Source organism: Ambystoma mexicanum, chromosome 13 (genome assembly GCF_040938575.1).
Source record: "Ambystoma mexicanum isolate Mex_15411 chromosome 13, UKY_AmexF1_1, whole genome shotgun sequence".
Classification (NCBI taxonomy): domain Eukaryota; kingdom Metazoa; phylum Chordata; class Amphibia; order Caudata; family Ambystomatidae; genus Ambystoma; species Ambystoma mexicanum.
Window position 1 is genome coordinate 619,493,184 of NC_090938.1, and position 288,358 is coordinate 619,781,541.

General features: G+C 46.3%; 1 protein-coding gene across 1 annotated transcript; it reads left to right on the forward strand.

The window, feature by feature from the left end:
* The first annotated feature begins 19,805 nt into the window (after positions 1–19,805).
* Positions 19,806–220,751, forward strand: JUP (junction plakoglobin). Its single transcript, XM_069634507.1, has 15 exons — positions 19,806–20,296; positions 114,846–115,060; positions 135,539–135,789; positions 136,096–136,334; positions 141,098–141,299; positions 144,323–144,467; positions 145,910–146,013; positions 146,181–146,519; positions 146,938–147,093; positions 147,882–148,001; positions 160,426–160,576; positions 174,048–174,169; positions 186,780–186,819; positions 209,757–209,903; positions 220,079–220,751. Exons 2-14 carry the CDS (start codon positions 114,850–114,852, stop codon positions 209,885–209,887), a joined length of 2,211 nt encoding a protein of 736 aa, XP_069490608.1. The 5' UTR covers positions 19,806–20,296; positions 114,846–114,849; the 3' UTR covers positions 209,888–209,903; positions 220,079–220,751.
* The last annotated feature ends 67,607 nt before the right edge of the window (positions 220,752–288,358 follow it).

A 288,358-nucleotide genomic window follows, 5' to 3' on the forward strand; every position in this document is an offset into this window, starting at 1 on the left:
CCACCTGTACAAAATATCATCCTTTCTCATGGTCTGCACAACCCATGCTGGGGCAACTGCCAGCAGGCAATCTACTTTGTGCAGAGGCTGCACTTTTTAGTGGTTCAAGTTTTAAAAAGTTAGAGTCTTTCTTTCAGTTTGTGGGAATCCATTTCATTGCGAAAACTCAGTTCTACAAATACCAAACCGATTATCTATTTCCAGCCATTAGCGAAGCTTGGAGAATGGAAAAAATGTCTATTGATAGTACATTCGCGGGCAAACGGTTCAGGCTAGCCGGTGATGGACAGTGCGACAGCCCAGGATTTTCAGCCAAGTACTGCACCTACCACTTTCAGGACATGGAAAGTAAGAAAATTGTGAGTTCGGTGGTCGTGCAGGTGTCACAAAGTACATCCTCAGTGGCCATGGAGAAAGTTGGCTTTGTAGCATCATTGCAAGAACTACAATCGCGGGGAATGGTGATCGACCTGATAGCCACGGACAGACACGTTTCAATTGCCAAGACAATGAGAGAAGAGTACAAAAATATAAATCACCAATTTGACGTTTGGCATCTTGCAAAAACAATCAATAAAAAAATGTCGGCTGCGGGTAAAAAAAAAGATATGCAAGGTATTTCACAGTGGTCCAAGTCAATCAGCAACCATCTTTGGTGGCGCTCAAAAACATGTGGAGGGTCGTTGGAAATTCTACTGGAAAAATGGCGGTCAGTAAAGTTACACTGTAGCAACGTTCACCGCTGGACCACAAACCAACATTTCCACAATTGTGAACATGGCCATTTGTCCACAGAGGAGGCACGGAAGAAGAAGTGGTTGATTCCTTCATCACCCACTCACAAAGCCATTGAAAAGATTGTATTTGATAAAACTATAACAAGAGATTTGAGGGGACCCACGGAATTCTGCCACACAGGAGATTTGGAGGTGTTCCACAATATGTGCCTAAAGTACAGGCCAAAACGATTGCATTTTGGCATGGAGGGCATGATAAATCGGACTCTTCTAGCTGTCTTGGCACATAACCATAATGTTGGCCGTCAACAAAGTAGGACGACCGGAACTTTAGGGACGCTTCGCTACAATAAGGCCTTCACAAAAAGAAGTAAACAATGGGTTATCAAACCAGTGTTTGAGGATATGCAATATGACTTTATTGAGAGACTTATTGTTGATGTCCTAGATAGGCACATACATGGAGTTGTGAACGAACCTGTGCAGGGGACAACTGCATTGCCACCCAACATTGCCTCTGTTCCATGTCCACCTAAAGCAGAGCTCATTGAGAAATACACATCGCGGTTTAAATGATTGTAATTTGATTGTCTGTTCTCTCGAGTCTCCTCATGTTGCAGGCCCATTGAATATGTGTATCTGTGTAATGTGTAAATAAAAGTGATTGCTCAGTGTACATGCAATGTGTCTCTCCACCGTTGCCCCTCCCTTCACCGTGCAGTAGTGCGAACCACCCGGGTGTCACCTGTGACTTTGCTCTCGAGTCTCCTCATGTCGCAGGCCCATTGAATATGTGTAGCTATGTATTGTGTAAATAAAAGTGATTGCTCAGTGTACATGCAATGTGTCTCTCCAACCTTGTTCATTTGCGCATTGAATTAAACCAAACAGTAATATAAATCATTTTTCAAAATATATAGAATGTCTCCGTATTTATGGTTCTCTGGGGCTGCAAATACACGCACACAAAATGCAAAGATGGAGTGTAAATTTCAAGTCCTGTGAGATGGCCTTACACTGAATGTAGCTAACTAGGAATGTGTGCTCGTTCAAAGGGAAGGTCAGCTGCTTTGATTTTTTGCTCGGGTGCCGGAATGGCCCACGACTCAGTATAAGGTTCTATTGTTATTTGACCTTGACAGGCCGGGACCATCCCGAAAGACTTCTTTTTGGGGGTGTGGTGCAATAACGTAAACGATAATGAATATAATTTCAGAAACGAAAGCCATTTAATGTTCGTTCATTAGAAAAAATAACGTCGGCATAGAAGGAGTGGTATTTCGGGGCTGCCCTACGCACAGACACAATGGAAAATGCAAATATAATGTAAGTAACTCTTTAGATGAGTTTATACCGCAATTTAATTACTATACAGTAGCTTTAAAGACGGGTTAAGTTGTACTTGTTCGTTCTATGTGGCATATTGTTTTGTACCGCGCACTATCTTGAGGAGAACCATCTCCTTTTACGGAAGCACCTCAAAACCTTCCTCTTTGCTTCTGCTTTCTCTCTCCCTCTCCCCTGCTACAACTGGTCCACTGTCTGCGACCTCGGTCCTGGGCCCTTCCACTCTCCACCTGCACTGCCTCCCTGTCAACCCCTGCACTGGGGGACTGTCTCAGTATCCTACAGCCCCCCCTTGACGTATAATACCCAGTTGCACTGTCCTAGCTATGAAATAATTTCCCGACCTAATATATAAAATGAATAATTTTAATAAAGATCTGATGGTGAGACTAATTTCATTTTTTATGTTTTTAAAACAGGTACATCCTTCATTATTGTATGTGTCACGAGTACCAGACACCGGCGCAGAATATTCTCTAAACATTTGATGTCCAATAAATGTACTTTACCAAATTTACAATCTTGCGGTTTGATTTAAAAGTACAGTTTCATATTCCCAATTGTGGCGCGCTGTGTTGTGAGCTGATCTGTGTTGGTTTCCGGGTTCTGTGTGTAGTCGCGTAGAAAACGCCTGGGCGCGTTTGCCTACGCAGCACAGTCACGTCACGGATAGAGGCGGGGAATATGAATGTTTTGATAAAGTCTGTTTCAGGGGCGGGGGATTTGATTTAGTGCCGCAAAAGCAGGTGAGCCAGGGCGATGGGGGGAAATGATAGGATTATCAGAAAATGGCGGCTGATTTCGAGTGCGTTAATGGACGAAAAGTCGGGTAAGGTCCATAGGAAAGTTTTCTACGATCTACCGATTTATGCTTAAAAACACATGGCCGAACCGTAGGGACAATAAAAAAAAAGTCCCAGAACTATCCTTTAACTCCACGGTGGTCACCTACCTCACTGGCTTCCACTTCACCCATTTGGTGTGGTAATCTACCATCACAAATAAGAATCTGGGGCCCCCGCCTAACCCACCAATGGGCCTCATCACATCGACTGCTACGTTCCTCCACAGCTGGTCCGGAACCCCCACAGGCATTAGGGGTGTCTCTCTCACAACCTTGATTTTATCACTGGACGAACATTCCACACACTCCCTCATTCTCTTCTCTACACAATTGAAGGTGTGTTTTACAGAGGACGGGGTGAAGTTCTATTCAAAGTTATGAACAAGTTTCTCAGAGGGTATTCCATTTGTGATGTTTGCACCGTGCTCTACCATCCCATCTCATTAAGGGTGGCAGTCAACTGGCTGTGCTTTCGGGTTTGCCCTAGCAGACTGTGTTAAAGACACATGATGCGGGGGTATTGCACCACGCCACATTCAGTACCTAAGGTGTCTCCTTTTGTTTGAGAGGGTGAGAATGCGACTGGTTTGGCGGTAGGATTATGTGTGTGAGAAGCTTGGACAGCTCTTCAGTTATGGGCGTGTTCCAATTCACCTTATTGGGATGAATTTTTTGGAATCCTTTGTTTTGTTTCTTGACTAATTTTTGGATTATTTGGGTTGCTCATTTCTGGTAGGGAGGGGGATGTGTTATGATATAAATAGGTTCTGGAACATTGGGGCTGGGGGAGTTCAGGGTCAGTTCGGGGATTGCTGAGAGGGCGAGCTATTTCACTTTGCAGGCTCAATAAATGCGACTCACCTCAGAATAGGGTCATGGTTATTTTTTCACATTGCCTCCTGCCTGCCCCTTAGAGTGTGTGCTGGGATGACTCAGAGGGCCGTGTCCCACCACCCACTACGTGATGTGGGGCACAGGGTCAGTATAAAGAGGATCCTCTTATCGTTCCCAAAACGTTGGTGGCCTTGGGTAGGGGACCTGTGCATTGAATCTACTTCTGCTACTGGCCTGTTTAAACATTTAGAGGAAGAGCAGACTGTTACAGCCTGTTGTTATGTTGAATTGATCTGATGTCAAGTATTCTAGAACCCCTGGTTCTAGAACATAACGAGATAACGGTTGAGAAACTGGATGTGGGTGAGCAGGGCACACATGTGTGCCCCAGGGGTCTCCTATGTACCAATAAACACATGTGTTCTATTTATAACAAATTGGTGAAGAGGCGCTGTCCAGAGCCCAGAGGAGACCCCAGAGAAGGAGAGCGGCTCTACGGCTCTAGACCGCCTACACCTTCCACGCCGGTGAGTGGAGGGAGAGTATCAGTCGTCCCAGGAGGATAGTCCCCTGCTCTCCCATCACAATAGCAACAACAAAAGGAGGGCCAGAGAGCACCGCAACTGCCTCCGAATATAAATATAAACAAGGGCGCACGATCAGCGCCACTGAAATCAGCACAAGCACAGCTGATCGGAAGCCATAAAAGAAAGGACTCACCGACGTGCGACATTCCCCATAGTTGACACAAGTACCATGGCAACGCATCTCCGCGGAGCGTTGTGCCTACCAGAGAAGGCAGAGCGAGTGAAGAAAATAAACAGGAAGGTACGTTCTCTATAGCAACGCACCGCCCCGTGCCTGAGAACAGTAATGCAGCCACAGCACAAGAGTGCTATCCACACCGAGGAGTAGTAGAAACGAAAAAGGAAAGAAACAGGGTTTTTTTGCATCAGAGCAAGATTTTGTTTCTCTCCATGAAGGACAGTGATTTAACAAGAACCATTCAGAGGACCCAAGTGCTGAGGGCACACTTAGAGAGAGAGATTGTGAACATTCACAGCACACATTGAACAACCAATAATCAAACCACAACTAGAACATGCAAAACACTCTTGCCACGTGTGCATTCCTGGCCTCCCCAGGGGAACCTCCCATACCTTGGGAATAATGGGTGGATTCTTTTCAAGTTTACCTGCGTGCTTTGGTGGAGGAAAGTTTAACGATGACTTGAAAGAATCATCTCTACTGTATTGCACTGGTGCTGAGGCCTTGAGGATTTTTTTGCACACTTCTTGACATAGCTTACCCGACGGGATGGGGGATCCAGCTCCAGCTCCTCAGGATCCGCTAGAAAATATGAATCGGCACTGGAAAAACTATAGAAGCACTTCGGGTACAAAATGAATGTTGTTTTTTTTAAGGACAATCTGTGGATAGTTTAGGGTTCTAGATAAATACACTAGAGATCAACTAGTACTACACACCTCAGACCAACGATCCAGCAGAGACTGAGGCAAGCTAAAGATACGATATTAGATCAAGCAACTGATCTGGCTAGAACACTCAAATTAGGAACAAAGTGCATGAAGGTTGCACAACAAGAGGAAAGGGCTTCCATTAAAACAATAGAAGAATATGAGGATGACAACGATGACGCGACCGTTGCCTTAGTGAAGAAAAACACAGCAGCTACAACATGGTGTTGAGTAAATGCTAACGACAGATCTGAGAAGAGCGAGCTTCCCCAGTCGAAGTGTTATAAGTGTGGGTACAATAGGCACCGGAATATTGAAAGGAAGTGTCCAGCTGTCAACGCCGAGTGTTACAAATGTGGTATGATAGGGCACTTTCAGGAGAGTGTGCAAAAATCCCAGACCTAAGGGACGTTGCACCAAAAGAGCACTGGAAGAAATAGGGGGACCCAGCAGCCTTCTCGCTATCATTGATCCTCGAGAGGATCCAATATGAATCCTATCGCTTAATGCACCTAAAAAAGAGGACCTTGGGAAAAGGTTGACATGAATAAGGTTCTACGCAAAGTGATGATAGACACTGGATCAACTTACACAATTGTGGATGCCCTTACATTTCAAAATGAGTTGGGTTGTTCCATGCAAGAATTGAAATACTCCAATGTGAGAGCAACTGGTTATGGCCAAAGCCCCATCCACATATTAGGATTTAAGTGGGTACTCCTCAAATTTGGAGAAAGAGAAATGTATTGCAAGATATTTGTAGCTCAGAAAGGATCATCCGTGTTAGGTTGGGATGAGCAGGCTGCGTTGCGAATGAGGGTCCATCCAGAAGAAGAGAAACCGATATTGAGTGTCACAATGCAAGAACTTTCATCCAAGGACAGTCTGGTTGAACAGTTCTCACAAGTGTTCAATGACACCATTGGGAAGCTCCAAGGATTTAAACACCGCATAGTGCTAAGAAGAGGAACAAAACCAATAGTACACAAGGTGAGGAACATTCCTGTTGGCACCAAACGTACACTTCAGAAAGACTTGAAGAGGCTCTGCAGAGAAGACATCATGAACCAACTGAGTGCTCAGATTGGTTATCTCCTATTGTAATTGTGTGGAAGGGAGACGGTTCAATACGGATGTGCGCAGACCTGAGAGACCTCAATAATAACATCTGGATTGACCGACACCCTCTACCAAACATCAATTAACTCTTAATAACAATGAAGCCTGCCAAGTATTTCACAATGTTGGATTTGTCATCCGCTTATCACCAGGTAGTGCCAGATGAAGAGTCAAAACATTTAACGTCTTTTGTGACCCCTTTGGGTGCGTTTAGGTACAAACGCATGGGGATTTGGTTTGACATCAGCGACTGCAGTTTTTCAAAGGCTCATGCAGCAATGGTTCAGAGGTCTGGAAGGGGTCTACTTCTTTCAAGATAACATCTTGATAGCGACACGCACTGAATAGCAGCATAATCCAAAGCTTTTAGGTTTCCTGCAGGTAACTAGAGAAAAAGGACTCACGCTGAAGATAGAGAAGTGTAAAATTAAGGTGCAAGAAGTGATGTACCTAGGACACATACTAAATAGTGGAGGAATAAAGCCTGAGAAGGAACTTGTGGAAATGATGATGAGCATGCATGTCCCCATCAACAAGGATCAACTCAGGTCTTTCCTTGGGTTGGCTAAATATTACTCAAAGTTTGTTGTATACTTCACAGAGGAAATGCATCACATGAGAACACTCATGAAGAAGTGTGTCAAATTTGAGTGGTCCGAACAGGGCCAAAAAGAGTGGGGGATGATAAAGTGCTGTCAGCATAGCACCAACTGTGACAAAGTTTAGTGCTGCGGCTACCAGCATGATCACAGTAGAGGCCAGTGATGTGGGTCTGGGAGGAGTACTTGAACAAATTCAAGATGGTAGAGAAGTTACCATTGCCTTCGCCTCCTGAGTGCTAAAGGAGGCAGAGTTAAACCAGTCCACCATTGAAAAGCAAGCTCTAGGTGTGAAATGGGCACTAGGACATTTCAGTACACTTATTTGGGGTCTGCCAGTGATAATAAAGACAGATAACAAACCTCTTATCCACATAATGAATTCTAAGAACCCACACCTAGTCTCACTGATGATCTGCAGATGGATGTTCGAGATCATGTAATAGAATTCGTTGTATATACACCAGGAAAAGGGAACACCATTGCTGATTGCTTTTCTCGGTTACTGTGGGCTGAAAGAGTGAATCAGTGTGAAAGCGAAGAGACAGAAGAGAGCATCATTGCACAGATTCAGGCAGGATTTGGAAAAGAGGAATGGTTGAAAGAAGGAGCAGAAGATCCCGAACAACAAATGTTGAGACGTGCCGTACGTGAAGGATGGGAGAGTGTAGGAAATGCCCTTCCCGAGTATGACCAGATCCGTGCTGAGATCACAGGGCATGCAGAGTGTGTGTTAAGAGGAGACCGCATAATTCAACCAAAGTCCATGAGGAACAAAATCCTCAATTTGGCACATGAAGGGCACCTAGGGGCGAATCTCACAAAGAGAAGAGTGAGAGAGAATTATTGGTGGCCTGGAATGTGGAGTGAGGCTGAGGATCTAGTGAAGTCATATCAGGCTTGTGCTGCCAGTGATAAATCAAAGAAAACAAACATAGCACCCCTGCACCCTGTTCAAGTTGCAGAGTCAGTATGGAAAAGGCTAGCCATAGACAAAGACGGTCCTTTTGAGGGATTGGAGCAATGCAAGGTGTTTATAGTGGTCCTTATAGATTATGCATCAAAGTGGGTGGAGTGGTGTGGTATGGATGAAAATGTGACAAGCGGACAAATTGTGACATTTCTAGAAACTGTATTTGACAGAGAAAGTGATCCAGAAGAACTAGTCATTGACAATGGAGCACAGTTCATTTTTGAGAACATGCAAAAAAATGTGAAAGATCAGTGAATCGAACATAGACGCACTGCATTATACCATCCCATGGCGAATGGTCTTGTTGAGCGCATGAATGGTTTCATGAAAGGAATTATACAGTTAGCTGTGGTGAATTCATTACCATGGAAGGAGACACTGAGAGAGTCATTAAATGCATACAGGATGACTGCCCATACGGCAACCGAAATTGAACCATTTGTCATGAAGAGGGCCAGGGTGCCTTGTGGGAGGTTTAGTCCCTTCTGGTTAATGGGGAAGAGCGTCAAGAGGGTAATATCAATGAGATCCTTAGAAGAGTAAAAGAAAAACAGAAGAGGTACAAAGAACACTATGATCGAGTGAGCGCTACCTGTGAGGTCGTATTCAAGGAAGGAGATCTGGTGAGAGTTTGGGAGCATCGTAGAGTGGCGAAAGAGTTTTCCAAATTTAGAAACGCTCAAAGGATTGTAAGTGTTGGAAGGAAAACAGTAGTGCTGGAAGATGGCATAATTGGTCCTTTGATGACATTGTTCGCACCGATGAGGGCGTGACAGATGCCATTTTTCACCCCAATGTGGAAATGGCAGGAGATGGGGATACAGAGCAGTTTGCACGTCCTCCAGAGGAGAATTTTACCGAACACCAGAATGACTTCATATATTATTGAACTGTATCCTTTTCACCAGAAATGACGTAATATGTTATTGAACAGTATCCTTATCTTAGAATATGTTTGAAGATTTCTTTTCCTCTTATAGTACCATGTTAAACTTCCCAAACCCTTACCCTCTGGGGTGCATTTAAAGGCCCGAAACAGAAGTCCCTTTCACCTGAACTACAGTATTTAAACACTGCAACCAAAAACGGCCTGGCTTTTGCTTTCCCTGTCATATGAATGGCAGGAATTTAAACCCTGCAACAAAAACGGCCTGGCTTTTGCTTTTATTCCACATGAGTGGCAAGAATTTAAACACTGCAACCAAAAACGGCCTGGCTTTTGCTTTCTCTATCACATGCATGGCAAGAATTTAAACTCTGCAACAAAAACAGCCGGGCTTTTTCTTTTGTTCATGTAAAATTAAAGAACCACGGGGAAAGGGGCCTACCTGTCATTATCAATGGACAAGCTGCAGTTTAAATCCCAAAAGAAGGAGGAATCAAAGAATCCTGTGACATGGAAAACAGGATTTTTAAACATTAAAAGCAAAAACGGCCTGCACAGGTGTTTGCAAATAAAAACGGATTTAAAAATACACAGTGGAAAAAGATATTGCTGTTCACAGAAAATGTCAGGAAATCAAAACCTCATGTGGGGGGGTGGCCAAAGCCAATGTATAGGATTGTTCACCCACAGAACTCCAGTGACAGTTGGAGAGACACTTACTTCAGGAAAAACCTGTCCTGGCTAGGGGCAGAAACTGCACAATGAAAAGCCCCACCGCAGATGGATGTCGCACCTCCCAGCTAACAGCCCTGCAATAAAATGTGATTCTGCTGGAGGTGTCAAAATTCCTTATTCTGCAGACCGGCTGGCAGGAAAGCAGGGATTTCAAAGAAGGCAATCCTTGGCTAAAGCATGACAAAAAGGTGTGAGCCCTTGTTGCACCCACTTCAAAATAGCCCACACTGACTTCAAAGGGACTCATAAAAAAAACTCTGGCTGCAGGCGAGCCCAGGGAGACAGATGGCTGTGGGGATGATGCAGCCCTCCCATATGGCGAACAGACACTCCCAAGTAATATTAAAAGACTATTTTTGTTTTAGGCATTTTGCGCAGCCATCAGACTGAGGATTGATTTCAATTTTATACCATTTTTCATGTAATTTCCAGGCGGTTTTTATCATATAAATTGTATTTACCTGTGACTCTGGGAACTGTAATGGCCAGTTAGACTAGGTTTCTGGCTGATCTGAACATGTGACAAGTATGAGAATGGGTGAAAAGATGGAAATTGAAATTAGGAACATGCTTGATAACTTACACATTCATAACTGTCTTACATTTTATCAAAACGACAAAAATGTGACATATGGCCATGCTACATCGTACGGATTTGGCGTTCTGCTTATCTAATTCCCCATGATCAGCTAAAACCAAATATATGTTTCATGTGGCAGTGGCTAGTACAATTATAAAGTTATGATACATAACTAGTTTTTGCCAAAATGTTGTAAGGAGAACAAAAGGATGATGACAAATGGAAAAAGACAGATGGTGCTCTCCTCCCCTGAACCAATCATGACTGGGGGCGGAGAAAGGGATGGTAACTGTCCAATCCTAGTGGCAGGGATAATTACAGGATGCTCCCCCTAGATTGTAAAATTAGTTATGTCATTTCTGCTATTAAGGGTGACTGTAGTAGGACTCAAGACACACAAAAACCGGGGAGACAGAAAAGGAGGACGGCGAGAAGGCTGCTGAACCTTACCATCTTTGACAGTGGAGTGACCAGACACTCTGCCCTCTCTTTCCAGAGTGTCCTGAGATGCAGCTGGCTTTCCTGAATCTTAAACAAAGGCTTGCTGTGTATAAAAAGCCTTCATTTTTGCAGCAGTGCATCCAATATTTCCCCATTGAAAACCCCAATTGCCTGAGTAGTTCGGTCATCTCCCATAGAATAATCTTTTGTTTGCCTGTATATATTAGCATATCCCCATTAAGAAACCCCTGCATTTGTCTGTGTAAATCCTTAGTATTTTTGTAAGTAAATCAATTGATTCCCCATTGAATTTCACGGATCGGGATTGTTGAAATTCAAAACCAACAATCTTGTTTCTGGTGTTTTTATTTAATTGTTATAGTCATTAAAGTGTTGCCTCAAAAGAATTATTCCCATTGTGAGCCGAAAACCAAATTTGTCCGGGTATTGTGTGCATTACCAAACAAATCCCTACTTGCATCTGTCAGTTTAAACCCCAACTCGTTTCATTTGTGTGAGCAATCCCTTTGCCTAGAAGTCTACCTGTTATGTGTCTCTGTCATAGTCACTGAAAACCGATTTTCCTATTGCAAGCTAAACCCCTTCCCTGATCTGTCTGTCATTGTAAGCCTCACTGTAAACGTATTTCCCTTTGCACTTGCTTTCTCCCAAAGCCCAATTATCTTACTTCATTTCTATTTTGCCCTGGTGGGCTGATTAGTATACTCTAAACCTTTGCCTACCTCCTAAGTGTAAGAAATACACATTTTCTTCTATTCTGTCCCCTAGCAGTTGTGAGAAATAGTCAAAACCCAATTCCTTCAATTTGCTCCAAAAATGGGTTTTCACTTTCTTTGCTTGCTTCCCATCTGTGGTGGTGGGCTTCACCCCAAATCTGATTTTTCCCCTATATTGCTACTCCTTGCCACTGCCTTCCATTCAAAGGAATCAACTTTAATTGGGGTTTGGAGGTGAGTGTTGCAGTGGGGAGTGCTAAACTGTAGCTGCTATCACTTTGTGGTAAATTGTTTTTTTCTGTTCTGTCATTAAAAAAAACAGAATTAACTGTAATAGTATATCTTAACCTGGTTGTTTTGTAGAGATCGTTGCATTTTGTGTTGCCACAACATTTGTGGCTGTGTCATTGGTTGATTTTCCTTTTTCATTAAATAATAAATTAATAAATATCTTATTGATACACAGAGTCCTGGTTCCTGGTCTAATGGGGAAAAGGGTGCTGGTGGAGGTTGGGTGTGAGACTGGTTGGAGGCCTCCTTAAAAGAATTTGGTTTCAATGATAAAAAGAGTTATCTTGTGCGCCACCTTCATTGCAAGGGGAGAGATCCTTAACTTGATGGTGATGCATAGTATATCGTGACACCCCGCCCTCTAACCTCCCTCTTTTTCCACTGTTTTTTTTCTACTGTTATGGGGGGGGGGGGAAGATGTTATGTCAAGTATTGAATTGATCTGATGTCAGAACCCCGGTTCTAGAACATAAGGAGATAGCGGTTGAGAAACTGGACGTGGGTGAGCAGGGGACGTATGTGAGCCCCTGTGGTCTCCTGTGTACCAATAAACACACGTTTTCCAGTTCATGACGTGTGCCATCTATTTATAACATCTGTGCCTATGCAGACCTGTGGAAAATCATTTATTGGCAGAAGAGAGTCATGGTCAGATTCTCAACAAATAGCGCAAATGAAAGGAGCGCAGAGAATTAATTTGTTTAATTTGCGCTACTTTCAGAAATGTACAGGTCACCTTATTCTCCAAAGTGACCTGAATATTTATGGAGGGGCTGAACAGTGGCGTAAAGATGCGCTGTCCATTCCCCTTGCATACATTAGTGCGCTCCTGACACTAATGTATGACAGGCTCCCAGCAACCACATGGTTGCTGGAAGCACATTTCTGGCCCTTAAAAGGGCCATCTATGTGAAATGCTTGAAAAGCAAAAAAAACATTTCTATCGCTGTTTGGGGGATGGAAGTGCAAATGTGATAGCCTCGGTTTAAACCACAGCTGTGACAGTTAAAGAAATAATCATGACAGGGTCAGAAATTACCCTTTGGTAATTTGTTTCTCCACCTGAGTCTGCGCCTGTTCCCAATTTGAGAATTTGGGGATGTGATTTTAAATGCACAGAAATGCCTCTGATTTGTGCAAATGCGCAAAGGGGTGAAAAGGGTAATTTGAATGAGCCCATGAAAGATGACTCTTTCAGATGCCCTTTGAGAATTGGGCTGCTTCTTTTTCTGGCACAAGTGATGAAATGCACTACACCATCTTATCACTTGCGCCAAAAAAAGTTTTGAGAATCTCCCCTTTGCGAACCCCACACATGCACTTCCCCATGCATGCACAGAATTAAAATCCTAAAATGACAGACTGCCCTATTAAACATATCTGCGTCCCTCGAAGTCTTATGACGTAACCGATTTCAACATCACTACTACCAGTAACCAATATCAAGTCAGAAATGTTTATCAGACAAACGTGCAAGTTGTAGGCAAAAGCCCAACTTATGGGCAGAGGACCAAACCTGTTAACATCCCGGGCAGGGATACAGAGAGTGTGGGTGTTTGGAGTAGAGGAGTGGTGAGGTGGAGGGGTGGAAATAACTTAAGGAGCAGGAGGTGCTGAAGGTGTAGGTAGGGCTGAAGGAGCAGGGGGAGGTGGAGGTGCAGAGAGTTAGAGGTGCAAAACGCCAGAGCAAACCAATGTTGCAAGAAGAGTGGAGAGTACAGAAGAGGTTGGAGGAGGTGAAAATAAAAGATGAGGCAATGGCATGAAAGAGGTTAGAGAAGGTGAACATCAAGGAAGAGAGGAGATTAAAGAAAAGGTTGGATGGGTACACATCAAGAAAGAGGGGAGAGAACAGAAGAGGTTGGAGAGTATGAACATCAATGAAAATTGGGAGAGTGCAAAACGGGTCAGAGGAGGTGAAGCTCAGGGAAGATGGAAGAGAGGAGAAGAGGTTTGAAGGAGGGGAGGAAGTGGTGGGAGAGAGAAGAAGAATTTGAACAAAGGAAAGAGGAGAACTGGCAATGAGAACAAACCCCTTAGTTGGAGGAGTAAAGAAGGAGCTGGACAACAGACAGAAGGATTGTGAGATGTCCCTTAGAAGCACATGTACGGCGATAGCCAGAAAGTAAGACACCAACAGTTTACCACTTGTCCATAAGAGGTGTTGAAGGATTGAACGTGGCACGACTTGTGAGGTGGTTAGTCAGCAGTGAGCTTGAGGAATAGAAATGAAATTTAGGCACAAGAAAGCATTGACCTGGCAAGGAGGACAGGCAGCCAGGCTTACGGGATAGGTCCAGCACCCTAAAGGAGGGAGGTCAGTCAGACCCAGCACCTCAACACTCTCCTGATCTACTACCTCACCTTCGGGAGAATCAGTGGAAGCTTCTCAGGAGGTGCCTCGAACTCCTAGCAGAGTACCTCAGACACATCTGCAATGTTAGAGAAATAAAGACCCGCCAAGGAAGGCCAATCATTCATCAGGCTTTAGTTTGTTGGACCAAAACAGAGCCAAAGACTGTGTGTGACACTGGGGCGTGACCTGTAGGGACATTATTTGTATCACAGACATTTTTTTGTGGGGATGGGAAAGAACAAAGGACGTCATTTGGAGGTTGCCATGGGTCATAGCTGTGACCCTGGGGTCTTCCTTGCTGCCCCTGTGGTTTCCCTTGCTATCCCTAAATACAATGTTTTTAGATTGAAGCTCCTGGGCTGTTGCCAGTGCCATGTGACTCTTTGTTTCTGGAGTGGCTGGCTTTCTTGTTCATGCCTCTTTAAAAAAAGATGGGGTTCCACAAGTGTTGCACTTTGAGCAGTGACCCTAAATTAGGAAGTATAGGAATAACAAATAATTTGTCTTTCTGGAATTCTATGCAATAATTGCTAGACTCAATAAAGGTTTATTTCGGACAAACTTCAGGGGGTGAGTCACTGATTTAGTCTGTTCTTAAACACCTCAAATTCACAATGCAGAAAAAAACTTCCAAAAATCATTTAGAGTAAAAAAAGCATCCATTTCAGATTTGTATATTGCTATCCGCAAGTTGCAGTTATAGCATGTTTTTTCTGCCGTTGTCTCTGTTACGAAACAATGAGGCATGGTATTTACTAGTTCATTTTCTCATACTTTCAATATAGTATGTGACAAATTCATCATTCTGTGGCCGGAATAAATCAGCCTCCAAAAACCTCTATGAGTCCTAGATGGACTAGGTCAGGAAAGAAAGGAGATCCAAAGGTATTGGTATTTCCTTCAGACAAAACACATATCTAGCGTTTACATCTATTTTTCTGTGCGGTTCTGTCTGATACCGCTGTTTTATTTTTTCAATTTTTTTTTCTTTTCAAACATTAATTATTCTTTTTCATAATTATTTCAAACATTATTTTTTCTTTTTCCACAAATATACACAATATCACAACAAACTTTAGTGAACAATTGTGTGTTACAAAACATCAAGACATAAAATCAAAATCAGAAACCACACAAGCATTTATTTTACACTTCAGTGCAGTCAAAAGTAAAACAAGCTACAATGTAATCAATTGTTGTAGCATATGTGTAGTACCGCACAGTTAGAGCTGAATTCATGTGTACATTTTCAGTATGGCCCAACTGTGGTCATATTGCAGTCTAAAGAGGTGGCCAAGGTATGGTCATACTGCAAGTTAAATAGTGACCAATGCTGAGTCAAATTTCAGAAATGACCAATTCTAAGTCTCTGTTATGATCATCACAAGACGTTCCATTTTGGTGTCCTCTATCACTTGACAAAATCCTTGTGCCTAAAAGCTTGTGTACAGTGTAGAAATATTTGACCATAGCACATAAAGTGGCCCTTGATTTCATTGTGCCACAATTAATACTCTGTTGTAATGTGTGTGTCTTTCCTATCTCCCTGGTATGCTGTTCCGGGTGTTTGTTTGCATGTGTGAGGTAACAAGTGCCCAGAGTACGGGATGCTGTGTGAGTGGACTGCTTTCCCTGGGCTACTCTAATTTTTTTAATACACAGTTATGAACCCTCCCAATGATATGTAGTTTGCCAACCTCTGAAGCCTGAAAAGTAGATCCACACAGGCTTGACATGTGGCCAACTTTGCACCAGACCTGCAGATCAACTGACCTGCTGTACAATCTCAGTTACCAGTTTAATGGTATCCACTACAGAGTGTAATTTGCTTCCTGACTTTGAGAACATTCAGACATGTACATGCTTGTTTTACTAAAGCCGGTAAGGTAGCTCAGTGGGTTGAGTGCTTGCTGCTGCGATGTGTGTGTGATCTGCAGGCTTGAATCCCAGAAAGGTCAACTCAGCCTTTCATCCTTCGGAGGTTGATAAATGAGTACCAACACAGGTTGGGTGATATTTTATGTATATGTGTTCTATATAACTACTATAAGGACTTGTGCCGGGGGTTGGGTTCCTGTTGCCGGGGGATCGGGGTTGTTGTGGTGCACCTGGGGGGTAGTGCATACAGTCTTCCAATCTTGCCTAACAAGGATGTTGTGGTTTACCCTGTCAAAGGCAGAGAAGAGGTCAAGAAGAATGAGGACAGATGGAGTGTTAGTATCGAGATTTGAGAGCAGGTCTTCACGGGTGTTCAGAAGAGCAGTTTCCGTGCCTTGTTCTTGGACCAGATTTATTATCAGAGAATAGATACCTTACAGAGTACAGTTGTTTGCTGTCCGCCATGAACTCATGAGAGGGAAGCCAGGTGTTTAGACATTTTTGGGAAGTTCCATATGGAAGAGCCGTCACCTTCTCCATGGTCATCACACCCCACAACCTCACCCACCACATGGCTATCAACGGTCCTTGCTCATTCATTCATCCACGCCTGAGCCAGATTCATCCTGGCTGCATTTAGCATGCGAGTGATGAGGGAGGCGTCCCCTCCGGTGGTGGCATAGACTCCCTCCTCGGCAGATGGTTTCTTGAGTAGAGGGTGCACAAGGGAGTGCTTAAGAGAAGTTGGGAAAAGTTCAGTGGCAAAAGAGATTTCAGAGATCACCCAAGGCTGGATTGAGAGAGTGAATGTTGTCCTAAATGGTTTTGGAGGGGCAGGGGTCCACTGTTTGGATGAAGCCTTCATAGACCGGACTTGTCTGGTGACCTAAACAGGTATGGCGAGGGAAGAGAGAAGTGGTGGAGGGGCCAAGGGAGGATCCTTAGGTGTTGGTGAATGAGGTGGTGTGGAGGAGAGAGAGGAAAGAATGTCTTGTTTTTTTGTGGTGAAGCGTGCAACCAGGGCCGAGCAATGGTACTGGGTGGGTGTGACAGAAGAGAAGGCTGCTGCAGGATTGGCCTGTTCCTTACAGACTTTGAAAAGTTTGGCTGTGTTGTTTGCTGCTGCTGAGATGCAGGCTTGAATAAAGACTCTTTTCTTGGTTTGATGCAGTTGATATTGCCTTTGAAGGAGGCGGCAGACCCGTTTGTCAGAGGGTCCACCCTGCCTTTAAGGGCAGGCAGATAGGAGGCGTACCAAGAGTTGCACTTTTTGGAAGGCTACAGTCAGACCCTCATGACAGGGGCAAGAGTATCAAGGGTGTTTGAGATAGAGATTGAAGTTAGCGAGGGCTGTGTCAGTGTGGGAAACAGCCGCAGGAGTAGTAGGTGGAGGCAAAGGCAGCTGCAGTCACTCTTTTCATGGGTCTGGTGACTTTGAGACCGAGTGGCCGTGCCGGGTGTGCCGATGCAAGAGGAGAGGAGAGCTTCAAGTGTGATGGGAGAAGAGGGGTCCATCCAAGAGAGATAGGTAGTGGGAGGGATAGAGAGAGGGATGTCGGTAGAGATGAAAGCATCCAAAGTGTGGCTTGCTGTGTGCATGGAGCCAGATTGTAAGATAAAGAGGGAGAGAGAATCGCATAGGTTGCGGAAGGGTCCCGAGGAGTCAGGAGAGTCGAGATGGATGTTGAGATCACCCAGCAGCAGGAATTGAGAGGAGAAGGAAAGTAGAGAGGAGGCCAGGTCAGCCCATTCAGAGAGGAAGAGAGTGGACTGTCCTGCTGGCCGATAGAAGGTGGCCATAAGAAGAATAGATTTGGGAGAGAGTGAGAGCCTGCAGACTAGACACACGTGTGTACTTTGTTGCTTTATGTATCGCTGAGCGCTTTTACGCACAAGCATGACATTGAGCACAAGGCTCCAATTTTCGTAGGGCTGGACTTATTACGTTAGGGATGTCGGTTTCTGGAGCTGGTCATTATATTCAAGTTTGTTTGCTTTACCTCCTCACTGGTTTTGGTGGGAATCCTCAATTTACTGCATTGACCGTAAAGTGACTGTATATATTTTACATAGTAATTCAAAACAATGTGCATCACGCACAGAGCGGTACACAACGAAGGCGCTGAGTTCCTGAGAGACAAACTGCGTCTACATAAACCAACAAGAACACTCAGATCAAGCATTGACATCTGCCTGGAACCGAAACCCTACAACAAAAGAAAACTTGGAGGATCCTCCTTCTCTCACCAAGCCCCGAAAACCTGGAACAACCTTCCAAAGCACATACGTAGCACAAGAAACCACCTACTATTCAGGAAACTACTGAAAACATGGCTCTTCATGTCGTAACTAGAAAGACCAGCCACAGGGGCACGCACAGAACTAAAACATCCAGGAACGTAGAGAGAGACCCACATCCACACCAACCAATCGATGGGGAAAAACCCTCAGGAAAATATCCCACAACATACTAAACGCCTAACCGGGAGACAGCTGCAATACGACCAAAGACCATATGCATAGCAAGACAAAGACAGAAACACTAGGACAAATCATGGAGAGGACCATGACCTTAAACTATAGCCATTCCCAACAGACCTAAGGAGAACAGACAGAGCAGGAAAGGAAGCACTACACCACGAGCCCCAATCCAGTGGGTGAGAAACAGAATGTTTCATTATTACACACTGTCCACCAACTACACAGCGGGAAGCACAATGACCCATCACACAAAAACTACAACTAAACGACATCCCCAAGGATGTTCACCCCACAGAAACCAAGAACCAACAGAAAGACAGTCATGACAGGAGAAAACGAACGACTGAATACACTGGCTCACCAAGACGGAAGCACTAGAACGCCACATCAACACCACTCCGACCCTGAACCATTCAAAGCCTCAACTGACCAGTGACACACTAGATAACAAGAGAATAGAGATATTATCAACCCAGTCCCACACCCGAAGAAAGGTTCAGATGCACCTATCAATCCAAACAATACTCACTATGATACAGCGGGGTCAGCGCAGCACCAACAAAGCGAGTCAGCCCATGAGGAACCAACATCAACCCACAGGGATACAACTCTAACGGAATCAGAAGTACCTGAATCAGGACACAGACCCCACTAACCCTACCCTCAATCTTCTGCATACTTAAACCACACAAAGCCACACAACCATCTCTCTCCCAGCAATCCGCACGCACTTTACCACACCGCATCAACAACACATAAACATCACCTACAGCACTTGCGGTCTCGCCGGATCCGATACTAGCACCAAAGCCCAGCACTCGGTGTACACTGAGCTGAAGCTGCCAACAGCACATCACTTCTCCCACTCTCCTGCTCCCCTCCTTCCGACTAACTCTACCCATCCTTCCTGTTTACAGATCCGCCAGAGCGCCTGGGGACCAATTCCGTTGGTGATGGTGCGCTATATAAGTACCTTTAACATAACATAAAGCGCTTAAGCGTAAGTGCTATGTAATCACATCATTATCATTTGGCCTTGGATGTCTGCTTGCATTCACAGTAATTTGGTAATATAGGCCTATACACACTGATAGTAACGATACATATGGTGATCCATTCTTGTATGAAATGTACATCACATTACAGTGATATCGTAACCATTTTTCGTAGTGTACCTAGGAACAATGCTATTATTATCATTATTATTATTATTATTATTATTATTATTATTATATTATTATGCGTTCAGTAGGACCCTGTAGAAATCGAACTCTTTATGAATCTTGATAAATGCTTTGCTTCATTCTTCCCAGAGTTCACCAGATTTATATGTTCTCTTGAAAAGTTTTTGAAAGTTTTGTTCGTGGAGAAATGTGGTTGTTTTTGTACTGTGCCTTTAAGGTCATGCTGTCTCGCCAGCAGGTGACTCACAATTACGAAGAATGACGTAACCCAGGTGTGTCAGAAGCACCACCTCCCCACCTGTAACACAGAGAGAATAGCAACCGCGCCCGTGTCAAGACCCACCCGTGTTAAGCATTGGGCAACTGTGTGTTGATTGAGGCTACATTTGTCCAATCGCACGAATGCAAAGGCAACGCGACCGAACCGCACCCGCCCATAGAATTATTGACTCAAGATTCAGCCAATCAATAAGCTCGGCGCTGCCTGACTAAGGCGTCTCCTGGACATTTGATGGAACTGCGGGGCGTCCAACGGCAGGAAGAATGTCCCATTGTTTGGCAAAGGGAGGGGCGGGTCCGTGTGCGAAGCGCCGCAGCTATTGGCTCAGGTGGGAAGAAGTGCCCCTCCCATTGGCCGCGGCGGGGCTCGGCTCTGGCTGTCAAGCCCTCTTGCCTTTTGTTCACAGAGTTTTTAGTCGGAGAGAGTGTAGAGTGAGGAGCCGCGGTCGGTGTTACCAGGAGGCGAACCTTCCAGAACCAGCACCGGGAGCCTCTTATTTCCAGCGCCCCTGTCGAGGTAGGGGGCCCGTGCGTTTGCTGCGCCCGGCACCTTCCGCGGTGGCGCCGCACCTGGCGCACTGCACCTTGCGTGAATACCCCGCGCTGTCAAGTGGCCTCTCCTGTGATGACCCTCCCTTTCAAGTTGCTGCTTCTCCAGGAATGTCCGCACATAGGAGTTGGGGGGGGGGGGGGGGGTTGTGCAAGGACGGTAGGCACCGCGATCGCCCCCCGCGCCCCTTCCAGGACCTTCCTATACTGGTTAGATATTCAGCACTCCTCTAACTCGCGGGATCTACCCCCCCCCCATTCCTGCACCCGCATTCGCAGCTTGCTTGGGTGAGCGCTGCCGTGCCCTTCATAGCTTATCAGCGATTGCTCTCTCGCTCCCCTTACCATCCTGCTCTATTCCGGGGGGGAGGGGGGTCCTTTCCTCCGCGATGCCCCTGCCCTTGACAGGCCGACACTGTTCCCGGGCGGGGTTGGGCTGCTTCCGTGCCCCCGCTCGCCCTGCTCCTAGTAGTAGCGCCTCTCGAGACCTCTGCTTTTCAAGGCTCCCCTGCCTCGCCCGGTGCTAGGGGCACTCCCCAGCGGCCGCCCTCGTGCATTCCCACCGGTGCCTCCTAGCGTGCACCCTGGCTGCGGGTGCGATAGCCTCCACCCCTTACTTGGGTGCTTAGTATGTCAGACTGCTCTTTGCAGGCGCGGGGGTGCTGGTGCTCTGTGGGAGCCAGGGGGGTTGGCAGATGCAGGAAGGGCGAAGTGTGTGTCCTGTGCTGGCTCTCTGCACCCGGGAACGGAAGCCGGCCCGGGATTCGACTCCCGAACGTCTGTTTCATGGGCATGCAAGTGTTGCGACCACCCTCTTGCACGTTCTGTTATTATCCCCTTAGTGCTAATGACGTTAACGTGAGATGCTGCTCATAAATAACCTTTTGATGTGCAGCGGTGCTTTTTAATTGTATTCTCTGCGAAAGCGGCATGTATTTACAGTAGCACTCGGTGCATCAGCATAGACCTGGTTCTGCAATCCCAAACCACGATGATTGTACATTTTGAATCTTTCTCTAGTTAAGGTCTCGTTGTTACTGTCCATTTTCAACCGTTTTGACTATGATAAAACAATGTGCTGTCTTGGTATTTGTGTCTCACTTTGCGAGCCGGCTTGCAGCTTTGTGCAGTGTGGGTTACAGTGTTGCCTGTTCGTTATACCTCTTGTGCCGTGTAATCTCGTCCCTGGACTTTGTGATCGTTTCCCCATCAGAGAAGGGAGGGGTGACTGTCAGAGGGCGCGGAAGCTTGGTGTAGGGCTGGACCCCGAGGCCGCAGTCCTTTCTAATGAGGTCATGCCTGGGTTGTCTGCTGATGGTGTTTGCTCTCCTGGGGGAGGGGAGGGCGCATGCCGGTGTTTAGTGCAGTGGTATCGGGAGCCTCTCAGGGGGGGGGGGGGGGGGGGTTGTGCTAGCGCGATTGGATGCCGCTGTCAAGTTTGGATTCCACCTACAACTCACATTGTGCGGGGTTCGCACGTTAGCTACCGATACTGGTACCTGCGCTGTTTAGTTTCAGGGGGCGGCGTTCTGCAAACTAAGCCACAGCACATTCACAACCTTGTGGCATTCTGTACAATCATGTTTTGGTGTTTCTGACTTACATTAATAATAAACTCTACATGCCAAACCGATATTTTTGGTCAGTGTCACAAAGAGGACCTTAGATGAACTACGTCGTGATACCCTCGGGGTTGGGCGTATAACCAAATGTAACAAAATACAAATCTTAAGAGGGAGGGGGGGGGGGGGCAGTCTAGTCCCTACTTTTGGAAGATGGGAGTAAAAGTTTTTTTGCGGGGAGCAGACCTGCTGTACACTTTAAATGTAACCTATTGGTTTGCGTTGGAACGAAACTAGCCCGCTGTGTGCAAAGCCATGACCTGTTATGATTATACATCTTATAGGCCCTTATAAGATGAAGTAATTGTTGGCATATGCTTCTTATCGACTCAAAGATCTATAATTCCGTATGTGTGCTTTATTCTTTTTACAATTTTCCTTTTATAGTTTGAACAGACCGGTAACTGGAGGGGCTAGCTACTACATTTTAGCATCTTTTTCCAGATTGATGTCCAAAGCCGCCTGTCGCCCAAGATGAAATCCCCATTGTGGCTCCCATTTTTTTTAATGCAAATTACGCCAAGTGTACCCTCTCCATTATGAAGTCTAAATCACCTGCAGCTGAAACTGTAGTGTGCTGGCAGTATAGTTTTTGATCTGGCCCTATGCCTCTAATGCTTATGTAGGAGTTGTGGGACTTTCTCTCCATAGATGTCCTGTCAGGTGATGCTTTTTTTCGGTGCTCCCACCTTGCTTATACCACTGTCTTCCTGCAACACATGTTTTAAACAGGTTGTACTCTACTGCTTTCGTATTGCTGATCGATCTGGTACTTAATACCATATGGTTCGTGGGGTTGACGCACGCACTTAATGGTTAAATGCTCCTTTTCCTATCGTGCCAGTCATTGTGGTACTTGTGTTAAATTTTGCTCGGTTTCGATGTTTATTTTTACTTCACTGCTGCTATTTTCTTTGGTTTATTTATAGTAATCTTCCCTACCAATCACCGTCACTAGCTGCTCAGCAAACCGAGTTGACAGTGACTTTTTGTTGATGTTGCCAGACATGTTTGTCGAGACTTGAAATCTCAGGTGGTAATCCTCCTTTTTGATGCCTTCGCGTGGGTTGTGCGCTGTTATGCGTCCTATGACCCTTGGCATCCACACGGACCTGCACCACTGCCATGGGAGCGTGGGATGGAGGGGGTAGCGTTGCCGATGACTGCGCCTTCAATTTCAGGCACCTGGGCGTAGGTGGCTTGGGAGGGCGGAGCCGTGTACACCACGAACCTGTTTGTTCGGTTGGGGCACGAGTGTATAATCGACTGATTCCACCCGTGTCATTGTTGCGGGCCCCACTTCTCTCATACTTTGCTGCAGCTGGCTGGACTGTATTCAAAACACAGTGGAATGCAGTTGTTGTGATGACAATGTTTATCTCCAGTTAATGAAACGTGATACCTTCTCTGCTGTTTTTCTTCTCCTTCACCACCAGCCTATCCCTTTTTCATAACCGAATACGGAAAGGCCCTACAAGGGTGCAAGGAGTAACTGGCGCTTCCCAGCTCCACCCGCCTGCTGTGAGCTGATTAGGGTGTGTATGTGTCCTTGTCTAGCATGTACGTTGCTCCTTACTCATTTCAACACGTGCATACTTGTAAAATATATATTTGTGTAGGCTCCACTGACTACATGCTCTTCAACATAAATTTATAGACTGAAACCCCCTCCTTCCCTCTTACCAACATGGCTACTGTGCTTGAATCGAATTGCAAACATCCACTGGCTATCTGGCTTATCTGTAAATGCCTCACTTCTACCACTCACTATCCACCTAGAAAACTGATGCAAGTGTCGCTTGGTTCTAAAAGCGCAACCTGTTTAAGCAAAGCTCCTTGTCTTTTGCCTGCCCTCCTATAACAATCTTCCCCTCCCAACTTTCAGATTCAGGTGAGTACCTGGAGACTATGCATAGCTGGGTTAGCCCTTACCTCCTTCCCCCTACCCTGCACACCTCATATGATTTACTCAGACAATGTGATTTTGGAAAATCACTTTATTCAGTCATTTCCTTTCTCCAGGGTTCCTCTTCCGGAGATCCTCGTCGCCATTGTAGTAAAGCAATGTCCATACTGAGTTAGGTTGCTTATCAGTAAGTTTACTTCGATTTCTTCAGTTACATGTTACAAGACATAAAGGCAGGGAGGGAGGGACCAACTGGCCCATAAACAGAACTCAGTACAGCCTTCTCTCACTCATACATCAACATAGACACTTGGTACTGTGTGCTTACTGCTGATCCTAGCCGTGCACAGGCCCCAAGTGGACTTGGTCCTAAGCACATTCTCCAGGTGGATTTTGCCATTCCCGGGCTTCAACAAACCAGTAAACAGTCACTTCGGTTTATTATCCTTCCAAGTGACCTCAGTCACTTCAGGCTTAACTCCTTCCTGGAACCAACCTGTCTCTGGTACCCTTTCTACCAGGACTCATAACTCCATACCCCTTGCTGTTGACTCCAACTGTAAGGGTGAAGTGCCTGTCGTACCTTCCCAGGATTCGGCTGCTAGAGGGTAATGCTTGCTGCTAGCATCGGGAGTGTGATTCTCATCAGCTATGATTGCCCAGTAATTGTTAGCCACTGTTTATATTGGCTTGGAAGACTTTAGGGGTGTCTTGCCCTGCCTTGATTTTTGTCCTGGTTGACTATAATCAGGAGAGCAACAAAAAACTACATTTTGGGTAGGCTGGGGGGAGCTACCTATTCAAAAGTTGGGAGAGGTGCGAACTACGGAGGCTGGGGGAGGGGCACATCTATTTGTGTGGGGCATCTAACTGTATACATTCAAATGAGACTATTCTAATGTAGCTTCAGTGTAAGAGCAGTTAACTCTAAGCAGTTAACTCTCTCTAAGTCTGAAAGCACCCACTTAAGGACTGCAGAGAGAATGAACGGTCTTATGCTATACCCTTCTGATTACTCCCCTGGTATGCAAGTACTAACCCCACATCACAAATTCAATTGCCGTAAAATGTATGGCTATGAATCATTTGGTGAATCTGTTTTGTTACTCTTGTGCACGTCTTGTTTGCTTACTGGTCATACCAGGGCATGTGTACCTCGTACTCCAAGTCTTCTCAAGATCCAATTCTAATCAATGGTCACATTTTTAAAAGGGTTAGGTGTAGGCTTATATTTATAACTTGGTATATGCTTCGAGCTGTGCTGCTAGAAATAACCAATTTTAAAAGTTATTTAAAGAAAACGTTGCACGATTCTGCAATTTACCAAATCCTTTCTTGGCACGTATGATATTTAAGCCAATGGCACTGAAAATCATGCTTGTACACTTTGTATTTACTAGATATATTCTCACTTAAGTCTTTGTAAAACTGCTGCTTATTTTGAGTTGTTGGCATATAGGAACTCACTGGGCCTCATTACAAGTGTGCCAGTCCAGAAACTGTGCCAGTAAGCCTACCGGCATCGTTTCCAGACCGGCACACTACAGGTTTGCCTGTATGAGCCGCTGTGCACTACAGGGCTGATCTGGCTGGGAACATCGGCCATGGTAGGCAAGGTGTCACGGACGGTGCCGGTGCTTACGTGGTCCCCATTCCCATAGGACTCTATTGGAATGGGGACTTACAAATTACAGGCACCTGGCTTCCCGGACCGCTGGGGTGTAATCCTCCGGTGTTACCAGGAAGTCAGGCGCCAGTAATTTTTCAGGTCCATCGGCAACCCGCCGGTATTACTGGCAGTTACCGCTGAACCCATAATAAGGCCCACTGTAATGTGACCATCAGTACTTAAATCCCATATACTTGGTATAAAAACGTGTGCAACACATGCATAGTGAATGGTTTGCTTCATTGGTGGCAGGCTGCGTCAAAGCAATCATGGGTGTCCTTACGGGTCCCAAACTGGCAATGTTTGGCAAGACTTGTATACTTACAGTGGCAATACTGGTGTTTATAGTTTATTTACTATACATTACAACCAATAGCTGGAGATCTTTGCTTTTGTTCATGCATACTCCATATTTATTGCTATGCGGCTGTGGGGAATTGGACCATCCACAGAGTGGGTGTGCGCACTTCTGGGAATTTTTGACATTTTAAATGAAATTGAATGATAGATCAATTCCAGAAAATGTGTGGGGTTTTCCGTGCACAATTTCCTATGCTCATCGCATGACAAACACATAGACCCGTGTACTCTAGGCTTTGCATACTTATCAGTTAATTCAAGTGACCAGGCCTCCTGTGGGCCTACAAGAGTAACATGAGACCGAAACTCCAACAACCTTTCATATGCACTGTAAACCTGAAGCCACCGTCCGCCTCAGTATCAAGGACGGTGACCTGTCATGTCTGGGGAAATCCCTGCATGATGACCCCATTCTGAAGGTGTACGAGTATGTGGATTGAAGGATACTAAATCGGTTCTCGCTGCAGCTTCAAGCTAGAACTACTGCTTTAATCTGGAACCACAGAGGTCTCAATTAACCAGAGACCCTTGGATCCACAACAGACAGGAAGATGGGTGGGACTTAGTATTGCATGTTTTCACCCCTTACCTTTTCTGTTGCAAAGCACTCTGGTTATGACATTGTTGGTGGGGACACATGATTGCTTCATTAAGGTAGGATTAGCCTACACCAATAACTGTGTCCCATTTGACTGAGCCCCTCTAATTTTTTTTTTTTAATGGAGATGTGAAGACTTTGCAAGGAGTAACAAGAAGTTAGCATTGGACCCTTGCTGAAGGTACAGTCTGCCTTACAGCTTCCGCCAGTGTAGGAAGGCCAGGATTTCTAAATTGGCAAGATCAAACGTCTCCCAGGGAACAGAGGGAGATGCTGAATCCAGAGGGCCCTACAGCAGCTCCAGTACCCGTACCCAGCCAGCACACAACGTGCCCTGCAGGGCTCTGCAGCAAGCTTCTTAGGTGAGAAGTGCCAGTCTCTAAACCGGAGAAGGCGGTTGCCTGAAACTCTCCTCGGCTTTGGGCCATATGCCTTAAAGGAAGATACAAGGCCAGTGAAGAAGCTAGGAGTGCATTGACAAGAATCCACCGACGTCTGCCTTAAAGGACGTTTTCGAGCCATCCAGCTGCAACCGACTGCACCGCTGATAATTGTTGTACAGTTGCTTAGTCTTTGGCGCCTTGACCAGTGCTTCAGACCCGCCAACCAGCACTGAGAACAATCCCTGAGCTGCCATGTAGGCCAGTCTGCAGCCAGCCTTTCTCACTGAACTGGCCGCCACCTGATACTTGCAGCTGTCCCCTCTTCTGTTGCAGAAACTGCAGGTGCCCTGAAACCGACTACACTGAGCACAAAGAACTTCTACAAGCACAAGGTACATTGCGGTTCTGTCTGCCTGGTCCTTCCCCCTAAGGCCCCTAGTGACATTTTACAACCCATTGCTCCCTTTGTCCCAAAAACAGATAGCCTTGAAACTTGTGATTGATTACTTTACCAACTACCCTCCTGTCGGCATCCCTCTTCCTTATTGAAACTGTCCGTCCTCTGCATTCCTTTAGGGTGAGTTGTACTCTGTAGTGTGCTAGAACTGCCTGTTGAATAATAATAAAGTAAATATTTGTGCATATACCGTCTTGACTGGGCAGTCCCTTTAATCATTGCGAAAATAATTGTATTTTCGCTGTGTTGCAACTAACCAACGGTCCACGGACCCTGCGTTCCGTCCACGTTACAAAAATTGGACAGGGGGGGGGGAATTATATTTTGCTTATTTCCATCTGTTCGGGTCCCTTCTGGTGTACTAGAGGCTTGGGGCTGTTTGATTAAAAAAAAAAAAAAAAAAAAAAAAAATATTCATCCCTGGACCACTGGTGCCCCGGAGGTTTATACGTCATTGCAGCATTAACTGTTTCTAGTTGAGTTCTGTAATATGTGCCGCAGGATCTCTGAAGAAAGACGTTGGGAATGCATCAGTGACTGTAGCAATAAATGACATTCAAAATATGAATTATACTAGTGGCATTGTTGGTTTTTTGTTTGTGTTTTTATAATTTTTTTATTTTTTTTGCTGCATCGGTTTATACTGTTAACTGCCAATTTAGTTTTTGGTCCACTTCTCAATCTGAAATTGTTCTCCAAAAAATAGCACCTGTACAAGTACGAAACGGTACCATGGGTCGGTTAAGCAATTGCTGGGGTTTGCGTTGAAATGTCCCTCTCCTGCAGGGATATATCTTGAAGCTGGCACAAGCAGTCAAGGCATAGTTAAATCATCTTAAAAAGGTAGAAGTGACAGGAGTGTAATCTCTACCATTAACAGGCAAATGCACTGTGGCTCGGCCACCAACATCCGGCATTACTGTCTTGTGGTCTGTTGCATCAGACTGCACTCTATCCCTACTATCGATCTCTGTAATTCGTTTTTGTTCTGGTATATTCCAGCATATCGTTTTAATATTGGCTAAAAATAGGAGCCATACTGGTTGAATGGCAGATTAACCTCTAGCTCTCTATTGGTATTGTGTAAATAATATGTACCTGCTTCTTTAAGACTCACATTTAGGGTACTTCTTTAATTGAGGGGAAGACTGACTTTTGTGTTTGGCTAGTACCTTGCAACCTGATAAGAGGGAATCTGACATTTCCCATTAATACCAATGAGAACTCTGTGATCTACAGTGCTTACGTAATTGTGGACATGCTTACACGCAATCCCTATATCCCAATGGAAGTATACTCAACTGTGCCCCTTGACCTCTGTTTCAGGTCCTTTTTGCATCACGTGTCATTTGATTAGGGTCAATTGCTGGGTGATAGTTTGGCTGATGGGTAGTAGTAGAGTTGGTCTTTTGTAGCAACGTTTAAACCCAATACTTTGCTTTTCAAACCTGGTTAGTGATGAACCCCCACCCACATGCAGGGTTCGGATGGGATCGTGGAGCTGAAGTGGCACCTGATTGTGGGGGGGCTAATTTTCCTCTAACCAGGTTACTCTATTTATATGGCTAACATTGAGAGATGCATATGCCGGGATAGCCACGCAGGAGTGCCGGAAAGATGGTTGGATTTGCTTTTGTTTCCCAGATAATGTCATCCATTGTATTGCCAAGTGTCTGTCGTTTGCTCCATTGCTGACTTTCTGTGGATTGTTCCGCATCTTGCCCTTCCTTTTTGCATTTCTTTCCTTTCGGGTCTTCTGTCATGTTGCTACCTCTCCTTGCTGATACACAGCAACAAAAACGTATTGACGGTGATGGATGTATTTCCACAACCTTCCTCTGTGGCCACCTTTTCTCTGATGCCTCTTGCTCATTCTTCTCTCATTTTCTCTCTGCTGTTACTGCAGTATGTTGAGCTAATGCAAAGTTGGCCACAAATCTAACTTTAGTTTGAGATGCAAACTGGAACCCATCATGCTTGGAAAGTGCTCTAGAGGTTTCTCAAGAAACACTTTTTTATACAGTGAATGTCAAATCGGTATGTTTTCAGGAACCAGTCACCAGGAGCCGAAGTAGATCCTGGTAGCTGGTTGTGTTGAGCTAACCAGACTATCCTAGACTGTAGCTATATGGCTCACAGCCATTTCAAACCCTGCACATGTATGAGATCTGTAACTGTAAATTAACCTAGCCACTGTCCCGTTTGACATGTGCGTTCTCTTTCACGCTTTGGTGTCTTTGTTTTAATAGTCTTAACACAAATGCACAAATGGAGTCTTAGCCATTGGAACACAAAAGCAGGAAAGCCTCTTTTACTGTAAAGTATTACGCTTTGTCAATGTTGATTAGACAACAGTGTATGCATCACCTAAAGGTTTGCTTACTTACCGGCTATATGGTTAGATATGCACTTAATGGAACGCTGTGTGCTTGGGGACGTTATTGAAGTCCCAGAATGCTTCTTTAAAGAGACTACGTGGAATTCTTTTTTTAAAACACTTTTGAAAAATATTTTTCTGGGTGGTGTGGGGGGTGGGTGATGTTGCTGAAAAAAGGGGATTCCACATTTATTTTATGAATGGCTTTTGGAAGGGGGTGGATTTTGTGGCCTCTTGACTCCCACAGACATCTGGTATAACTTTGCAAGACTTTTACCTGATCTCAATGTTGACTAATATCATGGTATGATTGAATAAAATAGTGTGCTTTTTCGAAGGCATGAATTTGTGAAGTGAATGCAGCGATCAATTAATTGAAACAAGGTGTGATGGTGAAAATTATTGCAGCTGCTTGTTGCCAATGACCAAGGTAGGCAGAGGTTGGGTAAGCAGCAAAGGGATTTACATGGGTTTTGTACAACCTTGCTGGGATGATAGGATGATGTATGTGATTGCAGAATTTACTGACCTTTCTTGAGGGGTGTGGATGGGAGCGGGGTCACCTGTAGATGTGGTTGATATAACTTTGCATTTTGGGTGGCGAGAGGATTAGTTGTGGATGGGATGGTGAACAATTGAGGGGATGCCCTTGAATAGGCGAAGTGAAATGGAAGGTGGGGAGGTTTGATTAAGGGTTAGTTGTTGGTATTTATGGAAATAGTCCATCTGTAGTCTCTTCCAGATTCTAAACGTGATGGGTGGGACTGTGGGTCCTGCTTTTGTGGTTTGTGGCCCCCTGTAGACTGGGAAATAGTGGGGATGTGTTGGAGCGGGATTTGGTGGTCTTTGACTAGTTATGAGGTGCCACTTAATATGGATGGGTCTGGGTTGCCTGACAAGCCAGAGTTTGAGGCCCTTGTCAAGACCTGCAGATAAGTGTTTGTCATTTAGCTGGTTTGCATGGGCTGGGGGCTGGAGAACTTGGTGGACTGCATTTGGAATGGGTGGGGAAGATTGGTGGTCAGGATCGATGTCCTGATTGGGGGGGGGGGGGATGGTCGCATGACACTGTTTACATTTTCTGGTTGAGTTGATTGCCCTGCTGTCCTCTTAACAGGACAAATAGACCAGGCTGGATTGTTCAGATTAACTCCCATAAGACCGTGGCATTGTGCCAAGAGGAACCTAAGCTCCCACACCACCATTACCATATAGCGCTCAGCAGGCCTGGAATTTCCAGGCAGTCCACGCCTATGCTTTATTTTGTGTGAGTTTTTTCTCTCCCAGGGGTGCCCCAGACCAAAAGCCACTCATAAGTTTCTGTAGTTCCTCATAGGTTTCCTGTCTGATTAACCATGCTATTCGGTGTCTCCTTTGGAGCAATTGGAAGAATGTGTTCCTCTGCTACTTTTTGGCTTCACTTATTACCTAGGCAGTGTAGGAAGGCATTGTTCTATGCTTATGGTTACAGATGGCCTCTGCTTATGTGCCTTCTAGACTTATTTGCATTTGTAACCACCTTTATTCTCTCATATTTTATTCCAATGGCTTATTTACCAGTTTCTGACATTTTGGGTCAGATTGGCTAATTTGCATTCATTTCTAGAGCCTTGAACCAGCCATAAGATGACAGCACTCCCTAAAACACTCAAATAAAACTGAGCAGCAACTTGTTTATCGAAAGGTGGGCAGAATGGCCACGTACATCTGGTAAGAAGACTACACCCACGGTTCCATCTGTGATATGGACACTTGCCCTATGACAAGTTGACTTCAGCCCAGGTGGAGAGCTATACCATGAACCACTAATCCTCACCATGCAGTTCCAGTGCTTTGCTCCGAGCAACCAGTTGTCCTTAAACATTGTGCACAGACGAGCATAGGTGATCACTACTGCAGTAGTGGTTTGGGCCAGAATAAAAACTCAAATCATAGGCAGAAACCATGAAAAACTCATATTTTTCTGAGAAAGTGTAGGAGCCCCTCTAATGAGAATGATCATGGGTCAAATGCCCTGTTCTGTGGAATTTCTTACGGACACCATGTAATTTATAGGTGTGGGAATTCACTGGGCAGGTGGTGCTGTGTGGAGGGTGGAGGGTGGAGAGGGGGATGTTTGTCCTGGAACTCATTGTAGATCTGGATCTACTGCTCAAGTTGTCCCTCCTGTCTCCAGTGCTACATGGGAACTAATTTGGCCATACGATTTACACATGTCTTTGCGTGTATTCATGCCAAGTGATTTATATGCCTGGCAGGCTAATTGCCACTTGACATGTTAATTCTGCTGACTATGCTGTTACTCTAAAGCACAATTGGAGGCACCTATACAAGAACATGAATACTGAACTTGATGTTCATGGTGGCGTATGCTACACTATTTAGAGTAGCAATCCTGAACTGAGAGGAGCTTTTGTTTGGGTATTTGTTTAGCTTAAAAAGTTAGTTTGGTGTTGCCGTTAAAGTAATCCCTCTTAATTTCAAGACCTTATGGGGAGTGTGGTAGCCACGTTTCAATCGCATTGAAGTAGTGCACCATCTGAGATGTTCATTTTAGTCAAAGTTTAGTTCAAAATCTCTTGACATGTGCCTGTGTCGAAAGGGCAGCAATTGAGGCACAGCCTATTAGAAAAACCGGTGATTCAGTACATTCAGCTTTGTGAAGTGAACCCTGCTTATTTGCACCTTCAGAAGAAACTGCTCAATAGAGGAACGCATAGAAAGCAGATGGGCCGAAGTGAAAGGACTTGACCAAATGAACACTGATAGAAATCTCAGAAATACAACTACTGTGTAACCCATTTGGCTGCTGTATCTTGGTTCTTTTCTCTTGCTACTTAAAAGCTCTCACAATAAAATCTGTAGAACAGATGTGTTGCTTAATGATGCGTGACAGTATGACACATTGGTTGGCTGCTCTATTTTTGCTCCAATTGAGAAATTAATCCTGATGATTGGAGAGTGCCCCACTGCTTCCACAAATGACCTAACATTTACACTCCCCCTTGCTAATGGTGGGGGACTCTAGGCGAGTAAGTAATGGTGTACTGTTTGCATGCGAAAAATTGAGGGCCTAGTGACTTTTCATGACTGGCTGGTAGTTTGCAACTGTGTAGGATTGAGGAGGCAGTTGACTTTTACACATGCCTAGTTCCTTGTAACTTGTAACGTTATGTTGATAGTAGTTCTGTGCTCTCCTGCCATTTGCATGGCCTACAGGTGTCCTAGCATATCTGAAAGATGGCTACCTTGATGCACGCACACTGGCAGCACCCCGACCTCTGCATTCAGTTTTGTATCGAGCAAGGAGGCCTTTGTGTCCTCTGTGCCTTGGGTGCTAGGATGTCTTGGCTGTGTTTGGTATATGTTGTAGTGCTCATGTGAGAGAAGGGCTGTTCGTGTGGATGGGTTGGTTGGTATGCATGATGTGCCTTGGAATTTTAGCATGGTGGTGTGGCAAGTAAGATGTTGGTGAGGAGCATGGACCATCTGGAAGATGCATAGGGGATCACAACATGGCATAACTAGGCATGAATGCCATAAATGAGCAGCATCAGTCATAGCAATGCATGGAAAGGCTTACCAAGGCAACACAACCTGTTTCTGTCCTCCTGCAATTGGCTTCTGCAGACAGCTTCTGCCTGTCGAGGGCATTGTGTAGAGTCCACTCACTATGATACAAGTGTTGGGGGAGGCATAAACACACTTGTTTCTGAGGGGCTGTTGTAGCTTTCAATAATCTGCACCCACCATATGAATGTCCCTAACCGGGTTGTTTGGAGTCAGAAATGTTTGCTTATTAACAGCTATGTGCTTTGGGTGGGTTTGAATAAACTACTATAGCTTCAGGGTGGATATCAGTTGTCACAATGTTGCTGTTAAAAGAAAATGGCTTTGGGTTAAAGGCAGAGAAATGGGTCAGGGAGCTTTTGTCACTACAGTCCGAAAAAGTGGGGCAGGGTTTTTCACATTGGGTCTCAACTCATTGAACCGGGTTTCATGGTTGTCTAAGAGCTGGGCTGGTGTTGGATCGAGGAGCTGTAGTGCTGGGTCCATAGTGCATTGACTACTTGCATGTTGAAGGTGCTAGGGGACAGCAGGTGATCGGGTCAGTACTGCTGGATGACTTGGTGGCCAACTTGCATTCACTGGAAAGCTGGCTCAACTTGAATTTGGGCATTGTTGACTTGGCGACCAAGGTGCTTTGAGTGCCAGCTTTTTATCAAGTTCGGAAGAGGGGCGGGGGGGTGGGAGGGACAAGAAGATTTAGCAGATCTCATACAGAGGATTACAGAGATTCGTCAAGTGAGGTGGTTGGGCATCTAGGTCGAAGAGGTCTCTGGCAGTTCCCTTGCAGCAGCTTGGCTGGCGTTGGTGCACAAACTGCAGATGCAGGGAGTGCCAGGAGTGGGCACGTCATCACTACTTTAGTTTTGAAGTTGCTGTGAGTCCAAAAGGGACTCCAGTTACATGGTAAGTCCTTCGGTTGCACTCCAGAGCTATGGGGGGCGTAGGGGGGAGGCTTCTCTTGCACCTACGGGGAACCGCCACCTTCAGCAAGCAAGGCCCTGATTCCAATGCAGCCAGCAGTTGAGACATCTATTTCATTGAAATCATTTTGCAAAAAAGGTTCTCTTGGGTCTTGGACTCTTTCTGTTGCGCATTTGAGACTCTCTTTTCTTTTGGTTCACCGTCTTTGTAAGGGCAGAAGCTGGTGAAAGGTGAAAAAGTGCAGCATGTCCTGCTGGCTAAAGACGCTACCTGGAGATCTTTTTGGTCCCAGAACCCTCCCATCTTTGCAGGAACTTGCTTTAATGAAACCTCTGTACTTGGTCCCAAGTGCCCCTTAAACTTACATTTGATATAATATGAAACTGTATAGGTAGTGCCCCAGGAGCTTGTCCTATCCCAGGTTCAAGTTGCTGGGCTGGTGTCCAGTAATTGGGCCAAAACCAGTCTTAATCTAGAAAGCTGTACTTGGTGGTTGATTTCTAGAAGCATAGCTCAAACCATCACCCCAACTGTTCTTTAGTTTTGGTGCAAGTAGACAAAGACTAACTTTAGTGGGAAAGTTATTCCCTGAGCTACTAGCATTTGGTAAGCATTTTAGTGCTTCATATTGCTGGGTGCTACTTGCCCTACAGAGCCTGGTTAGCTTGATACCAACAGCTAGCAGGTGCCACTTTGGCTCACAAGGCCAACTGGTGCCATATAAACCTAGCTGTGATGTTGAATTCTCTTTTATTTGGAAAGCGTTTGAGAAATCTTTAAAACAATTAAAGCATCATTGATTGTGTATATAATGGACAAAGTCAAAATTTGCATCTCATATAAATTAGATTTGTGGCACCTTATGTATATTCCCTGGTTCCATAGATTGCTCCTTCCCACTAGGTGAATGCCAGATACCCACGAGCTAGTTTTAGCTCCAGCTACTGAAATCGTACTTCGGCTGCCCCTATACCTGGTCATTTGTAGTCTGTTACTATGTGCATTTCAGTTCATCTCCTTAAAAGCCATAATCACGAGTTCACGATCTGATTTCTGTTTATGCAGCAAGTGGTTTAGCATTGTCCCTAACATTCTAGCCAAATCATCCAAGAAAATGGTTTCCCCATGGAAAGCCGTGTAGAATGTGCATATTGTTACAAATGACTTGCAGGAAGATGTCTCCAATGTCGCACCACAATTTCACCGGACCTGCGGTTATCGTTGGTACAACATGACCAAGGGCTTCTCTGACCTGAGGGCAGCCTGACCTTCGCAAGTTCAAAGACCTTCCATCCTTCCGAGGTCGATGGGGTACTTCACTCTCCCAGTCTGTTTTGTCACGCGGCGCCTGCTGCCTCCTTTGGGCCACTTTATATCGGTTTCTTGTATACCTTGTGAAATGGAGGGCAGCTACGGAACAGCTAAGGCGGAGTCGGGACATCTGTTGTAGGACAGCGAGGGAATGGCCCAAGCGGCGGCCTCATTGATGGTGGTCGAAGCCAGCTCAGCGTGGCAAGGGGGCTGCAGAAGCGGAGACAGCCATGAGAGCATGTGACCGTATTACTGTCTATCACTCATTCACCAAATAAGGGCCATAATTACACGTGCTTAATTGGCTTCTTCTACGTAATTGGGGGTATTAATTTGGCCGATCGCAATGCAGTCCTGTGCCGGGTAGGTGGTGAGGAATTTGCACACAACATGTCTTGCGTTGGTTCCCTGTTAATGAGGTTGTGTGTGGGGGGGTCGTTCTTTTTCTTTTCCCAGCCCCCCTCTACCCCACGCACACACTTGCCACAGCTAATCTTTAGAATTAATGATCCGCCATGAGGAAACATTTCAGGAAAATAAAGATGGAGCTAATTAGAAAGCAGCTCTTTGAAAGGTCGCTCTGAATTTGCCACCCCTGATGAGTTTTTATTGCATCTGCAAGGCCTGGAGCCACTTTTATAATGCATTGGTCGTTTTTATTCCCTATCTATTTAGCATAAGGCCAAAGGGAAACTAAATATACATTAGAAGGTTTATTGTGTGCAGATGTTTGATTCCCTTTGGTGCAATAACAGATTTATGGGTCAGTGCTTGTGCAACGCAAACTAATGACCTTCCTGTATTTCTCCTCACTACAATTGCCCCTTTTCCATGTGTCCCCTGCCCTTCCTCCCTCCTTGCTTGTCTTGGAAGTTTGTTGCTCACATCTTCTCAATCAGGCGTAGGGGCCTCTTTGAGTTCGTTGGGGGTGACCAGGTGATTCACGGGTCTCTCCTCACCTCTCCACACTGGCTGTTCATTTATTCACTCGGTTCGCGTTTCTCAATGTAGTTTGTGGAAGAACGAGGCATTCGGGGTTCTCGTCTCTGGTGGCGGTCACCATCGGTCCTTTCACTTGGTCACTAGGAGTGGTTCAGGGTTATACCTTGGGTTGGTCTGTCTTGTCTGTCTCACTAGGATGGTCTCCCCGATTGGCAATTGTTTTCTTGCTCTTCTCCTTTGATCTGCCCATTGCTTGGCCTTCCTCTTCTTGTCTGAGTCTTTCTCGATTTCTGCATCCTGTTCTGGTGTGTAGTCTATCTGGGGAAGTCTGGTCCTGGGTTTGTACTTTTATCATTAGTTCCAGTGGCGTCCTTCCTGTTGCCTCATGTGGAGTATTTCTGTAGCTCCTAAGCATTTGGCATATTGCTTGGGGTACTGGCATTTGATCCACATCGGCTTTCTGTGAGGTTCGTTTGATGGTTGACATGCACCTTTCCATCATGCCATTGGCCTATGGCCACAGCGTCTATTTTATTTTTTCCCTCTGGTGGTGGAATCCTAGATGGGATGCATGTTTTTGAAAGTCTTGTCCTTGGAACGGTGGGCGGCTATTTGTCTTTACAGAGTTTGGGATTCCCCCACTCGCTGAACAGTTCTTCGACCACTCATGCCACATGGTGGCATGCTGCTGATTGTATGTGCTTGATAAGTGCGAATTGGGAGTCCACTATTACCAATAGATGTAATCCTTCCTCAAGCAGGCCATAAAAATCCATGGCTATTCTCTGCCATGGTCTGTCTGGTAGTGGTACTGTTTGTGGTGGGCTGTTCACTGCTGTCTTCTGGCAGGGCAGGCAGTGTCAGGGTGTCCAACGTTTGCATCCATGTATGGGAACCACACTTGGTAACCTAGTATCTTTGTGTTTTCAACCCCTCGGTGGCCATCATAGGCTATGTCACAAGTGCTTTCCGGAGGCCTTTAGGGACTAGTAGACTGTGGCCTCGCAGCAATAGCCCTTGTTCAATTTTGGCTAGCTCGCTTGGTACCTTCGCCATCCATGCCAGCTCTTCTGTCCACCCCCTCACTCCTGAAATATTCTGTGCTGAGGTGTTTCCACTTGTTTGTATTGGTGGGGCTTGCTGCTGCTTGTATGGTATGATCCATATACCTCTGTGTTGACGGTGTGAGGGAGGGCGTTGAGGGACAGTTATGAGTCTGCCTCCTGTGGAGTGTTTGTTGACCCTTCTGGATGTCTAGAGGAGTAGTCTGCTGGATTGGTGTGTTCCCCTCCACCCCCCAGCTTGTGGACGATCTGACTGATATCATAGTCCTGGAGCCTGATGCCCCATCTTTCGATGCATGGGGCATTTTGGTCCTGGGCTTGCCAAACAGGGAGAGCAGTGCCTGGTGGTCGGTAATGAGAGTGAATCGCCTGCCTATGATGAAGTGATGGAATTTCTCACATGCCCATACTGCCGCTAGGGTCTTGTTTGAGAGTACACCCACTTGGTGGGCGACAGGGCTCTGCTGGTATATGTAATATTTTTTGTTGCTTGTGACCCTCACTGGGGCTCGTCTGGTCAAGGATGGCTCCTAGGCCGACCAACTGGCGGTAACTGGGAGTTGGGTTTCCCACCATGGGTTGAAGTAGGCAAGCTGTCTATTATTGGCGAGCTCCTCTTTTATGGTATGGCATGCTTCTTGGCAGCGTGTGTTTCAAACGGGGAGTCCTTGAGGTTGCAGAGCGGGTCTGTGAGGGTGGCGTAGTTCGGCAGATAGCAGGCGCAGTACCCTGCCATCCCAAGGAATGAACAGATTCATCAAATCCTGTGGGGAATGCTAGGCCAACGATGGCGCTAACTGTCTGCGTCAGCCGTGATGCCCTGGTCAGAAAAAATGTGGCCGAAGAAGCACAGGATCCGTTTGTTGATGGCGTCCTTTGGGTCATTGAGGGTGAGTCTGAATTTGTGTAGGGTGGGTTGTTGTACACTGCTTTCAGTGCATCATCGTGCTGGGCGTGTGTGGTGCCAAAGATGAGGATGTCACTGTAGTCGAGGGCATTGAGCACTGGGGATATTGGTCTGCGGATTGTCTTTTGAAATAATTCCTCGGCGGAGGATATCCTGAAGTTGAGATACTTGTAGCGGAACAGTCCTTTATGTTGCAAAGGTGGTGATTGCTCTAGAGGCAGGGGTCAATCACTAGCTTGTGAAATCCTTGATTCAGGTTTAATTTGGAGAAGTGGGTGGCATGGTTGAGCCTTACAAGTATGTCTTCGATATTGGTTCCTGGGTGCCTTTCCCATTGAATTAGTGTTCGGTCTTTGCTTATCCATGCAAAGGTGCAGGCGGTCATTGTCCTTTGGGACAACAACTGGCGGTGGGGGGACGAACCCCCACATGGTGGGGGTTGTCTACCCTTGATGTCGTCAAGGAGTAGTTGCAGCTCGTACGTTACTTGGTTCTGTAGATGGAATCCGACCCTGCAAGAGTGAGGTACTGGGTTGACCCTCTGGTCAATTTGAAGAGTAAAATCGCTGTCCTTAGCACGCCCACTCCTTCAAATAGCCTTGGCAATAGGGATTTGAGTCCTTCAATAGTTCATGGCATGTTATTGAGTGTAGACTTTGTGCTCCTGTTGGGAGGCCCTGGACAACCTCGGGGTGATCGTATTGCATGTCGATCAGGGCCCTGACAGTTGGGTAGGTAAGGTAGGCTTTGCCCTGTTGTAGGGCTATGGATGACATTAATGGTGGTGGGTACTCTGCACCCTCTATGGAGTTGGTCACATTGGAATTGCCCTTTTGACTGCAGTGGTTGGGCTGGAATATTAGGGCCCGGGATGGGCATTACGGGTAGGCATCCGCTATGGCATGGTGAAGATTCTCGTTATGACATTAACTGTTGCTCCAGTGTCTATGATGAATTGGTTATTCAGGCTCCCAATTTAGACGGTGACCTTTGGCGCCGTGCTGTCATCCGAGGTGTCGACCTACTTTGCTGTATCTGTCGTAAGTGTTGTATTGGTCGTCCGCGCGTTCTGGTATTTCGCTTGATGTTGGGTTCTCATAAGGGTCTCGGGTATAGTATGGCGTGGGTCCTGTGTTCACATTGTGATCTTGACCGAGTCCTTGGTCGATGGGTTAGCTTACCCCCTGGACTAGGTGAGTAGTCGTATGCATCAGAGTAGTGCACTGGCAGATCCAGATGTAGATGTTCCATCGCCTGTATGATTCCCGTTTGGTTTGGAGGTGTTGGCATGTACCTGTTTTGAGCTTTTCTCGCAGAATCCCAGTCGGTGATGTGGGATCTGGCCCTCTTGTCTGTTAGAATCTTCTGGCTGGACCTGACAGCAGCGACTATCTCTATGCAAGCAAGCGTTGGGGACATCTCCCTGCACAGTGCCTGAATGTTTTTTCTGGCTGCACCTCAAACACATTTGCCCAATGGCTGGGCATTGGCCCCTGTGGTGGAATTTGAATCTGCACCTATAGCATTGCTTCTCTCCTTTGGGTCATCGGTGTGGGCTCTGTGGGTCTTGTCTTTTTTAAAAAAAACTTTATTTTTGCATTTTAGTGAGACATGTATACAAACAAGCCCAAACATTGGGCTGCAAACCTGCCGCCTTGCCCCCCTTCCCCTCCCACCCCCTGACAGTTCCAATATGCATCGAGCCCTATTGCATTTTGGTTTACTAGGGTGCAGTTTGCAGCGACTGATCAGGTGGCTCAGTTGGCATGTCGCTGGAGAGGAGATATGATCTGTACGGGCCCCAGATATCTGGAGGTCTCGCATGGAGGGGCAGTGTCTTTATGAATTCCGTTTCTTGGCAATAGAGAATGTCTTTCCTCCAGTTCGCTAGTGTGGGGGTGCACCACGTCCCCACGCCATGGCCGATCTTCTACGTCCCAGTACCAATAGCGTGCTTGCAAGTTTTCTAACGTGCGAGGATAAAGATCTCGTTGGCCCTAAGAGTGCCACCAGTGGGATGTGCTCCACCCTCTCACTGACTATTGCTTAAGTTTCACCAAGCACATCTGACCAGAATTTGGCCACTGTCGGGCAGCTCCATGCCAGGTGCAGAAAGTCAGTGTCAGGTGTCCCACATCTGTCGCAAGATGCGTTCGACTCCGGGTGATATTTGTTTCTCTTTTTGGGGGTATGATATGTTTGGTGCAGAAAGTTAAAATGGATTTGTTTGAAGCGGGAGTGAGTGCCACTTTTTGGGTCTGTTGTAGGATCTAGTCCCAATCTTCATCTTGGATGGGCGTTTGTAGTGTGGTTTCCAACCTTGCTTTCGTTTTGGGGTTTGATGGTAAAGTGTCCATGAGCAGGGCTTTATTTGCCCTCCCCTTGTGCCTGAATTACTCCGTGCAGCAGCTGCCAAGTGGGTGGTTGTTGTGGGAACGATGGAACGATGGAACGATGGAACGATGGAACGATGGAACGATGGAACGATGGTCTGTAGGGTATACCGGATTCTGAAGTACATAAAAATATCAAGGGAGGTGGTGCTACCTTTCTCCTTCGCTTGCTGTGGTGTTATGAAGGTTTCTTGTGTGAAAAGGTCATCTAGTGTACTTATTTTGCATTTGTCTGCCCAGTTCAGGAACACTTTTTCAGTAGTGAGTGGGACCCCAGGGATGAATTTAACGGGGAGTAGAGGAAAGTATCTGAACTGTATCTTATACTTTTGGGCCATTTTCCACCATATTGTGTAAGTGGATTGCACTATATTCAGTGTCGTGTGCGGTACGGCCTGTTTGCTGATTATCACGGCCCTCAGCAATTTGTGTGGCCAGTGCCCGTTCGACCTGTATGTGGTCTTACGAACTGGGGCTTATACCAGTGACTAAGGAACTGAGCTTGTGCTGCCCAGTAGTACCGTCCTAAATCGAGTAGAGCTAGGCCTCCCTTGGTGACAGGGAGTACGAGGGACGTGTATGCCACCCTTGCGTATTTGCACGACCAAATGAGGTCTAGAACAAGACTTCTCAGATTTCCCAGGAAGTGCTGTGTCAGCAGGATGGGAATGTTGGAAAATGGATACAGGAGTTGGGTGAATTACCATTTTTACCAGTGAGGCTCTTCCTCCCCCCTCCCCCCCCCCAGAGGGTGAGTGGGAGAGTTTTCCACCTGTTCACCTTTCCCTTAGTGTCTTCAGTGTGCTTTCGTAGTTGTCTTTAAATATGTCGTGGTGGTTCAGGGACATCAGGATTCCTAGGTATTGGACGTGAGCTTTTTCCCAATGGAAGCTGAAATCATCTTTAAATATTTTGGTCTTTGTGTTTAAGGGAAATACGATTTTTGATTTAGATTATACTAGCCCAAACATTATTACTTCATGCATAATCGGGTTAAGGTTTTCGCTGGGGTTTTGCATGTACAGGACTATGTCGTCAGCATAGAGGGATGTTATCAGACGGTGAGGTCCTATTTTTGAGCCCTCTCTGAATTTGGCGTTCTCTGAGGCCCGCTGCTAGGGGTTCCATCACGAGGGCGAATATCATGGCGAATAGTGGGCATCCCTGCCTGGTGCCGCGTTGGAGATTAATATATGCCGAGCGAGTCGACCCGAGAGTGATTGCTGATAGGGGCTGATTGAGACCAGCTTAATAAACTGTTTCCCAAGTCTGAGCTGCTGCAGCACGGCAAACAAGAGCCACTCGACGGAGTCGAATGCCTTTTTGGCATCCAGCAGCACCGCCACAGCCTTCTGTTTGGGGTAGAGTGCTGCCAGAACCCCTTCTACGTATCCCAAATGTAGTGTTTCGGCCATGTACAAATCCCACCTGGTCAGCAAGTACCAGTGCGGGCATTAGCGGGAGTAGTCTGTTTGCGAGAATCTTTGCCAGGATTTTATTATCGAGGTTAATTGGTGATATTGGGCGATGGGATTTACATGCTTCAGGTGGTTTGTCTTTTTTGTGTAGAAGGATTACATTGGCTTCCCTTAGCGTTTGTGGAAGAATGCCAGATTCAATCGCTTTTTTCGAAGACATTTAGGAGAAGGGGGGGGGGGCTTATGAGAGGGGCAAAGTGTTTATAGAACTCGCCAGTTAACCCATCAGGCCCCGGGGCTTTGGATGGCGGTAGACTTTTTATGCCTTCTTGGATCTCCTCTAGAGTAATGGGATCGTTCAGTACAGTTCTGTGTCGTTGAGGTAGCTCCGGATTGTCTAGGTATCTGCAGGGCGCCCGGCACTGTATAGGTTTTGGTAGAATGCCCTGAGCACTTCGAATGTCTTTTTTTGTGCAGCATATTTCCCTGCGGTGCTCGGATACTGTCCACCCTTGTTGGTCTCCTATCTGCAGCTATGAGACGTGCAAGAAGGGCCCCAGGTTTCTGGCCTTCGCCATATTGTCCAATTCTATGATTGTGGCCCAGAAATTTTAACTCCCTTTCTGCTAGGTTTCTGAAGTTGAGAAGTTCTTTCAACATTGCCTGGATGTGGTCTGAGTTGTTAGCGGCTTGCTGTTTTTCCAGGTCCTTCAGGTGGGTTTCACTGGTCCCTAGATCTCGTCTGATAAGATTCCGTTTTCTTTGGCGAGACAGACGCCCCTTACATAGCATTTGAGTGATTCCCACAGCACCCCGGCGGAGTTGACTGAGCCATGGATTGATTTCAAGGAAGGTGCTGATTTCCTTGCATAGTTCAGTGGCAAATATTTGATCCGCAAGAGATCTGGGTTTAAAGCGCCATTGGGGTGGGGGCCGTGGTCTGGTAGTCGGTAAGCAGCAGTCGAGTATTACCGTGGCGTGATCCAAGAAGGTTTTGGGAGTATTTGGCAGCTGCCCCATTGCCAGTTGCTGTGTGTGGAGACTAGCAGATAATCGATGCGGGAGTTCGTATTATGTATGCTTGAGTGGTATGTGTAGTCTCTGATTTCCCAATTCTGGATCCTCCATATATCAGATAGGTCGAATGCTTTGCCGATCTCTTGCACTTGTAGACTGGCCTTGGACGGGTGCGCGGTTGTTGGCTGTGATTTGTCTTTCTGTGGGTCGAGATGTGTATTCACATCGCCTCCCCAGATTATGGTTGCTTTGCGCACTTGCGCTAGGCGGGACAGCACCCAGTCAAACTTGTTTGCACCGTCTGTGTTGGGGGTATAGGAGTTGACAAACCACCTCCTCTCTCCACAATGCCCTGAACCAGAAGTGCCCTTCCATCGTTCTCTTTCCGTTTTGATCAAGCAAAACCCTAGCAAAGTATGAAGGAGGATTGCGACTCCCCTGGCGTAGGATGAAAAGAAGTAGCTGTGGCATCCCCAACTGCGGGCCAACAGGAGTTCATTTTGAGGTAGAAGGTGGGTCTCTTGAATCATTGCCACCTCTATCTTGTGTCGTCTGAGTAATTGCAGGATCTTTCGCGTCTTGGCCGGGATATTGCCCCCTCTAATGTTCCAGGTTGCTACTTTGAATTGGTACGATGGTATTTATGTGGAACTCGTTCGAGGGAGAAGCGGTGGGCCACCCCTCGGTGGTGTCCTGGCACTTTGGCTGGCCTGGTTGCATGGGAGCTGCATCAGGTGGGAGGGCGTGCGAAGGGTGGCAGCGGGGTCTGGGGTGAGGCCTGTGGCTGGGCGGTGGCGCCTGGGACGCAGTTTGAACAACAGTGACACCGATTTTCCTTACACGGAGAACCCAACCCCCAACTCGTCCATTTGGAACGCCCCCTCCCCAGCCCCCATCTAGAATACAAGACGTGCTGTGCACGGGGCGCAGGTGGCCTTCCAAGGCTTAGGCCCCAGCCTCAGATTGTGTCACGCTCACCTGATTCCCACGGAGGCGCAGGTCTGGCTTCGAATACTGATGCTTCTTCAATGGTGAAGCGCAGGACTCTGGAAGATGGACAGGAAGGGCCCCTCTACTCTGGCTTTTCTGGCTCGTAGGAATATTCCCCTGTGCGTGAAAAGGGAGTATTACCTACTGACGGAATAATGCTCAAGCCTCCCACTCCCTTCCAACCCTCCTCGATACCCTTCCATGATTCCCCGTGAAGTCTCACCTTAGGGTCTGGAAGGGTGAGTTCTCCATCCTGCTTCTGATGCAGGGGTGCGTTGAAACCCAGTTACTTCACTGGATTGAGGTTTGATGGGAGTTCAAAATAAGCTTGACTATTCAGGTGAGGTGCTGTAAGAGTTCTGTTGCAAGTTCAAGCTTAATAATGTTCATTGTCTTATTGCAGCAAGCGCTAATGCTTATGTCTTTTTCCCCTTAGGGGCCGGGGTTCGGAATGCCGGAGATATGGCGCCGACCCGAAGTGAAACGTGCAGTTCCAGTAAATGACAGGTAGTTCTGGATGAGCGTTCAGGTAATGTCTTTGCATTCGCTCATTCAATGCCCGTCTTTTTTCCCCATACGGGCCGGGGTCCGGAATGCCAGGAAGCGGCAGGACCCGAAATGAAATGGGAATGACCCAACAGGTAAGTCTTAGATGGAAACTGAGCTTTTCCTATTTCCCTTCCTTCTCTCATCTTGTTTTCTTGTCTTTTCTCTCTAGGCTCTGGGAAGTGGGTGTGGATCCGGATGATCGCTGCTGAAGATGGAGGCGCCCAGGAAAGGTGAGTGAAATGCAGCGCTGCAGCGATCGAAGCGAAATGCTTTTAAAATGATGTCTTCCCTTTCAGGATCGTCGGTGTGATGTCTCTGTGATGCAGCTTTAGCAGTTAAGGTCTTCTTTCTCTCCAATTCTCTCTTCTCCCTTTGCAGGCGACCTAAGATACTGACAGGCGTGGCTGAAGTCCAGATGCAGGAGCAGAACAACGCAAAGCGTGAGTTGCTGATCGGGCGTGGTTTAAATAGCTTTGGAAGAAGTTCCAGGTATGTATCCTTCCCCGACCACACCCAGGTGGAAAGTAGTCCCACAGGTAAAGTAGTTCATTCAGGCCTCAAGAGGGCCTGGATGTAGCAGCATGGTCTGCCTCAGGTAAGTGCACATTAAAACACTTGAACACATGTCTAGCTTTATGAGCCTGGCGCCTAAGGCGCCAGGACAGGGGTCCAACATGAGCCTGGCGCCTAAGGCACCAGGACTGTGTCCAAAGGGCCCCAGCTTGGGCCCGCTGGCACTTCCCTGGGGGGAATGATGCCTGCCTCTGGGGTTGCTGGGTTGGACCTGGCTCCTTGGAGGTAGGCATCATGACAGTTTGACCTGATTGCTTGTTTCCTTCTTGCTTTGGCCCAGTGGCGCAGGTGTTCATCAAGGCGGGACTCTCCCCGCTTTTTCTCGGCTTGTAGCTCCGACATTTGGTTTGTAGATTTACATCCCTGCCTGTCGAGAAACAGTGTGGCTTCGTCGGGAGTTGAAGTGGTATTTCCCTCAAGTTGAATGCGAAGCCTCGCAGGGAAGAGAATCGAATATGTGATTTGGTTGGCGCGCAGCCTGTGGTTCACATGGGTGAACGACCTCCTTTGGGCTTGGACTGATGGCGAAAAGTCCGGGTAAAACTGAATGTCGTCCCCATCGAAGTGGAGTTTGCCCTTTTCTCTTGCCATTCTTATGATCGCGTCTCTGTCCTTGTAGCTCAAGAGCTTGGTGATAATCGGGCAGGTAGGAGTCCCCGGAGCTGGTCTTGTTGCAGGGATTGTGTGGGCTCTTTCCACCACGAATAATTGGGACAGAACAGTGGGGCCAAATAGCTAGGTGCAAAGTTTCTCGATGTGCTCCTCCGTTTTGTTTGGTAGTTGTTGTTCTCTGACTCCGACTATCCTTAAATTATTTCGTCTGGAGCGACCTTCCAAGTCCTCATTTTTGGCCAGTACGGTTTTCATTTGGCCCTCGAGCGTGGAGACTTGGGTGGTAAGTGCTGATGCACCGTCGTCTAGATCCAATACCCTCTGCTAGACGGAGTCTAGCCTGTCACTGTGTTTATCAAGGCGGTGTTGCAGCAGGTCCACCTTGGACGAGAGCGAGTCTATCTTGCTGTCCAGACCACCTATCCCAGCTTTTAGTTCCATTAGGATTTCCCTAATGTCTGGTTGTTGCAGTTGGTCTTTCTCTGGTGAGTTATTTGGGGATTCGGGGCGGTGGTCCGGTCTGGGTTTTTTGGGTGCTGGGCCTGCGTCAAAATTGAGTCTTCTCTGTGACTTGTCGGCCTTGGATCTGTGGGTGCCGTTCGGTTGGCTGTCCCGTGCTGTGGATGGCAGTGTCGGAGCATCCGGTTTTTGGGTTTTACGTGAGGTCACTGGCGGCGTGCATGTATGATGGGTCACAGTGCAGTCGTGCCGGAGCTTAGTGGCTATCCAGCTTCTGCTCAAGTTCTGATTTTGCCACTGCGTACCGTACAAAGAGGGGCTGGGATCCGGCCACATGGAGAGACGTTATGGGCCGTTACTTGGCTGAAATGGCGGGGGTGCCGCGGAGCGACCCTTTCTTGCCAGCGCTGCGTAGGCTTGCCGTCCTGTTTTGCGTGTCTGTGTGCCTTCGCGCGCTTCCCGCCTCTCACCTGCTGGTGTCCGCTCCAACACTGTCTTTCTGCTGGATGTGAGCCTTGTAGCTGATCCGCAGGGCCGGTGAAGCGGCGCCACCGTCCCGAGCGACTCTTGCTGTGCTGCTCTCCGGTGTCACCTCCCTGCTGCAGCTGGTCTCACGGGTAGGTCCGCCGCCCCTCATATCGGTCTGCAGAGGATTGCTGCCTGGCGGGCCAGTATTCCAGGTGCCCATGCGGTTCGCGGTTGTGCGGCCTGTACCACACTGGGTATCTCGTCGATGGTGAGTTTTTTTTTTTTTTTTCTCCTCTGGATTTTCAGCAGGGATGAGGTGCTGCACTAGAATTGTGTATTTCTTGCACATTTAGTTATTTCGCCACATGATTCATGCGGGAGGTAGCCGAGAGCTTACAGGGGAGCAGCCATCTTGGTCGGCCCTCTAGTGCCCTCCTGTGGGTCTTGTCTGCTTGGTGGTCCTGGTTTCTGGGTGCATCCTGAGTGGGGTGGGGGCAAGAGCCAGTGTGCTCATGTGCCCCCTGTCAAGACATGTCTGCTGGGTGCCCCCAGCCTTGGTCTGCATGACCGCAGGCCAGGACTTAATGCGCAGAAATATTTCAACCAATTGAGAGTCCCAACACTTTGATTGATTTGCTTACATGTTCTCGCTGCCAGTCCACGCTATTCAGGCTTTCAAATTCGTGCGCTGTGCACAGAAGCTGCCCAAAATGACTTCTCCCGACGGCGTGCCTTCTGCCGTAACCTAATGCAATGTACACATTCCTAATCTACAGGAATGACCCATGGCAGCAGTCTTCGTTGCATCACTGATGTTCCAAGAGTAGGGTTTGGGTTGCAACGCTGGCAGTACAGGATAAATATGCCCTTTTGAGGTGCACGAACGCCCATGCAGCATCTGGGTTGCACGGTTGGCTATAGCAAGGACTTAATCTTTTTTGTTGTATGCGTGACCGACTTTGGTAGTTGGGAGAGGCTCTGACCTCATGGTGATCGTTAAGAGCCGGCTCTTTAGCAGACACTTGATTGCGCCACAGTTTCTCTGCTCGGCCCTGTTGCCTACCCTAAGCTATACCATATTCCCGCCCTCCATACTGACAGCTGCACAGACGAATCGGTAGCCATGTCTACCAAGTCTCGAGTGTTTTTAATTGGCTAAATGCACACGTATGAGCTACGGTGCGTTTTAGATCCCCTGGCCCCCCACTACCAATATGCGGCTTTCTCGAAATGCGGCTTGTGCTTTGATTTTGGGAGTTCTCTCGTCTTTCATAAAGGATGAAAAGACCACGCAGCTGTTCTTTTTTCTGCAAGTGTCAACATCTGTTTACTGGGATTACTATTTCAGGAATGCACTCGAGGCCTGTGCTGGTGGAATGCTGCAGGCACCACTGTTGTGCCCTTGACTGGATGATGGCTGTTTGAAAGCCGTGACCGCCTAGGCATGAGGGATTATGATTGCAGTGCAACTGGTTACCCTCAAGCTTAACAGCTTTAGTGGGGCTATCCCCGGCAAGCACACTTGTGAGTGGAGTAAAGAGGCTTGTTTATCAGTTTAAAGCTGTTGCCAGCATTGCTTTGTTCTCTAAGAACAACATTGGGAAGGAGCGAAGCTTCTCTACTTTTTTTGCTTTACTGTCCCTATACTTTTTTATTTTAAAGGGAAACCGTTCCGGAATGGTTTAGTTAGGGAGGAGTTGAAACTTACTTTAGTGCACTGCTCTGAGCATGTGTTTAGTGTTTGTATTGTGTGTGAGAAGGGGCGTGGTGATGGGGTTTGTGGGAGAGCAGGGTGGGGTTTGCAGGCCAGCTGCGAACATAGCTCCACTACATTTTGTACACTTCGACCACTGGGGAACAAGGTAATTTACTATTGGTGTCTGCTCTCCTCTTGGAATTCCAGAGCCTTAACACGTCGGGTAGGGGAATATGTGGAAATTCTAACGTTTTTCATCAGATAGGATTACCCTTTAACCGTCATGATTGTGTGGTCCTCCCACGGCCTTCAATGCCTGCTCTTAAACTCCTCATTGCCAACCTATCGTTTGGCAAACAAATCTGCCCTTCTCTGTGGCCAGGAGGTTCTGAATAGCCATTTTCTGTTCACTTGGCTAATAAGTGCACCATATCTGCTGCCTGCAATATTACGGGCAACCATCACGTACAGCAATCTGTACTGAAGACTATGCCATTTCCTGAACTGGGCCCTATCTCCAATGCTCTTGTGTAGCTGACCACCTACATCTACCATAGCAACACTCTTGCATTTACTGCCAATGCCTTTCTTAATGCTAGTACTGAACTGGGTCCCATGGCTCCAAATCGTTCCACGCTTCTCAAAAGGAAGTTACCTAAAATCAATAGTTTTCAGACCAAAAGCCTCTGGTGCACCTAGAGATTGCAGCTTTCTACAGATGACCTGATCACTCTACTTCAGACACCTGGTTCCAATCCGAGCCTCCAGGTACATATGCAGGCACAGCTACCTACCCGCACGCACACATTTAGAATACAGCGACAACCTATGGCAAATGTAGGTATAGCTAGACACACTTCTACCCAGGCTTAAACACTACTCGCTTCTATGCCATCAGAATGCAGAGACAACCTACTACCAATTCGGTCTAGCTGGACACTTTATTCATGCTATCGAACATAATTTGAATTGTTTAGAGGCTGTGGGAATGATGGGGTGTCATTGGTTTAAGTTGAACAGTGATGAGACGGGTCATGGTGGTAGGCCCTCTTTCTGCTTCTTCGTATTGAATCCTGGCTTGCTGACCCTCTTCTCTTGGTCTGTTTCCTACCCCAGTTTTTTTATTTTTTTGTTTTTATTGGTTTTTAACAAAACTGGCACCAGTGTGCCACCAACACAGTACAACACACACATCATAGGTTCATCCACAGATTATAGTACAATATAACAAGTAAACCTGGTTGGGTTTCATTTGCTAATTGGCCATTTAGGGCACCAACAGGTTGCAGGCAGTTAACATTTACTTCATTGCGTTTCGCTACGGCCGCTTTCCTTGGGTGTCCTTGTTGCTTCCTGCACCAAGGCATCAGCCAGATGTCGGGGGTTGATGGCCATCTGATACCATAGACTATTTTATCTGGTAGCTTGTGTATGGGTCCCATATGTTGGTGGGAGCAGCATGGCTGGCCATCATTTTGCCATACTCTGGCTCCATGTCATTGCAATATGAGATTTGCATGCCACTGCTTCATCGTTGGGGATTGTGTACCGCCCCATGTCACTACCACCCTCCCTTTGGCAAGAAGCAACTCAACCAGCCGCCTCATGCCGCTCTGGATAGGTTTGGTGTAACACAGTAGTGCTGTTAAAGGATTCGGGTTCAGGTTTTCACCGGTTATCACCTATATCGTTCAGTACCTGTCCCCAGAACGCAGCAATCAGTGGGCAGGTCCACGGCAAGTGCAGGACGTACACGGAACCGAATCGATGTGTCCGAGCCGGGTAGAACTGCTGCAGGAATTTGAAATGAATCCATTTGTATCTAGCATTTAAAGCAACTTTCCTCATGCCTTTGCAACAGTATTTCCGAGCCTCCCACCTATTCCTAGTCTTTCCCATTTCCTACCGGGGGGGGGGGGGGGGGGGGTGGCAAGCTGCATAGAATACAGTATTGAAACCACTTTCTCCCTGCTTTCACGTCTTCTGTCCAGTATTGGGGCCCACCTCTAGGGCATTCATTTACCCTCTGGCCCTTATTTCCTCCATATAAAAAGTCCACCTGGGAACAGATAACAGAAGTGTGCCAGTCTCAGCTGCTTTGTATATGTGACATCCTAGCATTTCTTGCTATGAGGAACCCCAGTGATATCGTCAACTCGGGGGGGGGGGGGGGGAAGATGACCCCACCTTCCATCTGGGCGCAGGCTTTACAAGTATTTTCCACCATGCTGAACTGGGGTTATCGCCCCAGCCCTTTAAGACGAGGTAGCAATACCTTGAGATGGATGGTGGGGGGGTGGATGCAGAAGATACTCAAACATCAAACTAACTCGGGAAGTTGGCAAATCACATCTGTTTCATTTGCAATTGTCTGAAGCAGTTACAACGAACATCGACAGTTCTCTCCATCTTCTCCTCAGCAAGTTTCATAAAGCAGGTTATATAGTAAAAACTTGTCATTAACAACATTAGAAGAAAAATAAAGAAAAAATAACTGTTTGAATTCGCGCCTTTATTAATAGAAAAAAACGATTGGATTAAATCACTTTGGTAATCTATGCTTTTGTAAAATTAGATTGGCCAATCACTGTATTTTATGCTGTTCCTACTTTTTGTGTATTCCTCATTTGCAAAACAGTCACTGAATTTCTTGTGTTCAGTTGGTTTGTAATTGTAGTTCTGAAGTCTTTGGGCTTGTGTTTGCAAAACAGTCACTGAATTGGTATTTTCAGTTGGTTTGTAGATATTGTTGGTGAATTTTGGTTTAATTGTTTGCTTCCACGGTTTGTTGTGCATCCTTTTGCTTCCAAAGTGATTGCTGTTTGTATTTTTAATTGTTGATTGGGTTAGAGGCACCTCAACGGGTGTTTCCCCCATCTATGTTTATGGTGGTTCTTCAGGAGGTTCCTTTGTGGCAGTTTATGTAGTATCTTCTAAAGCATCGGTCTGTTATAGGCCGTTTTTCACATTGAAGACATTCAAATATCTATTCTGGGCTCTTTTGCTCATTGAGTGGTTGTAGTCCTTTGGTGCAGGAGATTCCTGTATTTTAGGTTTTTTTTGTACTTTATTTAGTTGGGTATAAAGTGGTGATGTACTCATTTGTTCAAAATATGTTTTTGTCTGAGTTCTGGAATAAACCAACCACTTGTTTTGAATTTGTATACTTTGTATACTTGATGATACAAATACATATACTAATGGTGGAATGAATACATTACTTGGTATCATTCTACAAATAGTTACAGCATCCAGCATTCAATTGTTGAAAGCACTCAGTGTCACCATTTATCTGTTTGTACGTTTTCAAAAAAATAGCAAAATGCAACATTATATGGTCTAAATTCAGCCTTGCAGCGGTAACAGTTATATTCAGCCTTGTCTAAATTTATAATTACATGTGGCCGAATCTGTTATAAGCCATTTTTCTCTGTACGAGCGTTAGTTTTGCTTACGGTGATATTACCTAAATGAAAGCATATGTATTGCTCTGTCCATACGTTAAATGCTGTTGGCATTTATAACATTTCGCATTGAAGTAATGAGCTCAAAGAGTCTGCCTGCTTGATAGCATTTTACTATTTTATTGATGTTGCTTATATAAAAATCTAATATTACCTCCACAAGTCTATTTCATCTCATGTCTCGATCCTCTTGCTGTACGCCAATCTTAGTTTGTTCAATTTGCGATGTTCGGTCATGTGGTGATGTACTACGTTACAATTGCTGTGCCGTTCATTGCGACGTTACTAAGTGCCATTTTTGATTGGGAACAGTTTCTTTCTTTATTTCTTATGCAGAAACAACCAGTTTTATTGTCTTGTGCTGCTGAGTCAGAATAATTGGAAAGGAAAATCTTCTCAGTGTTCTCAAAAGCACAATTTTTAGTTTGTGTTTATTTGTTTTTATTTCTAAAAATGTTAAATGACTGGTGGTCATTTGTGTAGCATTCGCTTCTCTTCCAGACAATATTTACGATTGATTATGGCATATCTCCTTTATAGAGCTGGCCCAATGGTTTTCAGTTGCCTGTAGGTGTATTGTAATGATACTTATTCTGCTTAGTATTATACAGAACATACTTTTATTTACAAAAAATGGTACATCTCCTGGTCTTTATTTAATCCGGTAAAACATGTATCCACAGAACAGATACAAAATGCTTTTCCTTAATAGCTTTTCCATGGTTCCTCCTCTTGGAGGGAGCTTCATTTTTTCAATGGCAAACAATTTCTGACCTCTTCCTGATTTCTCTGAAAATGGTTGGCTAATGGTATTTGTGAGTCTTGGTTTCTAATGGATCTGATATGCTTTCCAATTGTTTTTAGGTTCCTTATTGTGCTACCAATAGTGTTTGGAGCTAATACATTTGATTCCATATACTGTATCTTTACTATTACAATTGATGAACTTTTTTTTTTGGTTTGTCCATTGGGCAATGTTGTTGTAGTTTTTGCATTATCCGAATGTATATACACTGCAGGTCCCACATTTGTAGTTTCCCTTTAGCGGTCGATTTAGCCACATTCTTGGCGGTTGAATATTGACTGGTTCTTGCAAGACAAAATGAGATGGATGGACACAGATTTTTGGCTCTGCGAAATGTTAGACTTGGTTGGACATCCAAAAAAGGCTCCAGATCATTGTCTGTTTTTTTTTTTTTTATATGTTCCAATTCTTTGAGAATGTTGGTGAGCATTTTGTTACTGTTATACTTTGTAATGAATCTAGTTTTGTCTGGTACAGTTGTATCTTTAGGTTTGTTCATTAGTAATTCTGTTCTTGTTCTTTGTTTAGTTTTCGGGTAGCTATTGTGTAATAGTTTTTGACTCTAGCCACGTTTTGCAAACACAAGACCAAAGACTTCCGAACTACATTTACAAACCAACTGAACATACAAAAGAAATTCAGTGACTGTTTTGCAAATAAGGAGTACACAAAAAGGAAGAACAGCATAAAATACAGTAATTGGACAATCAAATTTTACAAAAGCATAGATTACCAAAGTGATTTCATCCAATTTTTTTCCTATTAATAAAGGTGCGAATTCAGATTTTTTTTTTTCTTCAGACCCACGTCAGCCTGACGGTGATCAGAGCCACTCATGAATATCGGGATTTGCTATTTTTTCCAAACGTCCTTCAACATAAATGTAAGGGTGCCAGTTACCGCTGCAAGGCTGAATATAACTGTTACCGCTGCAAGGCTGAATATAACTGTTACCGCTGCAAGGCTGAATATAACTGTTCATTACAAAAACCTACTTGGGGGGGGGGGGGGGGGGGGGGGAGGGAAAAGTCATAGGATTAGAGGGAACATCTAGGTATATGTTACATACTTGTTGGGAAAGTGATTGGGTCTCTATCAGGTGGGACAACTAAGCCCCCCCCTCCTCCCCCCCCCCCCTCTAGTGCAGGTCGCTACGAAATACACAACTTCCCATTGGTTACACAAACTATAGGGCTCTTAACTACATGGCCTTGTAGACCTGGTTGGCACCCTTGTATCAGCCAGTACTTTTCCACCTACGCCAGCAGCAAGCAGGCTGGCATCCAGGTGCTGGTCTTGACCATAGCTCCCCACCAATTAGACTCCTATCCTTCATCACGCTGCTGTCTGCCAGTCAATTAGCCCTTTGAAGATTGGCCTTGAGTTTGTTCTTCGTGCCTGGGATTAAAAGGGCGTATAGCATATTCTGTCCGCTGGAGTTGGTGTAGCAGGTCTGGATCTATTTTCACTCATCCACGTGACTGAAGACCATGTTTTATTAGAGTCCCACTGCATTGAGAATACTCTTATTTAATGAACCTATGGCGTCTTCATTGTTCTTGTCTTCTGAACAGGAGTTTGTTCTTTACACACACGTGTAACCACTGTCTGATCCTTCAGGCCTAGAGTGGCCTTGGCTTCTTGGTGCTGGTCCAGCCTTGCCTTTCTTGGCGCTGGTCCAGCCTTGCCTTTCTTGGCTTCACCTCTGTAATTCAGTTGCTTTTCAACTGTGACACGCTGAAAAAAGCCTTTCTCTGGGCCCAGCTCTGCTAAAATGCATAGTGGAATCGGTCATAGTTCATTCACTCCTTTCCATATATATTTGGCGCATGCCACATTCTATTCAATACATAGCTAGCTTTAAGAATACTTGGTCTGCTTGCATCTCGTGCATCTGTACATGTGTAAAAGGACTTGCTATCTTTTCTGTAGCATAAACCTCTTCATCTGAATCCCAAAATGTTATCTTTGACACTTTGTAGAATGTTATGTTCTCTTGCCTTTTCATCTCTTCTGGGTGCATCAGTCCTGATTCGTGTGGAGTCACCAATCTTCACTTTTTCTCACGTTTCCCTCTTCTGGGAACCAGTAGAGCAGGAATCCAGTCTGGGCCAAGTCCTAATAGGCGTCACAATCGTGTAGTGTCAGCCCCCTCATGTAGTGGTGCCACTGTTTGTCCCATGTAACCCTGGCCCGCTTCCTGGACCAGAGACACCCCAATGTTCTCGCCTAGGGGCTTTAAAGTAGTCCCTGGGAAGTGTCAATGGGACATTCCGGAATGCAATACCATTTTAAATCTGGGAGACTCTACCGAGATTCAGGGGTAGGTTCATCCACTGCCCCAACATGGATTTAGCTTGATCTAATACTTTTTGGTAGTTGTGTGCATAGAGAATACTTGGATCCCAGGCTATTTTTAACCCTTACGTAGTGAGTGTAGTCGGTCCCATTTGAACCCAACCACTCATCTGCAAATTGGACTACGCTATCCGTCAGTAGGGAAAAGGACTTATTATTTTTTGCCCAGAGACTTTCCCAAATTTTAATTTTGCATAATTGGATTGATGTTATGCTCCGGGTGCAACACAAAAACCACCATATCGTCAGCATAGATATGTCATGCCCAGTCTTCAATTCAACACAGCCCCACTGACCCACCAAGTGTAGCAACTAACAATAATACCAACTGAGTTTGTGACACCCCAGGGGGGAAAAGGGAAGTGGATAAAATAACAAATTCAGATACAGGATCTATCGCCAACCTCCTTCGGGTATCTGCAATGCTAAGAGATTCATTTAAGGTTAATTAAGCTCTTAAACTTCCCTCCCTGAAATAACAATTTACCTTAAAACCAGAAATAAAATTACCTGAAACCTCCTCTGCATCGGCTTCAAGTATATTGTACTTGAATTGTCTTTAAAACTCATGACGCCTCTGATTCCCAGTTTTATCTTGAAATGAACTTGTGCTATGCTAGACTTCAGAATTTACCTTATTCTTAGAATTCTAAACATGCACCCTTGAAATTACCAGCAGGGAAAATGTTCTGGTCAGCAGTTGAAATAAGTAGATTGAATAGTCGCGATTTGGAACATCATGGATACAGCATGCACACAGGGCTACACTGTTCAATGAGATCAAAGGCAACTACATTAGAATTGCAAACTGGCACAGGAATTGTGAATCCTCCACAGTACACACCTTGGAAACAGCACTGGAAAATAGTGTCCACGTTGTCGGAGGCAAATTACGTTTGCTTTCCAGATTTGTCCCAAAACTTGAGTAAAATGCACTCAGATATGCAGTGGAGTAAATGAGCACCAGGGAAAAGTGTCTCACTTCAGAGTGTAATTCTGAAATAAATAACGTGTTTAGAATTGAATGTAAATGTTAAGGATATTTGGATATTTGTACTGTGCGTTATAGCCACCGGAGTGGTCCCCTGGCCCCCTAAGAGAAAACTCACTGCAGTTCTCACTGTGGCTGCGCTTATAGCACGGTTTTAGGTAAGAAATAAGTGTGTGCTAACGTTAGGCTGCTACTTAAACAGGTTGCAGTTCCATTTTGTCACAGCTCAAACCGCGCCTTAAAAATTAGTTTTATAATATTTACAAAAACCTTGTTGGCGGTCATACAACCAACACTGTCACCACACATTGCAGGAACTTAAAGTCGAAACATTAACCCCTCAAGGACCAAAAGTTCACACGAGTTTTGCCACAACAGGAAGTCTTATTAATATGAAAGAGCTAATAAGTTAGTCAATTTAGCTTGCAAGGAAAGTAGGTTTAAATAGATCTATCTTCAAAGTTTTCGCCTCTTCACAGGGTGTAACTTGTCTTAGCTTCTAATTTCTAAGTTCAAGTATTCATCTTGAGAATGTAGACCCCAAACTCAAGAGCAAACAAACATGAGCAGCACACATTCTTAAATGAAAGGCAGTTTAGAATGCTGTTTTCCCTTCACCCAATCACGACTCTTGTTCCTATCCATCTTGGCTGGGGTTCCCACCAGTATTCTGAAGACTAAAGTTAAGGCCCAAACACTCCAAGGAAACTTAACTGGAAATGGCAATTAATAAGACTCACTGAAAGGACAATCCAGAACCAGACGGATGATGGTGTCTATTTTCCCAGGGACCTGACAGATAACCACCCTGTGTTTATGCAAATGACAGATGAATCCCACAAACCGGAGATCAGGTACTGCATTCCTCCTCTTCACACCCCCCCCCCTCAAATTGACAAGAATAGAGTGGTGGGGCTGGGGGGGGGACCTTCCACCTTTTCCATCCAGGCTCCCACATTATGGAGCGAGAGTCCCCTCTGCATCTGCTGCTTGGATGATCACCATGCCTTCCAGAAGACCCTTGTTACTGTTTATTCCCCAAAAGGTCTGACTTTACACCTCAGATGCGTTTTCTGGTTTTCAGTCTTCAGTAAATGGAATACCGTCAAACATGTGTACCCTCCACGCATCCCTAAATGCCAAAATGATAGAGCTCCTTAAAACATCAAGAAATAAATGAACTACAACAGACTTTGCGTGAGGTTGAATTTTCACAAAGTTTAATTGAAATGGCAAGAGTTCTGCATGTCCAATGCCAATGGTATCTTGATCTTGTGCACTTTCCAATGTGCGCATTGTTACTTTTATTTATTTTTGTAGAAAAGCTTTTTTATCCCCATTCTGAAATACAAAATATCCCTTCTCTCAGGGGACACTTTCCACTTGCTGTAGTAAGTGCACTTTTCAAATTGGACATTTTTCTGTTGAACTTTGGGAAGACCCGTCTTCTGTCCAGCACAAAAACCCAATTACAGGTAATCACATGGGACCCCTGCCTTAATGCAGGACTCATGGGAATCTGATTTTGCACCCCTGCCCCCATATCTACACGTTGGTAGAATAAGCAGCGATTTGGCATAGTATGAATTTCGGTTTTATGCACCCCCCTTCTTTAGGGAGTTTTGGGGGTTGGCAAAAAGAATGGTAATGCCAGATTTTACTTTATAAGCTAGTGTTTAAAAAACAAAAACATTAATTTGCATTTGGAGCATCAACAAAATTACTGTGTAATGAGACTATATGGGGAATTAATGTTTTTAATAAAATTGCTAAGGGTCTACTGCCAGCCCCACCTACTAATTAAAGGAAAGTTATGAACTCCAGCAAATCCAGGGCTCGCAAAATCTCCTAAACCACTAGCATTGGTGAGTAGTTTTTAAGAAGGGCAAGCACCATTTGCATGATAATCTGCTGGCTAGTTTGGGGATGTTAGAAATTATTATTCATTTACTGTAAACACACTTTGCAGAAATGGGCAAATGCAAGTTTCACTGTGCATGCCTAGCGGCTTTGTACCAAATATGTGCTTATGGCGACATGCACCATTTTACAAAAAGCACTGGCAAATATTTTATCACCAGTCAACTTGGGGTGGGTGTATTTCTCTTGGGGCTAGTATGTAAACTAAGGAACTCACCCCGCAGGTCTAGTGGGATTTTTAAATAATTTGTAAGTGGTGAGAATCCCCCACAAGACTAGTTTAGTTGGACAAGTTGGATGCATAATCCTCTATGGGGTTGCAAACGGGAAAGGACAACATTAAAAAATCCAACATCGATCATGGATATTCTCAGTTCTCCTGTCTCCTTTAGTCAAAGATGTCCCTTTTTTGTGTTTAGCAGTTCCACCCAGATTTGTCGTATCTTCTCATTCATTTCCCTGGCAGTTATCCTTGAGTTCCCTTGTGTGTCTCCTTATGAATATTTTACAACACCCCCAAAAAATGTCTACATTATAAAATGCCAGCTTATTGGTTATCAGTTTTGGTGGTCTCTTCTGTGATTGGCCTCTTCACTTTACAAAGACCAAACTTGGAGGGAATCGGTCCACCCACTCATTTATTTTTAAACATTTCAATGTTTGCACTTATTGACGGTTACGATGATGCATGTTTTGTAGGAGTAAAGCAACAGGCAGGCATGTTCATAAGCTTTTTAATGATCCTTGAACCATTACTGAGTGACTTAACGAACAAAGTATGAATCTTATGCTAAACGCAAACATATAGGCATATTCTGACTTTGATGGTACATTAAGTTTAATTTCCCCACTCAACATGCTCTCTGGACTTCTGCTTCCTGTGTTTAATCTGCCGGCCCTAAAGCCTATCTACACTCTTGCACAGTCAAAGGCCGGGCTTGATGGATGCTGAAGCGATCCCATCTCTGGCCAGATGGGTCACTAGCATCATGTGACAAGTTTTGATTGCAGGCCCCGCCTCACCCACACTCGCAGTTGGCCCAGAGAAGGACCACACAATTTCTTTTGGGATTTTACAAAGTTCACCCCATTAAGAGCTGTACTGGTTTTATGGTATTCTGCCATTTCCATCTGTATCAATATTTATTTTTTGGCCGTTATTTGTCCACATTTATTTTTGTTATATAAAGAGAATTTGCAACTAGTATTTTCTGCATATATTGTAATAAAGAAAATACATTTATTAACGCACATATGTGGTCATATGAAAAAACTAGCATTTCTTTCCTATAACAAATGGTTGCTCATGTGACTGCTGCTGCCTTAAGACTGCTTCCAGCAATTTGAGGAACTTATATTTACACTCTCCAATCTGCAATGCAATTGGCCCATGATGTAACAGTGACATCATAGAGCACTAGAGAGACAGGTTTTTCCATTAATAAAAATAAATACAGAAATCGGATTGATTTAGGTCTGTATTATCAGTAAAGAACTGAAAACTGGAAGCCTTTATTTACCCAGATGTCATGACTCCACCATAATAAAGACTCGGTGCAGCACAAGTTGGCTCTGCAGAAACCTCAGATATGTTTATATAACGGGAAGGCAGGGCTTGCCCTTTACTTCTGGTGGGGCAGGACACAGCAGAAACTGGGTTTAATTGTGGATTTCTTCACAATTTGGGCCTTTTATAGCTCTACATTACAATACATATATCACATGAATTTGGCGATTAATATTCGTTTGCCTATATCTGTCCTTAAGCTGCAAATGCACTCCTTTCCATGAGTTACCCTTTTCTTTGCTCTGTCAGGAAGATTATACTTTAAACATGCCATCACCACAATAGAAAGTAGGCCTCTAGTTTCGAGCGTTAACTGCATGCAAACTTTGTACTCTGATTTTCAATGCACACAGCATTTTGTGGGAGTTGCGAGTGGTGAAATGCTGACTTTGTGGTATTGCGTCCTTTTGCTGGCACCCGTTTTTCCGACTGGTGTTTTGCTGAAAATTCCCATTTTATATATATTTTTTTTAGGGGGGGTGGGTAAATCACATTAAAGTGGGCAGGTGGGGGGACCCCACAATCATTTAAAAAAAAAAATGTAAAGTTGTTCAGCAAAACACCTGTCACAAAAAAGGGGGGTTGTCGAATGACATGGAACCGACTTTGTCAGCCTACAATGTGCCTTTCCAATTCCTTTCTGCAGCCGGTTTTCTTTTCACATGCTAAAATTTGCATAAGTACCTACATTTATTCACTAGGCACATTGGCAGTGTTAACATGATGCTGGCTTTTCAGTCTGCGTTCCCACGACCAGGTATTGCTGTACATTTGGGGCCTAACATAGCCTTTCAGGTATGTGATCTTGGGGCTGCTGTTAAAAACCCCAACACGGTGTAGTCTGCTTAGCTGCTAATTGTGCAAGTGTATGTTAGGCGTTCCTAAAAGGGATGGTGTACTTAGAACCGTTTTGAGTGCCACTTTCGGGCAAAGATGCATTGCACAAGTCCGTGCAGTTTCGACATGATGGGAGTATGCCATTTCCAAGGAGGGAAGTAAATGGCATAGGGAAGAATGGCGCAGCTGCATGGCAAAAAGCCTGGCATAGCATATAAAACAAATGTATAGCAGCACTGTAAATGCCTCCTGTATCAACGGTTGACTGACCCTCTGAACTCGCTGCTTCTAAAGGTCAGGACTGCTCCTATGGGTGTTTATTAGCAAAGCGTGAATGAGCTGTAGTGTAGTACAAGCCCCAGAAATCAAAGGCATGAGCGCCCTGCATGGTCTTCCTTCTACATTGGGGCAAGCAGCCCTCTACGACTACAGGAAGAAATGTATAGTAATGATGCACCTCCACAATTACATAGAGTGGCTGGCATAACCTGGGATCTTGTTTGTGTATATGGTGTAAACATAATGCCTTAAGTCTGCTTCCTAGTGCCTGGGATAGTGCATGTTGCAGAACGTAGGGAAGAAAATCAATGTTAACAAAAAAAGCACTGTTCACAAAGCTGCATTAAGCTGGGAATTGGTGTACCACAGGCACTGAGGTTCCTGCTGGACCGATCGTAAACAGCTGCTTTGGATCAGCTGCCTGGATGTGGTTGAAGACCCTTTCAAGCTAAATATTGGGCTAATAGGATTTTTACACTATGCCAAGCCACCACTGTATTTTCAGAGCTCCTGGGTTTATGTATGATCTACCATGTTACCTGTAACTAGCCTGTGGTGTTAGGGTTCTTACAAAGAACCCTACAACTTTCTTTCCCCCTCAATGTTGAGAACTAGATTTACTGATGTACAGGTTATGGTCGGGAATTATTGATTACTCATGGTTGAATTCTAAACTGTTTGGCCTCCTGAAGGTAATGGTTTTGTTATCTAGTGGCATAAATCCTTTATCTGGAAACATCTCACATTAGTTATTTAATTTCTCAAGTATAAATTCTGCCGCTATTTATTTCTCCACACTGATTACTGTCTAGCAATGTTAGAAAGGCCTCCAAACCCCTTTCTTAATAGTGTAATGTCCCTCTGGACCATAAGCAGTGTCCAGTGGCAATGAATATTTATGCTTTCGTTTCGGCATCTGAAGGGGTGCACCTTGCTAGGATGGAACAAGGTATCTGAGTGGAGCTGTGGTATGGAACAAGTTTGTGGCAGCCTGAATTTAATATGGGGAAGTAAGAGTGGGCTTTTAGATCCGGATTGGTGGTGGTAGGCAAATGAAAGCCGATGGACAACTGCTAATTGGATGAGTCAAAATGTGCTTTTGCTTGGAAGTGCAATTCCAACTGTAGTACCACCCCCACTCCTGTTTCTTTTGCCACTCCCTGATCCGATCCAGTTTCTGTTAATTCTCCTTCACATAAAATGCTTTAAAATGGCAAGAAGTCCTATACAAGAAATCTTACTAGGGTCTCTGCCTCTTGATTTACATGTCTCACTTAGTGTCTTCCAATTGCAAGATTTAAGGTTGGCAGCTGAGAGTTCGATGAATATTGGCCCCTGGCAATTTCTCTAGGTCACCCTCCATACCATTGTTTTTTCTACGATGGTTTGAAGGATGGCCTAGAGATTTGTCATTTCGAACCTGTCAATCATCCCTCCATTCTGTAGTTGACTTTGAAGTATGGGTTAGTCCCTTGAGGAACCTTCACTTACCAGCTGGAGTTAAAGGATCTGTGTATAGCTGGGACTTTATACATTTAATTTTTCAAGCAGGTGAAGGGGGTCCCTCATTGTGGCTAGAAGACCACCACTTGCTTTCTTGCAGATCTACATCATAACTCACTGATCCAATATCTGGTATTGGCTATGGAAACCTGGCAAGCACCTATTTAGGATGTCTAGCATGGGCTGCTGTGAGGCAGGGTGATTGCCATTGGGTGGGAAGTGGGCAGTAGGTAATGTTGGTGAGCAAATCCTTCTTAGTAATGTGTACTATCTGCTGGAGAAGATGTTCCCAAATTCAAGGCAGGCTCAAGGAATGGCTCCTGAAGCATGCCAACAACTTGAAGACTGCAGTCCGTTTGAATTTAATTAGTAGATTTTGGTTGGTTGTAAGGCTGGTGGGGGGATTCATTTTTCTGGTTCCTTTTCTGAAGACCCTTCCCTCTCCGCCACCCCCTTTTTCACCCCTCTCCCTCTGCCCTTTCTCCCCTTGCGTTCCTAGTGAACATTGGATGCCCCACCACCTTCAACTCTGTTGGGTGAATGTATTCAGATAGCCCGCCTTGGGCACGGTACACGCCCCTGTGAAATCTTGCCTGCATGCCAAAATTGAATCCATGGCTTATGGCGGCTGATGCCGTGGCCCCAGTCCGTTATTCCTTAGCGACGAGCTGTAGATTCCGCCTCAGTTGGTATGTGTTGGATCATCCACACAGGCCTGCGGTTGCCTGGCAGGCTAAGGTTTCCTGCTGGGAAGAGCTGCTGCTTCCCTGAACACTTGCATCTAAGGCTTTCATGCTGATATTGATGGGTCCCGTACTCTTCCGTTTTCGTGCCAATTCAGCAGGGCCTGCAATAAAAACGTGCACAAAACCTCGGCTGGAAGCGCTTCGGGTTTAAAGACGATGGGCATTGCCTACCAAGCTGCTAGAGATGAGTTAGTGCAGACTAGGACACCACGATCAGCTACAAGGCCAACTGATTGAAACCCTTCACGTTGCTGACTGCAGTCAGCAATCGTACAGTCGGACACCACTGTTGGAACAAAACAATAATGGTGCTATGCTGTGGTGCAAGACTAAACCCACAGCTTTTCTGCATTCAGGAAGTTGCCATTTCACCAGCTGTTCCTTTTCCATAACCGGGTAAAATGAAATCCCAGGCATCTAGTACACGCAGGTAGGGTAGAATAAATGACAGGATCAAGTCAGATTAGATATGCGAGGATCGGACAGGATTGGGGAAACCCCAATGAAGTAGAACATCTTGGCATTTTCACACAGCATGGGTAGGGTAGAATGAGAGCAGTTTCTTGCATGAGGGGTTAAGCATTGGCTACGTCAATAAAAACCTCCCTCTCAAACAAGGAAAGCTATAGAATGGATGGGTACCTGCTTGTGAGGGGATCTGCACTTCAAGTTTAGAATGGACAATGTTAATACAGGTTTCCTCCACAAATAAGTATCTGGATAGTGTCGGTGCCATTGTAATTTGTACCCACAAATGGGTACATGTGGGACCAGTGGCGGTTCCATGCAAACGGGTACTAGTACAGCATGCTGTGGCTGTAAACGGCTCTCATAAATGAGTACTTGGAGGACCAGTGCAAGTCATAACCCCCCCAACCCCCACCCATATACAAGTACAGCATGTACTGCGCCAGGTACTGGTACAACATGGACCGCATAATTTTGAACAGCTATAGCATGAACACTGGGAACAGGTGGCAACGCATGCCCTCTCCCATGCTTGTGTAGAGCTCTGTAGAGGCTGGGCTGCCAGTGGACTCTGATATTGATCACTGTCACAGAATGCATATTTAGGGTCGAGGTATGACATGAAGCAAGAACATTTTTTTTAGGACATTCTAGCGCCTGCTATGCACACTCCCGTTTGCTGATGTGTTATATGTAGTATACATTGTGTACTCAAAGCTGTGGTGCTAAGAGTGGCATAGGTTATAACCATCACAGTATTCTCAGGAATACATGGCTCCAACATGTTGGCTGCAACACTGCATGGCCGTTGTACACGATGCTTCTGATTAAGAAGCATCTGTCCTGGTGCTTTGTAATAGGCTGATAAAATGGGGAAAGTTGCCAATGAAAGCTGCAATTTTGCGTTTCTGTAATGTCCACTCAGTTGAGTTCAGGGGGAAGATGGCCTGCAAGGAGTCTTCCGTAGTGTAATGGCGTTTATTGGCAGTTTGGCATCATGACCCATAGGTGGTGGTAGCACCAGGGTTTATAAAGTGGTGAGGATGTGCTGTATAAATCCAACTTCGGTATGCAGGGGCCACACCAATTCATACTGCGATGCGTCAGACGTCGGAGGCCTAATTGTGTGGGTACCTTCTCTGCTTCACGTGGGTGATTGTGTCTGTTACAGTCCACTTTTGTCAATTAGATGGTGAAGGAATCTTGCAAATCATTGCGTCCGCAACCACACCTTAGTTGGCGTTATACAGATGCTTTTGGTACTCCGTTCTATGCAGTTTTTGGAGTGGTTACCCAGACTGGCTAAAGTTCAGGAGATGCCAGAGGAGGAGACTGGGCTAGGTCCCATATCGGGTTTATCCCACTTTATCTTTGTCCCACTTATCTTGATGGTCCGATGTCTTGGGATTGTTTTTTTTTTTAATTTCTTTATTGGTTTTGAACAACAAGACAACAAAAACAAAACGTACAATCTGACATGACACAGCATCACTGGCGCGTTAGTATGTTTCTCGGAGCCTGCCGTACTTCCGCAGCTTCAGGGTTCTCAGGCGACCGTACCCTTCATGTCCATCACCTTTGTTGGGTCTACCGCAGAGTTCTTTACAGAGGTGTCTCGCCACGGCGCCCGTGCCGGGTAACCTCACACTTACTCGTTAGTCTGCCGTCCCCATGGGGTCCTCACTGTCTTTCTTCTCTCATGTCGAATAGGTCCTGCATCAAGGAGTTCCATGCGGCCAACTTGTGTACTGTTTCCCCTTCCCCTCTTTTCACCGCTCTTATCCACACCGCAGTCTGTCTGCGCCCACTTTTGGAGATCTGACCACCATGCATCTATGTTCGGGCCCTCCTTTGACTTCCATGACATTGCTCTTCTCTTAGCCAATATGCATATTAAGTCCTTCATTTTTGCTTGGTGCGATTCCTGTCTGCTTCCTCTTGGGAAGAGGCCTAGTAGGTATCTCTCTGGATGCTCTGCTTGTAGGTGGAGTCCGCCTTGTGCTATCTTGGTTCTGATTCTGTACCAGAAAGTCTGTATCACTGGACATGTCCAGAACATGTGGAGCACGTCGGCGTCCTCAGCCAGGCAGCGTGGGCACCTGTTTTGATTTTCCGTCCGCATCTTGTGCATCCTCTTGGGCGTGAGGTATGCTCGGTGTGTGATATATAGCTGTGCCTGCCTGAACCGTGCATTCCTTGAGACCTTTTTTGGGTATCTTAGCGCCCTGGCCCATTCTTGATCGCTAAATGGCCTCTGGAGTTCCTCCTCCCAACGTCGCCTCGTGTTTGATCCTTGCGGGTCTACTGCTTTTAGCAATTGTTCATATAACCTGGAGGTTGTGTGGGTACCCTCTGAAATGTCATACCATATGTCTAGCTCTGTCATCTCCTCCTCCGGGTCTATCCAATCCGGCCATCTTTTTTTGATATTTCGTATTATGCAATTGTAAAGGATGAATTGGCCTTCGTGTATCTCGTGGTAATCTACTATTTCTTGAAAGTCTGCCCACCTCTCTCCTCTCCTCAGGTCTCCAATTTGTGCTACACCTTTGGCCTCCCAGCGCACTCGGTACATCGCTAGCATGTTCGTGTTCCCCCCCCCCCCCCCCCCCCTTAGGAGGCCCGCCAAAGGGATCTGTCGAGCACGGGTCCTTCATACCCTGGAGTTGCCATGCCCTTTTCCATAGCCCCACTGCGATCTTAAGCATGTTCGGCAGGGTCTTGAGCTGGGGTGTGTTAAGCCACAAGATCTCCCTCAGATAGTATCGTTTCAGTGCTGGCTGAAAGTCAATTGTGTATTGTTTCATCCTCTCCCAGCCACTTGACTGCGAACTGCAGCTGTCCTGCTAGGTAATATTTCTCGAAATCCGGTAGCCTGATACCGCCGTCCTTGTAGTCTTTCTGGAGAGTCTCCAATGCAATTCTGTTCCTCCCTGCTCCCCATAGGAAATTCCGTGTTATCATATTTAATCTGTTGAAGGCTCTGGGAATGGCGTATGGGATGTTTGTGAAGTAAGATAGCAGGCGCGGCAGCACCACCATTTTCAGGAGGGCCGCCCTCCCCATCATCGCCAGCGGGAGTGTTACTCCAAAAGAGCATTGATTTTTCGAGTGCCGCCAGTGTGTTTTTCCTATGGGTGTCAGCAGTGTCGTGGTGTATTTCTATTCCGAGGTATCTGAAGTTCGGTGCCCAGGTCCGGGAGGCTGCCCGGGAGGACCCGCCTTAGCCCCGCCAGAGGGAGTACCAGGGATTTATCCTTGTTAATTGCTATGCCCGATATCTGGTGTATGCTCCCATCGCCTCTAGGAGGCATGGTAGATTGGCGGTTGGATTTTCTACCAATAACAGCATGTCATCCGCGTATAGCGAGATTTGGTGGAGCACCCAGTCTGTTTATCCCGGTGTCCCCATATTCCGCTCTAAGGCCAGACTGTATAATAATGGTGACAGTGGGCATCCCTGCTTGGTGCCCCTATGTATTCTCCACTCCCTTAAGATGAATTGCCCCGTCTTCACCCTTGCTCGAGGATCGTTGTATAGCAGTTTGATCCACCGGAGGAATCCCTCACCAATGCCTAAGTGGGCGAGTACGCTCGCCAGCCATTCCCAACGCACCGAATCAAACGCTTTGACAGCGTCCAGGGACACTATTGCGCTCTCGCCTTGTCTTTGATTTGTCTCTTCTAGTACATGGTGCAATCTGCGAAGATTCCATGACGTGTTCCTCCCCGGGATGTAACCCGTTTGGTCCCAGTGGATCAAGGTGGGCACAGCTTGTTTCAGGCGGTTGGCTAACACCGCCGTCGGAATTTTAGCATCCTGATTGATAAGGGAGATTGGCCTATAGGAGGCACATTGCTTGGGCGGCTTCCCCGGTTTTAGGATCGGGACTATTGTCGATTCGGACATGCTGGGTGGCAGCCGATTACTCTCGTATGCGCCTCGCATCAAGTAGCTTCTGGGAGATGGTACTCTTGAATGTTTTATAAAACTCCCCCGGGATTCCATCCAGACCCGGGGTTTTCCCTGTGGGGAGCTCCATAATCACGCCCTCTATTTCCTCTACCGTGATAGGTGCGTCCAACGGCTGAGCCTGTTCTTCTGCCAATTTTGGTAATCTAATTTCTGCCAGTGCGTCTACTATGTCCTCTGGGTTCGGGGCGTATAGTCGCTCGTAGAATTGAGCAAATAGGTCGTTAATATGTTCCTGGTTTCTGATCTCTTTCCCTGTATGATCTTCTAACACTGTTATGGGGTCCCTTTTTGTTTTCCTGCCTAGTAAGCCACGCTAAAAGTCTACTGGGTTTATCCCCTTCCGCATGTAGGCGTTGTAGATACCTCCCGTAATTCAGCCTTCCCAAAGTACCATACAGTCTGACCTCAATTCCACTAGCTCTCGGGCTCACTCCCCTCCGTTCCCGCTCGTCGCTCTTCCGTTTCTATCACCTTCTCAAGTTCGCTGAGCTCTTTCATAGCTGCCCCCGTTAATCCCCCTGTCCTGCTTATTGCCGCCCCCTTATCACCACTTTGAACGCGTCCCATAGTGTAGAACTACTTTCCACGCTACCCTCATTCTGCTCAAAGTAATCCTCTATGGACTCTTGGAGGTATTCCTCTAGCTCTCCCTCTCTTGGGGCCTCTGCCTGGAGCCGCCAGGTTGTTATCGGGGCTTTCCTGTGGGTGTGTGCCCATGTTGCTAATACTGGGGCATGATCGGAGAGTGTGCGTGCTTTGATAGTGATTTCTGTGAAATCATGTAATGATTCCCTGCCCGTAAATATGTAGTCTAACCACGTAAATGTCCCATGCGGTGCACTGTAGTGTGTACCCCCTCCCTTCTCCATGTACCTGTCTCCAGATGTTGACCAGTTGTAATCCCTCTAAGGTCCTGTGCAGTTCTTTTGCCGGGGGCGCTGGCTTCCTGTGCCTGTCGTCCCACCTGTCCAACGGATTTAAGGTGCAGTTGAAGTCGCCGGCCCAGATGAACATTGCTTCCCTGTACTGGGCCAGCCTGGGCGCCAACTTTTTAAAGAAGTCTGCTGCGTCACAATTCGGGGCATAGGTGTTGAGGCACACTTCCTTATGTTCCAGCATTCCGTGCACCAGCCTTCCCTCTGAGTCTGACTCCTGCCGGAGCATTTGAAACGGATCCCCCGGGGCAATCCATATCAGTACTTCCCGTGCATAGTTCGAATACGTGACGCTGTATGTTTGTCCTCCCCATTTCTTGTTCACCTTGGCCTGCTTTTGTGAGGTTAGGTGTGTTTCCTGGAGCATCGCTATTTTGACCTTCATTCGATTTAGCCATGCTTAGATCCTAACTCTCCTGACATACGCATTAAGGCCTCGCACGTTCCAGGTGACTATTGACGTGCTATCTAGCCCCATTGTTCTTTTTGCGGTTTGGCTTCCTTGTCCCACAGCCGTGTCCATGTCCTGCCCTTTACACTCCCTGTGTGGGCGTCTCCTACGGTTCCTGTTGCGGGGCCCCCGCGTCTGGTGCGGCCATGTTTATCATCTTTTGCCACTTGCTGTATGTATTTCTGGTCCCCTTCTACTCGTATCTCCCCTTCATCCTTTGCGGTTGTTTTCCTGTTGCCTGCGCCATATGCTGTCCATTCACCACACTCAACGTCTTTAACCCAAACAAAAACTAATGAACAAACGCCCAGCCACCCTTCCCCTGCTCGGGCTCCACCGCTTCCCTCATCGTACTCCCTTGGAAGGGGCCGACTTGCAGTGGCGTGATGCCTTAAAACTGGCATTTAAACTTGGTGATCGCTCTCACTGTGCGGGGCGTCGCCTTTCTCAGCCAACGTTGACTGAAGTGAGGTTGATCGCTCCTTTATACTTGTCTTCCGGCTTAGTTGCTTATCAATTGTTTGGTAACATTGCGCGTGACTGCGTTTTCTCTCGTTTCGCCTTATCAGGGTCTGTTTGCATTATTATTGGCGTTTCTCTGCCTCAGCTGAGGGATGCCCTGCGCGTCCATCCACCTGTGGGCCTCCTCCGCCGAATCGAAGAAGCATGTTTTATCCTGGTGTATCACCTTAAGTTTGGCCGGGAACAGCAGCATGTACCTCACCCCTGCACACCTAATTCGTTCTTTCGTTGGGCCGAACTGTGCTCTCTGCTTTTGGACCAGGGCCATATAGTCTGGGTACATTGTGATCTTAGAGGAGTGTCTGACGATCTTCCCTGCCCCCCCCCCTCTCTTGAGAACGCCAGTATTTTGTCTGTCTTTGAAGTTCATAATCCTGGCAATTATCGGCCTCGGAGGGGCACCCGGTTGGGGTCTTTTTGTCAGTGCTCTGTGTGCCCTCTCCACCACGAAGCCCTGATACAACTCCCTGGCCCCTACCTCCTGGAGAAGCATCTTTTCTATGTACTCCGTGGGGTCGTTACCTTCTTCGCCTTCCGGGAGTCCAATTACACGGATGTTGTTCCTCCTAGCTCCGCATCCTCCGCTCTCCGTTCCAGGGCCTTGGCTCTCTGCAATACTTCCGTTAATTGCGTCCGTGTTGTGGCGACCCCTGCCGTGTTCTGCTGCACCTGTTGCTCCGTCGCCCCCACCCTCTCCGTCAGGTTCCTCGTATCCTGACGAAGGAGGCCCACATCTACCATCACCGCATCCAGTTTGTTTTCTAGCGATACCTTCAGGGCCCCTATTGCTGCGTCCATTTTGTTTTCAAGAGATGCCTTCATGGCAGCTATTGCTCCTATGATTGTACCTTCGTTTGCGTCTTCTGTCGGTTGAGGTGCAGCCATTTCCATGTCTGTTGGCGTTGTCTGTTTTTGCCCTGGTGTCTTGGTGTAGGTGTCCATGGTACTCTGCTTGGCCTTCCCTTCGATTTTCTTATTTGGCATTGTGCCCCTGTGTGTCTATCCGCTTTCGATCCCGCGGACGGCTGGGCCAAAGGTGGGAGGCGGTGTTTCCAAAGCGGAATGCTAGTACCGAGTCCTGATATTTGCCTCTAGATTTTCCCGACCTGGCTCCTCCTCCTACCTTCTTTGGGTCCTGCACTACCTGGCTCCTCCTCCTACCTTCTTTGGGTCCTGCACTGTAGCCCTTTACCTTATTGCGTGGGCGCCATGTTGGACCGCCGGGGGCCCGTAATTTGCCTTGTCTTGGGGGTGATGTAATGGCGGCAGTCAGTCCTGCCTGGTGCGTGTTGGTGTCCAGGGTGGCGGGCCGCCTCCCCCTCGCTCCGTGGCCTTTTGGCCGGCGCCGGGAGGCCTTTCCCCTATGCCGCTCAGTCAGCGACCTGGAGCCGGAGGTCCTGCCGCTTCGTCCGGCGTGCGCTGCCCGGTGTCTTCTCCACGGGCCCTGGCTCGTTCACTGTCGGGCGTCCGCTGCGCGGCGACCTCTCTTTCGCTGTCCGTGCCTGTCAGTCTCTCCTCGGGGTCTGCCTCCGCCAGGGCCGCTCCTTCCCCCGCTGAGGCGCCCACGTCCTTTTCCTGCTGAGCCTGTTTTCCTGCTGAGCCTGTTTTCCTGCTGAGCCTGTTTTCTGTTTTCCTCCCCACGAGGGGGGGGGGGGGGTCAGTTGCTGCAGGATCGCTGGCTGGTCTGCTCCTTGGCCCAGTCGTATCACCGGGGATCTTCCCTCTACTTCGAGGTTGCGGCTCCGTCCGCCATCTTGGATTTTCACCGGGCTTTCTTACAGTCGGCCGTTTTACTATTTAAACGCTCCGCTGCTGTAGGATTACTTCTTCCTCCTTACCCTGCACTCAGGCCACTGCAGCGTGCGCCAGGATGTCTCTGTCGGATATGTGCACGGATCGTAGCGGGAGCTCCGTCTCAAGACAACCTCACTCCATGGGCTCAGGCCATGCCCCCATGTCTTGGGATTGTTAACCCTATTTGACAAGTGATGGTTTTGTATTGTTGCAGAATTGCAACAAATTGTCTGCAATAGACTACCGTGAACCAGTCTGGAATTCAGACGATTTCTGAAAGGGCTGATGCTGTGTTGCTTTACGAAAAGGAATGTGGAGGTTGACCATTATTAAAATCCTTCATGTTTTAAACGAATCTTGCTTCCCTCTATGTAAATCTAACGTCTTCTGTTAGCTTTGATACTCCCATCTCTTCCTTCTGTCTCTGCATAGTATTACCCTGCCAAGTGATCTGCCTCCTTGGTATTAACCACTTCTCCTTTGTCCCACTTTCTTTCCCATGATGTTTCCGAATTCCAGTGGTTTTCTTTGACAGTGTGTCTGGTCTTCTTTTTCTAACTGATACAGTGGTTATGCTAAACCTTAACAACCAGGCAAATCTATACAGCCCTCAGGTTTTATTCTGGAACATATCTGATTGGTTATGTCACTGGTACAAGTTTCCCTTTACAAGAAGGAGCTAGAATTGTAATTCATTTGCGGCTTGGATTGCTGCACAAGCATCCTCTTATGAATTGTAAAATTGTAATTATTTGTAAAGTGCTTGTACATGAGTTGCTTCAAGGTGGGAACGGAACGGAACAAGGGGATATTGTCGTCATTCTTGGGCCTTGAAGATTACGAATGATCCAAAAGCAATAACCAGCATTCTAGGTCAGAGCACCTCTGCTAGAGTAAGTGTGAGACAAAGAATGGGGGAGAAGTGGGATGGGGGGGCGGTGCAGGAGAGAAGCATACAAGACAAAAGGTTGTTCGTCAATGTGCCTCTGCATGCAGGCACAGCAAAGCTGAGGAGGGGAGAAAGCGGAAAACTAGATTAGGCCTATAGTTAACATGCTAGGCCTAGTACAATCAGGGTCGTGCAAATGAGCAAAGGTTGAGTGCAGAGTGGGTGTCCATGCTCATGGAATCGTATATCGTGCAGTGTAGTTTTGCATACTGGTTTCCTTCGTGCTACTTAAAATGGCGTGCATTGCAAAAGGATTGCGGCCGGTTGTGCCTTGGGTAGCTGACAAAATGGATCTGACATCTTCTCTGCTTGTCGATGTAAATGAGCAACATGTAAAATACACTGCGTGGGTGCGTGTCAAAGGGAATGACCGTCCTTTGAGGGAGCGTGTCCTTGGATGGTTTTGCCTGAGGAGATGCCTGATAAGATCACATGGATTCGACCGAGTTTTAGTTGTCTGCTTTTTACCCGACATGGCCTATTCTATCCTCGATTCATGTGGGCTTTCTTTAAATCCCCCTTAACTTTGGCGTTTTGTAATCCCCTCCCCCCACACACCAACCCCCCACCCACAGGCTCAATCTCTATCCAATCTGCATGTGTCAATACATTTACTATATTTCATCTCCCGGTTGTAGACTAGGAAAACATGGTTAGGAAAACCTTGTTAGCGTGATACCAAGAGCTACCACTAGACTGCACAAATGACCATTAGGCAACTACGAGAAGACATTTAAAGTATAATGCATATGGTTGTTTTGTATGAGAGGTAACTTGTGTCGATCTATATAGCAGCGTTTGGTTCCCAAGAGATGGCATCTAATTACCGGTTAATGCTGGATACCAAGGAGTTTCATTTAGCTACGGCTAAGTAATTATTTTGATTCCCTGAGTACTCTGTGATGGAGATTGGAAATTATTGAATTTGAGGTGAAATGAAGCACAGATTAAGAAGTAAGGTGTCTCCTTCTAAGCTACCATAATGTTCAATGGCACTGTTTCAGCTACTTCATGGGACATACGACCTCTTGGCCTTGATGTACTGACTGTTTGTGCAAACTCGCATGCGCCACTTAACCACTGCCTCGTCTCATTCAAACACCCCCTCTCAAAGAACACCATGCAAAATTATATTCCTATTCAAATATGTCCAAATTCTAAGTGTTGGCTCCTCCCTAAATCATGCTGACTCTCCTATTGCCCCTGAAATTCGCAGCTCTCCTGGGTCATCCCCTATAACACCCTTTGCTACCTCCTGCTCATCACAAACCACCCGATTCTCTGGACAGCCAGAAATTAAGACATTCAGTCAGTGACTGGCATCATGATCACATACCGGAACCCACCGTCCCATGAGGGAGTGCTGCAGCCTATATAGTTCTCTCACTACATCAACCCTAAATTCCTTGCATATCTCTAAATGATACTGTAATTTCAATTCTCCCCCTAACTACTTATTTCTTTGTCAATGGGAACAGTTGTTCACAAATGCTAGGAGTATGGATGAGTTGTCAGTGCTCCTTTTTTTGTCCTACAAATGCTAAGCTAAAATACCTTATCTCTCCTGAATTATTTTGTCAATGTATAGTGAGAATGACTCCTCGGTCACTCTGACGCGCCCATTTCTAAGCACATGAATGTGCTTAGAAATCGGCTCTCAAGCGTTCAGTAGCCTAGTGGAATTTAGCAAGGTAATTGTTCTAGCTTGTCTCAGCAGGCCAAGGGATGGTTGTGGGAACCTACTGCTCAGTGACCTATTCTTGCAGGATATCTTGAGGGTCGAAACTCGACTCTGCCGAACTTTGGGTCTACCCACAGTTCCAAGGATGCATGTCTTGCCCCTGTGTATGGGGCTAGCAGTATTACATGCTATGATGCATGTTCATCAAAGATATGTTCTTTTGTTGCATTACGCCTTTGGTTAATGCTGGATGTACACCTGCATTGCTAGCCCTGATTAGAGTCTGGGCAAGCATGAATGCTTGCACTTTGGAGAAGGCATCATTGCTACATTAGTGCAAGACTTCTGCTTACGTGAACCTTCATGTATGTGGGTTATGATGTGCTGAGGTGATATACTAGAAAGTCCTGATTATATTTTTTTATAGGCGTGTTACTGTGATGCATGCAGGTTGCAAAAATATGAACTCGCCATTGGCTAGCGATTTTACGCTTGGCAAGTAATGCATTGTCTGTCTGCTGTTTGTGTCGAACTGAGTTGGTGAGTGACTTCTTATGACTGGCTAGTAGCTTTCAGGTTTTACCCTGGATGTGTTAAGTGGGGCAGGCAGGCTGTAGTTTTCTAGAATCTAGCACTTGAGCAATGCAGATTTTCAGCATTGCCTCTTCCCTTCATCCGATCCTCTAGTGCATGCTGACAATATGAAGTACGGGATTCTTGGAATCATTACTGATTATGACCTGTTTGAGGACTGGTACTGTTCTACTGGGATATCTAGTCTATTCATGTTGGAATGCAGGTTTATGTGCCATACATCGCTGAGAACCTTCTGTTGCAGACCACTTCTAAATCCGATGACAAATCTTTAAAGAGTGCTATGTTGCCCTTGTATTTTAAGGTTTCATTGTGGGCTGTGAAAGAGTGACCTTGATATTTGCTCATGGATGGAAAGGAGCCCGCATTAAACTGCTTGCACAATGGCAGAATTGGTTCCGAAAACAGTAGTACTGGGGGTGCATAAACCTGTGTGTTCTATTAAGGAGCATGGCACTTGATCTGCCAGTCTCCATTTCTATGGTCCAACCTTAAAAACTACACATTGTTTGCTTCTGATAGGATTCCAAGTGACGACCGTTTCTGGTATTTCAGCAATCCATCGAATTGGCTTCTAGCGTCGCTGTCGATCTCGTTCTGGCTATAGACTACTTTTGTAACAAACTTCAAATTGCCAACATACTCCCTTCGAGAGTTATAGAAGAGGGTGGGTTACTTGATCCATCGAGTTGATGTATCTGGTTGATTGTAAATTGCCACTATATGGTGTGTTGATTCTGCTCGGGTAGCTGCTCCTACAAAACCTTGACCTGAAATTGTGTGGTCTGCTTGGGAACACATTTCCCCTTGTGGTGACTTTAGACTTATGGGGTGCTTCTACTTTCCTCGCTAAAGCAAATCTTTGTAGTGTATTAAACTGTCACCAAGTGTGTGCATGCATTAAATGTCATCTTTAAGACTGCTCCTCCCCTGCTGAGCTGTTATTGAGCCCTTTCAATGTTTGCTTTTTTGGTTCAGTCTTCGTGTTGGGCACGTTTACTGTAGCAATGTTAATTCAATAAACCAGGGGAGGGACGGAGTGCCTAGGTGAGGTGTAGAAGTTCACAGTTCTTGTGGTGCTATTGATATAGCTGCTGCCACACTTTTTAGGTTCTGTTGTTGCTTTAAGACCTTTAATTGTATGGTGGCAACCCACTTATCCAAAATCCTTGGTTAATATCCAAAATCTTTGGTTAATATCCAAAATCTTTGGTTAAACAATGCTACCGCCAAGAAACCACCAAACCATGGCGACTTTTCCCGGCTCATTGACTTTAATCCTATCCCAATCTGGCAGCATGACTGTGCATGTTCGGTCTGGAACTGAATTCCTGCCTCCCCTAGCCCCCGCTAGTCTGTCCATCACGCCCAGTCCTGTACTTAGCCTTGCTCCAAGAATTTGCCTACATGTAACCTATACACTTGAATATTATTATTGCACATGCTTTCATCCCTAGAGGTGGTGCTGCTCTGCAGATTTCTGCAAAAGTGTGCACCAGTTAAAAACTACTGCTTAAATAGGTTTGTGGAGTTTTTGCCTCTGAACTGCAGAGACTGTTCTTGGTGCAGATCAAGTGGTAGCAAGTTCCTGCTCGGTAGGAAAATATTCTCCCACCCAACCTTTACTCAAAGTGGGGGCAGTTAAACCTTTTTGCGACCAGGTGCAGTCTTTGCTTATTGATCTTCTGTCCCTGGATAACTATTATAGACTAGACCCACAAACCTTCTTAAACGGGCAACCATTCTTAAACTGGCAACCAACGAAGAGTGCAGCCTGGGTGAAATGTTTGCACTTCGCAACCTTGTAGGCATTTTCTGAACTCTGTTTGGTCAATTATCAGAATCCAGCCTTGACAATTCAAAGGCATTAACTGCCATTGCTTGCACTGGAAAGGATGTTTAGTGTTGATGTGTAAACCTCATTTTACTAGTGATGAGATTTGGCATTTTAGTATATTAGTGTTTTCTGTAATGTTCCTAGTCCCCAACCCCTGTGACCAGTTCAGGACCTTCCCCCAGCATACCTGACCAGAATGAGTTTCACAGATTGTACCACGCTCTTTCAAACGTCATAATTTAGTTGATTTTCATGGAATTGGTCTTCCTTGCCTTTTATTTTAGCTAAGCAGTTTTTGAGTATGTAGAAAAGGTATGATATCATGACTGCTTTACTCAAATTGGTTGATCTTTGTTGAACCTTTGTCATGCATTATGTGCCAATGGGTTGAAGTACAGATTAAAAAGGTGTGGGCACAAGGTGGAGGCCTGAGGGGTACTCTGCAAGTCGGGGTTAGTTACTTAGCAAGTTGACTTGGGCACTTATTGCTAGGCCTTTGTTGCTGGTAGCCAGTTTTGTTCTAGATATTGGATACCTAGTAGCTCAGGCGGTGAAGGAGGATGTCCTGGTGTGCCATGGGGGTCCATGTCAAAGGGAGGAGGGGGCGTGCAAATGAAGTAATGGTAAAGCACCTGCACCAGCGGAGTCAGCTTCCATATGGCGAAGTCACCAATTCCGTGCTGTCGCCTGATCAAAGTCCAGCAAACGGTTAGTTGATTTTAAAAAAAAAAGCACTTGGGCTGTTTCACTTGGCATGGAAGCTGGGCAATTTACAAAAATGTTCAAGGTGACTATTTAATTTAAAACATTCTTTCACTGCTGCCTTCCAGGTTTCATGGATAAGACCAGTTAGATGTGAATATCTAGGTGTGATAATCCATTCTTTGGCAATTTGTGAGGTTCTGGTGCTGAGTTTTTTTTTCTCCAGTTTTGATGGTGATTGGGAAGGGGGGTGTGTGTGTGTGTGTGTGTGTGTGTGTGTGTGTGTGTGTGTGTGTGTGTGTGTGTGTGTGTGTGTGTGTGTGTGTGTGTGTGCTCTCTAGTCTCAATAATGTTGACTGGGTGTATCACCATAGTACAAAATTGAGATTCGATGAGCAGAAGCTAAAACTAGCTCCTGGGTGGCATCTACCAATAGACTGGAGCGATTGAGGGAGGGAGCCAGTACAGAGTGCACTGCAAATCTAGCTTCCACATGAGGTGATTGTGTTCTATTTAGATGTATTCTAGTTAATTTACATTCTAAAACGCTGGAAGATGTCAAATAATTATGTTTGTAATCTACCAGTTGGCCTGGGGGGCCCCAAAGGTAGCTCCTGGTAACTTAGTTTTTAAGCTAGCCAGGCTCTTCTAGGGTAGAAGCAAGAGCTAAATGGCTCCCAGCAATTGTGTACCCTGCATCGCTTTTTACTCTGCATTTCTTATGAGTCTTCACTGTCTGTGAGCCTTCCATTTATTGTGGATTTTAGGAGAGCTACCTTGGCAGGTGCTGTTTCACTGACCCGAGAGATGGTGGTTTAACTTTTATAGGATGTTTTAAGATTGCTGGTGTTAAACCATTGGCTTCAGTTAATCTGCTCTGATGCAGGGGAGCGGAAGACAGTGTTTCTTTATATGAAAGCTTTTCCTCGGTGTCCATGCAGTGTTATTTCAATGGATTGCACCCTTCTGCAAATTGCTTATCTCCATAGCGTCCCATGCTAGCTGTTGATGGAAAACTTCACTAGCTGGCTTGATGTAGCTCGATAACATCACCTCAAACTGCTTCCTATGACTCCCATCAGTGTCCTTTTCCATTCGCTCAGCATGCTGTCTTATTCTCCCCCCCCCCCCCCCCCCCAGTCCCCTGCGAACTCCCTCTCCTGTTGTATCATGCCTGGCCCAAAGTCATTGGGGTTAAGTTCAAGCACGGTCTAGATTAAAATTCCAAAATGTCCATCACCAACCTGCACAACATGGTTGTGGGGTGGATCATGACTGGGGCAATGTACTGCCTGTCGAACCTCAGGTTCCTGGCATTCTAGGAAGTGCCGTCACCGGTCGTCTGCCCAGTCCTCAGAGGATGGTGCAGCGAGGAAAGTGGCTTGTCCAACTGAGTCCTTGACTCCAGAGGAATGGGCTGCTTTTTGGGAGCAGATGTTGGTGGTTTTATCTTTTTTTTTTTTCAATCGCACAGCAGTTCACTCCACGCCTTCTGACGAAGCCAGCCAGGAACGGTCTAATTCCTTGGCTCGCATGCCTTTGGGCTCGGGTCCTCGACGCGACTCTCCAGGAACCATTGAGGTCCCGTTCAGACAAGGCTCAGGATAGTCTAAGACGTGCTTCCAGGTCTCGGTCCTCTTCAGCGAGACCGCCGATACCTGGCAAGGGCTCCAGGTTGGTGTGAACTCCATTGGCACCGTGTCTGTCAGATACCGATGCTGAAGCCTTCGACGCTGTTATGTTGCCAAGTAGACTGCTGACACTTGGGTACTTTATCATAAAGACCTTTTATTGAAAGGTACAGTTGCATACATAAGATGACCCCCAGCAGGAGGCTTACAACTGTCCTTTCAGTCAACCTTCTCGTCTCCCTCAGCACCCTAGAACTCTCACCATGCAATACAGTTCTAATGGAACTACGGGTGACAGAAGGCAATATGATGCATATACTAAACACTTTAAAGGCTGACAGGCATGACATGTAAATATCAAGCGCAGGCTTTAAGTGTGTAATGCAATGATGAATGCCTATCCTAACGGACGCCTTCGGGTATGTTTTGCCGAAATTTACCCATGGAGATCCCTGATGCTGTGGATCCTTCTAGCAAGGCTACTTTTAAGCCTGTGGTGGACTCCAGACCCTCTGCTGTCCCGACGCAAGGTTTTTGCCTCCCTCTGGATGAAATATATGAGGAGAGGTCCGACTTCGATCTGGAGCCTGATTTAGCGCCTGTCTTTTCAGGAGACAGCCAGTTGGCAGAGTTGAGGCAAACTTTACTGATTTGGACAATTCTCCGGAAGTGAAATTTGGCAGGCCTGGGGCTCATGCTGAGTTGTCTTACAGGAGGCTCATGGCTAGGGTCACGGAGTATCTGGGCTGGTCTAGTCGTCCTGAACATTTTGTGCAAGATAACGGACATTAAGGTCTGTCCTCTGACTCAGTGTTACCTTTTCATCTGACATTACAGAAAAGGGTGGCGGCTGCTTGCCAGTCTCCAGAATCTCTTCTGTTGGTTAACAAGTCGTTAACCAAAAAAATACCACCCTTCCGGTAGGCATCCAGCTACCTTTCATCTCATCCCACTCCCGAGTTTGGTGGTTCAGGTGGCTACGGCCGGCGGTGTCCCCTACCATCCCTCCAGATAGGGACGACAAACGCTTCGACGGTTGGGCATGCAAGGTGTTTTCTGCGGGGAGTATGGTGTTTAAGTTGGGCACCTCCACTCTTGCCTTAGCATGATTGTCACACTCTGTAGACTAGTTTTGGTGGCTGAGCACATTCTTGAGGGGGGTTGAGGGGGGTTGGGGGGAGAAGGGGATGGGTTCCTTGCGCTCGTGCAAGGATGCCATGTGCAAGTCCCTTCAGTCGGGTTTGGGCACAGCCGACAGTGTTAGCTGGTCCATGGCGGCAAGCACTGTTATACGCAGATTTGCATGGTTGTGGAAGTTGGGTTTTGCTCCGGATGTGCAAACCCATCTTTTGAACATGCTCTTTGATGGTGCATTTGTTTGGCTGCAAGGCTGACAATAGCCTTGAGAGGTTGCAGACCTCAAAAGCTGTGGTGAAATCTTTGAGCACAGCTGTGCGTCAACCTCCGCCTTGTCGTCCTAGAGGACAGCAGTGGAGGGGAGGTTCTTTTCCTTACGCTTTCTTTGGTAGAACGAGAGGAGCCACCAGTCAAAGGACTCAGCAAAAAAGTACCTGTGGTGGTCGGGGAAACAGAGGTGCTAAAGCCGCTCTGGCAGCTGCCTTGTTGCCTTCAGGCGCTGCCGCTCAGTCATGAGGCCATGTCCCCTGGTTCGCCGGCTGGGGGATTTACGTTGGTTGAACAAACTTCTCAGGAAGGACAAGTGCAAGATGGTTACTCTTTCTCAAGTCCACCAGGCCCTTCAACTTCAGGATTGGTTGGTGTCTCTGGACCTACAAGATGCTTACTTTCATGTGCCTATTCATCCCAAACAAAGTACCTGAGGTTTGTGGCTGGCGACTCGCACTTTCAGTTTCGGGTTCTGTCTTTTGGATGGACCTCTGCCCGAACTAATGGTGGTGGTAACAGCGGATCTCAGGTGGGGGGAGGGGAGAGAATTCACCTCCACCCCTACCTGGACGACTGGCTGATCCGTGGGTGCTCTCCAGAGCAAGCATTGGCTCACCTCAGTCACACCTGCTGCTTACTCCACAAGCTGGGCTTCTCCCTCAATTTCAAGAAGTCGCATCTGATGCCTTCCCAACAGCTCCAGTACATCTGGGCTGTGTTGTACACGTCCTTTGGTACTTGCCTCCCAAGGTAAGGGCTCATCACATTGTGCAGATGGTGAACAAGTTTCAACATGCCCAGTCTCCTGGATTTCAAATTCTTAAGGTTGCTCGGCCTCTTGGAATCCTGCATTTTTCTGGTGCCAGAAGCCAGGATGAGACACCTGCAATGGGTCCTAAAGATGAAGTGGTCGCAGTTCTCGGGCAAGATGTCGGATCCCATTCAGATTCCACTCTTGGTCTCCCAGGATCTTCTGTGGTGGGCCAACGAGGGGAACCTGATGAAGGGGGAGCCGTTTTGGGAACCATGGCCGGAGGTGACTGTAGTGATGGACGCTTCCCTCACAGGATGGGGAGCTCATGCCAAGGACTTGACGTCCAGCAGAGTCCAAACTCCACATCAATCTGTTAAGAGCTGAGGGCCATCGGACTGGCCCTGAAGGATTTTCTGCCATCTGTGCGGGGGGAGCATCCTGATCATGACGTAACAGTGGCCATGCATTACCTCAACAGAAAGGGGTGTAGGGTCACTCCTGTTGTGCAGATGGGCAATGCAGCTCTGGTTATGGTCGATTCAGCAGGAAATTTCACTCTCTGCTGGTCATCTGGCCGGAGACAATGCAGGTAAAGCACAATCTCTCTGAGAGATGGCTCAGGAAGTCCTTTTTGGAGATCTTTGCCCTTTGGGGAACCCCACAAGTGGATCTCTTCACCACCTTTGCCAACCGGAAGTGCGAGGGATTCTGCTCAAGGGAATTTCCTCTGAGAGGAGCCTTGGTAGACTAATTCGTGGTGGATTGGTCATTCCGACTGCTGTACACGTTTCCTCCAGTCCCCGTCATTCCTCAAGTGTTAAGAAGTTTGGATCCCACATGATCCTCATTGCTCTGGATTGGACCAGGAGAGCATGGTACCTGGACCTTCTAGAAATGTCCATTGTCTTGGGAGAATAGCTCAGCGGCAACATGCTCGCCTTGGAAGCAAGATGACCCAGCCACACAGGTTCGATCCCTGGGACTGTGCTTAGAAACCTCAGGTTATTTATAAAGCGCTTAATACCCAATCACAACATATCTGCCCTCCACACCGGCCTCACTACCGAGAGGTTCTGCTCTCGTTAGTGTGTGTGGATGGAGAGCCCGACACACGCAGAGGTCTGGGCCCTCAACCTTCACACTTGGTATCTGAAAGGTTCAGGTATAAGGATTGTGCCCTCCCGGATGACGTGATGGAGGTGTTGCTTGCGGCCAGCAACAAATTCACTACCGTTGGCGTAAGTTGTGCGACTGGTGCAGAGGACGAAATGTTGATCCTTTTCAGTGTTACATTCCCATGGTTGTCTTTCTTGCTTTCTTTGGCCCACAGGTGCCTTCAAGTGGGTACCATTAAAGGTTACCTGGCGGCGCTGTCTATCTTCAAGCGCTCGTCTGAAGAATGTTCTTAAGATTCCTTTTGGTTTCACAATTTCTTAAAGGCCTCAATGTGTTCCCGCCATCCCCTTTCCAGGTGCTGGTTTGGGATCTGAATTTAGTTTTGAAATTCCTTATGGGTGCTCCGTTTCAACCTTTGCACTCTTGTCCTTGAAGTTATTATCTTTCAAGACTTTGTTCTTGGATGCGGTTACTCACTCGCAGAGTGAGTGAATTGAAGGCCCTTTCATCTAAGCTGCCCTTTACTGTGTTCCACAAGGATAGGAATGTACTGAGGGTACGTCCATACTTTCTACCTGTAGTGTCTGAATTTCATTTGAGCCAGAATGTGGTTCTTCCTTCTTTCCATCCTCCTCACCCTGGTAAGGAAGAGGAACGTCTCCATAGGTTGGATCCTAGAAGAGCTCTCCGCTTTTATATTACTAGGATGTCCAGGGTCAGAGTGGACGATCAACTCTTTGTGGGGCATGCTGGTCACCAATTGGGCCAGGCTATTACAAATAGACCTTGTCCAGGTGGATATCCTCACCATTACTGAATGTTACTGTTTGGCGGGCAAGGACCCTCCTGATGGGTTGCAGGCTCATTCCACTAGGGGCGTGGCAACTTCCACAGCCCTGCAGAGGAGAGTTCCTATTCTGAATATTTGTGATGCAGTCACATGGGCATCTATCAACACCTTTGTTAAACATTACTCATTGATGCAGTTCATGGTCAAGATATGGCCTTTGGTAAGGCGGTTCTTTATTCTGCCATCTGATTGGTTACTCTAAAGTCTTTCCCCCATTTGCTGATACTGCTTTGGGAGTCAAAGATGTGAAATGCATTGGAGGACACAATCCATTCGAAGAACAAGTTAATTACCAACTGGTAAAGTTTTTTCGAGTGGATGTTCCTCCAACGATTCCACATCGCCCTCCCAGCCTGCGCCCCTCTGGAGAATTTCCTTTGCGATTGTAGCTTATGTTTCCACAAGGCTATGTGCAGTGAAGCAGGGATTGGATATGTGCATGTTGCTCGTTATGGAGGAAAAACAAACTGAGGCTATGGGCGCTGTGCGTCCTATTCATAACATCCAGTGACATCGCCCTTGACGGAGGCCTTTGAGGGACATCGACTCGATGCAGGATGCCTTCGGCTGAAGTTTCTGAACTACACAGCTGTGTATTACATGTCTAGAGTAGTGGAAGCACCTAGTGTTTCCCCCGCTTTCTCCCGTAGCCTCGAGTGGTCCGGCCTCACCCTAGTGACAAACTGAAAAACACTACACCTGTGTTGGCTAGTAGGGACCTTAAGGAGTCTAGCCGGATGCGCCCCAGCTTGTCTTCCCTGGTGACTGAATCCGTTCTGGGGCTCAGCACTGTAGATGCAGCCACCATTGATGGCTGCGCATTGACAGCTGTACCCAGGCCTGCTTTACCACTCTGCAGCACATTTGGTGCCCTTTTGGTCTAGCCCCACCTTTTTGTGTGGTTGGCTCCTGGCCTCTTACCAAAACTTGATGGCTGAGATGGAAAAATTTACATTTTTTCCCCGATGCTAGTGGCATTGTGAAATGCAGCAGACATCCCCATATGTGCGCCACAACGAGCAGTACAGATAGTCTTAGGTGGTGGCTGCTTTAGGTGTTGTGCCGGCTACGCCTCTAGATGGCTAAATACTTGCATACATCTTAAACGCTCTCAAAATGTGCTGTTGTGTTTTTGTTTTGTGGTTTTTTTATTTTTTGGATAATGCTGTCCATGAATATCAACACTCGTTAATCTTTGTTTCTGGGAGAATTACCCTGAATGTGGTCCTTGCTTTGTGTAGTCTAGACTCGTTTCCACACATTTGTGGTCCAGGGTGTGGGAAGCCTCAACACACATCTGGAAGCTGTGGTTTTAAACAGCTTCCTGAATCAAATACATGACGGAAAGGAAGTGGTGTCCAGTGTTGCACGGTTATTTTTTTTAATTTTTTTTTAAATGTAGCAGTGTCTCATAATACCTGTGGCCATTCCCACCCAGCTCTGCCCCCTCTGAAAACACCTCAAGGGAACTTTGCGCCGTTCGCTTTGCTAGCCTTAGCATCAGACTTGGCACTCGGAGTGCCTGCCAATGTTTTCTCAAAGCAATCTTCTGAGGGTTAATGACTTATTGGCGCTGTAAACCCGCAACTGGTGTGTGGCTCGTGATATGCCTTCAGCACCTGATTTATAAGCAGTCTTTCACTTAGCCACAACAGCCCAAACTGGGCCCCTTGTCCCTGTTTGAGTACCACTCCCCTCCTGTCCTTGCTGCCCCCCCCCCTTGGTTCTGGCCTGCCTCCTGCCGCCTACAAAAAAATGTCAACAGGACTCGTATTGTGGGTGGAAAAAGGCTGTAGCTTTAGACGGGAGGTAACTTGCAGGTGTTCTGTTTCGGCAGTACAGAATCAGGATTCTGCTCTGAGCTTGTGCCTGTATAGTTGTAATTTCCCCAAGTGGTCTCCTCCGACCAGTAGGTTTCTAACAATTCTAACCAATTTACACATTGCCCAGTTGCTTTGTCCTCTTTCTTGGTGCTTCCTTTCCCAGCCTCCTGGCCATCAACACAATTTCCCCATTGTCCAGTGTCTTGCATGCTTGCACATCTTCCTTGTCCCCTGGGCTCCGACATCACACACATTCCCTGTTCCCAGGTGCCTTGCTCTTATTCCTACCCCCAGGTGCTTTAACCCATTTCCCTGTTCTCTGGACTCTTCCGCCCTTCCCCGTTACCTAAGCGCCTTGGTATCCTACCCAGTATTTCTCCCAGATTCTTGTCTTCCCAGTTGCTCCTGCCTTGACATTCCTCATGCAAGGCAAACATTAGTTTGCAGAGTTACATTTTCTTGATTAGCAAACAAGCCCATTTGATTAGCAATGTTGTACTAATATTTTTAACGCCACCGGAAGTTATTTGTACAAAAGACATAGCGTCAATACAGCATTTTTGTGTACTGTGGATGTTAACACATTAGCGAGATGAGTCATGCTTTGAAAATTCTTGGACCTGCAGGTAGAGTAATTTAGTGTATCTACTCAACCAACCGCAACGGATCACAAAGTTTAAATGCACTTTCTGTAAAATACTGCATGTTACCACTTTGTTTGGCACACTACTGCCACCCATAGGTCAGCTATGTAAAGTGAGATCTTATTTGAAACTTATTTTACTTTGTTTGCAGCAAACATCCCCTGCAAATGGTACTCGCCCTTCATAAAATGTATCCTACTGTGAGTGGGAGAAATGGTATCCCACTGAGTGGGAGAGTAGACCCCATGAGTCCTGGATGAGTGTTGTGAAATGTAAAAGGTTAGCTGCATGAGTGGACACAAATGGATATAAAACATTTTGGACAGCTATCCCACAGCTGCTAATATATAATGCCATCATAAAGCAAAGTGAGCTCTTGATGCTCACCATAGTGTTTATAGAATTCCACTAGCTTTGTAGATGTATTGATCACTAGTTTGTGTGAACATTTAGTTAGATATGTATATTGATTATGTAAGAGGCAAGAAGATAACAGACTAAGCAAAGTGGATGCCATAGGCACAGAACAGGGAAATCTAGATGGAATAATGTACTTTGCAGACATCTCACTTTCAGAGTAGATGGTATAAAGTAACATGGTGGTGAGATCTGATCATAGGGTGATCAGTTACAGAGATGGATGCAACCAGCAGGACACAGAACTAGGTTTGCCATCAAGCATCTGGCCATTTGATTCTGTACATTTAAAGCTATGCAGCCCCCCCAAACAAAATGAAATTGAGTTGACACTGATTTTGATGCACTACGCATTTGTTAGAAAATACATTTTTAGTAATGGAATGGCCACTGTCTTTAAAAGAGCACATTCTGTGCTTTGACAGCCAGAATATAGATGGTATGATTAACGGATCAGCCTGATTTCTTCTGGTTTTCAATTATTTCAAGTCTTGCCTAGCACTCTCACCCAGGGCTTTACGTGGAGAGGACTACTGCTGCACTCGCTCTCCGTTAGCCCCTAGGAACTTTCAGGGAAGAGGAAGAGCTTGAGCGCCAAGGGCAAGAGGAATGCAGGGCGAGCTGTGCTTACATTGAACACAGTAAATAGCTAGATTTGCTTCACAAGTGTCAATCTTTAATTAGCAAACCTACAGAATTGCATAGGAAATTGCTATGTGACTCAGCTTATTTAAGGCTTTGAATATGATGCTTCCCCCAAAACATGAAATCTAGTTGAGACAATCAAATATAAATACACTAACCTAAACTTTACTGTAAAGCATGGAGATGATGCGGTGTTTTAGTACTCTAATCATGCATTTTGTAAATATCTACATTTTAGGAATGGAATTGCATGATTGTCTTTTTAAAAATATCTATAGTCACATACTGGTCTTGCAAGACAGCATATAGAACGCTTAATAAAAGTAGCATCCCAATTTATTTCTGGTTTGCAATTTGAAAAAGTTTACATGCCTTTGGCACAAGACTGGAGGAGATTTCTGCTGCACTTTCTTTCCGTTATGACTTTAGTTGAACAGAGGAGGGGGGGGGGGAGAGCACAGGGTGCAAGTGAGGAATGCAGGGACAGCTGTGCCTTCATTGAAGAGGACAAGTTACACAATTTTCCATTTGATTAGCAAACTGACAGCATAGCAAATTGCTATGGAACACCGCTTATTTTATGCCTTGCATCCTGCCCTTGTCACTTCTCCGGTGGCTTGTAATCTTCCCTCTTGTTCCCCCAAGCTGTTGTGCTCCAATATGCTTTCCTTTCATCCCAGGGTATCTGTACCATTCCTTGGTTTCTATCCTTTCATCCCTCTTCCTGCTGCCTCTCTGGGTTTACTCTGGTCTCCTCCTCTTCCCCCTTTTCTTTGTTTCCGACTGTCCACTACAACTTCCCCCAGCTGTTGTACCCTTTTGCCATGCCTTCTGGACCTCTGCCCCGTTCCATCCTAACTTGTTTGCTTTCACACTTCTACCATTTGCTTGATTGCCCCTTCCGCCCCATGTCCTACCCCCGCCATGACTCTTCAGTGGCTGCTACTGCTGATTTCCCCCTCCCCCCCCACCCTCTTGCTCATTGGTACCCTGACCTTTAAAACTGTCCTGGCCATTGAGCCATAACCATAAGTAATTGCTGTTCACAAATGTTTAGTTCACTTGCATCTTCCTTTTAAACCCATGCCGACTATCACGTAGTGGCGTCCTACAGTTCACCCCAACCCCCCCCACCCCTTTTTTTTTTTTTTTTTTTCTTTTTCTTTCACCCATGGTCAAATACTCCTGTAGCCGCGTCCCCGACTCCTTCATTTCAAATTCTGTTTCCTTTCTCTCTGCCTTTTTGTATTTGCACCCCAACTCTTCCCAAATGGCCATGTTGCCATCCCAACCTTTGAGATGCACTGTTATATAGCTGTTAAGATGGGTTGCTGAACTCTGACCTGGTGGGCAGAGGTTCAGAAGGCCAGCCTAGTTTCTTGGAACACAGTAATTTTCTGGACAAGCCAGACCAATCTAGGTAGCATCAGCGGCGGTCAAGGCTAGGTCTCGGAGTGGTGAGTGATCAAAGGACCACAAAGTCAGTTGTATACATCAAAAATACATATACAGTTTATTAAAGGCCTTTTAAATCAAACACAAGATGAAACCACAGTAATAACATTGTAACGCAACCTTATACTAGGGAACATGCATACTGTAACTGTTGTCCTAAAGCAACATTAAGCCAGTATGGATCCGCAACCTGAAGAGGCTCAAACAGTGTAAATATACTTTAGGTAATTCTTCAGGAACCCTAACTAATAGGCAGTCCAATCCCTACGAAGTGTGGAGCCTCTTGCTCAAAAGTACGTTTAGCGTGCATAAAAGTCTATGGATGCGGCTTGGGGCCACCAGTAAGTGTTGCAAGTACTCGCCAACCCTCAACGCACCAAACTTCGCCAGTCTTGTCCAGTTCGCTCGTAGGTTTGAGTCCCGCAGTTGCATGTCTCTCCGGCTTTCGGTGGCTGCATTCCAGGACTTAAGTTGCAGGACAGTGGCCTTTTCTCCGCTTCTGGCGAAGGGATCGGGCAAGTTCCACTGCAGATCATCTTAGGACAGAGCAGCAAGGCACCCACAAAGCTAGTCACAACAGCAGGGCGACACGGGTACCGCATATGCTCTAGTTTGGGCAGACTCTCCTAGTCCCAGACCTAGGAATGGTAGGTGTACGAATCAACAGGAGGGCCTTCTACCAAGTGCTTACAGTTCCCAAAATCTCAAGTCAAGACGCCAGCAATTGCAGAGCAAAGGTCCCACATGAGCGGGTCAGGTCACTGGGCGGTCCAGGGACCCTTCCAAAGGGGCTCGTTTGCACATTAACCTTGCCGTGCCAAGAGTAGTTGGTCCCACTACTCAAGGGTCGCAGCCCCCTTGCATGCCTTGAATGATTGATGAGGGGCTCTGACGGGATAATAGTGGGGTCAGGGTGCCAAACCTTCCAGTGGTTCCACGGATCTGTTTGTTTCTTCGGTTCAGGATACTTGGCTCCTTTGCTAAGTTTTTGAGAACTCAGAAGATCGACCTGGATTGGGTGTAGAGTGCCTTCTCTTATACAAAGCTTCCCGAAGTGACATCTGCTCATATTCAACCATCCCAGACGTGGACCATTCCTGGACTACAGTGGTCCCAGTCATCCCAGCACACCAGACATCCTGGCCACCCAGGATGTGTATTGAAACTAGTCCAGCCCACATCCTGGGCACACAAGGCATGCAGAAGCCTTGGCTTGCGCGGGAGGCTGCTGACCAAATAAGGAATTTCCTGGGTTGGCTCGACCTGGGTAAGGGACAAAATGGCCAAAGGACTTTGTGGCAAGGCCATTTTATGCACTGGCCACCGTTCTGGGCCAAACACGGTTTGGACCATTGGAACAAGTCTAAATGCTTTAAAAGGGAACTGCTGACACCAGCTCCATCCTGGGCACACTTGTACCTTCACCAAAAATCCTTCGAGGGTGTTTAGGGCCTTGAGCAAGACCCCAGTGCACTGTACTGGAAGGTACGTTCTGCACAAAGTTACCTCGAAATGGCAACATTCAAAGACCAACAAGTCTCCCAGTACTGACCATCTGAAGGTCATGTCAATTTTCCGTTAACGAGATGAGGAAAAGCCCAGCGGAGTACAGCAGAAGGTTGGGCTCCACTGGAAAAAGTTATGCTAGAATGGTCCGACTGACAGTTGGGGGGTTGGGGGGAGTGGTGGCTCCTTGCTGGAGGGAAAACGAAACATTAATGGAAATCCTAGCCCATTCCCCATCCCCCATCCCTTCAAGAATTTCTTATTTCTGTGTTCAACCTCATCCTGGATTCCTAAACTCCTCTGGCTAGGAGCCCCTTTCCAGCACATATTAATTTGGTAGATCCTAACATATTGCCCAGTTTTATCATCCAAGCCTGTTGCAGCAACCATTTCCTGCCTTCTCTTGCTAAATTCCCCCCTGATGCTTTGTATAGTTTGAATTTCACCCTCCATTTCCAGCTGCCCCAAGCACACACCCCCTTCCAAACCAAGTACTGTCAAGGCCGAAGTTGCACCTTCAAACTCCTCCTTGTGCTCCTGCGATGAGTGGCCCCTTACCCACACCACTGTTGTCCCTGAGGAGAAATTCAAAGAATCCAATTCAAATCATTGTTATAGTATTCACTCCGCTGGCTACACTACACAATGGGCACTAAACCTGTCCTGAGATTCCTTCCTTTTCTCCCTTCCCCATACACCTCCCTACTCAGCCTCGTGCTTATTTGTCCCCGTTGATGTCCTCGCAGCAGCTTTTTTTCCCCCAGAGTTTGTCCTTGCGCCCATCACCTTTAAAAGAAAAAAAAAATACTTAAAATATGGGCCAACTGACCGGCCCTTCCCACTTTTGTGGCATGTGTCTGGATAGTTTCAATTTCCTCCTCCCTTAGCCCTTTCTCATGCGCGGTCGTTGCCTCCCAATGCTGAATGAGTGGGCTGTATATCAGGCCCTTGTTGGCGTCTCAGGGCGGTAGTTCGGCCAAGTTTGTGTAAAATCAACTCTTTCCCATGCCCCGCCTGTCTTGGATTTCCTTATCTTCACCCCGATCTTGTCCCCCTTCCACAGTTGTTTTCCCAGCCTAACGCCCTATTGCTGACGTCATTACTTGATCTGGGTACCGCCTCACTTATTCTCAATGCTGCAAAAACACTCAAAGTAAAACATACTTTGAATAGGACAACCTCACAAGCTTAACTGCATACTTTGCCTAGCTTATCTATCAATGCTTTCAAGGTCCCCACTGTGATAAGTTACCCATTGTCTTTCCTTCTTGCACTTCCTTTATCCCATCCCTGCACTGCAGTACACATTTTAAAAGACTTAGTCGGATGACACCACCCCCCACCCCTCCCCCGCCATCCCCCGTTGTGCAATGGAAAGCTATTGCTGACAGGTGGCTCTTAATCCAGGACTTTGCTTTCCTTTGCCAGCAGCATGAATATTTGTACCCTTTTTCCACTGCTTGCTACCCAACTCTGGTGTCACTTTCCTGAACAGTCGCTTGCACCTTATCTCTCTTGTCACACCTGTCAGTGTTTTATGCCAGTTCCCTCGCTCTTACGTCCACGTCACAATAAGTCACAGAACATGGGTTAAACCCACAAAAGAAAGTGAAAGCAATTCACAAACTAAAAGATTACACCAACCTAAAAAGCTTGCTAAGAAATGCAAGTTACAACAGGGAATGTATTAAATTATTTACAGATTACACAGCCTTTGACTAAATGAAGCAGGGTGTACCCTGGAAACGGGTAAAGGATCAAAGTGAGTTGGGTGCAAAGTTAACAAAAGTTTGATAAAAGCACCATGTTTCTTTTGCATATCCAATACAAAAAAATGACATTTGTTTTTGAGAAATAGGATTCACAGATCAATGTTTGTCAGCTGTAATGTACCAAAAAACATGATGCAAATAACAAAACCATTGCATATGCCAGGTAGGCATTGTCACAGGTGTAGGCCACACTTATTGAATGTGAAAAGGGCCCTTTTTGACCACTGTCTGTGCATTACAACACTTCCGTCTGATTATTCAAGAACGGGTGATTGAAACAAATCACCAGCCTCTACAGTTCTTAGAAAGTAAAAGTACCAGATATGGGAATTTGGCCCAGTCAATTACTTCATGGGCGTTAGCACTGCAGGGATTCCCAGTGGAAGAGAGATATGGACTGAACAAAGAGCCCAGTTGCTCAAGGGCTAGCAGAATAACATGATGATGGTGGTGCTGCTGCCTTTGCGCAGAGCTAGAAACCAATTTAAATGAATTTGAGCTATTCCCCACACAAGGCTTTTAATGAAGAAACCTGCAAGGATCTCCCTACTGTGTGTGTAGATGGATGTGCAAATCACATGGTAGATAATTCTGAAAATGAATTGGGGGCAGGAATCGGGAATTTATGGATTAAATGCAATGGCATCCCAAGAGGAAGTATGAGGTTGGGGACCCAAAAGCAGTCAAGTTGCAGAATTGGCTGCCATTTATAGTCCATATCTACAGCAGTAGAACATGCATATAACACATTGTTGGTAGAAGGAGACTCCAGGATTCTGTGCCAATTAATAATTACTGTGCTTTATTCACTGTTCGATCAAAACGGTGCCCTTGACAGCCCGTGTTTTGACTCAGCAGAGCCTTTCTCAAATCTGGGCTAGTTTTCCAAAATAAATATACCAACATTGGTTGGTACTGTGCCATTCATAAATACCAATAAATATGCGTCTTCTTGCTCATTAAGTTAGAAGTAAACAGTTCGAGCCTAGCCAACGCGAGGGATTACTGTTGCACAGAGAATTTTGGGAAATGGGTTCTGTTGGTCAATCTTTTTGTCATTGCAGCATGACTGTTAACAATCTTTGAATTGAGGATTGGTGGGTGATCGGCAATAGTTGCCTAGGTCATCTAGGTAAAGCGTGGACTTGGTTTCCTGATGACAGAAGCTTTGCATGAGTGAGGCGTTGGTAGTGGGAAATCATGGAAGCTGGGGTTGACTACATCCTCATAAGAGGTTGCCTTGAGTGATGCAAGGATCTGAAGTGCTTCCAGGGTTTGGGGGATGGAAGTGTATTACAGTTGGATGATCTTGGGACATGGTTTAGTGGTATGACAGCAGTTTATATGGTGGCAACTACGCTTGTTTTCTTGTCAGAAAATCCTCCTAATTGCACCTCTCCATGGATTTGGTTAAGGTGGGGGCTGGTAGAGGGCTGATGCAGTGTTGAGCTGTCTTGACATGGGCTCTGTTTTTGTAGGAATCTTCTGCTATAGATTCTGTGTAGTTATGTGACTGATCGCTGGTCCGATCTGCAGGTCTGTTTTGAATCCTGGCAAGGCAAACTCTTACCCTCTCAGCTTGATAATGCATACCCACTTTGGTTGGTGATGGTATAGTTCCATGTTCAAACCATTGGCGAAGCGCTATAAAAAATAAATAATTATACATGTGCTTTGGCTGGTGTGATTGTCGTGTGACCTTAACTTTTTTCTCTAGATAGTTGTCTTGTTTGCAGATGGCACATTGTTTATTTGTAATGTGCTCCTCACCCGAGGTATCTGGGTGCGACAAGATTATACATTTTTATACAATACAGGTAGTTGCAGGTAAGAATTATTTACAGTACATGGAAAATTGCAGGTAAAGGCACAATACAATATGGTACAAAATGGTTATATTCAGAAGTCATTTGAGACCAGCCAGACTTTTGTATTTTTCCTAAAGCTCAGGATTGTTGGTCTGTTCGAAGGTGCATTCACCTCAGTGATGGTGCTTTCCAGAATTGGGCTGCTTGGACCAGGAGGCTTCCCCCCCCCCCCCCCCTTCCCCTCCCCTGCTCTTTTCAGGTTGAATATTGGCACTAATACAGCAGGATTGGGTGGCTCTCGTGTATGACTGGGTGCAGGTTGTTTCTTTGTTGGTTCTCATTTTCAATGGATGTTTGGAGAGCAGTTGCGTTGTCGGGTGAAAAGCCATTCGGGGTGTTTTGGATTCGGTGGCGCTCAATCTGGAGCTTTAGTATGTCTGCATGGTCAGTCCAGTTGTATTGGTGGGAGGCGCTTGATGTTGGGGGAAGAAGTGAATACGAGGCACATGCTGCTTTTGGTTTGGGATCTGTGATTACGAGGTGTGAGTGATCGGGTATGGCCAGGGGAGCTTCTTTGGCATTTCTTGGCCGGATGAGGTCTCCCAAGAGAAACTTTGGTGGCATGGTTGACAGAGCAGGGCGGCAATTTCCTACAGGAAGGTGGTTCTGTGGAGTGCCATAGATAAAGTGGAAACTAGCAGTTGCAGTGTGGAGTCCAAAAAGTGACTGCCCATTGGCTCCATCGATCTGAGGGTTGCATATCATGGAGCGTGCATTTCCATTAGGTCTTGTTGATGACTGCAAGGCCCCCTTAAGGTTGTCTCTACCCTAATTGCCATCTGATTCTGAGCAGTGACCAATAAGGTTTGGAATGGGAGTGCTCAGTTTCCACCATATACTGATAAAATTTTTTCTTTCGGTTGCATGTTTTTCCCACAGGAAAAAGGGGGAAATGTGTTTTATTTTAACCCAATAAAAGCCTTTACTAAACTACTTTAGCACTGGTACAATACAAACTGCAGATCTAAAACATGTTGGGGAAAGTGCAGGCTAGTGGATCAAATATCGTTTGTCCAGCAATGGTTTTTGTAACTAACATCACTTGATACCCTTTATTGTATTTACTGCCCTATACTTATGATTTGGATTATGTCAACCTCACCTTGCACTAATTTCTTCTCCTTAAAATCTTATTGCTTTCCATAGACCCTCCCTGCAAGGTCACTATATTGACTCGGTGCAATCCACTTCCTCAGAGGCTTTATGGATTGAAAGATGTGAAGCCCGCTTGCTGTTCCAGGGCCATGCTGAGATGTTTAGGGCTCCAGCATAGGGCATGGTGGTCCAGTGTGGGTCCAAAACCTAGTTCACTAACCATAGTCCTTTCTCCAGCAACACACATATTCTACCAGTTGTACTTTTTCTTTCGTCTCATGTCCTGCATGGAAAAGATTGCAACCATTGTGCATATAGCTTTAAAATGTGAAGGCACTCTGAACAACAAAGATCAATTTGCATATAGTGGTCGTTGGGATGCGAAATGAAAATCTCAGCAATTTAACCTTTCCATTTTCAGTTTACCTGTTAATCGTATTATTCCATTTTATGTGATCATGTACTGAGCACTGCTGCCACTTGCGTGGTCTCTTGGCACTTTAGTGGTTCTGCAATGAAAGAAGGGTTGAGGGAGTGGTTTGTTGGTGAGATTGAGGAGAAATGCAAGAGGTTTGATGTGCTCTTGGCAGCTTCAGTTCGATTAAAACTGGTCACTGAGATTTGGTGCGTTTGGTTGGTAGCCGCCATGTGGTGTTGGGGTGCTTTGTGTCTGCTTGTTAGGTTTCAGGTTGGATGTTGTGAATTGTGTGGTAGAGGCAGTCTTCGGTTTGTAGTTTGAGTGTTAGTATGCAGAGTATTGCTTTGTTAGTATTTTTAGGTGTGAAGCATTGCCTACTCCCAAAATACGTAAGTGCTGTACACAGATTTGCCAATAATTCTGTTGGGCGTTCTAGGGGGGGGTGAAGCAGGTAACTTATGCAGTGTAATAAAATGATGGTGGTAAATAAGTGGCACGGTTTACATGCATTAGAGGCTGTGTTCTGACTGTTCTCTAATCATGCCACCTTATCTTATTTGTAGGGTGCTTTGTCGGTTGTTCATGGGCGAACCGGGGCTACCATGGACATGAGCTGCAGTATCAAAGATGGTGGGGCATGCTTGCGGGTGGCCAAGTGTTGCAATCTGGGGTTGCGGACCACTACTGCGGATGTGATGTGAGGGCATGCACTTGCATCTCCGCACTACTGTTGTCTGCCCGTGCCAAGTGCGGATTGAGGATCACGGCATGGGTGGGCACAGCAACTATGGAGAAGGGAACCCTTTCTCTTCAGGTGCAGCTTGGCGGAGCTATGGAGAACGTGGGCCATGCAGCGGTGACTGCCTGAAAGGCATCTTGAGCAAGGCAACATCCGGCTTTTGAGGTCCGGTTGCCTCGTGAGATAACCCGGACGGCTAAGTGCATGTGCGGCCATTCCATGCTAAAAAAAAATAACCGCGAAGCATTTGTTTTATGCAAGCCACGTGTGAACTTTGTTACGCTAGTTGTACTTTCCAAGAATTGCCTTTTGGGAACAGTCAGGGTGGGTGTGATGAATGTATGACGCAAAGGCACACATTCGTAAATGGACCCAGTTTTGATAGAGCCGGGCCATGAGCACTGCATTAATGTGGCAAAACCACATCGGGTTCTCATTACGCCATCTTGTCGCTGTTTTGTCGGCTTCATTCCGTTGTAATTCCATTGTCACGTTTACTGTGCCTTCATGTTTTGGAAAATACTTTCTTGTACTGTTGCTGTTGTGAATGAACACGGATTTCCTCTGAGCAGCGGAATATGCTCTAGGCACAAGTTATGTCGGGCACACTTATGGTTTATGCCACAGGTATAGAAGGTAGGGAGTGAGTCTACTGCATTGGAAGGTCCGTTTTAAGTCTGGCAGATCAGGTTGCAGAAATGTTTCCCTAAAACTCTCCCAACTATCAAATCTTGCCAGCTTAATCCTCTTTCCGGTTTCCCTACTACCTGACCTAGGAGATGATGATGGCTTTCCAGGATTTGCTCGTAGACCTAGCTTTCTAGTAGCTTTGCTGGGTATTGAAGATTTGAAATGGTTCAGTAGTTGGTAAGGTCTTGCATGGTCACGGTTCAGACTGCATTAGTACTCTGCTGGTGTTTTTTTTGGGAGGGGATAGTTTTGTAGACTTCTGATGGACATGACTCTGCCTGGAAGCCTGCTTTGCTGCTTTTTCTCACTAGGATGTTGAATTTATCAGCGATTATGGCGGTTGGACTTTTGGGTCTGGTGTCTGCTGGCTGGGTTGGTTATTTGGCCTGCCTGCTTGCTATGATTTGCTGAACATTGGTGATTTTGTAATCAAAATTATTGGGGAGGTTGTGTCCGTTTTTGTGTAGGGATCAGTGAGTTGTTGCAAATGGATGGGGTTCTCTTATTTCTTTTAGTGCATTTATTTTGCTTTCCAGGTCAGAACAGCTTTTGTTTTGCTTGAGTTTCTGCCTTTTTATTTTTATCTATTTTGCTATGAGCTGGGCGTGAACCATTGGTGTATCAATTTATTTTGTAGTCTATTTTAGGATTGTCCGTTTCTCCTATGCTTGTTGCATGTAGGGTGGGGGTAACAATTTTTTTTGCTACTAGTTTAGCTTGTAGGTACACACTGTTAATGCTTCTACATTCCTTCCGTGGTTGGGGGATTATCGGGCTGGTTGTGTTCATGGTCCATTCTCCATATCGAAGGGTCGAAAAAGCTGGCTTTGCATTGGTGCGGTTGCAACCAGATGTGTGGTGAAGTTTGTATCTAGTGGGTGGTCTGCTGTGTGCATCACCCCTTTTACTGTTTGCAGTAGTTTCCTTGTCACTTGTTGGTTGGTAAGGGTTTTGGCGAGTTCTCTTCCTTGAACCAGATTTTGAAGTCTCCAAGAATGATTAGGTGGTCTTGTTTAATTGCCATGCTGGTGACTGCTTCTAGAAGGTCTACAAAAAGATTTGTTTGTGGATCTGAAGCTAGGTTTACGAGTGATTCGCAGTTTGGGATGGCTAATGGTTGAGTTGTTGTTTTTTAGGTTGATTATTTGTTTTTTTTTAAAAAGTTTTCTTCTATTTGTCTGCTTGATTTTTGAAGTTGCAGGGTTGGCAGTTGTGCACCATGACCTTGTAGTCTTAAGTCCGGTTTTGGTGAGGTATAGCAGGTCTATTCCTCAGTCGCACAGCAGATCGTAGATTTCCATTGTGACATCGATCTGGTGTTACTGAGGTTGCAATTTAGCTTTCTGTTGTGGTCCGTTTGGTCTTTTGCTGTCCTTTGGAGTTCATGTTGGTGTTAGTTGATGCCGTTGGTTTGCAGGTTTTGTTCTGCAGAGTCTTTCTTCATTGAGTTGTTGGGTTAGATTCCAGATTGGGCTCTTGTCTTCATGGTCTACTTATTGTGGTTGGTGGTGCCAGGTTTTGGTGATTAAGTATGTTGGTGTCTCTTCCGTCTGGTGTCTCACTGTTTGACATTTTTTCCCCTAGGTCTGTTAATCTGCTGATGTGCTTGTAATTCTTGTGTTGGTGGTTGTTCGAGTGGGGTGGTGGGTTGACTTGTAGGGTGAGGTAATTTTTGGTCTAGTTTCTGCAAATTGACTTACTTTCCATGAGTGTGCTGCTGTGTAGATCCATGGTGTCAATTTCCTGGTGTGTTCTCAGATTGCTCCGTTTCATTTTGTTCTGGTTTGTCATCAAAGCATTGATCCAGACCATCTGTGACAACCTTTTTAAAGCAATCCTTTGTTCATGGGTGGAATGTACTTGCTGCAAGGAGGTAAGACACTGCAAAGACCTAGTATGAAAGTGTTGTGTGAATTCGAGGAGCATGGACATTTAGTTGCCATTACCCATATGTGCATCCCCCGAAAGTAGTGGTTCCAGGATACAGCTCTTCAGAATTATGATTCGTGTGGTACTGACGATTTACAAATGTCAAGGGTGACCATGTAGAATGGAGGACTGGGACTGATGGCAAGCCAGTTGGCTGTTTCCAGTGTATGCTAAGTGGCATCATGCAAACATTGCCTATAGGTCAGGCCGTGGGAAAGGTAAGTGCTTTAAAAATCTACTTGCAACAGGAATTCCAGCTGCACTGGTCCTGCATCATTGGCGGATACCTCTTGGGTGGGGCTCTCTGCTGAAACAATGTAAAATCCAACTGCGTCAGAGGGCCTAAAATTTGCACTAGCCATTGGCTAGTGTTAAAATGTATACCTCAGGAGTATATTAAATTGCAAGCTACTAGTAGTCCATTAAGTCACTTGTCCCCTTCAATTCTATACATTCACAGGTCACCTTACCTGTCCTAAAATACTTTATCTCTAGCCAATGGCTATTGCAAACTGTACGTCCTCTGGCGCTGTTGGATTTTACATCCGTTCAAACTAGCTGCTTAACTGAACCCAAAGTTATCAGAGTTCTATACAATAGAAAATCTGTGTGCACAAGATAATAAGTTACTGTGTTTCCCCCACACCGCCACCGCCCGTAGTATACAATTTCCGATTTGTACGTTTTGTCTTTCCATTAGTAACTTATTTGTTTTTAGTTCAGCAACATGGCTGTTCTGGGTGTGTGCAGCACCCGCTCTAATCATATTTTGGATAGCTAAGTTTATGCTGGCTTACATTATTTGCAATGCTATCCTGTGCATGTTTTTGCTATGCGTGATGCTGGAAATGCATCGGAGGGACAGGGCCTCCGTATCTTTTGCTGTTTTTATCGTGTGTTCTGTCGTGTTTTCCGTGCAGGAGTTCATGTGGGACTCCTGGCGGTGCAGCTCTCTTGTTTGGTGAACGGACCCGTGGGATACCTATATGGCGCCCATGGGTAGGGGTACAACCCTGTGCCCCTAGTGTATGTCTTTGGGAATCTGTGTGTGACCCAAAGAGCAGGGTACAGGCTGGTGGCAGCTCTGTGCTGAAAGGACTGGTGCCCTAAGCGTCCTCCATTTTGGGATGCCCAGGCCCTATCATTGGAATCTGTAGATTCCTGATGGAGACAAAATGGGCTCTTGCCTGCATCACCTGTTACCCTGATCATCCCGAAGTCCCGGGAAGCACTGCCTCTGTCCCTTCCCCCTGACTGGCTGTTGGGTGGAAGTTCTGTATATGGTAGTGTGGGGGAAGTGCCGACCAGACTGGCTGGAGCCTTCTGAACGACCGTATGTTGTGGGTACGCCTCTGGATGGGACCTGGGTGAATGGAGTGTGACGAATATACATTCTATGTTGTGACTGTCTAGTATCTGGTGTTTGACACAATGGTCGAGACAGCCCTGCCCAAAACCGGTATGAATGTAGCTTGGAGTGTTGAATGGCTAGGTACTTGTCCCAATACACAACTTGTTGTGAGTGTCTGTAGAGAAGTGAATGGCCTGAATACCTCGTGTGCCTGATCGCCTGACGCATGAATGCCCATTGTTGTGATTGGATGCTTGAGTATGACCCAGCAGAATGAATGGGAGATCAACAGTATATCTGGAGACATCTCACTGCTAGGAATCATGTTCAGAAGCTGAAGTCCACTACGACGAGTAACTGGAGTGAAGCTTAACCTTGAGCCCTGCTGGACAAGAAGAATTGGTGTTGCTCTCCTTCACAATCAGAAAACTGCTGTGCTTCAAGAACTGACCCAGAGAGGACCTGGTAAGGCACCTCTTCCTGAGCCACGAGGGACCATCATGCACAGCTGATCTTTGCCTAAGCTCCCTAGTAGAAAGACCTTCGACAAGCTGCTGACCCGATACGGGGACTGCTGCGACCTCCAAGGAGAAGCGCCCGGACTGTTGTCTGCCACTGTCGCTGACCGCCGGAGCCGGCGTGCTCCCGTTGCCTAAGAACTTCGTTGATCCACAGACGCTCTCATCCGCATAGTTGCAGTTGTATCCTGCTGGAGAAGGCCTGACTGTCGACGTGCTGAAGGAGCATCCACTGGTGGGTTTCCCGCCACCCAAAGACCAAACGCCCTTGCTGGGCCACAGTTCTTCAAGTCTTTGCAGTCAAGAACTATTGACACCGAGGTGCCCCGCATTTCTCTTCCTGGCAGGACGTTTACGCTTCCCCCGTCAACGAGCAGCGCTAGGAACGACACGGCCACTTCACTGTCGTAGCTCGACCTGTTCTCCGTTGGACGTTCGACCCGTGACTCCTGCCTGAAAGGGAAGACTCTCAAGAAGGGTTGTCGATTTCCCAGAGGTGGAACGCTACAACACCACGGTACTTTGGGGTTACAGAACTATTGGGAAGTCTAAGGGTGAACAATATATGGACTGGGCTTGTATCTTCTACAGGTTGCCCAGGTGGGGGGGGGGAAATCTCCACACAGAGCTGTGTTTAATGGTAGTTACCAGTATTCTGCCTATTGCTCAACCATCCTGCTTTCCTTCCTCTCTCTACTGCTGGTTTCCTCTTTATTTTGATCTGTGTGTCATTCTGACCGTATGCACTTTAATAAGATCTAATAACGTTAGTGGTACCACTTTAGAATTGTACATATTTACCATTGTTTTTCTGAGTACAAAGTGAGTTATCGTGATCATGTATATGACCTTGAATATTAACTATATAAAGACTTGTGTTTTAACCGATAGTGTGTGGACATTCCTTCGTGGGTGCTTGGGGACTACACTGTACTTAAGAACCATCTCGCATCACCTCCCGAGAAGCTAGGCCTTGATTGCTCGACTACGTTACCATAATGGAGATTCTTGGCAGGGGTCTCTGTGCTTCCCCTCTACCGAGAGCGGAAGTGCAGACCCCCGGTCTTTACACTATGCCCTTTGCAATGCTATGCTGTTAGGTTCGGTATGATACGCCATGCCATGTTTAAGCTGTGGGACCTGTTTTGTTCCTGGATGTGCTTTTGGTATGTGAATCCAGAGCCCAAGATAAGATTTAGAATTTACATTAGATTACTTTATTTGGGATAAGATGAGTGCTTTGATTTTTGTGCTTACTAATTGGTTCAACTGAGATGCTGTTTGGAGGGTGCCTGCTTTAACTTTTATTTATTGTTGGGGTAGCATTTTCTTTCCTTTTGTGGAAAAATTGAGCGTGTCTTGAGCTGTGTACACCTTCCTTTTGCTTTTAGGTGTGTCATCACCACTCACACGTTAGACTTCTACTGCTTCCCTCAGTGCATCCAAACAACCATGCTTCGCACTTAGTTGCTGTTTTTTATACAAATTGTATCCATTTGTAAGGAGTTTCGCTTTTTCTTTTTTGTTTTACTTTGGATTTTGTTTGACATGTTTGTTTACTAGCTGCTTACGTCATGACTTAATGTATTCGGCCCTGTTTTCTCATTTGACATTAATCCCAAATGTCAATCACTTTGAGCGTTTTTTTTTTTTCCCCAACGGTCGTAGCACTCGCAGCAGGCCTGCAAATCTCTCCTGTAAGCAGACTTTACATCACAATTGGATGAAAAGGCCGAGGCCGTTTCTAGTAACGGGACCAGATTACTAAGGGCTGGGCCCAGGTTGAGAATGGTGAACTACGTTGGAAAATGTATATTCAATCCACACCGGCAGTCCTGTCCCAACACAACTATAACCATCCATAGCAAGTCTCCATTACTCCTAGGAAGCTGGGTCTAGTGCTTTGCTCCCAGCGCTGCCACATTTCAAATGCCACCATCCATGCAGTGCCTCTGGTGCCACACACCTTTTCCTGTCTATAGGACCTGATCGTGAGGGGGCCTAGCAGGCGAGTGTAAGGCGGTTTGCTCACCTCTACCCTTGCACGTTGTTTCAGGACACCCTGGCATGAATGCCCGTGAGTCAAAGACCTAGCTAGCATTTAACACAAAATGCTACTAGGTTGTCCCAGGATACAGGAGGATAGAGGTATGCCCCCTCTCCCGGCTGCTTCATCTCTTGTATATTCACCTTTTCTAGATTTTAACCTATTCTGCCTTGAGCTTTTTTCTCATGGTAGATGGGTATTACTTTGATACTCATGCCATGGACCGGATTGAAATATTAGCAGGATTTAAATGCAGCTCCTGGGTATCTGGCATCACCCAGTAAGCAGGATCTACCTCTGGGAACCAGGAGTGATTTATATAGCATTCCATAAATGTAACTGCTACATGACATGCAGGCTATGCCTTTTATTTGATGCTCTAAATGTCTTCATGATGTGTCGCAATACTAATTTGATACATTCCTAAATTCAGAGAGTTGTCATGTGGACATGGAGCCAAATGTAGCTGTTGGTGTAGACCTATCCAGGTTGTCTGGGCTATAACCAGGAGACAAATAACTCCCAGCAATTTCGAACCCTGCAAGTAAGGTAACACTCTGAAACCTTGCATGGCCTGACGGAATGAAACCTCAACCGTTTGAAATCCAGGTTCCCTTCTGTTAACACACCATGCACCTTTGTGGTCTATTCTTCACTAGGCCATTTATGGCTTAGGGACTCCCAGGATGACCTTTTTGGAGTTTTACCGTGGTACAAAATCTAGAGATGTGGACAAATAATACCCCAAACGTCCACGAGTTCCTCAGGTCGTCGTTGGATATCTGTTACATTGTATGCAAACTTGCAATTTACCGAATCTTCCTTGGAAACACAAACCAGTTATCAGAACACCTAATCCCTTTCTCTTGCAGGACTATAGTCCACCTAATGTGACTGGCATTGACCAATGCTATCAAACATTCCACCCTACCACTTTCTTTCCTCCGTTTGTAGCACTTATACCTTTTCCCATCCTCGTGTTTCCTTGGCCGGTCTCTTAGCCCTAGCAGCATAAATGTGCTGTACCCCTGATGGGGGCACAGTATGCCACTTTACTAGCCTATGTGCTCTGAAAGCATTATGGTGGCAATGTGTCGCTGTGAGAGCCTATTGACCTAATGTAACCGTCCTTGAAGACGTTGCACGCACACCCGCCCCATTTTATTTTTTAAATGTCTTTGGACCTATATTTTTCCCCTGCTTGATCATTTCATTGGTGTGAATTTCTCCCCCTGAGGCAATGTTTCTAGAGCCAATCTTCCGTTGGTGTCGTGTAAGTCTGCTGGTTGGGCACCTTCAGATTCTTGTTTGCTGTAGAGGTGGTTGATGGGGAATTAATGGAGTGGCAGTCCAGGAGTGGCTCCCTTGAAACCTGGACGCCCTGTAGCGCCACTCCATTCCAGTTTTGGCCGCTATAGCAGAGATATTTGGGTTGGATCGCACAGTTGAGGTGAAACCAGTATTTGACCCAAGGCTGCACTTAAGACATTTGACCAACTATGGTGTCAGAACTTGCTAATCATTTTTATTAATTGCGTCGGGAGCTTTAAGAGTGCAGGTTTAGTTTATTTGTAAAGTGCCGAGACAGTCCTCTAGGCATACAGGAACTCACAGGCAAGTACACAAACCGCATACGTAATAACACAAACATATGGCAGCACCATAAACCAGAAAATCGAAAAAGCTCCATTCAGTATGATCCTTGTATATTAGAGGCCTTGCACTACAATTATCAAAATACATTATTTTCCCCAACCCTAATGAACACTACAGGTACCAGAAGTATTGTCGCAGTACAATACAAGTGGCCTACTGGGTTGTTCTCCGACAAATTATATTTATAGCATGCCCATGCAAAAGTGTTTGATATATAGATATATATTCACGTATCATGCCAGCAGGTATAACTAGTGGTCGAACCTAGACTGTTTTAAACGGGCGGCCTTGATCTTACGTGATCTTATTTCGTTGGAAGTAGGCTGTGAGTTGTGGTGCGGGAGGAGAAGTTGAGTTGTAATCGCGCCTGTGCAGGTATCTCATATGGACAACGGCACATTCATTCCCTGCTGTTCTGCACCAGAAGATGTTGGTAACACAACTGCAGGACTTCTCACTAGTATGACTACACTGAAGCCAATGAGGGAAGATTGCAAGTCACAGGGCAGCCTTTCATCAGCGCTGGGTGCCTGTGGGGGTGAATTGGCCAGGCTAAAGATGGGTTGACCACGTTCGAGGAGGGGATTGATTTGGCGTGGGTGTGGGAGCATTGGAATATTTCCTTCCTTAGTTTGGTTTGCAAGTGCACCCTATTGCAGCCGGTGGAAGGCCCTGAGAGTGGTGTATGAGACTTTGAAGGAGACGACTAGTCAGTGGAGCGCTCCAGTATGCGTAGATCTGCATTATGTGCAGTGCCCCCCACCGTTTGAGCTTTATTTGTCAGTTTAAAGTTCTAGTTTTTATTTATCAATACAGGAGTTTAAGCTGCTAATTCCATTTGTGCAGTGACACCCGGAACCAGAGCTAGATCTCTCACCAACTCGCTGCCAAATCTTGCCGCTTCCGCCTCTACAACATCCGCTTAATTCGCCCCTTCCTAACCTTTCACGCTACTAAACTTAGTCACCTCCCTTATCTTCTCCAGACTCTTCTACTGCTCCACTCTTTTCTTTGGACACCCTTCCTCTCACCCCCACCCCTCAAATCCATCTACCACTCTGCCATTCTCTCCCTCTGCCTTCTCTCAACTCACTAGGATAGCTTATTTCATTCACAGCTCAAATTTAATTTCCTCTTTCTAGTCTTCAAATCCCTCTATGGCCTTGCCCCTGCCTACCTATCCTCCTCACTTCTTATACTCCTTTACATTCTCTCCGTTCTGCGGATCTCTTCCTTCTCTCCTCCACCCTGTGCCCCTTCCCGCTTCCACTCCATCCAACTTCTCGCTCCCTGCCATTGGAATCGCCTACCCCTCATTCCACACTTCTCTAAAATCTTCTCTTCCACTCACCCCCCCAGCATCCTTTGCTTCCTCTCTCACTACTGACTCCCTCTATCTACTCCTCCTACCCCCTCTCACTTTGTCCCTCCATCAGCACCTCCCCTCATCAATAATGTAAATTACTTGTACTGTTTTCTGGTTCAGATTCATTTTTCATGTATTGCTTGTATTATGCTTGTTCCTCTTGTAAAACGCCTTGGATTAAAGCGCTATATAAATAAAAATAAATACAGAAACTCTGGTGCTAACAGTTGGCTGTTAGACGCCATGCCACATCCAATATTGGAGCATTTGGTCTATTGAACACCCGTGCTGGCTGGTGTTAAAGGAGTTACGTGTCGCGCACCGTCTATTGGCATGCGTTTGGCAATGTTATTGTGTACTCTTCCCTCTTGGGCTTGAATTCTGTACTTTTCTGTGAAGTGGGTGGTGTTTCCCTTTGCATGGCAGTTTGTGTCCTTGCTAGTCAGTTCATTGCCATCCATGAAAATGTGTTTACAACCTTACTGGTGTAGCATGAAAGGTAAGGCCCACCCTCATTAGCCCAGGGTGCCTGGCCACACCTCCCCTCTACGTTAGGTTGATCCAGTCCGGAGTAGACCATCTTGGCAGCCTACCTCAACAGTCGTGGGACTACAGTTTGTTAGGTCGACCATTACCCGCTCCCCAGCATAGGCCTTCCACAGAGGCTGCTTTTTTTGGTAAATTCCAGGCCCTCATTTATTCGGACCCAATGGTGCATTTTAAGGACTTCTTCAAAGATATGTACCCTAAGCCTCTTGCGCCTCCGTCCGCCACTGCCTCGGGCACAGGTATTGCCACCTCCAGTGCCTCATCAGCCTCAATTTCCTCCACTTTCTCTGGTGCCGCCAACTCCTGTTGTGCAAGCTCCTGAGCTACAAGGGGCTGATCACCACGTATTTCGTAACAGCCTTCAGTTCCTGCCAAAAAGGACAAGGGGAAGATGTACAAAGTTAATGAGGACCTGCCCCATTCTATCGGTGTTTCATGACGGTGTTGGATTGGATGGGTTGTCTAGAAATTCCACTCCAGAACCCCCAGCTCTACAGGAGGGAGCTATCTCAGGGGCTCTGACCTAAAAATCGGAGCGCTCTGGTCTTTTTCTTCAAAATGACGTGCTCGCAGAAGGCCGCAAATTTGGGAGAAACCCGATATAGGGCATCACATTAACAAAAACCAATTGCTCGTTACAAGCTCGAGTCATATTCCTTTAGCATCCTGTTCCCTTACTTCCTCTACGGTAGTTGCGGCGGCTACACTTCAATCTAAGCCACCATCCTCCTCCTGCACTGCGTCTTCACAGGTATTGTCTGAAGACCAGATCATCCACGGTAAGTTTTTGCCTATGGAGGGCTTCAGCTACATCAGGCAAACAGTCATACTTGTGGCAGCCAACCTTGCGTATGGACGGAATTGTTGGAATTTCATGGCTGTATTTATCAAGACAAGTTAGCGGACTTCAAAGAAGGCCCGTCTGATGCCAGTGTTGGCTCAGGATCTGCTCGGGGCACCGGCCATCATGTGGACACTTGAGCCCGGGGCCTTGTGATCAGGGTTGATTCCTGCTGGGCATGGCTCCATGCTACCAGGCTTTCAAGGGGAGGTCCAAGAAAAGGTGCTTGCCCTGCCCATGGGGCAAGGGGGATGGGGGGGGGGGGGGTTAGAGCTTTTCCACTCCTCCACTGATGAGAAGCTAAATAAAACAAAAGCAAGTACGCTAAGACAAGTCTGTTTTAGCAGAACCTATTCCTTCCAAAATGTCCTACCCACTCCCGATCAAGATCTTTTTCAGGTTTTTAGGACAGAGGAGCACGGGCCTTGCCGTAAGCAACAGACAAGGTGGCTGGGTTTTCTCCCGGTCCTCCGCTTCTTCTGCCACAAGGGCCCTTGTCTCCGATAAATCTGCAAACTGTTTTATCGGTCCCATGAGTCTTTGGTAGGAGGAAGGGATCTCTTCGCATTTGGAGGCCTAGAGGACAATTCCCGACAACCAGTGGGGTTTTGTCTGTTGCCCAACTAACCCCTCCCAGACACTCCACCTTATCCCCCCCCTTACAACGGACAGGGTCTCCCTCTCTCCGGGCTGAGTTGCAGAAGATCCTAGACCTCAAAGCGGTGGAGCATGTCCCATCTGAACAGATATTTTATTCCCGTCTGTTCATAGTGCCCAAACCCCACAAGGCTGGCCTGCGCACTGTTCTAGACCTGTCCAACTTCAACCTTTCCCTTCCCCCAAGAGAAATTCAAAATGATCACACCCAATCTGAGCCTCCCTTCTGAAGCATGTTTGGCTCAGCATGGTAGATGTCCAGGATGCTTAAATGCATATTCTAATATGGCCTCCACACCACAAATACCTTTGCTTCTCGGTAGGGACAGAACATTTCCAATATTGAGTCTTCCACTTTGGTCTCAGTTCAGTACCACAGATTTTCACGAAAATGATGGCAGTCATTGCAGTATTCCTCAGGCTCCAAGGAATCTACGTCTATCCATATTTGGATGTCTGGCTACTGCTCACTGTCCAGACTGCACCAAACAATCTTCAGTTCCTTCCCCAACTACTGCTCTGTCTTGGACTCTCAGTAAACTGGCCGAAAGTCATCTGATGGTTTCTCAAGACCTGATTTTCTTTGGTTTTCGCTGGGATATCAAAGCCAATTCTTTCTTGGGAGGACTGTATTGCAGACTTGTCAGTCACTTGCCGTCTGTTTCTCAAATCTGTCAGCCTTGTGTTTTCAAAGGCTCCTGGGCCTGATGTGTTCTGGCTCGTCCTCTGGTGAGGCTAAAGATGAGGTGCATACAACTAGCTCTACAGAGCAATTGGTCTCAAGCTTCAGACCCAGACTCCCAAATGATTGCTATCCCCTTTATGGTGGCAGATCTCCAATGGTAGTTGACTCCCGCCAACCTCAGAGGCAGCTCCCTTCCAAGAGCCATCACTCCCTTCTGGGTTGTGGTGCTACGTTGAATCATCTGGAGGTTTTCGACCTATTGACACCCCAGGACAGGAAGTTTTGTATCAATTACTTCGAGCTTTTGGTAGTGTTTCTGGCGTTGAAAGCTTTTTGGCCTTCCATTGTCAGTAAAGTAGTGGGAATACAGACAATTCAGTCATGTTCTATGTGAACAAACTGGGAGGTACCAGGGCTCTGCCACTTGTGGACCTAGCCACCCAGATTTGGGAATGGGCAGTGCAGAACAATATCTGGCTGCAGGCAGTGCACAACATTCTGGGGCGTAAACAATATTGCGTTGGATTCTCTGTGGCGAACGAGTGTGAGATCAACCAGTGTTCTCTTCCACCTTTTCTCACAGTGGGGCACTCCGATAGTGGACCTGTTTGCAACACCAGCCAAACTTCTGTGCTATGCTTCTAGGGAATGTCTCGTGCATTTTCCTTGGGGGGGGGGGGGGGGGGAAATGTGCTAGAGTTTCCGTGGGACAACATGCTAGCGTATGCCTTCCCTTCTCTGCCCTTCGGTCACTCTCGAAACTCGGGAGTACCAACAATTGCACTTCTAGCGCCTCGTTGGTAATCAAGTTTCTGGTTCGTTGAACTTAAGCATCTGTCAATATGCAATCTGATCAGGTTGCTGCCGATTCCCCAATCTTCTGCACCAGAACAATCAACGGGTGCGACATTCCTTCCCACAATCCTTCAGCTTAGCAACATGGTTCCTGAGTTCAAATCCTTAGCGCAGTTTAGTCTTTCAGAAAATATGCATTCGATTCTGGCAGCACGCAGACCTTCAACACCAGCCCAATACAAAAGCAAATGGCTTGGATTATATCACCGTTGCCTTCCAAACAGCTTGACCCGCGTCAAGCTTCCATTGGCTGTCTTTTCGTTCATATTCCATCGAGCATCCACATTTTATTATGCAGAATGTCTGCCATTGGGGCTAACCTTAGCGCATATAATTGCTTTTTCACGTTGACAAGTCAGTAGGAGACGTTTTGCTGGGCTTCTTTTACCTTTTGGTCAAGACACATCATCCTAAATGCAGTGGTCAAAGTAGCTGGGAGCGGTGCTCCTCTACTTTTAAATATGTTTTACCGTTCCTATACTTTTATTGTAAAAACAAACAGTTCCGGAACGGTTTTGTTTTAAAATAAAAATGTAGGAAGAAGTTGAAACTTGCACTTTCAGTGCACTGCACTGGGCGTGCCCCTAGACCGCAGGTGCATGTGTTTTGGGGTTTGTATTGTGCATGGGAGGGGGCACGGCAATGGGGTTTGTGGGTAGCGGTGCAGGCCACTAGGGAACTTAGTTCCACTACTTCTTTTCGACCACTGCCTAAATGGGATCTCAATGTGGTCCTCTGCTGTCGCAAACCCTTGGATCCACTAGCCACTACAGAACTAAAGTTCCTCACCTGGAAAGTGGCCTTCTTGATGGCAGTTAAATTAGGCAGAAGAATAAGTGAGTTACAAGCTCTCCGCATCCTTTCTTGGTTTTTCACAAGGACAAGGTGGTGCGCCGCACTTCCTGATTTCCTTTCTCTGCTTCTTTCCAAACGTTCTTCAGAAAGAGTCCTGCATAACTTGGGGCGTCATAAGGAGGTCGCTGAAGTTTTACTTACAAAGGTCAAGTGACTTCAGATGCTCTTCTCAACTCAATCCAAAGCTTCCATCTCGCGTTCGATTACTTTGTGCATTTCGGAAAGCCTATATGGTACAAGGCCTGCAAGCTCCTAAAGCGCATCAACGAAAGTCTGGTACAAGGGAAATCAGCCGCCGTTGCTTTTCAGAATTATGATCATTGTAGAATTGCAAAGTGGGTATCGGCTTTGGCTTTGGCTGTCTGTAAGCCTTATTGCCCGATCAGTTCCCGGGCTGATGCCAAGTTTGGCCAGGTAGTGCTCAAGCTTTTTTCTGTAAGCGATTCGCCATCCACCAGTTTCATAGACCAATGCTTGCGACTCTCCGAAAAGTATGGTGGGACAGGACGTAGAGTATAACCAAGTTAGTCACTGTAGTGACCATTTTATTTCTAGTCCCCTTTCCTCCATACGCCCTCCACTCTAAATGTCACTACTTGCTAAATTGTCCTTCAAATTTGGCGATTGAAAAGGACTGAAGGGCGATGTGCTGGGCTCAGGAAGGCGAGGGCTACAGCCTCATGTGGTGGGCCTGTGTAAAAAGACTATTTTTGATGCTTCAAAAAGTGCCCAGGTACCGTCCAATAGGACTGAATGTCCCATAAGTATGGCGGAAAGGGGACTATGGAATAGGAGTAAGATACTCACCGTAGTGACTAACTTTTATTCTTGTGTAAGTGGACTGATCCTGCCTACCCGTTTACCAGTACCCAGCACAACACATCCTGGATCAGCAGGCCAAGGGTTCATGCATTCGGCTGCTAATGCGCCATGCGTTGGTCTTGGTCTAAATTTTGTTTTTGAGATGTGGAGTGCATAGGACGCTGTCCACTAGTATTTCTGGACACACCAGTACAAGCTGCTGATCTCGCACACGAACTGCAGTTGGCCTTTCCCATCCACATGTGGGGGAAAGCTGCCAGATGGAGCATGCTAGTGTAGGGCTGGTGTGTGGTGCTGCAGTAGACTGGTGCGAAAACTTTCTTTTTTAAAAACCTTTATAGCTGAGCACAAAGCCTTGAGACACCTAGGTGCAATTACAGTACCAGTGCAGTAGCGTAGTCCAGTGTGCAGGACCATGCATATAGTTGTGTTATAAGGGTAGGTCAGAGTGCACAGTCCAGTAAAGCCTCGCCTCATGGTGCAGGAGGCTGCAACCATGTAAAATTGAAAATTTCAAAGCAGTTATAGAGCAGTACATGAATCTGCAGGGAGACGCCACTTACTGGGATCAGAAATGGAATGTGGTGGGTATTTAGGAGATCAGCAAACAAGTGTGAGGAACGGAAAAGTGGTCAGACATGGGGTACACCTCAGCAGACAGCCCCCAGTGGACTGGGGGCTACAACATCTGTGCAAGGTGTTAGTCAAAGTTGATAATGAGAACTTGTCATGGTCATACAATCGCAAGGGCATATCTGCAGAAGACCTCGCATATCTTAGCAGGCAACAAGAGGATTGTGAGAAAGATAGCAGGTGTGCAGCCTTCGGCTCAGACAAGCTCCCGCCTTGTTAAGGGCCATCGAAAGGTTAGCAAGGTAGAAAAACGGAGCGAGCTTGCTTGCCCTCTGGGCAGGGTGATTCCATTGCCAGCAAGCTTGGGGTCGGGCTCTCGTGCAGTGGTTCAAAGTTATAATATTGCCATCATTCTGTTCCTTGCCTTGAGAGAGGTGAACGGTGTGCCAGGTTTGAAATAATTGATGAACCTCCTGAGTTATGACTGGACTTCATGTAGCAAAAAATAAACTGAGCCTCATCCATGCTGTTTTCCTCCCTCTTCTCCTAGGCCACATTTATATGCCCCCTACATAAGCTGCTATCGGCGGGACCTATATCATTGGACTTGTTTCCTATAAAGTTCATTGCTCGGTCATGCCTGGAGTACCTTGCCTCCTCTAAATTATCTTTGTAAAGGTATAGGGGTAAAATCGTTGATAAAAAAAATAACTGCCCGTTCCTTTAGGTCTAGCTGAAGTTGGTGCCCTTTCAGAAGTCTAATGGGGTGGAGTTAAAAAGTGGTCCCCTGTTGAGTTTCTGGAGGCGAATGCCTTATGTCATGTGGCCCAAAACACTAATGCATCCACTCCTTTTGTGGTTTAGGTGTGCCATCTTTCATAAAGGAGGGTGGCAATGATCATCTTGGCACTCCCAACATTTCCCGTACCTGTTCTGTAATCGATTAATTTGATTCAGTATATGCAAGCTTTACCAAGTTTTTTAGTAAATATTAAAAGATCCCAGAATTAGATGTACACTACATCATTAAACTGTTTGTCGAGTAGATTTTTGAGGACTGCAGTCTGATCAAAAGCTGCTGATGGATGAGGCATAGTCTTCTGCCCCCGCCTCCCAGTTGGCAGTGTATCTTCCCTGAACGCTAGCAGGTCAGTTCTCCTATTATGCCCTGGAGTCTGATTTTATGGATATACACTATTGAAGGATTGTAAGGGGGGGTGGGGAGGGGGCTTGTGTATCTGTAATTTTGGCTCAGACTGCAAGATTGATGACTCCAAATTGCGTAGGACTAATTGGGGCCTAATTGAGGGCTTTTAGGAGAAGATATAATCCCTACTTTGAGCTGGGGCCAGAGACCTTCTGAACAATCTAGAAATTAATACTGGTTGACAGACAGATTACTGCTCTGCAGGAGTGCATGGGATGTGTGGTGGCTACTCTGCCTCCTGTGCCCCCCACAGTACTGGTGAAAGGGGCAGTGATTCAATTATAAAGGTGAATCATGCACAGCCTGACGGGTATACCTTTGTCTTTTGATAGCCTGCACTCTCGTCCCTGATCTTAAAAGGGGTGAGAGCTGCTAGTTGCCACGCAAACAATAGTACTGTTAGCCAAATAAGTGTCCCCAGTTCCATTTTTTTATACTAAAACCCACCTCTAAGCAGATATTGATATGAAATGGCTCTCCGGGTTGATGGGCCTTGGTGTTGGCAGCGGAGTAACTTTGCTGAAAATGTTGGGGGGGAGAGTCTGGGGGGGGCATAACCTCTGAAGAAAAGGTGCTCCAGCCAAATTAATGGGACAAAATGGTGTGGCACGTGGGGGGGGGGCAAGCACAGCTGTGCCCCCTAAAATTACACCTATGGGTGTTGGCAAGATCGCAGCAGCAATGCCGGGTTAAAGTAGGGCTTATGGGCTTTAGGGTGTGTCAGTATCTTGTATGCTCAACAGCGTTGAGCCAAGCTTCCAGGTGATTCTTGCAGTCCAGTCTGCATTTGAGCCAATTTGTGCCAGCAGGTTGGCTCAAAACTGCTGCGCTGTCTGCGTTTGAGACGGTCTGGTAGAGTCTACTTTAGTTTGGTCGAATACAGTCTTGCAGACCAGGATTTGGGTGCCTCCACAGTGGCAGAATTGTGATTTGCAACGGTGTGCTAGGATTGTGAACTGCTTACCTGCTGCTTAGTGTGCTAAAAGTGGCACCATAGGTCCTGTCAAATGCTAGAAGCTGGGTTCAAAGCAGTTCCTGGATTGCTGGGTGGCCCAACCAGTGTCCAAGGACAAGAGGAGTTTGTGGTTCCCCTTTCAGACCAGGAAGCTTCTGACACCTGCACTAAAAAAAACCTCTTAAGATATGTAGTTGCATCCTTGAGGTAGGCAAAGGTGAAATCGATAGGTTGGCACCAGTTTCCTTTGTGGCATTTTCTTTATTCATACTTTGAGGCACTTTGTGTGTCAAACATGTACTTTTTGTACTGGATCAAGAGTAGGGGATGTTAATTTCCTGAAATGCAGACTTTCGTGTGTCGAATTTGCTGCATATCGATGTAATTTTGTAGGCTTCCATAAAGAGCCCAAGCCTCTTGATTTATAGACAAATGGGTGGGCAAACGTTTCTCTTTGCAGGGAGAAAACAAGTAGGTTAGTAGGCTGAGTGGGGAAACCAATTTTACAAGGACTGTTAACCTTTGCATAAAAGGGCAAACTGATGCGGATTTACATTTTAAGATTGGTGCATGCATTCATTAAGATGTTACACGGGGATGCAATTAATCAGTTTCTTACCCAGCCAATTGCAAAAGGATCATGGCTTGCTTCATATAAAGCCACGGTCCACATTCTAACTATTGCTGGTCTAGGAGATTAATTGCGCGTTCTCTGTGATTTAGTCATGTGCACCTGGAAACTCCCCAGAGGGACCCACTCACAGGTGTTTGACTTCTTTGGTACTGGATCTCCCAGTTGGGCCTGGCCTCTTTAGGATTGTAATCTATCTTGTATGTTGGTGGATCTTCAGTATTGGGCCTGAGCTAAAGTCGAGACTATTCTACGATTGAAGCATGATTCCTGATCTAGGAGTACGTGCTGAGGTTGCAGATGTTTTTGCCACAGTAGTGTTGTCTGATAATTGTGTTGTGCAGCCTTGATGGCGGGAGTAGTGTCTTGATAAGATCTCAGCTGGGGGCCATTTGGGCATAGCATGTCAGTTGAGCGTTACTCTGGGCAGCTTATGTAGATGGGTACCGTCAGCCATTCAGTTCACCAGTTGGGAACCTAGCCCTTATTTGCAGTCGCTCCTGGTACACTTGCGCAGTGCCATTCGATACATTGGATGGTACTGGAATGGCACCTGGCAGGTATCCACAGAAGTGTGGTTGGCACAACTAAGCCATGACTGCATTGTCTTTATTCTATGCGTCTTGGGCAGACAATCACTCTTGATATAACCTGTGCAAAGTACAATCCGTGAGCCTACCTGCATTTGTTAAGTTATTCCTATAAGTTTACCTTTTTCGAGTTTAGTGTGCTTGTCTGATAGGCAGGGATTTATCGTTTGATTGCAATCTTCAGGGCTGTGTGCTTAATGTGCTTGTCATCCTCCTGGTCGTTTTTAGTGAACTGGCTATTTAAAAAGGTAAAGTGAAGTAATGTCTTGCTTCAACAACCGTTTAGTCTTGTTTTCCGCTCCAGCTGCATTTTCTTTTGCCTGTTGAAACATGCAAGATTAGACTTGTTTGTGCTTTCTGAAATATCCCTGCTTCCCTTTTATGGAAAGGATCCTTAAAACGGAATCGTTGCATAATATTGTCATTGTAAATGGGCTGGGGGGTGGCTTCATAGAAACAACTCGTCGAGCAATTTACTTTAGTTGAGCAGTAATGTTTCTTTGCTCGGTTTGAATTCCCCCACTAGAAAGAACACTTCTCATTTACGATTCGTCAGTACAAAAGTGGACATATGGTTTCATTGGTGTCATGGTTGTATCCTAGTGGGGGAGGGGGGAGAGGAGGGGGAGACGGTGTTTTCCGAAAGAGCTAGACAACAAAAGTAGTTTTTGTGAATGGCATTTAACTTCTCCCAGAAATGTACGGACCTGCAACGCTCACTAAACCATGGATCCAGCTCCTTTTCAAGATACTTGAAGCTAAAGGTGGGGGTAGAGTCTAGGGGGTGCAGGGATCGGGGTGTTTGCATTTACAACACTCTGCTCCTATATTTTTTTTTATACTTGCACTTGCAAACGCTACTGCTTAGTTTAATGTAAGCCTTACAGTCTGAGTAACTAACCCCTTGCTTAACTGCCAGATGGCTGTGCAAGATCTTGATCACTGCTTTCTCTTTGCAGCCCCATGGACGGCATGAACATGATGGAGCAGCCCATAAAGGTGACGGAATGGCAGAAAACGTACACGTATGACTCTGGTATAAACTCTGGAGTGAACACTTCAGCACCATCACTGAATGGCAAGCAGATGATGGAGGAAGATGACCTGGCGTATGCCAAACATTACACCATGAAAACCACCACCTACACTCAGGGGCAAGGGCAGCAGCCAGCAGGTGGGTTTTGGTTGACTTGAGAGAAATGCTTGGAATTAATGAGAAGACCTTGTTTGTCTCAATGGCAAATGCCTCTGCTTAGCCTCTTAAGACTTTGGTGAGATCACCAACCAGTTGGTTTGCAATAATTGTTCTTTTTTTGTTCCAAAGAGGAATACAAATTCGGACACAATCGTTTGACGATGTATGGCATGCACGCTCAATAACCTCCTTTCACCCACCAGTCTTCTGTGCTCTTGCCATCCATGGTTTTCCCACCTCACATTTCCAACCGCTTTCTTAAACGTATCTAATTGACTGTCGCATGTATAATGGGCTAGTTTTGTGATGTGTGGCACAGGTTCATTGTATGGATATGTGGGGTGATTACCTCTATCGTTCATAAACATTCGGCAGTGAGTGTGCTATGGATCTTGTGCAACAATGCTAGTAATACTGGATCAAAACTACTTTTGGCACACCTTTATCCACATACTATATAACATTTACCCATTCTAACAAGATCTGCTTTACTGACTTGTTTAACCAGAGGTATAACTGGCCTGGATCTTGTGCTACAGAATACACTAATGTAAGTGGCAATGGAAGATTGGCACATTGTTGATAACACACTAGCATTAATTGGCTCAACCCACACAGTCCACTATAGAACCATGGTTTTATGTCCATAGGTAGTATCAATCTGGTGATTTGCTTTCTCAGAGTTGGTGCCTACATAGCCAGTGTGAAGTGTGTATGAGATACTTTGCTACTGTCCCCTAGCTGCGTGTATTCTAGCAAATTGCAGTTTGACTTGGTCTAGACTAACCAAAGCCCGCAGGACCCTATAATACAAAGTGTGCAGTGGGCCCATCTGTGCAAGACTTTCAACCACACTGGTAAATTAATGCTCTCATTACCCCACCTATAAATATTGCTGTCTTGCGCTTGGACACTGACCACCCAGTGCTGCTTCAAGCAGACTTTCATAAATGACCTGGTTGTTCGTAGTCCTTCTTGCTCTTATGAACAACAAATCTTGTTCACACTTTGAAAGGAGAATATCATTTCTCCAGCATGGGGTCTGGCATGGATTCACATGCTCATGAATATTCCCCGTCGTCAGGCTGGGAATCCTCGGTAAAGAAAAAACCAGTATCAGTTTCGTTTCTGATCTGTCTTTCGTAGTAATAACCAATCACTGGTCTCTGCGTCATACTGACCACAGCCAATGACTGCCCTCTACCTATGCCCTGCCTCTGGCAGCCATCTTCAGATTTTTACCGCACGTTCATGTGTTGGGATCCTCGTGCTATTGCTCTCGAGCGTTCGTGCTATTTTTTTCACGTTTTTTCTCAAAAACTTCGGGTTTTTTTCGGTCAAAAGAGCCTCAAGCTCCACCGACACTCCATCCGATCAACGGGGACCCGTGTCGGATTCGTCTACGCCCCTCAAGGGTGAAGATTCGTCGAGCTACGCTTTTGGAGGACTCCAGAAGTTTCTCAGGCCCATCTCGGTCATGGCCCAGGAGAAGGGAAGCTCGACGCCCGGAAAGCTGTTCAGGGTCTGCCCTGGATGCCAGCTGCAGAATGTCTTTAAGGAAGACGAACACTCCTTTTGTCTTTACTGCCTACATGAGGACAAGACGCACGTGGAGAAGGACTGTGCGTTTTGCGGCAACATGTCGGAGCGGACCATGAAGGACCGCCATCAACGTCTCGCCAACTGGCTGGAAGGGAAGAGCCCGTCTGGCGAGAAGAAGAGGAAGAAATCCGAGCGGTCTTCTAAGACCTTTGAGGATGCCCCGGCGACGGGGGTCCAACATAAGGCCAAGCACCGCGAGTCCGCTGGCACCGGGAGCGCCGAATGGTCGGGCTCTAAGGGCGCCAGGCAGGGCGCACCCTCCCCGGCACCATCAACCACGAGCCAACGCTCGGTCGGGTAAGAGGAAGGCCGAGCACCCGGCGAAGCTCCTGGAGAGGCCCCGGTCGAGCTCGAAGGCGGAGGGGGAGCGAGGCGGCGGAGGGGGAGCGAGGCAGTGTCCCCCCCCCCCCCCCCCCCCCTCAAGGAGAAGGCGGTGAGCGCACCTAAGGTGGTGAAAGCCTTAATCCATCCGGCCAAGGCCTCTATCGAGACAGTCGCGGCGGCCCTGGCTCAGCCTGTGGAGGCTACACCAGTGGTGGCGACCTCGGGGCTCAGTCTCCATGCCACCGTGGAGGGAGTCCTCTTTTATGCCCATCTACAGGACCCCCGTGAAACCTCCGACGGAGAAGAAAAAGGGGGGGCAGGAGGTCGTCGTGGATTCGGCCTCAACCTCTGAGGAAGAACTGATCGAGGTCTTAAGCCACGGCATTGGCGTGGAAGAAGACCAGCCCGTCGGGAGGGATCCCGACGCAGGAGACGACGACATCGTCGAGGGTACCGACGGGGCCCCTGACCGCCCGTCGGATTCCCCTCTGCCAGTGCCGCAAGACAACTCGGCGCCCATTTTGTTGGCTATACAGTCCTTATGCTCAGAGATAAGGACGAGACTGCCGTTACCAGTGGAGGAACCACTCCCGTCGGGGGACCCGGAACCAGGCCCTTCGGGCAGCCCCCCTCCTAAGAAAAGAAGGATTCACCCTCCACCTCCTTTTCAGCCGTCGCGCCCCGTTCAGCCCTCCTCCCCATCCACGACTCGAGGGGATGATACGGGGACTGACACGGCCGTGACGGTTAGGGACGACGAGGTGTACGACGAGGATCTGCCGTCGTCTCCTCCCACCCGGGCTTCCCCGCCCGACGAGATTGGATCTTTTCACTCCATGATCGCCAGGGCATCCGAGCTCTTCCAGCTCTGCCCGGAGGAGAAGGAAGGTTTCCTTTATCAGCGGCGCAAGGCCAAGAGGAAGACGGTCCTCGCGGTACCTCTACTGGACGATATTTGGGATGAGGGCCTCGCCCTCAAGAACCCATCCACGACGCCGGCTAGAAGAGACCGGTACGAGAAGAAGTACCGGGTCCCGGACGCAGCCCCCTTGCACAGCCTACCCCGGACTCCGTCGTCTCCGCGGCGGCCAGGAAGAAAGCGGGGGTGGGGATGCGGCCTCCACGTCGACTTCCCCGCCGGACGGCGAGGGAAAGAAATTGGACACGATGGGGTGCAGGGTCATCTCATCTGCAGCGACGACTATTAAGGCGGCTAACGCCTTGGCTATCGTAGCCCGCTACGACAGGGAGCTGTGGTACAAACTGGCTCCCCTGCTGGACTTCCTACCGGACGATTGCGACTGACATCGCCGACACTGGATTTCGCCAGTTGGGCAACGGCGTGTGCCTTAGGCGGCGTGGATGGCTCAAGGCTACTGACTTACGTCAAGACGTACAGACCAGAGTCCTGGACATGCCGTTCGATGGGAACAACCTGTTTGGGAAAACAGTGGACGATTCCCTTCAAGCCATTAAAGCAGACACGGAGACGGCCCGGGCTTTCGGGGTTCTCCAGCAACGGCGGCCGCCCTTTCGGAGCGGCGGAGGCAAGGGCGCCTCCAAAGTTTCCGGCGGCGGATTTTCCACCTACCGTCAAGCGGCCCGTTCGTCGTCTCAGGAAGCTTACAGGGGACGAGGCAAGTCAGGCGGACCCCGCCGTCGTCGCCAAGGCGGCAAAGCCTCGTCTAAGCAGGATTGAACTGGCCGTGGGGTCGGGCCCCCACCGAAGCACCCCGGTGGGAGGCCGGCTGGCGAGCTTCGTCAGCGTGTGGGAGTCCATCTCCACTGACGGTTGGGTGCTGGACGCCCTAGCCCAGGGCCACGCGCTCGAGTTTCAAAGAAGGTGCCCGCGCGTCCCACCCTGTGGCCAGGAAAGAGCTTCACGTCCCTCAGCTTCTCCGGGAGGTAAAGGCGATGCTCAGGAAGGGCGCCATCGAACTCATCCCAAAGAGGCTTCGGGGCTCCGGAGTTTACTCAAGATACTTCCTCGTGAAGAAGACGGGAGGATGGCGCCCCATCCTAGACCTACGAGGGCTGAACAAGTTCATCAAGGCACAGAAGTTCCGGATGGTCACCCTCCAGCATGTCCTGGGTCAGCTGGAGGAGGGCGACTTCCTGTCGTCGTTGGATTTGGAGGATGCCTACTTCCATATTCCCATCCTAAAGGGGCACCGAAAATTTCTCAGGTTCGTGGTCCAAGGGCGTCACTATCAGTTCAGAGCCCTTCCCTTCGGTCGGCACCCAGGGTATTCACCAAGTGCCTTGCACCAGTGGCGGCGCAGCTGCGCCGAGAGGGGATCCACGTCTACCCCTACCTGGACGACTGGCTCATCCGAGCCAAGACGAGGGAGCTCGCCGTGGAGCACACTGCAAGGACCGTCCAACTTCTCACGGACCTGGGATTCTCCGTGAACTACGCCAAGTCCCACCTGGTACCCGCGCAAGACGCACTGTTTCTGGGAGCAAAGCTCGACAGTGTCCCTTCTGGCCTCCCCGTCGGAGGAAAGGACCAGGGCCATCCTGGGCAAGGTACAGCGGATGTTGGTTGCCGACGCGGCCAAGGTGAGGTCCATCAAGTCCCTCCTCGGAATGATGTCTTCTTGCATCTACCTCATTCCCATGTGCAGGCTCCGGATGCGCCCGTTGCAGGAGTTCCTGGACGCGCGCTGGATCCAAACGACGGGCAGCTTCGAGGAGAGGATCACACTCGACGAGAGTTTCCTATGAGCGATCCGGTGGTGGGGCACCCGCGCGCATCTGACGGCGGGCATGGACTTCCAGACCCCAGGCCACCAGGAGACAGTGACCACGGATGCCTCCCTGGAAGGGTGGGGAGCGCACACCGAAAATCTGCACGCGAGAGGCCTTTGGCTCCCGACGGAGAAGTCCCTCCATATCAACGTCCTGGAGCTCCGTGCAGTGTTTTGGGCCCTCAGGTCCTTCCTTCCGTCCCTCAAGGGCAAGGTGGTGAGGATCTTCACCGACAACACCACCACCATGTTTTACATCAGGAAACAGGGCGGAACCAGGTCCCCAGCACTGTCCAAGGAGGCGCAGGACCTGTGGCATTGGGCCGTCGCCCAAAGGATGTTTCTGGTGCCGTTTCATCTGGCAGGGATAAAAAACACCATCGCCGACTCACTCAGCAGGGAGCTGCGCTCGTGCCACGAGTGGGAACTACGGCAGGATCTAGTGGATCGCCTCTTCCGACGGTGGGGCACACCCCAAATCGACCTGTTCGCGACGGCGACGAACTCCAAGTGCCGGAGGTTCGCCGCAGGTTTCCCCAGCCGAGGAGCATGGGCGTTGCTTTCTCGTTCCCCTGGGAAGGCCTGTTCCTATACGCGTTCCCTCCACTGCCGATCCGGCTCATCAACCAGCTTAAGAGGTCACTGTGCAGGATGATCCTAGTCGCACCTGCGTGGCCGAGGCAGATATGGTTCCCGGACCTTCTGGACTTGTCAGCGTCCCCGTCAATCAAGCTGCCAGTGGACGCGGATCTGCTCTCCAGGGAAGGAGGCGCCATCCTCCACCACGACCCGAAGTCGCTGAACTTGAAGGCCTGGCTCCTGCAGCGCTAGAGTTTGGAGGATATGACATACCGGCCGACTGCAGAGAGGTTCTTGCAAAGGCCAGGGCGTCCTCGACTCTTAAATGCTACGGACACAAATGGAAGAGGTTCTCTGTCTGGTGCCACGCACAGAAGATTAACCCTCTAAGGATTACGGCTCCCCAAGTACTGCCGTACCTGTTGACGCTGGCCAAGGCTGGACTGGCACACGCGTCCATCAAGATTCATCTTGCTGCGATCTCCCGATACACCAGAACCACGGGGCGGACGTCCTTGTGGTCTCATCGTCTGGTGAAAGAGTTCATGAAGGGACTGTTCAGATCGTTCCCACCGGTGAAGGCTCCGGCCCCGGCGTGGGAGCTCAACGTGGTGCTGACCAAGCTCATGGGACCTCCGTTAGAGCCTCTGCACTCGGCCCCGTTGAAGTTCCTGTTGTGGAAAACAGCGTTTCTTGTGGCCATCACCTCCGCACGACGAATGGGAGAGATCCAGGCCCTATCTTGCAAGCCACCATACTTGACTTTTCACGACACGAGGGTGGTGCTCAGGACGCACCCCTCCTTCATGCCCAAGGTGCCGTCCCACTTCCAGCTCAACGAACCCTTGGTGTTGCCTGTGTTTTTCCCTTCGTCGCCGGCTGAGAGGACTTTGCACTCGCTTGATGTGGCTAGAGCGCTGAAGTTCTACGTGGACCGCACGAAGTGTTTTCGGAAGACGTCACAACTCTTTGTGAACTTTGGACCTGTCAATCAGGGGAAGGCTCTCTCGAAGGCTTCCATTTCCAGATGGCTCTCCGGCTGTATCATGTACTGTCATCGGTTGGCAAACCGACCGCTGCCTGGCCGTCCAAGAGCCCATTCCACCAGAGCCATCGCAGCTACCACGGCGTTCCTATCTGGTGTGCCCCTGCTGGACATATGCAGGGCTGCTACGTGGAGGTCGACACACACCTTCACGAAATTCTACTGCGTCGATCGGGATTCCAGGGAGGAGTCCAGGGTCGGCCAAGCAGTGCTGCGCAACCTGTTCGCCTGAGGTGAGCCTGGTGAGGAGGTAAGATTGCTTAATGTTGAGTTTGATGTAATGCTTAATGTTGAGCCTTTGCCACCTCCCGTGGTTGTGCATGTGTGTACTGCTATGTATTCTTTATTCATGAGCATGTGAATCCATGCCAGACCCCATGCTGGAGAAGGAACAAGTTACTTACCTGTAACTGTTGTTCTCCAGCATGGGTCTGGCATGGATTCACATGCGAACCCTCCCGCCTACCCCTCTGCGGCTCTTCACTTGGTCATACTGCCACTTCACGTGCTTCCAAATCTGAAGATGGCTGCCAGAGGCGGGGCTTAGGTAGAGGGCAGTCATTGGCTGTGGTCAGTATGACGCAGAGACCAGTGATTGGTTACTACTACGAAAGACAGATCAGAAACAAAACTGATACTGGTTTTTTCTTTACCGAGGGTTCCCAGCCTGACGACGGGGAATATTCATGAGCATGTGAATCCATGCCAGACCCATGCTGGAGAACAACAGTTACAGGTAAGTAACTTGTTCCTTTTGCAAACTGGTTGCAGCTAGATTTGACATGGCAGATCAACCCTGTGTGAAAGCGTAACTATGTACGAGTCCAGGTAGAGAGCTGCTTCCATAAATGCCAGTAGATGGATTGTTCTGCTAGATGGGCTCACTGGTTGCAACCCACCATAATGTAGTCCTCATGTGCCTCGGTTTGGGAAGTCACCAGTTAACCCTGTGAGGTTGTATCTGGTAAGCAAAACTCTTTCCTTTATTGTGCAAGACTGCCTCGGGTTGGTGAGTGTTTGAGGTGGGGGCAGGGAGGAGGTTGGCTGATTTTGGATTCAACAGGCCTTGCGAGCAGATTCATGCTTGCCTCCCCAAGGTTTTTTCCCAGTGGTATTTGCTTTTTTCAGAACAATTGTCGGGAAATGAAGGCAAATTGTCGGCACATCTCCACCTGGAACAGGGAAATCTGTGTGTGGGAGGGTAAATGGAGTGAAAGTTCTTCACTTTTACATTTTTAAATGTTAAAGGTATTTGTACCGCGCACCGTCACCAACGGAATTGGTCCCCAGGTGCTCTGGCGGATCTGCAAAAGATAAGGGGGATGGGTTAGTAAGGTGAAGGAGTAGGATAGTGAGTGAGTGGTATTCTGTTGGCAGCTTCAACTCGGTATACACCGGGTGCTGAGCTTTGGTGCGGGTATTGGATCGGTGTCAGTCCGTGTGTGCTGTTGCTCTGGTTTGTGTTGCAGTGTTGTGAAGTGCGTGCAGCTTGTGGTGCGAGAGATGGTTGTGAGTTTTTGAGTGAGATAAGTATGCAGAGTTTGAGGTTATATTGGTTAGTGGGTTACCTGACCTTTTGCATGCTAACATTTACAGTATTGTCTAAGTGCGTCCCTTGTTGGCCTTCACAATCCTATCTAGGTGCGGCGCAGGCCAATGTTCAGAGGTCTATCTAGGTGTGGGCATGCTAACATTCACAGCCTTATCTGGATGCGGTGCAGGCTGGTGTTCACCCTTCTGAGTGTGGCACATGCTAACGTTCACGTTTCGTCTAGGCGTGGGCATGCTATCCTTCAGTCAAAATCCTATCTAGACGTGACATAGGCTAATGTTCGCAAGTCTATCTAAGTGTGCACATGCTAATATTTACCAGTTCTATCCAAGTGTGGACATGCTAATGTTATGGCACTGTTATTTGGAGGTAAGGTGTGGCAGGGGTTTTCTGGAGTAGAGTGATTGCTCTACCCCCCACCCATGCCACACTGTTTTTGTTGTCTGTTGGCTGCTGGCTTCCTTGGCGTCCCCTGCGGACACCTGCAGACACATCTTGGAGCCGCCAATGTAGGAGCCGTCCTTTGCCGCGGGGCTGCTGGGCAGAGGGCTGCCCTGGGGAGATGGCTTTAATAGAGTAGAATGGGCCAATTAGGGGGAGGGGGCGGTCTGGGAGGCGGAGTGGCTCGCGTCGGGAAGGGGGAGCGGGGTGGGGAGAGCAGGCAAAATGGGGCCTCGGATGCCTAGGGGGCACAGGCGTGTGGACCCAAAAGATGGCGATCGGAGCGCTAGGCTCCCGGGGACACTCACCTGGCTCCAGATGGGAAATTGCACAGAGTTCCTACCCCTGAATTAGTGAGCTATGGTACTAGCAAGTGACTTGCAGAGGGCCGTGCCTAGTGGGCAAAGATCAAGTTTTACGTGTGGTTTGGGTTTCTGGAAGTAAGTCTGTTACAGTTCATGGTTTAATTGTGAGGAAAAATGGCATATACAGATCTACGTTTGCTGACGTGCAGATAAAAATGGGTAAATTATGTTCTGCCTTTAGTAGGAAGTGGCCAACATATTGCATGATGGCAGGCCATTTTGGAGCTTGGTAAATAAGTGTCTAAGCAATGCATAAAAGAAAATGGCATTGCCCTGAGACATTGCTGCAGTACTTGACCTCGGATTATGTTCAGCCTTACCTGGGAGTGAAAAAGCGTATCCTTCCAATGATTGTATTTTGTTTGATGTTCCCAAGGCTGAGTTTTGAAATTGCAGACTAATAAGGACCCAGGATCAGCTTTGGTTCCTGCTGGTTTTAAGTTCCAGATCTGTGTGCTCCCCTGCTTAATGCAGAGCTAACGTGATTTGCATAACTTGGTCTATTACTAGAAGCTGGCATAGAGCAGTTGATCTGTATATGTACCATGTAACTGGTTCGCAACAGCGCCTTGATGCCACTGGGCTTAGGCGCTTTAACAAATGCAAAATAAATATGGATTTTTCAGAACCAACCCTGTGGGAGGGTTCCGAGAGGCCAACGTAAGGGGTGATATTTGACAGTTAGTCTAGCCATACTCTATCAAGGCAACGTAGACTGAGCAATGTCAAGCCTCGGCAGATATAAGAGGAGAAGAGGGCCTGTAAATGCAACCACACAGATCAATCAAATGTTGGTCCACAAAGAAGTACCATAATTATGTATTGGGGCTTTAAGATCTGTGGATAAAATCCACAAACAGCTTCTATCCCCAAACCACTTGTGTACATAGTTCAGTCTTGAAGAATGCCATCTGCGTGCGATTGGGAATGCTTGCTTTTTTTAATTTTGAAGAATAAAATGATGCGAGTAATTTGGTTCCTGAAAGAGGGATCTGCTAATTGAAACCCACTTCCACAATGCTCCCTTCCAAAAGAACCACCATGTACCTTGTTGTGACAGCCTGACATCACTAGCAGCGCCAAATCGCGTGTATGCATGAGAACTGCCAGAACCTAGGAAGAGGTTGCTTAACAGCATGCACCTCTACTTCACCAAATGGTCTGCCCCAAGATCCTGGTGGTGGATTCATATCTAAATAGAAGTGTTCTGGTTTTAACATGGCGGCTACCGAGTTTAGTTACACAGCCGCATGCATTGGCTGTCCTGTCAGTCTGCTTGATGGATATTGACCTGTCTAACTCCCTCAGGGTCAGTTGTTTTTCAAAGAAAAAAGCTGGGGGTAGATCTGTCCTCGGCTGGGGCCTCCCTTTGGAACAGCCTCCCGACCACCCTAAAACTTAAGGAGAACCATCTCTGGGTCCGGAAACATCTCCAGACATTCCTCTTCGCTTCTGCCTTTGCCCCCCCCCCCCCCCCCCAATCTCCCCTGCTGATCTTTCCCCTCTCTGCACTGTGCTCCTGGCCAACCTCTGTTCATTCGGGCCCAGGTACTTGCTCACCCTGCCACTCCTGCACTGTCTCTGGCCCACCCTTTGCACTGGGGTCTGTATCTGTACCCATACAGACCCCCCTCCCCCACTTTCTACTTCACTTATACCCTATCTGACAAATCTAGCACTTGCTGGCTGCACTACCACTTTCCAGCCCCTTTATTTTACTTATTTATGCTTTTATCTCCTCTGTCAGCACTTTCCCCTTTTCCCTCTTCTATGCACTTGGACGTTCTTAAATGTCACTGGGCCTAGTAAGATCGTTGTTTTTGTTCTCCCTTGTTCCCCTCCCTTTGCCTGGTCGCACTCGAACACTTTTGTGTACGAGCGTGATATAAATAAAATATATCATCTGGGGGTATACCCACAACAAGGTTTGGTCCAGCCCAGGACGTCTTTTGCTAGGACTCCCTAAACTCCCTCTTAAACCCTCCCCAACCTATATCCTACAGACTCATCCCTGTGGTTGTAATCTTGTGACAGCAACCAGAAGATGTATTTGTTTTTTCTGTCCCGTCTAAATCTGGTCATGTCCCTATTAAATTAGGTTTAACCAGAAACAGTTGTCATTGGTCAGGAATTTGGAGATGCCAACGCTAGCAGTCGTCTGTCACTGTTCAGTCCTTTCAACGTCTGTCCCTGTTCAGTCCTTTGAACATTCCTTTAAGTGACTTGCTGTTGTGTGAGCCATCCAACCAGGTTACTCCATGACTTGCCACCAGTCCTGGGTTCGGAGCCAGCTTTGAGAAACTCCATGGTAAAGAAATTCTAACTCCGATCAAAATCGAAGCACTGGGTTGCCTTGGTTTGTCCAGTCTCTGCTTCATGAGGTAGGGTGGTAACAACGAACCTGGTTAAAATCTGCTTCTTGCAGTTTATCAAAAGCTCAAGCAGGGGCAGAGGTAGCCAGGGTCGGCAAGTCACTGAAATATGGAAAAGTCCTTACAAAGCCTTCACATAGCTGTGTGACAATGAGTTCCATTCATATGTACAGCTGTGTAATTATGCATGTGTGCTGGCATTTGCTAGCAGGCTACGCCAGGAATGGCTGCTGGTTGTCACCTACTTCCCCTTTAGTGCAAGAAGTGTGGTTTGAGAGAGATGGCCTGCTGTGCTCTAGTTCTCAATGCGGACATGCATATTTCACCATGGATTTCAGTCCCTGAAGCTGTAGCAGGGAGCTACCCATTTTGGAGGGTTTATTTATTTGTTTTGTGTGCTTTGGTTACGGGTTAGTGGCAAATGCAGATATGATTCCAGCGGAGTGTCTGCCTCACTGAATCTAAATGGTGATTACCCGTTTTTTGTGCAGACTCAACCCACCCTTTAGTCCAGTGGTAGGAGTTGAAAAATATCCTTGGAGTCCTATATTTTTTGGATGTGCTCTTTAGAAGGCACTACTTTGCAGCAGGCCATGTGATTTACGTGTCCAATTCTGTTCTGGTAGTACATTTAATCGATATGCAATAGTGCTAACTCAACATTCACACAACACTGTATTCTGGGTTACCAAAGATGGTGACTGGAAAGCACCGTGAATAAAAACATTGCTGTGTCAACCTTGACATTCCAGCTACCCTGCTTACCCAACACCCAGAGGTTACCATCTACAACATAAAGCCACACTGGGCCGAGATTGGGGGGGGGGGCAGAGGTACAACTAAACACACAGAACCAGATTGAGGACCACACTACAAATGCATACAGAAGCGACCCTATCAGTTAATCTTCAAGGGTAGAGCACAGGGAACTCGTACCACGTCTTAGATGTCTTCTTTTCTCTCAGCTTTAACATCTCCAGCCAATCCTCCACCTTCATCGATTTCCACACCCTCACGATCTTTGTGTGCCCTTGATGGCCAAATCCACTGGCCAACAGGTTTCGCATTGCAGAATTCGCAGTACCATTCTATCTGGAAATCAGCTGACAGACAATACTAGAACTGCACCCTATCAATGCTTCCCATTTTATTGGAAGTTTGAAGTGACTTGCAATTTTAACTGGTTGTAAGAGTTAATAGCTCTATCCAAAAATACCTGTGGTGGCCCCTATATCCCGGTATCATGAACCCTAGTCTAACCCCCCCCCCCAACCTTTTTCCATGGCCGAAGTCCATTAGGGGCGATTGTGTTTTATTAGGGGTTGCACACTATGCAATATTGACTCTGCTCCTCAAAGGCTCTTGCCAAGGTGGATCAGGCAGCCTTTATATTCGCCAGCTCTGCCTCCACTCCAAGATTGCAGGGGGGGGGCACTTTTGAACGTTACGAGACTTTAGGTTTAGTCGTTTTAGACTGGAATGGGGCCGTCATTTCAAAATTGCGCCTATAGCAGACTACTCCTGGAGGGCCAGTGCTCGAACACTTCTCGTCTGTGGCTAATAAAGGACATCCTTGGAGATTGATTTTCTATAAAACACTACCCTCCACAACCACCATCACTATAGATACTTGCATAGCAGTGCTGAATGTACAAGGCAAGTGTCTCATTAAATCCTGGGGATGTGTGTGTAACTCCGGAGCACTCCATGGTGGACATGAATGGTACTCTGAGCTTAATTGTGTGTTCCCCGATCTTGGCACAGTTAATTGTAGTGCCATTCCTTGAGGGCGTGTTTCCTTTTCCGCCCGTTTTCTGCAGTGATTTGTGCAGTAGTTCTAATTAATTTTCAGTTTGAAATTCACTGGGGATTAGTGCTGAAGCTCGAAAGCAAAGACCTGCAGTAATACAAATCTACCCGGAAAAGCAGGTTTGAAGATACTGGTTGGGTACCGTCTGTCTGGTGTCAGTGGTCCCGAGTTCTGGTGCCCAGCCCGGTGTTTCAGTCAAGTGGAGTTTCAACGTGTTTTCACGAATGCAGCTTTTTCACCCATTGTCCATGGCAATTCGTTGTGTTTTCTTTTCTACGTGTTCTGTGTGTTGATTCACTTTGATTAGATTAGTTCCAGCTGCAGAGTTTTATATTTGAAAACCCAAGAGGCTAAACCATATGGCCATTTGTTTCCTCCCCTTAGGCCAATCGTTTTCATGTAATTGGTGCGCTGTTGCGCACACATTTGAGCGAATATGAAAGCGATACAAAAATGGGAGCTGAGTAGGCTTGCCTGCAACTTCTCAATTGCTCTTAGATCTAGCTCTCCCCTAATGTTGTCGAGCCTTCACACTATTTGCCGGGTCTGACACTGCTTCTTAATACTTAGTTGACATAGTGCCCTCTGCCTGTACCCCACACTTCTATGCATTGTTCCCGAGTTTCATGTTGTCTAGCATAAAGTACACCAGTGACAGTTTTTTTTTTTTTTGGCTCTTGACCTATCCTACCCTGGTCGAAGCCCTCAAATCTGTATTATGACACACAACAACCCACTTTTGTTTATCTTGCTTGTTTTTGTGTTCAAACTGCATGGACTAATTGATTACTTGTATTTTTGAAAACGCATTTGATTCTTGGGATCATAATTACTTGACGTGCTGTTGATTTTTATGATTATTCTGTTGTAACGATCAAGTATATGTCCAGCTGCAAAGGCCACAGGGCCGAAACGCGTGTCGCTAAGTGACACTACTTGCTACTTAAAAATACATTAAGTTTCAACTGGAGCAAATTGTGTGATGGCAAAATTAAATCTTCTTGTGCACTTAAGAGGGCAGTGGGAGCACTCTTTGCCCACTCGCTATGTGACTGGGAACATCAGCTGTGTCATTGCGTTGCCTTTAAATACCAGATAACCGGCGCACAAGTAGCCTCTCAAACCAACCCACAACCAAGTTTATTATGTAGGACTTCAGTTGGGCTCGGCAAGTAGCTTTTTGGCATGTATCTTTCTTGGACATTTGTAAGTTGAAATGCCACGGTGTCTCCACACCACCCCTAAAAAGATGCTGCCAGCCCTTTTCCTCTTACTCTGTAAGCCTCGCCTCAGCCTTAACATGTGTTCTTAATTGGGGTCTCTCTCCTTTCCTTCTCTCTCTCCTTTACTTTTATGCGCTCTGTCCTTTGCTTTTGCTTGCAAAAGACGCACTCTGTCCTTTGCTTTTGCGCCCTCTCGCGCTGAGGTTCACAAGCTGGAAGAAACTAGACATGTATAAATGAAGGTCCTTGATCTCATGCCTGCTAGACTTCCCAATGCGAATATCCTGCCCCAAAGGGGTGGCTGCCTGTCTTAACTAGTGCCCTGTAACCAAGGTATTTTTAAAATATTAACGGCACACAGTGAATTTGTATCGACATAAATACGATAACTGGGGAATCAAAACTGTCTGATCACCAACTTCACTTCCAGCCCTAACTGGGTGAGTGGTATCGACCAAGTCTGTTTGGCAAGCAGTGTCCACCCTATAAGGCTGCGTCTGGATCAAGTTCAGGTCAGTTTGACGCTGTCTAGGGCACGCATCATTTTGTCAAAGGATTCCACTCATAGGCAGAAAGCAAACTGGTTTTGCATTGGTTGAGGCCGAAAATAAGCCTCTCCTGGATGTGTTGCCGACTCCAGTGTGGCTAACGCCATCATCCAACTTATTTGTCTCAAGGGTTGGTGAGTACTTCAGCAATAACATTTGCCATACTCATTGATGGAAATTGTAATGCTTTAGCCGCAGCTAGAGATGATTGGATAAGCTTTCCAGGTTGCCCTTCAGCAAGTCAATCACTAGACTGGCTCACAGGATCCTTCTGGCAGATCTTTCATTATCCAGCTCAACACATGCCATTGGAGGAGCCAGTATGGATCGGTTATCAGATTGTTCCTTTTTTTTTTTCTTCTAAAAGGTGCTGCCTTCGTCCATGCATACTATGCCAATATTCGGTTGTCAGTGGTTTTAGCAAGGAGCACCTGCTGGAGTACTGGGTTCCAATAAAACCTGACCCACAAACCCATTCTTGGGGTCATTATTGGGGTAGGCCCTTTCAATATCCATGGATAAGCAGCCTTGGATTGGGAAGACTACTCAAATACTTGGCCAGATGCCCCTGGGGGTGACCTCAAAACACCATCACAACAGGACAGGCAATGGGTAAAACCTATAACCTGTTATAGCCCTTCTTCCCAGATGGCAAATATAGGCTGGCGCACCCTCGCATGGATACAAATAAGTCGAATAAAAGCCAGCTCACATTAAGGAAGACGGCTGAATTTGTTACTCACTAATAAGTGGCTACCATGGCTCCCAAGGACAAGTACACTGGGCAGAGACACGCAGAAAATACATGGGTGAGGTGAACAAGGAGCAGAAGGAGAGCCCAGGAAGCACATCGGCTCAGCCACTCGGCTCCCAGGCACACCAGCAGCCGACAACTTGGAGGAAGGACCCTTCTGCATTGTCAATCCGCAATGGAAAACTGGCTGTTTCTGACACGCATACCAAGTGAAGTCCACAAGGATCCCTGTTGAGGTGCTCAGCTCTGCTGAGGTTCCCCCAACAAGGGGCTATATCCACTTGGGCAAGTCTTGTGGATCCTTCTTGGAGGGCTAAATCATTGACTGGTGCGGACTGGACTTCCCTGTGAAGGGGCTCAGAAGCTGTCCATTGTAGGTGAACGTTGCATGGTCTTGCTACATTCTGGGCTTTGCAGATTTTAGTGTACCCCTCCCTAACCCCCTCAAGCCCCACTCTCCCAACCCATCCTCAGAAGATGGCTACGTTTCGGAAAGAGGTTAAAAGTTCAGCAGATTGCTGCCTGGTAGGCCCAGTGTAATGTAGTTGCTTTCTGTGTCACACAATTGTAAAAGGTTTACCTTTTTGCACCTCTTCTGTGCTTGTAGCAAGCATGTCAAAGGGGTCCTGGTTTATTTATTGTGCATTTGTTAGGCACTAAATGAATTCAAAGCATCCACATGGCGACAGGGAGGGAACATGAGATTGAAAAAGAGGATAAAGGGTAAGATGAACCGAATATGCCTTGTGGGTATTCAGAATGTGGGGGGGGGGGGGGAGGAGGTGGTGGTGGGGGGGGGGGTCTTGTGCTCGTAGGTGAGCAACAGATATAAGTGCCCAGGATAGTAAGTGCTAGGAGTGTTCAGCTGCAATACTTGGTAAGTGCAGGCATACAATGGCATAGGCTGGTTGATGCTGAGGCAAGTGCTGTGTGTAGGCAGAGGCGATTGGGGGTGTGAGGCTGGCGCCGGTCCCTGGTCTCCAATCACAGCAACTGTGATAATTGGCAGAGGAGGGAGGGAAGGAAGAAGTAAGTGATGGAAGGTCTTGAGGTCTGGCTCAAGAGGAAGGGGAGGTCTAGACAGACTATTTAGTAATGGCAGGTTGCAGATAGCATGGTCCCTGGCCTCAGACAGCCTTGTGGATGATGCAGAGGGATTTGAATTTAATCCGTGCAGCAACCGGGGTGCCAGCAGTGAGGCCAAGGAGAAGTCTTGCTGACCTATTCTGGTTTAGCTGAAGGGGTCGTAGGGAGGAAGAAGGATTCAAGAAAAGGCTTTTTCAGTAGGTGAACCAGAGCTCTTGAACAGTGTGCTTCTGGGGGGGGGGGGAGGAGTGGTGAGAATTCCCTTGAGAAGGAACATTTGAAAATTGGACTTCTTGGCAATGTCCTAGGTGTGAGGAGTCGACGACGATGACTCCAAGGTTTCTGGCTTCAGATGAAGGGGAGAGCCCATAGAGGATGGAGGGGAGCAGGGGTCCCAATAGGAAGGATCTCAGTATTGCTGCTATTAAGGCGAGATCATTGGCATGGCAGATAGGCAGTCTGGGATGATGGAAGAAGCAAGAGGGTCAACTGGATGTTTCAAGAATTGAGTCCTCTGTAGCACTGGGAGAAGGAGGAAATGAGTGCCTGCAATGCACGTATTAAAGAGATCAGGGGGGGGGGGGGTGCAGGTGGAGGAGCTAGATGAGAAGGTTGCCAGAATAACCTGAGACGGGTGGTCAGTTAGAAAAGGGGTCAGTGCCTGCTCAGGGTATGAAGGAGCTGTTTTTGAGGATAGTGGTTGACCGTGTTGAAGTCAGGAGAGATGGTAGAATGAAGACAGCTGGAGAGTTGGAATTGAGGAATGCAAGCAGTTCTTCACAGGTGTTCAGAGCAGTTTCCGTGACTCTAGATGCTCTGAATCCAGATTGATGGTCATGGAGACTGCCAACAAGTTCAGTGTGCACGGTCAGTTGGGGGAATGCCAACTTCTCTCGAGTTTCTCAAGGAAGGGAGTGATAGAAATAGGGTGGTAGTTGGCTGGACATGTAGGGTCCAGCTAAAGGTTTTTTCAGGAGGGGCCGCACAAAGGATTAATTGAGGGAGGAGAGAAAAGATCTAGTAAGAGTGGTTGCCGAAATCAGCAACCGCTGTGGCCAGAACCAATGTTGTCCTTGATGGTTCTGGAGGAGCAAGGGGAAACCTATTTGGAGGAGAAGCGGACAGCTCTAGTGACCTCATGTGTGACCGGGGAGATGGAGGGAGGGTAGGAGGCCATCGGAGGGAAGGGGTTGGGCAGTGGGTAGCAAGAGTACTCTGGATGCCCTGAGTTTTAGTGGTGGTGTCGCCAGTGAGTTGCAGAGTGCCTGGGACAGAAGTGGGGAGGAGACTGCAGAAGGGTTGGCTAGTTAGCTGCAGATTTTAGAGTTCAGTGCTTTTGGAAGCACCCGATAACCGAGCCTGGGTGTGGGCACTTTTCTTGGCATGGATGGAGAGCCTGTATTGCCTTTGGAACAGGCGCCAGGCCAGTTTCAGAGGCTGAACCAGAATTTTGCCATTTCTGTTCCACAGTGCTGCACTTGTGCTTCAGGCCTGCAAGTTCGGAGTCGTACCAGGTATCATGACTGGGGCAAGAATATCCAGAGTGTTAGTAATGGCCAGATTGAGGTTGCTGAGAACATTGAGGTAGAGTTCAGGGCGGAGGGGGGCATAGGGAGGGTGGGGGGGTGCGTTGAAGGTGGATGCAAAGGCAGCAGCTGAAACTCGTTTCATAGGACATATGTTCGTGAACCAGGTTGGCAGGGCTGGAGGAGGTGCAGAGACCCAGGTAAGAGGGGAGTGATTTGACCAGGATAGCAGTGTGATCCAAGGGGGTGAGTGTGAATCCGAGTGGGTGAGGGCATCAAGAGTTCTGCTGAGTGGGTGGGACCAGGCAAGAGAATGGAGAATGGAGAATGGAGAATGAGAGACCCTTTTGCGCCTAGTAGAATTTGATTGTCTCCTACCCTTTCATTGGCCCCCACGATAACTCACCAATACAATGGCTTTGTCGAGAGCCTCTTGGCAACCAGTGACTGTACACTTGGGCTCTGCTTTCGCTCTGTGGCCTGTTTCTATACCACACAAAGATCAAACCTCCTGAAGATCAAACATGCAGAGGCTATCTCTCAAACGTTTTCAAATTATGCATTCAGCATAAACTTATTTTGAGGAGCTCATGTGGGAACACTCCTCTGCCACAGGCTCTGCTGGCTCCTATGGAGGATCCACACTAGAGCTTTTACTGAGCCAGAGCCATTAATAATTGTTCCTTGATGTCGAACCCCCACTGCCCTAACTTGAGATTCTAGAGGGTGAGGGAGAAGAGGAAGCCTTAGGCTAGAGCCTTCCATGGTTCCTAGAGATTCCACTACCCTAGGCTCTTTGTAGCAGCCGGGATTTTGTTGAGCACACGGTCCATCAGAGATATGGTGTAGGGATAAGGGATGTGCTTGCCGTAGCTAGAAAAATATTGGAGTAAGCCACTATTGCTGCTGAATACCAGGATGGATGTGTGCAATTGGTTTTACTTCAGAGCTGTCCACGCTGACTTCCTGGCCACAGCTATCCTCTATCGGCTGTGGCTTCCTTTGCTCTAGGGCACCCCCCGTCTCCTCTTCTGTTTTGAGTAGACTGGTTAAATCCCTGGAAGAGTTGGGCAATGTGTTTTTGCCAATTCTGCCCTTCTGTTAATGCAAGCTCACAAACCCTTCACCTGCTACTACCAAGCTGCGGGGGGAGAGGGTTTTGTGATTGCAATGTGTTCTCTCCTGCCGCCCCCAACACCACACACCATTCCCCCTGTAGTCTAGTGATGGAAGCAGCAGCCCACCACATTGACACCACCTATAGAGGGGTGGGTTTGAGAGATGTATGCAGGCAAGCATAGTTTCATGCCACAAAGTTCACAAGAGTTACAGGGTAAATGCGGACCCTCGTGTTTGACTGGTTCTGTCTTTGAACACCTTCACAGAGAATGAGTTTAATAAAACTGCAGCTAGCGCCTTTGCAGCCACATTGATCTGTCCTTCTAAAACCAAGCCTCCAGACTGGCATGGTTTGGGTGGTTTGCCAGACTGCATTATCACTCCCACGCCTTTTAGGATTTTGAGGGATTCAAGATAAAAAGGCTAGGTTGATTCCCTAAGCAATCATATGGACAAGCAACAGCCTGGATCAAGTGTATCATCCTTTAGACCTAGCTCCTCAAGATCCTCTGCTAAAGCCTCCAAGTTAGTCAAGAACTGCTTCATCTTCACTTCGGTCGATGGACCTTATTAGTAGATTCTTTGGGTCCTGATGCAGAGTTGGCCTTTTATCTCCCGCCAGGTGCTCCCTTTCCACCCACACTTGGTGCATGTTCTGTCATAGATCAAGAACCCCACTGCCAGCTCTGCTCTGAAAAGAGGTCTGGGGTACTAAACTTGTCAGTGACGGATCAGGGATAATGGTTCTGTGTGGTGGAAAGATTGCAAAATCAGAGCAGCTATGATCGCACCAAACTAGGTTCGTATCCGTGATGGTCACTTTTTTGTGTAGTAAAAAACAATTACGTTTATTTAGATATATCTAAATAAACTTAAATCTTTGTATTGGGCAGACACAATACTTGGAGCGGTCAGCGACAACCAACACCCAAACTAAAAGCGTGAGGTTCGCTGGGGGCTTGAACTGTCTGCAAACACTAGTCACTTTGTGTGGTGGAGCCTGGTTGAACGAAGGCTAGAGTATGCATGTGTAACCTAATTTTTTTTATACAGAAAATTAATCCCTGTTATACATTTTATCTCAGATTAAGTTCTGTGTGGTTAGCGTGTGGACACATTTTACCTTGTCAGCCCTTCCTAGAGTCAAGCCATTGGACCATTTTTAGCTTTTTGTACAACCCTCACTGGTGGACTGTGCAAAAAACATAAATGGCATGTGCAGACTCGCACGATGTCTTTACTATTCCTAAAAGTACTTGCCCCCTCTTACCTCTACAATGTGGGGAAGCTTTGGGTTTTGGCTTATTGTATAAAGGATATTAACAAGTAGTGGTTGTGCTTTCATTAACTTGTTCCTACAGATTATGAATCCCAGCTTAATATGACACGGGCACAGCGTGTCCGAGCTGCCATGTACCCAGAGACTGTAGAGGATAGGACCTTTCTTCTGAGCACTCAAGTGGACAGTCAACAAACCAACGTACAGAAGCTGGCGGAGCCCTCCCAGATGTTGAAATCCGCAATCATTCACCTCATCAACTATCAGGATGATGCTGAACTTGCCACCCGGGCTATCCCCGAGCTGTCCAAGCTTCTGAACGATGAGGATCCCGTAAGTGATGGCTGGCTGGCTGGCTGGCTGGCTGGCTGGCGGGTGGGTGTATGGACCAGGCGTTGAAGGGGAGCCTTCTCCTTTGTAGTGCTTGTATTGCAATGACTGATGCACGTTTTTTCCATAGTGCCTTGCTGTGTATTTAGGCAGAGGGTACGGCATTGTTCTTGCAGTGCACATTGTGGAGCTGTAGTATGCTGTAATCATATTGAGCAATCTTTTTAATCTAGCTTTCACAACTTGTCTTCTAATCGCAATTAATTACACCAGTTGTCAAGTTCTTGATACCGTTCTGATACTCTCTAGGTGGTGGTGAATAAGGCTGCGATGATAGTGAACCAGCTGTCCAAGAAAGAGGCCTCGCGCCGTGCGCTCATGCAGTCTCCTCAAATTGTAGCTGCTGTGGTACGCACCATGCAGAACACTGGCGACATGGAGACTGCCCGGTGCACCACAAGCATTCTACACAACCTGTCCCACCATCGTGAAGGGCTGCTATCCATCTTCAAATCCGGAGGCATTCCCGCGCTTGTGCGCATGCTCAGGTACTGTTTTGGGTAGATTTGTAAACCAAGGCATTCCTCTTACAGGTGTATTCAGATCCTTGGGATCTGGTGTACAGAAAAGGAACAAGCACATTTACAAGGATTTGTAGGGTTTCATCTGAAGTGCCTAGACTCCAGGGTGGCTTGAAGGAGGCAAATGTTCTTGAAAAACATTGTGAGCCAGTGAAGGCCTGTAGTAAGCATGTCACTGCCTTCGACACCCATGTTTTTGCATACACTGGAGCTCACAAAGTAACATTCTTGGAGTTAAATGGATGGCCAGCACAATCCTCTAAACATGCATATAGAGCTTAATAGCTGTGCCTGCTCTTTGTTGATCATAAATGGTAAAGCTTAAACTGGCTGGCTTGCGTGTTTTGAATGATGCTGGTCTAGTACTGTGTACATCATGTGAGAAACAAGCCCATGTTCTGTGTGCTCTTTTATTCCCAGCTGATTGCTTTGCAGAGCTGTGAATGCTTAAGATGGTAAATGCTACACTGATATCCCGATTTAGCAAATCTTACAAAAACTTTGCTTGAGGAGTTGGACTTCTTAGTGACCCCTACCGGAGTTACTGGGTGAAGCTTTTTAATTAAACGATTACTGATGAAACGGTCATTAGCAACTGCCAACTTTTGCACACTAGCACTGTTTCGCAATACTTTTTCCTGAGGTTACAGGTGTTTCCAGGGAAAACACGCAAGCACGACTGAGGCATACTGTAGATGGTATGGTTCAACACTAAACATCTGGCCAGATCTATTGTTGGTCCAGCTTCTAATTTGGCACTGCTTGAGGTATTAGTTTTCTGCTGCTGGCTAGGGGGTCATTGCAGGCAAATGCAATCGGGGAAGAGTACACCTAGGATTGTTAAAATGTAGGGTTACTATAAATCTCTACATGTGCTGTCTAGATGCAAAAGCAATACCATAGCATAAATGCTTTTATATCCAGATGTTTGGTTGCAATTTACCATTTGCTTACTGACTGGAACACCCAGAATGTAGAGCAATGTTTTAGAATGCAATATGCTAACAATCTACCTCAGTATCTCAAGAAAGAAAACTACAGCAAATACAGAACCCTAAGCAAGACTGCTCCTCGGAGCACAACACACTTATTTATTTTGCTTGTTAGGTGCTTATACAGCAAGTAAAATACTGTTTCAAAGCGCCCACAACGCGAGGGGTGGCAACAAGGGAGTGAAAACATTACAAAACACTATTTAATTAGAGCAGTGGGGGTGGGAAGAAAGGATGAACCTACTATGTCTTGTGAGTATTCCGAATGCAAGTGCAGCAAGGAAGAGGGCGGGGGGGCAAGTGCTGGGGAGTCCAAGCTCATGGGTGAGCCACAGATGAAGTGCTTGGTTTGAGTGATACACGGCCAGGAGCACGAACCTCCAGAGTCGGAGGGTGTGCCAGGGCAAATGCTGAGGGTAGAGGGGAGCTGGGCTGATTGGGTGTAGGTGGTCGGGGGCCCGAGGATGCATAAGGGCCACAGACACCAATGACAGCAACTGTTCGATTAGCAGAGGAGAGAAGGGAATTACGAGGTAAAGGGGGAAAGTCTTGAGCTTCTGGAATTTGTCATGCTCAGGGCGCAGAGGTAGGGGGAGGCTGGTCCCCTGGAAGGAGGGAGTCAGCTGAGGAAAGCAATGGACCACCTACCCTGTTTAGCAAAGTGCTTTACACACAGTTGATGCCAGAGGAACGTAGTGGTCTAGAGGGCGAGTATTTGGTAAGATGAAGTTGAAGATAGTGTGGTCCCTGGACTCTGGCAGCCTTGTGGATGATGCAGGGGGAATTTGAATTTAATTGGTGCAGCAACCAGGAGCCAGTGAAGACTTTTTAGGGCAGTAGAGAAGTAAGGAAGAATAGTAATCACCCCATTCAGCGAGTAACAGGGTGGTGGCACCTGGAGGCTGGTAAATGGTAGCAAAGGTCAGAGTGGAGGTGAGAGATGACCAACATGCAAACCAGGCTTTAAAAGGAAGAGTAGAACTGGGTCGGTAAGATGGAAGCAGGAACCCACTCAGGGAAGATTAAGACATCCTCCCCCTGCCAGTGTGGTGTGGTGTGGTGAGGCTTGGAGATCTTGAAGCAGTCAGGGAGTCCTAGGCAGTGACTAAGCTGGCATTGAACCATGTTTCTAAGAGTGAGAATGTCTAGGTCAATGTCTTCAAAAAGGAGGCCCATGTGTTTCTTGGCTGAGTGGGTGTTGAGTCACCAGATTGAGGTCTCTGCCTTTGAGGGTTTTCTGAGGTGTGGGTATAGGGGCATGGTACACCAGTCAGAGGGAGAGTGTAGTAGGAAGGAAATATTTGGGGTTTTTTTTCTACCGACTTAGAGAGGGGGTGGAGGGGAATAGGCGATAGTGTTGCAGTTAGAGAAGCTCTTGGAGATGGAGAGCCATGGGGCGAAAGGTTAGTGGAGGAGTGAAAGAGCGGCTGCACAGCACAGTTCTAGCCAAACTCACCAGGTGGCCCAGTAGGAGTCACAAAGGCATAAATACAATCCAGAAAGCAATACAATTTTAGGAGACGAGTTGCACAGATGTAAAAGGACGCACAACCTCAATTCGATTTTTAAAACCTAAATTCGACTTTTTAAAAGGAGGCCCAAATGCAGAGATGTAGATTATTAAAGGCAAGAAAGGCAGAGTACAAATGCACAAACGTTTCCACGATTGGAGGCAGCAATGGAAGAGTTAAGCCATCACTACTTTTGTTAATGCAGGGAGTGTAGATGTCCAAGCATCAAGTCTAGAGACCGAGACAGTTTGTGGAGGGTGCCTCAAGGTGACTGCACAGGCATGGCCTTACCTGTGGGCCTTTGCTGGAGGGGCCAGCCTCAGCTTGCCAGCGGCTCTCATTGGCTGAAGAACGAAAGGGGCAGCCAATCACGATGGGGTGAGCTGTCAGGCAGAGACTGGCTGTTCCCTAGTGAGGTGTGGTAATCTTGGAAGGTGTCCCTGGTTGCAGTGGTGGATGATGTTGGGTGGCAAAGACCACACAAGAATGGATTGCAGCACTTTAATTTGCCCCAAAAGAACGCTATGTTTTGCAACAAATTAGACCTCACAGGTGTGATGCACGCTTTGTACAAAAATGCAAATAAAAACGATTTTCAGACTCCAACCAGCTACTCCGCTCCGCAGGGCCTACCTTCAGTGCAGAGAGCAGCAGAACACTGCTCCAGAAGCTGCAGGTGCATCAGATGGTAGTGGCAACTCGAGGCCTCTCCTTCAATCTTCTCTGGAATGAGCACTGAGCACTTTTTTGGCTAGAAGAGAATTTTCTTCTAAACTCTGCAGAATACACAGAGCAATACACAGCCAAGGAGTGGAATTCATGGGAACAATCTAATCTACAAACTAACACTAACCTTAAGGTCCAACAACGACGTTTGCTTCAAACCAAAACCATTCCCAACGCACTAAATCGGGAATCAGTATTCTTCTGCCTAGCAGTGAGACTCTGGAATTTGCTCCCAAAGGAAAAACAAACGGAAGATCACCTAAAATTCAGAGAACTGGTGAAAACTTGACTCTAACTCGCCAAGCTAAAGGGAAAACTCCAGTAAAGAAAAACTGCCAACATAACGCAATAGAAACCTGAAACTAGGACCACCTAAAGAAATTACGCATCCAAACACAAAACGCCATATAACATTAACCCAGTGGATCAACCCAACCTGCAGAAAGTCTCAAGACTGCCGACTAAACCTAAACATGTCTAATTCTCTGCATATCTAGACTCCAACACTGAACAAACTTGACCCATACCTCTGCCAGAAAAAACTAGACATTCTACTGACAATCCAACCAACAGGACACTGACACAAAAGGAAAGGCCCATATACATTCTACCACCAAACTCGCACCACATTGACCAACTAAACAAACGAGCACACAGTGACTGGTTTTCTCAACTGAAGCTACCAACAGCACATCACAGCTCTTGGCTTTTCTCTCTAAATCTCACTAACCCCTCCTAACCCCCTTCCTTTTCAGATCCACCAGAGCACCTGGAGACTATGAAAATGTCAACGGTGTGCAGTATAAATCGTATTAATAGGCACAAACTTGTGGCTCATTCAGGTTTCACTTCAGTTTTTATTTGTGGAGTGGGGCGAAGAGGATGTCGTTTCTGCCTTTGCTTCCTTACAAGTCGTGTGTTTTTAACTGTTACTTGACCCCCTATCAGTTCTGCTCTCTATAGGAAAACTAACCTGTTTTGCAGTGAAGACTGGGAGATGCTAAAGCCCAGTCCGTGTTCGTTCTCCTTTCAAATATTTTTAAGCACCATGAAATATTTTATTTATATAGCGCTCGTACACAAGTGTTTCAGAGCGCGACCAGGCAAAGGGAGGGGAACAGGAGAACAAAAACAGCGGTCTTACTAGGCCCAGTGACACTGAGAACACGCAAGTGCATGGGAAAGGGAAAAGGGGTAAAGTGCATGGAAGGGGGAAAGTGCGGAACAAAGGACAGAGCGGAATAAATAAAAATAAAGATGGTATTGCAGCCAGCAAGTGCTAGGTTAAGCAGATGGGGTATATCTGATAAGTGCAGAAGAGAAGTGGGTGGGGGGCTGTATGGGTACAGATACAGACCCCGGTGCAGGGGGTGGCCAGGAGGCATTGCAGCTGGTTTTACATTATTCTTCAGAATTATAGTAAACCCCACATTTCTCTTGCACTTTTGTTGCTGAATGACCAGAACTGTGCCACTACCATTAAGCTTATTTTTTTTTCTAGTTCTCCTGTAGAATCTGTGCTTTTTTACGCAATAACCACCTTACACAACCTGCTTCTATACCAAGAGGGGGCAAAAATGGCGGTGCGGTTAGCTGATGGCCTCCAGAAGATGGTCCCTCTACTGAATAAAAACAATCCCAAATTCTTGGCTATTACCACAGATTGTCTTCAGCTGCTGGCATATGGGAACCAAGAGAGCAAGGTAAGGACATCTTTTTGTGCAGCATTAAACCATTCTGTTTGGAGTTGTGGGATTATGATCCTTTAAGTGTAGCCAAGAAAGCAAGATCTGCTGACACTGCAGTGGTTTTCTCTAAATCATCACATTGGCTGTGATCTTCTATGAGTGCTAGAAAAGGTATGTTCCACCTTTTCTAGCACTCACAGAAGAGCACAGCAAAAATGCTGTGGTTTTACCCGTTAAAGGTGTACCCTATTACCCCATTTAAGGGGTCTGGCGGTTCCTATTGCAGTGGCAAAACCACTGCCTTTTTGCCGCAATATTGTGTCCATGCCTCGTGTGCTTAGATAAGGTTTCAAAGTGAAAATTATGACCTTTCTATTGTTTATGGAAGTTGGGTGTACAATAATTTTTTAGAGGAATTCTGGAAGTTTGCTCACTAGAGGTGGTGTTTGTATGTCGATACTAATCATACTTATCTAAACTATACTTGCGCCTAGTAATTCATACAAATAAGATAATTTTACCCCTAAAGTTCCTTTTTAGGAGCAGGTAGATACCACTGACCTGACCTTAATCCTTGCAGCTGTGTGGATGGAATCTGGTACCTATGGTGCTTGTCTTGTGCACATCACTGCTGTAGTGGCCTTAAAGCACCAGGCCTTCTGTGTAGAGGCGAATTATGACCCTGCCCAAGGTGACATACAGACCATTGTCTGCAGTGTGAAAATAATGGGCCGGAGGGAAGGGAACAGTGGGGGGAAAATACAGATTCAACACAAAGCATGGGAACTATATATTCCAACAATAACCGACTCAACCTTTTTTTAGTCTGTGTACTGACCAGAAGAAAAAGTGCTCAATGGGGTGAGAGCGTCCCTTATTTGCTGGCAAATGTTTAATGTAGGACATCACAAAATACCACACTAGATTTCTGGTGGAGTGCCCCTGAGGTTTGCTCAAGGCCTTTTGGGACCTGTGGGTGCCTATTGGCTTCACTCCTGTTAATGGCCAGAGGGGGTACTTGTAAGTGAGTCCTCAAACTGAGGTCTGAGCAAGGAATTGGCTCTTGTGAAGTAGGACATACATGTTTGACAAGGGTCTCACCCTCCTACTGTGTGCCATTTCATATTGGCCTCTGGTGGAGAAGGGAGAACGGGTGTTGCGCTTGTATGTAGTGAATTGGTAAAGAAATTGAAATGCAGTAGGAGAGAATTTGTCATGTTAAAAAAAAAAAAAAAAAAAAAAATCATTTCTGGCTAGCTGTGTCAATGGGGACTTTCACATTAAGGAGAACACTTTGGAAAGACAATGGTCAATCATGAGTCCTTTATGCAGAAAGTGGCTGGCACTTGAACCTCAGGCTTTGAGGCTCCCTGCTTTGCTAGGTATAATTTAGTGATGCCAAAGGGATCCAGATCGTATATTCTACAAGCCCCAAACAGCCAGGCTCTGTAGACTGGAAAGCATAGGGAACCATGGGCACTCCTAAATGAGCGTGGCCTTTGGCCTGCTAGGAGCTCGATGTTGATGGTAATGGATAGTGTAGGAGGTTAGATTTGATTCTGCTTTTGCAGGTCTTCATTCTACAATGTGGCAGTGCCTTTTTTATTTTATATTTTGAATTATTTGGGTGAATGTAGAGTGCTCACATGTTACCTTCCTGCTGCTTTACCGGCTTTGTTGCCCTTGTACAAAGCAACTTGACATTGCAAGTACATCATGGCAAAACATGACCTAATATGGCGAGACAAGGAAAGTAAATGAAAAATTGTCTTCGGCACAAGGACATTTAGGATAGAAAGAAGTGAAGGCCCAAGGAGGTTTGGTGGGGGTGTCTGCGGTGGTAACTCACCCCCCCCCCACCAAGCAGACCAAGGTGTAAATTAGGGTTACATTTTCCAAATGTTATACTGTAAGCCGACTGGATTGCATGAACACCTGTCAAAATATAAATGTATTTCCTCCAAAGCAAATTAACAAGGGGGGTCCTGGGAGTCCCTCTGCCAGACATTAGTCCTGGTTACGAGAGACTTACCCAGAGTCTTTAGCTCACTATCTTTCACAGAGAAGAAATATCCCAAACATATCACTTTGTCCTGCCCTTAATTTGCATATTTAAGTAACTTTGGGTCTCGCCCTAAGTTACTAGGGGAATCCATACGTGGACCCCTTGCTCACTATTCTTAGGGAGGCACAGCTCCACCCTACTGATGAGGTCCAACCAGACCGAAACAAGTGTCTGGGGTTGCTGTTGGTACTCTTGTTCAGAGGAGAATTGCTAGCATTTCAGTGATGGACTGCCCCAGGGCAGGACAAAGACTGATATGTTTTGGATATTTCTTCTCTCTGAAAGATGGTGAGATAAAGACTCTGGGTAAGTCTCTCGTAAACAGGACAAATGTCTGTCAGAGGGACTCCCAGGCCCCCCCTTATTAGTTTCCTCCAAAGCAGCCTGCCAGACTACTTTGCTGATGGGATTAGGTGGTATCTAGGCAGTTCAATCCTTCTCAAAACTTTTTTTTGTTTTTAAACAAAAAACATGCAGCAGTTCATTAAAAGCTGTGGAAGCCCGCATTTATCTGTACCAGTGTTGGGTTTCACTATTTTAGGTAATTTTTGTGTGTGCACGATTTGCCTTTTTAGGGTTGTGTTTGCACTAATTGCCTTTTAATAGGGTATTACATTGTCTGTGATGCTCATTATCTGTACAACTATTCAAAGAACTGATTTCAAAAGCCATATCCACCCGAAATTCTTGAATACAGTGAATCTCATTGGGATTTATATTGCTGGTGGAGATCTATCGGGCCTCTAGATGACCAGACTTTGGGACTTCAGTGTTACAACATAATCCGTTGGCAATGGCCATGTGGTTGAACTGAGGCTTGTCTTCCTTGAAATACTGTGGCATTGATTGTATATTTGCACTGTTGCAATTAACTTCTCCTTCATTTGACACCATAGTTTGGCTTTTTTTCTTTTGGTTTAATTTTCACATCTTATCCCAACTTGTTTTATTTTTCTTTTGGCCTCCCAACCAGTTGATCATTTTGGCCAATGGAGGACCTCAAGCTCTTGTGCAAATAATGCGAAACTACAACTATGAAAAGCTGCTGTGGACCACTAGTCGTGTGCTCAAAGTCTTATCTGTGTGCCCTAGCAACAAACCGGCCATTGTAGATGCTGGTGAGTAGATCCCTGTCTGCTACAACTGTAGCATATCTGCTTGGTACGTTTCAACATGTGGTGTCCAATTCCTGCAGTACTGACTATCCTAGCTTGTAGAGGATGCTGACCTGTGCCTAGTGCTCTTTGTATTAAAAGGCTTGTCTAAACTGGTCAAATGGTTGGACTTGCTGTTTGGAGGTGTTCCAATATTTCCCTTGGTAGACCTCAGTTACATCCTGGCTCTGCAGTGGAGGGACTGTGTTGTATTCTCTGAAAGAGTGATGCAAGTGACGCAATTCATGAGTTGAATGTTTAGTTCCCACAGTGGTGGTTTGAGTGTTGGTGCCATGGTTTGGCTGGGATGGTATGGATGTTTGGTTCTTCGACTCGGGAGGATCGCTCAAAGGCAACATGTTCGCCTTGGAAGCAAGACAACACTGAGCAACATAGGTTTGCTCCCCGGGTCGGCACTTAGAAATCTCTGGCTATTAAGCGCATTATAAAGGACTTATCCTATCATATCACGGACCTAAAACTGAAGGTAAAAAAGCCAGTTGAAACCTACTCTGGAGTGTCCTCCTTAATTCTATCCAATGAACATCCCATGTCTTGTTTTTCTGCAGCATTCTGACCCTCTGATCTGAATTGCTTCTGTAAAAGGTAGTTTGGTAGGGGGCCGCAGGGGTTTGGGTGCCAACAAATCTGGGAAGAAAGGTGAAGGAAGCAAAGGTGAAATGTGGATTGTCCGCTGGCTGAGCTGTATTTGCAATGGCAATAATTTCCTTGCTTTAAGAATTTCTGGTGATACAGCACTACTGCTCATCTCCTCATGTACTCTCCACCACTTCTATTTGTTCTGTTTAAATCTGCACATTTTGTACCACTTGGGTCTCGTCTACAAATATATTTGATTCTTTAATTTTTGACTTCAGCTTTATCTTCTACATGTTAAGCATTTGTAGAATTGTATGATTTTTAATATCAGTTGCTTCCTGATACTAGCAGTTAAAACAAAAGTTCGCTTTTTATCAATTGAAATGATTGCACCATTTTGTTGCAAAGTTGGTAAATGAATTGGATCCAATGGATCTAGGGTTTTGTTCCAGGATGACCGAAGTGCCTCATTTCTTTCCTGTAATAGCTGCAACTGGAGAACTATGGTTAAACGACACTTCGGGTGATGGTTCTGAATACATAATTGATGCATTGCTTTAAAATCCTAGCAATCAAATTCGATGTGACATGGTGAGGGGGTAAAGGTATTCAGATTGAGTTTGTCCAATTCATGATTTTAATCAGATCGTTGTTAGATGTGTAATCGTTCTGTCGGCCACACGTGCAAAATCCTACAGAATGGAGGTGGCAACTTTCTGCGGGCGTGTTTCAGTTATAATCCACTTGCAAGACGCACCTGAATTTAGTGTTGTGCTATAAAAGTAATAAGTGGTGTCTTTGACCAGGTGGTATGCAGGCACTGGGGAAACATCTGACCAGCTCCAGTCCAAGACTTGTACAGAATTGCTTGTGGACCCTGAGAAACCTCTCTGATGTAGCCACTAAACAGGTAAGCACGTTTACTGTTTAGGAATTGTCCACTTATATTGGTGGTAATCGCCTAATGCAAAATTACAATTTTAGTTCTTGCTGATATTTTTTGTTTCCAATTTTTATCCTAAACTGGAATGCAAACTCCTTTCACAAATTTCCTCCTCTCCTTCTCAAATCTCTTAGGAGGGTCTGGACAATGTTCTCAAAATCCTTGTTAACCAGTTGAGCTCCGATGATGTCAACGTCCTCACATGTGCCACAGGGACTCTATCTAACTTGACCTGCAACAACAGTAAGAATAAGACCCTGGTGACGCAAAGTAATGGCGTTGAAGCTTTGATCCATACCATCTTGAGGGCAAGTGACAAGGAGGACATCACAGAACCTGCAGTCTGTGCTCTACGGCACCTCACTAGCCGGCACCCAGACGCTGAAGTGGCTCAGAACTCTGTGCGCCTGCATTACGGTATTCCTGCCATTGTCAAGCTGTTGAACCAACCATATCAGTGGCCACTTGTGAAGGTACTTTTATAATTTTTATTTAAAGGGCCATTACTAATTCACATTGACACTTTACCAGCAAACATAGTCCTTGTATGCTGTGAAGGGAGGGGCAGACATTCAACCGAATCAGCTGTGCATTCTACAAGTGTTGAGTGAATAATTGGCTCTCAACATCCACCTCCTCCTATCTTACACTCCTACTGCAGAGGCAGGTCTTTCAACCCTTGTGCTTCTCCAGACCTCTGCATCAAGACTAATAAGTGAAATTGGAGCACATATACCAGTTCATTCCGCACAACCCTAAAATGTTTGATATATCTCTCTCTCTGCTGGGGAAAGTGCAGTATGTAATCTTCGCTTGATGATGTTTATTATGAGCTTGTATAAAAGAAATAATCTTTCTCATTTCCCACCCACTTTTCTTTTTTGTTCATAGGCTACCATTGGCTTGATTCGTAATTTGGCCCTTTGTCCTGCCAATCATTCCCCTCTGCAAGAGGCTGGTGTCATTCCTCGTCTAATCCAGCTACTGGTAAAAGCTCACCAGGATGCTCAGCGTCATGCTGCTGCAGGCACGCAGCAGCCGTACACGGTAAGGGTCCCCACTTCCTGTGGGGTACACGCACACTACTCAAGTCCTATGTGTATTGTTAGTATGTGCTGCTGTAGGACGTTGGGCCTCCATGTATGCAATCTGCCGTTTGCTGGGAATGTGCTTTTGAGGGAAAATATTGGAGATGGTGAATACAGGTTAAAAACATAGTAAACCTTTAATCTGCACGTTCTGAATGCTCACGGCCTAGGGGTCCACCTCTATCTTTCGCTGTTATTTTGATTTAATTCCCATATTCCCTCCCTGCTTCCCTGTGGGCGCTTTGAAACACATTTACGAGAGATATCTATATATCTCTTGCCTTACAAATGCACAATAACATTTTCACCACTACTCTGATATTAATTAAATATGTTTTGGGTGGTTGTGATGAATTACCCAAATCTCCTATGTTGCCTAGATTTTCAGTTGTCCACATGCAATCTTAAAGGGATCTCCAGGGGTAGTGGAACCAAGCTTGAAGTAGTGCAGGCTTAAATCAGCAAATGTTCTGCAAACGGTGTGGTCTTATTTGGGGTGAAGGGAAGATCAGAGATCTGCCAGGTCTTGGTGTGTACTCCTTGCATGGGAGTAGCAGAGCGCTTAACGTATTAATAAGTTTGACCTTATGTACAAGTTTGTTCTGATGTCTTGGTTTGGCACTGGCCCTCTTTTTGTGTTTGGGGCACAGCGACTGTCTTTCACACTTCAGCTGACCATGAATATTTGCCATACTTGTTGTTATTGTCTGCTTAATTTTGCATTTCTTCTCTCATTTATCCATGCAGGATGGAGTAAAAATGGAAGAGATAGTGGAGGGATGCACAGGAGCCCTACACATTCTTGCACGAGACCCCATGAACCGAATGGATATCCACAGGCACAACACAATTCCTCTGTTTGTACAGGTGAGGGAGGCCTCTAATTGATCTTTTCAAAGAGACTGCCACATGGAGGCAAGCCTGTGTTGTGGAGTGGGATTTGTCACCATTAGTCAAAGGATTGTTTAAGTTTTTAAACTCAATTTACAATTTAACTCTTGTCTCCAGCGCTCCTTGATCTATTCTTGCATCTCCAAGTCAAAGCTGTTGCATCTATGGTTAGATTAAAAATAGATTTCATTAATGTATTAAAGACTTCAGAATACCACCTTTTCTTCCCTCCTGAACTTGTCCTTTTGGAACATTTTGTGGTCTATAGCATAGACCTTATCAAAAAGCATTAATGTAAACTACACTATGTTGAGGTCGTTGTGTATTGCAGTTCCTTTGCTATGTGTGCAGCCTTTCAAAAGCAATGAGGACACCACCCCAAGTGCCCTTTGCATCCTTTGGGCAGTATGATGACTGTCACTGCTGACTTCAGGTTCCCTTACCTACAAGTTAACACAAGTTACTTACTCTTGCCACAGAGCCTGTCCCAAAAGGTTCATGCCTTTTTAACATTTTGTCAAAGGAAATACTATTTTAAACAATAGGTCTGCCTTTATTCAACTAGCACATACCAAAAAAGAAATGTTGACTCCAGTTCTATAATCTGTGCAGGCGTTGGGACTGGATGTGCACCATACATCTGAAAGCTACATATTTGAATGTATCAATATTCTTCCATGTCCTCCAATTTAAAGCCGGACACCTGCTTCTTCGATGCATTAATGTTGTCAGTCGGAAGACCATTCTGACCCAGGGTGCTTCAAATGTTCTACATTTCTTCAGATTCAACTAATCCAAGTTTTCTACAAATTCAGAATTGACAGAACTTTTGGTTTGAGTTCTAAGTTTTCCATGGCCATGCCAGAGAAGGCCATCCAGTCATGTCTTCCCATTGGTTTCTTTTCTTTCCCATTTTAAAGTGGAAAAACGACAAATCCCAGAATGCCACACAACAGGAAGGGATGACCACAGGAAGCTTGAGAACTCTGTGGTTGTAAGACCTAAAACTGGTCTCATTGCTGAAGGGATGATCCTAAACCCTATATATAGTAAGCCTAATCCACAACTAGGGCGCTGTTGCTCAACTGTTAGTGATGGCCATGACTACTCGTGGCCATACATTAGGTACAGGGCTGTGTACAACAAAGCACTAGAAGTACTCGTGAAACCTGCATTTCTACATCTGACTAATCTGTGAGTGGATTTGTGTGCAAGGGTCTGGTAATACAGGCAGGAGAGCCACAAATTGCCACTCTTTTTGGTAAGTGCTCAGTCCCTACAACTCGGTTGACCGGAGTACTGAAATGGAGATGGGACTTTCTAATTTCCTGAAATGAGGTGGTAGAAACAGCCACAGGGGTACTTGGAAATTCTAACCCATATGGCTCTGTACAAAACCGTTCAAACAATGACTGCCCAACTTCGTAAACATGCCAATGGACGGGCCCTCTGAGCTTGCTGCCCAAGTTACCTGTGCACTCAATTAGCAACCGATTGAATGATGGAGCCCAGTGAGGTGCCCATTTCATCCGGGGGAATCCTGCAATCCCTGCCAACGCCACGATTTTCACCACATCTAATAGATGGCTTGATCCAACGCCATCAAGCCTTGATTAGGCCCTTCATTGACTGCTTTGAACTTTGTACTTGAATCTTTAGTTCAGTACAAAAACATGGAGATTGTCAAACGGAGCAAAGTTCTTACGTTCCAAGATCTTTGAGGGCTGCCTCCACAATGCCCAATGACCATGCAACCAGGATGACATGATTGAGCTTCCCAAGAACATCGGGCCATTGGGGGAAAAATGACAAATCAAGCCACCGGAATGGATGGTGGTAATTTACATCACCAATCGGGGGAAGAACTCATTTTTGTACAACATGGCCGTATGTCGACAACCGCTAAAGATTCAGCCATAAATATCAGTCAATAGTGTCTGATTTGATTAAACTCCTTTAAGATTTAATTTCTCCTGAATCAGCAAATCAGACTTAATATATATATTTTATAAAATCTAAATTGAAACCACAGGAAAACATGTAAAGGGCAACAAGTGGCAATTCTTGTGGTTCTCAAGTTTCTTTGAACATTGGCGGACTTTGCAATGTAACTTCTGGTGGCAGATGGCAAAGTAAGGCCTGAAGTCTAAATAAGCCACAACAAAATATCTGCTGACATTCACGCTATTGCCCATTAACTGCAAACAAAGAACCGAGCAAGACTGGCCTTGAATTCTTCAACGAGAGCGTAACTCTTAATCACTGTGGAATGTCGACTTTTTATAATTCACCCCAGGTTAATGACGTATGGGGTCAATGTACAAGGAAACACTGTCGAGGAGAAGAATTACATGGAGACCAGAAAGGGATTGTCACCAGATTTCAAGTCACTAGAAGAGACATTAAGAAAGTGGACAACTCTGGTCTCCTATTAAGAGAAGAGTTTTAAGTCCAATATTCTCCCGCAACCAATCTTTGCCCTGGCATCAAACTGATTTATTGAGAACTTCTGATGACCCTGCAATACTAAAGCGAGTAAATGTACTTGCCTTGTTTAAACGGATTCCCAGTTTAAGATTGATAACTTCCAGTTATATAGCTCGTATAGAATTCCTAAATGACATGTATGTGATTCTGGGTGCCTTGATGTGAGGGCTGTGTTTGTTATGGAAACTTTGAAATCGAGAGTTACCTTTCTTTTTAATTTGGGGTATGACTTCTGAGAAGAACGTGATAAAACTGAAAGATGGGCGAGGCAACAAGAATACTTTGGGCACGCTCCATGAAATTGTGAAAAAGGAGGATTTGCCTCTAAAGATTAATTGTAACCTAATTGAGGGAATTTACATAACTTATTGCCGAGGTAAATACTTTAAACTACATGTCCCTCAGTATCTTTTAGTCTCATGATATGCTAATAAATTTGGAACACCTGTTGCCACATACATTTATTCAGTGAAAGATTCTTAGATCTAGCAATCCACAATGTACTATTGATGCAGGAGACTGATTTGATATTCTAATTACTGCCTGTTAGAGCTCTGAAGGGAGACCTGGTGGTCTTTTGACTGCGGTGAGGAATGAGGGCTTCTCTCCAGCTGGCCCATTTAATCCCCTTATTTACAAGCTAACAAATTAAATGGGGTACTGAGAACCAGAATCAATCACGTCTGTTTATTGGAATAGCTTGCACATCTCGGTGGAAACCAGGTGATTTGAATTCAACATGTGTTGAAACAGATGACTATTCCCCAACTTACCCCAGGTACTATGCTAAATCTCTAAGGCTAGGTTATGCATGGCTTAAGCTCATAAATACCTGAGGCCTCTGCTAGTTTAATAGTAACATTCAGGTAGATCGTCCTCCTCGCTCACCAGGTGTTGGGGGCGTGGGTGGGGGATTCTCATTGCTTGTTTGCCACTTTTTATTTTATATATTAATTTCAAACCTGCTCCCGCTTTAATGAACTTTAGATCTCCTCTAGTGACCATATACTGTTACATGCAGAATGGATGCTTGAGGCCGGTGTTTCTTCACCTCCCCTGGCCATTAAAACATCAGATTGAAACTAATACAGGAGGTACTAACCATTTTGCATCATTCTGCAGTGAAAGATTACTAGCATCAACCTTTGCTTGGTTTATGCAGGTACTTGCTGACTCCTTTTCCTGAGAATGAGTTCATTTTTTAAAATAAATTACAATGCAGAGTTCAATCCTGAATCACGAAGCTCCAGACAACATCTGTGATAAAAAAAAAAGTAATCAAAGCATAACCTTTGAGCATTGATTCAGACTCCACTACCATTGTCGGACAGATTGCCAAGTTGAATTTGTTCTAAAAAATTGGATAAGGAGCTACAAAGACTGTATTCTGAAGCAGAAATAATATTGTGTAGTTTCTCTTCCAACAATATTGTCTTTTTGTTGATCAGTACATTTAGCCCAACTCTAGCCTATATACTTTTGTGGCCAGTCACATATGATGTTTGGATTAATCATTCTAATTAGATCTATGCTAGCCCCTGCAATTTATGTATGGACATAAGCTCCACCAACCAAGTTTGGGCCTTGGACTTTGATATTGATGGTAATGATCAACTAATTAAAGTACTATCGCATACTTCCGGACCTGATGGTCTCTGCAACATTACCATGAGAAGTTGGCCAGAATTGCAGTCCAGAATCCTAAAATCCTTATTTGACCAGATAATTTTTGCTCGGATCCCACCCAATTCTTGGAAGATCTCGCATAGTGTTCGTCTTCAAAAAAGTTGATGGAGCTCTTCCTAAGAACTGTCCTATAGCCTTGCTGGATGTTTCTAGTAAGATTTATTTATTTTGTTCATACTGCTAAAACAGCAGGCAAGACAAACCCATGATACGAATCAATCTGGATTTAAAAGTTATTGGAGGAGCTGCCCTTAATGGATTCATTTAGTCAGTTAGAGCAATTTAAAGTGTCTCCTTTATTGGCCCGACTATGGCCTTCGACTGTGTTGCCCAGACACCTACAACTATCTGGAGAAAACACCTGGCTACAGGTTATCCTTTAACCTACTTAGCCTTCCTCATGGTGCGAAGGTACAAATTGGGTGCTATCAAGGCCTATTACTACCCTTATGGACTTACAACAAGGTTGTGTACTTGCTCCATTTCTTGTTCATAGCTGATATTGCAGAGTATTTAGGCCTGATAAGATCTCACCCCACTCCCAAACTTTCTCCAGTCAGCTGGTGGGAATATGCTGATTACCTGGTTTTGCTGGACTTCACTCCCATAGGACTCTAGCATCAGTTGGTGCCATTAGGTACCTACGTTAAGGCAAATGGTTGAGTATTAATCCAACAAACTAAAATCCTCTTTTAGCCCCAATCGTGGAACCAAATCTAAACTTAATTTACACCTTAAATGAAACTTCAATCGAAGTGCCCCCCTCAGTTATTTTGGATTTTAATTTTTGAGCAATAGAAATGCAGCGCTTTATGCCAGGCCTCGTGAGAACTGCATTGCACTTGAAATTAAAGCCAAAATAATCTGTATGTATTGTGAGATTCTCCCTTATTCCTGTTATTAAAATATTCAAGGCTAAGACTGTCTAGCGTATGGAGCTTAATGTGTCCTAAATTTTGAACAAACTAGTAAGCCTCCCTCTTTTGGAGGAGTCCTGAACATGCCGAACTTTGTAGCTGTCACAGTAATCTGATATGAGCTTGGTTTGATATCTCTTAAAGCTCCAGAAATATTTGACTCTCCTGATGAATTGGTCCCTACTGAAGGTTCAATATTTTGCATGCTATATAGGGCGTTCATTAAGGACACTGACTTAACCCACTGGACAGACTATGGTAAACTATTAAAGGTGTTTGGGATGAATGCCGAAACACTAATTACTGCGCCTGTGGCGGTTAATAAAAAACATAGGATGGTTGATTGGCTGGTCATCAAGTTGAATTCGTTTTAGCTACTACACTTTAATGGAGATTGTCACCATATGTGATGACAATTAATATCAAATGTATTTTTTCCTTATGCAACTGTTTTGTTTTCCATTGAATTTTATCGAGTGGATTGACAGTTACTCACTGTAGTGGCTACCTTACTCCTGGTCCATAGTCCACTTGCCTCCATACTTGTGGGACATTGTGACGGGACTGGAGCACTTTTAAAGCATCAAACTTTTTTGTCCTTTTATTTTTACGTGGGGCCACCGCATGTGACAGCAGCCCAGCCTTACCTGCGCGCCGCCCAGCGCATTGTCCTTCAGTCCTTTTCTATCGCCAGGACCATTTAGCAACAATAGAGGATACTTATTGGAGGGGATGCCGGGTGGGCGTATGGAGGAAAGGGGACTATTGAGTAGGAATAGGGTAGTCCCTACGTTGAGTAACTGTCGTAATCCTACTTTCCTCCATACTTGTGGAAGATTCCCAAGCACTGACCAAAGGAAACCTGGGTGGATGGAAATGTCCCTTATTGGAACAAATGCTTAAGGACTGCCTGGCCAAATTGGGCATCAACGTGGGCAAGACAATGGCTGCAAAAAGCAAAAGGGAAGCCCACGTAGCAGCCTTGGCTATGGACTCCCAAAGGATGTATTATTGGAAGGCAAAAGCGGCCACTTTGCCACGGACCAGATGTGCATGAATGCCCTTTGAGGGCTGAAGGCCTGGAGTTGTAGGCATCAAATACATGAAACTATCCAAAGAGATGGATGCTTTCGAGGCTGGTTTCCCTTTTGAGTTGTGAAGAACTTTTACGTTCGCTCGTTCTGTCGAGGTAAAACTTCAGTGTCTGTCTAGGTTATATTTTATTTATATTGCGTCCATACACAAGTGTTTCAGGGTGCAACAAAGCAAGGGAGGGTTACAAGGGAGGACAAGTGCTGAACACTAGATCAAAACAGGTAGTGCAGCCAGCAGGAGGCAAGTGCAAGAATTAATGGGTGACAAGTGCGGTAAGGGGACTCTAGGGTTGCAGATACAGACCAAAGTGCAAAGGGTTGCCCGTAGGCAGTGCAGGCATGCGTCTGGGTGGGCAGGGACCTGGGCTCTAATTCGGAGGGTAGGCAGGTGCCCAGTGCAGGGACAGAAGTGATCAGCAGGTGAGAGGGAAAGAAGGCAGAAGCAAAGCAGGTCTTATGGTGCTTCCAGAACCAAAGATGGTTCTCCAGTTTCAGAGAAGCAGGGAGGCTGTTCCAGAGGGAGGCCCCTGCCGAAGAAAGATACCCCAAACGTGTTGCTTGGTGAAGCGACTGACCCTGAGGGAGTTCAAGGTGGAATAGCAAAGGTTGTGTAAAACCCTCTCTGCATTGGAGACTGGGTTCGGGAAGAAAACTGGTAAAGATATTGACTGGTTTAAATGGAATTCAGAAACCACTTTAGGAAGGAAAGAAGGGTGAGTGCGAAGCACAAGCTTATCCTTGTGGAAAGTTAGGAACTGATGTTCGACAGAGCGTGAAGCTCACTTATTTGTCTTGTAGATGTAACTGTAATCAAAAAGGCCATCTTCCAAGAAAGGTACTTGAGCTTGGTAGTGACCATAGGTTCAAAAGGCTTATGACAAGGTGGTGAGGACCACATTGAGATCCCATTTTGGATGAGGGGCTGGAACCAGTGGAAAGAGACATGCAAAATGTCTCTTGATGACTGGGTTTGCCAGTGAAAAAGAGCAACTGTCTGTGGACAGATGCGCAACAATGGTGGATAAGTAGTTCCTGTATGACAAAACATGGATGCCAGAGGCTGCAAGGTCAGATAGAAAAGACAGTCAATAGAAGCTTGTCTGGGATCAAGTGGTTTAGCTAGACACCCTGACAAAATCTGTAATTTGCTCTTGTATTGAGCTCTTGTAGAGGTCTTATGTGCCACTTGCATTATACGCATGTTATCCTCTGAGGTTTCGAATTGCGTTAACAATTGGAACTCTGGTACCAGGCCACCAAGCTGAAGGATTGGGGGGGGGGGGTGCCACAACTGATGATTGCTCTGGTAAAGGTTGGGAATCTGCGGCAACCTGATCGGGGAGCACACAGATGGGTGCTGCAGTTCCGAAAACCAGAACCTTGCTGGTCACCAAGGAGCTATGAAGAGGAGAGTGCAGTTGGAAGCACTCCTGAGTTTCCAGAGTGACTGAATCGGCAGCAAAGGAGTAAAAGCATAAGCTTTCATGTTGTCCCAAGGGATCTCAAGAGCGTCCCCCAAGGAAGACACACAAAGTCTGTCCCTCGAAGCATAAAGAGGAAGTTTCCAGTTCGCCGAGGTTGCAAAGCGGTCCACCACCGGAAAACTCCTTGCTGGAAGATCTTGGTAAGAACATTGATATTCTCTCTTGCTTATAACTCGCCGCATATTTGCGGCTGAGGGGAGTCCGCACGCACATTGATGTGACCTGGAATGTGTACAGCTTGAAGCCAGACCTTGTGTTGGATAGCCCAATTCCAAATTTGGATAGCTAGATCCACCAGAGGAGACTTGGTCCCCCTCCCCCCCCCTCACTCCCCCTGTTTGTTGATGTACAACATTGCTATGGAATTGTCCGTATGAATTCGAACCACACTGATGGAGGGTTGAAAAGCCTTCAACACCAGGAAAAACTGCCAGGAGCTCTAGGGATTTGATCTGGGACGGCCTGTCCTGGGGTGTCCACAAATCGTTCACCTCAGTGTTGATCCCCACCTCAGAAGGAAGGAGTCTGTGGTAACTTACTTGTGGGCAGGTCTCCTGCAAGGAGGTCCCCAATGAAAGGTTGCTGGCGGACTACCACCATTGAAGATCCGTCATGCAGGATAGGACTGAATCATCTTGGATTCCGTAGCCTGTGACCAGCAGCTCTGTAGAGCAAGCAGTGTGCCTCATTTTCAGACGTGCAAGCAGTAGAGTTAACACGCAAGAAGCCTTGAGGCCTAGGAGTCTCTGGAACCACCTGGCCGACATGAGGGAGGACTGCAGTAAGACCTGGCAGGTGGTTGCAGGGTCCTCAATACTGTTCTCCGTCAGGAACACTCTGGTACTGATGGTATCCCAACAGAACCCATAAAGATCAGGCCTTGAGCAACCATCGAATATTTCTGCCAGTTCACTGACAGCCCAAGATGGAACAGGAGCTGTCTGATTTACTGAAGATTGTCTGTTGCGGATTGTGGACAAGGGCTGTGCAGGAGCCAATCATCCAAGTATGGATATACATGAACACCTTGCAGTCTGAGGAATGCTGCAATGACAACCATCTTCATAAAGACTTGCAGTGCCGAGCCGAGACCAAACAGTAGCACACAATACTTTTTCCGCTCCCACGAGAACCGCAGATATTTTCGATGCAGGCTCCAGAACAGGATATGCATGTAGGCATCCTGAAGGTCTACCACACTGAGCCAATTGCCCTTCTGGAGAGAGGACTTGGGCGTAATCCTCGTGAATTTCTCTTGGGGTAGAGAGATTGTAATTGGAGAGGTTGAGGATAGAGGGCAGGCCATCCTGGTGGTTGGGTTTGGGCACTGTAAACAGACTGGAGTAATAGCCCTCCCCTTGCTTATGCAAGGGAACAGGCTGCACTGCTCTGAGGTCTAGACGTTTCTGTACCTTGGGTAAGGGTGGGGGAGGGGCAAGCAAAAGCCTGCCCAGGCAACAGACAAAACCCATCAGCCTTCTGTGATGCTCTGCCACGCATCCAGAAGAGACAAAATTAGTCCTCCCACCTCTCGTGCAACCGATGGAAACCATCTAAATGATCTCAGTGGGGAGACCACCCATTGCTGAAGAGGCTGTTAACCGACGTAAAAGCAGCCACCCTGTCTTTGCTGCTTGCTGTGGGGGGGGGGTCCATCGGTGGGAAATATTTTCCCAGCGCACCCGGTGGTCCTGAAAGCCTCTGAAACCAAAGGACCTCGTTTGAGTAAGCTGCCTTAGCTGGTGTTTTTGCAAGGACCGTTTTTGTGATCGCTTTGGTGAGTTCCTCATCCGTGGAGGAGTGGAAAAGTTACTTACCCTCGCAAGGAAGACCCAGAACCTTGTCCTGAACTTCCTTCGAAGCATGCAAACAACGCTTGGCGGGAGATGTCTACTCCGACCACAAGGCCCCAAGCTGAAGTGTCAACATGATGGGCCACATCTTCCAGCAAGTCTTGCGCCAGAACTCTGGCATTGGATAAGCCGCCTTTAGTCTTCGAGCTTGTCCAGAGGAATACATTCCTGTAACTCAGCAAGCTCCTTACACAGCTTGACATTAGCAGCTGCAAGGATAAGCTCAGTATTAGCGTGACACAGATGAAGGGATGAATTGGAAAAAATATATATTTTTTTTCCCACTGGCGTCAAGAAGCTTGCCCTTCTTGGAAAGTATCTCAGATGCTGCAGGTGAGGATGTAGAATACTGCTTCGACTGAAGCCTAGCTGCTGCCACCGTCGATGAGGGAAATGGACATGCATTCAAGGGTATGTCTTCAGATGCATGTAGCAAGCATCACTTAGTTTAAATGTTGCCCAGAATGAGGTTTTTCACAGACCTTGCAGGCTTCGTCCAGGACATCCTTTTGGAGGATTAAGCCAGTGCGCTCTTGTGTCGACAGAGTAAAAGCTCCAGACAGAACACCTTCCAGTGGAGCTGGAGGCTAGGGTTTTGGGATGTCTAGCAACACAATCCTATCCCCAACCTGGTCGTGAACTGCTTGAATAGTGCAGGGTGGATCATTGCTGTCCTGGTCTGCTTGGTCCTCATCCAGTGCAGCAGGAACCGAATTCTGATCTGTTGCACGTGGCCCTTAAGACCCTGAGGGTGGGATTGACTGTGCCACGGGAGGCTTTAGCACAGTTGACATTTGGGCAGTATGGTTGGGTCCCCACTGCTAGTGGTGGTGGAGGCACACCCTGGGACCTGCAGAGGGAGTTTCGGGGCTGTTCATGTGGCTTAGGATGCATTTCCTTTCATAAATCCAATGCCTTCATTGGATCAAAGTGCATAAGCAACTGAAACTTGCCAAAAAATGCATCCTCAGAAGATCTATGTGCTGGAGTGGGTAGAGGTTGCTCGGAAGGGGCATACCACCAGGATCGCAAAGAGGATGGATCTCCATAACTGGATCCACGTAAACCAAGGAGCGGATGTAGGACGAAGCAAGACTGTGGCAGCAGAGACTGAGCATGCCAATCCGTGGAGGGCGAAACAGGTTCTAAAAAGGGGCCCCTCCGTACCAGCCGTTGTAAACTTTGGTGTGAGAGGTAGACAAAATGGCCACCGTAGACCACATGGGTTGGACTGCCATTTTGTTAACTCCTGAAATGAAACTACATCACAGTTGTCAGTGAGGCTGTGGTTACCACAGGGGTATTGCAACTTATTTTTGGCTTGTGACAAGGAACCTCAGCAGAGCTGGTGCTAGCAGATCTGGAGTGCTTTTGCGACCCCCCCCCCCCCTCCCACCCCATCCCCCCCTTTAGACTTGACCCCCAGCAAGGGAACCTCTCCGGAGCCGGTACTAGAAGACGTAAGCTGTTGAACCAGCTTCTTTGCTGGATTGGTTTGACCACGGACCAGAGTGTGGTACAGCTTAGTTCACCTCCTGAAGCCAGAGCCCTTGAAGGGGGGGGGGGCCTCCTCCCTCAATCTTGCTTTGTCTTAGACTTAGCCCCAAGACGGGGTTCCTTGGAGGGTGGTGGGGGATACCCCAGTACATTTAATCACTAACAGGAACCTCGAGCTGAGACTGTACTCTTGGTTCCAGATTTGGAAACCTCGGACTGACCTGGTGAACTTTAGCCCCCAAAAGGGGTACCTCTGATCCAGTCATGGCAGCCTCTTTGCAGGGGACCTTGGAAACTCTGGAGCACCGGGTTAGATCCCTTTCTGGACACCTCGGGGAGATGCCTGGAAACGTAGCCTCTTGAGCACCTCCCTGACCCCCGAAGACCCAGGCTGGGGTGCCCTAAATCTAACACTTACCAGTCGCATCTATATCTCAGTCGAAGCGAGAGTCCCAGCAGTGTTCTGGGCCCAAGCACTCCAGGCAAAGAGTGGTGATCTGCCCTCGCAAAATGACGTTCGCACGATGAACAGGACACTAATACCAGACGCTGTGGCATAGATGGAAGAAAAGATTGGAACCAGAGCAGGAAAATGAAGGACAAGGGAACAAAAAAAAATATTCCCCGAGATACAAGTGCGTCCGACTGGGCAGAGAAAAGGACGGAAGGGCGATGTGCGTGGTGGAACTCAGGAAGGCAGGGGGCGGTGGTCACGTTCAGTGGCCCTGAGTAAAGTGATCCCGTCCCGATGGCTGATGGCTGGAATGTCCCACAAGTATGGAGGAAAGGGGACGGGACATGGGAGTAAATTGTTTTCCATCAAATTGTATGGAATTGTTAATCTGAAGTATTTTTGTATTAGTTTATCTTGTGTCTATTAAATACATTTGTTAGGTGAAAGGCTTGTATCAAGGCAAAATGCCTATATAATAAGAAAAAAAAGTTTACTTGCCTTCGCTGCATGTACATTTTCACTCATTGGACATTACTTATTGAATGTTGGGAAGTGTTCTCATGCCTGTAACCGCCCTGTCGTGGTCCAGTTTGGCATTGCTAGATATTAGGAGTCGGGCTCTCAGTGGTAACATCACTGTTGCCCACTTGCCATTAAATCTTTCTCACTCTAAATACAGGGCTGAAGGAAAATCAAATGTATATGTATTCTCCCAATTAATGGCATCTGACATGACAGGTGCTGGCTGGGTGGGAGAGGGACATGTTTAAGTTTGAGACTACCATGATTCATACTGGCTTCGCTATACATAAAGACGTGTGCCCCTTCTGTGTATCAATCTTTCACTTCCATTTCTTTAGACTGCCAAGTAAAATGGCCACAGCCCTGAAATTGCATGCTCTAGCCTTACTCTTTCCTTTCTTGTCAGCTTCTGTATTCCCCAGTTGAGAACATCCAGCGTGTCGCTGCTGGAGTTTTGTGTGAACTGGCTCAAGATAAAGAGCTGGCAGATACCATTGATGCTGAAGGAGCCTCTGCACCATTAATGGAGCTGCTGCACTCGAGGAATGAAGGGACCGGTGAGCTGCATGCTTTACTGATACTGAATTGGGGTGGTAAACTTAATTTGTTTGCAGTTCATTGAAAATGGTATGGGTAATGAAGCTATGAAGGTTGTACGTTATGCTTAATTAACCATGCAACGCCACAAATTGATTTTGATGGGACTAGTCCCATGGGTCATGGAAAGGGTAGAATGGTCACATTGTTGGGGAGGACTTTCCTTTCTAGCCTCACTTTGAAAAGCCTATGTTTTCCCTATTTTTTTCCCCTTTTATTTGTTGAGCAACTGAGGCCGTCACTCACCAATTTAACTACGTTTTATGGGGAACCCAGCTAGACCCTATGGCTACCTAAGCCTGCAGTGTCATTTTAACCCCTTTTCTTGCACCACATTGTCCTCGCAGGCTGGTGGCAGTCCATTTAAAATGGACACTATTGTGCTCTGTTTAAATTTCATGGTTGCCTTTTTCTGTGTAGAAGGAAAATTGCCCCTCTAAGGCAGCGATTCTAAAATACTGACTTAATTGGTATGAAGTCCTTGTTGCAAGCGAGCGTTTGAATTGGATTACTTGTCTGCATAAGCCACAATCCAACAGTTTACCTGCCACACTATTACGTGTCCTTTTGGGTCTACAGCTGCAGACTTTTAAAAAAATAAAATGTTTAAAAATGTGTTCCCGCATGCCATGATCATGGGAGTAGTTGGAGCAGAATGAAAATTGACGGGCACGTTTTGATAGCAGGATTGATCTCGTCTCTGCCAAACATCAGACTGTGTTCTAGCAACATTTCTTATAATCCAGGGAAATGGTGACGTATTCATTATTGCATTTTGGGCCCCAATACATTGAGCGTTTGGGCACAAGCCGCAAATTCCATTTAAGCGTTGCGTAGTGTAGTAAGGTGCCCCTAGCGTGATATAACAATGTATAATAGATGCCTACGGAGTCACGCAAACTGCCTACCGTCAAAGGCAATTACTTTAAAAAGCATATCAAATGTGGAGTGGCCTGAACTATGAAGGCTGATCCACCTGAGGAGGTTGAGGCGGAATCAGTGTGGGGTAGAGTTGAGCGGGGGAAGGATCTGTTCCACTCAGTTAACTCGGGTATCAGCATATTAAACTGGTTCAGCTGCCTTCTATCATGGAGCTCCCTATGGTGTCAAATTGGCGGAGTTGACTTCAGTGACTGAAGCATAAAGACCTAACATTCACTTGGCAGCCATGACAATAGCAAAAAACCTGGCGCGGCCAGCTAAGGGCACAGCCAACGTCTGCACCAGCCTGGTTCCACAGCACTGTAAAATCGGACACTCAAAAACCATGCACTTCACATCTAAAAATGTTACAGAAATGCACCATGGTAATGAACCCAATGAGTAAGTGGAAAAAGCAAGGCTCCAAACATGGTGCTGAAAAAACCATGAAGCGACTAAAGCTTCCATCCATGACTCTTGATACATCTCATCAAAAAGGAACTCTTTGAAAGCCAACTCCAGGGAAGACTACACTGACGTGGCCTCCCAAAGGGAGTGCAATCAGGATGCAATTTTAAAACTGATCACACCAATGCAACAAAGTCTGGAATTGAGGCATACTCCATGGTTGCCTTTTGAAATCCTGTCGACACTGGTGTTTTCAGCAAAGTAGTGTCGGGGGCTGAAATAGGACAAAGACAACTGGCTATGTAGGCCGAACCTTTTTTTCTTTGACAAGGCTTCCTTGAACATCTCATACTGGGCATTTACCCAAGATCTAGCCACTTCAGCAATGAAGGACCTACAACAGCCGGAAAAGCAAGAGAATAGTGATGAGGGTGTAGGGGAGGAGTTGCATGACTATGATGGCATATATAAAATAGTTGACGCCCCCTTTCCTGGCAAGAGCAAGCTTGCACACAAACCTTGTGTAATGTTGGTTTGCTTATAGATGAAAGGGCAGGGATCAAAAGAAAAATGTGTAGACCTCCTACTTTTGCCTACATAAACATTCGGGATGCAAGTGCATGGAAACATAGCCAGAATACTTTCTCCATTTCCACCCCCCCCCCATATAGTTTCTACAATCTGTAAAGAAACTGCTTGACGCTTTGGGAATCACCTAAAACTACTAAGGCTGCAAATGCTCAATAGAAAGGTGCATAACATAGCACTAGTAATTCTGGGTAAATCAACTTAGTGTTAAACATAGCTAATGCAACAGCTCTTATAAGCAGCTATGACTGATAGTTGGATGGCTATACAGCACCCACTTAAAGACGGAACAGTATTTGTACCTAAGCATATTCCTCCGTAAGGAATAAATTGGCAAATGTAGTCCTTAAAATGATCTTTGGTGTAAAGTTCAAAGAAGAACCTATATTTATTTAGTTTTATAATGCAGTCATATATTTATGGCTTATGAATACAATCATTATACAAGAACATTCCTTTAAAGAGAAAGATAAAAATCCCTAATGCAAAGAACATTCCTTAAAATCACCCTCTTGCATTAGACTCCAAATGTACAATTATGTTCTACTCGCCAATTATTTATCAAGGTTAACCTCCTTAATGTTGGGCCCCAAAATTCAAAAGCATCCATTTTTATTATATTCCTTCCATTTGCGAGGTCACCAAAATGGGACTTGGCTCCCCAACCCCCACAATTGGTGCATTAGAGTAACATTTCCTCCAGACTAACTTTAATCTTGCACTATCATTTTGTTAGGTGATAGATAAGTAGTATCCGTTCTCCCCTCATATACTCTTCCCACAACTCCTCTCCACCATTGCCATCCATCTCCATTTCAGAGCGCCCAATGGCTATGAAGGTACCTCGCCTTTTTTTTTCTCCCTAGAATGTAGGACAATGGATCGAAAGATGCCTCCCAGTTTCTCTCTCCCAGCTGACAAAATATACATGTGCTCCCCAGTATCTCCATATTGAATTTGTACTGCATGTATACTGTGTAAATGAGTTTGGGAAAGCCCTGAAATACGGGGGGGGGCCCTGCCTTTGCTTGCCCATGTTTAAGATGATCAGCGCTGAGCGAATCGGTTGCAAGATGAACCAAGTTCTGTATTAATTTATTTCTACTTTCAGGATTCTTTTCAGTCTAGCTTCAGTTATCGCCCTTAGGCCAACCTGTAACTTGGTGCTCAGGTATGGGTCACATCTAAAATGTCTAATGGTGGATTTAAGGGAGAGTTGTCCCACATTATCTGCCTCCTTAGATTCAATAGTTTGGACCCCTCTGCGTTAGCAAGTCTCTATCCATACTTCACTTTCTTATATTTTAGATAATGGTGGAACCCTATTTAGCTCTGAAATACTCGATGCGTAGATGATTCAGCAGGTACAATACAGATCTGAAGTTGCTTCTATCCTCCCGAATTCATTGACTTTCTTGTGGGCCCATATTCCAGCCCCATAGAGTAACTTGGGAATCACTTTAGCTTGGTATACCTTAGCCACCGATTCTATAGAGTAATCTGAGTGATGTTTAGAAAAGATTCTTGTTCTGCCAGCTTTCTGTCTAGTTGCTACCCCTAGTTGCTCAAGGTGCATTTTCCATGTAAATGGACTGTCAAGAAGGACCTCAGTTCCTTGTAGGTATTCACATACTCCATGTTACCATGGAGTTATCTCTAGTTTCTGGGTGGTTTCTTTGGTTTCTTGAACACAATTACCTTGGGTTTGCTTATCTTTATTTTGAGCCTGTTAGCGATTTCCTCTAGTTTATCTGATAATGCTTGTAGCCCATGTAGCGTCTTGTCTAAAAGCAAGAGATCATCCGCGTAACACACCCCCACAACCCTCATGCCACAAGTGTCAGCAGAGATGCATTTGCCTTTTGAAAGTGGGTGGTCAGGTCTAGGAGATAAAAATCGAATAGGGGGCCAAAATACACCACTGTTTTAAACCTTTGTAGGTTGATATTGTCTGTGTACCTCACCAAGATATTTTGGTGAAGGGCTGTAATCGTATTGAGGTGGCCATTGGTTATCCCCCCTGTCTTGAAGTGTCTTCCACAGGAAATTCCTACAGACTGTTGAATGCTGCAGGAAAAATCGATTTAACGTGCCATACATTCTGGTCATGTAAATATCATCCAGATCTCTCCACTAGAGTGGTTATAGCAGTGATATTATCCATTGTAGAAAACCATTTCTGAAACCCAGCTGAGTAAAAGGCAAGAACTGCCTCTAGATCTCCCATTTCGAAAACTCTTGTAAATCTTTGCGTATGGTTTTGATGCACATCGAACATCATTAATATGTTATAGATCTTTGGGTTGGAGACATCATTTATGAACCGGAACAAGCATGCATTCCTGCTACAAGGAAGGGATGTTTGTTCTACCAATATGCTTAAATATGGGGTTTAGCATACTTCCCCATGTTTATCTTCATCAAGCCATTACACAGCCCATCCCGCCCTGGGGCTCAAACAACTGTTACTGGGCTGGATAAGGGCGGTAAGTCTTCTGTTTTATAGAACAGCTCATTGGGTCTGATTTTGAAAGTCTGGTGGTTCAGAATTTGTTTTTTCAATGGTGTCTTTAATATGGGCCACCCAGGACTCTGCTGAAGCTCCAACTATTGCTTTACTGTGAGCGAGATCTGTTTATCTGCTTCCAAAAAGTTATCCTAGCTTCTGCTGAAAGAATCCAGCAAGGTAGTGGGATGATGGTGATGATTAAACTGCTGCTGTTCTTTATCTTGAGTTGTCACACGCATCCACATAGAAAATACTAAGCTTGTGTTGGTTGGTCAGTTCCAAGAGTTTATGCTGCTCCAATGGTTAACACAAGTTTGTTGCACGCTTGCGTGTAAGCAACGCTAAGTGAGGTTTCTAAGCAGCCAGATCTGTAGTCCTTCAATGCTCCCTGCCTGGAATGCATGCACTGAACGTGCACAGAGAAACTTGCACAGCCTCCCTAACTGAGATTGGCACCATGTCAGGATCCTGAAGAAAACTGAAGCTGCTTGCCCCATGAACCCTCTAGAATGTCTAGCCCACCGGCCAATAGGAACAGACCATGCGCTTCTTGCCCCAAAGGGAATGATGAAAAAATAATAAACCAGGTCCACACCTTCAACACATCAAACTCTCTCAGGACCTGAAATGAGAAGCACACTTATCTGATACCCCCAAGTTACTCTGCCAAGCCTGGGAACCCCTGCTTAGAAGTTACTTTCAATTCTTTCTTCCTCTTAGTTTCTTTTTCCTTTTTCAAGTAGGAGTTTTCTGCCCTTCCTTACACTCTAGGCTTGCCAAAGTGTCTCTAAAGGGAGATTTCTTAATTTTCACTGCCGCATTTCCTATCCTGCACCAAGCGTTTCCTAATTAACTGGAATGTGACTAGTACCTTTTTCTGTAACTTAGCAAGGAATAAACTATTTACAAAGTAAGGGGTAGCTAAAGTTGGAAAAGAACAAAGCTTCATGCCTGTGCTTGGCAGCTGCACTGAAACGCAAGAATATCCTGCTCTTACACCGACCTCTCCTGCTCGCCCCTCTTCCGAGGTTCTAAAACCCTTTCATTAGTAAGGTGGGATTAATTTAATTCACACGCACCTCAGCAAATGTACTTCAGTTCCTCATGGCGATCGTGTGCACTTTCACTCACCCAGTCCCTCTTAATACACACATTGTTAATTACTTTCAAGTTCAGTGTCCTTTCTTAACGTTGCCTCCAACTCTGCATTTAAGAACCATTTACAATGAACTTCTCATTTGCAGGCAAGATTAGGATTTTCTTTAGTGTGAAATATCTACTGGAAACAGTCTCTCAGCAAATCTTGCTCAACTATCAACAAATCTTCCCACTAAACTGCTTGAACACGTGCTACGAAGAGCTGAATCGTTCTCTATTGGTAGTAAAGTCTAAAACTGCAGGATTTACAAACTGGTCCTGCCTCTTGGTTTAGTCAATGAAAGGCAGTTTAGAACCCCGATTTAAGAATCCAAGTAACATCAGGCTTCCAGGCTGCCCTTATAGTAGAACTTCAATTGATCCTTCCATCGTGTCTTGGGAAGGACAGATATTCCTGCAAATAGTGATTAAGGAAGAGAGGGAAACTAATGCCTGTTTAAATCAAATTAAATCTAAATACGATTTTACATAAATCCTGACTCACTGCAGTATGTAGCAGAAACACCTTGCAATCTCTTGCTTTCTGCTGTAGACCCTCTGTACACATGTTGACTGCCACAAGGGCTGTACAGGCGCTGACTGCCAAATGGGAAGTAAGCCCAACACGGAAGTGACTCCCAAAATGATGCTCTTTGTACACAACTTTCAACGAGTGAATGATTTACAAGTTCTTTATCTGCTATTGGCAGTACTGTTCACTCTTCCTCAGTTTTCAGTGTTCAAATCATGAGGGTTGATTGAAGAATATTTCTCTGATACCTCTACTATTGCTTGTTATTCTGCAAGTCTTTGGGCTTAACAAGGGGAGCTTAATACTCAACCTGATGCTAAAGATTTTCTGATGAAAGGCAGTTGAATGTTCTGAACTTTCTGGAGTGACTGAGCAGGATGGCAAGGACAATCGTCTTCCACCTCATGACTCTGCCAGCTTAGCGTAGGAATCCTGCAATACTTTAAGGAAACCATGGTAAAAGGCAAAATTTCCCCCTTCTCCAGACACTCAACCTCTACAGAAATGCTCATCTGTGATCCTACCGCGCTGTGTACGAAAACTGAAATCTTGCCCTTACAGACCTTGACACTTTCGACTTTAGCTCTTTTCTAAGCATCGTTTCTTTCTTTTAATATAGCTAGATGCTGCCTGCCCCTCTACTCGGCCACCTGGTACAGCAGTACCCCTCCTCTGTGCCCCTCTGTATCCCACCGCTACTGTAATCTTTTATACTGATGTAAAGTGCTGTTAAGCATCTGTACTGTTCTTTACCACTGTAAAGATCTCTGTTGCTTCTCAAAGCTAGGTCTGCACTCAATAAATACCACAATCCTACTTATTTGTGAGCTTTCCAACCAAATATTTGTGGCATCCACTCTTCGACATTACCGTCTGAGGGAAATCGTATTCTACAATTTGCCCAATTTAAATTGTCATGTGCCAGTGGGATCAGGCATCAGCATGTGTCCCTCGGGTTGCTGCCTGATGCTCTCTATTCATGAGCTCTTCTGCTTTTTCCGTTATAAAATCTTTTGCCTTGAGTCTCCCTGATCTCCATTTAATGGTTACCTACCTCATTGACAGCGCTTGTTTACTGCCTACCCCGTCTTCTTTAACCCCTTGCCTACACAATATGAAGAGAGGGAAATGGTCACACTGTGCTCTACTACTTTCTATCATTTGTTAAGTCCCATCTAACTGGAGAGTATAAAGCAGTGATCTAACAGTGCGACTTATCGGACTAATTCGTGTGTAGGCACCAGGTATATCCCTCTCCTACCATTTACCATGGTGAATTAAAGCCCATGCATAAAATACACCCATTCTTGTCCTTATTGCTCTTTCGTGTTATTTCGTGTTAGTTGGGCTAATCCCCCGCCCTTTTAATTCTGACTCCATGTCCGCTATTTTTGCCTTGATGGCTCGGACCACAATAATGGGAACTTTGCATGAGAAAGCATCTAAATTTGCTAACCATAGCAATTGTTCTTGTGAGCTCTTCTGTGCCGAGTCCTGGTGAGTTGTAGTTTAATTGGGACAAGTGTCTTAATTTCTCCTCCAGACCTCCCCATTATGCCACTAACATTTGATCATTGTCCATTTCTAATTTGGATACCTTCAGCCAGCATGCTCTCACTAATGAGGCCACCTTTTAGATGCCTCTTCAGTCCCTGCTTAGCTGGAGTGAAAATGGTGTTCCTACCATCAAATAATAATGGATCCTTAGCCCATGTGTCCTGTAGAGCTTCCGCATTCGTCTAATAAATCCAATAAACCCCCACGCGCCGAATAGTGAGCATGTCCTCTTGCGTTGCATGAGAGAATCGATGGGTCAGTGTTCGGGTCTACGCACGATATGTGGATGTTCCTGCTAGCAATGTCCATTCCTCCGGCTAATCGTTTATCATGGTCATCTTTGGTTATAGAGGAAGGTACATTGTGTCCGTGCATGTCATCTCTTCACCCCCACCCAGCTTTCCCATCTTCTCTCCTTGATCATTACCAGTTCTAGTGCCCTGTGTCAAGGGGCTAGCCAACATTTGCCTTTATAGTGGTCTTTCAGGCTGATTTTTCATGGGCATTAAATAGGGTCTTAGTTGTCTAAGTATCTGATCTCCTTATGTTCCACCTCAGGCTCTTCGTATTTATATTTTGCATGGACTTCCCATTGACTAGGAACTGCCTGATATCTGGACAGGAAGGGCTATCCCCACTCCGTGGGTTGTGGTTTCCTTCCTGATAGGAAGATTCCTATGTTTAGTAGATTGAGTGCATTTATTTCTCTTACACTTATTTTTCCCCTGAACATTGCAAATGGAGTCAATAGTATTTTTCTATGGAGACCTTTTGTGTTCGTGGGTATCAAAGTCAATTACATCCACATAAACATATATTCAGAGGCTCTGGATGTGCTTTAGGGTTATTTGCCTCTTCATCTGCAGCTGTATTTAGTCTTTTTTTTTTCCTTGCCCTTTTTGCTTTGAGTCTTGGACTTGACTATCCAACACTCCTCTACCTCATCCAGTTTGGTTTCCTCCTGCGTTACTTGTGTTCCTTTCTGATCTTTACAGGTAGGTTTTCACTCCTGCCAGAGTCCTGCGTCCACTGTGATATCAGAGATGATGCAAACCACACTGGTTATGGGGGGGCCTTTATGCCTAGATGTTTACAAGTCCTGTTTAAAATCTGTTGATTTGGTGTTATACAATTTGTTAGTTTACTTCTGTTCGTTAGGTCTTTCTGATTGAATTATAGGTGTAGGTTTTCACCTTCCCTTTTGGCCTACTTACTTGAACGTGAGGAGCAGGGGCAACACAGGCAACCCCCCCACGCCTCGTGATATGATGGTTTATTTATATAGCGCCTATACACAATGTATTTCAAAGTGCTTCAAGGCAAGGGAGGGAACAAGGGAAAATATGACGTCATTCTTTCAGGCCATGAACAGTAAGGATGTGAAATTAACTCATACTCGTCCTGACGACATTTCAAATAGTACAAGTGCTAAGACATAGATAAGGGAGGGAGGAGTGGAAAGGAAATGGAAACAGACAGGCGACTACCGTAGTAGGCCTGATGACATTTCTGGTAGAGCCAGAGGAAAACAAAAGGTGAGGTAGATGGGTGCAGGGAGGGAAGGAACAAAACAAGCGACTATCGTACTGGGCCTGACAACGTTTCAGATAGTGGAGGGGGGGGGGAGGGAGGACAGTAAGTGAATGGGTGAGCGACAGACTGGGTTGCCATCATACTAGGTCTAGGGACAATTCTGGTAGAGTAAGTGCATAGAAAAAAGTAAGGGGAGGAGATGGGGTGGGGGGAGGGAGAGGGGAGAACAGAGTAGGCAGTCAGAGTGGAGAAGCAAGAGGGGAGAGTGAATACAATTGCAGAAGTCAGTAACGCACAATGTTGCAAGCCAGGATACAAGATGAAGATGGGAACAGCATGATTCAGGGCCACCATGAGTACAAGATGCAAAGGAAGTCCATCGGATTGAGAAAGGGTGACGCACTATGAATCAATGAAGTACATAAAAGTAAAATACAGCATTGGCCACAAGATGGTGATGGTGAAACCAGAATGTATCAGGACAGACTCCTGTGTGCAGGAAAGGGAGTGGGGAGTGGGGGGTGGGGGGTGGCACAAGGGAACAACATGGGGGACCAGAGAGGGTGGGGATGGCCTGTGGGGACAGAGGGTGTAAACGCATGTTGGTGCATGCTTACCTGCTGTCTTAGCAAACAAGAATTCCCTTTTCTTTGACGGCCCTGATCAGAGCGTGAAGGAAGAGACGGGGCTAGGTGGTTGGTGCTTAGGCCAGGTGACCTAGATCCACTTACACCTGCTCCCCAGCTGCCTTTGTGTGTGCTCATGTTCAGGTATCTACGGCCTCTGGGGTTGCAGGGGTATCCCCTTCACCCTTAATGTACAGGGGGGGGGACACAAATTGCATGGGCCTCTGTTTTCAATGAACTGTCAAAACGGGGGGGCCGTGCAGTTTTACTGCAGGTCTCTTGCATCTGTCAAGAGACCTGCAGTACAAGTGCTGTCAGATATCTTGCATCTGATTTGCTACTATTAACTAGTGACCTTAACAAAAAATCCTTTATGCATAAACTCCCAATCGGGGTTCCTTTCCCCCCATGCAGTGGCCCAATAAGCTTAGTTGGGCCAACTCTACACTTCTCAGCCTCGCTTGGCTTGTAGGCGTCTGTGGCCTGGGGCTGTTGTAAATACCCTGTTAATTGCCATGTGTTGAGTGGGCTTGCGTATATCAAGTAGGGTATTATTCATTGGGGCACGGGCTGCTAAAGTGGGTGTACTATTCTCCACATGGCCTTCTGCTTCCTTATGAATCTGTGGAGTCATTGGTCGTTCTGGGAGCAAGGGCAGGTGCAGGAGGGTTTTGTGCAAGCACCTTATGTTTTGAAGATTGGGGTATAGTTTGCTCTGGCAGTGAACGCAAACAAGGATTCAGTGGGTGTACATGTGCCTCTCCATTTAGCGTGACCTCAGGAAATACTGCAGTTGGTTGTGCCATATTTGGAGTTGGTGGGATGCATGAGGAGTCTCAGAAATTTATTTTGAGCTCCATAATAGATTCAGTTAAATTTAGTGCCAATGTACACAATAGAAGCGCTTAGTTGGTCACCAAAACTTACGTCATGGGCACTCAGTTTGTTTAAATTATTTTTTAATGAGGTAACTTTTCCTGCCAGAGGTATCATGCTGAGGGGCAGGCTGTTGGTTCTCTTTCTCCAGTTATAGCTATCTGTATTTCCTGATGTAGAAGTCGCCACCAGGGATATAGGGCTTACCTTTTGTTGGACCATCACTCAAGCGTCTTCTACAATAGTGGTGTTTGTTGGAGCGTTATCATTTTCGCTTGTGCTGACTCCGATCCTCTGGTGTTTGTGATGTATGTCGCTGCCACAATGATTCAACATCCTTGAGCGACCTTTAAAGGGCCTGGAAAGCAGTTCAAAGGGCAATGTTCACAATGCAAGGGCCTCTGGGTATGAAACGGCCAAAAAGACTATCCATTTGTATGAATGGGAAAATAACCAAACCTGAGGAGCAGGGTGTGCCCCTGCACCCCATGTGCAGCATTTTCTGATTTATTTGGATTTCGGGGGGGGGGGGGGAAGGGGGATGCAGGGGTGTCCCCTGCATAGGGAACACCAAACAAAAAAAAGGAAAATGCCCTGCAGCGCTGGTTCCAAATCACAGCAGTGAAAGGGAACCGGTGCTGCAGGGACACAGCAATTCAGTGGCACACAGCAAAGTGTGCCGCTGCAAGGTAAGGGGGTGTGGTGATGTATGTATTTTGGGTTTTACCTTGACGGAACATCATATTTGCAGTAAAAACTGCTACTCTTTTCAGCCGCATGATTTTCTGTCACTGTGAAAAAAAGGAATCCTTCCTGGGTACTGCAGTTCTGTCTCCCAAATCCACAGTAGGTGTATGCCAAGAGCAGTAGTAACAAGCATGTTGTGACCCTATATGTTGAGTGTCGCAGCATTCAAGCCAGACACGCTTGATGGGGTGGGGGGCGGGGAATGCCTTTTATAAGGAGTTTGATGAAGGCCCCCAGGCCAAGGAGGATTTGGACACCCTCAAGGTGCTGATCATGCTCTGGGTGTGGTTGCTTTCATAGAGGGACAATATTTTACAGAATTTTCAGATGCGTGCAAAGCATGTGAGTTTACAAGTGCAGAAGAGATCTTGGCTTCACCAGTAGTAGCCTTTGTTTCTTCCAACCATTTACTCATGTGCCCTCTAATCCTTCCTGTGTAGGCATAAAACTATTTGTAAGAACACAACCTGCTGTCAGTCAAACAAAATGTCCAAGCCACCATAGGGTTTTAAGCCTGCACATGTAGGTGAGGGGTGGTGACAAAAGCCCCCTCGTCCATGCCTACTTTTACTTTAGAAGTCCTGGACAAACCAGTAGATGGAAATGCATAGCATGTGACTTTAAAGCAAAGGGATCCAAGACCTAGATGGACTGGGGTACATAACCTCGGTCCATTGGCCCTTGTCTTTTGTGGGTGCTGGCCAAAGCGCTCATTGGTAGCCTGAGTAAATGAAACTGGTTTAGGCTGGGTATGGAGTAGCTTTACAACTCAATCCTCCTTTATCTAATTTTTCTGAATAGTTTGGCAGGCCACGCAGGTTTGGATGACACCATTTTGAAAGTTGTGTGCTTTGTGATAGAAGGGCTGCAGTTGCCCCCAGCCCTGTTTGTTTACCTGGAGCCTGGCCCGTTGACTGCTGACCCTTAAATCTGAAGCTTGGAGGGCTGGAAGCTTTACCGTGAGCTGATCACAGGAAGACTACCATAGCAGTTTCCTTACCTTTAATTTGTTTTCACGAACCATCTGAAGGTGCTTAGGCTCTACTGAATTGGAAGTCATGACGACGAGTGCACCTGTTATGCTGCAACCAACCATTTGTGCTGACTCAAGGGACATACCGCATTGTGGCACTTCTACTGTCTTGACATGGTGTGGAGCTTGCTCCTGTCACCGGGCCATTGGTCTCAATGGTTGATCAGTTGCTGGGCCCCTACACCGTAGCTTCTTGAAGTGGTCACCCTTCATTGCAGATACAGAAGTTCTGCCCATCCTACCATGAACTCGTAACTATTGACTGGACAAGTCAACTAGATCTTATCACAGCACTAGAATTTAACTCTGCAAATGTGACCCATTGGTTTTGATTGTTGGAGCCACCTTTGCAAGTACTCTTTCTTGCTTCATTGGCCCCTTCTGAAGTAGCTGGTTTTCCATTGCTGGACCTCTGAGGTTGGTTTGCATACCATTTGTCCCCCTTACCAGGGTTTCTCCATGTGGCTTGATCATGTGCCACACATCACTCACCCTTTGGTGGGAAACCATTCTTGAAATTACTATCCTGGGTGGTAGCTACCTTCATCTAACCACCACAAATAAACTAGTCTGTCCTGTATTGACCTTTACTTGCATATTGCAGAAAACATCCACAATTCTTTAAAAACTGCATGGAATAGCTTACTTTGTGTCAAATCTTTATCTTGTAGCTGCGTCACGTTTACCAGGGAGTTTGAATTAACATTAACAAAACACCTCAAAATCAACTTGCATCTTTTCATGGTGACGGGCAATGTGCAACCTTGACAAATTGGTACTTTTCTTTGGTCTCTTGTACTGAGGGGTTTATATGACTTTCAGTTGTCCCTTAAATCCTCATTCCTGATTGCTTACTTCAGTGCAAAGTATGGCAATGTGCGTATGGCAATGTGCAATCTATCAGTTGCCCAGCCAATTTCTTTTATACTGACTTTCCTCACGATTCCCTTTCTCAAATACACAGCCACCTATGCTGCAGCAGTCTTGTTCCGTATCTCTGAGAATAAGAATCCAGACTACCGGAAACGTGTATCTGTCGAATTGACAAATGCCATCTTGCGACAGGACCCTGCTGCGTGGGAAGCGGTAAGTGTCATTGTAGTGCAGGTTTTCTGCTACACTCTGAGCTGCTGGGACCACATTATTGTAGTATTGATCCAGGGTTCTGTACTTTTCAATTCCATCCTTTGCCCACATTAATTCCTTGGCACGCTTCTTGGGGACTTGCTTCAGGCCTGTTTGGGTGATCTATTCTAGCACTGCTCCACACAATTGTTAAATTATATGTTGCCAAAATGTGCAATGTGAGCAGAAGTCACGGTGGATTGTACTCCTACGTCCTGTCCCCTTTATGATGATTTATTTAACGTTTTATTTTTTTATAACCTGCCTAATACGTACCAGAGTTAGATTTGTTGCTCTGCATGGTCTTGCTTCAAGACCAGTGCATTGCCCCTGCGCTATCCGCCTTTCCTCCATCCTGTAAGTGCATCCCTCGCTAGGGACTGGAACTGAACCTTTTTTCACCAGACAAATAAGACGTTCCATTTAAATATGCGTGTTGCCCTGGGAGCATGCGCTCTTAACTCTGCCCACTAGTGCAGACAGTCTGCCTTTTCCACGTCGACTGGACAGCTTTCACCAGCGCTCATGGGTGAGGCCTCAAGCCTCGTAATCTATGCGTTTTCCCTAATCTTTTGTTTGAAGTGCTCACCATCAAAGCAGAATCCAGATCTGGCATCCTGTTGATAAAGAATGTGGAGGGCCTTTGCAAAGAAGGGATGGCTAAACCCCCACGCCACTGAGCCAACAAATAAAAGGTTGGACGCAATGTTCTAGCAGGGGGAGGGAGACACTCTGCTATTGTCAGTGCCCCTCTCCACCCCCCAGCCACGGTCTTCAGTCGTCATTGCAGCTTCTATGAATACCAAGCCCCAGACCTCCACCACGAGCACCACAACTTCAGCTTTGCTGGGCAAGGAAGAGAAAATGCTTGAAGCCTACAGGAAGGTCTACTCTAATGCTGGACTTCACCTCAGGCTGGCCAATGCCATCCTGGCAGCGGCTAACCAAATGCTGTGGAGAGAGATGGCAGACTTCCTTCCGTATATTCAATCTGACAAACGAGCCTCTTTCGCGGCAGGAATCGCAGAAGCCAAACTCGTGGTACAGGACATCATGAAGTCCACATTGGCGCACATAGATACTGTGAGCAGGGCTATCTGTGTGGCAACCGGCATGAGAAGAACGGCATGGCTCAAGGCAAACCAGATTCAATCCTGGTGTTCAGGACAGGATCCTAGACCTGCCCTTTGAGGGCAGTGACTATTTTCACTCTGCTACGGATGAGGAACTCGCTAAAAACAGCAGCTCAGACTGCAAGTCCCTGGCTATTCTCACCAAGCAAGCGGCCAAAACCTTCACAAAAGGCCACTTTCGATCAGACTGAGGCCGATCCTTCTGGGGTTTGCATGACTGCCGTTCCAGGCAACCCTACAGGTCACCCAGCCAACCTAGATGAACCAGAAGTCTTAACACACATGCGTTTTTTTCAGTCCCACCTCTGGGTCATCTGCCTCTGACCCAAAAAGCAGTGATGACTCTTCTCTGGTCCACGGCAGCCCAGTCGGGGGCAGGCTGGCACTGCAGTCAAGCTTGGCGCTCATGGTTCAGGCTCAAGGGTGATTTCGATGGCCTTCCGACTTCCCCCACACCCCCCCACTGCTCCCTACAGATCGGGACTCCTTCACTCTTGGCAGAGATTTGTTTCTGGTGGAGAGTGGGGCAATGGAGGAGGTTCCTCACTGTCAGCTGGAGCAGGGCTTTTATTCCTGCATCTTTGCGATTCAAAAAAACCACCAGGTGGGCTTGCGAGTGGTCCTAGATCTTTCCTTCCTGAATCTATATCTACTTCTGCAGAATTTCAAAATGGTGTCTCCAGTGCTTATAGCGGACATGCTGTTTGGGGGTGGTGGACTGTATGTGCTCCCTGGTTCTGAAATACTCATAGCTGCATGTTCCCACAGTGCACTCCCATCGATCGTTCCTCAGGTTGCGGTCATGGGGGTTGCACTTTCAATACAAGGTGCTGCCGTTCGGCCTGAACTCAATGCAGAGGGTATTCACAAGACTGAATGCAGAGCTGGCCCTGCTCGGGTCAGAAGGCCTCGTGTGTATCCTTACCTTGACGACTAGTTAGTCGGAGGGAGTCCCCAAAGCAGGTCAGGTACTCAACAACCAGACTAGTACTACACTCTATGAACGAGGGTTCTCTCAACTTCCAGAAGCCTCAGCTCTACCTTACACAAACTCTGGTGTTTTTGGGGCTTCCGTGGGACACTCTGAAGCAGAGGATGTTCCCAACTGGTGAGAAGGTGGTGGCGATCAAAGCTTCGTTGCTCACTTCTAAGCAGAAGAATAACTACGGCCTGGTGGTATCAGCACCTGCTTGGTGTACTGGCAGCATTCCTATGTCCTACACTATGCTGCAAATAAGGCTTCAGTTGTAATTCTTTTGGCATCCTGGTACCAGGAGTCTGGTCATCAAAGAGCCCTGGTCACTATACCTGCGCTCCTACAGGACCTCACGTGCTGGGTACAGGATACGAACCTCATGGTGGGCAGACCATTCAGACTGTCTCACTATGACTATGGACTCCCCACTCAAAGGGTGGGGTGCGACCTTAGGGACTCGCTCGGTATACAGTCTCTGGTCCAAGACCGACCAGCAAAACCACATCAACTGGCTGGAAATGTCAGTTTGGCTTACGCTCAAGGCATTAATTGGGAGCAGTGCAGTTTGCATTCAGATTAACTCCTGCATGTATTGGATAAACCAGCGGGGGACACCAGATCCCCCTCCTATGCAGAGTGGCCCTCAGCATCTGGTATTGGGCTATCAAGCAGGACATCTGGATCTCAGCAGTGCATCTGCCAGGAGAATCAAACCTCAAGGCGGACACACTGTTGGATGGGCTCCGACAATTACCAGTGGCAACTGAACACGAGTCAAGAGATTTTCAGCAGGGGGGGGGGGGGTCGTCATCAGATCAGACCTGTTTACAACTGAGAGCTTGTCATCAGTTCGCCTCCTGGGTTGGGGGGGATGGAGGGAGAGGGCAGAGGCGGCTCCTTCTGACACGCGCAGTTCCCTTGGGATATGGGCATGCGCTTTCTCCTACCCTGATCATCCATAAGGTTGTAAGATCAGACCATTCTGGTGGCTGTGGCTCGTCCTCCTAATGCCACAGTGGGCTGCCAGGCCTCGTTCTCAGACCTCTGGCAGCTGTCAGCCCAACCAGAAGGTCCTCTCTTGCTCGGAGGGCCTGCTCCTGGTGCAGCACGGGGGGGTCGGAGGTGGTGCGGGGGGGGCAGTGATTCACCCTTGAGGCTAGACTTAGCAGACAGGCTGGTACCTGAGCAGGTGACTCTGCAACATCTTCAGCTGTCAGGAGCCAACCTTGATATCATCCAGATCGACCGGGTTCTGCTTCTGGTCCAAGGAAAACTGAGTGGACCTGCTATTCTACTCTCCGAGTAGTTGTCTTTCTCAGCATATGTAGCCAGATCAGGGGGTCCAGGTCCACACATTCAGAACATACCTAGTGGCCATTGGTGCCTACAGTAACTGACAGGTTTATGTTCTCCTCGAGTCCTCTAGCAGGGTTGACTACGCTTTACCCGCCTGCCAGACAGCCGAACCGGGATCTTAACTTTGTTGTTGTCGCCTTTGCACATCGTGGCCACAGTGGACTTCAAATTGCCCATGCTCAAAACAGCGCTACTAATGGGTCTTACTTCAGCTGGCAGCATTGGTGAGATTCAGGCTCTGGTGGCTTCCAAGCCCTAGACTGTTTCATCGGGACAAGGTTGTACTTCACACGCACCCCAGGTTACTACGAAAAGTGGTCTCCTCTTTCCACATTAGCAAAGATTGTGCTCTCCTGCTTTTTTCCAAACTCCACTGTTTGGACAGCAGCAGAATATCTTGACAGGACCAAACCATTTGCAAGACTGACGCATTGTCACATTTCCAGGCTCAAGAACTGGACAAGAAGCTTCCAAGGCTTCAATAGCCGGATGGAGGACTGCTGCCATCCAAGAGGCATACAAGGCTCGGCGCAAAGAGTCACCAAGGGGCATGCACACTACAAGGGCCAAGGCAGCAGCTGTTGCCTTCAACGTCATTTACTGTGGCAAGTAAATGGCAGAGCGGCGAAATTGACCACTCCATTGGCCTTCTGCAAGCACTGTCTGGATACCAATGCCAGGGCTGACGCAGCATTTGTCCAGGCTGTCCATCTGTTTTGTGTGGAGTATCAGGCTCTCCTCCCAGGGCATTTTCATTGATTGAAGTGGCCCATACAGGATGGAGGAAGGGGGACGTAGGACGTAGGAGTAATTGTTATACCGGCGTGCTTAACATGCTCTTAGTTCAGTCCCATTTCCTTCATACATCCCACCATCCCCCCCCCCACACACACCTTAAAGCAGCCAGGTTGAACAGTTCAATACAGCAGACATATCAAAGGGAACTGAGTTCTGGCGCCCGTGGGTGGGGTTAAGGGTGGCACAGTCTCCCTGGGATGCATCCTTGCACATGAATAAAATTAAAGGGAATGTGCTATTTTTCTGGTGAAGAAAGGTTCCATTCCCGTCCCTAGCATGGGGACACTCATACAGGCTGGAAAGGGGATTATGGACTAGGAGTACGTTGGTGAGTTACACTTAAACACAATGGTAGAATTGAGCTAAAGGGGTATGTGCTGGGCCGTAGGAGGTGCCATTTGGTCTGGAGGCGTCCCGTTGATTGTCAAATTGCCCACATCCTCTGTGGCTCGCTCTGTTACTTTAGTGTTCTACCAGTAATTTTCCAATCCGCCACCAGAGTTGCTAAGCAGCCATATGTACAACAGCAAAGTTGATGGGCATGACTTCCTGATGGCATGATTGTGTATTTAAATGATCTATTTTTCATGATCTTTGTATCGGTGGAATATTTACAAAGGTACTTGAATGTATGGTTTTATTGATGTCTGCCGCATTGGCTCACATTGGTGTCTCCAATTTCAAAGCAATCTCCTCTTTGGCGAGCTACTGTTAACATTGCATATTCCCAGCTCTATTTGATAGGAACATTGGGGTTGTTGTATAGAGAGCTCAAAGTACACCTAATGAAGCACCTGACGCATTTATGAACACTTTAGAAATGTTAAGCAAAATATGCCGTTATCGGTTCTTTGATTCAAGCTTGGGAAAATAAAGAAGTTAAGAATACAAAGCAATGTGAGACTAGAACATCTTCTGGGTATTTGAAATGCTTTAAAGACGCACAACGAAAAATGCTGTTTGGTAAGGCAACTTGCTTTGTTATTCCGACAACTGTTCTATATGAGGCAGCAAATGTAATAAACAGTGTGGCAAATAAACCAACACATGGAATTGGGTGAGAAAGTAAAGGATTGTGTGTGACCTTTTGTATGCCTTAAAGAGGCTATGGATCTGCCTGAAGCTTTGTAGTCTTTAAGAACATTACACCCATCAGTTCTTACCACCAAACACTTATTGAGTCTTGTCATAAATAATTGTAGTTCTAATTTACCATCACTAGTAAAGATGCCATCCAGTTAATTGGTTGAGTACATTTCATTTTGGTCGAGTAGATTAACTCGTTACAGGACCTGCAGTTCTAACAAGATTTTGATTTTTCGAGGCCTTCTATTGATGGCTACAGCATTGATTTAATCAGAGGATTTGTTCATACATTACGTGGTAGTCTGGCAGTTTCATAATGGTAGGATCGTGGCCTGTATGCTGTATATATCTAACTTGCACTGCCCTGTAAGGTGCCCTGGAGCCAAATGGGGATTTTCAACAATCACTGGGCCTGAGGCCACTGTTTTCATACCTCAAAACTACTTTTAACAGCCACTGAAATAACCCCCCCTTGTTGCAAAGGATGTATGCTAAAGTCTAGCTGTTGAATGTTCCTTGAACAATCGCCACACCAATAGCCTGCCATCCCTTTTGCACACTGACTAATCACAAGGTATTGTGGCTTCTTCTGAAGGTAGCCCCTACCCTTGAGGCCGCTACCCGACGGTCCCACTGGAGGTGGTTCTTAACAGGTGGACCTCATGGGAGGGGGAGACTCCCTCCCTGGGGCACAGTGACCTACTCTAGAGAACATGGTATCCCTAGAATATCCCCTCCTATCATTTAAAACCATACTTTCCACCTTTACCCTCTGTTGCCTTGTATTTATGCAGTCCCACAGAAATGGGAACTGGTCCGAAGATCCAAAAGGAGTTATGTCATTTAATCAACCAAGTACTGTGACGACGAGGAATGGAGAAAAGGGAATACCTACCAGAACCCAACAGGCCAGTCTAGTGGTTAAAGTCAGCCAATCTAACTAGGATTATTTTAAAGGAAAGCAGGAATTGCACAATTGGTATGCCCGCCCAGGAGGAACCAGAGTTGGAGGACGCTCCGAGTAGAAGGAAGGAAATCGCAGAAGCCGCTCGGAGACTGCTAGCAAGCAAGATGACCTGACAAGAAGGGAACCCACAGCTTGCATCCAGAAGGAAGTTCAACTTCCCTACTGGCTGGGACGAGTGGAAAGATGGCCCTGCAAAAGCGAGGTGAAGACAGTGAGCCGCTGGCCTCCACAGAACAGCGGGGAAGCGGAGGTCCTGGGGTACCTGGATTATGGTGCAAGGAACTGTTGGGAAGAATACCGAAGTAGAGGCCACACTGGAGGGTCTGGGACCCTGAAAAGCAGGAACCGTGGTATGCTTGGCAGGAGTGAACTAAACTACCACAACCCATGATTGAGTCTGGGACCTGCACCCTTTTGCGAGTCGGAAAACAGGGTCTGGGACCCCAACGGTTATGAAGTACACTAATCTGCTTGGTTGAGCATCCAAGCCACTCGTAGTTGTCGCAGTACCTTTTGAAGAGGAACTGGGTCCACCCATAAGGGTCTAAGACCCACCTTAGCTTTGGAGAGAGTCCATGCTATACTTTGTTGCAGTGCCTGGAAATCTGTTCTGCTCACAAGGTTCCGAGACCTGCAACACAGCTTAGAAAGCCATCCAGAGTGTGCTTTGCAGTACCTGGGACCCTCCGTTTGAGAGAATGTGAAAAGGGGGAGGGGGGAAGAGGGTATGAGGGAAGCAGGGAGCCAAACCATTGAGTTTCTAGTTTTTATGGGCATCCTGACAGTTTCATTAGCTAGGTTTGAGGCAGTAAACCACTCCTAGAGTTGGATCTAGTTAGGATTACAACCCCCTGGTTTTTACTTTTGTCTATGCCAATCAACAAGCCCCCATGTGTCCAATTCCTAATCCTACGCCCTCTAACCTATAATATTGGCAGGATACTGAGGCTAGAGTGGTTAAAAAAATGCCTTTTTGCAGTTGCAGCACCACCACCTTTGGAACACCCTGCACTCATCTGCCCCAAGGAGCGCATACACTCCAGTGTTCTGCAGTCTATTTTTGGATTTGATTAAAAGGATGCCATTTACAAAACCAGAAACTATGTATAAAAAAATGGAACAGTCCATGACCATGTGCTTTACTTAGTATAGTTTTGATGAGCAATTGGTTTGATACAGCTTTGCATAGTCAAAGGAATGGTTACAGTAAGTGGGAACACTACAGATTGAATACAAACGGTAATTACGGGTGTATAAATACACAATAGGAATAGTATATATGGCGAGGGTAAGGGAGCAGTTGCAGGGTTAGTGGTTGAGTGCCTTTGAAGGGAGAGGTGATGACGTTCAGTGCAGATTTTAATGCACGCATTGATTGGGGGGGGGGTGCGCTTTGGATTGCTTGAGGGACGAGTGCAGGAGAATTGGGTAGATAGAATTAGGGGAGCATAGGTGTTGGAGAACAGATTTGGACCTAATTGAATACATTGTTGAGCTAATTGAAGAGGGGACAGTGCTGCATTGAGCACTTCGCCTGAGGTCGGAAGGGAGTGGATGATTTACAGCGCACAAGTAATAGTTTAGTGGTAGGATGTGGTTGGCATTAGCAAATCTGGGGAGGTATGACTGGTGCAAGTCTGGCTTAGCCAATGGCTAGATGTTTGATGGGTGTTAAGCTAAAAGCCAGTGATGTGGATCCTGAGGTCAGAGTTAAACTTGGGAGGGGTGCTTGACTAACGGCTGCAGAGTCGTCCAGAAGAGGAGTTGAGGGGTGACCGTTTGCCAAATGTCACATGAATGTGTAATTTTGGTGGAGTGACTGTTCTGGAAGCCAGATTGGAGAGGCTCACTCACTGGGTTTTTGGGAAAATTGTGCGATTGAAAACCATGGCTTGCTTGGTTCTATGGTTTGCACCACAGCAGGCACGAAAGCGGCCAGAGTGAAGGCAATGGTGTGAGTAGTTTGGAGCCTTAGCTGTATGGAGCTAAAGGATGTGGGGGGTGGTGCGGGGGGCGGGATGGGACTGTCACAGGATGGGTTGGCTCTCGAGAATTTGGTCCCCTTCTGAAAGGGGAGACTGATGGAAAAGAAAATCTAGCCAAGAAAAGGGGAGTGGCAAGGGTGGAGGGCACCAGGGTGGAGAGGAAGTTTAAGCTGAGTAGGATTTTGGAGCTGGATGGGAACTAGGGTGGTTGGGTGTCCATAGCGGATCATTTTGGTGGGGGGAATAGAGGCTCAGCATTGCTTGGCGGGTAGTAGCATTTGCAGGGACCAGGTCGATGGGAGATAAAGTAGTTTGCTTTTGCTTCTTTCGGAGCAGTAGTTTGGATGGGGACTGGCCTTGTGGGTGGTCCATAGTAGGAAGGCACGATCCTTATGCAATTAACTACTTTGTGAGAAGATGCACCTTGAGGGGAATGCTTGGGATGCAGTTCCTGGTCCGGTCCATCGCCTCAGCCTCGTATCACATTCAAGACAACAGTTGGCAATTGGTGGCTGTCACCAAGCTTGAAACTGCAAACGAAAATGTGGGCAGCTGCGTAAAGACTTGGATATGACAGTGGTCAAGAATTATGTAATGAAATGGTGAAGATGTGACACAGTAAACTGAAAGTTAGTCCTGCTGATTGGCATTTGAGGCATGTGATCCCAGGAAGTAGTCATGCCGTGATCTGAAGGATGGATGATATTTTTTGTTCTTTTCCCTTGGAGCATTAAGACGGCACTTGTGTTCTAAATAACGGATTGAAATGTATGGTGTCAGTTACAGTTGTGTGTCAACAAGGCTAATCTTTATTCAAAAGCTTAGTTTTGAGCAGACTGATTATGGTGGAACTTGGATTGCAGTGCAACTAAAATGTAGAAGGATTCGAACTATTTGGGCATAAAAACACCATTGGGAGGGAAACCAGTCTACCAGGTTCAAACACTCTACATTTAATGCTATCCAGCCACCTATTGAACCCACATACGGTGCAATTTTAGACCAGCTGACTCGGGCAGGAAAGTGAGAACCGGGGATAGGATGCAGAAACTAAGGAATCCACGGCACATCTGGCCTGTGAGCAACCAACTGAAACGGCCCCAAGAGACTGGTCAACTCCTCGACCTACATTCTGGATAGCCTAGCTTCAACACAAGTCTCCAACCTGAACACTACTTTCATGTTAAAACTAGCAAACAATGTTCCAGGAGATTATTGATCTACATTACTATACTTATTAAATTCATTTTAATGAGTAAGCAACTCTAGAATAGATCCAGCTGCCTCAATGGATGACTTCCAACAGCTAAGGCACCCTGGCACAACCTGTAGACTGAACCAACCAATGAGACCTGTAGTTAGGAGACTGGGTGCACTGCAGCCTGCTACGCATTTGACACACATCCTCAATACAGAACAGATCCATGAGATTCTCTACAAAGGAGGAACTGGGGGCCATTCATAACCAAAACATGGTTATTGGATGACTACAATATAATGGCACAAAAATCCACCAACATCTTTAAACACATGACTAGTCCACCTCTTGCCAGTCGGATCTCACAAAGCCACAATCCGGTTGAATGGCACAATTTCCAGATTGCGAAGGGTGATTGATTTACCTTGCACTTAACAACCAAACATTTTATCCTTTCTGCTCATACAGACCAAAATTCACGGGACATGGGGCACTTTAGTGAACAATGTGGCAACATGCAAACACTTCCACTGCATCTGAGATTTCGAGTACACAGCCTCTGCCAGAACCATCAGCTGGTGCATGGTCGGTTTCAACATCAAATGGTAAAGAGTGATCTACTGAAGGCCACACAATAAACTCAATTTTCTGAAAAGACTTTATAAACCCCACCCAACATGTCAGTGCTCTGGAGCAACTATCTCCCGATACCTGGCATCAATGCTCCAAGACAATCAGCCTCATCGAGAAGCTGGAAAACACTAGACCTGGAAGGAATTGGAACACTAATGAAGATGGTAAGCCAAACCTGCACGAATTGAATGTTGCATTTCCAGGTAAGCAAATAGATGCCCCAGAACTGGATAATCAATGTGCTTAATTGTCTTAACCCACTAAATCTTTTCTCTTTGAAAAGTGCACCCCTCCCCATCGATGTATCCTTACCAAACAAGTGGGTTTTGCCAGGGGATGGGGATTGGGGGAGGAGATTATGAGGAGTGGGGGGTGCTGTCAATGTTGCCTGACCAACAGAATACAATACCGGGGGAGTGGGGCTTCTACAACTAGCAAGACAAAGCAGCCTTTCAAACGTATTTGGCACTCCAATTTGGAAGTAGTAAAAGCCAAGAAAGTACTCTACTGCAAACGCATCATAAAAGCACCTGACCCAGAGAAACTTTACAAAATAAAAGCCTAAACTCTGCAGCACACAATCCTTCTGTGAAAACTATGCTAGGATACCTTCATTAACAAGTGGAATGATTCAGCTGAAAATGAGCAGTCTACAACAGCCATGCCTTCGCACCAAGCTTGAACATATTTAACCGAAGAACAGAAATCACATCAAAAAGCTAGCAAAGGAAAGCAACAATGCTAGTTCCCCAGCACACCTTTGCCACACCCCACTGATGGCTACACAAACCAACCGAGTGCAATATTAAAATATTTAACTCGCTAGACACTGGAATAGGTCTACCTATGTAAAACCACTGCCAGAGATTTGACTCTACTGATGTCTGTCATATCTTGAATACCATACCCAGCTAAATGCTGTATACATATTTCTAGTCTTAGAGAATGTTGAATCTAACCTACCAAATCGCTCATGTAGGTTTCATTCCAATGAAGGGCACAAACTGCACACATTTCCATCTGGGGTGGCCTCACAATCCTCCACACTACCTCTGCCCAGATGCCAGGAAGTCTAGCAGTCTTTGACATTGAACCACAATTTGCTGATCAAGTTTGGAAGAACTCGAACTTCAAAACTTACCTCTACAATTGAGAGCCTAAAGGAAATCGCCTGGCTTCCACTGACCTTGAAGCTGCTTCGACCGTTGGATCCCTCAAGATGAAATCTTCCCCTCAACTAGCCAATGATAACTATAGAAAACAAAACCATGGCACATCATATTGCTCTTTCGAGAAATGAAAAACACTTGCAATATTTTGGTCCTTGTCAGGGCTCAAAATGTGCACTCCCCACTAGCTAGTGATAATTGATGCTTGGCGAAGAAAAAATGTGCTGTGTAGAAGTGAGGTGGTGTATGATTACTTTGATCACTGGCTAGTAGCTTGCACCTTTAATAATTGATACTTTCTTATACTCCAATATTTAGCGTAAATCTACTATTACAACTCCATCATAGAAAATATGGGTACATTATAGATTTTTGGAGCCCAGATGCCACCAACAGCCATCTCCTACTGGGAAAGCAATCCAAGGCCTACACTCACCCAGTTGAGGATTAAACAAAACCATACACTACCACAATGCAACTAATATCAGCACTGCAACCCCTCTTCAGAAAGATTCACTTCAGTACAAACTTGTCTTTGTACCTTGAACCAACCTACTAAAGATTCCACAACGCCTCTCCCCACACCCTAAAGTAGCCACTTGCACATCGCTATTCTACTCACCTGCTTACTTAAAACAAAGTAACTCCATCTACAATCTAACCTAGGACTGTCCCTGCAAATGCACCCCTCCATCATAGGCTACTTGGACACAAAGTACTGTGCTTTGAATCGCAAATCACTTAGAAAACTCACATGCGTGATGAGCACAGGGTACTTCTGGGCTACATGTCGCAAAGTGCCACATGCTGGAATTTTCCCTTTAGAAGAAATCCCTAGAGACCCTGAAAATGGCAGCAGTCTGCACTGTGAATCGGAATAACCTAAAACCCCCATAATGCCAAAACTAAGTGGGCCTGAATCGCTCACTTTAGACTAGTGTGACCTTTGTGCAGGCCTGAATGGGCCTATAGGGAAATGCCTGAAACACAAATGCACAATGTCAGTGTGGGCCACTACGTTACTTCGCCATGCAGCTAGTAGTTTTGACCCAGTGCTGCTGAATAAATATTCTTTAAAATGCACAATTCTCATCACCACCATTTTTATCAAAAACCTCCCCTTGGATACAGTCTGCCACAAAAGGAATGAAGTGACATTTACAGCTGTGAGAGCTGCTTTCATTGGTGTCCGAGAACATTTTATTCCCCTGTCTGACCCTGCCTTTGTACTTTAGTTGATGTGTTCATAGAATGTACTTCTGTTTTTCAGGCGCAGAGCATGATTCCCATGACTGACAACTATGGTGATGGTAAGTTCATGGTTTTTGGATTCCTGTGGAATTGAATGTATTACATTTATTGATGGCTCCCAACACCCAGGGATATCACAGCAGTAGAATTGCTTTACAGAGTGCATTTGAGACAATGTAGGTTCATGCATGGTTGCAGATAACACTTGTAGTTGGACAGTAGCTGTTTCAAGGTAGCGGAACAGTTGCTTAGCCAGGTAACAGTGTGAGGATTCTAGACCTATTTGTTAAACAGAAGTGTTTTGGTGTTTTTACGAAAGGCCTAGTAAGATGGTGTCCTTGATGATCGGTGGGATCAAATTCCAGAGGGAGGGGGCGATGAGTGAAGCTAGTTCCTCCAGCTCTTTTTCTGGTGAATCTGGGGGTGATTAGTGAGGTGGTGTAGGAATGCAAACCGCCTACGTTTTGGCTTTTTGGAGATGCGTTGGGTTAAGTAGTGGGGTTGGGGGCAGTGTTGTGTAGGCAGCAATGGGTACTGGACAGCAGTTTAAACTCCATTATGTACCAGTTGGTGTTGTGGGGCATAATGCACAACTTGAATCCTTTTGCAGACTACATTTAAACAAATAGAGTGAACTCTGAAAGCTTGGTTAGGCTTCTCTTTTTACAAGTAAATTTTGATCATCCACACTTGCTTTCCTGAGTGTTAAGAAAAGCTTATTGTACTTGGTTTTGATCGAGAGGTAAGCATAGATACCCAAACAAGAGAACGAAATTGTGTGAAGCCTGTTATGCAATGTAGGGACCTTTCACATTGGTTAAAGTTTCCTAAGAAAACAAGTCTGGTATAGTGCAGACTGCACTACAAACGTCCAAATGAGCGGTTTGACAGTGTGAAGGGATGGTTGGCATGTGGCTGTGGGAGTATGGAGTGCTGATGGGTGCATGTGTTTATTGTGGGCTGAAAAGGTGGAGATATGCCTCCAAGGGATGGAAAACTGAAGCATCAGTGGGATAAAGTGGTGTGAGTTATGTGCGTGTGGGTAATTGCTAGAGTGGTGCTTTTATTTTGTGGATGAACTATGGTACTTCCCTTCTGGGTAATTAATAGTGGCAATATATCTTGGTAATCCTAGGTGGCCTTTTATCAAAACAAAGTGACTCCATAAACCGTCAGTATCCCTTATAGCCTGCCTGTTTAAAGGTTTAATAAGGACATTTGACAGGTATCATTTTTATTTGGATGGGTTGGGTTTGATCAGGGTGCATCTGTGTCAAGATTTTGTGCAATCACCTAACTTAACTAAAGTAGGCTTTTCTTGCCTTTTTTTAATGCAGCACCGAAACAATTAGCTGCTGGTTTTATTTAATCGCTATACATGGATTGCCCGTGGTCTTACTCCTGTATCAGCAGTCTTCTCCACAGGAACTAAGCACAATGCTTGGGTACATCTGCAGGAATCTTCTATGTGCCTGCACCCACACCTCTTTGCAGAGGATCTTCTTTTTTTAAACCTTTTATTTGTCATAAAATGGTTAAACATTACAGAAAACCTTTTGCCAATTGTAGTCCTTTTGTCTTGAAAAATGATTTTTGCTGGTTCTGTCTATTCTCCAGCTGTCATTCTCGAAGCTGATCCTTTAATATATTTCAATTCTTTTAAAGATTTCAATGATTGGCTTTATCAAAGCCACTGTTAATGAAATTCTTTCTCCTCCCAGCAATGTTATCCACCAGTCTTCTGTCCTGCTACTGAATTTGCTGATGTAGTCGCTTAGGAGCCTGGTTCTTGGATCTCTTGTGGCTGGACAAAACATTACCAGATGCTTTGCTAACTCTTTAGTTTGTTCTCCGTTACAAATTCTGCATGAGATCTCCTTGGTTATTTATTCGAGGCTGAAGTATTTGTCATGGACAATACATTCAGTCAGTCTCATAACTTGATCTCTAAGGTACCAATTTGGAATGAGCTGAAGATACTTGGGTAAGCAGTTGAGTTTTCTTGATTCTAAAAGGAACTTCCCATAAAGTTTATAGGATTTCCTTTCGTCCTGTGTAGTTATCCATTGTTTTTTGTTTTTGTTTTTTTTTCTTTTCTTTTTTTTCTCCTCATCTCGGTGCTCCAACAAAGTTTGTCTGTTCCCCCAGGTCTACTGTGATAGCTTGACAAATAGCTTTCCACTCCAAAAGGGTAGTTTCATTGTTTGTTTTTACCCATGTATTCTTTAGTACCCCAAAGCCTCCCTTAGATTACTCAATACACTTTCTATAAAGCGAGTGATTTCCACGTCACTATTGCCTTTAGTGATGTTGTCCCCAACTCCATTCGGATTGCCTGAATTGGCGTGCTTTTAGGGAGCCGCAGCACTTTCTTCCAAAAAGCCCCCTCAAGCTTTGGCTAGTTCGTGTTATCGAAGGAGAAAGATGTCTCTGGTCCGTATGTTTAAGATCGGCTGAATCTTCATACGGTAGAATGTGAACAATAGTATTAATGACAATCCACAGTATCTTTTTGAGACTTATTCTTCCCTGCCCGCCAAGCTGTGTGCTTTCCTTTTCAGTGAATCCAGTCTTGGGGCCTCACTTTTAGTTGTGCTTAGACAGACTGAGGTAAGTGAATGACGTCACCCCTGTATCTTCTCCCCGGATAGATGCTAGACTCTTGATATCTTCTGGCCTCGCCCATGTGTTCTCCAAAAATCATGATCCTCGACTTTTTAGGATTTATGAACAGAGCATTTATTTCTACATACTTTTGTAATGCATCTAGTGGCCTTTTTAGGCCTAGTTTCGTCTGGTCTAGAAGTACGTCGTCATCCGCGTATAGTAACCATACCACCGCGGTGTCAGCAATTTTAGGAGGAAAATGTAGAGTATCTTTGAAGGCGTGTTCCATGTCTGAAATAAACAAATTAAATAGTTCAAGTGCCTGAGGGCAGCCCTGTTTAAGCCTTTTATTAGTTGGAATTTCTTTTGTCCGCAAACCAGAACTATTCATTCTTATTTTAATACGAGTTCCTTAATCTTGAAGTGTTTCCAGCATCTGTCGGACAGCCCCAGTGAGCGAGTTTATGCCAGAGGTTTGGTCGTTTGACCGTGTCGAAGGCCTGATTGAGGTCTATGAATGCAGTAAATATATTCTTTCCTTTTTTCCTCCTCACTCGAGCCTTAAGGATGTTGCTGATGAAAATATTCAAAGATGTCCGACACCCTTCACGAATCCGGCTTGCCATAAATCCCGATGGCCAGATGTAACACTCACAAGGTTCAACAAAGCAAATACTTTTAGGTTGGTAGTTGGGATCACCGCTTGACCCATTCTTATAGATCGGTATGATTATTGATTTCCATGTTGGTATTTTTTTGATTTCATAGTGTTTGAATACATTGAGCAAAATGCGGGCCACTGTATCAGGTTTTGTTTTAACATGGAATTACTCAAACCGTCTGGACCTGGGGCTCTTGAATTGCTGGACCTTTTTGATGATTGCTTGGATAGAGGTGTTGTCAATACGTAGGTGGTTCCACACTGTTTTGTTATCGTGGTCCCTTTCTCTAGTTCTACATCAAGGAGCTTGCTAAAGTGCATTGCCCATTTCTCTGCTGGTATTTGATTCAACCGCAAAGCCTCTTGTGGAGTGTTCAGTTTGTTTATTGTTCACCACACTTAGGCTGTATTTTTTGCGCTGATCTTTTGGAGCATTATTTCTGCATCTTTTCGTAAAATTTTTTTTTTATTGGAATTTTGACAAGTTACAGTATTTCTGTTGTAATTTTCTTATTTTCTCAGTAGGCCAGGTGATTGATTTTCTTAGCTGTCGAATCTGATTGTTTCATCTTTTTCTGAGCAATCACTTAATCGTAAACATGGAGGTGAGTGGTGGTTGGTCTTTTTCCTATCCCCCTTTTTATCTGAAAGGCTTTAAATAGACTTGAATAATCAATGGGCTGTTCTCCCCCTGACTTAGTTAATCAATGTATTATCATTTTTAATTCCTCCGTCAGGCCTGGGATTGAATAGTACTAATACTCTATTTCTGCCCAGAGTGATGCCCAGCTTGTCACTATAGACATCACTCTCTGGCACAAGGAAGGCCAAGTCAAACCTAACAAATTATGATCACTTAAGGTGGTTTTGTGAAGCATCAATGATTTTACTGATGTGATCATGTTTATTGAAGTACAGATGTAGCCAAGAATTTGACCACAAGCCTTCCTTTCCTTGTAATTTTTCAGAGGGTCTTCACTTTTTGGGATTGCCACATCTTAACCTGTGTTTAAAGACTGAATTGTTGCTCCTCTTGCAGCAATTATTTTCTGACTCAAATAGTCTTGGAGTGCCTGGCCTGGATCGCATGCTCTCTGGTGCACTTTTACTTTGGTACTTCCAGTCTCCCTTCTGCTCCTTTTTACAGCCTGAACAACTATCGGATTTAGGACTTTGAAGCTTCTCTTCTGAAGGACCCCCTGCAAGGATGAATATTTTATTTATTTTTATATTTGTAAAGCGCCTGGCAGCCCAGAGGCATTGCAGCGCTGTTTCAAGAATGTGACTTAGTTACATGGGTAGGTGGGTCTACATTGTTAGACAGTTGGAAGAGAAGGTGCTGTGAGCAGGTTCTTCCAGACCTTATGCCTACATCCCATCCCCTTTCCTTCATACTGTATGGGCATCCCTCGGTAGGGACGGGAGACGGAACCTTTTTCACCAGAATAAACCTTCACCTTTTTAAATTTAGAGGAGCACAGCCCTGGGAGCATGCACTCCCCTGATTCCACCCACCAGCACCACTCCCCAGTCCCCTTTTCTGCATCTAGGGGAATGTGCTGCTTTCACCAGCACGCCTGGGTTCAACGCGCTCTTCCCCGGATACTTTTTTCTGTCTTTGTCTTCTGTTTTTTTTGGTCTTAATCGGGTACTCTGGCACCATGCTTCTCTCCGGCGCATGTCGACGTTCAGCAGGTGTACAGCCTGCAAAGGCCTCTTCCCTACGTCCGACCCCCACGCTCTTTGCCCTGATCACTGCTGGGATGGTTGTACCGCACGTGACGTGCTTGACAATACGCTCTGAACAGGTTAGCTTGGTGGAGGGAGCTCTTCGAGAAGTCTCCTCCAGAGGACTTGAAGGACTTTGTCAGACACAAGTCAAGGCCCAAGGTAGGGCTACTTTTTTCCATCGCACCCTGCAAGAGCGACTCCTTCCCAAGGAAACGCCTGAGCAGGAGGAGCCAGTCAGGTTCTCACACAGGTACCAAGGCTACTTCAGCTCTTGGCCCCCAGGCTGAGGGGGGTGGAGGGGGGGGTCATTAGATTCTCCCGGGGACAGTGGTGAGGGACCGTAAGGTTCTTTTACCAGGTGTCCACCCGAGGGGCTACGTCCTAGTACCGGACAGATGTTTGAGGGGGCACCTGTATGCAGCACTACAAGCCGAGGGCAATGTGCCTACCAGGCCCCATCCTGAGGTGCAGGGTAGGTCTTGTGCTCCACCGCCAAGAGTCCTGGAGGCCAGGCCCAGCGAGGTAAGCACCACAACTTTGGCACGTGGCATGCAGCCTGACAAAATGGCCACCATGCCAGACAAGATGGCCACTCGTCCGATACAGCCCTCTGGTGTGGAGCAGGTGAGAGAACGGGTTTCAAGGTGGGACTGATCCAAGTACGTCATCTACAGCTTATCCATCAGCATCGCAGGGCAGATTTACCCCGCAACCAACAAGGCAGAGTACACACAGGCCCCAGCAGTCAATACCACCCCGTGAGGACAGGTTTTTTGAAAAGTCTCCTCAGATGGGGGTCCATCCTCTTGGATGTGATCAAGGACATGCTCCTGCCAGTCCCACTTCCGGTGCCTAGTCATTCCTTCCATGGCTCCAGCACTTCAGGCCCCCGTGCAGCCCCTGCTGCCCCACTGGGTCCTTAGATTCTGGCTTCCCTGCCTCCCAAAGTTCAGTTGGTTCCACACCAGCCTCTGGTTCCTACATTGCAGCCTTTGCCTGCACTCTTTCCTCCTGCACCAGACCAGCCGAACACCCTAGTGGACACAGAGGGGGAGGACTCTTGACACGCCATCCTCAGTCCAGGCCTTTCATGCTCTACACTCAGGTTTGGCCAAATACTTGGGACTTCCTCTCCCAAGGTCCAACAACCAGAGGCAGGGGTCCTGGCCGAGGTACTCGCTCTACGTCCCACAGCTAGAACAAGGATCCTGATGCAGAAGGACGTTGTCACCTTGGCCAAAAAGGGGTGGCTTAAACCCCAACCCCATTCGGCCCAGCTTGGAAATCGGCACCACAACACCAAGTTTAGGCAATTGGAGGGGATTCCCTGTTGGTACACCTTCATCTGCACTGTTGGGTCTAATCAAAGCCTCAGTCGTCCTCGGACACTTCATCTTTGCTTCTAGGCAGGAGGAGCAGATCTTGGAGGCTTATGAGACAGTTTATTCCAACGCCTCACTGAACCTTCGTCAATCCATCGCAGATGCCATGCTGGCAGCTGTTAATTAGAGACTTTGGCAGGAAATGGCTGACTTACTTCCAGTGCAGAGCCAGGCACGTTTGAAGGTGGGGCTGGCAGAAGCTAAAATGGTGGCTCAGGACATCATGGAGTCCACTGTGGCGCACATTGACACCTCGGGCCATGACATCTGCATCGCCACAGACATGAGGACTGCCTGGCTATGGGCTACCAAGTTCAACCCTGATGTCCAGGAACACATACTACTTTCAGTCCCACCGCACCCTCTGAGGGAAAGAAGGCATGACCCACTCCTTCGGATCCACATGTCTCCAGTGAGGGGTGCAGCTTGCCCTTCAGGCACAGTCCTGGTACCAAAGGTTTGCGGCCCCCTGGATCCTATCCATAGTATCCACAGGTTACTGTCTACCAATTCCTCTCCGCCTTGGATTTGGACAACTCTGTTGGCGGAAATTCACTCGTCGAGATCCAGGCAGTGGAAGAAGTTCCAGCTTCCCAGAGAGGCTTGGGCTTCTACTCCAGGATTTTCGCCATACAAAAGAACCAGGCTGGCCCGAGAGTTGTGTTGGACCTTGCCACCCTAAACCTCTTAAAATTCACGATGGATACTCCAGCGCTGATCGTGTGAGACTCTGCAGGGAAGACTGGATGTGCTCCCTGGATCTGAAGGACGCATATTTACATGTCCCAATTTGGCAGCCTCATCGGACCTTTCCATAGTTCAGGATCATAAGCTTCCACTTACAATACAAGGTTCTACCGTTGGGCCTCAACTCAGCCCCCAGGGTCTTTACCAGACTTATGAATGCAATGGCAGCCCTTCTCAGGGAACAAGGTCACCATGTCTACACCTTCCTGAACGACTGGCACGTCGGGGCTGAGATCCCCAGAGGTGGTTCTCCACACCTCCTCCCTTATGAACACACTCCACAAACTGATTTCCATCAATCTCAAGTCTCAGCTGCAGCCTGCGCAGAGCCTGACTTTTCTGGGGACATAAGCTCAGAGTTCCCCTCTGAGGACCAAATCACAGCCATCAAGAGGTCCACAGCTCCTTTTCTCTGCAAGGTGGTGACCTCAGCCTGCTGGTACCAGCATCTATTGGGTATCATGGCAGCTTTCCTACTGGCAGTACCTCACGCAAGGCTTAAGATGAGATTGCAGCTGCGCTTTGCAGCCTCATGGAATCAGGAGCAGGTCTCTCAAGCGGAGCTCATCAGCGTTCCTCCTTTTCTCCACCATGACCTTGTCTGATGGTCCACGGACTGCAACCTGCGGACAGGCAGGCCCTTCCCGCAAGAAGCACTGAAAGTCCCCATCACCAACGATTTCCTCCCTGGAAGGATTGGGCGCTATGATGGACAACCACAGCGTCCATGGAGTCTGGCCTTTGTGCTGCTTATCTGGGGCACGCTGATACTCATTCAAACGGGTAATTCCACCAGTATGTACTACATCAACAAGTGGGGTGGCACCAGGTGCCCCCCTCTATGCAGCCTAGCGGTCAGCATGTGGGAGTGGGCCCTGGAGAACAATATCTACTTCAGTGCAATCAACCTCCTGGGGGAGTCCAACCTGGAGGCGGACAGGTTCAGTAGACTGGGTGGATGATTACGAATGGCAATTGAACAATCGGGTCCTGTTGGTATCTTCAGCAGATGAGATGGGGTGGAGGAGGGGGTGGAGGGGGAGAGGTACGGGGCATCCTCAAGTGGATCTTTTTACCTGGTACAACAAGTGTCCTCAGTTCACGTCTTGGCAGGGCCCTGGCTCCAGTGTAAGAGCATGACGGCATATGCATTTCCTACCACTCCCCTGGTTCACAAGGTGATGAGCAAGATAAGAGAATCATATCGGAGTCACCTCAACATTATTCTGATAGCTCTGTGGTGGCCGGCGAGACCATGGTTCTCGGAGCTGCTCAGCCTCTCGGACAAGCCTCCCATTCACCTGCCTTTGGGCCCAGCTCACCTATTGCAGCAAGGGGGCAGGGTCATCCATCCCGCCTGCAGAATTTAGCCCTTACAGCATGGTTTCTGAGAAGGCCGCACTAAAGCATCTAGGGCTGTTGCAAGGTAGGAGCCAGTACAAAAGCAAATGGACTAGGTTTTGCCACTGGGCAGAATTAAGGAGATTGACCTGATTACTTGCAGGCTGGAAAATGTGCTATCCTCCTCTGCGCACTCTGGAGTGCAAATGGACACATGCTGTACCTATCTGGCAGCCATAGGAGCCTACCAGAACTCGGAGGAGGAAGTTTTCTCTTCCTCCAACCTGGTGGTTAAGCGACATCTGGTGCGCCACACCAGGTTTTACCCGCCTATCAAGAAGCCACACCCGGTGTGGGACCTCCGTAGTGTTGGGCGCCCTAGTGCACAAACCTTACAAAATAATGGTGTCCATGGTATCAGGCTGGTCACCATTAAAACGGCTCTCTTGGTGGGTCTTGCATCCGCATGTAGAGTAAGAGGTGTCAGAACCGTACACTATTCAGAGAAGGTGGTCCTGAGACCGCATCCCGCATTCTTAGCTAAAGTGGTCTCTTTCCACCTAAATGAGGAGATGGTGTTACCTACTTTCTTTGCGGATCCTATGGACGATGCTGAAAGGGTCTTGCACTGGATGTCAGGCGTGCTCTGGAATTCTCTGGGCAGGACCAAGAGCTTCTGTAAGTCAGATGCTCTTTGTTGCCTTGAAAGGGGGGTGTGGGGCGCGTCAAGGCCGGGGTTATCGGGCTTCTCCAGCATTGGATCTTTCATGGATTCACATGCTGTGAATATTTCCCCGTCAGTCTGGGAAACCTTGGTAACTTTAACTTGGCATTTTCCTATGGAAAACTTTGCCACTTTAGTGTCCAATCCAAGTCCTTTTTGGATGCTTTAGGTCCCACCAACAGGACGCATGGTATAAATAGCCCGCCCCTGCGGCTTCCCTTCAGATTTCAACCATCTCCAAACTGTTGGGATCAGCTTGTGTTTCTTCGTGTTTTTGCACGTGCATTTTGTTTGGTCTAGATGTCGTCTGTAGCCCAGAAGTCTTTTTCGGCTGTGTGCTACCTGCAGCATGAAGGGGATGGTCGTATGGAGTGTGGTTACTGTCTTTACCCTCATCACTCGGAAGATATCTGTGAGATGTCGGGTGTTTTCGCAGAAGACCTTGAAGGACCGTAATCGACGGCTCATATGCTGGCTTAATGAGGGCATGTACCTGGCTTCTGAGTTGGGTTTGGCCTGGGGGAGCCAGTCTTTCGGAAGGGCGGAGAAGTCTGCCGAGCTGGGTCGGCAGAACCTCCTGCTAAGAAGCATCAGGCCGCAGAGCCTGCGTCGGTGGTGGGGAGTGGCAGCAAGTCTTCGCTCCATCAGTGGAAGGGGGCGAGTGGCTCTTCGTTGTCCAAGCATGGTCGGCCGGACAAGTTCAAGGGGTCTGGCAGTAGGCCCGAGAAGTCTAGTGTCGGATGAAAGACCTGGCGAAGACGAGGGAGTCTTCGAAGCACTCGTCATCCAGGCACCATCACGTCTTCGTCCAGCCGGGAGTCTTCGATGCATTGTTCCGGTTCTTCCAAGAAATCCAGGTCTCCAGTAAAATTGAGCCCAGGGGACGTGGTTCCGACGACAAGCTTGTCGATGGTGGTTCCGTCATCGACTGTAGTGCTGCAGTCTATGGTCCCGTCGTCTACGGTGGTGTCATCGGTGCCATCCATGACTTTGACGGATAGTGGTTCGCTGCTGTCGTCCGATGGAATCGGAAGGGTTGTTGACGACTGGTGGGGTATGGTAGTCTGCCGCTTTTGAGTCAGTCCTTCCTCAGAACATTTTACAGCAAGATCCTGCTAAGTTTTCTGTTGCTTCGGGAATGGAGGAGGAACAGGAGCCAGTGTTTGACCCGTCGGCCTTTGGTCTGCAGAGTGTGAGGCCTTCGATGTCAAGTGGGGTAGGAGCTGGGCCGCCCCTTTATCCGTTAGTTAACATGTTGCTGAAAGTAATGTCTATGCTTATCTTTGTTGGGACAACTAGATGCGAGGTTGCCTCAGAGTCAGCCGGTGGTTGAGTTGCCTGGTGAGGTGCCTAGGAAGACTCCTCTGGCATGGGTGACCTTGCCGTTGCTGGTGGGGGTTGGGTCAGCCATGGTCTCATCCTGAAGAAGACGAGCTACCTGATTCGGACCCTGAGTGTTCCGCGGGACACCCTGTCTACTGTGGTGTCCTTGAGGGATGATGCATGGGACACAGACGTCGAGGTGGAGTAGCCCCATAGTCCGGCTCAGCCATCGCCTCCAGATGATATTGGGACGTTTCACGCCACAATGTGGAAAGTATGTCTGGAGTTTGGGCTGGCGCCTGAAGAGGAATACGGGCAAGCAGAGGAAGGCGGTTTTATCGGTGCCAATACATTTGTGGAGTGCAGTTTTCAGAGATGGCTGTGAAAGGTCACCTTGAAAAGAATTTCAAGGCTCTGGAGTCTACCCCTAGATGCCTGGTGTCGCAGCCCAAGTCAGTGGTGTCGGCGGCTGCCAGCCGTAAGGCCAGGAGCCAACATAAATGTGACTCCTCCGGACAGTGAGGCCGGGAAGCGGGACACTTTTGGTAAAAAGTTTGTAACGGTAGGGGCTACAACTGAAGGCTGCAAATTCCTTGGCAATTATGGCCAGATATGATTGTGAAATGTGGTATCGGCTGGACCCGATTCTGCCGGAGCAACACCAAAAGGAAGCAATGCTGTTCAAGAGGGGGAGGAAACCTCCAACCACAGCATCAATATTGCTGTGGACCTGGCGGAGTCTGGTTTTAAGGTATGCAGTAATAAAATCGCAGCAAAAATGCAGTGGTTTGACCCGGTAAACGTGTACCCGATTACTCCTTAAGTGGAGTGGGGGTGTCCCCACTCACCTTTAATGGTATAATTGGTCTGGGTTTTTGGGGGTGTCCCCACATCCTTTACATGGATTGCGGCGGCAAAACCAACCTTTTTGCCGCCATAACACATGAACCAGTTTTAAACAGATTAATAATGGAGTAGTGCTCCGACAGCAGGCATGGTTGAAGTGCTTGGACTTTCGCCCAGAGGTCCAATAAAGTAATTGACATGCCCTGTGAAGGCAAACACTTTTTTTCGTTTGAAAAAAATATTTGAGGCCCTGAAAGGGATGAAAGCGGATACAGAAACCGCTAAATCCTTGGGTTCCTTACAAAGTGGTCGCTCTTTTCGCTCCTTTCGAGCTTTCTGTGGAGCCTCGGGAATGCCCAGTTTGCTTCCTCCAGAGACCAGGGGGTACGGGCGCTACAGCTACTCTTCTCAAGGGTATCCGCATTCTGTCCAGTCGGTGCAGAAGGGCCGGGACTTCCAAGCTAAAGAAGGGTTCGCAGTCCACAGCGTCAAAGGGGCAACAAACTAAAACTCAAAAATGACTGCCATATGGACAATCTGCTGGAGGGCAGGGTCGCCATACATGTCTACGATTGTCGAATAACATTGGTGCTCGACACAGTGCCTCTTGGCCACTCGGAGTTCTGGCCAGTGCATGTGATGCAGCTGCATCTTCCAATCCTGTGGCACGAGGTGGTTCTCATGCTACAAAAAGGGGCGATGGAACCAGTTACGATTGCGAACGGGGGCCAAGTGGTTTACTCCTGGTACTTCGTTGTGAAATAGCCGAACAGCAAGTGGAGGCCTATTCTAGATCTTCAGGCATTGAACAGGAGTCTGCAATGCCTGAGGTTCAGGATGCTCACCCTACAAGATGTCATCCGTTCGGTGCAACTGGGCGAGTTCCTGGCATCGTTGCATCTGCAGGATGCCTATTTTCACATCCCTATGATCGGAAGCACCACAAGTTCCTGTGTTTTGTGGTTGGAGAGGTACTGTATCAGTTTCAGTGTCCTCCTGTTTGGCCTGAAGTCGTCCCCCAGGACGTTCACAAAGTCTCTGGCCCTGGTGGCAGCCTTCCTCCGAAGGGAGAGGTCGTCATGTGTACCACTACCTGGACGATTGGTTGGTGAAGGGTTTGTCGTGGGAAAGGACACGAGTCTCATGGAAACCATGCAGCTTTTGCAATGGCTGGGATTCGCCATCAACTTCGACAAATCCTATTTGACGGCATCAGAGTTGGTGTTTCTCGGGGCGCAGTTTCTTACCTGGAAAAATCTGGTGAAGCCTTTCAGCGAGCGTGTGGAAAAGTTGCGGGCCAAGGCAAGTGAGCGAAAAGGGGGTGCTCTGGTCTCGGTCCGTGGTTAAATGTTGCTGTTAGGGTCCATGGCATCATGTATCCCTCTTCCCAATTGCTGCCTGTTCATGAGGCCGGTGCAGGAGTACCTCACAGACCGATGGTCGCAAAGTCAGCGTTTGGTCGGACAAATTGGTGATTGACGAAGGCTTGGTGGAAGCCCTTCGCTGGTGGACATGCATGACCAATCTTATAAGGGGCATGCCCTTGCTGGAGCCGTAGTTCCAATCGTAGCAGACGCTTCCCAGGTAGGGTGGTTTGGGGGGGGTGGGTGGGGGAGGCACTCCTCCACCAGTCATAGGTGCAGGGCCTGTGGTCTCGGGTGGAGACTGTTGCATATCAATGTGCTCGAGTTGAGGGTGGTGCACTGGGCCCTGAATTAGTGTCTTCCGTGGATCAGTGTTAACTGACAATATCCACCGCAATGTTCTATTTAAGGAAATGGGTTGGTGGGGGGCACACATTCCAGAGAGGCGCAGGACGTTTGATATTGGTGTCAAGGGATCGGCATTGTCACTTTCCATCTGCTTGGGGTTCTGAATGGTCAAGCGGACATGCTCAGCAGGGATGCCAGTCAGCTGCACGAGTAGAGGCTGAAGGAGCAGCAGGTGACTAGAATCTTCCGCTGATGGGGGGGGGGGGGGGGGGGGAATCCTCCATATGATTTGTTTGCTACAAGGGTAAACGGGCAGTGTCTGGCATTTGCCAGCAGAAGGAAGTCATTAGGGGATGTTTTTGTTCTCGTGGACGGGCCTCTTCGCGATGAGGCCCCATTTCCCCCCCCCCCATTCCCGATTAGGGAGTACTGTTGCCAGGTGATTCTGGTGGCCCTGTTCTGGCCCAGGCAGACATGGTTTTCAGATCTCCTGCATCTGGTGGTGGAAGAGCAATTCGGTTGGGAGTGGATACGGATCGCCTGTCTCAGGACGACGGCAGTGTGGCGCATCACGATACGGCGTCTCAGCCTGCCGACGGGGCTCCTGACCACTCCGGTCATCTAGGAATATCCAGGGAGTGTCTGCGGATCTTGGAGGCAGCGAGAAGTATTCCACAAATGTCTCGTATGGTCATAAATGGCTGAGATTCTGTGAATGCTTGAAGGGTAATCCTGAGGTTGAGCCTTCGGACGTTTCCCCGGCTCAGGTTTTCCCATACTTGTTAAACCTGGTGGGGATGGGGCACCTGGCATTGTCATCCATTAAGGTGCATTTGGCAGCGATTTCTAGGTTCATGAGAAAGCGCCATGCTGCTCCTGTTTAGTGGTGGCTTGGTGAAAAAGGGGTGGTTTTGGACATTTCCGCTGGTGAAGAAGTTTGCACCGCTGTTCAGCCTTAATGTGGTACTTTGGCTTTGATGAAACCTCCTTTTGAACCCGTGTCGACGGCACCCTTGAAGTTCCTCTCCTGGAAGGTGGCTTTTCTAGTGGCAATTATCTAGGCCATGTGGGTGTCGGCACTGGTCGTTGACCCGCATTACCTAAAGTTTATGAAGGACCAGGTTCTCCTGGCCACGAACTCGCAATTTATCACGAAAGTGCCGTCGCCATTTCACAAACTTACCTCTATTGCTTTACCCTCGTTCTTTGCTAATGCATCCACACCAGCGGAAAGGGCCCTGCATTCTCTGGACGTTAAGAGGGCCCTAAAGTTTATCTGAATCGCACACGTGACTTCAGGAAGTCACGGCCGCTGTTTGTGGCGTATGGTGTCTTACAAGGGGCAGGCCATCCCCAAGCAAGGACTTTCCCCGCTGGGTTTCCTCTACAATTTCGTTTGTCACACGAGCTGGCAAGCCTTTGAGGGGTGCTCCAAAGGCTCATTCAATGCAGTCCACAGCATCGTAATCAGAGTTGTGGTCTGGGATACCACTGGTGGACATTTGCCAGGCAGCCTCCTGGGCGGTGCCACATACCTTCACCAGGCATTACTGTCTGGGGCAGCAACATTCATGTGCAAGATGTGCAGTCCTCCAACACCTGTTTCAATAAGGTAGGCCCTGCAGCTTAGGTTTTTTTTCTGTGCTATATCACTTGCTGGGTTTGTTGTCTCATGTATGTGATTGAAGTACTGTTTGTTGGTTTGCCTGCGACACACCACCACACTGGTTGTACTGCTATGTAATCTATTCACAGCATGTGAATCCATGAATGATCCAATGCTGGCGAAGGAAGTAGTTTCTTACCTGTAACTCCATTTCTCCAGCGTTTGTATCTTTCATGGATTCATATGCTCCTGCAGGCAAACCTGGGTTTGGGTTCCTTCTACTTTGGAGGTTAAAATCTGAAGGGAAGCCGCGGGGGCGGGGCTATTTATACCAGACATCCTATTGGTGGGGCCTAAAGCACCCAAAAAGGACGTTGATGGGACACGAAGTGTCAAGTTTTCCATAGGAAAACGCTAAGTTAAAATTACTGAGGTTCCCCAACCTGACGTGGGAAATGTTCACAGCATGTGAATCCATGAAAGATACCAACGCTGGAGAAATGGAGTTACAGGTAAGAAACTACTCTTCTACCCAGCAGTTCCCTGCAACCAAGGGACTCCACCCAAACAGCTATGATGTGTTGCATGTTTTGTGGAACACTACTGCCGGACCCAATCTAAATCCAGTCTCAATCATGTGGCCACCATTTCTTCCACTAGCTGATTGCTCAGCCTCACTCCCCTATACTGGCAACATGCCACTATGGGTAATATGCAAGTGCCTTTCCGTAATCTATGTATGAACCTAATGTCCTAATAAGGCATTAGCGGTTGGGCCCTCCTCCTTTGCTAGCTTATCAGGTTTCACTGGGTTATTACCCTTATTATTTTTCTGGCTGTGGTGTCACAAGTGGGAAACCAGTGACCTATCAGGCATGACTTTCCCCAATTTTCCAGAGTCTACCCTCCTCGCGCAGGACTAATTCTTCTGCCTTTTTACCATCATTGGCATCTTAATGCACAAAGGTTCTGTCACATTGGCACTTTGTGGGGTATATTTATAGGGCAATAATTAGGTTCCCTCCCAAAGTCCCACTCCTATATACCTGTTGGTATAATTCAATGTAGCTCTGTCTCTGAACCAGATCATACCATGTAGATGCCTCACCCATGTGCAATAGATCAGCCAGGAATTGGCTGGTGTGTGGAAAGATATATTAATAAATGGGAACATTTTCGCACAAGACGTGCCCCTCACTCCATGGTCCACATTGTTTTCTTTCCTAACAATTCACTTTACACACTAATTGAAAGCACCAGTAGGTTTAGGATAACACAGATCACACACTTTAGCCCCTCATCATGTACAGTTTGACTTCTTTGGTTATATCCACCCTGGTTACATAGAAACACAAGTCTATAATACTTCAGATACCTGGGTCACTTAGAAAATACAGAATTGTGGAGCACCCTGGACATGACGGAACAATTTAACTTCACAATATACTATGCCTGGGGTTTACTTTAGAACATGTAGCACCTTGAAACCTGCCGGATCATATGCTTGGCAATACATTTTACGTCAAGTTTAATTTAAATAACCTGCAACACTTTTCTATTACCAAAAGCTATTTCACACATGCGCACGCTTTATTTTAAATGTCTCTGCACAGTTGACAATGCTAGCAGTGTTGGAGCACAACAGACTTTTAAAAACAAAACGATATACCTAGCTTTCCTCCACCACTATGCAATGAAGAATCCCTTCTATCGTAGGGTCCCTTTCTCACCCTCTGTAGAGGGCATGCCTTGAAATCGGGGACTTCATGCCATTTAAGTGAGCAATACTCTTTTTCTGCCCCTGCACAAACCTAGATATTAGGTTTACTATGGAAACCCCTCTGCTTTAAGGCAGCGTCTGGGGAATAGAGCAGCTGCAAATTTATTTTTTATGCACCCCTCCCTTAAGGGAATTCTGGGGTTTGCAAAAAGCAATAGGAGTACCCAATAACTTTAACAGACTATTTGTATCCACACTAGAAGCAATGTTTTCAAAATTCAACAATTCCCCACCCGTGTTAGTTGGCTATAGGGGAATTTAATTTTTACTTGGTAAAGATACTAAGGATTTACTTGGCCTGCCCACCCAATCAATAGGGCCAATATTACATCAAACAGATCCCCACAATACTTGGTTTGGTTGGACAGGTTACTTACATAGTATAGCTCTGGGTTTTGGGCTCCGGAAAACTCATCCGGGCTCCTTAATAATTTCATGGGTCGTATACGGACTTGGTTAGTTGGCCTCTCCAGATTCAGTCATGGATACATCCCAAATCATCTTTTTGCCACTAAGGCCCCTCATATGTTAGTCTTCCTCCTGGTCTAATCCACCCCCAGGCAATATTGGTTCTCCAATTCTTTTCAGCAGTTCTACTTTGACAGACGGCTTTCTCATTGTGCTTCTTGTTACACATCTTTAACCACTCCCCAAATGATCTAAATTGGGAGGTGCCAGCTGATTTGCAAACTGGTTGGACATCTATTTTCAACACTCATTGCAATCATTGGTTCCTTTTAGTTACTAGGCATCATCCCTGTGGTCTAGAACTCTACCTTTTGAAATTGCATTTTTGACCACTTCAGTTATGACCTTCTAAAAATGGCAATGTTCACTTTACAATGAAGTCACTAAACTATTTTTCTGGAATGTTCTAATCACTCCAGACTTAATTGTGGCACAATGTTGCAGCTTCAAAAGACATTTTCGTGATTTATTCCAACTGGGGGAAAAGTCATTTCACAAGATATAATTCAACAAGCTACCTTTTTCCCAGACAATGTCATGAAGCAATCATCCCATTTCAGCTTAACTTTAGTTCCCAATGTCGAATTTCTATCAGTTGTCTCAACAGATGGGTCTTCTCATACATGTTTATCTGAACCATTGTGTAAATTATGGTTCCCTGGCATGCATATTTTTTTTCACTAACTGTTTTGTTATCAAGATCTGTATGTAGCCGTAGCCCTGGCCTCTGGCCTTCATTGACCCAAGCCTGCCATAAAAGCACTTATTTCTTCCCCCCTAGGGCTAATGCCCACCTGTCCTTATATTCCTTGAGCAGAGGATATAACTCGACCCCCACTCCTCCCCCAAACACTCTTGTTGCAGTCTCCTAAAACTTGTCACTTGTCATTAGCTCATGGATGGAGACCACAAATTGAGTTCAATTCCAAATATTTTCAGTTCAACCCATTAAGAGTCTCCTCTTTCACCTCAGTCCAAACATTTCCTTCGCAGGCACTGCTGCAGCTTCCTTTCGAGATAATGGGGGGCGGGGGGGAATGGGTCACAATGCTCTGGGGAGACCCCGGCCAGCCCATAGAGTTGTGGTTTGCTGCGTACTTTAAGACTAGATAGCTGCACCTTCGAGATGGATGGGGGCGCAGATTTATTACTCCAACACCAATCAATAAGGACAACTCAATGGTTTGGCAGAGGGAGTCCGTTTAATGACCAGTACAAAAAACGGTGTCATAGAATTCAGCAGTGATGCGATCGTCCGTCTCACTTCATACAAAACAAAACTTTTATATTCACAATCTGACGTGTAACACTCCAAAGTTAACATGCAATTCTATTGGTTAGGAAAAGGTAACTTTAATATAGGTGCTATATCTGTATATGGTAACGGAGTGAGGGGGGTGGGTAACTAAGAGCCAATGGGACGTCGTACTTTTAGTGACGTCTACAGTAGTCCTTTTTGAAGGAAGGGCTGTCATGGTGCATCTTGGCCGTTGATCTGCGGAAGCTGCTGGCCCCACCAGACCCTCAAAGGTGTGAAACACTCAACTAAGTTATCTACAGCTAAGTATTCCTCACCCCCGGGGGAAAAGGGGAAATGGAGAAAATAAAGACTCCTTCCGGACCGCCTGAAGCTCAGGAAGATCTGCATTGAAGGAGGGAAGCATAGGTTAAACATGCAATTACAATCTCTTTAAATACATTTTCAGGAATTACTTTATATGGGAACTATTGTGTACCTGTGTATCCTTTGCTCACATCCCAGATGATGAAAAAGGCCTTGAGTTTAAAATGGTAATTTGTCTCACTTAATAGTTGTTTTCATTGCAAGGGTTAAGAAAAACTGGTGTAGCCCAAAACGGCAACTTAACTCCAAAATGGAATTTCAGAAGTCTCTCTTTTTCTTGAATTAAGAAACTGTGGCTAAACCATTAAAACATTCTGTTCCTTAGTGTCACATAGTCTTACCCCCATTTGATTAGCGATTCCTGAATCACTAATCAACCGGTTGGGCATTAGTCACCGTGCTATAGTTGTCATGAGCTTTTCGAAAAACAGAACACTTTTAAAATCTACCCTAACGGCTTGCTTAACTTAAAGCAAAACTGCCCACAACCGCAAAAGCAATATGAATATATATGGTTTGTGCCTACTTCCCCACTGGGTTAGCTTTACTGGGGAAGACGGCTGCTTACAGTAAAAAAAACAAACTTTTGAGGCATAAAGGATCTTCAGTTCCTTGGAACTGCGTCAGTTCCGTTAAAAAAAAAAAACTACAGCAATTGATTCCTTCCTTTAACACTCAGTGGAAGGGAAACGGAAATAAACGCCATGACAACCTAATAAATAAAATGTGCGCGGTTTCGTTAAACAGCTACTTTCACTGAATAACAGCTGATCACTATACATTGCGAGGCTTCAAACAACGTTTGAGCTAAAATGAAATAACGTTGGCTTTCCCTGAATCGATAGTCTAAACAAGAAAGCATAACGTGTTAACTACATAACTATAAACAGTTTAAATAACCTGCACAATAAACTACTCACAGCATTCGAGCGTGTGCATGTTCCCAACAACGCTGTAAAAGTGAAGATATTTACTGTTACTGCCCATCAGTTCTTCCACAAAAAATCGAATGATGAAAGGAAGAATTCAATGTCACTGAACTGAGCTGAATGGTTAAAACATCAATCTTTTTCTTGACTTCTCACATCAATAGATGAAAAGGACGAAACAAATGAAGCACTCATCTTATGAATTAGCTCAATAACTAACTGCTCGCTGTCCTTCCAGCCCCACAGTATCTTTAGTTCTCTCTCCTGACACTCATTAATAAGGTTTAGACAGAGGAAAGGCCCAAATACTGGATTACACCAGTCCTGCTCAGCAGATGACAAACAATGAAAGGCAGTTGAGAATGCTTCTCTCGGGGCAAAATAAATCCTCAACCAATCAGATATCTAAGCAGACCCACCATCTTGGCTTGGGCACTTTTCTATGCTCTAGAAGCGAAGTTAAGGCGTAACTCTCAAAACACAATGAAATTCCCAGAAAGATTAACAAAACCCCAACCTCCATAATAAACATTCCTAAGCCATAGCAACCCTGACACTCTAACTATAGGACCCTAGATTATTCGGTCCATTGTGATTGGCATCCACCCATGCATAAATTTCCACTTTGCTTAGCAGCATGCAGAACGGTCAGCCAGGTGCAGGGTGTCCCCAATTAACCCTGCCTTCCATCAGTCATCACTTTATGGGCTATGTGTCAATTAGTTCACTATGGCTGGCCTCGATGCATCTTCTTGTCTCAAAGTTCTGATATCTGTCTGGGCGGATGCCAAGCGTAAGTGTGAACCAGTGCTCCTTCTCGCTCGGGTGGTCACGTGCTACCACACCATGAATTTGCCTTGTTGCTATCAATTTGTATATTTGATTTTCGTTTCACCCGCCACCTGCCTTCGTCTTATCTCTGCGTTCAGAGGCAGGATATTCTGTTTTTCATTTTAATTAAAAGTAGCTACTGTTCATAGCTTCTATTAGTATGACCTTGGCTTCCCTGGCACAAGCTGCCTGTCGAGTTTCGATTCAGCCTTCTTTCTTCGTGTTGCTAGAATATGAATCTTGCGTTTGGCCTATAGTAACCTGGGTTGGTTCTGCTTTTAGCGCAAAGTGGACTTGTACTTATAATACTGTGCTTCGTGTTGGGTAGATTATGTATATGGCGCTTGCTGCTCTATTCTTAGCATAGCAAGCCGCACTGTTTTCTTAGCTTTCTTGCGGTTCCAAGCATATGTACAGGCGTTAGCTGGTTGAATATCTTCATCCTGCTTACACTTACGCTTAAGCTTGTATTTCAACATCAATTTCTTCTAGTTTCACGATATCCCTATTCATGGCGTTTCATCCCCTTGTGTCCTCCTTGGGTCATCTCTTCTAGCTGCGAGTCAGTCTGGGCTCTTGTGATGTCACCATTCGTCTTCCATTAAGGCCTTTTTAGTTTCTTCCAGGACAGTACTTGGGCAATCTTCATTTCGTCTCATTTGCTGGTAGGGTTTTCTCAATGGATACCTTGCTGTCCATGGTTGTCTGGTTATTGGTACTTCAATAGGTATCGTTCTTCTGATAGGCACTGGGCAGAGCCCTACTGCGGCTCTCTGCTGGTTTATTTGCTCACCATACGTCGCTTATCTCGATGTGAACGTTCCTGGTAATTTAAAATGGGCGACTTGAGTGCAGGCTTTATTTGGGACCTCTACAACGGTGTGGGTGTTCAGGCCATGCTGAAGCCAGTTCTTAAGAACTAGTGATTTTAAAATGCATATTTATTTCCATTACATGGTGTCTGCTTCCATGTCTTGCATCACATCCAATAAATGTTTGCTTCCATCTTCTTTCTCGAAGTTTATTTACAAATAGTTTTACTAGATCCACTAGTTTCCTTACTGTGTGCCCTTAAATAACCTTCTGCAGTGTAGATTTGTATTGAAATGTTCCTTGTTCCAAAGTGCAGAATGCACATATTTCCGTGCCTGTTTCTCTGCCAGACCACAATGTACTTTGCAATTACAAGAAACTATTTATGCACTTTTAGGCCCAACATGGCAATTGGTCTTGGGGCTATATTTGCCCTTCAACTTCCTGCTGTGGCCAGTAAGATGCTGGTGCTCCATTTCCTGTAGCTGCCGGATGCCTTTCCCAAAGATCTCAATCTCCTATCCTCCTGATCCAGGAGGGGCTGGTATTTCACCCCCTCTAACACCCTTAAATCAGTGATTTGGCCCGTGAGGGTTTACTTTTCCACTAATTTGGCGTTTCTGCCAACCATCTGAGTATCCCGAGCGTCGTTTGAACTTTCCACTATCTGTGCAGCAAGTGGCTTTTTTTTTCCCCCCCATCTACTAATCTTTGGGCAGAAGAACCAGTATTTTGCATGCTTTGATGGCCGCCTAATGCCTTGACCGCATTGGGATCTAAACTCTTCTCATTGCACTGAGTGAACCATTCATGCCTGTGGCTTTGGCAGATAGGTTTTTGCTTTTTGTTGACACTCGGAGCTGCTTGAAAGATCAGTGGCCTTCAAGCCTTAGGTTTAAATGAACTATGCCTTTTAATTACATTGACATGTTTGCTTTTACACATTCATACATTCTTCCAATGTTGCCCGCTGAATTCCATTTGATCAATCTTTTGCCGACCCCAAAAGGGTTCTGTGTAATCTGGATGGTGGAAAAGTGCTGAAATTCTAGCTTGATTTTTTTTTTATTCCTCCTGCTAATCTCCCCAAGGAAACCTCTGCGACTCCACCATCGCCCTGCAAAGGAAATGCATACTCCCCTTGCCATAGCAAAGACCACTCATGCACACTTTCAAGTAGCAAGATATGCTGGTGAAGATCTGCAAGGCACCTTTCTGGTTCACACCTGACACTCGCTGTCCATACTCTAGACATTCGCTCTAGAGAAGGGACGGAGATCTGTTCCGTGGAACATTTTGAGCTGACTGGCTGCCATCCTACCACTTAAGAGATCATTGCTTGAGTCTCCTGCAAGTAAATAACGACTGTCGTGACTAATGGTCCCTTTCTTCTGTGCAGCCCTTCTACCTGGTTGGAATGTTCCTTTTGAAGGAGTTTTATGTTGACAGGGGAGTGGGCGGGGGGCTAGTTGGCAGCTGAGGCTTTACGTGGAAGCTGCTTGCTTGTAAGGTGGTTACTTTGATGCGTTACTTGCTGTTTGTGTGTAGGAGGAAGCAGGAGAGTAACACATGCACTGAAAATGAAACCCTTGCTTTTCAATGTTACGCTTAAAACCGACTACTGAAGATGCGAACAGTCACTACTTTTAACTGTTTCTGGCTCAAACTGCAAATAAAACTTTGTCCTCACCCCACCGTGTGAGAGTAATAACCTTGGTTTAGTGCCCTGTGAATTGTTAACACCAAGGGGAAATGGGCAGGTGTATAAAGCACCGACAGTTTTCCAGGTCTGGAAGTGAAAAAAGCGAACCACTTGTGTTGTATGTTAATTTTTTTTTTTAAACGAACCTCTGGTATACTTTCCTTTCTAGAAATAGAAAATTACCGCACAATGTACCAAGGAGATGGTCTAGACAACATTGATATTGGTGGAGATATGGAGATGGACTTCTTACCCGAGAACTACAGTGACCGTGGAATGCCTTACGACATGCGAGCGTAAATCAACCCTGCACAAGGTATGTGTGGGCGGCTTAGGCTGGATTGGCTAATTGTTTTATGGTGGTCCTCAAATGTTTATGCTGCGACAGATCTGCCAGATCGTCCTTTAATTTATCAATGTACCTACTGAGTCGTGTTTGAGGTAGGGAGAGCTAGGATGTACAGGGTATCTGAGAACAGGCCTATGGGTGCAGGGGAGAGCCCTACCTAGGCCACAGAAAGGTAAGACTTTCCTCTATTGCAATCAGGGCAACTTAAAGCAGATACTGGTCTGTGCTACATAAGGGCTTCTCTGGTGAGACCCCAGAGGGTTTTGACCAGGCAAATCATTTGGAGCCGATCGTGTTTGGGGCTTGCAGGGTGCAAACTTTATTTTTCTTCTTTAGTTTCTTTGGCAAGGTATTGGGGGCAGGTGATGATACAGGTATGTGGAAACAGTGGAATACTGTTTATCAGGAGCATTTGTGTACTATTTTGATGAATGGCTTTGCATACGTGGTCTTGGTTTTTCAGAGGTTACAGCCTTCAGTCCCAAAGGTGTAACAAAAATGGGCGCAAAAAGTCCAGCTGCTCTGCAAGGGGGGCAGATTGGGTGAAGTGATGACTGCTAAAGTACCAGCTTGAAGTTGGGTAGTCAGGAGTGAGATTGGGGGGGAGGAGGATACATAGCCACTCACCTGCTCATCCCATAACTAGGCAGTACCATGAGCTGACCATAAGTGCCGAGTCAATCCAGTGCTCGTAATAAACACGGAAAAGGATGTGGCAGGTGGAGGTGAGCAAGCCTTTATAATTTTCCTTCATGAGGATGTCGAGCTGCATAATGCTGCATGTTTGGGGTCTCTTTACCATTTGTTTTTCCATCCCGGTTTGCCTTTTGCAAATAGTACTTAATGGTTAAGTCCAGCATTAGTAAACGGTGAGTTAACCTGTGTTGCTTCACTCTGTCGAGGTTTTATTCCTACATTACCCGCCTTATTTTCCGCCACCCTGTGGAAGTCCAGTGCCACCTGCTTTTGTCCACCAGTTATTACTGCATTGTTGTAATCCCTATTATTGATCAGCCACACCACAATCTGATTTGTTACTTGCCTGACCTTAGGCTACGGGTTCTTTTGACCAGCACAGTTGGACCTTCTACAGTGTTGCATATTTCCACCCTGTGCAGATTTGGCTGTGGGTTCAGCTTTTTCTCTAATCACAGGAGGTGCTTAACCTTTAGACAACTTTTATATTTCGCTGGCAGCATACCGGCTACTTTCGATTTCCCAGACACACTGGAGCCATAAGGGATGTGTCGGTTACTAGTGGCTGTAATGACCTTCCCATTCTAGAAGGTGTGGGGAGAAGTCCTGTCCTCCAATAAAACCCACACAACTGGGTTGTCGGTAAATGCCACCCAAGCGTGATTTATTCTGTATGTATTTTTCTCCTGTGTCCATTTCTTGGAGGGTCTGTTTTCCCATACACCGAAGATGCTAAACCCCTTGGTTTGTAGACCATGACATTGGATTCCTGCATACTGACAGTGCCCTTCGTGGACACTTGTTCAGCTGGATCTTTTGGCGCTTTGTAGAATTGTGGAGTAAGAGTACAATCTTCAAGCAGAACTGATATTTGCGGCCAGACTCCCAACTTACTTGAGGGTCTTCCTTTTATTCTGAAGAGTCCATTTAGGTGGATACCAGTTTTGTGGCATTGCCAGACAGGTGAGCGTTCAGCATCTTTGGGTTTATTCACAGGACTGGAAGGAGCCTATGTAAGGACTGTCTCCTGGGGGTGGAGTACAAATCTGTTATTCTGCACTGTCCCAATTGTTTGTCACTTGGTTTGTTTCACACCTATGCAGCCTGACCATGTTGAAGAGTTGGCTAGATTAAAGGGTGGAGTGTGAAGGATCATCTTCTAAAGTGAGTTAGGGACTCCGTTTCTTGACTCCTCCACATGTGCAAACCACTAATGGGCACATTGGCTTCAGGTAAACTGCTTTTGACAACTGAGACCAACGGGTGCTCTCTGAATGCTTGTTTTAAGCCCTTGCACAACCCCCACAAGTTTGAATGCCATGCTCCAGTCTTGTGCTCTAGTCTTACCCTCTGTCCGACTTCATAACTTTAATTCAGACTGACCTTACCAATTGGTTACAATACAGAGCATGCTGTGAAGGGGAATGTGTAAATTGGAAATGGACCTAAAGAGGGGGAACATGAGAGGAGTCTAAAGGGCAAGGACTGTTAAGCTGGGTTGAAGGAAAAATTAAATGCCACTCCAGTTTAGCCAATGACATTTCAGACTCACTAGGATTTATCAAAAGAAGCACCCCTATGGTTAGCCAGTTTGAAATGTCCTCTTACTCGAGATCTGAGTTGGCATGGGAGTGAATGTTATAGAATTTGAGAATGTACTTTGGTATCGGATGCTCGGCTGGAGGAGGGGGGGTTAGGAGGGCACCTTGGCTTGTTCTGAGATCATCCTCCATCGGAACAAGAACACTGTCCACTAGAAACCAGCCTAATACACCAGTAAGTGTACTAGGTTTTGTAACTGGTGATTACCTGCCCCCTATGCGTTGTAATAATGGTTAGATGTGCAAATTCTCTTATAAACTGCTCAGGGATCTTATAACCCAAGACCTATTAGGCTCCCCTGCCAATTAAGTAATGAAGAGACCTTTTAAGGGTTTTCCTTCGTGGGTATGAATGTATGTATTCCAGTTCTGGCTGCCACACCTTTTTGACCTCTTAAGTTATCCGGTTTCGTTCCATTGTATACTTTCATAATTTTTGTGGCAATCCTGGCTTGTCTAGGTGGATAGCTGCAGGTCTAATTGGAACTCTTCTATAGAAGCCTTATGCATGTTATTTAAAGGTTGAAAAAGCGTTGCTGCCTCTGCTCATCCGGGCATTAAAATGTAACCTGGACAGGACCAAACATCCGCTCTAATGTACGCATCTGGCAAGCAAACTATCGGGAAGAAAAGGGCAAGTGTTTTTATTTTTTTTTTATTTTTTTTTATGGGGTTGTGCACTGGAGTACTGAGGTCTGGCAAAGGTGGGCTAATAAAGAGTTCTTAAAGTTATTAGAGGCAAAAAACATGAATATCGGAACACCCACAACCTTGGGTGTCTCATTTGGAGTTCCTCGACAGCTTCGGGACTGTTGGATTCTGATGCATATTGGCGATTGTCCATCTTTGTTATTGGCACAGTAAAGCTTCCGGAGGGAAGGAGAGGGTTGAGACTCGTGGGGTTAGCACTGGCCTTCACTTTGGAAGGAAGATGCAGTAATTCTGTCACCAGGAAGAGGTGTGCTGTTAGTGTCTCAAAGTTGAAAATTCTAGCCAGGCTTCCTCATTACCAGTCTTCATGTGCATGTCCTTCAGAGGTTCTACAAGTAAACCCCATGTTTACTGGCCCATATCTGTAGCCTGTTGGCCTCAAGTGGGAATGTCTGGCTGCAGCACTCTGTACAGGATTTTACATTGTTGGCACGCCCTCCCTCTGCTGCAAATCTAGCTGTGATGTGAAATTACTGCAACAAGTATCTGGACATGTCGGCGTGTGCGCCATGATTTTTCCAGACACTGATGCACTTGAGATCCCGCATGGGAGTCAATGCATGTGTGGTTGGCATTTTCCACCTGGACAGAAGTCTTGGCCAGTTGGGTAAAATGGGAAAACACCAGGAAAGTCTGCTGAAGTGACTGACCTTTTGGTCTGAGCATTAGGCAGATGTTGGTCGTAGTTGGATTGTCTAGTGCCTAGGTAGTCCGAAAAGTATGCAAGAAAATCCTTAACCAGAACTCTTGGCTAAATATGGATTCTGTTTTTTAATGAATTGTAAGATATTTGCCATTTACATGTTTCTTTCTGATAATTTGCTAATCTGACTTGTTTTACTTGAGTCATGCTGACATGGTTGGTTTTGTTTGTTTGTTTAGTTTATTTGTAGAGCGCTCCGGACCCGTGGGTAGAAGGGCGCTTAAGAACACGGTTATAGGCAAAAGATATGCATTTACAAGTACATCAATTTACAAAAAATGTACATAGTACAACAATTTACATATAGTGCAGGTATGGTTGCGGCTGTTAGATATTCGGGATGATGGTGGATGCTACTCTTTGTTCAGTAACCAGCCAATAACAAGTTTCCTAAAGATCGGGAAGGACTCAGTGGTTTTCATTTTGAGTGGTATGGTGTTCCAAAGTTGGCAGGCTAGTACAGTGAAACTCACACCTCCTGCTCTTTTTAAGGCATATCTGGGCACTAGCAGGCATAGGGAGTTGGATGATCTAGTGGTTCTGGATGTGGATTTTAGAGTGAATTTGTTGGAGAGGTACGGTGGGGCTAGGTTGTTTAAGGCCTTGTAGGTGAGGCAGATAGTTTTGAGGTCAATTCTTTGCTGTATGGAGAGCCATTTGCACGCTTTCCTGGTTGTGGAAATGTGCTCGCGCCTTGGGATGTTGAGTCCTGCTCGTAGAGCATTGTTCTGGAGAACCTGGAGTTTGTTAGTTACATATTGGTTGGCTCCTAGGTACAGGCTGTTGCAATAGTCTAGTTTGGATTGAATGAGTGCTCTGGCCAGTGTGAGGCAGCTGTCGGGGGATAGGAAGGGTCTGCTTGCCCTGATTAGCTTACACGTAAAGGCAGTGGCTGAGGCAGTTGAATTGAGTTGTTTGGAGAGGTTGGGGTTGGCATCAAGGTGGAAACCTAAGGTTTTCACGCTTTTGGCGATAGGGATGGTGTTACCATCTATGATCATGTTCTTGTAGATGGGACTGAGTTTAGACGGGTTGTTAGGAGAGCTGACCAGCAGAAGCTCCGTCTTCTCATCATTCAGGCAGTGGCCGTGGGTGGCCATCCATGCCTGAATGATTGAGAAGATTTCGTTGATCCGGGTGACGTCCGCATTGTAGTTGCCTGAAATGGTGAGAAGAATCTGGGTGTCAGCTGCCTAGTTAGTGTAGGTGACACCCAGACGGTCCATTTTGTCGAATAGGGGCTTCGTAAATATATTATACAAGGTGGTGGATACACAGGAGCCTTGTGGGACTCCGCAGGTGATGGGGATGGGGTCAGCAGCAGCTGTAGTGGAGAAGACTTGCATGGTTCTATTCGCCAGGAAGGATTGTATCCATGCGGAGGCAGAGGAGGAGAAGTGGGCTGCGATGGAGAGGTGGTTGCATAAGATTTCGTGGTCGACTAAGTCGAAGGCCGCTGAGAGGTCTAAGAGAAGTAGGATGGCTGCATTTCCTTGGTCTTTGATTTCATCAATCTGGCTTTTGAGGTCAACCAGGGCAGTTTCAGTTCCGTGTTGAGGTCTGAAGCCAGATTGACGAATACCTAGCAGTTGGTTAGATTCCAGGTACTCCTGAATCTGGACGTAGGCGACTCTGTCCACGATTTTTAACAGAAAAGGGACAGTAGTGATGGGTCTATAATTTGTTGGTATGGCTGGGTCCAGGGATTGTTTTTTTTTAGGAGGGGGAGCACCCAGGATTGTTTTAGGTTGTTTGGGACAGAATTGCTGGTAAATGAGAGGTTAATTAACTTGGTGATAAAGGGGGAGAGGTCTCAGGCAGCGTCTTTTATTATTTGGGCAGGGCAGCTGTCGCCTTTGCAATTAGAGGGTTTTAGGGAAGTGATGATTTTTTCGACTTCTAGGATGGTCACTTTCTTAAAGGTGAAGCCTAAATTGGCTTTGTTGGGTGTTGGTGGGCTTAAGCTACGGTTGGCGGTTTTGTTGCTGGGGAGTTGTGACGTTTGTTCTCGATTTTGGTCTGGAGTCCTGTGATTTTATTGTTGAGGGCATTCTGGATGCTGGTGCACCAGGGTTTCTTTTGAGCAGTTGTCTGGAGGGGGATTGGGGTTTTCTAGCTCCTTTAGAATTTTAAATAATTCTTTGGTGGAAGAACCTGCCTGGTCAATCCTGGTGTTATAGGTATCTTTTTTGGTGCAAATTATCTCACTTTTGTATAGCGCGGAGATGTTTTTAAGATTGGATTTGTTTTCAGGAGATGGGTAAGTTTTCCATAAAAGTTCTAGTTTGGCTTTCTTTTTCCTGAGTAGAGTGTACCACAAATTGAGGTGGTTTATTGGTTTACTTTTACGTAGTTTCAAAGGGGCAATGGTATCAATGGCGGTAGCCATGGAGTTGTTGGAGTCGACTAGTAGGTTAAGGTCAGCATTGTCCGGTAGAGTGTTGAGGGGTGGGTAGGACCAGAGGTAGTAGGGCTTCGGCCGTGATGTTGCGCTTGTTTCTGGTTGGGCAGGCTGGTGCCAGGGGGCGTTTCTTGCGCGTGGCCTGGTTGGTATGAATTTCGAGTGGGATAAGGTAGTGATCTGTCCATGTAAGAGGTTGGGGGTCCTTGCAGGTGGTGTTGCAGTTAAGAGTTGCTACCCAGTCGAGAATTCTGCCTTTCTGGTGAGTTGGTGAAGTGCTAAGTTGAGCGAATCTGTGCTCAGTTAGGGCGTTTGCTAAGGATGCGGCTGGTGCGTCCTTGGGGTCATTGTAGCCTAGGTTGAAGTCGCCAAGGATAATAGTTTGTGCTAGTGGCTTGGAATTTTCAGTAATGAGCGCTGTAATGTCTTCCTCGAAGGTTCCCGGAGGGCCTGGAGGTCTATATATAAGGTGTAGTGTGATCGTACTAGTGGGGGAGGTTTGTAACTTGATTGTGAGTAACTCACAGGATTTAGGAGATAGGGTGGAGACTAGTCTGCAGCCTAGTGTAGATCTGGAGATGATGGCTACGCCTCCTCCCTTACCATTAGGTCTGTCAGCTCTAAGGATGGAGTAGTTGGCTGGAATGGCTAACGATAAGTGTGGTCCTGAGGCCTCATGTAGCCATGTTTCCGTTAGGGCAAGTAAGTCCAGATCATATGTTAGAATAGTGTCAGCAATTTCTGTGGGGTGGGCGGCCAGGGATCTGGCATTGAGTAAGGCTCCTTTTAGGGGGAGTGGGTCAGGCGCATTAGGGGTCTTTGATTTCTTCTTAGTTTTGGTGTTGAGTTTGGTCAGGTGGATGCTGTTTGTAAGGGGCAGCCTGGTGCCTAGTCTGATGTTGCGGATAGTGAGGTTGGGGTTGGTAGAGCGTAGGGGTTCTGGAGATTTCAATGTGGGGGGCCCCGTGCGACAAAGATTACTAAGTGTGCTATGATTGGAAGTCTTGTTAGAGGTCACATTGGCAAGGGAGCTGTTGTCTACGGAGGAAGTAGGATGGGAGTGGTGGTTGGGTGGAAAAGGCGGCTGGGAGGGTAGGAAGGGCGTAGGGCAGGGGATCGGGTAGTGCCTAGGGCAGCCTAGCTTGGCTAGACCGTTGACGGTTATGAAGGTGTTGCCGGTGCAGTGTACATTGTCCGGCAAGATGCAGAAAGGGAACATGGTGAGAGTGAACCAGGTGATCATGGTCTGGGCGCGCAGCTACGCAATGCAAGTCTGGTGCTCACAAGGACTAGGTTACAATGGGACAGTACCTAGATTTGAAAATGCACTCTGCTGATAAATGCCATGCATTAATAGCTAGGGTACATGCTAGGCCTAGAAGTGGAGCAGTAAGTACAATGACAAAAGATGGTGGGAGCAGAGATGGGCTGGTGGGAGCTTTACCTATCAGCAGGAGTCATGTGTACAGCAGTGTATGTGCTGTAAACACAAAATAGGCTAGTTTCAAATTGCACAGAACAGGTCAGCAGATCTGTTTAACAATCCCGGCAATGACTAAGATGCATACAGCAGAGTATACCTGGACTTGGCAGTCTCAGCAGCTACAAAAATGCATACATCAGAGGGCACCTAGATATGACAGTTCGCATCAACGACTAAAATGCATGCATCAGAAGGCGCTTAGGTTTGACAATTTGCGTCAATTAAAGCCTATATGTGGGCTCAGAACATGTGGATGGGGCAGCGCTGGCAGGTATAGACACTCTTCTCAGTGAGGTGAAGAGCGAGGTCAGAAAGTTGCAAGCAATTAATGGCAGCTCTTCAGCAGCAGGTAGAGAGGTTCAATTAATTCAATCAATACGCATATCAACAATCGGAAACAGTTCTATGCTAGTTTACCAAAGCGTTGTCAAGATAGTGAAATACGATGTCAGATCATGTAAATCTGGCGCTACAGAGCAGTATTGACCAGATAATAAATGGTAGCACTTTAGAGAGACAACAGACAATTGTATTTCAGTTGGTTCAAGCAATACGGATGGCAGCAAGCAGAAATAGTTACGTATTAGTTCACCAGTATATTATCAAGCAAGCAGTGCAAATCGCCTCGGGAGGCTCAACGAAAGAAGTGTTTAATGAACTCAGTAGTGTGTGTGCGCGTGTGTGAAACATAAAGATCAATAGGCATGGTTGAATGCGCAGTGCTGTGATGGCCTGCACCAGGCACATTCGACGTGTGCAAAGGCCAGCAAGAGACGTTCTTAATGGCATTTAGATTTGTCAATAGTCTTTCAGGCATGTGTAAGCACACCGGCATGCACAGTGGCAGTGGATGGTCGTAAGATGCAAAATCAAGGTGTGGCCTGAAAGGCGCGGGCAGTTTTTAGGCCAGTGCCGTCAGCAATTGCATTATGTTTCGGCTTCAAAATGCAGTGCTGTGACCGGACAGACCTAGATATGCTGTAGAGTTGAGGCGGGCATGTAGTGCCGCAAGTGATATTACAGGTGTCTTTTCATATGGTGCTAAAGCACGGCAGTGTGGGGCTTCAAAGCTTTGTGAATAATGGGCAATTCATACGGACAAAAATGAAGGGGGAGGAGTAGATGAAAGGATTTAGAGTGCTGGGTTCGGTCAGTAGACAGAGCTTACCTCCGATAATGTACGGTCAGCTATGAGGTAGCGCTGCTGAGACAGTGAAGGTCCATAAGTCCAACTTCGGTGGCAGCGGGGAGAAGTGCGAAGCCGGCAGGATTTCTGGCGTGGGTGTCTGGCAGTTCTGGGCAGGGGGAGCCTTGTTAGTCGTGCCTTAGTAGGCAGGCCGGCTCCTTGCCAGCCGGCGAATCGGCAGGCAGTGAAGTAGGCGGCCTGGACCAATCAGCAGTGGCCTTGCAGGGGTAGGCTTCAGGCACAGGTGAGGGGCACTTTACCACAGCGGAGTGGCCATTTTGGAATGGAGGCCCTCATGGTTATGTGGACAAAAAGTGGGCAAAGGTAAATAAAACAGCCCGATTTCCTTTGTTGGGTGCATGGAATATAGGGCGGATGCAGTAAATGGAAATTAGGTGGATGGAAACCAGATTTCCTGCAATTTTCCGCGCTGGCATGTAAAAGGTGTCGGTAGCCCACGGGCTTACCGTAATGCAGGGGGATCCATCGGAGATCGGTGCACTGCTTCTGCAGTGTGTTGGGAGCTCCTGCTCCTTCGTCTGCTGCTGGGTGGCTGGGTCTTCCCATGCCTGGTTTGCCCTACCAATAATGTAATCAATCACTGATATGTTTTGCTTTGATGTACCCAAAGCTATTGTACTCTCTGCGAATACTTGTCCATTCATTTGATATTTAGACTAATACTATTTAGCACACCGTCACCTGAGTTTGCTCGATTGATCCGCTTCCTCAGATGCTGCCAGGCTAGCATGAAACTATCATTGGAAGCTGGATCCATTTTTTTTTTATTTTTTTGTCCCCGATTGCACATGTTTCTCATTTCCAAATACTTAAAGTGGATCGTTGCTCACTGTGGCGGAATAAAGTGAGCACCTCCTGTTTTGTGAACAGGGGTCTACTGTATGCCTGCTCAGTAAGCCATGCTTCCTTTGCCAAGGAGTTTACTAGGCATGTTCTGCAGCTCGGCTGGTTAATGTTCTTTCTGCCTTAATCTTTCTGTCTGACAACCACATAAGTGAAGATGTTGCCTTCAGGCTGACTGTTGGTCCAAGACAATTGGCTACTCAATGGTATTGGTGGGTTTGTAGCTTGATGGCGTGGAGTTAAATGCGCATGCATGCTACTATTACATATCCTTTTCACCAAGGTCTCCATTTGATAATGGACGAGCCCCGAACTGCCAAAAGTAACCAGTTTTCTTTAAAAATCATAAAGATTTTTTAGTCTTGGTTGTGATGTTACTTTGTCACATAAAATGGTGTATTAATGTGTTCACGGTTTCTGCTAGGTTTGTTTTGAGTTGGATAGGTGTTTGCTTGCCACCCTGCCGCTAAACCTTTTTTTTCCTTTTTTCTTTTCAGAAATGTATTACAGAAGAATGACCAAGGCTGATGAGGAAGGGGGAACGAGGAGATCGAGAAGTGCCTAAGCAACTATTTCCATTCCCAAAAGGAGGCTTTTCTTTTTTAGAAAATCCTGCTCTGGGGTCAGAGGAGAGGCATTAAGCTTCCAGGACTATGCTTAGCAGCGATCTCTGATTTCCAAACTAAAGTTATATAATTTTCAATTCAGACTGGTAAAGCATTTGTTGGTATAATAGAAGCCTTTTTCTAAATATATAAATATATATAAATATATTTCATTTTATATTTTAATATGGTGCAAATGGCCTTTGCAGTCTGATCTTTTTTAATTTTGTGCTTGGATTCCTAAATTAATTTGTATGTACTTTCTAGCGTTTTAAAACAAATTGCCCATTTGTTTTCCAATAACAGCCCAGATGTCTATGGATGTTTGATTGCAGCCACCACCTGTAAGCTAGGTCCCTTACTTTTGGCTACCGTGCAAAACTCCTTGTTCATGTTAAACTCTTTGCTCATTATTCCACCTGCACACTTCCTGCTCATCCATGCTCTTAACCTCCTCTGGCCCTCAATACTTTGAGTTTAAATATGCAGCCTTAAATGGCTTGGGACATGTCATCAACCAAACCTGTTCAGAGCCTAAAATACTGTGCTTATTTATACAAAAGAATTGGGTTAATAATCTAGAGGGGAGTGTTTCTGAAAGACTTTGTGGGGGTGGGCATTTTTCTGTTCCATAGACAATGCAATCCTTCACCAATTCCTCTGGAGACCGGTTTTGAATTATGGTTGGCCAGTCATCTGGTCAGTAACTCCGGAATTGGTCTGTGTACATTTTGTGATCAACAGATCGACTTTGGATCCCACTAGCACAAATGCCGCCAGGCTGGTCTGAAATGTGATGGGAGACCGCTTCAAGCCAAGTTCAAAATAAGCTTTGTATGAAATGGCAAGTGACTAAAGCATGCGGTTGTGCTGCCACCCTACTCATCCGCTGAAAATGCTGGAAGACGGGGGGGAAAAAAAAGTATTGGACTAATTCTATTGGGTGATTACTGCTTGAAATGCTTCAGTTTAACTTCTGACTGAATGTCACCACACAACACGTTTAAGAGAAGATTTTCACGACTGGAGACATTGAAAATAAAATGTGCTTGTGAACAAAAAGGGGAAAAACTTTTTGATATGCTTGAAGTAGAGAATCTAGCTACTAGAAAGCTTCTCTGCTAACTGACTTTCCAGCTTTTCGCACTTGACACGATTCTTCTGGTGAGTGGTGTTTTTCTTTTTGCCTTTTTATCTTTAGATTTGGTTTTTATGACCATCGTTCGTGACAGACCTTTCTTCCATTGGAGTGGGCCAGACATGGGTTTGCGATGTGGTTTGGAAAAGCAAGAATTTTTATTTTCCTGTACTTTTTGTATAGACCAAAGCAAACTATAATAAAAAACAAAAAGCAAAAACTGCACAATTTTACGTTTTTAATTGCCTTTCTTGTGTTTGATGGCCTAAGAGTGGTGTATGGGGCAGTGTCTTGGGAACAGGCTGAAGAGGAGCCTGGAGAGGGAAGCCTGGTGAAGCGACTGGTCCGATCCAAGTATTATATACATTTTATTTTTGCGTTTCTACTGTGCTGTATTCTCATTGTAGTGGACTTACAGCCCCAATCCTTGTCTGAGATTTTGGGGTGTATTGTGTCCCCACCTAGGAATCACCAGGCCTTTGTCTGCTGGAGGGAAATCTCAATCGATTTGGGATGGATGAGGTACAGAAGGGAGTTGAATTGAAACGTTTAGTTTTGAAAGATAAAAGAAATGAAATTGTAAATGTATTCGACTGAGCACATCAAGCAGTCAATTTGAAGTATTTGTTTTAGGGTAGAGAGTGAGAGAAGATACACTAAGCAGATGGTCCAGGATTTCACCCAGTGTTGTAGAAACAGTTTAAAGATGCTGGTGCTCTATAGAGCCTCGGATAAAGAGTTGTCTTTTAAGAACTTTGCCCCAGCTGGAAAAATCTGCACCAAACTTTGCAAAACATAAGGCCTCATCAGATTGATTCTGCTAAGTTTGAGGTTTCGTGCAGAGGGTGCAAAGTTATAGGGTCCCAAAACTTGTGATTTTGTTTTTTTTCTTTTCCCAAGACGCAATGGAAAAAATTGATCATGCCTACAGCCCATACCGCTGGACAGATTTTCACAATTTGCAGCTGGAGCGGCAGCTGGATGGTAAAGTGTGAGGTGGGTCAGATTTTTGGAAACGGCCACCATGTTGGATTTGCGGACTGCACCAATAGTCTTCGAACATCGCATTAAAAACAGATTAACACAACATTGCACTATTCAAACTAATAAAATAATCTTGTTAGGGGGCTGGGATGGGATATAGCTTTAAAAAGCCCAAAGAACGGGTGGCTTTTCAACTGCGATGTCTGCGAACAGTCCCAATGTCCGGGGCAGTCCTGTTATGTTCGCGAACATCTGAGATGTACAGGGACATGTATGCTTATTTGTGCATTACAGGGTTGGTGAAAAGCAGTTTTTGGATTGCCTATAACTTTGGCGCCACTCAATGAAACTGCATGCAATTTGGGAATTTCATTCTAGACCTGTCTCTGAATAGTTCTGCAGAAGTGTGGTGCGTCTTGTGAAGATGAAACAAAATTGGATGGGGAAAAATATTTAAGGCCTGTAAATGTGGTACCATTTTAGGAATCTGCACTAAGTTTGCAAAACGACACCTACATATGAGTATTCTTGCAAAGATAGGTGGGATTTTATCATGGGGGGGGGGTGCAAATTAGATGGGTTAAGAGATGGAGTCAACATTTTTAGATGGCTGAACTTTGCTGCCGTTTGACAAATGTGGACAAATGTTTTCAGAAAGTTTATAGACCCAACCTTAAATGTTTGTGCATCTGAATGGATTTTGTCAAGTGGGGGCTAAGTTATGACTATTGTATTTACGTGAATTTTGACACTTTTGGAAAAATAAAACATGGGCGGATTTGCAGCAAACACATGTAAGGAGCATTGGAAAAGAACCGACAGCATGGTTTTGCAAATGTCTTTTTAGTGTCGTAATGTAGGTACAATAAATAGTGTGATATCTTTGGTGAATGAGGCAATGGGCAGTGGCCAGATTGTCTGGGTCATGGCCGAAGACCATGACCCGGACAATCTGGCTACTGGCCATGATCACGAGGTACCAGCAATGGGGTAAAGTTTTTCGTAATTGGGATCTGGTTGAATCGGGGGGGGGGGGGGGGGGAATTGCCTGTGGGTACATGTTGAAGTGCTGAATGGGATTGCAGCAAATATGCATGAGGGTCTGCAAGTACTTGAAAGCATGGTTTTGCAAATGTCCCATTTTTTAATTTCTTTTTCAGAAGTGTAAAATGGAAATACACAACATTGGTGTATGGGCCTGGCTGTCGGCAAGGAGAAATGTGTACTGTAATTTTCTTATGGGGCATGTAGCATGGCTGAAGCAGTAGGTTTGAATGGGAACAAATATGCTGCTTGTGGTTGCAGCCTGAAGTGGTGGACTAGATTACAACAAACATGCACCACTAGCAAAGATCTAAAAGCATGTTTTTGGAAATGTCTTGTTTTAATTTTCAAAAGTGTAAGAAAGCAAGTAGAAAAACTAGTGATACATTTGGTGTCTGGGTAGTGGGCCTGGCCCTCGGCAAACACAAATGTGTTCTCAGATGTACTTGTTTGGGGAATGCAGAATGGCCAAAGCATATGCCCCATGGATTTGTAGACTGGCCATGGCTGCAAGCATAAACACTGGCCATTGATTACATTATTAAGGGTAGTAGACACTGCTAGGATCTAGGGTAGGTGGTTTGGCTGGGGTCATGGTGGAGCCTTGTGCCATAGTCAACTGAACGATTTCTATCCCCAGCATGCGCTGCTGATAACGACAGACATAAGTATGTGATGCAAAATAAATTCTTAAAGGAGGTATATAGTTACATATATATGAAAAGAGGAATGATTAATAACTTGGTTACACCATGAAAGATTTTCACTTTGTAAAACCTATTGAATTGACAATCCTTTGTTACGGGATATTTAAAAGGATGTTTTGGTTAAGATGCATCCCTCACTTGGGACTCCCCTCCCACAGTAGTTGGCTAGTGGGGTCCCACCTTGGCATCCGAAATGCAAAAGATTTTAATATTGTGAAGTGTCCACAAGGCTTTCTGGCGCATGGGTCAAAATACCTTCAGCTATCCCTACATAAATACCTACCCTCTTGTGCTGTTCGCTCCTCTAACTCCCGCAGGGTCATTCGTTTTTCAAAGAAACAAGTTGGGGGTAGATCTGTCTTCGGCTGGGACCTCCCTCTGGAACAGCCTCCCTGCCTCTCTAAAACATCTCTGGTTCCAAAAGCACCTCAAGACCTTCCTCTTCTTCTGCCTCCACTCCCCCTCTCCCCTGTTGATCTACTCTCTTGGCACTGTGCCCAGGTACCTGTTCACCCTGCCACCCCCCCCCCCCTGCACTGACCCCTGGCCACCCCTTGCACGGGGACTGTATCTGTACCCATACAGTTCCCCTCCCCCACTGTCATTTTCTTTTTCTGCATTTATCAGACTTACCCAATCTGCTGCTGGAAACCCAGCACTTGCCACTTGCTGGCTGCACTACCACTGTTTATTGCCTCCATTATCTATTTTTTTTCTTGTTTATTATTTATTCTGTTCTGCTATGCACTCCCCCTTTCCATGCACTTTTCCCCTTTCCTATGCACTTGCGCGTTCTCAATGTCATTGGGCCTAGTAAGAACGTTGACCCTGGTTTTCCCCTTGTCACGCTCACACTTGTGTACAAGCGCGATACAAATAAAATATCATAGTGGCAGTTGGTGTTAATATGGTCAAGGTTAGATGTGCCATTTTTGGAAGTGATTGGTGGATGGACTTGACAGTTTGGAAGGGGATATTGAGGGAGTGTTACAAATATAAAATTAAAGGAACATGGTCTGCCCTGTGCGATGTATGTGCCATCTGGGTCCTTTAATGATGTATGGCCTGTAAAGGCGACTGTGGAGAAAGGATAGTTATAAAGGTCCATCGATTATGGTCCTTATAGTATGCTAGAGAAGTATTTGGGACAAAATGTTTGTCCTTGTATAGTTTTATCTAGTATACAATTGTTTGCACCCAATCAGGTGGCTAGGAAAGCGGGCTTGAACCGCCGGTACATGCCTGTTTTCCAAGCTGCCTGACGGATGGCTCTCCCCACTGCCATCTTCCTACAGCGTACTGCTGTAGGAAGGAAAATCCTTTTTGGCAACCCGGTTTACCGCTTTGGCAACTTGGGGTGCTAATGGCCTTTATTTCCCCCCTAGCCCCTGTTGCAGGGGGTGGAACGGGGACTAACGGACCGGAGCCCTCGTTATCCACCCTCACTTTGGCTGTTAACTTGGGCTGCCGGGTTGTTATCCCCTGTTCCAGCCCCTGCAACGGAGGATGAACTCAACATTAGTTCCATTAGCATAACACAAAATGCTAATGGTAATGTTGGAGAATCCTATTGAGTCTACTTTATTGAGAAATGTAAAGTAGAAGTCTGACTTCGTTTAGTTCTTTTTTTTTTGTGAAGTTTTTGTAGGTGTTGCAGAAGTCAAAGTAAGGTGGGGGAATGAGGGAGGAGGCACCAACCACTAATATGGGGAGGTGCAGGTGGACGGGGGAAGATGTTGCGCCTGTGGCCTATCTAAGGTAGGGAACATTGTTTCTCATGCTCCTTGATTACAGCGTCAAAAGCACTTCGAAATTGCTCCTGCCTGGAGTGGTGTGTTGCAGTATATGCAGAGTACTGTTGTCTTTGAAAGATATGGATAAACAGCCTCTTTTTATGGCTTGCAAGGTAGCTGGTGGGATATGTCCCACAGAAGTAGGCTGTGTGGTTACAGTATTGGTTGAGAAAGATTATGTGGAGGAAGACTGCCTACTACTTACTAAGAAAGGAACCTTTCTGGGAACATTGCAGTGTTTGACTTTGGTGTGGCTAGCATTGAGGTGGTCCAGTAGGAGTACTGTCCAGGTAGTCCACGACAGAGTACAGCGTTGCACTCAGTGTATTTCACTTTAGTAGCTTAAGCCTTTGCTACATTACCAAACATTGGTAAAGAACTGCCACACCCATGATTCTCTCTGCATGCTAGAGATGGGCACTTCTACCTAATCTTCTTGGTCCTCATCGTCTTTGGAAGCACTTTTTTTGTGTAGGTCCTCCAGCTGGTGGTGTTGGTGGCTCTTGGGGGAGGGATGGCAATAGATATGCCATTTTTAAGATAAATAGCAGTTTTGCTAATCATGTTCTGTTCTAGAATGTTAATGGATAATGAGTAAGAATAGGTCTAGAAGCTGTGCAATGGTAAATTTTGAGCCTGAAAGTTCCTAAATAAGCAGACTGCAGATCCGAACTGTCCACGAACATGTCATCGTGCAGCACGTATTCATGTGACCCGGTTCGGAAAGTCTGCCATGACGTCAGATGTTCACGGACGTCGATTAACACAGTGGAAAAAGTAGCTTAAAGTGTATTGAAGTGTTTAAAATTATGCAGGAAGGTGGGGGGAATGGCAGAGTTTTGAGGTGATACTTTGTGAATTAGACATACATGTTACTATATTGGGTTAGTATGATATTAGTAAGTTGTAGGAAATTAGCGTGCACTGGTAACCTATGAAATTCACTCAACACTGAGGTTTTTGGTTTTACGTGCAACCATAATAAATATGCAAGTTATGGTAAGCTAACAACCATATCGCACACCACCACCATGCACTGCTAAGACCTAACACCCAGGACATGAAAGGTGACATCACAAATGTCATTCATGACATCACTGATTTCACATATGAAATAAATTAATACCTGTCCCTAAAAAAGGTTGTTTTATAATGTTGGAAACATGTTATGGGTGAATGGGAGAACCATCATGAACTAATTAATATATTGAATGTTCTCCTTGTAAACAAATCATTATTCTAGTGTTGGTAGAGGAACCTTATCATACATGCATGTAGGCAATGGTTGCACCATAGAAGTAAAATATTTTTAATCAAATTTCCAATCGTATAATAATGAATGCCACCTTATGAGAAAGTGGCCCAGATATTTGCTGTCATTGATATCTGACATTTGTGATGTCATCTTTCATGTCCTGGGTGTTGGTCTTAGCAGTGCACTTTGGTGGCCCGAGTTATGGTTGCTTAGCTTCACATAACTGGCGAATTTCTGATGTTTTTCTTGTTTTATTTGTAATCATATTTGGATAACGTACCAAACCCTCGGGCAGCTGGGTGCTCGGTACATAGAGGCAAAAAAAACTTAAGACAAGAAAAACAAAAGTACAGGCGGAATACATAGTATATGGTTTCGATCGGAGATGTGCTAGGTGGCGATCTGTCTGTGGGATGTAGGAAGCGTTATCCTTGCCAGAGTGGACAATGCGTCTTGTTTCAAAAGCCATTTTTTGAGGTTTTTGCGGAAGGACCAATAGGAGGAGTCTTAAGAACAGAGGAAGGGTGTTACAGTGTTTTCAGCCACCACTGGGAAGCAACGGCCCCCTGACTTTTCTCGTTTGAATTTAGGTATGGTGGTGTGAGGGAGCGGCACAGGTGGGTCTGTTGGTTCGTGGTTTATCGAATTTCTTGGAGAGATGGCTAGGGGCTGTTATAGCCATGCATTTGTATGTGATGCGTTCTTGATCCGGCAGCCAATGATTGTTTTGTCTGGCCTGGGATGTGTTCTTTTTCAGGGGGTGGGGGAGATATTCAAGGCTGCTCTTAGTGTCTTAGTGCATTATTTTGGATCACTTGTAGTTTTTTTGATGATTCTGCCAAAAGGGAGTTGCAGTAATTAATCCTGAGAATTAACACTATAGCTACAGTGGTGCAACTGTCGGGTCAGGAATTGTCTGCAGGCATTTATAAGTTTGGATGTATAGGCTGCCGCTGACTCAGTAGTGTTCACCTGTCTTGTTAGGGCGAGGGAGGAGTGCAGGTAGACCCACTAGAGTGTTTACTTCCTTTGAAACCTGGATGGTATTCCCGTCTATGATGAATGATTTATAATCCTTCTCCTGTTTAATCGATTTTGCGTCCCCACTAGGAGCAGCTGTTTTTTTTCATTTAGGAAGAGTTTGTGTTGAGCCATCCAAGCTTGGATTGTCCAATACATTTTGTTGAGGGATTTGGTGTTGCAGTTGCCAGAGACTGGGAGGAGGAGCTGGTTGTCATCTGCATAGTTGGTATAGGATGCCCCTTGTGTCCAGAATGTCGAACAGTGGCTTCGTAAAGATGTTGAAGTGTAGGTGTGACGCACAAGCCATGATGAACACTGCATGTGACTGGATATGGGCTAGCAGCTGCTTTGTTGGAAAATACCTTCATTGTGCGGTTGATAGGAAGGACTCGACGCAAGCTATGGCCTTAAATGTGGCCAGCTGAGCATAGTTGTTGGCAAAGGAGTGTGGGTCACTAGATGGAACGCAGCGGAGAGGTCCACCAGGAGGAGGATAGTTAGATTCCCATCTAGGATTTCATCCATTTGGTTTCTTGGGTCTAATAGAGATGATGCTGTTCTGTGTCCTGGGCGGAAGCCTTGGCATTCGCCAGTTTCTGTATTTGCAGATATGCTGCTCTGTCTAGGATTGATTTAGTAGGAAGGGGACGGTAGTGATGGGGCAGTAGTTAGTGGGACTGTTGGGGCCTAGTGTAGGTTTTTTTTAAGAGTGGGAGGACCCAGGCATCTTTTCGGTTGTGAGGCACGATTCCTTGTGCAAAGGAATTGTTGATGAGCAATATGTGATAAAAGGGGCAGGGTCTATCGCGCAGTCTTTAATGAAGGTTGCTGGGCAGATGTATCTTTGGCATCTCAATGCCTTCAGGACTTTGATTTTAGTGACTTCTGGTATAGACTGGCCTAAATTCGAAATGGTGTGAGTGAACGGTGTGATTGACGGGGTGGTGGTGACTGGGCTGAGTATTAGGTTTTTTTAAGGCAATTTTTGTTTGGAGCTTGGCAATTTTATGCAATCGTGACTTTTGAATACTTGTACACCAGACTGTCATTGAGACAGTGGTCTGGCAGTTATTGGGGTTTTGAGTTCTCGTAGGGTGGCAAATAGCTCTTTGGGTCCCGTTTTGGCTTTTGCTATTTGCTCATTGTAGGTTTTGCTTTTTGCCTGGGAATGGCCTGTTTATACATTTTTGCCACCGAGATGAATTGTTCTTTATTAGCATCTGACGGTGTTTTCCAAGTAGCCTCTGCAGCTTGTTTGGAACGTAAGACTTTAAGGTTAGGGGTTTACCAGGTATTCAGATGTGCTGCTGACTTGGGTTTGCATGTGCTGATTTTATTGATAGTGCTGAGAGCCCGCGGGCATTGGGGCACTGAGACGCCTACACAAGGACAGTCCATCAATGACAGTCCATCAATGACAGTCCATCAATGACAAGACAGTTACTGTGGAATGTTGGATAGGCGATGCAGGGATATTACCTGAATAAATGAGCTTGCAAAACTTTCTTAAATGTTTTCAGTGAGAGTAGTGGGCATGAGGTTCCTGAATTTAGCCGCTTTAACAGCAATAATATTTTCCTAGACCTTTTTCACGCTTGTAACTTAGGCATTTGCTCTTCTTTTTTTTTTTTTTTTCTTTCTGCTGAACGCAGTACTCTGGGGGATGGTATTGTGCTATAAGTTTTTAGGTAGTTTGGGGTGGTTCCATGTACACATTTGTGAAAAATGTATCTTACTTTAAAATGGATTCTTTCTTGGACGGATAACCAGTGTGGGTTCCTCCCACGATGTGTTCGTGTTTTGCGGGTTTTTTAAGCAATATGAACCACATTGTTTTGTATATCCCGACAGTGCCCCACATTGTTACTTGAGGTGCCAATCAACAGTTTCAGTAGTCCAATTTTTGAAAAACCGTGGCTTTGGTAATGGTTGTTGCATTATCCTTTGAGATGTATAGACTGATGTTTTTCAGAAGATGGAGGGAATATTTTCAGCTTTTGGTCCTCTGGTTAACGTATACGTCTGAGTTAAGGGAGGCCTCCAATTGACTACCAAATGTCTTCGCCTTATTAAGAACCGGGATGCAGTTTTTATGTATTTGAAATTTGGTGGTGTATTCCGTGTCCAATTTGGCATGTATGGCTGTTGAGCCAAAGATCATTACCTCTGTTTTTGCCATTTATGCATTGCCAATTTGTTAACCGGTCCTCCACGAGATGGTAGATAATGGATAAAGTTGTGGCATCTTTATCATACGTTCCTGTGATTTCAATAACTCGGAGTGTCATCAGCGTAATTTGTGAAACACAACAGATGTTCCAGGAAGGAGCAGACTGGTCTGACATAGATTGAAAAGTAATGGTGAAAGACTTGCCCCCTTTGGGACACCACACCAAATGGGAGACTTGGGAGATTGTGCTTTGCCCCATTTGATTATTGCTTCCCTATTGGACAGGAATGAGGGGAACCAGTTGTAAAGACTGGAGGGGTGGTCTGTACTTCGGCTCTATATGGCAGAGGAGAGGCACAGAGGACCCAAGCCAAGATTCTCTATTGGTAACGTAGTAGAGCAATCAAGGCCTAGCTTCTCAGGAGTTGATGCAGGCTGGTTTTTAAGTACAGTGTAGTCCCCAACCCCCACAAAGGAATGGCCACACACTGTAATTATATAAAGACTGTTTAAACTAATAAAGGTTCAGTTATATACACACTCACAATAACTCACTTTGTGCTTAAGTGGTACCACAATTACATTTCAATTACATTTCACTTTAACCAGAGCATCAACTGTGCTCTGGTTAAATGTCACACAAATCACTTAATAAAGGTAACCAACAATAGATATAGGAGGAAAGCAGTTGATAATTGGCAGAATACTGGCCCCTACCACGAGACAGTTCTGTGTGGAGATCTGCACCCCCAAAGCCCCTCCCCCTCCCCCCTGGGGTAACATGTAAAATAAAGAGACACTACAAGCCCATTCCATATATTACTCAGTTTTATTTCTTTCTATAATGTTTCTACCCCCAATGTACCTGGTAGAGCAGAGTTCTTCGATGAGGCATTGACGGATCCTTCTTGAGTGACTCCCTTTAAAGCAGGAGCCATGCATCGTGGAGAGGTGTCGAAGGTGAACTTGGCATTGATGAAAAGTTCGATGGTTCCAGGACCACAGCATCGATCCAGGCGGTGATCGTCGGCAACGTCCTGCGAGGATGAGGTGTGCAGGGCACCTCAGCGTTTGATAGTTCAGGACCGCAAAGAGTTTCTGAAGAGCTGTGGCCCGGCAAGGGCGTTGAGTTGGTCTTTGGGTGGTGGGGAAACCCACCGGTGGATTCTTGTTGGCATCCTCTATTTTTCTCCACTTGGACAAAGCGGTTGACAGTGCGGACAAGGGAGTCCTGTGATTCAAATGTTTCTTAGGCAAAGGTGGAGCATTGCGGCTCCGTCGGTGGCGGCACAACGTCTCGCTGTCACTGATGCTGAGCAACACTACTCAACAGGCTTCCAGCGGTTACAGCGTTACTCCGAACCCTGGTCGACAGCAATGGACTTTGACGGCGTCAATATCTGGGTGCTTCACTTCGGTCTTCTCGGCGGTCCCAGTCTCAGGTCGACGGTCCTTTGAGGGCTGGCTTCCAGGGCGCTTAGGCGAAGATTCGGCGGTCTGCATGTTCCCTCGCAAGCTCGGGGAGAGGTCTGTTGCCGGTCCTCTCAGATCAGTCCTCGATAAACTCGACAGCCTTCGGATCAAGTCGAAGCAAATGCAGCAGCAGTTCTTCCAGCTGAGCTTCAAGGATAAGCAGTTCCAGTTACTCTTGGTGTAATCTCGGCTTCTGAAAGATTTCTAGCAGTGAGGCCCCCAGATATACTAGTTGATCACCCATTCATTCTGCTGGGTCACTCAGGCAACCAATCACTCAGAAGGGTATTCAGCCAATCCTGCATACAGTGCATTCAGGCCATTCTCCTCCCTCTCAGACACTCGCAACAAGGAATGTGTATTGACACAAGTACCCAGCCATTCAACACTACACACTGCATTCATAACAGTTTCGGGCAGGGCTGTCTCAGTCATTGTGTCAAATACCAGACATCCACAACAATCGTGTCATGTATATTGGTTGCAGGTCTATTCAGCGATCGGGTGCACCTTAATGTGTCTAGGTGCAGTAGGTCTGAGTGTTTGGTTTTGAGGTTTGTCGGTGTTGTGGCACCACCTATTGAATGTGCTTTTTGCTGTTGTGTTGGGAAATTGGATTTGGGATTGGTTTGTCCTTCTATATTAGATGGCTTCTTAGTTGAGGAGCATATAAGAGGTTGTGGTAGTCGACTAGTCGGTGGTTGCTCCTCATTCATGGCCGAGAGTCCTTTTTGATACGGGACATCATTATTACTGGTGGCCATGCTACCATAGTCCAGTTTAAGTTTTAGTTTGTTAATTAGAGCGATCCGGTTTGCTCTTATTGCGACCATAGTCATTGATTCTCCCTCACTGTATCCCATTTTAAAGTAGGAGCAGGTTTGCACTATGCTGCTAATAAAGATAGAAAGTCAGGGCACTGATGACAGCAAGGACTGGTGAAGACCAGCTTGCCCCCCAGAAGTGCTGGCGCTGAAGCACCGGACATTTCTTGATATGCCAGGCTTGGATATCTGCGGAAATGTAGTTCCCTAGGCAGAGCGAGCTCGGCCAGTAATACAACCGGTTTAGTAAAAACCTGATAGAGTTCTTAGTAGAGCTACCTTGTCAATGGCTAATGGTATGGTTGTAGAGTTCCACCATGCTGTTGGGATTGTGGTGCGTGTTCAGGTTTGGGTGCAACTATGGGAGCATATTTGCTGGTCTTATGTTGCGGGTATTTCTTGATGAGGCTGGGGCCAACTTTTGGGAAATATTGGCTAGGGTGTCTTTAGGTATGGCGAAGTTGATCTTAAGGTCAGACCCGGGGCAAGGTGCATTGTACATGTTGGGTTACCATTCGTATCTGCAAACAAGTGAAGTGTGCGGCCTTTGTGCATCGAACAGATGTGTTTTATGAAGCCTAGAGATTCTATTGGTTACGAGCTGGGCATTGTCGTCCGTGGGGTGATTGAAACCTAAGTTGGCGTTGGCCGTGAGATTCTTGAGCAAGGCTTGGTGTTGGAGAAGGGTGATGTCTTTGTCAATGGAGAGTAAGGGCCCTGGTCGTCTGTAGATATAGATGGTGGTGAATGCAAGTACTCCTATATCCCGTCCCCTTTCCTCCATACTTCTGGGACATCTCTCCATCCTGTGGGACGGGACCGGAGTACTTTGTAAAAAGCATCCAAAAAATGTTTTTCAAAAATGTGTCCTTCCTCTCTTTCTTGCATGGGTCCCGGCATGCGGCTGTAACCCCGTCCACCTTGGCTCTGCATCGCCCATCAATCCTTTTCTCCGCTCCTTTGGGACTGGACGCGCTTGCATCCTCGGAAGATATTCTTCCCTTTTTTCCTCTCAGGCTTTACTAGTCTGTCCATGTCGTTCCAACTAGACTTTCCAGATTGCTCTTCGTGTCATCGACGCTTCGCGAGAGCGGATCCCCATCCTCTTTAGAGTGTTTGGGTCCGGATCACCGTTGGGACTCCTGTTTTTACTGCAACTCCTTTTTGGTCCGGGCACTTCAACGTCGGTTGGAGCAGTGGGAGGTGGTGTTCCGGCGAACTCCTCCTTCGCATTTTCAGGCGTTCATCAACAAAAAGAAGAAACGCCTGGTAAGTTCTTTACTCCAGCCGGGGGATACCTTTCCGGGTTCCTCCCAGGCCGGGAGGGGCGTTGATCGCTCTTACCGGGGATCGCCCTGAGGTGCCCATTGGGCCTAATAATTGTACCAGAGTTTTCTCCAAGGGTCTCCGTAAGGGGCCTTTGGATACCGGCGCACGCTCCAAAGCCCCTCCTGTGGGGGCTGCTTGTAGGCCCAGTTCCACTGAGTTGTGGGGTACCGGAGCTCACTCTGAGGCCTTTCGGCGTCCCTCAAGGATAAAACCAGGGTACTCCCTGAGGCCTTGGTGTTGCCGAACAGATGTTCGAGGCCCGCGCGGATAAGGCTGTTACCGGACCTGGGTCTGAGGTCCCTTGTACAGAAGCCGAAGCTACCAACAGTTCTGAGAGGCCTGACCCTGCCTTATTGATGAAGGCAGCTTCTCACCGTTCCCGCTCTTGCGGCGATACCAGATCTGTTGAGGGGGCAAAGAAGAAGAGTTCTTTTACTGGCTCTGCCGAGGTCCTTCCTGGGAAGGCTAATTTGGCAGTTGGTATGTCGCAGAAACATTCCAGGCCTCGTAGTACCGGCTCTGCCGAGGTCCCTTATGTTAAGTTTAAAGTTAAGACCCCTGATCCATCGACGGGGACCCCTGCCTCACTTCCTCACGTGCTGCAGTTCTCCTCAGATGAGGACAAAATGGCGCCCGTTCCCGCCATGACCGCAGTGGCCATTTTGAGTGCTACCCCCTACAACTACGCCATCGGCCTCAGGTTGTAGGGCTTGGCTCTGTGGGTGAACATGGGAGTCCCTTGTGCGCATCCTATTCAGCCAGTTTATGACTGGAACGCTCGGATGCCCCTTTCGCACAATGTTTCGTTGCCTGTGGGGTTGGCACCTTTGATTTATGTGGATACGTTGGTGGAGGTGCCGGTGTGTCACCCTTCCGTGTTGTGTCCCTGGAATTATTCTCCTCATGAGAGGCCTCCTCTGGTTCCAAAACAGTCCCCGGGGGATGCCATTTTCAGCAAATTTGAGACGCTCATGTGTACTGACCCAATGAGGGAATATTTCAAAGGGCTTTTTAGGGAGATATGTCCGCCTGTGCCTCTTGCTCCACCAGTTCCCCCGGGTGTTCAGCCGGCGCCCCCTTCCCTACGGTGCCTTCTCTGACTTACGCCTTTGTCCCCAGTGGACAAGGCAGCGCCTGACATGGCTCAGCAGGATCCTGACCTGTTGGATGACGAGCAGGACAACAAAGACCTGCCCCACTCTATTAGAGCTTTTCATGACGGGGTGCTGGACATGTGCTTCTTAGATGTTCCGAGGCACCTGCTCCGCAGGAGGGCCTGCTTTCTAGGGCGTTCACCCTGTCTCCTTTGGAGCGTACCGGCCTGTTCTTGCAGAAGGACGTTCTGGCCGAGGTCCGCAGGGTTTGGGAAGGACTTTTTGTCAATAAGAAAATTGACGCACGATACAGGCTGCATTCTACGTCCGCCACTCTTCCTCTTCCCCCCCCTCCCTCCCCCTCCACCTCCACAGTGGTGGCTGCGGCAACTTTGCTGTCCAGGCCTGCAGCATTCTCTTCCACGACGGCTACTCGGGTTCTGGGAATGGAGGATAGGCTCGCCAACTCGGCCTTGCAGCTCAGGCAGGCCAATGCCGAACTGGTGTTAGCGGGGGCTAATATGCGTATGTGGAAAGGTCTGTTGGAGTTTGAGGAGTTCATCCCGGTCGAGAAGCTGGAAGATCTTAAGGGGGGGGGGGGGGAATTGGCCGATGCCAGGGTCCTGGCCCAGGATGTCCTAGAGGCTGCGGCTCATCACGTGGACACCTCGGCTCGAGGCCTTATGCTGGGGGTTGATGCCTCATGGCAGGCGAGGCTGCATACCACTAAATTCTCAAGAGGTATAGGACAAGGTGTTGGACCTTCCGTTCAATGGTAAGGAGCTCTTTCATTCCACAAGAGATGTAGAGCTCACCAAGACGAAGGATAGCACTCAAACAGCTAAGTCCTTGTCAGTCCTTGTTAAGACCCCCTTCAAAACGCAGAGACTGCTGTCGCAAAGCCGACCCTCCTCTGGCTTTAGGGGCTTCCTTGACCAGAAGTCTGAGTGGATACCCACTTGGGGAATAACCGCCGTAGGCAACAACGGACTCGGTTTTCCTCCCGCTCCTCAGCCTCCTCTTCAGGTTTAGGTGGCAACACCACTGAAAAACCTGCAACATGAGGGTTTTATGTGTTTGCACGAGTCCCCAGTGGGAGAACGCATCGCGTCTCATTGGGAGGCGTGGCAGACCATCACCAAAGACAGATGGGTCTTAGTCGCGCGGGCTTCTGCTTACCCCTAACCCCTACCCCACCCTTCAACCCTCCTTTTCAGCTGTCGGGGTCACCCTCCCTCAAAGCCGAGGTTCAGAAACTTCTGGACCTCAGAGCTGTGCAACCCGTTCCCCTCGGAACAAGGGGAGGGCTTCTACTCCTGGCTGCTTAGGGTGCCCAAACCCAACCAGGCTGGCCTGCGCACCATCCTAGACCTTTCCCAGTTCAATCTTTTCCTACCCCAAGAGAAATTCAAGATGATCACGCCCAGCCAGATAGTCCTCCTTGCAGATGGGCGATTGGCTCAGTGTGGTGGTTCTTCAGGATGCGCACATGCATATTCTGATTTGGAGTCCACAAAGGAGATATCAGTTTCTCTTTGGGAGAGGAGCACTTCAGTTTCGAGTGCTTCCTTTTGGCCTCAGCTCGGCGCCGCGTGTCTTCACGAAGATGTCTGTGATGGCGGCCTGTCTTCACCTGCAGGGTATCCATGTGTATCTGTATTTGGACGATTGGCTCTTACGCAGCCCTTGTCCGTTGAAAGCAGCGGGCAATCTTAAGTCTCTTCTTCAGCTCCTGTTCCATCTTGGGCTGCCGGTGAACTGGCAGAAATCTGCCATGATGGTCTTGCAGGACTTGCTTTTCCTCGGTTATCGCTGGAACACTATCGACTGCAGAGTGTACCTGACCAAGGACAGAATGGCGGATCTGTTAGCCACGTGTCAGATGTTTGCGCAGTCGGAGAGCATGTCGGCCTGGTGGTTCCAGAGGCTTCTAGGCCTCGTGTGTGTTGGCTCTTCCTCGTCTCAAGATGAGGCTGACTCAGATGGCTCTTCGGAGTTCTTGGGGTCGGGCTGTGGACCCGGATTCCAAGCTGATAATAAATCCGGCTTCCATGAGAGTGGACCTGGATTGGTGGTCATCTCTCAGCAACCAGTCGGTGGGTGCGGGGGTTCCAGGACCCAGCCCCTGCGGTGTCGATCATGACAGACCCCTCCCTCCTGGGGTGGGGTGCGACGTTGGACCCTCTTCAGGTCTTGGATCTCTGGTCTCCTCAGGACAAGCTTCTCCACATAAATGATTTGTCGCTTCAGACGATTTTCCTAGCGCTCACGGCGTTCAGAACGATCATGGCCAACAAGGTGGTCCGCATACGCATGGACAATGTGGTGTCGATGTATTACATCAACAAGCAAGGGGGAACTAAGTCTCCCCCTCTTGTGGACCTGTCCATCCAGATTTGGGATCGGGGCTGTGCTTCTTGGTGTTTGGCTGCTCGCAGTACACATTCCGGGCCAGCTGAATGTCACAGCGGATGCCCTCAGTCAGCGGACAGTCGTCAGCTATGATTGGGAGTTGAAGGCGGAGGTCCTTGCATGGATTTTCTTGCGTTGGGGCACACCAGAGGTGGAACTCTTCGCTATAGTGGTAAACGAGAAGCTTCCTCAGTATGCCTCCAGAGGGGGGCTCGAATTCTCCTCTCTGGGGGATTCTCTTGAGATTCCATGGCACAACATGAGAACTTGCGCCTTCCCGCCTTTCTGCCTCTAGTTCACTGCGCAATTTGGAAGCTGAAGAACTCGGTGAACTATTCCCTTCTACTCATAGCCCCGTGGTGGCCGGCCAGGTTCTGGTTCGCGGAACTTCAACACCTGTCAGTGTATCCGCCGATCAGGTTACCGGTGACCCCGATCTTCATCAGGGGGAACAGCAGATGTGGCACCCCTCCCCACAATAGTTCAGCTTGGCGGCATGGTGCCTGAGTTCAAATCTTTAGAACATCTTAATTTGTCTGCGGATAACATGCATATTATCCAGGCAGCCAGGAAACCATTGATTGGGTCCCAGTACAGAAGCAAATGGCTCAGGTTCTGTCATTGGTGTTTAAACAGACAGTTGAACCCAAGGGGGGGGCTACAATTGACAGTTTTGTCCTTTGTATCCTTCTTAGCAGTCGGGTGGCCATGTTCTGTCTTGCAGAACTCACCTTTCAGCAGTTTCTGTTTATCTTTCTACAGACCAGTGTTCTTACTCTGTGTAATCCAGTGGTTAAGAGGCATTCTGCAGGCTCGACACGCCTCTACCCTCCGGTTCGTAGTCCGCATCCGCCGTGGGACCTAAATGTAGCCCTGACGCTGTTGTGCCATAAGCCTTTTGAACCAATAGCCACGGTGGACCTCAAGTACCTATCCTGGAAAGTGTCCTTTTTGGTCGCCGTTATGTCTGCGAGGCGGGTGAGGGAGCTTCAGGCCTTGTCGGTGGAGCATCCCTTTTTGGTCTTTCAGAAGGACAAGGTAGCCTACGGACGAATCCTGCTTTCCTGCCGAAGGTGGTAACAGAATTCCATCTGAATCCGTCGATCTCCCTGCCGGTCTTTTTTCCGAACCCTACCTCAGAGGCAGAAAGGGTTCTGCATTGTCTCGATGTCAAAAGGGCTCTTAAGTTCTATCTGGACAGAACTTCTGAGCTTAGGAGTTCTCAACTGTTTGTGACTTTTGGTAACCCTCAGGGCTAAGCGGGCATCTAAGGCGACTTTCTCGGTGGATCGCCGCCTGCATTACGGAGTCTTTCACCGTCCAAGAGCTGACACCTCCTAAGGGTATTCATGCACACCTGGTGCAGGGCAAGGCAGCCACGGTTGCTTTTCAGAAATGTCCCCTGGGAGTCAATCGCTAGGGCAGCTACTTGGGCCTCCCCATCTGCTTTTTGTAAGCATTGTCTTGACATGAACGCAAGAGCTGATGCTCAATTTGGTCAGGCTGTGCTGAAGAACCTTTTTCTGTAAGGGGTATTTCCATCCACCTTCCTGTTAGGAGTGCTTGGGAATGTCCGATAAGTATGGAGGAAAGGGGACGGGACGTAGGAGTATAACCAGGTTACTCACTGTAGTGCCACCTTACTCCTAGTCCATAGCCCCCTTTCCTCCATAAGCCTGCCCGCCGTCCCCTCTAATAAGGTTCTTCTGTTATTGCTAATAGGTCTCTGACCTGGCGATGGAAAAGGACTGATGGGCGATGCGTGGGGCGGAACCAAGGTGGGCGGGGCTCCGGCCGCGTGCCGGGTCCTGCGCAAGAGGAAGGACACATTTTTGAGAAACATTTTTTGGATGCTTTTTACAAAGTGCTCCGGTCCCATCCCACAGGACGGAGAGATGTCCCATAAGTCTGGAGGAAAGGGGACTATGGACTAGGAGTAAGGTGGTCACTACAGTGAGTAACCTGGTTATTTTATCGAGAGCAGTTCTCCCAAGTGTAAGGTCTGGGTAGGCAGTTCTCTAATAATCAAGTGCATCTTGGCAATGAGCCACTCCTCCCCCTTTGGAAGTTGGGGTCTGTCTTCCTGTAGATGGTGTAGCCCTGTGGGATGGTGAGGGATAGAGATGGGCCCGCAGCTGCATACAGCCATGTTTCTGTGATAGCTAGTAGATCAAGTGTATTGCTAGTATGCGATCAGAGGTGTCGAGAGCATGAGCGGAGAGGGATCTGGTATTATCAGTGCTCCTTGGATATTTGACGTTATGGCAGTAGTTGGTTGGGGCAATAGGTATGCTGTTGGTTCTCCCAAGGGCCAGTGGTTGGAGATCAGAGGCTAGGGCATTGGGCTAAGTGGATCCAGGGGCAGCCGGGGTCATTGGAGTTGTGGTGTACCTTAGGGGTAGTAGGATCTGATGACTCTGGGGGTGGCTGTGTGTGTATGTGTACACACAGAGGAGAGTAGTAGACATTCGTAGGGATGATGGCATTGTCTTACCATTGTCTTAATCAGTCTCAATTGAGATTGAAGGTATCGGGCCTTCCGTTGCCTGACAGGAAATTGCCTTGTGAGTGGGCCTTTGGAGGGGACTGGCTTTGCTTGGCTGCACCCTCTCATAGGCTCATTTATGTGAGGCTGCGGCCAATCCGCTGTGTTGCATGAGGGCAGGAATGTCCCTGTTGTCTCTCCAACAAGGTGGCAGACATCTTTTATAGTGAACTCGCTCTCTTGAGCCCAGAAGCTGAGCCGTGCTTTGCAGGCCCTTTGAGGTGGCTCTTCAATTGCAGGAGCCGGGGACAGGCACGATCCGATGTGCTTACCTCAGATTCCTGTAGTTGGGATTTCTTTTAAGTAGTTCTGCTCAAATGCAGTGTGGCATCTCGGTGCAGAACTTGTTTTCTTGTGTCTCTATCTCGTACTAAATGTGTGGTGTGGGTGCATCATGAGGAGCTCAAACGGACTTGCTTTTTTTTCACCAGCTTATTTTGTAAAAAACAATCCCTGTATTCAGGGAGAGTTGGAAGTTTATAGAAATGTGGGTGTGGGGATACATTAGGTAAGATGGTAGAGTAAGAAGATACTTATGGGTAAGTTGTTAAATTTGGTTCTATCATCAAAGACCAGACTACTTCATGAAACATAAAAATGATAGTAATTTCCACGTAGGATTGCAGTAAGGTAGGGAAATGTCGTGAGTGGTAAAGAGACTGATCTCGTTCAGTTAAGTGGTATAGCGAATGGAGGCGTTGCTAGGAGGGGGGGGGCTTGATGGGGCTATAGCCCCAGGTCTTTTGGTTGCATCCCTGGCTAGAGGTTCAGGGCCTACAACCAAAAGGCTAGCTAGCCCAGTGTCCTGGCAGTCCTGACATTAGCGTAGCCCCTGATCTTTTCCTGACTCAGCAGCACCCCGGATAGAGGGTGTAAACAAAACCTGTATAGGAACATCGCCACGGACAGCAAAAGTTCCACCTGGGCCCAAATATCTATCACCGTAATGCCTAGGTATGTTTTGGATGGGATCATATCCATAAAGATCCATAAAATCCAGAACAATTGTGCATATGGCTGATTCTGAAACACTAATCTAAAACAAATACATTTCCTTCAGTACCACTTCTCCCCCATTCCCCCTAATTGTAGAGAAATTCAAGTGAGCCAATCCTAACTTGTAAAGGCCATGGAAATCTGAGCACCGCGAAGGACATGTTTGAACTGTACATGGGACACCCATGAAATCACTGGCCCCAAGCTATTGGAGGATGCACAGGTGTTTGACAACTTAATCCATCAAAATACATCTCAACCGACACCTATATAGGGCAACCAAAGATCAGGGTTAATCGGCACACATTGTCTCAACTTACTCCCCTTTTGCCCCCCACAAAAAGTAATGTAGTTGCAAAGAGTCACGGTCACAAACATTGTTCAAGAAAACAGTGGAAAATAAACCCGAAAATGAACACCAAGAATCTTCATTCACTTGTATATGTTGTGATTGACTGGAAACTAATGCCGAAAGACATCAAGGAGAAATAATGTCAAAATAATGTGCATAATATTTATGCACAATTAGTCTAGTCTATATGTCAGAAATCCCTTAATTTAAATTGATACTGAAATAACAGAAAAACTGAGTCCCATATGAATAATGAAACGGGTGTACCTAAATTAGGAACGGGTTCTTCATGCCATAAATGGGGCATGTAGGGGTTCCAGAAAACTTTTCATACTTACTAATGGTTTTCTTGATTAGCAAACAAAACTTATTTGATTAGCAGTTTGTAATATGTTTAATTCGTCCAGAAGTTATTTCTACTCAAGACATAAATTGAGCAAAAATAGAGCATTTTTGGGTAATGCTAGTAAAACGTGTCTATTCATGAAGCTAGTTTCTATGTTCTACAAACATAGACATGATTAGGCTTTGAAAATAGTTTTTCAGTGCAGCTGGGTGCAGTGTCCCATATATTGTATGCTTGACCCAGCATTTGCTGTGTAATACATTAATCCAACTTCACAATATTAAAGGAATGTCATAGCATGGGACTAAGTTGGTGCTGAAGATGGTATGCTAATTGTCAACGTAGAGAGGGTGGCCGTTGCCTGTCGTTTATATGAACGTTTTTCAATAGTGTGTTCTCAAGGAAGGGCATAGCTGCTAAAGGCCCTCCAGCCTGAGCCAGGCAAGTCCAAGCACAGCATTCCAGCCCTGCGCACCATGAAAGTGGTAATTATTGCTATTTGCACTCTGAGCCGCCAGTCAGGATACTGATGCTGAAATAACCAAACCTTGTGCAATTCATGCTTCCCTTGAAGAAATTACACCTGTCCAAGTGCAAATATCAATTTCTAGGGCTTGTAGGTGAGGCATGAGGTTAACAACCTGGAAGTTTTTATTGTTGGAATACACGAAAGTTCCGCTTGTAATTGGTGTTTTTTCTTTTTATGTTTGTTTTTAGGGCTCCCACACGGTGTAGGTATCGTCCCACTTCGTAGGGTTCCTACCATGCTCTGAAAAAGGCAACACAATCAAGACTTAGTATGAGAAATAAGACACCACTTGTCTGTTTTGTTATTAAATTTCCTTACATGTACAATGCCCAAAAAAAAGGGGAACTCGCCATACATCCACCACCGTACAGATAGGCACAGTCAAATGTTTTAGGCTCCCTGGATGGCAGCACAATCAAGACTTGGTATAAGAAAATATGAAAAAATAAAGCATCACTTGTATGGTTTGTTGTTATGGTTCCTTACATATACAATACCAAGATGGGGGGAGGCTCACATACATCAACCACCGTACAGATCGAGACAGACAAAAGCTTTAAACGTGTGCTCTAATTTATGGAATTCCCCAGCGGGAACAGGAGAAGATACATTCTACCACCCCCTATGCCGCACTCCGCTCAAAGGTGTGGGAACACAATATACCATGTCAAATTTGCAACAGGCATGTAAGCAATTCCCACCACACGAATGAAATGGTAGCAGTGTAGTCAGTTCCCTTCAGACGAAACAGGGCTAAACATTACGTGCTGCAGATGCAGACACTTTTCTGCTAAGTTTCCAGGCTTTTCTTCCCGCTCCCGTTGAGGGTGAACATACGATGACTCGCAAGGGTAGGGATTCGTAAAGGAGAAAGGCTAAGGATTTCCAGGTAGTTCACAAAAGGAAAACAATTACTTCATTTCCTAGGATACTCCAAGGTACTGTGATTTCAAAACCTCTAGAGCCCTATATTCTGATCGTGCAAAGCCGGTAAACAGCACAATGGAGATAAGGAGTGTATCACCGCCCACGCTCCCAGCGAACAGGCACTTCCAGGGCACTTGTCAGTGCACGCACGCTGGTACACGCGCCCGTGCCTATTTAGGAAGTTTTGGTGCAGGTGGGCGGGGCTTGTAACTGAAAGGGAAGTATGAAAGTATAAGTTGTCTAATATGGTGTGTATATATATATATAATATATATACTAGCTATATGTCCACATGTGGTGATAAAGCTCACCCAAGGCAGCAAAGCCAAACAAAGTCCACAATTAGTCCGGTTGAAATTATGAGCATCCATGTGAAAACGGGATACTTGTCAAGAGCCTCCAGGTGAACGGGCACTTCTTGGTGAGGCATGAGAGTCAGAATAAAAAGTATATCATGCCTCCTATTGTAATAAATAAATATATTAATATTGGCCTACACCGAGCAGCTCTCAAGTCATTTGCGAGATCTGTTACAAGGTCCTGACCTTTAATCTATGTAGGCCGCCATTTTAGGTCAAACCGCCATTTTAGGATTTATGTGGAAGTCACCCTGTGAGCTAAAATGGGAGACAATGTCATTGCAAAATACAACATGGCCGTCTTGACCTCTGTACATCGCTAATGTGTAATCTGCCTGCAGGCTACTTGTTGAGGTCATGAACTGAGACCTTGACCTACATTGACCTATGTGTAAAAGGATTACTCGTGCAAGTAAATCAATCCACAAGTATGTATTATGATAATGTATTTACACATTGGACAAAACATCTGTTTTACTATATTGTATTAATGTTTAAGAAGACCTGCAATACGAAACTTGGAATACACAGTTAATGCATACGCTTATTGTTACATGTAATAAAGAACGAACCAGTTAGATGCAGTTATTTGAGACTTGTCAACGAACCCTAGAATTGGTAACATATAAAGTAGAATATTAACCCGAATAGGGGTTGGCCACAGTGTTCGCAAAATGTATAAAAAGCGAATACATTCTAATGTACACTCTCACTGAACACACTGAACCACGCAGGAGTTCGTTGTGTTTTACTGAGGGCCGATAGCTATCTGACTTTGCATTGTTTTTTAATTGTATTTGATAGAGAATAAAGTACTTTGTATGTTCCTTTGAAACCTGTGTTTGGTGTATTTCCTTTTGGGGTACTCGGCCTCGATATTTTGTTTGTTTTCACAGTTGGCGCCCGGATAGGGACCCTCAAGATTGATGCCGGATTGTTGAAGGTTGACACTTTCTATCGGACCGGGATCGGACAGTGTACAAAAGTAAGGGGCCCCTGGATGAGACGCGACACCTCAGCAGCGCTGCACAATCTGATCCCTGGACGACTAGCCTGTGGTCTGAGACGGCATCTTGACGAGGGTCCACTTATCGAGGTGGGCAGATTTGCCGAAATCACCATACATGAGGTAAGATTAGTTGGGTAAGATTCTTAGAAGTACCGATCGGTCCTCCTTGGGTTTGGCCAGGTGAGTCGTGAGCCGATTCTTAATTTAACCCTGGCAATTTGAATTTTGGCACATTGTATCTGCAGACACAATTATTGACCAGGTAACACCAAGAATTTGAGATATGTCTGGGAAATTGTCTACCCGCTTTAAGGCATTATTCCGCAGTGATAGACAATCTTTGGAATTTAGCCGTCCGGCACCACAGGAGGGGTTGCCGGCATGTACTATGTACTGTAAGCATGGCATTGGAAGTATAGTATTTAATGATATTTGGCACAGACAAACCAGACATACTTCCGAACTTTAGTGGCCAATCATGGTAGTTTTGAGATCCCTCGCATTGAATATTTGGAGTCAGTATTATTAAAGACAAAGGCTAGACCTGCAGCATTTGATGTTTTGCAGAATTGGCAGAGGCATTAGAACAGCTTAAGAGTAGAGAAAAACGTGTGCGCCGTCGTAAGACAGTTGCTGAAAAAGCATTCTTATATTATCAGGATAAACGGGCTGAGTCGGCTAAGAATATGGAAAGGGCTTTTCACTTGGTATTCAGAAAATCTATCCTTCCAAAGATCTCCATGATTCTGATGAGTTTTTGGAGAAAATATTAAATGAACGAAGGCCTGGTGCCTCTGCAACACCTCTGTATGTTTCTCTCCCTTCTGTGGTACCTTTTCCTGCTGTTATTCCTACTCTTCCTGCTCAACCTGTTCCTATTCCTTTGACTGTTCCTCCGCCTGCTCCTCTGCCTCTTCCTGTCGCACCAGTTATAGCTCCTCCATCGAAATTGCCTATCCCCTCTCTTCCAAGTGGTCTTAGGTCGCTTGTAATCGATCATGGTGCAGGCTCGAAGGTTGTCACTCGCAGTACTGTACCACCGGAGAAGAAACGGGAGTTAATTGCATGGGCTAAACATTGTATGGAAAAGGATGATCAGGCTAGTGTTTTTTCCACACTTTCTAATACAGATAATTTTCCTGAGAAAAATGTTTTTATTGAAGGTTTGGGGATTCAGTTATGTATAATGTGGGGAAGATTAAATAATACAGATGTTCCGCAAGGGTTAAGGGATCTAAATACTTTAGCACTTTCCAGAGATACTGTGGAGAAGGTAAATGAGCATGTCGAAAGGCTATTTGAATATAGAAAGCAGTTAGAAAGAATACGGAATGAGGATTATGAAGAGGAAAGTATGTATGTACAGAAACGGTACCTTCTGTGTCGTAAACCGATATCGGAGGAAATGTGAATTTGTAAGAAAGATGCGATTAGATTGATTTCAGACATATCGATAACACATATAGTCCATATACGTTGGAAATGCAGAGAAAAGTGATACAGGTAATGATAGAGTACCTGCAAGATGAATGTGTAAAGAGGAAGATTAGTTGTCCCACAGAGTTATTGAATATTTATAAGAGCTTTTTCGTTTGACATTTCTTCGACTGCTTTAGTGCTCGATTTGGCTCTGTTGCTTAGTAAGCGTTCGGAGTTGCCTACATCTCAGTTGCCTATGAGAGAGGTTCATCCGACATTTGTCCCGAAGGTTGAGGTTGCGGCCGATGCTGCACGAGGTATAGTCACTGTGGACATTCCCACACATTATGTATCAGTTTGTTCACGTCCCGTTTTCACGACAGGAAGTGAACACCATTACACAATCTATTCTTGATATTAGGAAAAATCCGACAGGGTTCTATAAAGAGATGGAATCCGTTTTGCAATCCTCAGTGTTCACCTTGGGTGACATTGATTTGTTGTTTCCAGTACTCCTGCCCGTAGATTCCTGGAAACAAGAACTATTGACTATGTACCCGGGTTGGGAGATACATGGGCAAATTTAATTAGATTCGATGGGGAAAGACCAGCTGGTGAAAGACCACAGCAGGTGATATTAACCTTGCCTGATAGAATCATTGCTAAATTAAAAACCATAATTCCCGAAAAAAGAATTATATGGGACAAGCTTACGGCCTGTGTCCAAGGAAAGTCTGAGAGTGCTACAGAGTTCTTTAATCGGTTCAAACAGGTATTTACGGATTTCAGTGGACAAGACTTAAGCACAGAGTCTGGGAAAAAGTTATTTGTGGACAAATTTGTACGTGGATTGCTGCCTAACATCCAGTCACAGATTGTCCTCAGAGCACTTGGCAGGCGAAATCGCAGTCAGAAGTACTGCATATGGCTCAGTATTATGAAAATCGTGTCAACAATGAAAAAGATAGGATTGAAAAAACGGAAAGGTAATTTAAAAACAAAGGTGCTAATGCAGCAAATTGTTAGAGGCCCCAGAGGGGGTAACACTCAGGTTAGAGGTCAGTATGTCCCACAAGGGAAGGTGCCCTTGGGTCCGGTGAACATTAATCAATGTGCTTATTGTCGACGAGAGGGTCATTGGTGAGCACAATGCCCCGTCCTTCAACAGAGGTCGAATAATATGGGTAGGTGATCTAGAGGTCGCCTGGCGTAGGGGGCCCTGGTAGAGGTCAGTTCACACAGGACCCTCAACCTTTTTCGCAGGACAATCGGACTCCAAGTGTGGATACTAGGAACATATTCGATCATCCTTCTGCTGCATATTTGTCTGAAGAGCTTCCTTTTGACAATATTCTGTTTCGTTAGGATTGCCCGAAGCAGGGTTTGGAACCTACACCTATTCCTGTCAATCAGAAAGGGCCCTACGTTGAAATGATGGTGGGAATAGGAAACATCAGTTTTTGATAGACACTGGAGCACAGAAGTGTCCCATTGATCGTTCACAGGTTCCAAACGTTCCACTGTCAGGGCAAACCAATGTTTCTGTAGGGTTTTCCGGTACTCCCGTTGTTTGTCAGGTCTCTATGCCAGTACCTATTTCTTTGGGTCCTTTTACAGACCAGTGTCCTTTTCTATTGACCTCGGATTGCAGGGAAAACTTGCTGGGATTGAACTTGTTAAAAGAATTAAATGCAGTGATTTATTGTTCTTCTGGAGTACGCTTGACAATTTCACCGCAGCAATCTTCCACCTCGCAATTTCTGACTAGACCTTTGCCTCCAGAATTCATTGATGTACCAGAGCTTATGGGCTGTTGACGACAATGATGTCTGTGTTTTGCAGATTGAGCCTGTTAAGATAGTTTTGAAACATGGAATTGAGCTGCCACGCATTCCCCAGTATAAGATTTCGGTTGAAGGTGAGCAAGCTTTGAAATGTATTGTTTCCGATTTTGTGCACCGTGGTGTGATTGAAGAAGTCTCGGGAAGTTTGTGTAATAGTCCGATTTTACCAGTGTACAAAGGCGATAATGTAATTCCGTTTCGTTTTATAATTGATTTACATGCCATTAATAAAGTTGTGGCACCGCAGTTTCAAATTGTGCCTGATGTGACAACGATCTTAACCATGATTCCAGCTACAGCTACTTTAGTGTTGTGGACCTAAAGAATGCGTTCTTTAGTATTCCTATACACAAGGATAGTAAATATTTGTTCGCGTTCACCTTAGGAGGACGCTCGTTTACATTTACTCGTGCACCTCAAGGGTACACAAAGTCCTAGTATTTATAGTAGGGCTTTGAAAGAGCAACTTGATACCCTTGAATTGCCCTCTACTTGTACTTTGGTTCAGTACGTTGACGATCTGCTTCTGGCTGCAGACTCTGAGTGCCTGTAAGGAGGGCACCGTGTTGCTACTTATTCATCAAGCTAAGCATGGTCACAAAGCTTCGCTTATGAAATTTCAATATTGTTGCCAGGAGGTCGCCTATTTAGGCTTTCTCCTGTCAAAGGAGGGAAGAAGATTGACACCTGAAAGAATAACAGACATTTCTGGTATGTCTGTCCAAATACGCAGAAGGAAGTTAGGGCCTTGATGGGTATGGCTTCTTACTGTAGGTTGTGGATCCAAAATTTTTCACTAGTGATGAAACCGATGTTGGCCTTGACGAAGGGCATTTCTTCGCCGTTGCCATGGAATTCGGAACACCAGCAATCGTTTGACTTGCTTAAGACTGAATTATGCTCTGCACCAATTTTGGGCACACCAAACTATGAAAAGGCCTTCGTATTGTTTGTGCATGAACGTGATGGATGTGCTTTGGCTGTATTAACGCAGGAGCATGGAGGGAAGAATAGGCTGTGCGGTTACTATTCCTCCACCCTTGATCCTATAGCATGCGCTTTGCCAAGATGTTTGCGCGCTGTCGCCGCTGCTGCTGCTGAGTCTGTAAAACAGAGTGAGGGAATGGTCCTAGGCCATGATTAGACCCTGATGGTGCCTCACTCTGTAGATGTTCTATTGAACCGAACTCAAACGCAACACCTCACTTTTGCACGGTTGACGAGCTACAAATTGATCTTGTTTTCCCCTCGCATTCAAATTAGGAGGTGTTGTGTTCTTAATCCGGCTGAACTCCTACCTTTCCCGCAAGATATTACTTGCGGCGATAAAGATTCACATGATTGTACATGACCGAGCAAGAAACAAAGGGCAGGATTGATTTGAAAGATATCCCTTTGGATAATCCGCAAGGAGAGCTGTTTTGTGACGGCTCCTGCTTTAAACTTCTGATGGTACATCCACAGCCGCTTATGCAATCACTACCTTAAGAACGGTTGTGGAAACTAAGAGAATTACACAATTCTGCGCAGGCCGCAGAGATTATAGCCTTAACCCGAGCTTGTGAACTTTCCGAAGGGCTTGCAGTGAATATATATACTGATAGTCAGTATGCCTTTGGGGTGGTTTATAACTTTGGGAGTCTTTGGTCGGAAAGAGGATTCCTAACCTCGCATGGCACCAAGATCCAACATGGCACCCTAATAGTGCAACTTCTCTCAGCAATTGCGCTCCCTACCCAGTTAGCAGTTGTGAAATGTGCAGCACATCACAAGATTGTAGATGACATTGGAAAAGGGAATGCTTTTGCTGATCAATTAGCCAAGCAAACTGCCACTGATCTCTGTACGGAGATGTATGTCTCTAGGGAGATTGAAAATGTTGATGTGATGGATGAGGGAGTGGGGTCTGTACGGGATATCCAAGCCGATGCCACAGTAGAAGAAGCCAAGAGGTGGGCTGAGGGCTTGGGAGAACTTGATGGCGATGGGTGTTGGGTGGAAACGGTGGATGGGAAATGGTTACTCCCCAATACGTATGTGCTAATGATGGTTGTAATGGCACACGGTCCTATGCATGTATGTGCTCAACAGATGACGAAAATGTTAGAGTGGGTAAACAACAAAATTTCAAAAATTGCTCAGAACTATGTCCAGAATTGTATGATTTGCCTACAACATAATATGGGAAAGGGGACAGCAACCCCAAGGGGAAGTTTTGGGCCACCCTCTGTCCCATTTGAAGTAATTCACTTTGATTTAATTGAAATGGAGCGATGCAATAATTAAAAATATGTATTGGCAGTCATTTGTGCTTTTAGTAAGTGGGTCGAGGCTTTCCCTGTTAAAGATGCCACAGCTATGACCACTGCGAAAACTATGTTAAAAGAATACTTTCCCCGGTTCGGTTTGCAGAGAGTTATCTGGTCTGATAATGGTCCACACTTTGTCGCCGCTGTAATCCGACAGATATGTACAGCGTTACAAATTGACAAGCGGTTCCATTCGGCCAGAAATCCTCAGAGCGCCGGACTAGTAGAAAGACACAACGGTATCAAGAACAAACTCGCTAAGACATGTGCCGGCACCAAACTAAAATGGCCGGACGCCTTACCGATCGTATTACTAGCCATGCGTACAACCCCTCAAACTAAGACTGGGCTCTCTCCATTTGAGGTGGTAATGGGGAGACCTGCCAATATCTGGAATTTGCCAAAATGTTGAAAGTTAAGAGATATTGAAAATGTATTACTTTCAGATTATTGTAGCCAATTAACTAAAAACCTGTATTTGATTTACCACCAGGTACGAGAGGCCTTACCTGTGCGGTACGAAGGCCCGGGCCACGGCATGCGACCTGGTAGCTGGGTGCTTGCTAAGTCATTTGAGCACACCTCCTGCCTCGTGCGTCGCTGGCGTGGGCCATTCCAGGTCTTGTTGGTCACCCAAACAGCAGTGCGGGTAGCTGGCCGAAAGAATTGGATCCATGCGTCGCACATCAAGAAACTTCCTCACCCTGTGCCACACGTTACAGAAGAAGCAGAACCCCTTGCTGATACTGCAACCAATGATCCCAAAGCAGTAAACAGCACCGAGAGTATGTCAGAGAATATCTCCAAGCACGAGAGGCTTGTGGAAGCTGCCATTTTGTTTCCACACCAACGATTTTGCACCCGGGAGCAGCTGTTTCAAACGCAGCCCCTTCGTTTGTCCCGGATACGTTGCTTCCAATGGGAAGTGACGACACATTTCTTCCGGATCAATCAGTACCAGGAAAAATCAGATATCACTTGCGTCCAAGAAAATAAACGTTTGGCACGGTTCGACTGTGCATTCAAGGAAGGAAAAGAATCATCGAGGGCTTACTTTTGCCCAAATTTGAAAAAGGGGATTCTGTTGGCTAAGGTTTTGGAAGGACACAGAAATTGCGCGATCGCGGGGTCGCCAGCAACAAACATTGGGGTTTCCGTCTGAAGACTGCAATGCCTGCTACCGCCACCGCTCGTATTGGACTTTTAAATAAGGGGGGTGACCAACCGGGACAATGGACAGAATGCCTTGGCCCCGAAAACGTACTGCTGTGTTTTTGTAATATTTGGTTTTATAATGGGCACTGTTGTAGGCCTTTGGTATTTAGAAGAAGCTTATACTTTAGAGTTTTTGCTACCGACTGTAAATGTACCCACTTTTCATACACCTTTTGTGCATTCGCATACTTTGTCCCCTAGAGATTCCCAGCACAGACAAAAGTATCATAATACTTTGATACTTAAAATGAATGCTACACATGCCATTTTTAATAGATCCAATTGTTGGGTCTGTTCACATTTACCGTAACACGGGGTTAAGGGGCTAGGTTGGTATATTCATCCTTTACCGTTGACGACTGCTTGCTATGCTTCTCTTAGAGCACTATTCTTTGGCTGATGGAATGATAGCGTCTCAGGGAACTTTGATGGCACCAATTTGAATAGTTTTGAGAAACGTGTTTTGACTCCCCTGGGATGCTCTTTTTTTTTAATAGGAGTAGACCGAATGTTGCTTCTATTAGGCCTTCTGATAGACTGTCTCGTCCTTTTCAATCTTTGATTTCCTTCAAAATGGATCTGATAGGCAATAAGGATGCCATGCCCCCTTCTTACACTGTTAACCATAGCACCGATTCAGTTTCTTTCTGCATACAGAGGAATGGCACTCGGTCAATGGGAGATTTTAAAGGTTGTGCCAACGTTGAAAATTTGACTGGGGAAGACAGACCTTTGTATGTAGGTGAACCTGTCTATTTTGTTTGCGGTAATATAGCGTTTCCATGGTTGCCCAGGGATTGGCAAGGAACCTGTTATTTGGGGATCTGTTACCTGGGGTGTTTATAGCGCGTACTAAAGAAGTTTCGAAGGCTCGTCCACGATGGGATGAGAATGCTGATACCCCGGCACAAGTATTGGGAGATATAGCAAAATCAGTTGTGCCATTTTGGGGGCAGATAGCGAATTCAGAAGATATAACAAAACTAGCGAGTACTGGAGAGAACCATCAACTGGACCACAGATATACTCTACAATATGACAGAGTAGAAAGCAATAAGATTAGTAGCACTCCAAAATCGAATGGCATTAGATGTCATTCTAGCTGAACGTGGTGGAGTATGCAAATTAGTGGGGTCTGCTTGCTGTGTTTTTGTACCAGATTCCTCCCCAACTATCTTTAAGGCAATACAAAATCTGCACGTCTTTGGTTCCGAAGTGCATGTTCCCGAGGGCAACTGGGATCTAAGCCCTTGGTTCTGGGACTTCTTGCGATCTTGGGGTTGGAAGGTACTTTCGGTTTTATTAACTATTTTAGGAGTTCTGTTGTTCCTTTGTTGCTGTATTCAGTGTCTGCCTGGTATGTGTTCGATGCTAGGGGGGTTTTGTGCACAAGCGATAAATTCGATAGGACATGAAGTGTATGCCTCAGATAAATCTTCCAAAGAATATGTGTTAAAAGATATATTAGTAAAAGACCTAATGACAATAGATATTTCGGATAGTGATTCAGGGTACATGGATACTAATGTATGGAGTTATTCATAAGGAGACCCAAAATAGCTTTTAGCACTTGGCATAGGCCAAAAGGAGGGTTTGTCGGAATAAAAAGTATATCGTGCTTCCTATTGTAATAAATTAATATTGGCCTACGCCAAGCTGCTCGAAAGTCATTTGTGAGATCTGTGTTACAAGGTCCTGACCTTTAATCTATGTAGGCTGCCATTTTAGGTCAAACTGCCATTTTAGGATTTATGTGGAAAAGTCACCCTGTGAGCTAAAATGGGAGACTGTCATAAAACATGGCCGCCTTGACCTCTGTACATTGCTAATGTGTAATCTGCCTGCAGGCTACTTGTTGAGGTCATGAACTGAGACCTTGTCCTACGTTGACCTACGTGTAAAAGGATTACTCGTGCAAGTAAACCAATCCACGAGTATGTATTATGATAATGTATTTACACATTGGACAAAACATCTGTTTTACTATATTGTATTAATGTTTAAGAAGACCTGCAATACGAAACTTAGAATACACAGTTAATGCATATCTTATTGTTACATGTAATAAAGAACCAACCAGTTAGATGTGTTATTTGAGACTCTGCAACAAACCCTAGAATTGGTAACATATAAAGTAGAATATTAACCCGAAGAGGGGTTGGCCATAGCGTTCACAAAATCTATAAAAAGCGAATACATTCTAATGTACACTCTCACTGAACACACAACCACGCTGGAGTTCGTTGTGTTGTACTGAGGGCCGATAGCTATCTGACTTTGCATTGTTTTGTAATTGTATTTGATAGAGAATAAAGTACTTTGTATGTTCCTTTGAAACCTGTGTTTGGTGTATTTCCTTTTGGGGTACTCAGCCTCGATATTTTGTTTTTCACATGAGGTGCGCAGGTGAGTTGGTAGAGAATTGTCACTCCAGTGGAGACTGTTGCTAATCTAAGGGACCAGGCAGAAAGACCGGTCTTAGACTTGACTGGCAATGAAATATACATCATGTGTAAAGCCACAAAAGATCAGAATTGACTACATTACAAAAAGTAATTCCTCTGCTCCAAAAGGGCAAACATTATCTGGCCTCTCTAGATGTGAAAGCTGCATACTTTCATAATTTAACGTTTCCAGATGATCGATTGTTTCTTTATTTCAAGCTGAATCGAGCACATGTCAGGCTGGTAATATCCACATCCAACGCAGGAGCTGCTGAGTCCCACGATCCCACTAAGATGTCTAGCTCACAACTAAACTGAACAGCTGAGTACTAGACACCCTTGGGGGGAAGGGGGAAAAGTGGATAAAATAACAAATCAGACACTGGATCTTCTATCTTCATCCGGTCTCTGCATGAATGAAAATTGTTAAGCATTAAATAATATTACAAAACTAAACAACTATTATTTTATGAATATCAACAATCCTACCTGAATACCCTCTGCAAAGAGCCCAGAGGATGATAATTATTTCTATATATTTTTATTAGTTTTGAAATAACTCCAACTCTTTTACCCTAAAAGCAAACTTTTGGTGGTCATGTTTCATAACTGTGCTGCTGAAAACCAATGAACTGAATGTCATTACAAGTGACTAAACTGATGGAGGTTCCTTGTGGAAATAAATGAACTTGAAGAAAAGAAAATGTGTTTCCAAACAATGTCAATAAAACTGTGAACACAAACTCCAGAATGTCTCAAGAAGATGAGTCTTTTGAATGAAGCACACTTGAAAAAATAGTTAAACACAGAAATAATCTTTTGTTTTCCTTAAAATGATACTATTTCCTTAATCGGTTCATTCCATTTCATTTTCCTCTTTATGGAAATAGTTCAACAACCAAAGGAAATACCATTTAATATTGAGTGCAGTTTTAAAGTAAAGTTATTCCTCAAACGTCTTTGCATGTAATGAGATGCATTTGGAAGATTCCTCATATAATATGGTACACAAGTCTTATATATTTTCCTCTTTGTTAAAAATACCTTGGCTCAAAAATAAATATCCTTCTTTGTGCTGCTTTTAAAAAAACAAGGTTGCCTGTGCAGTCATTAACTTTAATAGCCTTTAAATATCATGTTTTCATGACTTAATCTCTGATGAATGAGTTTGCCATGTAAAAGCACTGGCTTCACAACACGACGTCTTTTAATGAATTAAACATGCAGGCTTACCTTGTTTTCTTTAAACAAGAATGAGTTCACCTTTTTTCGTCATCCAGAATGCGATTTGACAAGGTAAGTGCAGTGTTTAATAAACAGTTTCTTGTGCGCGCGCACGCAATCAACTTTTGACTAGAGCTCCCCTGGTTTTCCAATGTCAAAAAAAAGACAAAGCTTTAATCCTTGCACTTTAGAGGAGAAAATAACAGAAGATAAGGCTAACTTTGGCAGTTCAATTAGATTAATTACATAAAAAGTACTTAGCTTATTTTTTGCTTTAGAAGGCCTCACAGCGTTTTCTTCCACAGGGAAAATTAATTTCTTTAGAGTAGATGTAACTTGAATGAGTTGTTTCTTTTAGTCTTGCAGATATTTTCTTATGAGTTTTCCAAGGCCCAAAACATAGGAGATAAACAGAAACATGACCAGCTCAGGAAACTAAACTAATGAAAGGCAGTTTAGAATGTTGGGAGTCACACCATTGTCAACCTGCCACCCAATCAGAACTCCTGCCTCTGCCCTCCATCTTGGCTTGGGGTATCTGCAGTACTCTGAATATGGAAGTCAAGGCCCAACCATTTTAACAGTGAAAGGACTATATTTAGTTTTTAAACCTAACGATGAAATAAACCAAGAACATAAGGATAATAATTCTTTAATTACCACCTATTTACTATGGAACCTGACAGCACATTACCAATTCCAACACCCTTCTGGAATTGCCCCAGTACCTTAAGTGTTCACAAAGGTGCTAGCGGCACACCTTCCCAGAAAAGACATTCCAGTTTACCCTTGTATGGAGGAGTGGTTAATAACTGGAAAGCCTGCAACAATGTTGCCTTAATGCACAGTCCACACTGTCTACTTCACAGCCCTGCCAAGCCAAACAATTTCTCAGTGCAATTCTACATGACTGACACTAGTTTACCCTTCCGATGAGTGCAAAAACGATTGGGTCAGATCTCTTGTTAATTAGCTGTTTGTCAGATAAATCAGAAAGATAATGTGCCAGGTCAGCATTATGGCATCTTGCATTTTCATCGTTCCTCATGCAAGACTCCACTTGCGTCCAGTTATAGCGATGGTTATCGGGACAATGGTCACAAGCAAAGGGCAAATGGAATGATCTAGTGTAGTTTTTGGCACCAAAATGGCAGACTAGAGAACTTGGTGAAAGGGCAGCCTTTTGTCAACCTGCCAATTCATATAACCGTTACAACAGACACATCGGACAGGTTGGGGGGCACGGCTTGCACATCACGGCTCAAGGAAGATGGTCTGTTCCGCGAAAGGAGAATCGCATAAACCCACTAACTTCTAGCTGTTAAAATGGTGTTGCTGGCTTTCCAAACTTTCATTGGGGGTGGGGGAAGGGGTTCTTCATAGCAATAGGCCACAAAACAGCCATGTTTTACCTCAACAAAATGAGTGGAACACAGTCCTCAAAGTTGTCCAAACTTGATCAAACCATCTAGATCTCATGTCTTTGAAAAAGTATACACCTAGAAGTTCATCATGTTCCAGGGAAGCACAACTATCTAGGAGGCAGTCTAAGCAGAGCACAAATGACAGTTGAAAAAAACATTCTCTAATCTTTGCACTGTCCTTATCCGACAATAGACCTATTTCTAACCTCAAAAGTAACCTGCCAAAATTATGCCTGCAGGTTCCTACAGAACGGGGAATGCTCTTTTGATCATTTTGCCAGTGATATTTACTCACGCGTTTCCACCAACACCCCGGTTGCAGAGATAGTACAGGTACTATGCTTGCCTTCATTGCTAATGTTCCACTGGAAGAAATGTATATAGCAGCAACATAGAGCTCTGTTCACATTAACACTGCACTATTGTGTTGACATTTGGGCAAGAATCAATTCTCTGGTGGGGCAGACCGGTTTAAAATATTTGTAACCATTCCTTCAGCTCAGCCTCCATCTTAAAGTACTGCTTGTTAGTCTATGCAAAGCATGTGATTATAAGCAGATCCAAAAGCCTTGGAAGACCAACATTGCTTACCCAGTAATCTTCTTTCTGTGGATTGTATCTGCTTAGATTCACATGCTCCCACCTATCCTCCCCTCAATGGGAGTTTACGGCACAAATACAGTAGGTTGTAATAAATACAATACCAATATACATTAGAATATATACAGTTTATTACAAACTACTTCATGCGACCTCAGGTCAGAGAAATAGCAGTTTGACCTGATGAAGCTTGAAGGAGTGTGGGTACTGTGCTTTGAAGAGTAGGGATAGTGTTACAGGAATTCCTGTGTTGATGCCCTTTTTCGAAAACAAGAATGAATGTAATACTCTGCACCAATGTCGGCTTCTGCAAAGCATGTACATCTAAGCACATACACGCCACATAGACTATCCCTGGATAATTAAGGTGCATGTATATAATCTTGGTCTCAACATATTTGCAATTTGAGAAAATGGATCAATAAAAATGGCTTTAAAACCGCCAGTATTTTTTCCATTTCCATGTTTAAGGACTGTTTCTCTGTACAGTTGCTTGATGAGGTTCAAGGTATGTTGACAATTGCTGTTTGCTCTCCTGAAGTATCGCAGTTGATTATCAAGAATGGACTCAAATAACATGTTATGTTTGGCAGTACAAGTATTGGGGGAGACAACGATTCCTGACCCCGAGCTGCTGTGTAGGCAAGCCTACAGCCTTGCATTCAGTCTCTCATTCCAAACTGCCTGCAGCGGTCTTCCGTCTTGAACTGTTGCAGGAGCTGCAAAGCGCCCTGTAACCCAGGACCCTGTGGAGCACCAAGAACTTCTACAAGCAAAAGGTGCATTGTGGTTCTGTCCCATGGTCCTTCTCTGAAGGCCCCTAGTGACGTTTGTGTGACCCATTGCTCCCTTTGTGCTGAAACTAAGTATCCTTGAACTATTGTGATTAATTACTTTACTGACTACCCTCATGTCAGAATCCAGAGTGCATCCCTTTTCCTTCTTGAAACAGTCTGTCCTCTGCATTCCTAACAGTGTGGGTTTTATTTGGTAGTGTGCTAGAATGGTCTGTTGAATAATAAAATATTGTTATCCAACCTTGGCTGGACAGTCCCTTTCAGCATTGGGTAATTGTATTTTTCGCAGTGCTGCAACTAACCAACGATCCACAACCTTAAGCCTGCCTTTCTGTCCAAGTTGCCAAAATTGGACCAGGAGCTTTATAATTGACTTGTGTTTCCAGTCTGTTTGGATCCCTTCTGGTGTACTAGGGTGTGGGGCCGATTGATGGTTTAGAAACCAATATTCATCCCTGGACCACTGGTACCCTGGAAGTTGATTCGTCACAGCCTCACACCGAATTGTCTTTGTAAGAATATTAGAGAGTTTGTTGATTGTCCTTGGTGATCCTTCACTTGTGTTGCTTTCATTAGTGTTCAGGGTGGGCCATAGTTTGCAAACAGTTGTTGGACTGTACAAGTGTGTGCATTCTGAACATTTTCAAGTATTGATTTCAGTTATTTAAATCCTTAATTGGCCTCATGTCTCAATATGTAGAAATGGAATAGTAAGCCAATTGTCCCCATGACTTTTGTGGGCCCGTTCTACCATGTTTTATTTTTTCTTTTTTTGCTGACCCAACAGAAGCCTCAATGCACAAATGGGTGTTGTATGTTGCTGAACAGGAGTGTTTGAGGTCCTGCTGCATGTTGCAATTCTAGCAGCACCCTACTGATTATTTGAAGCACCCATTAGTCTGCTGTAATGTTCTCTCCCTCTGATGCAAACTCTGACACTCACTGGTGGCGTTTGTGAAGCATACCACCGAGTTGCACTTTTTTCTTAACTGTGCTTTTTGACCAGCGCCTCTTGGTGATCCATGGATTCCCCTGTACCCATGCTGCCTTTGTTGCAGACACCTGCATTAGTTCTGTGCTTGATAGGACTTTAGGCTATCACATAAGAGAGCAGCTACATCCCTGAGGTAGTCTCTTCGGCCATGCAAGAGTGGAGTTGAAATACTTTATAGGTCAGGCCGACAACCCACATATCCGCTAGTACTCCCTTTATGTGACATGGCCATTGCATTGACTACAAAATCCTGTCGGCCTGGGCCTTCTTTTTTCCTCTGTAAGGAAAGGATACTTTGGTGGTTTGCCCCTCTGGAACCCTCAATTGCACAGCATTATAGCACGAGATTGTGCTGTGGCATTAGCAGCTCTAATCCTGAGGCTGTTTGATCCCTTATGACCCATACTCTTAAGTCACGTTCCCTTTCCTCCATACTGTATGGGTGTCCCTTCCAAGGGACAGGAGACGGAACCTTTTTCACCAGAAAAAACCTTCTTCCGCTTTAAATTTAGAGGTGCGTGGGGGGCGTGGCCCAGGCAGCATGTGCTGCCCTGACTCCGCCCTCCAGGGCCACACCTCAGTCCCCTTTTCCGCGTCGACTGGAACGGGCTGAATTCGCCAGCGCTCCTGAGTTTGGCTTCGGCCATGTAATTCCACGCACAGATACTACTTTGTCTTTTTTGTTTTATCTATCATTCAGGTACTCGGTCCTCAGGCCTCACGCTCGTTCCTGCTGCATGTCAACTTCTCCAGGGTTTAGCAGGTGTCCAACCTGCATCGGCTCTTCCCCACGCCCTCTGCCTAAGTTTCCTTGGCTCAGACCACGGTTGCCAATCATGTTCGACGTGTGACTCGCTGTCCTCCAAGGTGATGAAGAACAGACTAGCCAGATGGAGGGAGCTCTTCCAGAGGTCGCCTCCAGAGGATCTCAAGAACTTTGTGAAGCATCGAACCAGGCCCAAGGTAGCACCAATATTTTCCAGCACACACCGCAAGGAGGGCTCCTTCCCAGGGACACTCCTGCATGGGAGGGACTGGCCAGGTCCTTCTATCGGCATGTGCACCAAGGCTGCTACAGCTACCGGCAACGGAATTCAACCTGGATGTCTGGGACTGCATTCTAGATCTACAGTTTGAGGGGGGCGGGGACACCTCTTCCACTACTCTACGGACGAAGAGCTGGACAAGAAAAAGAACAGCTCACAAACGGCAAAGTCTTTATCCATTCTTACAAAGACCATGCCCAAATTGTACACCCAATCTCAGTAGTGCTTGTAAAAGGGTCATACATATGGAGGGTTCCGCGGCTTCCAGAAATGCAGATCCAGGCAACCGGACCGTGTGCAGTCTCGGAACCAGCGCAAACAAAAGGTGGTGGGGAGTAAGGGCTTTTTCCAGTCCACCTCCTCAGCGTCAGCCTCTTTGTAGTATCCACAGGGTACCACCTTCCTGTGCCAGACCTTCCTGTGCCAGACTCTTCTGCCTCCTCCCCTCCACAGGTTGGGACAGCAACTCTTTTGGCGGAGATCCGGTCACTCGTAGAGAGCCAGGCAGTGGAGGAAGTCCCAACCTCCCAGCGAGGCTTTGGCTTCTACTCCAGGATTTTCGCCATTCAGAAGAACCAGGTGGGCCTGGGTTGTACTGGACCTTTCCACCCTCAACTCTCCCTACCCCTGCAAAAATTCAAGTTGGTTATTCCAGCTTTTATAGCGGAGACATTGGACAAGGGCGACTGGATGTGAAGGACGCATACCTACATGTCTCGATTTGGCAGCCCCATCGTTCTTTCCTACGGTTCCAGATCATGGCCTACTATTTCCAATACAAGTCCTTCAATTTGGCCTCAACTCAGCTCCCAGGGTCTTTACCAGACTCGTGAATGCTGTGGCGGCCCTCCTCAGAGCAAAGGGCCTCCACATCTACCCATAACTTGACGACTGGCTTGTCAGGGCTACATCTCCGGAAGCGGTTTGCCACTCTTCCCATGCCCTTATGAACACACTGCACGACCTGGGCTTCTTGCTCAACCTCAAGAAGTCACAGCTGCACCCTAGGCAGACTGACATTCCTGGGACTCATTTGGGAAATGAGCTCCGAGAGGGTTTTCCCATCGGAAGACAAAATCTCAGCCATCAAGGGGGCCTCCTCCCACTTCCTCAGCAGAGGAGGGACCTCGGCATGGTGGTACCAACATCTCCTGGGTCTACTGGCAGCGGTTCTGTTGGCCGTGCCACACAGAAGACTAAGGATGAGCAGGATTCAGCTGCACTTCTCGGCCTCGTGGAATCTGGAGCGGGGCTCGCAATCTGGGATGATCAACATTCCTCCATCTCTCTACCTGGATCTAACTTGGTGGGCCATGGACCGCAACCTATGGAAGGGCAAGCCCTTTTGCCCGCTCCGCAGGCCACTATCACCAGACTCCTCGCTCGAGGGCTGGGGAGCCACCCTGGCTGATCTCTGTCCACGGCACCTGGACTCGACAGGAGCAGGAATACCGCATCAATTGGTTGGAGCTAAACGCCATCTGGCTAGCGCTCAGCATTCCTAGCACTTCTCTAAGGGAAGGTTGTCCTCATCCAAACGGACAACTCGACCAGCATGTAGTACGTCAACAAGCAGAGAGGCACCAGATCCCCCTCCTGTGTGCAGGCTGGCGATGAACATGTGGGAATGGACCCTGGAAAATGACATTTACCTCTCGGCAGTCCACCTCCCAGGGGAATCCAACCTGGAGGCAGACAGGCTCAGCAGGCTGGGAGTGGACAATTAAGAGTGGCAGCTAAAAGACCTCGTTATTTGGGAGTTCTTCAACAGGTGGGGTCACCCCATGTGGATCTCTTTGTCACCTGGCACAACAAGAAGTGTCCCCAGTTTGCATCCTGGCATGGTCAGGGCCCTGGCTCTCTGGGCGACGCATTTCACCTCCAGTGGACAGGCACTACGCCTTTCCGCCTCACTCCTCTGATCCACAGGGTAATTTGCAAGATCAAGGAGTCTCGCCCACTCCTCATCATTCTGATAGCTTCATGGTGGCCGGCCCGGCCATCGTTTTCGGAGCTACTCAGCCTCTTAGAGGTAGCCCGATACACCTTTCGGACCGGCCCAGCACATCTTCTGGTGCAGCAGCTAGTTTCAGTGGGCAGAATCATCCACCCTGCACCACTGAAACTAGCCCTCACAGCGTGGTACCTGAGCGGGTAACGCTTCAGCACCTTAGCCTCTCACAGGCCAATCTGGAGATCATACAAGGTGACAGGAGCAAAGCCACCAGGGCCCAGTACAAAAGCAAATGGACCAAATTCTGCCACTGGGCAGACTCCAAGGGAAATGACCCCCTGGCTTGAACTTTGGACATGCTCTCCTTTTCAGCACACCTCGCTCATTCTGGCGTACAGGTGGACACCTACCACACATACCTTGCAGCCATTGGGGCTAACAGGAACTCTGAAGGCATTTTTTCCTCCTCCAACCCTATCGTCAAACATCTGCCAGGTCTTGTTAGCCTCTACATGCCCGTCAAGAGGCCTCACCCTGTGTGGGACCTTAACATAGTCTTGGGCGCCCTGCTGCACAAACCATTCGAGCCAATGGCGTCCGTGGATATCGGGCTGGTCACAATCAAGACGGTCTTACTAGTTGGTCTTACCTCTGCTCGCAGAGTCAGCAAGATTCAGGTGCTGGTCGCCTCTGGACCATACACCACCTTTCACAAGGAAAAGGTATTCATGTGGATGCACCTGGCATTTCTGCCCAAGGTTCTCTCCGCATTCCACTTGAACAAGGAAATAGACCTCCCTACGTTCTTTCCTGATCCCAAGGATGAAGCACAGAGTGCTGCACAGCCTGGATGTCGGGCATGCTCTAAAATTCTACTTGGACAGGACCAAGGGCTTCTGCAAGTCGGACGCCCTGTTTGTCACTTTCAGAGGCTCGAGGCCAGGCTATCAGTCCTCCAAGGCTACCATATCCAGCTGGAGTGTCTCTGCCATCAAGGAAGCATTTGAGGGTCAGCACAAGCCACTTCCAGCCAATATGCATGTCCATGCAGTCGGGGCTAAGGCAACGTCCATCACATTCCAGCGCTATGTCCCTTGGCAAGTCATAAGCAGGGCAGCCACGTGGACCTCTCCCTCGGCTTTCTGTAAGCATTACTGTTTGGATGCCGGCTCTAGATCTGATGCGGCCTTCGGACAGGTGGTTCTCTGGAACCTGTTTGCTAAAGGAGGGTCTCCTCTCCACCCGGGGGCTACATTCAGTTGTATTCGCCCATAAAGTATGGAGGAAAGGGGATGGGATGTAAGAGTAATTATAAGTTACTCAACCTAGTGACTAACTTACTCTTAGTCCATAGTCCCCTTTCCTCCATATGTCCCACCAACCTCCCCCCTAATAATACTAGTGTCATTAGGAAATGTTAAATCCTATTGTCGACGCATCAATGGGGACTGAGGTGTGGTGCCAGAGGGCGGAGTCTGGGCAGCGCATGCTCCCTGGGCCATGCCCCCCTCTAAATTTAAAGGGAAGGTTTTTTTCTGGTGAAAAAGTTTCTGTCTCCCGTCCCTTGGAAGGGACGCCCATACAGTATAGAGGAAAGGCCAAACCCCTTCAGCCCCAGAGCATGGTTTATTGTTGGGGCTCTAGTCCCATGGCCCCAAATAACCTGCCACAGTGCAAGGCACGATGCAAAAGTGGTTTATTTTCTGAACCATTCATGCATTTTCTTTCAAGTGTGAGCCGTTGCTCTCCCACGTGCATTTCTATCCTGCAAATAAGGTAAATTTAATTCTATGGCCACTCCCGACACAAATGTATTCGGGACTGTCCAGTGCATATTTAGGCTGCTGTTCAGTCACCCCACCTAAAAAACGGATGTCCCCTTTTGATAATGGTGACCTGCACATTTCTGTAATGAGTGCAAATGAGAATTGCCCCTTTTGACTTCAGAAGCTGACAAGCTGTGGAAACGTTGCTCTGCATCCAGGCAACCACTAACTTTGAAAATCGGTTTTCCCAGCATTTTATCTTTTCAACAAGACAGTGGGCCTCATTACAAGTTTGGCGGTAGCCTTGCTGGTAAAACCAGCAGGCTGCCGGCAAACTTGCGATTTTTTTTTTTCTGGCGCACGCAGATGGGCAATTACCAGGCCATTGCGGCCTTGCTGGAACCGGTAATTGCCCATTTGCGGGCGCCGGAAAAAAGATGCTCCCCATTCGGCCCTATAGGGCAAATGGGGAGGTCGGATGCACCGTTTAACATCTGATCAGCTGTGCTCGCGGGTGCCCTTCTGCCCACCAGGGCCGACCTGGCGGGCAGAGTGGCACCTGCGAGCACAACTCGCAGTTTGCCGTTCCGGGAACTGCGGTACCGGCATGCTTACTGGTATCGTAGTTCCTGCACCGGCAAACTTATGAGGCCCACTAGTGTATTTGTTGCACTGCACCTTCAACGTGACTGGCAGCGTCCAAATGAACATACCAAAGTGAGTTTCAACATGGAACAATGGCTTCAATGTTGCGTGGAGCAACTGTCCACTTTTCCCCTGCATGCTCATGCAGAAACTGCTTCAGTTCAATACTTGATTTGCCAACACATTTTGTGTATTTAAGTTGCAACTCCAGCATCTATATTGCTATGACACTATGTGATAATAACTTACATATTGGGCAGGGGCCATTATCTCTTGGCAGAAGGACCTGTCCACAACTAATGGCTCTCCCTTGTGCCTCGGGCCATAACCTAAGGGTGGGTCATTATCTGGCAATAATGATCCCTCCTTCGGTCTCGGGTAGAATTGACAGTGCAGGTAAAGTTTTCCAAACTGCTTTTAACACGAATAGGCTGAAGGGAAGAATTGCTCCCACCATGCCAACTTGGATGTGTTAAAGATTCATTTGTTTCCATGGTTATGCACTTACCAATTTGGCTAAGGATTTGTCGAAGGAAAAGGACAAAAGCTCAAAGTTACAACGCTAGGTGAATTTTTTTGCTCAGATTTAAACTAACATCAGATGCTAGAAATTCTATATTTAAAGGCCAGCAGTAACGACTGGTATTATTTTTAATATAGGCTGGCAGATTGGACCATAAACCACTGTCAGGCTTTGTTCCAAATTTTTCTTTTGTCCACGGAAGCTGCTGAACCCCCACAGTCCCCTCTGAATGCTGACCTCTCTACTGATATTAACAGTGTAGTTGTTAGCATTCCCGAGGGAAAGGGGGACAATGGGACAAAATAACAAACTCCAGGTCTGGTTATGCTTTTCGAAAACCACTCAACCTATTGGGAAAAAAAAAAATATAAACATTTGTTTACTAACCTTTAGTTGTTCCAAAATCTACTCCCCTCCAAAACTATATCCCAGATTTAAAAAAGAAACACTTCACCATACCGGATATCCTCTTCTAATTACTTGAGGACTATATTTCTTACTGTGGAATGTTCAGCATGTCACTATTCAGTGTCTCGCCTGATAACAACTTTTTTCTGAAAGGCTGCTGAACAATCTCCTTGCACCCAAATTCAGATTGAAGACCTTATGGAAAATGTTTGCACCCGTGAAAACAGTTGATCGTGCCGGGAAGCCACTTTAGTTTAATTCACATATGCGAGTGGTAATCAGTTTTCAATCATAAATGTTTAACAAGAAGTTGTTGCATCCGCGTAGTAAACGAATTTGCCGAGAAGCGTCTTTTGGATTTGAGCGCATGCGTGGCAGAATACTGTTTTCAGCAATAAAGTTTCCTTTAACCTTTGCGCCTGTGTTGAGAAACGACCTTGCCGGTAAGCGTATTTGGCCTCATGCGCAATTGAGCACTGTTGCGAGACGCGTCTATAGGTTTATCATGCATGCGTGTGTGGAAATGCTGTCTTCCGACTGTAGCAGGTGATTTACTTGAATGAAGATCACGCGTATAGGTTAGATTGTTAGTTAAAACGTGACGAACAAACAAATCGTTCACAGGAGTCTTCAATGTTGAAAACCTAACACGCTGTCACTTGCGCAGACAGCGTAATACTTTCTACCCGAAAACCGATCGAAATGGAGCGCAATAAAATTCACTGTGCTCTGAGTATAAAATAAATTAAAACTCCAATCTCGCAATGTTAACGAAAAAAGTAGGATAAAAACGAACACGCGCACGCATTTTAACCCTTGTTCATAACGCTACACAGTTAATGAGGGAAAAGATTTAATCCCAAACATGAACGCTCTCAAAAACACTTTCCTTCCTTTTAAGAATAGCTTTTAAATGTTAAATAAACAGGTGAAAATTGAATTAACACAGAAGATTTCAAATAAATTAGCTGATGAGGTAAACGGTCACTTAGCTTACTTCCTCCTCCATAGGATGTTCTCAGGAGTGATTCCAAACTCTCCAACCAAACTCCAAAAATCCAGATGACTCAATATTAGAAAAAAGGCAACAATAGTCTCAAAATATACCAGCTCTTCATAAATAGGAGCTTCCTGCTGGGTTGCTGACAATGAAAGGCAGTTTAGAATGTTCTGACAATGCCTTTTCTAAACCTCTGACCAATCGGGAATGTTGCTGGAAATCACCATCTTGGCTTGGGAATTTCTCCACACTCTGTACTTCAAGGTTAAGGCCCAAACCATTTTGCATATTAAACACACCTATACTTCCCCACAATCAACCACAGCTCCTGAAACCTGACAGTCACATCTTGGGGACCCCATCATCCTATCTCCACAGTGGACTGTTACCCACTACAGTAGCTCTTCATACTAAAGCTAAGGGGCGGGTAGGGATGTAGCGCTGAGCCACCCTTGTGAGATAGTTGAGAGATAACCCATTTAGGATTTTCCAAATTGGGGTCGGAGCCTGCGTTTCAATTTGCTTCTCTGTGCACCCAGTCCAATCGCCTGCATGCAAAGGAGCAGGGTCGGACGGGGACAAGAAATAGGCCTGGTCTCCCAAAAAAATTTGGCCCACCCCTCACCTCAAAGTGGCCTGCTCCTTGCCTCACGACCCTTGACCTCTGAAATTACTGGAAGTGATGCCATTTGATCCCTACCCCAAAGTGACATCCTGGGAAGCGATGAAGCACGACCTTTCACCCCTTGACAAAACAGGAAGTGGCATCAAATAGCATTGTTCCTAAGTACACTAAATTATTGTGAATCCAAGCAGAAGTCCAAGGCCAAATGATATTTTTTGTATAGCATTTACTCTTAAGCTCTTTTTTTTATTTTTTAAATAGAACACATATGCATACAATATCACTCAACCTGTGTTGGTACTCATTTATCCACCGAAGAAGGATGAAAGGCTTTTTGATTAAAAAAAACAAAATATATATATATATTTTTTTTGTCCAAACCAGCCCAGGCATGGCCAGAAACCGCCCCCACCTCCCAGAGACGATTTCTGGCCGGCCACGGGCCGAAAAGGCAGAGGGGCCAATCCAACACTGCAAAGGAGATGTGATCAACCTTTTTTTTTTTAAGTCTAAAAATGTCCTGAAAAGCAACATTTTGCACAACCTCAAGCTGAGAGTGGTTTCTTGTGTAGTCCAAGGTACACTGATGAGCAGTATTCTACTCTAGATAACACAACGCCTTGAACTAACATGTTAATAGGAGTTCCTGAGCTAGCAAGAGACTGCATCTACCAATTAAATAGAGATGGAAATGGGCACTTTTGGCTACTGCAGCAACTGAATGGAATGCCCGAATTCCCAGCTGACTCCACAGGGCGCCCATACAAGACAGCCATACAAGTGGTGTTGGGGACTCAGCCAGAAGGCCAAACAAGACGGTCTGTCTTGTCTCATCCCCAGGAAGCTGGAGATAGTTTTCCTGTATCCAATGTTGTAGCTTACCCAGGCATTCATCCGCCACTGCGGCTTCCCCAGAGTAACCATGGAGGTCAACTAGTAGTTTGGTATCGCCTGCACAGAGCTGGCACACAAGACCCATCTTCTCTTTCAACTGATCATGGGTTACATATACGTTAAAAAAGGGGGCACTAGATGAAATAAAGCTTCCTTCCTCTGCTGCCAATCCTTGAGGAAATTGCTCTTCCATGCCGGAGCGCGGCATGAACTAAGCATGGATGTTTCTAAGTGTTGCAGTAAGGCACTGTGCTCCCGAGTCAAACTCTGCTGGCCAATTAAAAGGGCAAGTGGCAATGGTCAGTTGGGTATAACATTTCCACGCATAAGTATTCCTGTGCTTTCGGTGCTGTGTAAAAGGCGGACGCTTGATTGTGGGCGTACCAGAAGGTGGCCTTGTTCCAGGAATCTGGCAAGTTGCTTCCCCTTCAATGATTTTATTTATAAAAGGTAAGTTCAAGGTTGGCCTACAACTAGATGGATTATTGGTATCGAAGGGTGCCTTTTTGACTGTGTGCACCATGGTAAACTTTGGTCAAAACTTTTTTCTAAGCAATGTCCCCCACAGTTAAATATTTTAATTGTGCTCTATTGAAACACATTGGTTAAGCTGCAGTTGGACCTGCAAGGGCATTACTCGAGTTGGGTGAAGAAGCATTGTGGCTTACGGCAGGGCTGCGTCTGGGCTCCATTTTTATTTCATTTTTATATCCATGACACTGGTAGGGCTTTTATTGATATTAATACTAATCCTCAACGGCTAGGACAAATGCGACTACGATATATGGCTTTTAATTTATTTTCTGTTGACTAGCTTGAGAGCAGCGGAGTGCTGTTCAGAGTGTGGGTAGTCGGCGTTTGGGCTGGCATGGTTTAACACTCAAACAGTACTGTGAGGTCTGCGTGTTGGAATTAGTCCTTGGTCAGGTGTTGAAAGAGCAATGTATTGGGAGATTTGTGAAATTGGAGAAGTGTGGGGGCATTCCGAGCCGACACCGGGATAGAGTTCCAGAGGGTGGGTGCATGACAAGAGGAGGATTATTTCCAGATCCTCTTGCTGGGCGAGTGAGTGGATTTGCTGCACCGAGCATTTGATTTTATACAACTTAACTCCGCTGGGTCTACAGCGTGACATAACGGCGGTTAATCCAATTGAACTGAATTTAAAGGTAAATGTGCAAAAATCTAAAGTTTTGATTCTGAAACCTACCACGCGGAGGGGTTTGGTCTTTTGTATATGTTTATATACATACATACATATATGTATTGAGGTGATCAAACAATACGTGTACTTTGAGAAACGGATTAAACTGGAAGCAATAGTTTGCATTCCCATGGAAAGGCGGCTGCCTCTCAAATGGGCATTTGTCACCACCGATTTGGATGCTTTTCCCTTAAACCATTATTAAGATTCTTTCTACAAAAAATATTGCCTAGAACAATGTATGGGGCAGAAACTTTAAGAGACGGTATTGACTGGGGTAAAATCGTGGCGTTTATTTGGAAGAGCTCACTTGTTTTGCCCCAAAGTATTCCTATTGGCACAATTAGACATGGGTGGGTCTGCTATCTATGAAGGCACACGTGGACTGGAAGAAACTACAATTATTGGGGAAGCTGCTCCCTCCTCCAGTTGGCTCGTTGTTTGTAATTGGGCAACAGGAAATAAATAATTGTAAGGTCCTAGAAGTTTGGGTTCAGAGTGTTAATACCATACTGCTTAATATAGGGTTCTCTTTAGAGGAACTATTTATCCAATTAAAAACAGGTGTACCATTTTAATCTGGATGTTATATACTTCCTTCATATTTTTGTAAACCTCTGTCAAGAAATGTTAGGCATAATCTTCTGGGATTAAGATTAAATTGATTTTCAACTAGTGACATTGTTGTTGCCAGATCTGAGATGCCTCGTGAAGAAAGACTATTGTTATGGTAACCTCGAAATAGAGACCCTATTAAATTTAACAATTGGTTGTGTTGCTTTATAGTCATTAAGATCGTAATTCTTTAGACAATGTGTGGACCTTGATGCAACACTAGCCACGAATTGGTTTTGGCACAGAATTGTAAAGCTTTAGGAAATGTTTTTAAATATTGTGCTTTGAGAATCTACCTAAGGTTTTACCGAAAGATTGTGCTGTGTAATTGTGAGTTTTTAATTGTATATGTATTTTATTTGCCCTCTTTTATGGTACTACGCATCATGAATTTGATTTTGTTTTTATTGTACATTTCCGTTTTCGGATTGTTTTTTCTTTTGCTTGCAAAAGGTTTGTTGTAAAGCATAATGCAATAAAGAAAATAATTTTTTTTTTTTTTATTGGTTGGCACACCACAGGTTTCCTTGGGAGAGGATATTTCTAAATGGCAATAATTGGTACTGATTAGACAGTAACACCAAACCTCTTCTTTTGGCTGCTTCATAACCGAACGCTAAAGTGATCATTGTTTTCTACCTAATCGGATCACCTCGTGTTACTCGAGCATCTTCTGTGCACTGCAGAACATTATTAACTATCAAGTTGGAGGATTGCATCATGGTTTGTGTGTGATAAATCTACAAAAGATTCTGTTGTGTAGCACAAAGTTACTTCCCTATAACACTATTCTCCAGTGTAGTCATTGCCTTTACAGGTTGAAGGGAAATCCTCATCACTACTTTACGGTATTTTGCATCGTCCTTATACCAGTTCCTACTTCAAATACAAAGATGAGGTACTGATGGCCAATATCAAGGCCTAACCAAGGCTACTTCTGATCAGGTTGTAAGGTGATACTTATTGCACAACTCCCCGCTAAACATTGAATAATACAAGTGTGTGACCTATCATTCAGACATTAAAAACCTGTTCAAGGTGGCGCTGTTGAGCAGCCCAAGATGGCTGCTTAGCTTCTTGGCTCTGTGTAGCGTTGGTTATCATCCGTCTACATCTGCGGCTGTATGGGGTCCTGTTGCCTATAACTCGGTGCATCTGCTGTATGACATCCCTGCCCTGCACCCTGCGAGTTTGGTCCAGATCTGTGCACCGGGGGGCTGCCTGTGGCCGAGTCGTGTTCTGGCCCTCTGTGAGCGGTGTCCCTGCGGCCACGGCCTGCGGCGTGGCGGCGTCTGGGGGACCCGCGCGCCTGTGGAGTGCTGCCCTCATCTGCTGGGCTGTGGTGCCGCGGGACGGCGGCTGTGGCCTGCGCCGGAGCGCGGGCCGCGTCTTTCCCCTGCCCCACCCCCCCTTCCTTTGCCACCCGCAACGGAGCTCCCTCTTCTGCCGAATCCCAGCTGCCTCCGGGGAGCGCGGGGCTGCGTCCGGATCTGCACTCCGCGGGGCTGCCGGTGACCAAGTTGTGGCTCGGCCCTCTGTGGGCGGAATCCATGCGGCCGCGGCCTGTGGCGCGGCAGCAACTGTACGCCTGTGATCTTCGCCTGCTGACTTGCGGCGGGCGCCTGGGGGCCCTGTGCGCCTGTGGAGAGCTGCCCTCATCAGCATCAACTGGGCTGCTGTGCCGTGGGACGGCGGCTGTGCCCTGCACTGGAGCGGGGGCCGCGTCTTCCCGCCCCCCCTTCCTCGGCCACTTGCAATGGAGCTCCTACTTCTGCCGTGTCCCGGCTGCCTCCGGAGACAGCGAGGCTGCGCCCGGCTGTTCCCCGTCAGATCAGGTGAGGGGGTGGGGGCTGCGCTCTTCGCTCCTGGTGGCTGCGGCCGCGGCTGCATGCTGAAGGACCCGCCTGGCCTGCCGCGGGGCTAATTATACTGACAGTGCTCGCCTGCATTGTTCCCTCCTCTGGGGGATCCCGTTCCCATCATCCGCCGTATAGCACCCTGCGGAGGCAGCAGCTTTCTAGCCTATGCATCATTATCGGTAGATCACGCCTATATCAACGTTGAGACATGCGGCACTAGCGGGCCCATCTTGGTATAGCTGCCTCATCACCACCACATGCACATTTGCCTAGCAGCGAACACCTGCCTCCATTGGACCCCCAGCCACTATCATCGGTCCGTGAGGCTATCTGGTCTGCCATTGCTGTGGCCATCTCTCTACAGCCTCCCCCAGCTGAATCCTGTCCGCATGGTCTCCACATACCCAGCTGCGGCCTCTGCTCCTCCTGGGCCCACCTACAATGTCGGTTGGTGTCCAGTCCAGTGCCCGTAGCCCTTCCCCAGGTCCCCCCTTTGTGGAGCATCACTCGTGGGCCTCCTGCATCATCAGCCCAAGCATACAATGTCGAACAGAACCAAAGGGGCTAATAAGGGGGGAGCTATGGACAGGTTTGCTAAGTCTGTCCCGAGGGCCGAGGCTGACCGGGTGTCTCCCGAACAAGAGGAGCCTTAGATCCTCCCTCACCCTTCTCCCCAGCCGCTGGACCTCACCACATTGATGGAATCAATGGCCAAAAACTTTGCTGCCTTTCATGAGAAGTTGGATGACATCAATGCTAACGTCGCCTCGCTCAAGGCATGAGTGGATCAGGCCGGAACTAGAATCACTGAGACTGAGGACAGGATATCGACAAACGAAGACAACATACACGCACTAAAGGATAAGGTTGCATCTCTGACCTGCAACATGAAAAATGTGAAAGCGAAATGTGAAAATTTCGAGTCGAGCTCCCGCAGGAACAACTTGCGCATTATCGGGGTCCCTAAAAATGCCCTCAAGGGACGCATGGAAGATGCCGTTGAATGTCTACTCAAGGATCTTCTAGAGAACCCCTCCTTGTCACCATACTTTACAGTTGAGCGAGCGCATCGGGCTCTGTCCCCGCGCCCCAGACCAGGCGATATTCCCAGACCCATCATCGCCAGGATCCTTAATTATCGTGACAGAGACCTTATCCTTCGCCTGGCGAGAGAGAAGGGTGACTTGCGCTGGGAGGCCCATACTATCGGGATTTTCCCGGATTTCTCTGTCAGAGTGCAGCAAGAGAGAAGGCAATTCTTAGGCGTCAAACTGCTCAGAGTGCGCAATGATCCTTATGCCATCCTGTTCCCCACGAGACTCAAGATTACTCACAACGGCAAACTGTTCTTTTTCACTGTCCCTGATGAGGCAACGAGATTTATCGAGGCGCAGATTCCAATTCCTAATCCAGACGGGGCCCGTGCCAATAACGCATAAGAATGCTCCGGACTAGTCGACTATGCTGAACTATATCTGGTGATCCTATCTACGCAACGTGATGATGGCAACACCGCTCTTTAATCAGCAAATATAGATCCCTGTTGCTAGCGACTGGGCTGTCGGCTCTGGTTCCAATGCTTTAAACACATACCGGCACTTGTCCCCGTGGCTGGTAATCGGCCGCTTGCCCTAACTACTATTGCTTCCATGCTCTATGCTTTTGGGCTGACATACAGACTTCAGGGATCATGCACTGGATTCGCCCACCGCAGGAACCTACCTCGGGCAGTATACTCTGTCCGCCCTTACATTCTGAGATGCCGACTACACGGCAACAGCGCACCTCAATGCAGTTGCAATGTTATTTTTTGTTTTCACCTTGTTGCCACTGTTTTTGGGCCACGGTGGGGACACGCCCCCGTTGGGTGTTGCCCGCCGACTGTTGTCAAGATGCGGCCTCTGGCTCCGCTGGAGGCGCCTGGACTTGGGGAATTGTTGGCACATGTGTTGGGAATGGGGGGGTCTACACTGCAAATTGGGGGTGGGCAGTGAGGGAGGGGGGTAGTAAAAGGGGGAATTATGTTAATGGAAAAGGCATGGAAGAGGGGTGCATGATTGCAACACTGTGTATGCTGCAGTTGACCACGTAACACTGCACAGAGGAGCCTATCGTAGCTGGGATGTTCCATGATACTGCCCTATGTCTCTTAACATTAGGACATGGAATGATCGGGGGCTGAGTACCTTTACCAAGGCACGTAGAATAACTGCATATGCCCAGAGGCATGGAATTAAGGTACTCCTTCTACAGGAAACACACGCTTTAGGGCATTTAGCGGCTTGTCTTGCCCCGAGTTGGGGTGCTACCAGATACTATACAAAATACTCCACTCAGTCTAGAGGAGTACTCACTCTGGTTCATAAATCGGTCCAGTTCCTACTGCGTACCAGTCACATTGACCCTGAAGGCAGATATGTGATACTCCACTGTCTACTTGCAAACAGGGAATGCCTTTTGGTGAACACATATGCCCCCAAATTCGACGCTCCAGACTTCTTTGATGCAATCACCTCTGTACTGTTGAAATATACAGGGGTCCCTATCATATGGGGGGAGACATGAATCTGATACTAGACACCGTCCTGGACAGACATGAGAACGCACGTGGAGCTGTCACACGCGCGGCCATTAGACTGCACACACACATGAACACGCTAGGACTCAGACGTATGGAGAGTGCTCCACCCACAGTCGAGAGAGTATACCTTTTAGTCCTCGGTGTATGATAGTCTATCGAGAATAGATCTGTTCCTCATATCGGGCAAACTGTTAGGCAAGACTGCAGATACACAGATACTCCCACGCACACTCTCGGACCACTCCCCAGTAATTCTACGAATCACACTGGAGCGTGACCAACCCTCCCGCTCATCTTGGCGATTCAAATCTGAGGCCCTCCAAGATATAGTTTTCAAAGCTGAAATCCTGGCCGATATCAACACCTTTTTTGAATGTAATAACAGACAGGATACTTCCGATGGAGTGCGGTGGGAGGCTTTTAAGGTCTTCATTAGGGGGATGTGTATATCCAGGGAGGCTGGGGTCCTCAAAGCCATTAGAAATAGCTTATAGCAGTCGGAGGTGAAGCTAAATGACCTCGAAAAGCAATATGCTTCTGCCCCTTCCCCGATCATACTGGCACAAATCAGGTCGGAACTTGAAACGTTCGAGGCCCATGCCCGTAGTGAGTTACAGTACCATGCCCGTCCCATGGCTGCCTGGAAGTATGGCGAGGGGGATAGACCCGGCAGTACACTTGCCAGACTGGCCCGTGCAGAGAGTGGCAGGACACGTATAGACTGCGTCCATGACGCCTCCGGGGCACTGGGCTGGTCCGACCAACACATTCTGAAAACTTTCACCGCATTCTACACAGCCCTATATGGCCCTCAACAAGAACATAGCCTGCAAGACACTGACCTCCTTCTTGAACAAATCCCCATGACCCTCATCTCCCACGACACCAGAAATCAACTAGAGGTCCCGTTCACTCTTGATGAGATAACCACAGCCATATCTAGCTGCCCAAAGGGCAAAGCACCTGGCCCAGATGGTCTTACCTCGGAGTTTTACCACGAAAATGTAGCTATCCTGGCACCCAGACTCCTTGAAGTCTGGAATGAATCGCTCGAACTAGGTACTCTGCCCCATTCTCTACGTGAGGCTGTTATAACTGTACTCCCCAAACCTGGCAAGCCACCAGATGAATGCGGGTCTTATAGACCCCTGTCTTTAATCAACATAGACACAAAAAATGTTGCCAAGATCATTGCGAGCAGGTTTCTCCCGATAATGACCTACCTGGTTCACCCTGATCAGAGCGGATTCGTTCCCGGCAGATCCACGTCCCTCAACATCCGCCGACTGTTCAATGTCATATCTAGAATTGACCCCAATGCCCATGCTGTGGCAGTTACTCTTGACGCCCAGAAGGCGTTCGACATGGTGTCATGGCAGTATATGTGGGCAGTGCTCCACAAAACGGGAATTGGCCCACGAATGATATCATACATTAAGCTGTTATACACGGACCCGATGGCTAGAGTTCTCATCAACTCTAAAGTCTCCCCTCCCTTCGCGCTGTACAGAGGCACTCGCCAGGGTGGCATACGTATGCGAGACACCCCGGAGATCATCTCATTGTCAGATGATGTACTCTTATACATCAGAGACCCGGCTGCTCATTTAGACCCCATTCTCCAAGATATAATTAAAATAGGCACATTCTCAGGCTTCACAATCAACTATACTAAGTCCGACATCTTCCCACTAACGGCAGCAACCCCCCAACCGGATTGTGAATTTCCTCTTCGTTGGTCGCCCGGGGGCATCAGTTACCTTGGAGTGCGGGTTTCCCTCAGTAGGCCATCATTGATAGCTGACAACTATACAGCTGCGGCGCAGCTAATGGAGGCCCGGTTGTGGAAATGGCGTAGTCTGCCACTTTCGCTGTCGGGCAGGCTTTCTTTGATTAAAATGATCATTGTCCCCAAGTTGCTTTACATCTTCGTGAATGTGCCGATCTGGCCCGGAAGGCGATACTTCAGGGACCTCCACACGGCCTGTGCCCGCTTTCTGTGACACTCTGGAGCGGTGAGGAAAAAGTGGCAGCATATGACTCTTCCCTACGAGAAGGGTGGCTTCACTGCCCCGGATTTCACAAAATACTGGACTGCCGCACAAGCACAACATGCCTCACACTGGTATACATTTACGGACCCTCCCCCACATGTGAAAATCGAGAAACTGCCATGTAAGGAAGTCAATCCTCTATCCCTTATTCTTCGCCACACATTCCGAGCTGATGCCCCTGCCGACCCCGTAGCGGCCACAATCATGGCTTAGAAGCGATTACTCCAGGTAAACACCGGCCACCACCCATACTACAAGTGGCTGCCCATCTGGCAGTTCCCGGGTCTCATCCCTACTCATGATAAACTCCTAATGCAACGCTGGGATAACCTGGGCTACCGAGCGTTGACCGACCTTTTCCCCTGATGGGAAGTTCATTACCCCGCAGACGTGGAGACCTGGTCATTCCGGCTCGGCACTCGAGATGCTGCAGTATTTCAGGTTAAGGGCAGCAATTCGCGCTTGGTGGCCCTCCTACCCAGATGAGCCCCCAGACTCGCCCGAAATCCAATATATAGCTAACTCGGCTGGGGCCAGAGGCATAACTTCATCGTTATATAAAATACAAATGGCTAGCATTGATGAGGCATTGCAACCGGCGCGTGACTTGTGGAGTAGCGAACTGGGCGTGCCCCTTTCAGATGTATTGTGGAACAAGATGTGCTTACACACACGTAAAACCTCCCTCAACGCCAGATATAGATGCATTCAATACAAACTCCTAAACCGCCTATACTACACGCCGCACAGGGTGGGAAGGTTCACGCCTGGCCAGGCTCAGACGTGCCCTAGATGCAAATCCACTGCTGCTGATCACATACACATGTTCTGGTCCTGTGAGGCCCTGGGCCCATACTGGGAAGCCATTATTGAGGCCTTATCTGAAATAATAATGACTCAAATCTCTCCTGCACCTCTTGCTGTCCTGTTTGGAGTGTGGGATGAACCTGAGGCTAGAAAGATGTCTACCTTTCTGAATGTTGCCACCATGCTAGCTAAACAATGTATCCTACAATGCTGCAAGAGCCGCTCTCCCCCATCATTCGAGATGTGGCTGAAGGTCCTGACCTGGACCCAAGTTTGCGAGGAGAACTAAATTAATACCCTCCCATTGACTTCCCGCCCTAAAAACGTATGGACAGAGTTCTGTAGTTATCTGAACAACAAAGAGGACATTGAACTTGTATCATCACCTCTACTTGATGCGTTAACCCCTGCTATCACTTGAGCACTCTGTATTGTATGCCTAAGAGCGCATCTCCCTAATTGGTATCCTCAATATGTGAAATGTCATACATGCAACTGCGTTAACATCTGATGTATATACTGTGTGGGTAATCTGTACTCTTTCTATGCCAATAAAGAAAAGTTAAAAAAAAAAAAAAAAAAAACCTGTTCAAGTTATTGGAAGCATTGACTTTTGTTTAATGCCGCCACACAACTAGAATCGCTGCTCGTTTTGCTAGTACTTATTGAGGTTATGCTTCGGTGAAATGCTTGCTAAATTCAAGACCATTGCTGGCCTGAGCAGGACTTTAAAACCACTGCCACCATGGAAAATGCAACCTAGTAATTCAGTAATTACATTTTGCAATCCGTGTTATTGCACGTCTTTATTGTTGGTATGGTTTTCTGCTCTGCGGTTTTGCTGCTAGCAATCCAAGTGTGATGTCGGTGGTGGGGGTCTGATTACCAAACCTCATTAATTCTACAGAGGCAAAGAACCGGGGTGCATCTCTTTCCTTCCCGCTATGGTGCCATTTTCAGGCATTCTACTTTCCTGTTGCTGCTTTCCAGCTTCCCTTCTTTCGGTTGTCTATTTTCTCCTTTTATTTCTTTCCTTTATTTCACCTTTCTTTGTTTCATTTCATCTGTTTCATCCATTACATTCTTCTTTAGTTCCGTCTTGCATTTTTTGTTTCTTTCTTATAGAGGAACCTACATCGTGATAGGTTTTCCACACACGTGCACGCTAACGTCATATGTGGGTAGTAAGGTTGCATGCAGAATTAAAACTTCTGGAGCCAATTCTGCTCCATAACGCAATTTTGTGGTGAGGAGCCGCTACACAATGTGCAAACGAGTAAACGCTGCCTACCATTCTCACGTGATCCCTACGGAGTCAGCCTGCTTTATACTGCTGCATAAAGCTCCATAGGGATCCCCAGCATTTGCACCAGCATGGAGGCACAGATGCTGGGGCAATTGTATGGTGGAAATGAAGGGAGGCACCGGAAAAACACCTAACAGTTGATCAATTGAATTAAACATTCAGAAATGATCAATGAATTGTATGTAATTATATACAGTGCAGACAACGGGTAAGAGATCAATAAAAGTAATTTGTTGAAACTAAGACCATGCACATGGACACACGTTAAATAAAATAATCGGAGTCCCCATGAACAATAATTAAAGAGAACTATCCATGGAAGAAACAGAACTCATTTCTTATTGAGTCTTTTAATCTCAAATTAGTCAGTGTGTACGTTCCAGCAAGTCATTAGTAGAAATCTGCTTTTTCATTCTCAAGATGTCTGGGAGATTATTTCTTGCATGGCCCTAATGGTGTAATAAAGCCAGGCAAAGAATGTAAAAGGAGGATCATTAACCATCAGGCATGAAGTCTTATATGGGAGGCAGAGTTTGAAGTCTCATTGCACATTTGTGATGGCACTGCCAAAGTTTATGTGCCTGTATAAAATCAGTCGATTTAGAACAGATTGTCAATTACGCTGCAGCAATGATAATGCTCCTAAACCTCCCTCCAGCATTTGGCATGGTTTACCACCGTGCTCTGCTCAAAAGACGTAAACTCAATGGGCGTTAAAGGTCCCGCATTGAAGTGGATTTTTTGCTTTCTGGAAAATGTGGAATCCCAAGGAAGATCTGAAACCTTCTAAACTTGTGGGAGCCGCCTCGCCTGAGAATTGGCACAGCCAAATAACCTGTTCTACGGGAGGTGTCCCTCTCAGGAGGGTCTTCCGCCACGCTTAGCTCACTGTACCTTTCGCAGAGGAGATCTGGCCATTTGCAGATCACTATGGCCCCACCGTAAAATCATTGAATGACTGCATAGTACCCCAGGACTGTCGTGCCTACCGGGCTTCTCAATGCATGCATGCATGCATGAAACTGCTTGCTGATACTCTCATTGACCTATTATGTCCAAATGCATGCAAACAACCCACATATTGCATTCAAACTAGTGGGCAGATGGATGAACTCCCAAAGCATCTTGACCTGCTTAATGTGCCTTGGAGATTGGAAGAATGACAGTAGCTTCTGTTTGAATGCTTTCAGATCTAAAATGGTCTTCTTGGGTATGAACAGTCCATCCACTCCTTCTACTCCCTGCTGCCCACCATGGGTCAAGCGCTGCCTTGTCTGTGGTGTAAAGACAATCAGAGTGGATTACAATCTAGTCTTCACTCATGAATACAAGGTCTACCCTAACGAAAATGCTGATATGCTCCTAATCAAATGCCACCCTTCCTCAACATGTCTTACAGAAGTGAACAGGACCATGCTGACCACTATAACAGCCCATATGTGGCTCTTGCAAGAACATAGGATTCGCCCAATCCATCTTCCGAAGGCCGAATGTGCTTAGCTTATCTCTTAACCAAGAGACCACCTGACTGAGCTTTGAAAACCAGCCAATGACTCCTTGTGAGAAAGAGGATAACCTTGCATATTTTTTCATGTAGAGGCTATTGAAAAGACCCCACATGGGTTGCAAACTAAATACTCCCTATAACAAAAAATGTGGCTGTCAACGCAATGAAATGCACCACCAAATCCCTCAAGAAGAAGAAATGCGGTTGAAGAACACTTCTCTTTGGAACAGCCTTCCTTTCCCTCCTTGATGGGAAGAGAACCACCTTAGGCCCAGAAAACAACTAAAGCCTCCCCTGGTCAAACGAGCTTTAGCTCCCAAACATCTCCCCCCCGCCCTCCCTGTATCTATTCCACCCTTCGGAACCAACCAAGACTGGCACTAACTCCGAGTGATCCACCGTCAATCTGGACCTCTTGTGTACACGACTGAACCTTGGTGCTGGTCACTGTTGCACTTCCGGGGCATCCGGCCAGCCCATCTCTGTGTAGAAAAGTGCCTATTACTATGGCAGGCTCATTGGTTCGGGCATGGATCTGTGACAGCCATGGGCTCTCGGTCCCAGCTATGCAGCTGCCAGAATGTCTGAGAACGTACCTATGCACCGCTTTGTGCTTTCAACCCTTGACCTGTCAAAACATGTTGGGTGACCAATACAGTTATGTAGGTGTTATGCTCTTCTCACTCTGCACTCTACTCGAGAATGGATCCGTAATGTGAACAGAACTCTGTGACTGATCAGCTTATCTTTCCCTCAGCCACTCCCACTGCCCTCCTACCCCCAATCCCCCCAACCCCCCGCTTCTTGCTGCTCCGGCACCCCCCAACCCTCTCCTTGCCGTGCCAGGAAACAAATGCCTGCACAGTGTGCTTTCTAAACCAACAAAAAAAAGGGGGCCTGGTTAATTATGATTGGCCTGTCCTAAATATATACACAATACGCTGCCCTGTGGCCGAAACATATTGTTGTGAATGATATATTTATTGAAAACTTTTGTTGATTAAAATGATCCTCTTTAAATATTCATGATCCGGCAAATATTTTTTATTACGATATTTAAAAAAAAAAAATCAGTATGTGTTAGGTTATATCAACAAATGTTTCCTCATTGAAGATGTCCATTTTAGATCAATGGATTAACATAAAAGTAGCCACTATGTTTAAGTTGGTTACAACAAATGATTAGTCGACACACACATAGCCCTTATTTGCATCATGGTGTATAGTGTATTGCCTGATCACGAAGGCTGAATGTTTAATTCTGCTTTTAATCTCATTATCTATTTGTGCTTTAACATGGGGTTCTCTGTGGGAAGAAACACGTTTCACTATTGAGTGAATCTGAAATTAATATTTTGAAAGTTATAGGCCCTTCTAAGCCGCTTAATAGTTCTCTGGGAAATTTAATTACTGAGGAACAGGCAGTAAGGTTGGTCTTCGGTTTTTGAGACAATAGCAACTATTTTAGTTATGATTTCTATTTTTCTAGTGCATCTTCCCTGCTAATCTTACAGCAGCGTCACTGATGTGCAGGGCCCTTATGTGTCCTGGGGGGGGGGCCTTGACCTCCGCCCCCCCCCATATCTCTCATTCCAGCCACTGTCTTTCTACTGCACTCACTAAGCTCAACCACTCATCAGTGGTTGCACTTGCGTTCCTCTTAGCACTTACCCTGAGCATCAAAGCACCTTATCCCTCACCCCTCCCCCTTCTGCACTTGCACGTACTGAACACTCACAAGGCATAGTAGGTTTGTCTCCTTTTCCTTTTATTATCATTATTTGTACTATGATTGCAATTATGTATCCTTCTGTAATTCATTGTCTTGCCCTGTGGGCGCTTTGAAACAGTTTTGTTAATTGTCTAAGCGCCTGAAAAGTGGCCAGTAAAAAAATCCATATAATTGCACATATGTCAACAACTGAACGGAAGTAGAAAATTGTCCAGCTTGTGTTATCAGTTGAAAAAAGACAAAAAAACAGGAGAAAAAAGTGACAAGGAAATGATGAGAAGGAGAATATATGGGAAGAAAGAAAAGAAAATGGATACATGAAAGACAGACAAGGTGAGAGAAGTGGGATGGGTGGATGGGAAGAAATCAATGAATGCAAGAGAAGGCCAGGAGAAACACAACAATAAAAGCTAAAGATTAAAAATAATGGACCTATGGGAAAAAGGAGGGGTAAGATGGACAAAATATTATTGCAAGATAGCATTAAACATGCACTGCTGGAGGAATGGTGAATTCCAGACGTGTTTCATTGAACTAGAGCTGAAATGTGCGTTCTTCCGTCAAGTCCATTATTGATGCAACTGAAGGACTCAATTAACATATTTGCACAAGCTTGTTGATGTTCTCCAAGGTGCCACTAGCGATTACTGCAATTTATTTCAATAATAATTCATTACCATACATGTCAACATTCAGATCCATTTGGGAGGGAGATTTCCACTGCGAAATCGGGAGATCTACATTGCCCCGTAGGAATGCATTGGGGCTACAGTAGTTTTTTGGCGGGAGAATGTGAAAAATAGCTATATTTTTCACTGAAAAATCAGGTGTCCCCCGTCTAAATCGGGAGGGTTGGCATGTTATGCATTACACTGTGTGGGGACTTCAGATCGTGGGAAGGCGATCTCGCGAGAACTTGGCCCGAGAAGTGCGAAGGAATGCGCAGCTCGAGAGAAGCGGCAGGAGAGCGCAGTGAGAGGAATGCCCCCGCGCTCCTCCTGAACAACGGAGCCAGCAGGCTCACAGGCTTGCATACTCAGCACACTGACACCAGAGCGTAACGCCATGGCTGAGGACAACCTCCTGGGGGCTCTGGTGTAAATGGTGTGCCTCACCTAAAGGGATTTGTAAGCAGCAGAGAATTAGCTACTGCTGTAAAGACTACTAGACTGTGAGTACAGTTATGCCCCATATCTCCGGACACTAAAATCCTAAGTTTATCCCTTCACCTCCAGTACTCAATAAATACCACAATCACACACATGGTGTCCTGTCTTCATTAAGGACACCACACATTGCCATTTTACGCATCTGATAGCAATGGTTTGTAAAGGGAAAGCTCAGTGCTGCTTAACATAGTCATCTGGCCAACCTACCTCAAGGGGTCACATATTTTCATTAAAAAAAGTTGCATGTACAATGCGAGTTTGGACCGATTATGGTAGGGCAATTCTCGTGTTTGGTTATGAAGCGCAATATTGTTCGGATTAAGCAGTCTCTAACCAGCGCCTCATTAGGGGTCGCAGCCACAGGAAAACGTCATTTCTGAATGGTAACAGGGTAGACCACTGGTGTAGCTCACATGTCTCTTCTCACGTAGCTTTCACGAGGACGCTGCTCCAAGACTTGGCATTATTTTTAAATGGGCCCCTTGATGGATTCTGAGTCATAATATGACAAAATGGCGACGGCTTCTGAAAGAGCATTCAAGTTGCCGCTGGAGCCCAGTGTGTCCCAGAAAAGAATGTGCCGTGCTTTGGGGTGCCTTCCCTCGCAGATGAGCGGCCCTGCAAAGGCCGCTGCCCCTCCCACGCGGTCCCTCGGTCATTGGAGGAGAGATCTACAGAGCGAGGCTGACAAGCCAACATGTGCGTCCCCCTGTTGAGCGGTACTTCCCTGTGCTCCCTTCCAGTGGCGTCACCAGGAATCAAATTTAGGAGGGGCACAGAGGGGGCCAAAGACAAAAGTGGGGGGGGCACAGACAAAAGTGGGGGGGCACCTATGAACGGTAATGTGTGACGTCACAAGAACTCCTGCAGAGAGGCTTTTGTGCACACCAACTGCTCACACCACACTGTACCTCCCCTCCCATCAGAATGTAGGCACAAAACTATTCAGCAACTAATGACCCATCATTAGCAGTTTCATGGCTTCATTCTGGGGGGGGGGGGCTGCAAGCTGCTTGATCACTGCTCACTTTGAGACAAAAGGAGTATTGCGGGGTGATATGCCGACATTTGCCTCAGTGAGTGTCACAAATAACACCATGAACAGAGAACACAGTCACTGCTCGCCTTAGGTAAGGGGGCACAGGATTTCAGGGGCGGGGCACGGCCCACCCAGCCTCCTCCCTCTCCCCGCCCCCCCTCTCCCCGCCCCCCCTCTCCCCCTCTCCCCCCCCCCTCTTCCCCTCCTCCCTCCCCCCCCCCCCCATATGATGCCACTGCTCTCTTCACTGGCCATCTATGTCGGCATTAGGCCGCGTGGCACGTTTATATTTGCTAGGTAGGAATTGAGAGCTTGTTTTTTTATGCTGCCCTGTGATTTGTACATTGCTTGCCAGTATTAAATAAAACACGTACCCCAAAATAACTTTCCTACGTTGCTATGAAGACAGAGGGTTTTTTATGTGCTTCATATTAAAAATGCCCATTGGAGGTTGGTGTTTATTTATGTTTTTTTTTGGAGGAGCTTGAATATTTAACGCATGCGCACGGGCGACTATGCGTAAGGAGGAAACAACCAGCGTGGATTCACTGATGGAACGTAAAGCGATTGTCAGTCGGGTTTGTAGGGTAATGCATGAAAAAATGCAATAAATGCTGGTTGACCCAGCAGTTTACTAGCATTTTTCAGCACATTTTCATGATGCCTTTGCTCAAAATGCATTCCACTATAAACACTGTTAAGCACACTTCACAGTGCCACTACTCTGCTATTGTAGGAAACCCTTTGCATACTGGCTTTGAGCCTAAATCGTGCTGCTGTAAAAACATTTATTTATATATAGGGGGAGCAAAGCTCTTTTTATCACAAAAGAACGTGCATTAGATGATAATGTTAAAGGTATTTATAGAGCGCACAGCCACCAATGGAATTGGTCGCCAGGCGCTCGGGTGGATCTGTAACAAGAGGGTGGGGGGGATAGGCTAATTGGGTGAAGAGGGAGTAGGAAAGTGAGAAAGAGAGAAGTGGTCTGCTGTTGGCGGCTTCAGTTCGGTTTCCACTGTGCACTGAGCTTTGGTGCAAGTATCACATCGAAGCAAGACCTCGTGTGCTTTTGATGCGGTTTATGTGTTTGTGTTGTTGCGGTGTGGTGAAGTGTGTGCGGTTTGCTGTGCAAGAAATGGTTGTGTGGGTTTTCGGGTGAATTAGGTATGCAGAGATTTGAATTTGAGGTTAGTGGGTTGTATGTCCTGGTTCTAGCTGATCTTATTCTAATTAAGTTGCATTCCTGGTGGTACGTGTAGTAGCTGGTTACAATTCTTGGCCATCTAAAGTTAGATTGTATGGCGCTTTCCTGCTTGTGTTGTACGGATCTTTGGTTGGAGGGCCGATTATGTCGAGTCACCCCTCTTCCCCTCTGGTGTAGTGCTGTGGGTTAGCCGCCCCCTGTTCCCTCGTTGTTTATGTTGACGGTGGTCTGCAGGGCTTAGGCGCGATTTGGGCCAGGATACTTTTGATGGGTCGTCCTTTACCTTCCGTCTTGGTCTAAGTATGTATTCAGTCATTAATGTCGTCTTGTTATGGCTAGCTCTCTTTTTGTAGTTTGATACATTGTAGAATTTCTTCCTTAGATTCTGTTTGTAGTTGGTAGATTGTTGTTGGTCCGGGATCGGTGTCTTCAGTCGTCGTCGTTGCCAGGTATGTGTGTGCCCCTGTGGGCGTTCTTCTAGTTATGCAGTGAAGAGCCACAATTTTAGCAGTTTCCTGAATTGTAGGTGGTTTCTTGTGTTGCGTATTTTCTTTGGTAAATCGTTCCATGAAGTGAGAGAAAGATGATCCTCCAAATGTTCTCTTGTTGTAGGGTTTTGGTTCCAGGCGAATGTCGTTGCTTGATCTGAGTGTTCTTGGTGGGTGATGTAGGTGTAATTTGTGTCTCAGGAATTCTGTGCCTTGATTCTGGATTGTTCTGTGTGTCATGTTATGTTATGTTATTGTGCTTATACCGCGCCAAGCCCGTAGGCATCCAGGCGCCGAGAGAGCTGAGTACAGAGAAACGGAGACTCCGCAGGGGATTACTCTAATAGTAGAGATGCGTTTTCAGTTGCTTACGAAACGCAAGAAGATCTGTTGTCTTGCGCAGGGATATGGGCAATGCATTCCATGCCTTAGCTCCCTGGGTGTAAAAGGCTCTTCCAGAGCCTCGAGAGCGTTTAACTCGGTGCTGAACCAAAAGATGGCCTTCAGCTGACCTGAGGTTTCTCTTGGGCTGGTAGATGCCAATGACATCCTTGAGGTAAGCAGGAGCACTGCCAAAGATGCATTTATGGCAAATAGTTAACAATTTAAAATGAATTCTGCGTTCCACAGGAAGCCAATGCAATTTTGTTCCTAGCTGCAGTGATAGGCTCTGAGTGCTTCATTTGAAAAATAATACGAATAGCTTTATTTTGAATTTTTTGTAGCTCTTGGGTTTCTGCTTTAATTGCACCACCCAAGAGTGCATTGCAGTAATCAATACGAGGCAAGATAACGGCTCTCACGAGCTTGATGCGGTTGTCGATCGAAACTAGAGGCACAACTTGCCTAAGCACTCTGAGGTGGTAATTTGTGCTGACAGTGATGGCTGCAACATGTGCTTCACAGTCTACACTGCTGTCCATGTATGTACCCAAGGTTTTTACCTTCTGCACAGTGTTGATGAAGCTACCATCTATCGTGAACCCAGTATATTCCTGCCCCAGCTTGAGTTGAGCCTGGCGTGTGCCAAAGATCATGAGCTCAGTTTTTGTAGCGTTCAGACATAACCAGTTGGTGGACATCCACTGCTTGATCAGTTGATAAACTGCGTTTACTGCACATTGATCTTTGTCATAAACGCCAGTGATGTTAAGAACCAGATGGAAATCATCTGCATAGTTACAGAAAAAGGTCTGGAAGAGGTCTAATTCGTAGCACAGAGGAAAGATGTAGATGTTAAACAACAATGGGGAAAGACATGCTCCCTGGGGCACACCACATGTTATGGTTTGAGACCCAGAGGAACTGTCTCCCCAGTGCACCTGTGACCGACAGCCTTCCAGGAATGCTCTCAACCAAGTTAAGGCACTGTCGGAGAGACCTCCAACAGTTCTCATTCTGTTGAGTAGGATTTTGTGATCTAGCAGGTCGAAAGCTGCCGATAAGTCTAACAACATCAGCAGCCCAGGCTCGCTATCTTCTAATCTAGAGAGCATATATGTCTGCAGGTCCAGAAGCGCGCTTTCTGTGCCATGATGGCTTCTGAACCCTGACTGTTTAGCATGCAAGATGGCAGCTGTCTGGACATGGGCCTGTAGCTGAATGGTTGCTATCTTGTCAATAAGTTTTAACAAAAACAGAGTGTTGGTGATGGGCCTAAGGTTTGCCGCATCGGTGGGATCAAGACCTGCTTTTTTTAGCAGTGGTGAAACTGCTACGTTTTTTATTGATTGGGGGATCACACTTGTACGGAAGGAAGCATTTGCAAATCTGCAGAGAAAGGGTGCAAAGAGTTCCTTCTGTTCCAAGATGAATTTAGATGGAAGTAATTCACCCGGACAGTTACTAGGGCGCATAGATTTAAGGAGATCCAAAATATCAGCAGCAGTGGATTCTCGGAAGGTGAAACCTGAAACAGAAACTGGTTGAATATCTCCACTTGATATAGAACCTGACTGAGTTTGGGACAATTGTATGCAAGTATGGTGCATCTCGGCAGGGATTGGGGTAGGCATTTGTGCAGACGACAGGGCTTCAGATTTAATTTTATCATGCACATTGATTTGAATTTGATTAGTTTTATTGGTAGCTGGTGTAGTGTTTTTTAGCGCATGAGTGATGTGTTCTCTTCTGGGAACTTTGAGGAGCAGTATGGCTGCCGCATTTTGTATGCGTTGAAGTTATTTAGAAGTCATTCAAGTATACCCAGAAATCGGCTTTTGGCGTAATCTACTCTGGATACGATGAGAGCGTTGATGGTTAGCATTTTGTTGAAAAAATATAGGAACGCTATGATCCTTTTTGCCGCTCGCAGTAGAAAGAAGCATTTCTTGAGTATAGCATTTACTTGTGGCTTTAGGGTGAGTTTGTTGTCCATCATGACTCCCAAGTTTTTTACAGTCGACGATTGGGCTGGGGTTCTACTGAGTTCCCTTGGCCAGGGGATGTAGTGGTTGTCTCCTCCGTTTTTTGTGATGATCATTATTTCTGTTTTACCTGGGTAGAGTTTGAGGTAGTTGGAGTTCATCCAGTTGAATACATCACGAAGGAAGTTCTCAAGTGTTGTGTTTTTCTTCTTGAGGGTCTTGTATTTTGAATAGTATTTGTGTATCGTCAGCATAGTTGTAGCAGGTGAGGCCGTGTCTTTTGATGATTTTGATCAGCAGAGAAAGGTATATGTTGAATAATACTGGGAAGAAGGATGATCCTTGTGGTATGCCACATGTGGATTCTCTTGTGTTGGATTTGAAGGGTTTCATCCATATAGTTTGTTTGGAAGGATTTGATCCACAGTAGGGTGTTATCCAATCCTTTTAGTCTCGTGATGAGATGTCGTGGTTAACTGTGTTGAATGCTGCTCAGAGGTCTAGAAGTATCAAGGCTGTACTGTTGTCTGAGTCTGCGTTTGCTTTTAGGTCATCCCATATTGAGAGCAGAGCTGATTCCGTTCCTCTCATTGGTCTCAAACCAATTTGTGCCTGGTCTAGTAGGCAATGCTCTTCTATGAATTCCTGAGTTGTTTTGGATATGTACATTTCAAGCAATTTAGCTGCATACGGGATGTTGGAAATGGGTCTGTAGTTAGAGAGGTCCTCTATATTTCCAGCTGTGTCTTTGAGTAACGGTCTGATGTATGCTGATTTGAAGGATTGTGGTACTTTCCC

Bases quoted from the DNA above. Each gene is read 5' to 3' on its own strand.
- JUP (XM_069634507.1), top strand. From the start codon at position 114,850: ATGGACGGCATGAACATGATGGAGCAGCCCATAAAGGTGACGGAATGG. The intron at 160,577-174,047 runs GTGAGCTGCATG...TCAAATACACAG, and splicing joins CTCGAGGAATGAAGGGACCG to CCACCTATGCTGCAGCAGTC. The intron at 186,820-209,756 runs GTAAGTTCATGG...TTTCCTTTCTAG, and splicing joins GACTGACAACTATGGTGATG to AAATAGAAAATTACCGCACA.